The following is a 276,566-nucleotide window of genomic DNA, read 5'->3' on the forward strand; positions in this document are numbered from 1 at the left end:
TAAGCAAGACACAAAAAAGACGCACAGACCGAAAAAGGCTTATAATGAAAAATCTCTGGTTTATACAGATTTATAAGGTTTATAATTTTAAAATCTCTGATCATAAAAAAAAATACCATGGACAGAGCAAAAGGCAAGCCATTTCCAGTATCTGTGCAGTAAAGGACTGGAGTCCGGAGCCCGTGGGTAACGTGCGTGTCTCAGGAAGAAAAAGGCCCTCTTCCTTCACAACCAGGGGAGCCGCAAAGGGTGTGAACAGACGTTCACGGCGGCGGAGATCAGCGTGGATAAACCAACAAGCGAGCAAGTCAGTTCATTCCGTGAAAGGAGCTCGGCCTCAGCATAGTGAGGCCCCGGAAGGCCCAAGCCTGCGACGCCCTGCGGGGCGCCGCTTCAGCAGGTCCCCGTGGCGGCACGCGCGCGCTCTCCTGCGGTTCCGGCCATCAGGGAGGGCGGAGCTCTGTCTCTGCGAGCTCCCACCGCGTTCCCCGTGGTCGCCAGAGTTCACGTCTGGAGGTGCCACTCCCTGGTGAGGCTGTGACCCAGCCCTGACGGCGGGGCTGGCCTTGGGAGCGCCACAGTGACCTTGGGAACGATGTGGCCGTACCCAGTGGACTTAGAGAAGCGTGTCTCCAGCCCGCCCATCCTTCTGAGAGCAGGTGAGCCGGGCAGCCGCTGTGGGACAGTGTGGCCGATCCTCAAGCAATCAGACAGGGCTACCGCGTGGCCCAGCGGTTCCACCCGACAAGGAGACACGCCTTCGTCACACACACTGCCTGGGAATGCTCTGCGTTACCTGTGACAGCCGGGCTGCAGGGACAGTCCAGAGACGCGCCAGTTGTCGCATGTGTGAGTGAAGTGCGCTATTCCCAGACGACGGAACATCACTTGACCGTCAAAAGGAATAAGGAACTAACGCGCTGCCACCTGGGGGTTCTGGAAAACGTGCCTCATGACAGCAGCCAGCGCAAAAGTCTGTGTGTCACGTGATTCCATCTACACGAACGTCCAGGGTGAGGAAGTCCGTAGAGACAGAGAGTCGCTTGGTGGCTGCTCGGGGCTGGGGGCTGGGGGGATAGCCATTGGGCACTGAGCTTCCTCGGGTGCTGAAAATAGTATAAAATTGTGGCGGTGTTCACACATGTCTGTAAATACACTAGAAGCCATTGAACTGCACACTTTAAATGTGACTCATGTGGTCTGTGAATCATATCTCAACGAAGCATTTAAAAAAAGTAAGTGGCAGGCATGTCACTAGGAAAGTGGGTAGATGTAATTTTCAGTTTCACCCCCACCCCAGCCCCTCTATCAAACGCTTTAAGAGAACAGGTTTTCAGGACTCTCCTGCTGGATTCCACTGAAACCACCAAAGAAGCCACTAGTGTGGCTTTTAAAGCCGAGGGCTCCGCGGTCACGGCCGACTCAGCCAGGCTGCTGGGGGGCCTGGGCGGAGCCGTGGCGTCTGCGGGAGCCCCGGCCTGTGGCGGCTCTGGGCTGGCCGGGGCTGGGCCCCAGACGGGCGCGTGAGGGAAGGTGCGGGTGCCTCGCCGCCTCTCTGGTCTCTCCATTAGCACGTCTTGCAGGGACTCCCCTCCTCTGCCTGCCCTCACCCAACATGTCTGTGGGAGCCCCATTGTCTGAAATGTGGCTTCAAAAGCCGTTTCCAGCCACCGTCCGCCTCCCTTCCGGGCAGGGCCGCTCCAGGCAGCTTCCGCCCCAATTGAGTCCAGCTGGGCCCTGGCTGTGCTGCGTTCCACAGCCCTCAGCCGCCCCTGAGTCAAACGTCTCTGGTGCAGAGGAGGAGCTCTGGGCTGGGGGCCGGGGCTCTGCACTGTGGCCCCGCTGTGCTGGAGATCATCGTGTGACCTCAGCCGGAGCCTTCTTCTGGGGCTCAGTGTCCTTCCGTGTTCACGAAGGATCTGGCCAGAGGGTGGCAGGGCCAGCCCTGACAGCTCCCACAGGCCATGGCTGTGGTCTGGGGAGCCACGTGGTGCCTGAGTCATGTTTCCTGGCACCCAGAGATAGACTCCTGTGTTCACCCCCAGGTATCTGGGGGGCTGGGTTGCAGGACCCTTGTCCTGGGGTTGATGTGGGTGGGCCACAGCCCAGCTCCACTTCAGGCCAAAGGATTGAGCGAGGATGGGACAAGAACCAGGCCCTCGGTGGCCCTGGACTGCCTGTTTCCCAAATCAAGCATTTTCTTGTATTTTGTGACCCCCTAGTATACCTGTGACCCCAAGGATGTAGCCCCAGCCAACTCAGCCTGGGGAATGGGTTTAGTCTGTTTGATTAAAATTTAAATAAATAAATATAAACACACACACACACAGAGTCTCCAACAGTCTCGTTTGTAGCTACTGGCTCCAAATGCTCAGTCTATCCTCTTTTTCTTTTGGGGAACCCTGAACAAGATCAAATTTAGAAACCACAGCTGACTGTACCCAGATGAGGTTGCTAATTCCAACACTGACCCTGAAGTCACAGTGTCGACGGCCACCAGACTGAGTTGCTTCCGCGCGTCCGCTGAGTCCGTGCCTGGCTCCCGCACAGACACACGAGTCGCGGGCTGTCTGAAGGCGTCACAGACGATCGTACGCTTCTCAAGAAAAAAGTTCACTTTTGAAACGTTAGTCTGTAGGAAATTCATGAAGAATGTTGGCAAAAGACCAAACAAAATGAACAAAAAACAGTCTGAAGGAGGTGATTAATTCAAAGAAAATACACGAGGAAACGTGAAGATGGCTGAGGAACAGAGGCGTCGCTCGGGGGAATGCCGCAGCTTCGCTGTCTAGGTGCATGGCAAGGTGACCGGGACGCCCCTGTCCCTAGATTACATTCTTGGATTAAAGGTGTGTTTCCCAACAGGAAAAATGCTCACCAAAAATCAAATCCAAGACTCTGTAAATAAAGTCCTCACTGAAAGTGATAAATTGCATTTTCCAAAAGAGAGAAAAAAATAGAACAGACGAAGACTATTGATAAAGGAGGAAACACAAAATGAAGGGACCTCCAGTCGGGATGATGGCGGGGGGCTGGCGGCCCTCAGCACCCCGCCCAGGGTCTGCGCATGTGCGTGTCCAAGCAGCCAGTCACCGTGAGCAATGCGGGGGATGCTCAGAGTGATAGGGAGTGGTGTCTTGGTCCTTAAGGAGCTTCTGCACGTCAAGGAGACGGTGAGGATGCCTGCCGGTGACACCGGTCTCACATGGACTTCCTACGACTTGGAGCGTCCGGAGCTATCAGGCCTCAGAGCCACCCAGCCCGTGTCCTGAGTGTGGGTGACATTTCCACAGGTCCACGCGAACAAACCACACAAGGACAGCACGCCAAGTTTTTCACAAAGTGCCATTTATCCCATGTCCGGCCGTGTCCTGTATTGTGAGGTCACATCCTTCCTGCTGCCGTGATATGGAAGCGACACTAAGTGGTTAAAAGCTGGCAACTGCTTTTAAAAAAAAAAGTTTATGGATTGGTAACATTCCTAAACGTCACAGCCCCTAAGCTGACGGGGCGAGCGCCAAGGTGCTGGGGAAAGGGGCAGGGACTCGCCAGGGACAGGAGGGTACTGAGGGCAGAGCTGGGATGGTGGGGCTCCCGGCCTGGTCCTGGCTCCTCCCTGACTCCTTCTGAGCTGGGGCGTGGGGCCCAGTGGTCCCAGAAGGTGTTAGCTCTCAGCCTGTGGTGCTATATCTTTGGGGCCGTCCACACAGTCAGCAGGTGGGGGCTGCCTGGAGAGGAGCCCCTGGGCCGTGCCCTCCTCATGGTCCAGTTCCCTCCTGGCTGCTTCCACTGCTGTGGACAGACCATGGCCTCGGCCCCCACGACACTTAGGATGCTGGCCAGCACGCGGAGAGGCTGGCTGCAGAGGTGGCCCGCGGTTGGTGGAAACGCATCACTCACTTGAATTAATTAGACTGGCCAGCCTGGCTTCTGCAGCGGTCTGAATAAACGGGCTGGTATGAGCGCCGCTTTCTGGCTTGGCCTGCGTGCCGGCACTTGGGAAAGGTGTGTGTCGATTACTGCAAGTCCTCTCCGGAGGTCCTTAAGGGGCCAGGCCAACTAAACAGGGTGGGTTTGTTCCTTGCTTCTGTGCAAACAGTCAGGAGAGGCTTGGAGAGCGTGCCAGTGTTTGCTCAGACCTTCCGAAGGCTGCTTGGCGGCGCTGCTGGTGCCATGAGCTGCCCACGAGGAAGCGGTTTGTTCAGAAAAGGCCCCAGGTTTGCAGCATCAGAGTCAGTGTTGTCCAAGCGAGTGAGTGTTTGTGGGTTTTGTTTTACTTAATAGGGCCCCGAGGGGATGAGAGCTGCAGTAAAGCGTCAGGGTTAAAAGCAACGGCCTTGGAACCAGAAACACAGCCTCTGAGTGACCTGGGGGCTCGCGTGTGACAGGGAGCAGCAGGGCCTGGACAAGGGGGGCTGGGCCCCGTGGTGCGGGAGCTGCTGTGTGGGCACGGCTGCCGTGGTGCTCTCTCCCTCCTGCGCGGGCGGCCGTCCACCAAGCACCAGGAGCAGTGGACAGTCACCTGCCCGCTTCTGCAGGGCCGGGGACGAGGGCCAGGCAAGTGAGGTGACTGGGATGCAAGCCTGAAGGAGGCGCTCACTCCCGGGGTAGCTGTGGCGCCTGAGTTTCGGGCTGAAGCTGGAGAAAGATGGCTCTGGCTGCTGCTGGAGGAAGGGCCGGGGAGCTCGTGCCTGCAGCTGGGGAGGCAGGCAGGGCCGGAAGCCACTGCGCGGTCCAGGACCGACACAGACGTCAGAGGGCCGATGGGGCAATGCATGGTTTGGGGTGGTGTGGACTAGGGGGTGGCGGAGATGAGGCTGACCCTGGGCTTCGGCTCGGGCGATGGAGAAGACAGAGGGCCGTTCACAGAGGCAGAGCCCGCGGGAGCAAACAACGCGGACGGGGAGCCTCAGGGCACGGACAGGGGCAGTGAAAGGTGGGGCTGCGGCCCTGCAGGTGCCGAGTCCAGGAGGGGCTAGAAGGGCGTGGAGATGGGGACCCAGCACTGTGCGTGGCCCTGGGAGGTCTCAGGGCAGAAGACCACCCAAGACCAGGCTCGGAGGGCGCCCGAGGGGGCTCTGGGGGCAGAAGGAGCAGTTCATTTCAAGGACCAGGAGCGGCCCACGGTGTTGCATCCTCCGAAGGGCGACCCAGAACCCTGGGTCAGACAAGCACCCGTCTGCCCGTACCAATCACATTTACAAATTTCTGGGCATCTTGGGGGCCTTGCTGGCTCAGGAGAGCCTGTCCCTTCCTGGGGGAGTGTCGATTCCTGGAGACGGCAAAGAATCCCCTGCAAACACGCCTTTCACACACAGACCAACAGTCCAGAGCCCACCCCGGCCCGTCTCTAATTCTCATACCAGCCCTGCCCTAAGCCCTGGCCAGGAGCCCCATGACCAGACACCCTGCAGTCCAGATTCCGCTGAGAAGCTCGCACCTGCCGGCGCTAAGCCTGCCGGGCGGCACCGCCCCTGCCTGGCTAGTTCCTCCTGAGACGCCGCAGTGGAGCTGCTGGGCCCTGGCGCTTCCCCGCGTGGCCCTGCGCGGCCCCTCCCCTCAAAGACTGTGCCTGATAAACTCTTCAGTGTCTCTGATCTCCCGGTGTCCTCAGTCGGCACCTCTGGAATGTACCCCCCAGGAACAATCGCAAGACGCACCGGGTTCCCCGTCCTGGGTGCTTGAGCTGGGCCCCCCAGCCCTGGCCCTTCGGACGTGCGGCCCGGAGCCCCAGCCGGGGAGCCCTTCAACACCCCGCACAGAGCACGTCCGCAGTGCAAGCCCGCGGTCCTCCCAGCCACCGGGCCTCCCCTCCCGCAGCCCTGCAGGGGGTGCCCAGACACTTACTGAGTCTTCCCTGGGTTTTCCTTAGTCTTTTGGCCAAAAAAAATGCCCCAGGATAACGAAGAAATCTATTTACAGCAGCAATGCTCAGTCCAGCGCCTTCTGGAGTGAGTTAGCCGCAGGAGAACCTCTAAGTGGGCTTTTCTCAACGTGGGAGCGCGCTCTGGGCGGGCACCTAGGAGGCTCCCGAGGCCCCTCACCCTGAACCCCGGCAGGGCCCGTCCTCCTCCTGCCCAGGGCCGTGGCCCCACAGAGCCGCCAGGAGGCCCGTGTCGCGGGCAGGCGGCCTGAGGGGGCGCGTCCGGGCCCCTGTGACCGCGCCCGCGCCGGTGGGCCATCCGCGTTCTCAGAGTGGGCTATTTATATCCGCGCCTCAGCCAGGGCCCGCAAGACGCCGGGCTGGCGGGCCTCCCCGGCCCCTCATGTGTGGCCGACTTCGAACAGACTCGGGTTCCTAGAACAAAACAAAACTTTCTTCACTTCAGATGTGTGCTAATTTCAGCCGGCCCTCAACCCCGGGCCGCGCGCCTCCCCGCCCCCACCCAGGCCCCCTTTGGCGGGAGGGAGCAGAGGCCCTGAGCCTGGCCTCCGTGGGCCTGCATGTCACGAGGGCCCCACATCTGCTCTGACTCACTGTGCAAACATCCTCGGCCCACCGGCCTCGCGGCCCCCTCCCACCTGGCCACGAGGCCCCGGGGGTTCCCAGGCCCTGGCCTCAGGTTCTCAGTGGGGGCCACTGGCACCCTCTGTGGACAGCGCTGTGTGAGGCACCGGGCCGGCGGGCCGCCTGGCTCTGGAAGCCCCTCCTGGACAGGCTGAAGTCCACCCGGGGACCAGGTTCTCGGGAAGGAAGTGGGTCGCTTTACATCTGTTCTCAGGGCCGAGGCCTGGCTGGGGTGGACGTCCACGTTCAAGTCAAGCCTCGTCCTCGTCTTCCTCCTCCGTATGCCCTCCTGGGGATGAGCCCCCACCTCCCTCCTTCACCTGGCTGGTCCCTTCTCACCGGGGACCACCGTCCGAGACCCCCACCGTCTGCTCCCTGCAACCCTACGCCTCCCCTGTGCTAACCCGGGGAGGCTCTGTGGTCAGTGGTCAGTGCTCGCCATCCGCCGTCCACTGCCGAGCTCAGGCCCCACCCTCCGCCCACGCCCGGCGCACAGATGCTGTTGGATGAATGACTCGGCCAGACTCACTGATAACCTGCCGGCCTCTCCCACGCCCTGGTTTCCTCTGTGCCCGGCTCAGGGGAGTGGGCGTCTTGGGCAGGGACTGTCTCTCCTTCCCCTTCCCTGCTGTCTCCCTCCCTCCTTCCCTCCCTCCCTTCCTTCCCTCCTCTCTGTCTGTCTGTCCGTCTCTCTTTTTAGGTTGGCTTCCCTAGTGCTTAGGATGAAGTTAACATACAAAACCTGCTCCATCAGTGTTTGTAGAATGACTGGTGAATGAAGGCCTCGCAGGACGGTGAGGACGCAGTCTTGCATTCAGCAAATATTCCAGAAGCATCTCCTGAGTGCCAGGCGCACACATGCTGTGTGCTGTGCTCGGGGCACATGAGGCTGTACCCCACTGGGCAGCACTTGAGGACGCTCCCCATGCAGGGCTGGCACAGGGTGACATTTCCTGCTCCACAGGAGGCGTGAAGGTGTCACCTGTCCAGTCCAGCCAGGTGGTGCCCACAGAGACCCCATCTGTCGGGCCACGGGGTCCCTCGTAAAGGCCAGCAGGACGGCAGGGCACGGAGCAAGCTGGAGGTTCTGCCTTCTAGTGACCCAGCCCTGGGGAGTCACGAGGCTCACCTGCCGTGCATGTGGGGTGGGGAGGGAGAAGCACTGATGGGGTCCATCTCAGCAGGTGCTCCGTGTAGGACCCCGGGAACCATCACCCCTCAGTCTTCCCGTGAGGGCCCCGCCCTGCCCCCAGGAGGCCCCCACTTCAGCCAGTGCACCCAGGAAGGACATGTCGAATGGATCAATCCACCGAGGCCCTGCCCTTGGCCACAAAATGCCGCGCATGCCCAGGACTCAGGTCTATGCCCCCACCCCACCCCGTTCTAGCCTCATCACCCACCTCGGGCGGCCTGGGGACCACAGGCACTGGGGGAGAGCAACCGCCTGCCTCTCCTCCACCCGTAGCCTGTTTGACTCTCTGTCACCATCCTGAACTCAGGGTCAATGTCACTTTCCAAGAATCCTTTCTCACCCCTGCCAGCCAGGCAAGTCATGCATCTTGGGGTACCTCACTTCCTGACCGTGAATGAACGATTTGTCCCGAGCCTGCTGGGCGCCCAGCACAGAGGTTCCCAGGACTAGTGTGTACCTGTCTCATCCACCTTTGTGCAAAGGACCTGGTGAGGTGTCTGTCCCCCCAGAGGGCACAGGGTGGGGACTTCCGGGGCGCCTGGACCTAAGTGAGACCCCTGGGAGCGGCAGAGGAGGCAGAGCAGACGGTGCCCAGCCTCACATCCCCCAGTGGCCACGTGCTGGCCATCTGACCTGTGCTCGGGACACATGAGGCGTGTCCTCTCTGGGGCTCCGTTCCACCATCCATCCAGTGCAGGTCGCATCAGGACCACACTGGCTGGGTCCGCGTGTGGCGGTGCTAGAGCCCAGTGACTCAGTCACACGGGCGTCTGGGCGATTTGTAGACGTGATGGAAGTTCAGAATCGGTTGACTTGCGATGAGGGCGAGCACCCTTGATAACCTGGGAGGGCCGGACTCTGCCAGAGCAGGGCTGAGGCTCCCCTGAAGAAGCAGAGGTCCTGCCCCAGAGTGGCCAGCTGGCCCCTGGCAGCCAGCCCTGTGGCTTTCCGGCTTGCACAGCCAGTTCCCCGAGCCTGGGAGCCAGCGCCTCGTGCGAGGTAAATCCATCCGCACCTCCTAGTGCTGTCGCTGTGGCTGACGCTGACTGATGAAACGTGCCGCTCCGTCCCCGCCCACGGCGGGTGCTCGCTGGGAGCAGCCCCCACCACTTACCAGGTCTGCATCGCACGAGGCAGGTGGCCTGATGCTCAGGGGCCTCGCTGAGTGACAGTGGTGCGTGTGCGGTCACCCGCTGGCCCATCGCTTGTTGATGAAATGCTCTGGCCCCCGGTGCGCCGCTGGCCCCAGGTCTCAGCAGATCGAGACCGCAGGACCCAGGGCTGCTCTTCGGCTTTGGAGCCAGACGTGCCTGGAGTTTTGGATGCTAGTGTCTGAGTGTGGTCTGGCCTCAGCCTCAGTGCTGCCCACCTGCAAACCAAGGACAGCAGTGTCCGCCGGATGGGCTCGCAGAGAGGACAAATGTAGATGGTGGACCTAGGAGTGGGTGAAGTTGTCCCAAGCCCATGTTCCGGGGGAGGTTTGTCTTCTCCAGGGCTCCTGGGCTTCACTGCTTTAACATTTGAATGTGTCACCTGTTTGTTAAGGGGACCCCCGGTGGCAGGGGGAAAACCCAAACGCAGGGCTCCAGTGACCAGCGGATGCCATACAGGTTCAGCGTGGATGGCTGTGCAGGTTGTGCACTGCACAACTCCAGGCATCTGTCCACAGACCGGGATGTGGCTGCTGCCCCCTCGAGGTGTGCGGTGGCAGTCCGCAGCTCTTACACAGCTGGGTGTTAGTTGTGGTTCCACCATTTCCACCGAGGAGCACTGGGGAGCCAAAGATGGTATTTTGAACTGAATGTCTATGTCACTTCGGTTTCACATGTTGAAACCCTAACCTCCAATGTGATGGCATGTGGGGGCGGGGGCCCTTGGGAGGCGATGAGCGTCAGCTTAGGTCATGGGGGGGAGCCCCGGGATGGGACTGGTGTCCTTCTAAGAAGGGAAAGAGAGACCGGAGCTGTCCTCTCCGTCATGTGACTGAGGAGTGACACAGGGAGCAGGCGGCCGTCCGCGAGCCGGGAGGAGAGCCCTCACCCGCCGGCAGGTCTGCTGGCGTTTTGGTCTGGGGTGTCCGGCCTCCCGGGCAGGGAGGAGGACACGCCCGCTGTCTCGCCCGCCCGTGCCCTGGTTTCCTCCCGGCAGCCTGAGCTGACTAATCAGACGGTTATGAGGGGTCTGCCCACGCCTCGGCTCCACCTCAGCGGCTGAAGAAGCCACATGCTGGTTCCACAGTCCTTCCCCCTTTTCCCAGAGGGCTGAGATTTAAAGGGAACTTTCTAGACTAAAAGTCGGGAAGCCGGACAGAGCCTGGGCCGGTCATTCCCCTCGGTAAAGGAAGCCTAGACTCCCGTCCGCGGCCCTCCCTGGGCCAAGGCAGCGTGCCTGTAACTTGGAGGGGTTGGGACAGCCTCCGAGCGGCAGAGAACCCAGCTCGGACGCCCCTGTTCTGTCTTCCAGGCCGCCCCTGCCCTCCGCCCCACGCTGGGCTCTCCGGGGTGGGGGCAGGCCCAGAACACGCTCCTCCCCGCCCGCGGCCTGTGAGCGCCCAGCCTGACCAGAAGGAGAGGGGCCTGTGATTTACTGATCTGCGCCTTTGCGAGAACACAAATCTGGAGCGATTTTCTCTTTCCTCCCCCCGTCTTCAAACTTTCTGCCTTGGAAACCTGTTCACAACAAACTGGGGTCAAAAGGCATGCGCCTTTCCTGGTCTTTACTCCCATTTGACGCCAGCCTCCCTGAGCCCGCCCGCCCCCTTAAGGAGGGCACCCGACACACACGTCTCCATCCCCGAGTGCTGGTGGGAACGCGGCTGCGGTGCGGCTCCGACAGACTGCTGGTTAGAAAAAGCCGCCTTTGGGGCAGAAACTCGGATCAGGGCCACGTTCCACCCTAACGCAGGGACACGTATGCGTTCGGTGTCTCCTGTGCCAGAGCCGGTCCCGGTGGGGGGGACCGGCCAGTGCGTGCTCGCCGGGATCTGGGGCACGTCCTCTGAGTCACAGCCCACGCGGGGGGTGAGCAGCCCGCAGGTTCCCCCCCCAGGCCAATTTGGAGAGCAGCGCTCGAACACGCCGACCTGGAAGAGGGAAGTTCTGTTCCGTCTGCCTGCGCCCAGGCTGGCCGCTCCAGCGGGTCTGCAATTGTCATTAGCCCGCTGTCGCCAGCGGCCACTGCCAGCTTGTTACCAGGGCTGCTGGATGGGAAAATACCCGTTTTCCATGAGCAGGGAGGTCTCTGGGCTCCGAGCGGGCGCTGATCCCGGGGCACCCGACTGGTCACTGCAGGGGTCTGGGTGCTCTGTTCCAGGGGTGGGTGAGCTCCCCGGGGTAGCTTGTCCCATCCTGCTCCTGCAGGAAAGACGGTGTCATTCTTTTCTAAAACACTTAAAACACGTGGATTCTTCAGCTACAACAAGCTGGCTGCTGGGGCTCCAAGTTACATCATCTGTTGTTGTCTGGGCTTAGGAGCGAGGGAGGGAGGAGAGGGACACAGAGACAGAGATAGAGACGCAGAAGGAGAGACGGGGAGAGAGAAGGGGAGGGGGACACAGAGACAGAGACGCAGAGGGAGAGACGGGGAGAGAGAAGGGGAGGGGGACACAGAGACACAGACAGAGACAGAGGCACAGAGGGAGAGACGGGGAGAGAAAAGGGGAGGGGGACACAGAGACATAGACAGAGACACAGAGGGAGAGACAGAGCTAGAGAGACAAGCGAAGAGACAGAGAGAGAGGGATGGGACTGGAAGGCCTGGCTGCCCCAGCTCGGTTGGCTGAGACTCACATTCCACTGTGGGGTTTTCTCTGGAAACCAGACTCTCCAACTTGAGTTCTGTTGCATCCTGGGCTTCAGATAAAAACAAGTTGATTTTTAAAGATCAAAAGCAACCAGGATTTAGACAATCAGACAATCCTGCCTTGACTAGGTTGGAACGTTCTTTCTTTCCACGGGCTTGTCCACTGGTGAGCCCCAAGCAGAGTAGGGTCCCTGACCCACGTCGGCTGAAGGGAGTTGGGAAGTCGCCGGAAGGACCGTTGCTTGGCTGCACCGGCTGCGTCCTCCCCTGCCCTTGCAATCATGCTCCTCTGGAAACGCCTACCACCTGGATACCCTCGGGCACCGTGGCCCCCGAGCCCTGCCTGGGGGTCTGCAGTGGAAGGAGCAGCATCACTCATCAGCCGGGCTAGAAGCCTGGCTGCCAGCTGGTGACGGGGCTGAGGGTCTGCTTGCTCCGGGACCGCTGCTCCTTTTGCCAGCCCTGGACGGGTGGGCAGTCATCCAGCCGCTCACCCGGGCCAGCTCCCTCCATGTCTGGGTGGAGGGACGGCCCTTCCTCCCCCTTGGGGCTAAGCATGGCCATGAGACTCAGTCCAGCAGGTGAAACACCAGTGGAGGTGACAGTTCTCACCTCTGAGCGGAGGCACCTGGAGGGTGTCTGGTCATCCCCCAGCCTTGGAGCCGCTGATGACAGGCCAGCGCCTGGGTCACCGAGTACACGTGTCAGGAGGTACGCGTAGCCTGAGGGAGAAACACTCTCTTGTTGTTTTAAACCGCAAAGATGTTGGGGGAAGTTTGTTTCTCAGCATAACCAATCCTGTGCTAACAGATACAAGAAGGAAATATTCCCTTCTTACTAAAAAGGAGTGAAATGTCTTGAGGAAGGCGGTGGAACTGCTCAAGCTCATGGACTCCACTAGCAGTTCCAGGCTGTCTGTCCCAAGGCTGACCCTTGACCCAAAGCAGGACCCTGGTTGCTAAGTGGGGCCAGGGTCCGACTGGCTCTCCAATTCTTGTGGAAATTACTCAAGACCCCTTCTTATGACTCCATCCTCATGAGATGGGGAAAAAGGAGCAGCAGCCAAGCTGGTCTCAGGATGTCTCTGCAACACAAAATGCCAACCTGGCCAGCATCCCAGTGGACTTAGAAGGCCAAGGGCCTGACCCTGAATTCCGTGCCTGGCCGTTGTGAGACGTGAGATGGCGGTGGAAAGGCACCCTCCCAGAGGGAGCATTTCCTTCCAGAAAAGTGGCCCTGACGGGCGCCCCCCAGGTGTGCAGGGTGCCCGACGGGGAGACTCCCCGAGGGGAGGTTGCAGTGGGCTGGCAGGTCCATTCCGTGTGAATTCGTGTTCATTTGGTTCCAAAACAGAAAAAAAGCACACACTCCCTCAGAAAGGCTTTCAGGAGTAAACTGGGGAGGGAAACTTCTAGTCGGTGCCTGTCAGTGGCTTGTGCCGTGTAGGGCTCTGGGGCGGGGGCACGGAGTCCTTTCCTCCCTTTGGGCCTCAGTTTCTCTGTTTATATAGGGAGACGGGCCTTCCGTCCTTGAGGGCCGCCTCACCCCACAGCTGGACTACTGGGGCGCCGCTACTTGGTAAGGAGACGCTCCTGTCCCCTGTCCTGGTCTCTCACCAATGTTCCAGATGTTTGGGGTGATGATTCACTGTAGGGTTTTGTGTGCTTGCTTAAGGAATGATTTTATTCTGGGAGCTCTGGTGCACCCCTGGAAATCATTTGAGGCACCTTGGAGAATTGTGGAACCAGGAGCCCACGGCTATGTTTGTGGTTTGAGACAGTTAAGCAGATGAATCCAGTTTCTGGGATAGCTGACCTATGACTAAATCTTACCCGTAGCTTGACAGACCCTGACCCCCAGCCCCAGACAGAGCAGATAGGGGCCCAGAACAGCCCCCCTCAGCCGGCCACCATGCTGGGGTGGCCCCAAACCTTCGTCAGCTTCGATTCTGCAACTTTTTCCAAACCCAAAGCATGATTCACATCCCAGACCAATCTGTGGAATTTCTGAAAGCCGAGAGCTGAAGAATCCGTCTGTGCTTCCGAGAGGCTCCCCGGCTCCCACCTTCAGTGGTAGCCTCGAGAAGGAAGCTGGGAAAACACGCACCGCATTCTTCCTGCATGAAGCACCGTCCCCATCGGGGAAGCAGTGATGCCAAGAGCCTGGGTCACTCCTGGCGTCTCAGCTGGCTCTCTGTAAATCTGCTTCGACTGACTTTATTGGACAAGCCCAGTAGTGATCTGAAGCTGCAGGACAGCTCACAGTCCATAATCCTGCCGTTTGCTGACAAAGACCACTGGTTATCTGTCTCTGCTTCCTGTAACTGTCACTCTGTCTTCTTGGAGAAGGCAGGCCAGCTGGAGTGGAGGTGGGCGGAGGGCGGTGGGAGGTCCCCTCCCTTTCTAGCTGAGGACACGTTGCCGCCCCCCTGCAGGGCAGTCCTCTGGGAAGACTCACTCTGCTGACCCCACGTCCTGGCAGGGCTGGTAAAGCGACGAATAGCTCCTGCCCGTTAATTGCCGTTGGGTTTCCCCGGGCCGATGGAAACACGCCGTTTGCTGCTGCGCTTTTGTCTGGAGTGGGTCTCACCCCGGCCCCAGAGCGGAGCGATGAGACAGGAAGGCCACCGAGGAGCAGCAGTCTCCATGGGCCCCGGGGCCATCGGGGGAGCAACAAGGCAGCCATTGTGCAGCCCACAAAGGGCCACGGGAGAGGGCCCAGCCAGAGGGAGGCCGTGCGGAGGAGCGTCCCCGTGGGGACCCGCGCGGCGCTGGGACCTGCCCCAGGCTGAGCGCTAAGGGGCATCGTGGGCACTTTCCCTGTGGCTAAATGGTCCCCCAGACCTGATTTTCTCCCTTTATTTTGTGGGTTTTTTTTCAGTTAATAAGCTTTATTTTCCAAAGCAGTTTTAGGGTCACAGCAAAACGGAGTGGGAAGCACAGAGATTTCCCACAGTCCCCCTGCCGCCCACACCCCACTTACCTCCCACTACCACCGTCTCCCACCAGCAGGGCATCTGTTACAGCTGATGTGCCGCCTCGGACACGTCGTTATCCCGGAAGCCCGCAGTTTACGTTAAGGCCGCTCTCAGTGCTGTCCGGTCACGGACTTGGGCAAACACACAGCGGCACGGATCCGCCATCAGGGCCTCATACGGAGTAACGTCCCTGTCCTGCAAGTCCTCCATGCTCGTCTCTCCATGCCCCTGCCCCCTGCCCCCCGCCCCCAGCAGCCACTGACTTCTCTTACCGCCTCTGTGTGCTGCCTCTTCCAGAACGTCAGTCGGAATCGCACAGTGGGGAGTCTTTTCAGATGCCTTCTTTCACTCGATAATATGCATTTAAGGTTCCTGCGTGTCTTTAGTGCAGAGTATTATTTCGTGATCTGGATGGACCACCGTTTACTAATCCTTCACCCTCTGAAGGATGTTTTGGTTGCTTTCTGCGTCTCGGCAGTTATGAATAGAGGTGCTATCAATGCCTGCGTGCAGGTTTCTGCATGGACGTGAGTTTTCAGTTCATTTGGATGAACAGCGACGGGCCTGACTGCTGGCTCACGTGGTAAGAGTGTGTGTCCTCCTGCGAAGCCACCACACTGCCTTCCAAAGCGGCTCCGCCACCGCGCACCCGGGCCAGCAGTGAGGGGATTCCTGCTGCTGCACATCCTCGTGGCGCTGGGCGCTGCCAGGGCCTCCATTTGGCCGATGGGCCGTGGTGTCTCGTCTCACCGCTGCTTTATCCGCGTTCCCCTGGCGACGTGGGAGGTGCAGCAGTCCCCACGTGCTCACTCGCCGTCCCGGTGTCTTTGGTGAGCTGACGGTGCACGGCTTTTCCCCGTTTTGAATCAGGTTGTTCGTTTTCTAATTGTGGAGTTTTAAGAACTCTTTGTATATTTTGGACAACGGTCCTTCATCAGGTGTGTCTGTCAAGGCTTTCCCCAGGCCACGGCTGGGCTTCTCATTCTCGCCACAGGGAGCAGGTTTTAAATGTTAACAGAAGTCTAGCTTGTCGATGACTCCTTTGCTGGCTTGTGACTTTGGTGTTGTGCCTGAAAAGTCATCTCTGTCCACAAGGTCGTCTAGGTTTTCTCCTGTGTTATCTTCCAGGGGGGTGATAATTTTCATTTTACATTTAAGCCTATAATCTACTTTGAGTTAGTTTCCGTAAAAGTCTGTGTTCACGTTTTATTTTCGCACGTGGAAGTTCAGTTGTTCCAGTGCCGTTTGTTGTAGAGAATATCTCTGTCTGTCGTGCTGCCTTTCCGATTTTGTCCAAAGTCTTATTTTTACTTTTATTTATTTTTAATTTTTATTGAAGTATATTTAATATCTTGGAATAACCTACAATGGAAAAGAATATGAAAAGGAAAATATGCATGTACGTGCATGACTGAAACACAATGTTGTACACCAGAAACTGACCACCTTGTAAACTGACCACACCTCAAAATTGTCTTATTAATGTTGGAATGTACTAATGCCAAGCTTAGAGGCTGGCACTTAAAAAGTGCTTGAGCAATTTGTGTTGAAAATTGAAAACATGATATGAATAGTAGTGTCTAATGAAAATGTTGGTGAACGGAAAGGAATGACATGTTAATGAGAGAACCAGACAAGAATTACAGATATTAAGGGTTCCCTTAAAAAGCCTTATTTTTAATGCTTGATTCATCGTGTGTCATACCCTGTGGATACACCGTAACATGTTGGCCCAGGCTCTGTCTGGGAGGTTGGCTTTTGTGTGCTGTGTCATTCTGCTAGTAACAGACACGCCGTCGTGAGTTCGCCTGGATCTGTCGCCCTTGGGGTACAGTTCTACAGGGGGGCTGCTGGGCCAAAGGGTGGGGGTACTTTGGTAGCCCTTGACCCATAATGCCAAGCTGTCCTCAGAAACTGCAATTCAGTTTGCCATCAGGATAGGAAATGTCCGTCCGCCCGAAGCTTGTCAGCACCGAGGGTGATCACCGAGAAACTCTCCCCGAGTCTGGACCCGGTGCGCTGCTCAAGTGTGCTTCTGTGACCGCTAGTGACCTTGAATGTTTATTTCAAGAGTTTGTTGAGCATTTTGGGGTTCAATTTTCAGTTCACATCAACCTCTGCTTTGTTCATTTGTGACCGTTCTTTAAAGGCAAAGAACAAGAATCTTTGTCTTGTGTAATTTCCACGTTTCTCCCCTTCGCCTCGGCCTTTAACTATGACTCATCATTTTTTTCACTAATAGATGTTTAAAAATATTTTTAATGTCTTTTTCCTTTGGTTTTCATACATACAAATATTTTTCCCACCTGCAGTTTGTATAAATATTGTCCTCTACTTAAAAAAATTACTTAATTTTTATTTTATTTATTTTTTGCAGGGAAGGTGATTAGGTTTGTTTGTTCATTTGTCTGTTTATTTTTAACAGAGGTACTGGGGGTTGAACCCTGGACCTCTTGCGTGCTAAGCATGTGCTGTACCACTGAGCTATAACCTCCCCCCACCCCGTCCTCTACTTTTAATATTGTTTTATGTTTTCACTTTTTACATTGACTCTTTAATTCATCTGGACTCTGTCTGGGTATAAGATGGAACTTTAGCTGCCCGTTTTTCTAAATGACTCACTGACTATTCAACTATTGGCTCCTTGTTGAAGAATTCCGTCTCCACTTATTTGAAAAGCTACACTTACAGAGTCTGTTTCTAGACCTTTCATTCATTATTACTGATCTCTAGTTGTGACGTGAGCTGGTGCCAAGTATTTAAATTATGAAGGAGAAATTGGCTCACATGATATGGAGGAGAAGAAGTTCCAGGATCTGCCTTCAGGCTGGAGAACCGGGGAAGCCAGTGTTGTAGTTCAGTCCGAGTCCAACAGCCTGAGAATTGGGGAGGATTGGGAGGGGCAGCAGTGTGAAGCCCACTCTGAGTTTCAAGGCCCAAGAACCAGGAATGCTGATGTCCAAGGGCAGGAGAAGATGGATGATATGGCTCAAGCCGAGAGTAAACTCTCCCTCCTCCACCTTTTTCTTCTATTCAGGCCCTCGATGGATTGAGTGATGCCCACATGCACTGGGGAGGGCCATCTTCTTTACTCAGTCTACAAGTTTAAATGCTAATCTCTCCCAGACACACCCAGAAGTCATATTTTAATAGCTCTCTGGGAATCCCTCAGACACATGCAATGGTCAAGCTGACACGTTCAGTTAACCACTGCGATGTGGGACAGTGTGTGTCACGAGTCTCCACTATTTTTCCCACAATGCCCTGGCTACTATTCTCCGTCATTTCTTTGAGATTACTTGTGGAATCACTTTGTCAAAATGTTCTCCTGGCAAGAAAGAAAGGATTCTCTGAGGCAAAATAACTCAGTACAAATGGACGTCTATGCGCTAGAATGGTCCTTCACCACAGTGAACTCAGGTGAACGTCAACTTCTGTGTCCATGGACTTCCGGGGGCAGGGGACAGTGAAAGGCCACATCCCGTCCAGTGAGGAGACTACTGCTGTGACTTCAAAGAACTCACAGCGGTGTTATTAGATGTGCCCCCAACATGCCCCCAGGCAGCCAGGAAAACTGTCTATAAAGAATTTGGCACCGAGTAAAGAAAAGAATTCTCCCTGAGGATTTATAATCCCAAGCAGCCCACACATGGTTTACAGCCCAAACCATGGGTGATCCAAAGAGTTCTAGCCTGAAAATTTAGTTTAGCGTGATCACGAGGTGAGTGGTCGGGGGTAAGAGGTCATGGGCTGGCAGCACTGTGATGTACCTGACAGAAGGGAATATAAACCCCTTCTGGGGAAACTTACCTTCCAATCAAGCCTAAGAGAATCTCCCAAATTAAAGCACTTCCTGGGGTTTGAGTCCACAGCCAAAACCCCATTACACATGGGGAACAGGGATCCACGCACAAGACCTAAAGGGAAAACAAAAAGCAAAGTGCCTCAGCTGGAAGAATCAGCACACTGGCCCTCACATATTGGAATTATTCAAAAATGATATATACAAGTATGTTTAATGTGTTTAAAGAAATAAAGAAGAGATTGAAATATGGGTAAGGAACAAGAGAGCATTAAAAGAAATGAGCCAAATATAATCATTGAAAATGAAAATTATTTCAACTGAAATTAAAAGCTCAATGGATGGATTTAGCCATATCCCTTTACTTAGACACAATTAAAGAGAGAATCGATAAACTGGGAGATAGAGATGTAGAAATTACACTGAATGCAGCATGAAGAGAAAAAGAGCAGAAGATACGATGAGAAATAAGAATTGTGGGAATAGAGTGAGGTTTAACTCCATTACAATCATAGGGAGTAGAGGCAATACTGGGCGAAATAATGTCCATGAACTTCAAGAACTGATAAAAGACACCTATCTTCACGTTTGTCAAGCCCATCAAATCCAAAGCAGGACATGTAAAAACCTCTCTGTACTCAGAGGTATATGAGTGAAAACGCAGACCCCTAGAGAACAAGAGAATATACTACAAGTACCAAAGAGAAAAGACAAAATTTCCACAAAGGAATGACAGGTAGACTGACACCCACTTTGTCAACATAGACAGTGGACACCAGAAGAGAATGGAATTGTTCTTTCATGGCAAACATGCAACCAATTTACCTTGACTATGTACACCCAAAGGAAATATCTTTCAAAAATACTGGAAAAATAAAAATGTCTTTATTAGCAAACCTTTCCTAGAGGAAATTCTAGAGGATGTATGTCAGGCAGAAAGTAATTTCAGGTCAGAGATGAGAATCAAAGAGAAGTGATGGCTAAAGACAGTGGTACATATGTGGCAAACTGGACATTGACTGTGAAAAAAAATTTATCAAGCTAAAAAAATACAATAACAGAAAAGTCAGGAAGGAAAGGCTTGCATTAAGGTGTTTTAAACGTTTATTGTTTGGGAGTAGGGTAAATATATTGACTGACATTAAATTTTGCTAAGTTCAACATATGTGTTGCCATTAATAATATAAACACTATGTATAACTATAAAGGGAAAATTGGAATTAAAAATTCAATCAAGTAGAAGAGAGGAGAAAAAGGAACACGAAAGCAAGATAAATAAAAAATACAAAATACATGATGAAAATAAATCAATAAATCCACAAATCCACACGTTAAAATGAATGTATACAGACTAAAAGCTCCATTAAAAGACAAAAGCTGCCCAATTGTACTTCGAAAAAATTCAATTATAACCTGTTTAAAAGAAAATTATCTGAAACCCGAGGCTACAGAGAGGTGGAAGGTAAAGGATGAAAGTTAGTAGGCCGAGCACATAGTAACAACAAATGACTTATATTCATATCTGATAAGTAGACTTTAGGACAAAATCATCTTTACTAGAGTAACTCCCCCCCCAAACGCAAGAACTTACGTCAGTTGGACTCCACTTACCTCCCCCCACCCCGACCCGTGTGCCGTTTTGCTGCCTTGGGCTTTGCTTCCGCCTGCATCGTAACACCAAGGAGACACTGTTGCCTCAAATAATCAGCGTTCGTTGCAGGGTGGTTGTCCACGTGTTGCCGTTCTGTGGCTCCACCTGGGACTACACGCCACCTGGACTGCTAGCCTTCTTCTTTATTGCATGAAAGCATCTTTATTTCATCTCAGCTTGCGAAAGATATTCTCACTGGCTGTAGAATTCTGCATTGGCCCCTTTTTTCTTTAAGTGTGTGGAAGACGTCATTCCAGTGTCTTTTGGTCTCCATGGTTTTGTTGAAAAGTCGGTCATCGCGCTTGCTGTTGCTCCTTTGAAGACAATGTGCTTCCTCACTACCCCCCCTGCCTCCCCCCAGGCTGTTTTTAAGATTTTATTTATGATTTTTAGCATCTAGACTGTGATGTGCTTCAAAGACTGTAATCAATCAAAGATACACACTGCAGTTTCTGAAGTATTCATTTAACTGAAAAATTGATATAGGATGAAAATGGACTCACAAATTTTTTTTATCTTTTTTAAAAATGTAAATGAAAATGCAAAGGGCCTAGAATAAATGGTCCAAACAATTGTTGAGAAGAAGAAAATCTTGGAGAGTTTTCACTCCCGAACCTCCAGACTCATCAAAAAGCTAACAGCCCTTGGGACAGCGTGACTTTGGTGTAAGAACAGACATGGCCATAGAACAAAACAGACAATCCAGAAGTAGGTTCCCAAAGGCACCAAGTGAATTCAGTTGGGAAGATTGAATTCTGTTCAGTAAGCGGCGTGGAAGTAAATGGCTGTTGATACAAAAAGACAAAACCAAACCAAACCTTGACTCCCACTGCACCACCTGAACAGAAGTTATTTCGACGTGGATTACAAAGCTGGGGTGAAAGCTAGAACCAGGAAGCCTCTAAAAGGGGGCGCCAGGGCCATCTCCGTGACCTAGGTGTAAACAGCAGGGCGCAGACGCGACACCGAAGGCACTGACCGTAGAGCTACTCATTGCTGTGTCAGATTTAATCAAAACTTAAAACCTCCCACGTTCAAGAGCTGTTAGGAAAGTGTAAAGGTGATTGACAGACAGAAAGAAAAAGATCCGTGTTACATGTACCTGCAAAGAATTCGGACCAGAATATACGAAGGACTATACAGCTCCTTAATAAACAGATAGAGAGCCCAAGTTCAAAGACTGACAAAACAATGAACAAAACTTCCTAATTAAAAAAAAAATATATGGTACACAAAGGTTCATAGAAGCTTTATTCATAGCAGCTCCAAACTGGAAGCAGTACCCACAAATGCCCACCAAAGGGGGAAGAGATACACAAACGGGGGCACGTTCACAGACGGAAGGCCTCCCAGGAATTAGAGAAAGGAGAAGCCGACCTGCTCACACACACAGCGACGAGGCTGGATTTCAGAACTCTCCTTGGCAAAAGACGTCAGACACAAGAGCGCACACACTGCATTATCTCATCTATTTGTCATACAGGAAAAGGCAAGACCGATCGACGGGCGATAGCAGTTACCTCCGGGGACGGGTGTTGCCTGGAGAGCTGCGACAGAGCCCTCGGAAGTGACGGAAATGGCGCACGTTTGATCTGGGCAGGGGTCACAAGGGTGTGAGTGTGTAAAATGCGTTGAGAGGTGCGCTGAGTTCCCGCACTTTACCCTGCGTAACTTCACGTTAATAAAACGCCAGTCAGATTCACCATTAATAGTCATGCTTAAAATGTAAAACACTTGGAAATGAATCTCACGAAGTATGAGGAATACTTTTTGTGGACAAAACTGTACATTTTGTTAAGAGGCTTTGAAGAAAATCTAAACAAATGGAGAGACAATCACGTTCGGGAATGACGGCGCATCATGTCGGTTCTTCCCAAATTCATCTATCGATAATGCAATTCCAGTACGACTCTTAATGTGCGTGTGTGCGCGCGCAACTTAAAAAGCTTCATATTTGAGTATTTACATAGAAGATCAAAGAATCGTACGTAACAGAGGTGCTCCTGGAAAAGAACAGTGTTGTGGAAGAATTTAGCCTTCCAGACCCGAGGGAGTATTATGGAACTAAAGTACTCGGGTCTTGTAATGTTGCAGGAGTAAACAAGGTGGCCAACGGCACAGAACCGAGATCTCACGGCCTACCCGGAAGTGTTTTTTTACTGAAGGACAGTCAGTTACAATGTGTCCGTTTCTGGTGCACAGCACAATGTCCCAGTCATGTGTAGACATACACATACTCGTTTTCATATAATTTTTTATTACATGTTATTATAAGATATTGAATTTAGTTCCCGTGCTGTACAGAAGAAACTGTTTTTTATCCAGTTTTCTATACAGAGGTTAACCTTTGCAAATCTCAAACTCCCAGGCGTATCCCTTCCCACCCCCTACCCACAAGTATTTGGAACATTGATTTGTGGACCAGACAGCATTTCAGATCGATAGAGCAAAGAATGAATTTTTATGTGAATTATTAAAGGGTGGCTGATCATCCAGACAAAAATTAATTAAGTAACCTGAACCCTGTCTACCTCCTACTACTTAGAAAAATTAATTACAGGTTGATTAAAGATCTTAATTAAAAGGCGAAAGTGTACAAGTCTTAGAAAATAGTACAGGGCGCGATGTGTAAGACTTCAGGACAGGAAATTTCATACGCACGATGAAAGGAGTGAATCCCGTGTGGGTGAAGCTGGATATCACTGCCTGCACCACATTTCAGAACTTTCGTTCATTAAACAGAGCACAGAGGGAAGAAGCTGTATCTGTAACCCATCTCATCAAAAAAAAAAAAAAAAAAGCATTTTTATAAATCAATAGAAAGACAAAAAAATATAGAAAAACAGTCAAAAGACTTGAAATATACTCTTTACAACGCAGGACACTCGAATGGTCAGTTGGCACATGAAAAGACACTCAGCACTGTCAGTCATGGGGCAGTGATGCAGACCACGCCCAAAATGCTACACACTCTCACACGTGCCGTATCGGTCACGTCAAAGTGAGAAAATCCACATGGGGTGAGGATGGGAAGCAGCAACATGCTTATAATTGCTCCTTGGAATATAAATCGCTCTTACAAATGCTTTGGGACATGTTAAGTGTCACCAGGACAAGCTGAGTGGGCACTGCCCTACGCCCAGCCATCGGGTCAGGTGTGCACCGAAGGACGGGCCGGCAGGGTGTTTCCAGGATGCACACCTGTGGGTGCCCACGGAGCAGTGTTTGCGGCGACAAATTACAAAAAATCATCCAAATCTCCATCAACGGTGGAACGGGGGCAGAAATGGTATCAGTCACACGGTGGAGAAGAGGACGAGAGCAAGGACGGAGGAACCGAGGCTGCATCCGACACCATCAACGAATCTCAGACATAAAATGTTGGCCAAAAACGCAGCAGGGAGAGAAATATGCAGAGCAGGGCTCCATTTGTAGCCATTTCAACAGTGTGCAAATCGAGCCACGTGGCGACAGAGCACGTGGGTGAAGCTCTACAGAAGCCATTCAGGGGTGAGGGTCCCTCGGACGGGGCAGCCGGCAGTGGAGGGCAGGAGGCTTGAAGAGCAGCGTGGCCAAGCTGGCCTGGCTGAAGTCCCTCGGGTCTTCGGGGACGTCTGAGCCCCCTCCCACGCCGTGGCCCTATCCCTGGGCCCCACAAGGAGATAATCACAGAGATTCCCGTCTTCTTCCTTGTAACTGGGGTGGGAAGGGCCGTGTTCTGCCAGAGAGAGGGTGGAAGGGTGGTCCTGGGAAAGTTCTCAGCTCTGGAAACAGTCCTCAGAAAGACAGGCGTGTAAGGAGGCTTGGTGTTGCCTGGGGCCGAGGATGGCGGCACAGAGAAATGGCAGGAGGCCAGGCCTCGGAGGTGCCCCCGAGCCGCTGGCGCGCCCAGCCCCGGAGCCGCGTCGCCCGGCCCTCCTCTGTGCCCCGGCCCCTGGCGCCCTGTGCTGCAGACAGGCCCCCGGAGCTGAGAGCAGAGCGCCTTCTCATGCGGGGGGCCTGCCCCTTCCTCCTGCCGGCTTCTGGGTTCCAGGCCCCTGTCGGCCGCCCGCGTGTCCGGTCTCTTTTTCACCCGGAGACCTCGTCTCTAGCTCCTGGCTAGATCTGGGGACGCAGGCCCCACTCCCTGACCCTGCGGTCACCAGAGGGCCAGGCAGGGTGTCCCGGGGAAGGTGGCGCTGCAGGGCTGCCTGCGAAGCTCCCGCTCCCTCAGCCCTGCGCCGCTCAGGCCGTTTCCCGTCCTCCTCTCCAACTTAGAGCCAGTGGCTGTTACGCGCTTCCCGCAGGCCGGCACATGTGGACCGTCAGGGCTGGCTCCCCGCCTGATGCTCAGCCCAGCTGCTCCGAAGCCCTCCTTGGCTCGGCTCGGCCCTGTTCTCTTGGTTCTCCGGCCAGAAAGCGGCTTTGCTGGTTTCCATTTCCTCCGGTTCGTCGGCGTTTGTTTGTCCGAAGGCTGCTTCACTTCCCCTCCTTGGGGCTCGCAGACGTGCCCAGCCTGCCTGACCGCCCCGGGGACCAGGGCGGACGTGGAGGCCACGTGACTCCCAGGCAGGGACCCAGCCCCTGGCCCACCTCGCTCTGCACGCAGCTCGGGCCGATCTGGGCAGCGCGAGGTACCCGCGGGAGCCCTGGTCAGACAGGCAGTGGGGGTGGGTCCCGCACCCGGGAAGGATGCTCCCGTGTCCTTCATAAGGGTCTCGGGGAGAAGGTACTGGAAAGTGTGCTGTGCGGGAGGCAGAAATCGGGAGCAGGGAGGCCGGCCCTCGGCCCTGCGCTCCCCACCCCCCCCCCGTCCCCGCTGTGTGCCGGCCCAGGGTGTGAGCATGGTCTCGGGCTGGTCTGCTGACTGCCCTGCCCCGTGGGCTCGCCCCTCTTTCCACTGGGGTCCCAGGATGTGGTGACCAGCCTCGTCCATCAGTCCACGGACAGTGGCAGAGTTGGGGCTCGCCTTGGTCTCCCCGGGCACCCATCTTCATGGCGGGCCTGTTTCCACGTCTCTCTTCTCGAGGGTGAGGCTGCACTGAGCCCACCGGGAACCCTAGCTGGGGAGGCAACGCCTCAGATTCCCAGCACTGGAGACCGAGCTGGGTCAGGGTGGGAGAGGATGCAGGCGCCAGGCTGGCGGGGGGCTCTGTCCTGCAGGGGGGCCCCACGGGACACTCAGGGACGCAGCGGTGACAGCGTTTGTGGTGCCCAGGCAACCGGCTTGGACAGGACGCGGCAGCATCCGTGTGGGTCTGAGGGTGGCCTCCTCCGTGTCGCCCAGATGCGGTCCACCTGGGTGGGACCAGCAGCCCCCGGCTGCGCCTCTGCCGGGTGGGGGTGGAGGGAAGGCCCGTCTGGAAAGCTACACTATGAGCAGCGCGCCGTCCCCCGACCTTGTCAAGAATCACGCCGACACTTGCGGGATTAGGAGAAGCGCTGCCTCCCTCAGCCCGGACCGGGGCTGTGCCTTCCTGGGGAGGGCGGAAGGGCCTGAGAGGAGGCGCGTCCTGGAGGGGCGCGCTCAGCAGGGGCCGTGGGCGCTGGCGTCGTCCTCACGCAGGGGCTCACGCAGGGGCAGGGTGTGAACTTGAGCCAATACGGCAGCTGAACCCCGGAGCCATCTGGCCCCGTCACCCCTTTCACAGTGGAGAGAAAGCCCAGGGCGAGTGACTGGCGAGCCCAGGGTGCCAGGCCTGACTTGCAGCCAGACGGCGCCGTCAGCGGGTGCCTGTCTGTGATTGGCACCCCCACGTGTGCTCCCGTGGCCCCCAGGCTTCTCCAGAGAGAGGGGCATCGGGCCAGCTGGTGTCTTTACGGCGCGTCCAGCTCTTTGCACCGCCGGGAGATCCTCGGCAAGAGGCCCCGTGTCCCGTCTGTGCAGGACCCAGAGTGGGCGCGGGACACCCTGTGGACCCTGCGGGGCGGGGTCAGGGCGCAGCGGCCACGGCACCCCGGGTCCCCGTGCCCCGCCTGTTCTGGCCGGCAGGGCTCGCCCACAGCTGCCTGGGCGTCCCCTGAGGCTGCTGGCCCACACAGCTCCTGGCTCCACCCTCGCCCACAGCTGACGTGTCCTGCCCTCGGACCAGGCCCCGGCTGCTGCCTGGGATCCTAATTGCGTCCCTGGTCAGCAACCCCAGGTGGGGGGCTGGCAGTTGTGGTTCTTGGCCCTCCCTCCGCTGACCGGCAAGTACCGGTTGGGAAGGGAGATTACGGACGGGGCGAAATTGCTGTCTTGCACAGGCCCCGGGAGCCATAAATGGAGCAGCCTGCCCTGGGGGGGAGACTCCTCCTGGGGTGGGGTGCTTCAGATCAGTGTCGGGCTGTGCACAGACCCTGCCAGAGGATCCTGCCCCCCGTGATGGAAGTGTCGCTCCTCCCCCAGACCTGCGGAGTAGCCCAGCTTCTGATAGACCAAGCGCCCCCAGGCCTCCCTGCCACCGCCGGTGACTTCTCTCACGGTGGGATTAACCCGGGCCAGTAAGTGTTCCAGCCTCTCCCGTTAACGTCAGTCCCTCCCACTGGCCACCAGATGCTCCCTCCCTTTCCAGGAAGAGTATGGTATTTCCAGCTCCGAGTGGGTCCCCGCAGAGGCCGACTGGGCCGAGCCCCGCCCTGGATGGGGTGTGCCACCCCAAGGCAGGCCGCAGCCGCAGGACCGGGGGGCCCGCCCCCGCCGGGTTGAGGACAGGTTATGTGCTTGTGCTGCCCACGGGCAAATGAAGGTTTTCCCAATTTTTTAATGGTTAGTATTTTTTAAAAAGGGAGAAGACTGTTTTTTGACATGGAAAAATGACACAAAATTCAAACATCAGGGTCCACAAACCAAGTTTCGCTGGAGCACAGTGACACGCACCATCGCTCGCCATCCGTGGCTGTTTCCACGCTACAGTCACAAGCTGAGTGGTGGCCACAGAGCCCTCTAGCCTGCAAAGCCGACAGTGTTCACCGTCTAACCCTTTGCAGGACAAGTGCCTGCTCTCCGAACCACCGGGGGCTGCGGGCTCTGTGGGCACCTGCCGAGGGCACTGGTCACTCTCCCCGGGGTAACGCCTGGGCGCGTGGGACACGGCCGAGCCCACGGCCTGGGGGTGTGGCTTGTCAGACAGGTCAGCCAAGGACCCCAAGCCCGTTCATATCAGTAATCTTCAACCAGGGCAGTTTTGCTCCCAGGGGACATGCGACAAGGCCTGGAGATGCTTTTTTTTTTTTTAACTGCAAACGAGACACACCACTGGCTTTAGTGGGTCGAGGCCAAGGATGTTGCTAAACTTCCTGCAGAGCCCAGGATGGCTGCAGCAGACAATTTTCTGGCCCTAATGTTGATAGAGCTGAGGCTGTGAGATCTGCTATGAAGAAACCTGATACCAGTCTGTGTGTGCGTCCAGACCAGGCCTGCCTGAGTGAGGAGGGGTCAAGGTGGGGCTGGACAGGGCAGAAGTGGGGACAGCGCGACGGGGAAGGAGGCAGACCCCGCCAGCCAGCCTTCCGAGGAGGCGCTCCGCAGCCCTGCCCCCGCCTGTGCCTGACCCTGCGGAGCGGGCTGGAAAGGAAGCTGGCCGGGGCTTTGGGTTCATTTTGATGATGGGGAGGAACAGAAACCACATCCACGACGGCGATCGAGGCCCATCGTGGTTAACAGCCCACGCCCACTGTGGTGCCCTCCCCCTCTCCAGCCACGCCACACCGATGCCCACGCACGTCCCTGGGAGGCCCTCCACACTTCACTTGCTACTGGAGCTTCCGTGGTCCTTATTCTTCCGAAAGCCTCCCTCTGTCCCTCTGCCCTCCCTCTCCCTCCCCCCAGAACTGGCCTCGGTCCCCTCTGGGCAGGCTTCCAAGATGGAGATCATGGGGTGCGCTGCAGGGAGCTGCTGACCGAGCCCCTTGGAGCAAGGCCGGTGCCCTGTCTGTCCCACTCTGCAGTGCAGTGTCTAGAGCCAGACCTGGCCCAGGCCCATGAGTCTCAGCTCTCTGGTGACTGAGTGGGGACACTGAGCGACTGGACATCACATGGAATCAGCGTGTGGTCACATGAGAGCAGCTGGCTTGGGACAGGAGGCCGCCGTGGGCTCCAGGTAACGGAGGACAGTTCCTTGGCGATGGCCGGCCAGCGGTGGGAGGAAGGGCAGGGCTGCCCCGGACATCAGAGCCGTCCTCTGGATCACACTGATGAATTTCCCAGAGCTCGAGCGAATCCGGCGCAGACTTGACAAGCTGTGAATGGACAGAAATAAGCATCAGTTGTGTGGCGACCAAGGGCTGGGCTCCAGCCAGCACGATATAATTCATTTTCAAGAAGCTAGCGCGCAGTGTCCCTGCCCGTGCTCTCTCCTCTTGAGGGCTGTTTCTGTTACAGCGTTCCGGGGGGCGGAGGCTGCATTTCAGAGGATTGGACTCACATGCGCGCTCTGGGACAGTCGCTGTTCTCAAGCCCCTGGTTTTCACATGGGGTGACCCGTTTCATCAGGCCGTGTGCCCAGAGCGCAGCGCACTGCAATCTGGAGAGGCCAGCGTAGCCGAGGGTGTGCGCCCTGACGCCCAGCAGACGTGGAGGCCTCGGCCATGCGGGTGGGAAGGGTCTGAGCCTCTGGGGACTGCTCGGCTGGTGGTGGGGGGTGAGCGCCCCCGGAGCAGAAGCCCACGGCGGGAGGCCCCTCAGTCCCCAGGGGCTTTGCAAGAAGCTGCACTCAGCTGCCTCGTGGGTACAGAGGATGTCCATTGGTCAGTATGTTACTTGTCAGAATCACCCAGCAGCTTCTCCTGTGTGCACATCTGGGGCTCCTCGCAGCAGCACCTCTGGGGGTGGTGCGCAGGGATCTGCATTTTTAGCCCACATCCCAGCTGACTGTGGGCCCGTCGAGGTTCTGGACCAAGGCTGTGCAAAGTCCGAAGGAGTTCTGTGCACTGGTGGAAACGTCCTGTGTCTGTGTTGTGTAATTTGTAGGCACTTGTCAGTTGTGGCCATCGGATGCTTGAAATGTGACCAGTGCAACTGACAAGCTGAATTTAAAATTTTAATTCTAATGAATTTTATTTTTTGAAAATTTTGATGAAATTTAAGTTGCTATATAAATGGCCACGTGTGGCTAGTGGCTACGATGCTGTACAGAGCTGCAGGCCAGCGGCCACCACGCAGCCCTCAGCAAGGGTCAGGCGTGAATTTTACAGCTGAGTTTGCAGGGCACACACTCCGCACTGGGCACGGGAGGAGCTCGCCATGTGAGTTATTCCATTTCATCATCGCCGGAGCCCAGGAGAAGGAAGCTTAAGTTCAGAGGGGCCGGCAAGCTGCTCGGGGTCAGGAGACCCGCCAGAATTTCCATGCAGGGGTCTGTCAGTCTGTTTCTCAAACCGTTGGGAGGTTTTCTCTGTGATAGAGGAATGATGGAGTTGGCTATTTTATGTGTGGGCATTCAGATTCTCTCAGAGAGAGTCTTTCTTCAGAACTAGAAATAAAAAGAAAGAAAAAGAAGAAGAAGAAGAAGAAAAAAAAAACCTCTCCAAACCCAATGAGGAAGGATGGAACAAAGTGTCCTCTGGCCATCTGGTCTACCTCGTAAAGCCGCCACGCACAAAGGGACTGCTGACTTTCCAGAAGCCTCCACGATGCTCCAGAAGCCCTGGAGCAGCCGCCACCTGGTCTCAGAGAGGCCGGCGCAAGCCTCCCCTCCAGCGTTCTGCTCTACTTGACTCTAGTCCCGCTTCCTACGTGACCCTGAACCTGCCTCTCCCAGCTCAGGGTCCACCTGCCTTGAGATCTGCAGGCTCCTCAGTCACCAGCCGGCCTGCCAGTGAGGCTGGCACATGAGACGTGTCTGTGGATGTCCCCCCACTCCAGCCATTGGAAACAGTGCTCTGCAGCGGACGGGGGCAGAATCAGCGCCTCCAGTGCCCCCCGCCCCCATCCCCCCAACACAACCACCCGTCACTGAGGGTGACCGAGACCTTCCTGCCGCCTGCCTCCCGCAGCCTGGGGCTCGTGCACGTGAGGCAGAGTCTTTCTGGAGCAGTAAGTCTCATCCCGAAAAACAGGAGAGTGGTTCAGCCATTTGGATTGGGCAAACGGGTGGGCCCGACAGGCCCTCCTGCCTCTAAAGCCAGCACTTTCTCGAACAGACCCAGCAGCCTGTCAGAGTGACACCTCCGTGGGCACTTGCACGCAAGTCTTGTCTACATCTTCCCTCCAAGCAAGCAGCACGGCTTCCCCTGACCCTGGCTCGGGCCGACAGCTGGTCTCGGCGCGGGAGGGAGCCATCGCGTGGCCTCAGCCGCAGGGGTGCCCAGGCACGGGACGGAGCCCGAGAGCGCAGCGGGGAGACCTGGCCCACAGCCCAGCCTGGATGCCCCTTCCCTGCTCCAAGCCTCGGGCTCACTGCGGAGCAGCAGTGAGGGCATCTGGGAACCAGGGTTTCTGCAAGAGTGAAAGGCGGTTTCGTGCCTTGGGGACCTACTCCACGGAGCCTGGCAGGCGCCAGACGCTCAGTTCCTGGGACCTGCTCTTTGCCCCCGTTTCTGTGTCTCCGAAGCGGCCATCTTACACGGGACAAAGGCTGAGCCGGTGGCCAGGAGCCCAGCGCTCCCGCTCGGGCTTTGCCACACACCGTGCTGCGGTCTGGGGCAAGCCCTGCCTTCTGCCGTCTCCCTGCGGGTGTGGTGCCAAAGTAAGGATGTGCTTGAAAGCGTTGCACGCACTGCAGACGACGAGCCGGTAGAACGTATTTACTGCTCACTGCCTAGTACCCACCCTCCCCGGACTCCAGCGTGAGACTGATGTCCGGCCGTGTGCAGCCCACTGGTTCCCCCAAAAGACTGTCAGCCAACCCAGTTTCACTTCTGCTGTGATTGCTCTAATTTGTCGAACAAGTAAACAAAGCAGGACAGTGTGCTTTGTGTCCAGGACGTCCAGCTGATGGTCTGAAAGAAAGCCAATTAGTTCCAGGTCCGGCAAATGTGGCCCCAGCCCCCACCAGGGCGGGAGGTGGGGAGCCTCGTTGTCCCTGGGTGCCTGAGCTGGGGGCTGTGATGGAGAAACAGTCCTCCTCGGGTGCTGGCTGAGCGACAGTGTTGGTACCCAGCTCACCTCCAAGAGCCCGCCCGGCTTCGAAGCTCCATGGCCTGGTGCAGCCGTGCACTGAATTCTTGCTGCAGACCAGGCCTGTGCAAAGAGCGGCGCGTGTCTCCCTTTCCTGGAGGACGTCTGGTACTGAAGCCAGGAGGACTTGGCTACGCCCGGCGAGTGGGTGTGTGAGGGGTTCGTTCACTCTGAACATGGGCTGAGGTTTGAGGGGCCCTCAGGCCGGAAAAGTCCTGGGACGGCTCCCTGTGGCCCTAAGACCCACGTGGAGTGAAATCTCCACCCAGTGGCGTTTCTGCTGCGCTCTGGGCCCGTGTGGGATAACCCCTCTTCCACAGGACAGTCCTTCAAACATCTGAAGACAGCTGCTTGAGAAAGACAGCTTCTTAGGAAAGCAGACGGCCGCCCCACAGGAAATCTGAGCTTTTAAAATGGATAAGGGGGAGCACCTCCCTCCCATCCTCCCCTGAGGGCCTGAGTCCTCGCTGGAAGTTTTCAGAGGAAGATGGCGGCCACCACGTGGGCCTTAAGGAAGTGGCTCGAGGCCAGTCGGCCTCGAAGGGTGCAACCAGAGGCCTGCAGGTAAATATTTAATAACGAACTCTGTAAGGGAAAGGCCTGGCTTTGTGGAGTCTGCCAGTTTCCATCGTGTGAGTCCTCCCACCACGGCTGACTTTGGGAGTCACGTGGCTGGCCTTTGTGCGCGGGTACCAGCCAGCTCCAGCCTCCACGGGGCCTCTGCTGACACCTCGCAAGTGGGCAGGCCTCAGGGACACAGTCAGCATCGAGCGCAGGCTGTCCAGGTGTGCAGAGGTGGAAGAGGGGCAGTCCGGGTGGCCTGGTCCCTGGACTGTGGGGCAGGGGCTCCTATCAGCCCGGGAGCGGTTCCAGTGTCGAGGCCTCTGCGTGCCCGAGGTCTGCACGCCGGCCAGTCTGGAAACATGCCCCCAAGGCCCCCTGCCCCGCTTTGGCTCTCTCCGGTCTAGCCTAATGTCTGACTGACATTAGTGGACGCACACCAAGCACTTCTGTGCGCCAGGCCACCGGGGGTGTTCTGTCTCACCCAGTCCTCACAAGAGCCCGTGGGGCTCCCACGATACAGATGAGGAAACTGAGGCACAGAGGGGCTGGGTAACTTGGCCAAGGCATACAGTCAGCTCACGGGAAGCCGGTCTGCCCTCGGTGCCTCCCCCTCATGGGTCGGGGACAAGTCAGCACCTGTCCCTGGGGTCAGTGCAGGGAGGGGGCAGCAGAGTGGCCGGTGGCACTGGGAGTCCACAGCAGAGGGTGGTCAGCACAAGGCCTGCTGCAGGGAGGGGCCCGTGCCAGGAAAGGGGGGCGAGATGGAGCCGAGGTCCCTTCTCCCCTGGATGCCCTCCCCCCCACCCCCCACCCCCCACCGTGCACAAAATTTGCAGCTGTCCTGCCCGGGGTAGGAAGCCAGGCCGCGGCTGCCGAGACCTGCAGGAGTGGAAAATCTGCAGGCTTGGTTCTGCTGGTTCCCATTAAAACAAATCTCCTTGTTGACAAAAATAAAAGAGAGCCCAGTCGACGCCAGCAGGCACCGTCGGCGCACTGCTTTTAATTCTCCCGCAAGGACTGGGCTCCGCGCTCCAAACTGGCACAGGCCCACGGGCTTCAAAGGGGAGATTCCTGACCAGGCAGGGGCCCTGGCGGGGTGCCCTGGAGCATGGAAGTGCCCCCCCCCGGGGGGGGAGCGGCCCGGAGATGCCCGAGCCCAGGGGCTCATTAGCGCCGAACACACTCTGTCTCCCTATGCTTGGCACGGATTCTGGGTTCTCCTCAGCTGAGAGGTGGGACGTGAGTGCAGAATGGACGGTCCTGGCAAGCTCGGCGCAGAGCCAGTGTTTTTTGGGCTCGGGCAGCGTGGCGAGCCTCAGGTGCCATCGAAAGGCCGGGCGCCTGGGCAGGTGGGCCCCCTCCACGCCACCCCCAGTTCTGGTGGGGGTCAGCTGGCCTTCGCATCTTTGAGCTTAGGGTCTCTGAGGGGGGCCTGGGGAGTCTGCCTTGCCCGGTTCACTCGCTTCCTGCGTCTGCCGTAACAAAGCACTACAGGTGGGAAGCGGGACACCCAGTGGGTGCCTAGAACCAGAGAAATGGGTCTCTCCATTCTGGGGAGCTTCTGGGGGCCAGGAGTCTGCAACCAAGGCGTGGGCAGGCCGTGCTCTTCTGGCGGCTCCAGGGCAGGGTCCCTCCTGCCTCTTCCAGCTGCTGGTGGCTCCAAGCATCCCTGGGCTCGTGGCCACAGCACTGTGGTCTCTGCCTCCTTGGGCACCTGGCCTCCCCTCTTCACCAGTGTCCCCTCTCCTTGTGTCTCTTATAAGGACACTTGTCATTGGATTTAAGACCCACTCTCTGCCTCCCAGAGCCCATCCTCTTCTCCCTGGACTCTGGCCTGGGGCAGCAGTCGGCTCGCAGGCCCCACAGCCGATTTAGGGCTGGCCCAGGGCTGGCCCAGGGCTGGCCCTGTCCTGGCGCCTTCTCCAAGACCCACCCCATTGGCCCAGCAAGGGGACAGGCATCCAGGGGCCAAGTCACCGGGCCACATCAGCTCAGGAGCCTAGGCTCAAGCCAGACCTGCCACCGGGTGTGCCCCCCGGCCCCAGTCCCCCACCCGGTGCCCATGCTCTGGGCCCGTCTGCCTGGCCTGGAGGCCCCAGAAGACCAGCGTCTTCGTGTCCTGTGGTCGTCACAACAAATGACCCCAAAGCAGACGATTAAAACACAGCAACTCATTCTCTCCCAGTTCTGGAGACCAGGGGTCCGGGATCAAGGCTCCGCAGGGCCGAGCTCCTTCTGGAGGCTCCAGCGGAGGGCTCTTCCTTGTCTCTTCCGGCCCCACTGGCTCCAGGTGTTTCTGGGCACGTGGCCACATCACCCCGGCCTCTGCCTCGTCTTCCTACGGTCTTCTCGCCTGTGTGTCTGTTTTCAGTCTCCCTCGGTCTTCCTCTTCTAAGAGCACTTTTGATGGCCTTTAGGGCTGACCCACTCTGGTCTCCTTATCTCAAGGTCCTTCACTTAAGCACATCTGCACAGACCCTCTTCCCAAATAAGGTCACGTTCGTAGGTTCTGGGGATCAGAGTGTGGGCCCATCTCTGGGAGCCATTGTCAGCCTCCCATAGCCAGCCCTGCCCGGAGTCCCCAGCATCAGCTCTGCACCCGCTCCGTCCCGGTGCCTTGACGCCCCATCAGGCCCCAAGCGTCAGGATGGGTCTGATCAGCACCGTGTCTGCTGGAAGACGCAGGGAAGGAGGGTGCACCCTGGGCTGGACGGGCCTGGATGGGAGCCTGGCTCCTCCCCTTGGGGGCTGGACATCCCGGGACCCACTTCTCAGTGCTCCGAGCCTGCATGCTTACCTGCAGACGGGGGATGCTCTTCGTGCCGCGGAGTGAGTGAGGGTTAAAGGCCTTGCTGGCTGGCGCAGCTGCCGTGTCTGTTCCGCCAGCATCACCGGCCCCCCCCACGCCTCCCTCTCTGCCCCCCCCCCCACCTCCAAGCCACTTGCAGCCCCACGGCCGCTCCACTCAGGGACTGAGCTCAAAGCTTCTGAGGCACGAGTGAACTTGGAGTCCGGGTTGAACTCCACTTCGGGGGAGACTCGTTTTAAATTCTATATTCCCTTCTAGTTCCTCTTATGGAAGAAAATCCAATCTGGAAGCTGTTTCCATGAAAACCGTTGGTTTCATGGTAAAAATGAGAACAAGTAGGACCAGCCCCCACTGGAAAAGCCAGCAGCCCAGACAGCGTGTGGCTCCCGGGCAGCGGCCGCCGCACGCAGGGCCCCACGGGCGGCCCTCGCGCCCTCCCCCGGCTCAGCCCTGCCTGGGGGGACACTGCTGTCCCGGCGCGGGGAGCGGCCCCGGCTCCGTGGGCTGGCGCCCGGCTGCGTGGCGCCGCTGCCTCCGTGCTCGGACCACGCCGGCGCCGCTCGGCCTCGCGGGTTGGGACCTGAAACTCCAGGCCCTGAAGGCCCGGTTTCCTGGGCCCAGGACTGCGGTGGGTGGGACGGCGCCCGCGAATGCGACCTTATTTGCGACAAAAGCCTTTGCAGATGTGCTGAATTGAAGTTAAGAGTCTTGAGATGGGGGGATCGTTCTGGAGCTCCCAGGTGGTGCCGAAACGCCACCACCAGCGTCCTTCTAAGGGAGAGGCAGACGGAGGTTAAAGAGCAGACACACGGGAGAAGCCACCCGAAGGTGGCGGCAGGAACCGGGGCAATGCGGCCACAGCCAAGGCAGAGCTGGGGCCGGCAGGTGTGGGAAGAGCCTGGACCAGCCCCTCCACTAGGAGCCACGGGGGAGGGCGTCCTTGCCGACACCGGGTTGGGGTCCGGCCTCTGGAACCGGGAGCGGCTATGTTTCTGTCGTTTTCCACCTGGTTTGTGGTCGTTCATCACAGCAGCCCTAGGACACTGGCACAGGGACCAAGGTGGCGTCGATGGCCACGGGACAGGGGCCCCTTGAACATGAAGCATGGCTGCTTGGAGGAGGGGCAGGTACGTTTGCCCTGCCTGGACACTGTCCCACCCAGAACCGCACCACCGCCCTGATGGGGAACTGAAGGTCTTGCCCTATATTAGCATCTAGTTTGCTTTTCAGGCACCCCCGCTGCCACTAAGCGTGCAAGTGCGCAGCCCACCGCGAAGCCGGTGCCGCCCACCAGTGGGGGAGGAAGCTCAGGCACGCGGCTGCCGCAGGGGCTGGGCCGAGAGGAGGGACCACCCAGCTCCCAGTCCCCGCGCACCACGTCCTCCGGGTTTGGTGCTGCCCTCAGTTCCCGCGTGTGGCGTCGGTGGGAGGATGGGACAAGGTGACGTGTCCCCGGCCAGGACTCTTTAACCAGCAGGCAGCCCCGCTTCCTGCAGAGCGGTTGCCATCTGATCCCTTAGCGGCGGCGGTGCCGTGCCGCGAGCGCTGTCCGGCAGAGACGCAGCAGGACGTGGGGGCCTGCGCGCCCCTCTCCCGGGGCTCTCACCTCTGAGAGCGGCCTTTGACTCCTCCCGAGACCCCACCGGTGAAGTGTCCAGGGCCAGGCAAATGGGGTCCTGGAGGTGGCCGTGAAGGGGGCACCAGAAGGAGATGCCCTCGTGGAGAACACACAGCTGGAGCCTGAGGTCCTGGTGGGACAAGGGCGATGCTCCCTGGGCCTCAGTTCCCCATCTGCGGACGGGCAAGGAGGCGGCACCTCCCTCATGTGGGTGCCGGGGGCTCCTGTGCGAGGCGGCACCGGGTGTGAGCTCTGCAGCGGACAGCGTCCACAACAAAGGCGCGTGACGGGCGGGTCAGCGCCCCGGCTGGGCCCTGGGCTCCCGGCAAGTCCCCCCAGTGCCTCCTCAGTCTCACCTCCACCCCTGCTCCGGCCTCATCGTCCCTGTCCTGACCTGGCTCCCCCGCATCTGCTCTTGCCTCTCTGAGCAGATCTCCTCCCTGCCGCCAGAGATCTTTCCAGAACTCAGCTCTGAGGAACCTTCTCCTCTTAAAACTCTGCATGTGCCCTGTTTCTGCTTGGGAAGACTCCAGGCCCCCTGCCTGGACCAGCAGCCCCCCAGCCTTCGGCCTCCCCCGCTCTCCGCCCCACCCACAGCCCCGAAGTGCAGCCCACGAGTCTCCCTCTGGCCTCTGGCCTGGGCTGTGCGTTCCCTCTGCTGGCGGGGACGACCGGGGGACGAGGCCCTGAGAGGCGGCACCAGGCCCTGAGCGACTCCTCCGGGACTTTGAGGTCTGAGTTCCCGCGTCAGCTCCTCAGGGAGCCCCCCACCCCCTGGAGGTCGAGTCCTTGGATGCCTGTCCACAGCAGCCTCTGCCTCTCCACCAGGGCACCTGCCCCGAGCCCCCGAGCCCCAGACCCCAAGCCTCTGCTGCCCGCAGGGAAAGCGGCCCTGGAGGTGGTGTCTGGCCAGGCTCCTGGTTCTGAGCCCCGGGGCCTGCACACAGGGGCTCACGGGGAGGGCTCAGGGAGTGAGCTCCGCCTGTGGAGGGTGACAAGCCCAGGCAGGGGTCCACGCAGCTGTGGCCAAGGCCCTTCAGAGCCGTTTTGCATCTACGTGGCCAGAGCTCGGACGTGGGGCCGGGCCCCCAGTGCCTCCACTCACTGGTCCACGCCTTCGCCCCTCTGAGGTCTGTTCCCCGACCCCGAAGCCCAGTGGAGCAGGGTGGTGGGAGCCTCTCCTAAGCACAGTCCTTGCGCCATCCCCCAAACAATTACACGGCCTGCAGAGGGGTCTCGCCTGGCCCATTTTATAGACGGGAAGCTGGGGTCCGAGGCAGCTCTGCCCACCCGGAGGGCCCTTTGCGCCGGGCTCCATGGACACCTCTGCCCGCGCCTCCAAGGCGGGGTCCTGTGCGGGCCGTCGAGGAAGACGCCACCAGATGCCTACTTCGTCGGCGCTGGCACGGGCAGCCGAGAAAGGCCCTGGGGAGCCGGGGAGCAGCCCCTGGCCTCTGGGCAGCTTTCACCTGCATAGACGATGCTTTATGAGAATCAGTGGAGGTTTTTCCAGCCAATGTCTTCCTGAGCTGCGGGCTCAACGCTTGTCTGTAAAACACCTCCGGGGGGGTGACTTGCCCAGCGGGTCCCAGAGAGGGAGGTGTGGGGACACCTGTCGCCTGAACAATCACAAACTTGCTCTGTGTGTTCTAAGTCTGACTGGTGTCCGACATGGGCTGTTTCGCCTGGAAATTCCATTATCCTGCAAAGTTTACTTGGCCCCGATAGGAACAGGGAGGGCATGGTGTGGAAACAGCCGGGCTGCACGGAGCGGGGAGAGGGCCAGCCACCGAGGGGCTGCCAGGCCTGATTCACCCGCCAGGTCTGCGTCTTGGCCGATCCTGGGCGATATGCAGCAGGCAGGCTGTGCTGTCCTGTCCTGTCCCTGCACTCGATGTGGGGGGCGGGCTTGGCCATTGAGAACCCTGTCTCCTGGCCCCCGACGACCTCTGCAGCTACGATGAGCTCCAGCCACCGGCAAACTCGAGCCTCTGGTCTGTGTGCTGCCCGCGGCTGACTGCCGCCTGGGGTGCAGGTGCCGTCTCGGCGGCCTCCAGGCCTGGATGTGAGCTCTGGGCGGAAGAGCTCCTTTGCTGGACTCTGCATTGGCTGGCGGTGGGTGGGTGGAGGGGAAGCCCTCATTTCTTGGAGTTTGGAAGTTTTGACATGGTGGAGGGCAGCTTCATGGGTACCATTTGAGAAAGCCTGGAGCCCTGGAGTTCAAGTGACAACCAGGGCCAGAGCACACGCTCCTGGCTCCCCGTGCTGGCTCTTTCCCGCACAGCCCACGTGCTCTCTCGTTTACCCAGCAGAGCTTGATTGAGCACAGACTGGGGGCTGGTCGTGGGATGCGGAGATCAGGTCTCCGTGCAGGGAGGCACCTGCGTGACCACGTGGCCTTCCGGGCCTGGGTCTGCCCTCTGTGCTTGGCTGTACCTGCCGGCCCCCGTGCTTGTCACAGAGACTGTGGGCACTCCCCTGTGCACCCTGGGGACTCAGGCTGGGGACACTGGTTCACAGGAAGGTAAGGGCGAGTGGCTGCAGGGAGGGAGGAGACCCCCGACCAAGCCTCTGCAGGGGCGGCTGTGTCTCAGCTGTATCCTGCCCCTGGACCCCTCTCCCCTGACCAGCGTGGACAGCGTCACAGAACAGACAGACGACTCTGCCTGCCAAAGGAGCGAGGTTGTCAGCTGGGCTGGAGGAACAGTCAGGTGAGATGCCATCTGAGGGCTCCCGCTGGGCGGGGTCCCCACCCCCACGGGCATCAGAATGCCCCTACTGTTCCGGAGAACAGCGTGCCTCCATCCCTGGGGTTCTCCAAAAGGCCTGCAGACTGGGGCTGCCAGGGTGTTGGGGGCTGAGCTATGCTCCCCCCAAATTCACATACTGAACCCTGACCCCCAGCACTTCAGGCACGATTGTCTTTGATGAAAGGCCTTTACAGGGGAGATAAAGGTAAAAGGAAGCCCCTGCATTTTAGGGTGAACCCATCCAACGTGGCTGGTGGTCCTTCCTGAACGTTAGGACGGAGTCGCGCTAACAGGGCAGACGCGGGGATCAGACGGCCGTCTTCACGCCCGGGGGCCGCCTCGGGAGAAGCAGCCCTGCCCGCGGCTTCAAGTCCCGCTTTGTCAGAGCCCCAGGCAACCTGCTGTCCCGGGAGGCCTGGCGTCTCAGGTGCTGCCCTTGGCCGCCGGCCAGCCCACCTGGGCTCCCCCACAACTGTGTCAAAGTGGAGGTGGTGGAGCTCACGCCTCGTCCGAGGCGGAGGGAGCGCCCTGCTGGCCGGGTGGACAGGGCAGCAGCCCTGGCTGCTGAGGCCTCAGGCCGCAGGGGGCGGTGGGCAGGGCCGAGGGCGGGAAGGCAGAGGTGGGGGCTCCTGGAGCCGGCAGGGCGGCCCTCCAGTGACGGACAGGGTCCCTCCTCCTGGAGAGCGGGCTCACACGGGGTTGGGGCCCGAGGCAGGAGCTGCTCCCCGGCCACGCGCACCACCTCACTTGATCCAGTAAAATCCCTCCCCTCGGGGCAGGAGGATGGGGGCTCCAAGCGCTGAGACTACCTGCTCCAGGCCCGCAGCAGGGTGTGGCTGAGCCAGACTTGAACCCAGAGCTCCTCCTCATTGGTGAGGGGAGCCGTGACGGGGTCCCTACTGTTACGTGCGACCTGATGCAAGTACGTCTCTCAACTGGGAGGCGCGGCCAAGGGCAGCCTGAGCGCTTGCGGGGCTGGCCGGTGCCCCGGCGGCTCCCACTAGAGTCTGGATCGTGGTTACCCTCCTATGGTCCCGGGCAGAGAGGTCCGGCTGCTCAGGTTGGGGGTTTCTCTCTGAGTCTCCTGGTGGGACAGACCCCAGGCGTGCATGAGCTGGAAGGCCGAGCCACGGCGCTCCCGGCTCTCAGGAGGGGATGAGGTGCAGCTACCCAGTCCGCTCGCAGCCAGGAGGCCAAAGCCTTCTCGTCACTGTGAAGTCAGCTCTCCGTGGGACACTGGGAGCTCTTGAGGGACCAGCTGTGTTGAGCCAAGCCGAATTCAGATGCCCGCTGTGAGCCCAGGTGTCGGGAGAGAGGGCTAGCCAGCACAGAGGCATGTGTGAGGACGGTGCAGTTATCAGGGATGAGGGACGCAGCTCTGGTGATATTTCCAGCAAGGCACAATGCCTGAAGCATACAGGTACCATTTGAATTTTATTTTTTAAAACATTTTTTGGCTTTTTTTTTTTGATTTGTTTGTTTTTTGGGGAAGCAATTAGGTTTATTTATTTATTTTTAATGGAGTCACCGGGGATTGAACCCAGGACCTGGTGCATGCTCGGCACGCACCCTACCACTGGGCTGTGCCCTCCCCCACAGAGGCACGTGTGACTGTCACTGAAGGTACACCCCACGTCCTTGGGGAGAGCTGGAGCTCTGAAAGTCTGTGTTGTCTTCTGCTGCCTAGACCCCTGACCTACGGTGGCCCCCAAGACTTCAGGAGAAGCTGGCCTTCCCAGTATGGGGCGGGGCTGGGGGCTCAGGGAGAGTCCAATAGAGCTTCTCTCTCACTGAGACATAGGACAGTAAAGGGCCAGCTCTCCAGCTGAACCAGCACACACGACTCACAAGTCACACACGTTCCCCGGATCGTACGTGGGGTTTTACAGGGAGCGAAAACAACAGCAACGAGGAACTGTGAAAGCCAGAGGAACATTTCTGCTGCACTTCACGTGTCTCGTCCTTTTCTGGTGCAATATTTAACACCTCGAAGAGCACACGGGGCAAACAGGGGGCCTGAGGGCCAGGAGCGCCCTGGCGCCCCACCACCCAGCTCAGGGGGCAGCACGGGGCCATCTCAGCAAACTTTCCCTCTACCCCCTCCCCTCCCTTCCTGTTCCCAGGGTGACAGGAATCGAAGGGCATCTGGGGAATTTCAGCCAGGTCTGGAGGTGTAACAGGAGACAGGGAGCATGGGGGTCCCAGACGTGCTTCGGTACCACCGGCTGAGTTATTTGCTCGAAGGGGATGGGGATGGCTTAGGGCTTGGAGGCCTCCTGATCCACCTCCATTGCTCTTTAAAGCTAGCCCTACTGCTCTTCCCGGAAGGGTTCTGAGCAGGGGGGCTTTCTGAGCTTGGGGAGCCTAACGGAGGGGGCTCCCACCTACCACCCGAGCCTGGCAGGCTCCTGCTCCAGGGAGACCTCGCCAAGGCTTAAAGAAGTGGAGGCAGAAAGGCAGCTCCCAGAGGCTGTCCCAGGACAGGGGCCCTAACCCTTCATCCTCTGCCTGCTGTCACCTCCCAAAGGGGTGTCTTCTTTGCTTTCCTTTTTGATGCAAAGGGGTCAGCAAACAGTAGGAGGGAGCGAGGGGGGAGGGGCTGCCGGCTAACTTCGCCTGATTAATATCCCAGATGTGTGGTATCCGAGCTCCCTGGGGACCTCTTGGGAGCCGAGACCTCAGCTGGGGCAGGAGAAGCTGGGGGGCGGTGGAGGGCGGGTCGGCTGTCGGGGTGGACATGTCTGCCACAGCCTTGGGCGCCCCGATCTGGCTGGATTGGAAGTTCAGCCTCCACCCAGAAGAGGAGCTCTGTACTCTTGCAAGTAAAAGAAAAAGTTAGGCGGGGTGAACTGCAACTTTTCTACCCCCAAACGGTGGAAATCAGGGCCCCTCCACACTGCTTCTGGGGCTCGGCCGGGTGCAGGCACCTGGGGCGGGCAGAGTGGGGGTCCCGAGTGGGCTGCGGGGCTCCGACCGCGCGCACTCGCCGAAAGAGCGGGGACGCCGCGCGCGCCCTGAGTCAGCTCCCGCCCCGGGCCAGCCCCTTCCCTGCTGCCACTCGCCCGCTGTCCCCACCCCCTCGCCCGCGGCGCCCAGTGGGAGGCGGGGGCCGGCCTGGCCGAGCCCAGCGCCGGCTCTGATTTGCTGCGGCCGTGAGGGAGCGACAGCCTCCGCGGGTGCCTTCCAGGGGAGAGGGAGGGAGGGAAAGGGGGAGAGTGCTCGGCGCCCAAGGCGAGGTCCGCACTCCTCGTCCCCGCGGCCGGCGCAGGACCTCACTCGGGCGGAGCGCCCACGGGGAGCGAGTCGCGGGGCGGCGGCGGCGAGGAGCAGGCGAGCAGGAGTTGGAGGAGGCGGGGAGGCCAGGGCGAGCCAGCCGAGCGGGGTCCGGGCGGCCCCGCGGGCCAAGGACGAGCCCTCCGCCCGTGGGCGAGCCCGCCAGCCGACCCTCCCGAGAGCCACCGCCACAAAGAGATCGGGCCAGCGCCTGCTCCCATGACTTCCTAAAGTTGTGCCGGCCCCGCTGAGTCCGCTGCCCGGGCCGTGCCCCGCGCCCCGCGCCCCGCGCGTCCCCGCGCGCCCGCCCCGCGCCCCGCGCCCCGCCGGCATGGACGTCCACACCCGCTGGAAAGCGCGCAGCGCGCTCCGCCCGGGCGCCCCGCTGCTGTCCCCGCCGGTGCTGCTGCTGCTGCTGCTGCTGCTGTGGGCGCCGCCTCCGAGCCGCGCAGGTACGGGAGGGCTCCGGGCGCTCGGGCGCGGCGGGCCGGGGGCCGGGGCGGCGGGGCGGCGGGGCCGGGCGTGCGGCCAGCGCGGCTGTCATCCCCGGGCGCCGCCGGCCTCTTCTGCGCCTGCACAACCTTCCCCCTTTGGCTGTGGAATGCGCGGGCCGAGACTCCAAATGCCATTAGCTGGGGGCCCCGGGGAGGGAGACACGCCGATACGGTACCCCGTGCGCCGGCGGGGCTGTCGGGGAGCCGAGGAAGGGCTCCGTGTTGCATCAGCCAGAGGGGCTGTCCACCTGGCAGGCAAACTTTTGTCCCCAAACTTGGCGTTCTCTGTCCCACATCACCAGAGCGCTGCTCTGGCCCCGCTGCAGAACTTCCTCTCCTGAAACCCGGGAAGGGTCGCCCCCTAGAGTCATAGAGGGGTCAGTTCTCCCCCGGCCTCCTGGGATGAGGGGCCACTGGGGGGCATCCCAGGAGCCGAGCCCCCAGCCCTGGACTTCTCCCGAGCATCCTCTCCCACTGCCTCCAGACTCTGCTGCCTCTCCTCTTCCCAGGGAAGAGGGCTTCCTGCAGTCCCTTCCACCTAAGTACTCAGTGAGCCGTACTGAGGGGCCCCAGGGGGTGGTAGAGCAGCCCTGCTCTCACACCCACCTCCTGACCTCCTGGAAAGCAGTTTTTCTTGTGTTTGCCACCCAGAGACGGGATTCACAGAGGAAAGCAGGGAGATGGTCCTGGAGTCCAGGTGGTGCGGGTTTCAGATGATGCGCAGATGTGGGACCCCTCCTGCCAGAGGCCTGCCCTTAGAAGGAGCCGTCACCAGCGGGCGGCCTCCACCAGGCGTGCCGGCACTGACAGCGGCCTGACTGGGTGCCTGCAGCCCTGACTCGGTCCCCCACGGGGACCTCCTACACATCCACTTTTGTGGTCGCCTGTGGGATGCGTCTTCATACACCCTCGGTCACTGGCGCTCAAGGCCCCAGAAGTCCCCTGAGTCCCCATTAACAGGTGGGGAGATGAGGCTCAGAGCCACAGTGCGGGCAGAGGGATGGGGCAGTGGCTCCGTGCACAGCTGTCCACTGAGAAGGCACTGCTTCCCCATCCTCCCCCTTCTCTCCTCCGCTTCATACTTGAGGACGTGTGGGAAGCATCACTTCCCATGTTCCACTTGCCAGTTGAGCTAGTCCCTCTCTTCCTGGCACAGCGAGTGCTCGGTGGGCCGAAGCGGGTGAACAGGAGTCGGGGTTTCTGGCCAATCAGGGGCTGGGGGAGGGGAGGAGAGAGTGGCATGGCCCTGGGGACCTGGGGTCTTTATCCCTAGCTGCCACCAGCGTGCCCTTGGGCCCTGGGCTAACCGAGCTTTGTGTTTTTCCCGGGGTCACTGAAGCTGGGGACAATAGCAGACTCCAGGAAAGTGATGTGGCTCAGGGTGGGCGAGGTGGTCAGGGGACCCCATGTTGGCCCAGGGACACAGCCCTGTCCCAGCTCCTCTGCTGGGCTTTCCCTCAGGAACTCAGGTAGGAATTCGTCCGGGGCTGGGTGCTGGCGGGGGAGCACACAGTGCGCGTTTGCCTGGGTTTGGGGTCGGCTGTCTGCCCCACCCCCCATTGCTGCCCCCTGTCCATCCCCACTTTCTCTCCCTGACCGAGCGTGGCACGGGGTGGCTGCCTGGACCGTGGCTGTGGAGTTGGACATGTTGCTTTTGTCCAGAAGATGTTGAGAGCCTGTGAAAAAGCCACTTCTCTGGGTGGGTTTCACAGAGCTCCCCCGCCCTCCCAGGGTGGGACCCGTTTTGAAGTCATCCTCAGTGCGCAGCCAGCGGGAGCGGCTGTCCGCAGAGATGCAGGGGAGGCCGTCTTCCAGCAGCTCGCTCCTCTCCATTTTGGGACTCGCCAGATGTTTCCCGAGTTCTCCCTGAACACGGCTCTTTTTCCTACCTTCTTCTTGGCCAAGTGTGTGAAGGAATGAGAAGGAAGGTTGCATTTGGGGCCGCCTAACATTGTAACGGGCAAAGGGGAGTATGTGAAATGAAACATGACCCCAATATTTGGAAATTGAGGTCATCTCCTTGGCGCGTCATTGGTTGGCGCTGGTCACGTGACTGCCTTCTGCAGTGATTCGGTGGGAAGAGTTGTCCAGGTTCTGTGGGGCTTGACAGGCAGCATATGGTTAAGTTCCCTCTGACTCAATCAAGTTGGCTGGAAAGACAGCCTTTTCCATCTCCTCCTCCCACCCCCCTCCCATAAAGGCACAGCCAGTGGGAGGGGCTGAGAAGCCAAGCTAGCTCCCCCAGGCCTCTCCCTCCTCTGGTCCAGACTTCGGTGGCTGGAGGCCTCGGAGCTGCCGTCACTGCCCAGCGCTGTGACCGCCGGCAGTGGCCGCGGGCGGGAGGGCCTTCCCCGTGTGGAGGCACGAAGTCCCCTCTCTGACGATGTCGCTCCAGGGCTGTTTCTGGGGTGCCAGCCAGAGCCTGCCCGTTACGCGCCCGTTGGAGTTTCTGGACTCTCACCACGGCCCGCCCTTAGCCGAGCACAGCTGATGCCCGCCTGCCCCGCCCTTGCCTTCTGGCGGTCTGGCCCTGTCGCCGGTCTCTGCCTCCTCCCCAGGTCACAGACATTGTTGGGTGGAGCCGAGGGGTGTGGGGACAGACGCCCGCTGCCCCCGCCCCTCACTTACTGAGTGACAGTGAGCGCAGACCAGCTCTGAGCCCCCGAGGGTCGAGATGCGCCACCCACAGCCCACGGCTCCGTCGCTGCGCCCGCCCTGGAGCCCGGATTTGCAGCAGGGGGCCGGGTGGGGTCCCAGCAGCTGGGAGATGGCACACGTGGTGGGTGCCCATAGAATGGCCTGTTCTTAGCCATGTGCCCACACTGTCTCACTGGACCCTCACCCCGACCTGCAAGGTGAGGGGGGCTGGTGCTCTGAGCCGCCCAGGGAGCCGGGGGCTGGGACCCCGGATTCTGGGCACTTGGGTCCTGGGTGAGCTCCATCTGCCTTTCCCCACCATTTACCAGCCCCCCCCTCCCCCACCGAGAGGCCCGCTGCCTGGAGCTGCGTTCGGCCTGGGGCTCAGCCCAGATGCAGCCCAGGGACAAGAGGGGCGGTCCATTTGGCCAGCAGAGTGTTTCTGTTTCCCTCGTGTCCCCCCTCCCTCCTTCCCCTGTCTGTTCCTCTCCTCCCTCCCCCGTTTTTATCTGAAAGTCATCAACTTGCCCCTGCAACGTGGCCTGCTGTCTCCACTTCTTCTTTTACCAGGCCCATGCTCACCTGCAGGACCTGCTGGCCTCCCGAGGCTTGCCTGCCCTGGGCCGGTTGTGGGGAGGCAGAGGTGAAGGCGGCGGCCCTGGCCCCAGGGGCCGGCAGGCTGGTGGGAGGCACTCACGTAGCCACTGTTCATTTCACTGTTCATCCTCCAGCTGAGCGTCGTTGAGAACAGTCTGGAGGGTGGCCCCACTAGGGAGATCTGGGGCGGCTTCCTGGAGGAGGTGATGCTAAACTTGGCCTTTCCCCTCTTCCTCCCTTCCTTTTGTCCCAGAAACACCCCAGAGTGCCTCCTTAGCAAGTGCCCTCATCATCCACCTCTGGCTTTGGTCTTGTCCGGGCCTCCTTCCTGGCAGGACATCCCCAGCCCCGCTCCACTGTTCTCCTGGGGCCACATCCCTTGGCTGGAAAGCCCCTCATTAACTCGGTTGGCGGGGCGCCCCTGGCACTGCCTGGCCCGGGAGTGCTGTGCCAGCAAAAGTGGCCGCTGTGAGAATGAGGGGGCCTCTGAGGGGACAGGAGGGAGGCCGGGGCCTTCCTTAACTCTCTCTGGGCCCCGCACGGAGATGGTCTGATGGGTGCCGCCTGCCCGGGCCTGGAGGGTCCTGGCCACGTTGGGTCCCCATGCTGGGCGCAGCAGCCAGCCGTGGGAGGGGCCAGTCTTTGGCGGTCAGATTGTTGAACCCAAGGCAGCGGGGATGGTTGGGAGGCCAGTGTGAGCTGAGTTTCTCTGCCTCTGAGGGTTGGCTGGGCCGGGGCCAGTCACCGTGCCTCGGCCTTCCCTGCCGGAAAACCTCTTTCTTGCTCTGAGGGTGGTTGTGGAGACCGGCTGAGTCAGTCCACGGGAACAGCGTGTTGCTGAGACACAGGAAACACCTGATGAATGGAGGGTCTTACGTCTGCTGTCTTGGGGGGGGGTGTTTGCAAAAGGAAAAAGCACTGTTGCCACAATTCTTCTGTATTTAAAAAACTTTTATAAATGCCTTCCTTCTTTCTTTTCTTAAATTGACGTATAGTCAGTTTACAATGTGTGTCAATTTCCAGTGCACAGCATCATGTCTCAGTCACACGCACACACATACATTCACTTTCATATTCTTTTCCACTGCAGGTTACTACGAGATGCTGAGTACCGTTCCCTGTGTTACACAGTATGAAATTGTTGTTTGTCTATTTTATACATAGTAGTTAGTATCTGCAGATCTCAAACTCCCAATTTATTCTTTCCCACCTCCTTCCCCCGGTAACCATGAGTTTGTTCTCTATGTTGTGAGTCTGTTTCTGTTTTGTAGATGAGTTCACTCGTGTCTTTTTTTTTTTTTTTTAGAGATTTCACATATAAGTGATATTATATGGTATTTTTCTTTCTCTTTCTGACTTTACTTAGAATGACAGTCTCCAGGTCCATCCATGTTGCTGTAAATGGCATTACTTTATTCTTTTTTATGGCTGAGTAGTATTCCATTGTATAAATACACCACAACTTCTTTATCCAGTCATCTGTCTGGACATCTAGGTTGCTTGTGTGTCTTGGCTGTTGTATGTAGTGCTGCTGTGGACACTGGGGTGCATGAGTCTTTCCACATTAGAGCTCCCTCCAGATACATGCCCAGGAGTGGGATTGCTGGGCCATAGCTATGATGCTCTTTAAATGCAAGTACTCCAGAGGGAGCCCAGTGTAGGGAGCATGTCTGTCCAAGGAGGCTCTGGGGCTGGTGAGACCCTTGGGGCGACACATGTGAAAATGCTTTACAAGCCCAGTCGAGGGTTGTGCACGTGTGTCTGCGTGTATGTGTTGAAGCATGTGGGTGCATGTGATGTGTGGGTTTGTGTGGACCCACATGTGTGTTTGTGTTTGTGGGTGTACACAAATGTGCACACGCACGTCCAGGCACAGGTACGTGTGTTTTCACCATCTGCCAAGGCAGGGCCTGATGTCTTGGTGGAACTCCTGGCGAGGCTGCGTCTCCCTCCTTATCGCACCCCACCCCTGCCAGATGGAAGAGGAGGAGATGGAAACGTGGCCGCGGAGCCAGCTGGGCGGCCGCGAGGCTGTGGGTCCAGCCCCGGGACAAGTGAGGTCCGGCGGAGTCTGAGAACCTGACGAGTCCTTTTTCACTCCCGGGAGGCGATGTTTTCTTAGAGCCTCTGCCTTTCCCTCTGGTTCTCCCCTCTAATCGGCTCATCTGATGTCTGCACTTGGCCAATGTTAGTGTTAAGATTCTGGCCTGGCTCGTGGAGATACTGGTAACACCGGCAGAGCTGCTGGTGCCACGGGACGTGGCCTGGAGACCCAGTGCGGGTGACCGTCCTGGGTGGGCAGCGGGAGCGGGATGGCCTGGGTTCACATCTCGGCTCCATCCCCACCAGCTGTGCCATTGGCCTGTTTCCCCATCTGTAAGAAGGGGTTTTGACTGTGGCTCCTGCAGGGTTCTCAAGACGGTTCTGTGCACAGTGTGTACAAAGCACAGAGCAAGACCCTCTCACTGTGTCACTGTTATGTCCTCCCCGGGCCCTGAGGCGGCAGGAGGCAGTGGGTTTGGGGCCCGGTGGGAGTTCCTGGCTCTGCTCACTGGCTGGTCTTATGAGTGGCTCCCTCTGTCCTGGGAGTTTTCACACTGGTGCCTCCTCACGTGTAAGCAGCAGAGGTGACCCGGGCAGTGCCCATGGGTGGGTTTATCCGACCCCTTGCCTGAGCATGGAACTTGCATCCTGGGGCAGTCGTGGGACGTTTCATGGTCAGCACACCCCTCCCTTTCCCCTTGGACCACTCTCTACTTCAAGGAGGAACTGGGGCCCAGTGATAGGAATGGATGTGCCTACATCCTGCCTCCAGGGCTGTGGTCTTCCCTCTGAGACAGGACCATGACTGATGGCTGACCATCTGAAGGGCGCATCCAGGATGGGTCCCCGCAGGGGCTTTGCTAACTCAGACGCCATTACTGCCCCAGCCCGGCCCCAGGCGGCTGGAACGGGGTCCATAGAATGAGTAAATTCTTGGTCAGATGTGTGTGGCTTCTCGGTGGGCTCTGGGGCACTTTGTGTCACGTACGTCCCACGGTCTGAGCCATCATCCTGTTAGCTTCGACTCACCCGCTGGCTTTTCAGGCAGATTCCCAACCTAAGGAATAGCCCACACGAGGAGTAATGTCGCCACTCTTTGGTGACTCAGACCTAAGAAATGGGAACACAGTCTGACCTACTTTTCTCCAAATTTCGTTACACAGAGCTCCAGGGGTAGGCGCCCAGCCTGTTTCCTGTGGTGCTTCTGTGGGTGAAATGGGAGGTTCCTTTATTTTCTGTTTCCTAGGCCTGTGTCCTTTTGGGAGGAAACCCGTTCTTCTGCCCTGTTCTTTCCTGCCAGCACCTTTGCAATAGGGATTTTACTGGCCTCTTTGATTTTTTAAATAAATGCCAAAAGTGACATCGAAATGTGTGTATGTAGTGGGAGTGATTTGACTGTAAAAACTCTGACCCTTGTGTTGGAAAAATAGCGATCTGTCAGTGCAGAAGAGTGAGCATTTCAACCTGAATGGAGGTGGGAAGTGACTGTCTTGCGTTCTGCTGGCAGGGTGACGGGAGGGTGGCAGGCGAGGCATTAGCGGGGATCTTCCCTGGGCGGCTGCGGGGGACCTCAGGGGAGGCTGGCCCCTGTGTGGAGAACTCGGGGCTGACTGGCTGTGTTTCAAGTGCTTGTGGACCTCTAACATGAGTCAGGCCTGTGCCAGGTATGGGCAGCAGGTGCACAGGTGAGCAGGGGCCAAGCACCCCTGCCCTGGGGGAGCTTCTGGTGCACTGCGGGAATCAGACTCCTGAATAGGTGATTGTGTCTGGTGAAGTGCAAAGTGGGAGGTAGTGAAACATTCACCAGCCAATCAGAGGGAGGCACCCGCCAGCCCCTGGGCCACTGGCCAATCAGAGGGAGGCACCCGCCAGCCCCTGGAAAACCAACCAATCAGAGGGAGGCCCCTGCTAGCCCAGCGGGGCTCTAGCCAGTCGGATACCAGCCTGTTTTGTCAGGGTCTGGCTTTTGGGGTCCCACCCCACGAGCTTGAAGGGAGGTGTCCCTTGGTGGACCCAGGTGGCGCTTTCCCGTGTGTGCCCTTCCCCTGGCTGCTGTTCATATGTAAGCAGACCCTGCTCTGGCGTCTTACCTGTGGAGTGCCCGTGACCCCCACACCTGCCTGGACAGGCGCGGAGGCGGCTCTGTGAGCCCAGCAGGCCCGAAGGAGTGACGGCCGCCCTCCGCCTCCCAGGGAGAGGCACACCGGTCACGGGCGTGTGCGCTGCTGTTAGGTGCCGTTCTCACAGCCAGGCGAGGGGGCTCCGGCAGCTCCTGGCTCCTGTTCGCTGTGGGACAGCCCTGCGGCGGCAGGGTCCTTGTGCTTCAGGAAGAGGCCCCCGGCCGCCACCAGCCATGAGTAGCCTCTGCCCCTCCGCCTCGATTCCTCCTCCTTCGTTTCTGACGCGTAAAGCTGGGAGTGCGGCGTAGGCTCAGCTTGCTGAACGTCGAGGCCTTCTTGGGGAGGACAGCTGTTAGCCAGTGGGCCCTGGGGCCCTGGACCACGTGGGTCAGTACAGGAGCCTGTTGGGTGGTAGGTGTCCTGCACAGGGGAGGGTGCGGTGGGGAAAGAAAGACTGGCCCTGAGCCCCAGATTCAGTTTGTGAGGGCCCCGCTTGGGAGGCGGTGTCTTCATGTCTGCTGGGGTGAAGTCACTGGGACCCGTCTTTACAGTCACGTCTCTTCTTTCGCACTCTTCTTTTTTCTTTGGGGAGAATCTGAAACCCTTCCTTCTTTGAGGCTGTTCTGTGTCCTCCTGGGACAGGAGGTCGAGGAGGCAGCCTCCCTTGTCAGTGCTCAGTGTAGAATTTGCTCTTCTAGGGGGAGAGGGTCCCTCGACCGGTTGCTTTCATGCAGAGAAGGAGGAAGGGGGCTGCATCTTCCGTAGCTCATGGACCAGAAAGCGTTCACGTTGAGCAGGTGGGATGAAGAGCATGTTCTTGGATGGAAGTGCAGAAACAGGATTTCTAAGTGTAATTTTTTTTTAAATTGTAATAATTTTTTAAAATTTCATTTAAAAAAATTTGTGGGGGAGGGAGATAATTAGGCTGATGTATTTATTTTTAGAGGAGGTGCTGGGGCTGGAACCTGGGCCCAGGTCCCTGCGCACGCCAGGCGTGTGCTCTGCCACTTGAGCTACACCCTCCCCCACAAGTGTAATTCTTTTCCAGGGAAACTTTGCTAATGCTATTTAGGTTCATACTTTAAATGATGGCTGTTTGGGGCCATGGCTCCATTTCAGTGAACTCTGGGATCCTATGGAGATTCCGGGGCCCTCAGTGTGGTGGCGCCGGTGCTCTGCTCCGGAGGGCCTGGGGTGGCGGTGCAGGGCTCACACCTGGGCAGGGCGGTGGGGCGGCTCGGCCCGGTGATGCCAGAGTCTCCGGGGGGAGGAGCTGGCGCCGGCTGGCTGAGTGGAGGGGTGTGGGAGGGAGGCCAGCGATCCTGCAGGACCTCTTCTCCCACCTGAAACAGGTGGAGTGCAGGTATCAGCATGAATGATGGGGTAGGGGCACCTAAGGGGGAGAAGTGCCAGGAGGGAAGTGAGGGAGAGGCAGGTGCTCCCCGACCCCGGTGTCCTCCCCGCTGTCTTCACGGCGCCCCACCTCTGGAAGGGGCAGTGGTGCTTCACCTGCCTTCCTGCCTGGAGGGCAGGCTCTCCCTTCCCCTAAGGAAGGACTGTTGTTCTGCGGTAGCGCAGAACAGAGATCGGGAGACTGCGGGGCGGGGAAGGTGACCCTTGAGAGGAGGGGACGACTCGCGCTCAGCTCCAGAGAGTTGTTGTTGTTGTTGTTGTGTTGTTGTTGTCGTCAGGGCACATTTCAAACACAGCACAGCAGATCCCCACCATCCACGCAGGTTTGACAAGGATCGGCCCTCGGCCAGCCCTTTCCTGTGGTGCAGCCCCCACCCGCCCCCGTCCACCCAGTCACCGTGAAGCTGGTCCCTGATGGCACGTCCCACGCAACTCTCATCTGCGTTCACAGCGCATTAAGCACGTGCACTTCTGTCTTTGTGGCGCCATCAGTGCGGGAGGGCATCCCCACCTAAGGGACACAGAGGGGCTCAGCCAGTCCAGTACACTGAGTGGGGAGGGGAGGAGTTGGCGCCACTGACCCCCAGGCTCTCAGCCCCTCTGTGAGCTGGGAGGGCAGGGACCTTGCTTCCTCCCCATCCCAATGTGCCTGGTCTCAGTACAGGTGCCAAGACACCTAGGAGGGACTGTCTATGCCGCAGTCCCCCATCTGTGAAAGGGGCACAAACTGCACCCGTCTCACCGGCCGCTGCGGGGAACGCAGGCACTCAGCACGTAGGTTGCTCAGGGCCTTCACAGCGCTTGCGCTGGCCTTGGCTTCATGCTGCTGTGAGTTTCAGGCACGAGGTCAGTGTTCGGCCCCTGTGTTGGTGTGTTTGGGGTGCTCACCTGTGCCTCGGCACCGAGCCGCCGTGGCTCATCGAGGGGCCTCAGGAGAGAACTCAGAGACCACCCTCGGTCCTGTACAGACCTGAGGAAGACCCGGGCTGGGCTCCTGGTGCAGACTCCGGACTCTTCTGCCAGCTCCAGCCACGGAGGGGGACACTCCTGAGGCGGGACACCCCGCTGTCTGCTGTTGGGAGGGGCCTGGATTCACTGTGTGAGCTGCTCCTGAACGACTTGACCGCAGTGATGAGTCCCTCCTCCCGGGCTCAGAGCTGGGCAGCTCCTAGTCCCCGGGGTCTCAGGCCGCCACTGAGAGCTGCCCGGGCCAAGCAGCAGAGGCGACAGCGTGGGTCCAGGCCTGGCTCAGCCTGGAGGCTGTGGGTGGGGACCAGAGGGAGCTTAGGGGTGCTTTCTGCTCAGGGTCACTTCAGCTGGAGCCCCCAGGAATGTCCCTGCTGGAGGGCTGGCCCCAGACGGCAGCTTTGCTGGCATTTTGCTGAGGGTGCAGTCCTCCAGTTCCAGGACCCTGGCCTGGGGCTACCCGGGAGCGTAGGGGGCTGGTGGCAGGTCCGGTTTCCTGCCAGGTGGGCTGTGAGGGTGCGCAGCAAGGGCGCCCTGAAGGCAAGTCGAGCGTCTTACCAGGAGGCCTCACTGAGCCAGTGGGCGGGCCTCTGGCCTTGGGGTCGTTTTGTGGACAAATAAACTCAGACCTGGAGGACTTCGAGGTCCGCAGGGTCACAGGCCCCTGAGAAGCGAGGGACCGGAGTCCGGTGCCCAGCGGCTGGAAGCCGCCGTCAGGGCTGTGTTTGAGCCGCGCAGACCTGTTCTGAGACCTGCGGCTGGTGGGGCGCTCAGGTCTGTCTCAGGGTCCCTCCTGTCCAGGGCAGAGCTGGTGCCCCCTGTCTGCCGGGCACCCTGTTGAGGAGCTTCCGCGGTGCGGGTGGCGGTGCCCAGATGGAAAGCACTGCAGCCCAGCCTCCAGGGCCGTGGGTTTAGCTCTTGTGCCACCAAACGTGGGCTTGTGGGGGGCTTCAAGCTTCCGCGCTCGAAGAACTAGATTGAAAGCTGCTCTTAAGTGGAGATGTTCACTCCATTTTTCCTGTTCATGCCCTCCCCATGGCTTCAGCGCTGCCAGGGCCGTGGTGGGGCGGAGGGGGTGCGGGGGGCCGCCCGTCCTCACACACCCTGTGGCGCCCTGAGTCCCGCAGCGGGGACGGGCTCCCACCTCCCCTTCCTGGCCGGGGCCTGTCCGATTACAAACAGCTGCTTGGCCCGCGAGCAGCACTCGCAGACACTGGGGAGGACTGTTGTCGAGGGCAGGAAGGCCCAGGGTGGCGTGGGGGGCTTCTGCACCCTGGAGAGCTGGGAGCTGCCGGGCGGGCCAGTTGGCTTGGCCATCTTGCAGGCCCTCGGGTCCATCCATCACTCTGCAAGCGCATGGAGATGAGCCTAAAGGATCGTCAGCCTTTGGACCTGGGGGGTCCAGGGGCTGCTGGTCCGAGTCAGCCCTGGGGTCCTGGCCCCTCGGAGGCTTTGCCTTAACCCAGAGAACTGAGTAGAAGGAGTACGTGACACAGGAGAGAGGGGTGTCTGCCTGAGAATTTTCTCCGAAGGCGAAGAGTCAGATTCTCTGGGATGTTTTCCTTTCTTTAACTTTATCCTGAGTGCCTTTTCACATTGTTTTATCCCGATGGCATCTTTCCAGCGTCTGAGGCATCCCCATTTTGCAGGCAAGAAAACTGAGGCTCACAGAAGCCCCACAGCTGGCAAGTGGCAGAGTTGGAGCCTTTAAAATGGCATTTGAAGGTGGGGGGAGAGTGTAGCTCAGTGCTAGAGTGCCTGCTTAGCATGCATGAGGTCCTGGGTTCGACCTCCATGGATAAATAAATAAACCGAATTACCTCCTCCCACTTAAAAAAAAATAGCATTTGAGTTGTCAAAATTGGGTATCATCCAGCCTCCTGGGAACTGGGCCTTTGGATAGCAGACGTCACAGTGAGCTTCGGCCCCCTCAGAGGCCTGGCCTCTTTTGTCTCTGGGCGAGGAGGGTGGTGAAACCTGGTGGCCGCCTACACTTGTCCCCTGGGGCCCAGGCTGGGGGTGGGTGCCAGGCCTGGGTTCAGGGGGATGCAGGGCTGCATTCAGCCCCCACTTTGCAAAGCCACCCTGAGTCCTGGGCCCTCAGTGTCCTGCTCATGCTGCTCAGATGAGACCTACAGGATTAGATCTTGAGCCCTGCGTTCAGCTGCCAGTGGCATGTTTGTATACGGGGTCGGCGGAGGGGTGCCCTTGTTCTGAGTCAGTTTTTCCATTTTAGGGGGAAGGAAAGAGTGATGGGGAGGATTCTAGCCAGGTAAGCCCTGCCTGTTTAATGTCAGTTCACACGCGAAGAGAGAGACCCCTGGGACCCTGTGCCAGCAAACCAAATGTTGCAAGAGGTGTGGGTAGGGAACACTCAGACCACTCCCCCTCGGAGGGCAAGGTCGGGGTCGAGCAGTTGAGCAGATGTTCCAAGGGTGAGGCTGGTGTGGCTCAGCCATCACCTCTTCCGGGTCAGGGCAGCTGGACCAGGACAGCATCCACATCTTTAAACCATCAGCATTTCCAAAGGAGACAATAAACCGCCCTGAGAGGAGCCTGCCCAGCGGCCTGATTCCTGAGCGCGCCCTTGTCGGGAGCCCGACGCCGGCAAGTCGGCGGCCTGCCGGGGACCAGGCGCGAGAGGCCTGTTCTCGGTTTTCCCTCGGGGTGGCTCCTGAGTCTTCGAGGACTGTCAGCATCCTCAGAAGTTCTGTTCCTTGGGAGGCCCACCTCTCCCACTGACCGGGCAGGGCAGGTTCTACTGGGAAAAGTTGGGGAGTTTCAGGGAATAGGGCTCAGCCTGCAGAGGTGGTCCCGGACATTTCTAGGTGGAGGTCACGTCAGTTGGCAGAGGTCACGGGAAACAACGGGGAGGCAAGACCCTGGCTCACTGTTCTGACGTCGTGTTTCAAGGCCAAGTGTGGTGCGCTCCACCTAGAGGCCAAGGGCGGTACTGCAGCCCAGCTCTGCGGGACCCGACACCGGCGGGGCGGGGGCGGGGCTGCCACGCTCCGGTGCTGTGACCTCCAGAGCGTCCTTTCTCCCGTGCCCCAGCTTCTTCATGTGCGGGACGGAGCCGAGGATGTCTTCCTTGCAGGTTTGGGGGAGAGTTGAGGAGGCGCAGTTCAGACCTCCAGGCGGGCAGGGTCTCTCTGGATCTGTCACTTCCCGCGCTGCCCGCTGCCCGTAGGGGTGGCGGCTCAACAGAGAGCCAGGGATGGAGCGGAAAGTGCTCGGTAAACCCGGAGGGTGTCGGCCCACGTGGTGTGAGCGGCTCTCCCAAGCAGAGTGGGCGGACGTGCGGGGGCTGGGCTGTTCCGGGGGAGGACGGGAGGACCTCGCCCGCCGTCTGGCAGAGGCAGGTGTCCTGGTCCTGCTGCCCCTGGAGAGGCCAGAGGGGAGAGGGGGCAGGGGCCTGCCAGGGTCGCTCTGGAGCGTGGTCAGGCGAGCGTGGGCGGACAGCCGGGGGGGGGGGTTGGGGGGGACGAGCCCCTCGCGTTTGCCGGGTGGAGTCTGCGGGCTCGGGGCTCTGCTGGGTGGTCGCACGCTGACGTCAACCTCCAGGCTTCGCGGGCAGTCTGGGCCACCCCGACCCTTCACGGATGCCCAAGCAGATGACCTGTTTGCGGCAGGGTGCGCGCGTGCATGTCAGGTGCACCTAGGCGGGTTTGAGCCCCGTCCTGGTGTCTCCGGTCACACGGGCACTGATGCGCTGGCCGCGGCGCTGGACGTCTCCTGCATGTTGGGTGCCTGACACCCATGATTCTTTACTTTACCCAACACGCCCCTGAGGTCAGTCGCGTGAGGATGTGTCCCAGTGACTCAGCGGACAGGGAAGAGGCTTTGATTTGAGCGTGGCTCTGTGCGGCACCGCGGCCGCCCCCTCTGAGAACCCCGCCCGCCCCGCCCTCTGGGTAGTTTGCCCAGCTGTCACCCTGCTCCTTATCTGTGATCGCTCTGGATGACTCTTCGCAGGCCCTTTCACGCCAGGCTCCTTTCATTCCAGGATCAACGTCTTACCCTGTAAATAACTTCCAGAAACTCTTGCAGCCATGTTTTGGAATTCTTTACATACTGCCGGTTTCTGCCTGTTCTTCTTCACTTCTGAGCCCTCACATCGAATGGCTTCTGTTCTCCAGGACTTCCCGGGGAGCGACAGCACCACTCACGCTGCCCTGGGACGCCACCTCCTGCTTCTCCACCGGGAGCGCGGACGCCGGCGTCGTGAGCACCATGTGCTCAGAGCTGCCCTCCCCGGGCCGGCTGTTCTGCGGCGTCTGCCTCTTGCTTTCCACGATCTGCCTTCCTGTGCTGAACTTAAGCCTGGACAAAAGCACTGGGCTCCCGGCGTATCTGGGAAGGCATGTCTGGTCGATATCTCGGCAGAAAAAAAAAAAGAGAAAGAGAAATGCTCTGAAGAGGGGTAGCCTGGTCTTCTCCCTGTCACTTGCTACGGTGCTGTCCGGTCTGATTTCTGCAGTAGTGACCGCAGCCGTGAATCTCTGCCCCCCCCAGGGGCCCCGACATCCTGCTGTGCTGAGCAGCCTCCCATCTCTGGGGTGTGTCAGCTGCACTTTTAGTGCACTTTTCTCTGACGACCCGCTGCTCCCCTCATCCCACTGCCCAGATCCTGCCTTCCACGCTGACTTCCCAGCGTCCTGGGAGGCCCCGGGCTGGTACTGTCATGCTGGTGCCAGCAGGACACATGCGGCCTGGTGCTGGCCGGGCACACAGCGCTTTCTGTCTGGGCCTTTCCAGGCTCCCTGATGGGCTGTTCCTATTCCTGGGCGGCGGGCGGAGGGGCCGCCGAGCAGCAGGGTGGCCCGGCTGGAGATCTCCCTGGCTCGGTCTCCCCCTTGTGTCCTTGCTGCCCATGGCACCTCATCTCCCCCAGCCCTGTTCCCGGCCTCAGCTCTCCCTCCTCAGAGGGACAGGGAGATGTGGGCACCCGGCAGCCTGGGTGGCAGGAGCTAACGTGCGTGGAGCACCCAGGCTACGGAGGCGATGCCCGGGGTCTGTTGTTAATCACGTCTTCCCTGGGCCACAGATTCTGTGCCCACATCTGTGACTCGAAACTCTGGAGCTGTTGGTGACGGAGGAGCTCGCTGCCTTGTGAACTGAGCCTTGTTCGTGTGTGTGCGCACCTCTGCGTGCCCCGCCTGCTGGGTTAGGCGCGTGGTGGGAAACGCACGAGAGACGCTGCCTCTGAATTACACCCCCCTAACGTTTTTGTGGGCGCCTGCAGGGCTGAAGGCAGCGTGTGTGGCTTTGCCAAGGGGGTGGTTGAAGAGATCGTCATCCCCAAATGCAATTCAGCAACTAGTGAGCACCCGCTGTATGCACACTGCTGTGCCGGGGCCATTGCACGCGGCCGTGCTGGGAAGCCTCACACCCTGGGCCCGGCGGGAGGGGGCGCCCTTGCCTAACACGGGCTGAGCCCCCGGCCTTGGAAACCAGGGCTCCCCATCCTGGGGTCAGTGAGCTGTGACCCCTGGCTGTTCCCGGGCTCAGCTAGCCTCACTTCCCTTGTGCTGCTCCGTTTACATGACAGTCCCCGAGGAAGGAAGGGTCGTGTCCTCCGAGTGCCGGACACTGGAGGTCAGAGGTCAGAGACCCACGCTGATGGCATGGGCGGGGCCAGGGCCAGGCTGGGCCCTGACTGTCCAGCTCTGTGTCCCTCTCCTTCAGTGTCTTCCTCCGCCTTTTCACCTTTAACTCTATATATGTATATATACATATATGTACATATATGTATTTTAGTGAAAAAGTTACATGTTCGTTAGAGGCATTTTGGAAAATCAGAAAAAATAGAAAGAAGAAAATAAAGATCACCCATAACGCCCAGACTCCAACTCCGCTGGCTCTGCGCACAGAGAACAAGGAGGGAAGAGACCTCGCGGCGTCTGACCTGGAAGCTCCCGGGGGCACGCTGGGCCAGGGGCCTTGCCCACGCCGGCGCCCCCTCCCCGCAGAGGGAGGCCTCGGAGCCCAGCTTGGGCGTCCTCACTTCGCGTGGTACGGAAGGCACTCTGTCCCCACCCGTGACAGCTGGCAAACAGCCTAATTGACTTCAGGAGCCTCCCATTGCTGGGCGCGGGGGCATTTCCCACTTTTTGATATTGTAGGTGGCTGTGCTTTCATGAAGCACGCCGATTCGGGCTTCACCTGACCTGCTTCCACTGTGGGGGCTCACACGTACCCTCCTGGGGGAGGAGAGCGTCCTAGGGGGATGGGTGAGCAGCAGAACCTCCCTTCCATGTGGGACATGAAGGGGGTGCAAAGCCATCACTCTGTGGCTTTTCAGTCATTCAGAGTTTGATAAAGGTGACCTTTCACATTGGCTGGAAAAGAAAGGATTAGTCATTGAAATCGGCTGGGATCATGAAGAAGCCATCTGGGAAAAAGAACTTGGATGCTGCCTCACCCTTGCACCAAAATGTATTCCAGATGGATCAGTGATTGTGAACTTTAAAAACAAAACCATCAAACTACTAGAAGAAAATATGGCAGACTGGGCTTTATGATCTCGGGATGAGAAGGTCTTTCTCAGGATGACATAAACCGAAGAAGTTACAAAAGAAAAAAAAATTTAACTCTGTAAGAGTCAAGACTTTTCTCTCTGGCCAGAACAACCCCCCAAACAACCCATCACCATAAGAAAAGAATAAGAAAATACGTGTCTCACAGAAAAGGGGGTGTCACGCTGTTATATTCAAAGAACTGCAAATCAGTAAGAAACAGCCAGGACCCAAAGCGAAAAAAAAAAAGAAAAGTGGACAAAAGACACGAATGGTTCTCAGAAGGGCCCAGGGGCTGTTGGATGTGTGGGGCGGCGCTTGGCCTTACTCGCCGCGCTCACAAGAAGGGAGCGCCCGTGAAGCCCAGGGAGACCCGCTTCTCCCCGGGCCAGGCGGGCCAAGAGCAAACACGGGGAACGCGCACTGCTGGCTCCAGCAGGGGGCGGTGGGTGCCCTCCTGGGCTGTGCTTCTACAAAAGGCTTTTGCAGCGTCTATCGAAATCTTAAAATGCATGTACTCTGACCTGGCAACTCCACACCTGGGAGTGCCTCCTGTTGATACGCACACACGAGTGTGCAGACACCGGCGATTAGAAAGTCATGGGGCCCTGCCTGCAAGGGCAGAGGGCTGATATAACCAGGTGCACATCTTGGGAGCTGTTCAGACAAGTGACCGAGCCGTTCTGGAAGAGAACACTGCGCAGCAGCTACGAGAGTGGGATTTACATGCCTTTACACTTCCTGAAATGGATCAATCTCCAAGGCGCACAAGTAAAGGAAGGCCGCGTGAAGAATGTGCCGCTTAGTATGGATCCACCTCTATCAAACAGACACCGAAATCCAGGCCTGCATATTTGCAGATGACAAGGAAGGACACACTAAAATGGGGACTTAACGGTTTTTTTCAGAGGGGACATCTGAGTACGTGGGGGTGCGTTTCTCTCCAGCACCTTTTGAATTGGGTGAATGTGTTGTTAAAATAGGTGGGCTGGTTGGGTTGGCAGCCCTGGGTGCTGTGTGCCTCTCCTGCTGGTGGGCAGATGCTTTTGGCTGGAATGATTCAGTCAATTAAAAAGATTTGTGGTCAAAAAAGAAAAGAAAAAAAGACATAAAACCTACTCAGGAAGGGGCGGACTGGGTGGATTGAGCACGTACCATTCAGTGATCATTTGAAAACAGAAACACACACTTGCAGATTTTCAGAACTGAAATCAACAACCCCCATCCACTCAGTCTATAGATGGGGAGAGGGAGGGCCCTAGAGTCACATAGCAGATGGAGGGCAGAGCCCTATAGGCACTGTCTATTTTAACCATCTATCCATCCATCCATCCATCCATCCATCCATCCATCCATCCATCCAGACGTCTGTCCATCCAACCAAGCATCCACACATCCAACTGACCATCTGTTCATCTATCCAACCAACCATCCATCCATCCATCCATTCATCCATTCATCCATCCAGCCAGCCAGCCATCTGTCTATCCAACCAACCGTCCTTTCATCTATCCAACCATCCATCCATCCATCCATCCACGCATCCATCCATTCATCCACCCACTGACCCACACCTTAAATCCACCCATTGATCCAGATCATAAATCCATCCACCCACCCACCCACTGATCCATCTATTCTTTCATCAGAGCTCTGGGGTGCCCCCTCCATGAAACCACTTTCGATTGTTGCATCAGATTGTATAGGACCACCCGAGACTTCCACTCTCTACACTAGAGCTCCCGAGGGCACGGAACCACTGACTCACTTCGGAATCTGCAGTGCTTAGCATGGCACCAGGCACAGCTAGCTCCTCCTCAGGTTTATTGGCTTGAATTGAGAGGCAGGATAAATCCCGCTGCGGCAGCAGTGGGCAGTGCCGTCAGGGTAACAGTGGGGTGCTGGCAGCTTTTTAAGAGTTCAGGAGAGATGGGAAGCCCATGGCTCTCTAGCAGCTGGGGATGGAGGTAAACTGGGGCTCTCAGCAGAGGAGGGGCATGGACAGGTGGACAGAAGGCCTCCATTTGGCAGTAAAAGAGAAGATAAAGTTCACCTTGGGAGCTGGAAGGTGGAGAGTCCACGTTTCAAGATATTTGGTCCTAGACTCAGAGATTAGACTAACGCTCCAAATATTTTTACTAACTTTCCTTGACTGTGAAAATAAAGCATACTCATTACAGCAAATTTGGGAAATATGAAAATGCCGTTGTCTTTCCTTTCTGTCTAGTCTGCTTGGGCTGCTGTAATAAAACACCTCAGATTGGGTGGCCTATGAACGACAGAAACTTATTTCTCGTCTTTCTGATGGGTGGGAAGTCCAAGGTCAAGCCGCCAGCCTGGTTGGGGGAGGCCCCCTTTCTGGTCCATAGCTGGAGTTCCTTGCTGTGTTCTCACAAGACGGAAGGGGCGGGAGAATTCTCTGGAACCGTCATTGTTGGGGGTCAGGATTTCACCATATGGACTTTGGGGGGACACAGACTTGCCCCCCACTCCCCCCTTTGTGGCTGAGCTCACGTGCGGAAACAGCGCTGTGCGCCCGGACGCGCGGACGCTTCCCGCGCCGCTCACAGCAGGCCCTCTGCCGGCACTCCGGGGCTGCCAGCATCCCGCTGGGGGCTTGTCCTGGGCTCGCTTCGCGGCCCCTCTCCCGTTGGGCCGGGGCTGTTCCCAGCTGCTCAGGTTATAAATAACACTTGGTTTAACATCTTTTGGTGAATCCTTTGTCCCTCTGTGACTGTTTCCTCAGGATGGATTCCTAGATGTTGAGTCACTGCGTCAGAGCGCAGGAAGGACTTCAAGCCCGTTTACTGCAGAATTACATTCCCGCTAACCACGGGCAGCTCCTGCCCAGCTACTGCGCCCTGGCAGCCTTATCCTTGGGAGCTAAACCCGGGTGGACCCACGGATAGAACTGGGACACCCACCCTGCCGTAGGCCGGTCACCCCCCACCTTCTGCTTCTGGGAGGCAGCGATACCTGGGAACTGACATGGTCATCGCTGGGCCTGTGACCCATCCCAGGTCACCTGGGCATTTAGGGTCGCCGACGTTTCCTCGTCTGGAGAGCGGCATGGCACCTCCTACCCCATGGAGTTGCTGACAGATGTTGGATTATTACTAACAATTTCAGCGCACATGCCTTCCAAGCTTTAGATATTGCTTTCATTCAGTCAAAAACATTAGGGCATCTTCTTGAACCTCACAGTCAACAGATGCTAATTGTTCCCCCGCCACTGTCTCCTGGGCCGTCTGTGCGTTTGCCGAGCCGCTGCCGTGGCTGGTTGAGTGGACAGTGCTGTCAGGGTCCTGCTGATGACTGGGTCTTACTCCCACCAAGGCGGTCACATTGGATACATGTGCTGGCGTCAGCACTGGAGGAGCGGGGAGGAGCGGGCTGGGCGGGGCTCGCGGCAGGGAGGACCACGGAGATGAGCGCTGGGCCCGGCCGGGCAGCGGGGACGGAAGCGTGCTCTCACTTTCGGGCAGCAGTCTGCTCAGCTGCAGGGGCGGAGGCGGGATTCTTGTCCGTGAATCTTCCAGGGGTGGACGTGGGCTCACGGGGGTCTTTGCACATTTGTCCTTCACCTACATCCAGGAGGGCTGAGGGCGTGAGCCTACCTGGAGAGCCCGCAGCTGTCCACCTGGGGCGGGGGGCCCTGAAACTTGACTTCATTAAGCCAGAAAATCCTGCTGCGACTGGAGATGCAGACTTGTCGGTGATGGCTGTGGACGCTGGCTGTGAGTTCGGCCGCCTGAAGTGGTACCTTCTGGGCGGGGGGGAGCGGGACTTGGATAGGGTCATCACACACTTCTGTGTTCATGTGATGTCCATGCACCTGTTTTGAGTCATATTTAGAGTGTCTTGAAAACTTCCATAGCTCATAGTGATTGAAAGATGCCTTCCGATCCTGGGGGACGCACCGTGCCATGTGGGAGTGACCGGTGCAGTGTTCTTTGACTGGAATCCCATAATTGAATAACGTGATTTCAGAGTTGAATCTGTAGAACCACCGGGACACCAGCACCCTTCTGCACCTGTGCTCTGCCCACAGCATCCTTAGGGGCTGAATGAGGATCGGCACATTTGGGCGAGTGTCTGAAGGCCTTGACAGTCCAGACAGTGGCTTTATTTAAGTACCAGGAAATAATCCTTTAACTTTGTCGGCCACATTGTTTGCTTTGTGACATTTAATAGGTGTTAAAACCATCATTTGCCTCTAAAGCTGTCTTTTTTGAAAGAGAATTTCAAGGCGAATCCCAGCTGACGGCAGGGCAGGAAAATGAGGGGCCAGCAGATGCTGTTGCCTCTGTCCACCTGTCGGTCCAAAGGGCAGGGGTGAGTGTGGCTGGGCCTGACTGAGGGGGCCCCGTGAGGACGCCTGGTGTGGGGGTCCCACCTCAGATGTCAGACTCTGCCCAATGGAGACATTCCTGAGAAGTGCAAATGGTGTTTTGTCTTACAAAGACCAGTTAAAAGTACCCCGTTACCCAGGCAAAGGCCAGAGGACCTGTGACTCCTGCGTTTTTAGGAAGGCCTGGGAAAGGGCAGTTGTTTAGCTATATAATGCCATTTCCTGCTGGACATTAATGGGCATTCATTATGCCATTAATTTGTTATAAAAGCAACATACGTCCACCATAAAATTGTTAAAAGCTACTAAAAAGTGTAAAGAAGGAAATAAAAATTCATCAGAATCCCTTACTTTTTAAACCACAGTGCTGCTGCTGATGGTGCTGTGAAGGTTTCTGTTAAGTGCAGCCAAATAAATTACCAATTGAACATTTTGATGTATTTATTTTCCAGTACTTTTTTTGTGCCTGCTTTTATAAAATTAGGATAACATACTACTGTGTAATTGTTTTAAACTAAAAATATGAGGAGCAAATCCCTGTAAATGGGGACTAAAAGGGAACTTCCTCCATCTGATAAAGGATGTCTTTGTAAAATCTACATACAGAGTGCATTTCCCGCTGAAGGTTAGGGAAAAAGCAAGGATATCTGCTCTTACTACGCCTATTCAACATTGTGTGGCGATGCTAGCCAGTGCAATAAGGCAAGAAAAGGAACTAAAAGGCATGTAATTGGAAAGGAAGAAATAAAACTATCTTTATTTGAAGAGCACATGATTTCTATGTTAAACATACTAGGAAATTTACACAAAAGTTTCTAGAACTAATGAGTAAGTTTAGCATGGTCAAAGGAATCAAAACCAACATGCAAAAATCAGTTCTCTGTCTAGATAGTAGAAATGAACAATTAGAAACGTAAATAGCCATTACAGGACCAGCAAAAATATGAAATACTTAGAGATGCATTTGACAAAATACCTGTGCACTGAAAATGACAAAACATAACTTAGAGATATTTAAGAAGATGTGAAGAACTGGGCGGATATACCATTCTCATGGACAAAAAGATTTAGCATTGTTAAGATACCACTTTCTCCAGATTCAATGCAATGCTATTTAAAATCCTAGCATGCGTTTTTAAGAAATATATTGACAAGATGACTCTGAAATTTTTCTGAAAATGCAAAGGACTTAAAATAACCAAACCAAAACAATGAGTATTGGAGGCCTCATACTCTGTGATTTTAGGACTTAACGATAAAGCTACAGTGATCAAGGCGTTACGGGGTTGATGGAAGGATAGGTATGTAGACCAATGGAACAGCATAGATGCATACACATACGATCATTGGATGTTTGGCAAAAGTGCTAAGAAAATTCAATGGTGAAAATAGTTTTTACCCATGAATGGTGCTGGAACACTGAGACATCCATTAGCAAAAATAATTAAATCTGAACCTTTGCTTCCAATCATATGTGAAAAATAGGAGGTATCATAGACCCAAAGGTGAGCATTATTAATATAAAGGAGATCACCATTTTATGACCTTGAATTGGGCAAAAATTTCCTACAAAATCCACAAGAAGCATGAGCCATAGGACAATGGATAGATTAGATTTCATCACATTCAAAACTTCTGCTCTCCAAAACACGCTGTTAAGAAAACAGGCAAGCCACAGATTGGGACAAAGGATTTGGAAAACACATCTCATTTAAACACGTCTAGAACATACAGAGGAATATTATAACTCAAAGTGAGAAGGCAGGTGACCCAAGTTAAATCTGGGCAAAAGAGTTGAACAGACATGTCACCAAGTAAGCTGTGTGAGTGGCCAATGCACATGTAGGGAGAAGCTGGGCAACTGTCCTCAGCAGGGAAACACAAATTAAAGCCGCAAGGAGAGCCAGCACGCACAGGAGTCTCGGCGAGGACGCAGGGAAGCTGTCCTCGTCGGGGGCGGGAACGCAAACTGGTGCGGCCACTTTGGGAGACAGTTTGGCAGGTTTCCACACAGTTAATCGTACACTTAGCAGAGGACGCAGCATTCACACTCCTAGGGGTCTGCCCGAGGGAAGTGAAAGCGTCTGCGTAGACAGACATATGGGTGAACGTTCATATGCCGCTTTGTCCTGCCAACCTGGGGGCACCCCAAGGGTCCACCCACTGGGGACGGATGAACAGACTGTGGCACGCCCATTCCGTGGACTCCTGCTGGGCGGCAAGAGGCATGAATCCAGGAAGCTGCCTGGGCACGGAAGCGTTGTGTTACGTGAAAAAGCAGACGCAACAGGCTCCGTGTGATCCGGCTCTACTCACGTGGCATTCGAGAAGAGGCAGAACTAGAGAAACAGAAAAGAGACCAGCAGTTGCCAGAGGCCCGTGGCTGGGGAGAGGGACGTGAAAGTCCCCTCCTGTCCCTCTCCCCACCGCCTGGCCAGCTGGATGGGAGACAAAGGAGCCTCGATTTACCTCGATTCGTTGAACTGCTAGTGACACAGCACGTTACTTACTTGTTTGTCCCCTTCCTTCAGTTACGAGAGCCTCCTCTTTACGATCACAAGCATCTCCTGTTTATCACTTGCTGGATTTTGTGGTCATCTATCGCCGTGTGACAACCACCCCAAACCTCGCGTCTGAAGACCAAGCAGCCTTTCACCGCAGCAGCCTTAGCTCGCGGGTGCCTGTGCTTCTGGGCCGGGGCCTGGCGGAGCCCGTTCGTCTGCTTCCGTGATGTCAGACTGAGGGGCGCGGCTGGGGCTGGAGGGTCCACTTCGAGGGCGGTTTTCCCACACGGCCAGTGCGTCGGTCCTGGCTGTTGGCTGGGCGCTTGGCCGGGGCTGTTGGCTGGAGGCCTGGGTTTCTCTGCGTGGTGCCCCCCAGGGGGCTGGTTGGCTTCCTCACAGCGTGGCGTCGGGTTCTCAGAAAGGGTACTCCAGGCACAGGGCTCGACCGTACCAGCTTCTTAAAGCCCAGACACAGAAGCCTGCGCGCATCCCTGCCGCCGCACTCTGCGGGTCCCGCGGCCACAGAGCTCGCCTCTTCATGGGCCCTTATGCTAAAGCACTTGTGGCCATTTTAAAACTGCCACACTGAAAACATGTTTTGGTATTTTTTTTGTTAATAAAATTATGCAAGTTTTTTTTAGCATTATGATACTTGGTTTTCTCTCTCTTTTTTTTTAACCTCCCTTAATGGAGGCCCTGGGGATTGAACCCAGGACCCTGTGCACGCCAAGCACACGCTCTACCAGTGAGCTGTACCTGCCACCTCCACATTCTGCAAGTTCTGCGTGGGTGTATCCTTACAGCGTTTTTCAGAAGTGGAGGTGTGCAGAGGTGAGCAGACCCCCCTCGTCCCTCTGCCACCAGCCCCTTGCCCGAGGGGCTCCCCGCTGGCGGGCTGGTCTCGCGCTGGGCGCATTTACCTGGTGTGCTCTCAGGTCGCACAGCCATCTCCAGTTTATTTTAGCGCACATGGGGCGGTGCTGTGTGACTGCTCTGTGACTCGGTCTTTTCCCTAATGCCAAGTCTCAGCTGCCTTTCAGTGTCAGGCCGCCTAGACCAGCCCCCTCCTGCAGCCCCTGCAGAGTGTGTCGCAGAGGAGCCTTGTTCCTTGAGCCCGCCCGTCCTGACTGATGGGCACTTACCCGGTTTCCAGTTCTTTGCTGTTACAGGCGGCACTGCCTTGGGCGTCCCCGCACCTATTCCAGCCTCTCTGCGGGATTTAGCCCTGGGGGGAGGGTGCTGCCAGGTTAATGCGCATCCTAGCTGAGATGCTGCAGAACTGCCCCCCCCCCCAAGGCTTCTCTCCCGCTGGCGTTTAACTTGAATGCCCAGGACGCGCACCCCCTTTGTGCGCTGCTTGGTTCCGTTCCACGCTGGGCGGGGTCTGTCTTTGCTCACTGCGCTGAGCGTCTGCTCCGGGCTCAGCGCTCTCCCCTGCTGTGACGAAGGGGACACTGTCATCCTCTCAGGGGCTCACCGCCCGGAGACGGCAGGGCCGCAGAAGCGCCTCCTGCCAGTCCAGGCTGCGGGGGGAACTGGGGTGACCCAGAGGCGGCGTGGCCCTCCCCGTGTGTGGTGGCCTCGTGTTCGCCTCCAGCCTCGTTAAGTGAAGGGGCCCCTGGCGACACCACTTTGACTTGTCATCATAGCTCTTGAGGGAGGGAAGGTGCCTGAGACCCGCGTTTTCAGTGCCTCTGGCTCCCGCTGCCATTCCCGGCTTCCCAGGAGAGGCAGGGCCTGTTACTCTGCCCCGTTGACGGCAGGAAACCGAGGCCCAGGGTGGGGGAGCTGCTGCGGGTTTAGGGTGTGCTGGCAGTGTCTCCATCGCACATGTCACCGCCTGTAGTCCCGGGTCCCGAGGACCCCGCTAACACCCGCGGGGAGCCCAGGGTCCCCCCGGGGGAAGGGGGTGCCGTCCAGCAGCAAACGCGCAGGTCAGCTCGGCCAGGGCCCCGCCCGGCGTCGCAGGGACGGCGGCGAGTCAGAAGCGGCGGGGGCCTGCACCACGCGGGTTCCGCAGGCCTCGTAGAGCCTTGCTGGGTGGACGGAGCCCGGGCAGCTCAGTGGCTGGTGCTGCCGGCCCCTTTCCAGGTGCCGCCTGGGGGTCTGACGGCAGCTGGCGCTGTTTTGTGATTGGCCCGCCTCGCTCCCTAGCTCAGCTCCCTGGGTGCCGGGCCTGGGCGAGGCCCTGGATGCAGAGGGCCCTCTGCCAGTGTGACCCCAGCTGGCCTCACAGCGCCACCCCTCCCCCTGGGCCTCCTGGGAGCAGGTGGGGCCGTGCGGAGCCTCCCCGCCCAAACTGGCAACCCCAGCGCGTGGAGTCTGGTGCCTGGTGCCGTCCCCACTCCCTTCTCCAGAACGAGGTGATCCGTTATCTCCAGGGGAGCTGCCTGAATCACCTGGTTCCCCGTCATGCCAGCAGGCTCTGCTCTGGGACTGGCTCCTGCTAGTGCCCCGCCCGCTCTGCCCTGCACCGTCTTTGGCAGCTGGATGCGGGATAATGACCATGGCCACATCTGTTCTGTTCCTTGAGGGATGACAGGGGAGAGGGACATACATATTCGTGTGTTTTTATAAAAACAGATGGAAGCAGGGATGGCAAGAGGAAGGAGGTGCCGCGTGGATGCAGGGAGAAGCTGGACACATCCTTACTTCTCAGGGGTCAGGTGGAAGGTTCCTCTTGTCCCTCGGCTGTGACATTTCCTCCCAGTTCTCAGAGTAGAGCCTTAGTGTCGCCTGTCTTCCTGTTGGCTGCGGGAACGAGCCTCCTCTCTGTGGCCCAGCTCCACCCCGCCGGGACATCCCGGTGTTGCCCTGCTGGGTGCTGGAGCACCCGGGCCTGGACCACGAGGCTCCTCACGTGGCCCCAGACCACCCAGTGGGGCTCTGTCAGCCCCTCCCATCCCCTGCTGTGGGGCTCCTTCCCAGGTGCTCTGCGGTCACCTGTCCCCCGTGTGAGCCCTGTGGGCAGCGTGACTTACTTCCAAATACCGGCGTGTGTTTGGAGGGGTGGCCAGGCTGGATTGTAGGTGCCTCCTACTGGGTGGTTGGAACCCTGCAGAGATACGGCGGCATCTGGGCTCCCAGTGAGCTGATGTGGGGGTGCCGGGTGTCCGGACACTAGGGTCAGCCTCGACAAGAAGGGCAAGACGAATGGTCACAGCCTGGGGAGCAAGTTTCAGGCCAAGTCCCATGTCTGAACGCATGGACGAGGGAATTGCCTCCTGGAGGCCCCTCCTTGGTGACATTGTGTTCATAAGCAGGGTGGCGCCCCCACCCGCTGAAATTTCACCATAAAATTTCCCACCAGCAACAGCATCCATCAAAAGCTGCTCGGAGCTCTTAACTTTTGGGCCAGGAAAGGAGAGTTGTCAGGCTGGGAGAGGATGAAGAGGGATGGTCAACAGTGGTTTCAGTACCCAGATCTGGCACCTTTCCCCAGCCCCCTGCGGTGCTGGGGCTGGGCGGCAGGGCCTGGGGTCCCTTCTGCACTGCCTCGCTCCCTGGAGGGCCTGGAACACTGAGCACATCTGGGCCATCGAGCACACACCACAGGTGACCACCAGGCAGGCCCTTCGCCGAGGCGCGGGGCCAGAGTGCACTTTGCTTCTGCTGTGGAATAAGACACAGGCATTGCACCGGCCTTCACCTCTGGCCCAGAAGGGAGAGGAGGGCCACCCAGGGCAGGGGAGTGGTCAGGAGAAGAGTAGGCACCTAAAATCTTTGGGAAATTAAAGTTCATCAACTAAATCTTCAAGATACAGCATTCCTTCCTTCCTGTATTCACTCACTCATCCATCCATCCTCCCATCCATCCAGCCAGCCATCCAACCATCCATCTGTCCATCCATTCTTCCATTCATGCATCCAACCATCCATGGAATCATTCTTCATCCATCCTTCCTTTCATTCATGCTCCCATTAATCATCTCTATCCTTCTATCCTTTCTTCTATCTGTTCATCATCCATCCATCCTCCCACCCATCCATCCTTCTCCATGCATCCATCCATCCTTCCATCCATCTCTCTGTTCTTCCATTCACTTCATCCCTGTGCCCATGTGTCCATCCTTCAGTGAGGGTTTGCCGAGCATCTCATGTGGTACTTTGAAGAGACATAGTGAAAACGAGAAGACTGTGTCTCCAGGATGCTTTCTCGGTTGACGTTCAGATCAGTCTGTGTAGGAAGTAAGAGAGGTGAGGCATCCTCTGACCTGTCACTCTCCCACTCACCTGGGGCTTTGAGAGTCTCTCCAGTCTCTTGGCTCAGAGGCTGAGGATCTCCTCCCCCCAGGCCTTCCTGAGGTCCTGAACCTCCAGACGGAGTGGTTCCCCTCTGCCCTGCGGTGACCTCCCTCTGCCTCCGTGCGCTCTCCTCGTCACGCCCTGGAAGGAGGGTGAGCTCTGCAGCGGGGTGCCTGGTGGTATCTCGGGGAGCTTCCTGCCTTCTCCTCCTCGTGTCGGGGAGGAGGGGGGACACTGAGGCCAGACAGCTGTTTGTATCTCAGTAGGGCCTTGGGCGACTCACCTAAACTCTCTCAGCCTGAGATTCCTCATCGACAGAGGAAGGAGTCTGCTTTGTGAGGTGTCTGGGTGCGTGTGTGGGGGGGTAGTCGGGCAGAGAACCCAGGGTGTGTGGGCGCAGCGGGCGCCCTCCCCGAGGCTGGGTGCCGGTGAGCTGCCGTTGCCGCCCGCCAGCCATGCCCCAGACTTGTGCGGCCCCCGTCCCGTCCCGGGGCTGCCTCCTTGCAGGGTGTCCCTTCCTTTTCATAGACAGTGACGGTTCCGTATGGAGCCCACTTTGCCCACGGCCACAGGGCTCCCGAGGGGGTTTGGAATCAGCCACGGCCGCTGTGCCCGAACCCTGGAGCTCTGCATTGCCCCTGGGGGTGCAGGGGTGGGGTGGGCAGCTGGTCTGGGGGACGGAGGCTTACGTGAGACAGTGCTGGCTCCTTTGGTAAAAATCTCTCCGGAAGCTGCGTTGCTGGGTCCTCGGCCCTTCTTCAGAAATGGGAAAACGGGCCAGAGGCGAGTGACAGCACAGTGTCACCGAGCACCGCGGGCCCGACCTGGGCTCACTGTGGCCGTTCCTTGTCCCCAGGAAGCATCGAGACTGACAGGAGGTCAGGGCGGTGCAGAGGCGGGCGGGGTTCGGGCAGAGGCCGGGGGCCCCTCCGAGCAGGCGCCTCAGGCTTTTCCCTGCATCCAGCCTTCCAGCCCCAGCGCAGGGCAGGTGCACTGCCCGGAACCCACCCCCCCCGCCGGGGCGCTGTTCTCGGGGACCCTGTAACGCGGGGCATTGGTGAGGGGGTGTCCGGGGAGAGCCAGACCCCCTGGGCAGGACTGGGCTCGGAGAGCTGGGGTGAAGGGGGGCCTGGATGTCGGGCAGAGGGGTCGGAAGCTCTCGGGGAGGGAGGCACCGATGAGAGTTCAGGGCAGTGGTTTTCGGAGGCGCAGAAGCCTGTGAGCCTGAGGTCACCTGCACCCCGTGACAGCCCTGGGTGAGCAGCAGCGGGGAGGGTCCATGGTGGGAGGAGGGTGGCACGCATTTTCCACCCCGGCCGCAGTGCTTTGTTCCGAGGCTGGGTCACTGGAGAGGAATTTCAGTCGGAGCCTCCCAAGTGGCCTGTTTGTTTTGCAGCCTGCGGGGCTGCCCTCTGCGGGGGGGTGGTCATGGGCTTCGCGCGTGTGCTTGGCGGGGAGGGCTGGTGCCGGGGGTGGGGGGCCTCAGCCGGGGCCGGGGGAGCCTCCGTGCTCCCCGCCCCCCTCGCCGTCCGCCCGTTGCTCCCGTGAGAGCCCTGCCTCTTTTCACTCCCGGAAGCGCGAGGTGGAAACCGGGAGGGCAGTGGGAAGCGCGGGCGTGCTTCCAGGGGTCTGCACCGTGCGCCCTGCAAGCACGGGACGGATGTGCCATTTGGTGGCAGTGACTGCGGGTGTCCACGGGGTGCCGGGGGTTCAGCAGGGACACTGCAGCCTGGGCCCCTGCCCTCTTGAGGTTCGCAGCCCAGGAAGGCAGACCCCTCTTACCCAGGGAATTAGCTGTGTTTACACTTAGGGAAGGAAGACACAGCAGGGTGGTGAGGGTCGGGGCTGCAGTTTAAGGGCCACCACTGGCCCGGCCTTGCGTCTGCTTTTGCTGAGGGGAAGGAAGCTCGGGACTGGGGTGGATCAGAAGCTGCGGGCGGCTCTGCACCAGGGCCGTGTGATCCCGGGTGGCCACCCCCTCCTCCCCACGGCTCTGCTTTCCCAGTAAAGGCCGCCAGCCAAATGTTACTAGCGACCCTCCTGGCTCTAACTCATGCAGTCGTGAGGCATCCGAAGGCTTTGGGCTTGGTGGGTGTTGGGAGGGCACTTCGGGTTTCTCTTGAACCTGAGGGTGTTGACCCTGGCGTGAGCCAAAACCTTCTCTCCGCTCCCCCCACTGCTGGCCCCCCCGGAGCGCCCATCGGCTCCCTCTGCTCCAGGTGCCCCCAGACCCTGGCGGGACTCGGCCCTGGGCTGGGCGTCGGAGAGCTCGGCGCAGCAACGCCGGGCTGCGGCCCTGGGGGGACGGAACCCCGCGCCCCAGGGCCGGGAGGCCTGGGGGGCCCCCGCAGGGGTCGGCGTTGTCCCTGCTGGGCGCTGGGGGCTCGGCCGCCTGCCTCGCTTCACCCCGCGGTGCTGCCTGGAACCCAAGCATGCTGTGCATGTGTCATAGGGCCCTCCGGACCAGCGACAGCAGGTCGGGGGGCCGTCCAGGTGATGTTCTCCCTGACTCGGCGGACACGCGACGTTCCAGGGTGCTCTCCGCTCGCAGGGAGGAGCCGGGAGCGGGGCTCGTGTGTCGGGCTCTTCCTGCTGTAGCGTCTTTCTCTGACCTCGAGAGAGGACGTGACCTCGAGACCTCTGTAGTGGGGGGATGCAGGCTTCAGCCCCACCGCCGGGGCGGTCTCCCAGCGGAGTTCCTGGGACAGAGGAGCTGAGACCCCGATTCCTCCTGAGCCTGTGTCGAAGTGGGGCGGTGGGGGGGGGCGCAGGCCTGGCAGCCCCTCGAGGAGCCCATGGAGGCTGTGCCACCAGAGGCCTCTCGGGCCCTTGCCACACCTTCTGTAAAACGAAACTGCTGTTTTCAGCTCTGGCGCAGGGAGCCCCTGGCTGGAGGGAGGGGTGGCCCTGGGCCTGGGAAGGTCAGTGGCCTTTCAGCTCGTTGCCACAGAGCGCCACGAACATGGCCCGGAAGGCTTCTGGAGACCGGCCCTCCCGCCGGCAATGGGGAAAGCAGGCCTGCGTCTGGCGAGAGCATCGCGGTGGCTGGGCGTGAGCCCCAGGCGCCCAGCCGGCGGCTCTGGTGCCTCCCCTGGCCCAGCTGGCTTCGGAGACGAAGCCCAGAGATGAGCCACAGCTCGGCTGCGTCCCCAGGGCAGGTGAGCCAGGGGCTGGCACGGCCACCCCTTCCCACGGGCCGCATCCAGGCCCCGGGCTGTGCTGGCATCTGCTTCTGGTGTCACGTGGGCAGGCACCAGCCAGGCCTGTGGGGGCCGGTGGGGGGGGTCGCCAGTGCCCAGCGCTTCGGGGAGGACGCTGATGAGGGGTGCTGACCGCCCTGTGTGGGGGCGGGGCTCTGGGTAGCAGCTTGGAACCACTCGGGAAAATCAGAGAGGCCACGAGGAGGCAGATGCCAGGCTGCACTGGGAGTGCCTTGGGTCCCCCCACGCCCCTCCCTCTGCGGGGGTGGGAAACCCTCACCCGCCACGTTCTGGCCCCTTGATGAAAGTGGCAGAGGTCCGCAGCAAAGCCGGGCTGTGGAAGTGACACGGCCAGAGGCGGCGGACCTCAGAGCTCCGGAATCTGGGTGACAGGGTGCCTTGCAGGAAACTGGACGGGGGACCTGCTTTGTGACGGAGTGACGGGGCGCTCTGACTCCACGCTTGACTCGACTTTCTCTGCCTGGACTCCCGGGTCGTCCTGCTGGTAGTGACATGGCAGGACTCTGCACACGAGACCGGCTGTGCTTAAGGGCGGTGGGTGTGTGGCCCCCAAGCCTGTGTCGTCGCGGGCTGGAGGCCCGGGGTCTCTGCGACGGGGAGGGGGTGTGCACAGTCACGTGGAGGCCCCCTTTGGCGTTTGGAGGGGGAACAGTCGAGCTCCCCAGAGTGTCAGACCCTCCCCACCCGCAGGGGCTGCTCCTCTTCTCTGGGGAGCTATGGGTGGAGGTCAGGAACTTTCCAGAAGGGACGCAGGGGCCGCCCCTCCCTCGCTCTTGGCTCTGCCCCGTCTTGCCCTGTAGCTGTCTGTCTTCTGGGGGCAAGCGGAAGCTGGCTCTTCGTGTCAGCTGTGACGGGAGAATCACATTTAATCGGTGAGGATGGGGCAGCGTGCCCGGTGGGGGCAGGCGCTCCGGCCGATACGTAGCAGGTCCCCAGAGCTGTCGGTCACTCTGCTCCTCAAGGCCACCCCGGGCAAAGCTGCTTCTTCCATCCGTGGGGGATCTCGCACCGCCTTGCGGCCTGGGTCGGCGTGGGGTTTCTGTGACAATGACGAGAAGCACTGTTGGGGAGCCCGGGTGGCTGCTCGCAGGGGCTGGGCCGGGACCCAGCTCTGTGGAGCTCAACGTGCACGTCTGCACGGTGGGGCGTCCTGCCCCCGGCAGCCCTGGCCTCTAAGCTGGTCCCTCGGCGCCTGCTGAGGGTCAGAGGTTGTCGTGGTGCGGGCGGGGAGGGGGGTCCCAGTTCCCCTAGCCCTCGGCTGCTCCTCTCCTGCTCGTGGCTGACCCCCCACCTCCCCTCTGTCATTTCAGCTCAGCCAGCAGATCTCCTGAAGGTTCTAGACTTTCACAACCTGCCTGACGGCATAACCAAGACCACAGGCTTTTGTGCAACGCGGCGATCTTCCAAAGGCCCGGACGTGGCTTACAGAGTCACGAAGGACGCCCAGCTCAGCGCACCCACCAAGCAGCTGTACCCTGGTAAGAGGCGTGCGTGTGTGCCCGGTGGGGGTGCCACTCCCCCCTTCCCGTCCGCAGCCAGGGAGCAGAGCGGGGCCTGTGTGGCGGGAGAAACACGCCTGGGTTTCCGGGAGGCCCTTCGGATGAGCCCGGTTTGATCTCCATGCAGTGGACGCACAGCCCCAGCGGCCATCACCCTCACCAGCAAAGTGGGAGTGGGGCCTCCTCTGTTCCCGCTGCTGCTCGGGCAGGTGTGTCTCCGGCTGGAGACGGGCTGCCGGGACTCCAGGTGCAGAAAGGCCATGGATGGGTCTCGGGTGACGAGGTGAAGAGAAAGCCCAGGGTCATGGGGAAGGAAGCGCTTCCCGACAGACGCTAATTGGGGGCAAGGACATTAAGAGACACACGGATCAAACCTCAGGGCTCCCGGCGAGAGAGTGCAGGCTTTTAATGAGACTCAATTGCCAAGTGTCAGATCTCCGCTTTTAATTAAGCTCCCAGAGCGGGAAGCGACGTTAGCAGCTAGGAGACAGCACCTGAGCCGGCCCCATCTGCGGCCGAGGGGCCGTGTGCGACCCCCCACCCCCACCCCCGGGCTGCCCTGCGCTGCGTCGGTGGGCCCGTGGTTTGTGACCTCTCCCGCGCCTCACACGAGCTCGCCTTTCTGATCCAGGTCAGGAGGGGGCCGGGGACCTCGGGCAGGCGAGCTCACCTCGTCTTGTGATTACCAGAGGGCTGCGCGCCGCCTTTCTGGTGACCGGGTGTGCCCCCGACGTTGAACCAGAACCGGGCAGTCCTTTGACAAGTGCTGGTGTCTCTGTCTTCTCAAGCCCCCACTGGCCCTGAGGACACGCCCCTCGGGGGCTGCACCTTCTCTTTCCCTCGCCCCTTCACTCGTAACTCGTGCTTCACCCCAGCGACTTTCTCAGCCTTCCTGTAAGTCCCTGGGGACTTGTGAGAGTTTGAGAGAGAGGCTGAGTCGCTCTTTCCAGGAATGTCATGAGGGGTGGGTGCCGCCCCTCAGAGGTGCCGAGCCCAGCCCACCTCTTAAAGAGCCCCCCACCCCTGGGGGCCCGATGTCCCCCCGCTAGACCACCTGCCTCATCACCGCGGGCGGGGGTCTCTGCCCGGGCTCCTGGGTCCACTTGCCACAAAGAACCGCAGTGACTTCATTTCCCCAGCGTCCAGAGGAGCATTTCTTGGCCTTTCTGGAGCAAACGTATCTTTTAGAATCACCCAGAAGTTGCCCGCTGTCCTGCCCCGCGTCCCCAGTTTAGAATTCCTGTCCTGGAGGGACTGAGGGCCGGGTGCAGGGAAGGCTTCTGAGAGCGACGGCCCAGGGCCTTGGTGGCGGTGTCCTCTGGCACAGACACCGCTGTGTGGTGTGTGCACGGTGTGGTCACCCTCTGAGGCCGTCTGCGGGTACGGTGTCCCACCTCGGGGTCCTCTGGAGTCGGTTTGCTGACAGTTCCATCTGACCCCTGCCACCCGATTCAGGGTCACGGCCACCTCACTGGCGTCCAAGTCCTTGAACCTGCCCCCTTGTGTTATCTCGCGATGAGAAAACACCAGAGGGTCTCAGAATACAGGCCAGTTACCGGAGATCTAGCCTGAACCCCTGAAGCAGCCAGACCTCGCTTCTCCCTCAGCTCTCACGCTAGGAGCTGGATTAGACATGCAACGAGTTTAAAAGGCGTCGCAGGGCCTTCCGGCCATAACTAGCTTATGGAGCACACGGGGTCTGTACCTTGCGCTCGCCTCATTAATGCCAAATAAAACTGGGGCTTGATTCCGGGTGATTTTAGGGAGCTTCCATGGGGTCCTTCCTGCAGGCCCAGTGCTGGGTCAGGGGCCTGTGACCAGACATTCCGCACATCGTCAGCGTGGTGCGGCTCTGTGGCCCTCGGGCCTGATGGAGCGTCGCGGCCCCTCCATCCTTTCTCTCGTGGGAGCCTTGGAGTGAGAACCCCCTGTCGTGCTTTTTGCTTGGAGGCCCACCTCCCGGGGACGGGTGGTGTCTGGCTGCATTTTAGACGCCGTTTCCACTGGGCAGCTGCAGGGAAAGGGGCCGTGGGCCCAGGGGAGCACAGCGAGGCCGGGGTCCCGGTGGCCTGAGTTGAGCATAACTGTTTTAAACGTCTCAGTGCAAAGGGAGTCTCAATCCGGTGACTTCTCTCCGTAAGGAGAGGGGCCCCAGCGTCTTCCAGCCTCTCTGAGGACGCAGGTGCCCCAGCCCCGCAGGCCGAGGGGGTCTGGGCCGTGAGTCAGGGCTTGGCGCCCGAGGCTGAGGGCTTGGGAGCCTTTGTGGGGACCTGCCCCCTTCCCCAGCCCAGGCCAGGCGCCGGCTGCCCCCCAGCGCCCACCACGCCGGCCCCCCCGCTCGCGGGGCTCTGGCTCTGTGTGGGTCGCCTGCAATCCGGGCCCTGTCTTGGCTGGGAAATCGGGGTTCCATGGGCTGGGAGCCTTCAGAGGCCTCGCCCCCCCACCCCAGCAGGTGAAGCGGGGCCGGCCAGTGTTTTCTGCGCTCGCCAGCCAGACGGAGACTACCTCCTCCCTGATTCGTGTCTTCTGTTTTTAAGGTTTGATGCTGAGTTTCGGGTGTGAGCGTGGGGGTCCAGTGCTGCGGGCGCACAGGCGGCTCAGCTGTCTGCACCTGCTCTCCCCGTTCTCTCCACCGGGGGTTGTTCCAGGCTGCTGCGTGTGGCCCCAGCGCTGCACAGCCGGCCCTCGCTGGTTGCCTGTTTTACGTGTTAATCCCAAACTCCTAACTTGTCCCTCCCCCGTCCTGATTCTAAGAGGGTTTTCCAGTCTTGCTTAGAGCCCGTGTCCGGGTTCTGAAGTCAGTGGGACCGGGAGCTGGGCTCTGAGCCGCTGGCCTTTCCCGGGGGTTGGCGGCGGGCGGCCCGACACCGTGAAGGCCAGGCTGGGAGGGTGGAAGCAGAAGCCAGGCCCGTGATGCTTTGCGGGGAGTGGGCACCACCAACAAACCAGAGAGGGTCTCACTGCTTGCCTTGGGGGAGTTCCCGGGCTTTGTCACCCCCTGCCTGACATGGGGGCAAGGACGTCACACCAGGGTGAGACTGGCTGAGGCCCTAGAAGAAGCCGTTAAGGGCCCTCCTTGAATAAAGCAGGCAAGTGTGTCACGTGAGGCCACCTGACATCCCGGGGACTCCCCGGCCCCTGGTGGGGCGCCCCCGCGTCCACTGAACCAGCGTGGCCGCCTGCCGTCACCCAGGTCCAAGCCGTCCCCTCTAAAGACACCCAAACAGGGCAGTGTCCCAGTGACCACTCAGCCCCCTCCTCTGTTCTCCTGCCCAGAGCTGGGGTCCTCGCCCTGTTGTGCTCCCTCGGGATGGCTGAGGCTCCAGTCCTGCTCAGGGTCCGAGGCGGGGCAGGCGTAGTGGCGTTCCCTCTCCCCACTCCCGCCGTGGGCAGGGCTGCGGAGTCTGCCTCCGTACAGCAGGACATCGCTCCCCAAACCGTGGGCTGAGTAGAATTCAGTTTAATAGCAAATGCATTTATTAAACTCCCACTGTCTACCTACACGGCCGCAGTGCCTTTGGGCCTCAGCCCAAGTGACAGGGAAATGATCTAAGGACGTAAGCGGGCCTCTTGTCCAGCCCGCCCCTCAACTTCGACTTTTCTCTGAGAAATAAAATGCGACGTGTCCGACAGCAGGCAAGCTTCCGCAGACAGCGGGGATTGTGAAGCATGTCGGCGCCCGGCCCAGTCGGGACTAGAATGGACCATCGGAAGTGGCAGGGAATCTGCCGTCGTTTTGCCAGGAGAGAAATGTGCGTGAAGTGCCACTTATCCTTCCGGGCTGTCCGAGCTGAGAATGTGTCCTCGCAGCAGTTGAAAAACGGGGCAGCAGCATCTTAACGAGCTGGGAGGGAGGGGTTCGCGGTCCTGGGCGGTGCCCCGCGCTGGAGGCTGAGCCCTCCCTCTTCTCAGTGTTTCAGACAGGAGGGTAACCACAGGCGGCATGGAGTCGTCACCGGGCGGGGACGGGAGGCAGAGACCCTTTGAGGCGAGAGGGAGGGGGATGTGGACCCAGATCGTGCCTGTCGTCCGTCCTGGACGTGGGCAGTGTCCTCTGGGATCCTTCGGGTCAAACGCCAGCTGGGCCCTCAGTGCCCGCTCACCCCCAGGACTGAAGGGGCCACGAGGTCCTGGCACTGGCCTGGCCGGGGTCTCCCCCGGGGCTGCACGCAGAGCCCCTCCCTGCCCACGGCTGTTCACAAAGGCCGGGGTCCTCGATTTCCCTCACTTCCCACGTTTGGAGGACAGTGTGGAGGGACAGCCGAGTGACACTAGTGGCCTCAACAGCCCCCTTTCCAAACGGCGTCCGTCTGTGGACAGGCGGTCTGAGCAGGTTCCTCAGTGAAGCCGGCCTTTCCTCAGAGAGATGGCCACGCTGACCACCATCACCTGCCACTTGGAGTTGTCCCCCTGCTCCGGGACTGGGGACCTCGAGCCGGGCCCCCTGTGGGGGAGGGCCGGGCCGCAGAGCTGAGCACAGCAAACAGACCCCACCGTCCAGCTCCTCAGTGCAGTGCCAGAGCCCGGGCTGCGAGCCCTGGGCCTTTCTTGGCCAGGGCTTGGGGTCCTCGGGACGGGTTCCCACCGGTCTTCGTCACGGCCTTGAGACCTTGCACAACTCTGTTGGTCCCCAGTGGGTTTCTTGGCTGCAACCCCTCTGGCCGTCGCCCTAGAGAGACCCCTCTACCCGGGTCTTCCGGGGCCGCAGGGGGTTTTCTCCTCCACTCGCAGGCCTTGGCAGCCGTTCCCCCCAGGGGGCACCTGCAGCATCCCCCATCCAGGGACCAGAAGCAGAGGCCAGCTGCCCTGCCGCACGGCGGTTCCGCCAGCAGAGGGCACCCACGGATAACGACGTCCCCGCAGGAAGCTGAGCCAGCCCCTGCTCTGCTGCCCCGAGGGGCCGATGGCCTTCTAGGCCGCCTGGTTGACCTTGTGACCTTGATCTGATGGAGTGGGGGCTCTGGCAGTGGGCTTTGCCTCGCCCAGGACCAGCGGCCGGGCTCCAGCCCTTCCCCAGCCACGTGTCCCAGTTGCGGCCCCCCGAGGCCGGCTCCCTCTGCCGGGCTCTGAGATGCCCGGTGACTCGGGCTGAGCCTTGCTGGCTGAGCATCCACTCGCCAGCGCTCAGCCCGGCCCGTGTTCTCAGCACAACTGCAGATTTCATCCGGAGCGAGAGCCGCTGACGCCACCACCAGGGCCGATGGACGGGAGGAGGGACCGGGTTTCCGGTCACGCCGTGGACCAAGGGCGCGGGGGCTGTTTGTGGGTGTGGAGCGCCCTGGGTTACAGCAGGCCTGGCACCCTCGGCCGGGCCAGCTTGGGTCTGGCTTTTAACACGTACCTTCAGACTGTTTCCAGCCTGTGTTGTAAGGAGCTTTCCCTGCCCCCAACGTACCAGCGTTTGGTTTTCCTTTTTAAGTTTGAATTGACGTCTTTTGATTTATTTTCTTTTTCTCTGGTTTGCACATCAGCCGCGAAATGTCAAAAAGCGTGGTTCTAGCCGTGACCCCCCCCCCGCCTTCCTTCCCTGTCTCCTGCTCCTCTCTCCCTCCAGAGGGCGCCGGAGGGGTCACACTCTGCCAGGCACAGCTGTAGGCACAGCAGAAACAGCCCCTGCCCAGAGGAAGCTCACGTTCTGGAAAGTTCTCATTAGAATTTATGCATAGATGTATGGAGGTGTGGGAACTGCAAAGATAGCACTGAAGGCTCACAGTTGGAAGTATCAGTCAGGTTGGCATTTGAATTAAGCCTCAAAGTGGGTAGGTTTGGCCATGTGGTGATAGGGGAAGGCTGCAGGAACAGTTTGATCAAGGGGAGATGTGCAGCAGTTGTCTGGGTACCACCATACACAGCAAAGGTTGCCAGGTCCCTGAGCTGGTTCGTTTGCAGAGAGCCGTGTCTGGGCGTGGTTGGGAACTTCCTGACTGTCTTCTTGTCTCTGCCCTCTGTTCCAGCATCTGCATTTCCTGAAGATTTCTCCATTCTAACCACTGTGAAAGCCAAGAAAGGCAGCCAGGCCTTCCTGGTCTCCATCTACAACGAGCAAGGCATCCAGCAGATCGGCCTGGAGCTGGGCCGCTCTCCGGTCTTCCTCTACGAGGACCACACAGGGAAGCCGGGGCCAGAGGACTACCCCCTCTTCAGAGGCATCAATCTGTCAGATGGCAAGTAAGTGGCATCACTCAGCACACCTCTCCCGCTGGGGGTCAGGGGAAGCCATAAAGCTCCCTCGCCAAACCGAGGACATCATAGCAGGATGGTGCCGGCACGCCCACAGGTGGGCACCAGGCAGAGAGAGAACCGGGCTGGGGGTCCTGGGAGCTGCGTTTTGGTCTTGGGTCACCCTCTGTGGCTCTGGGGAACCTTTCTTCTCCCCGACTTCCATGTCCCCTTTGTAAACTGCTCTGAACTACATCAGATGCTGGCCTCTTAGTGTCCAAGGGGACAAGGGAGATTGTGTAGTTCCACCCAGACTGTCCTGAAAGAATTTAAAACTGTACCCTTAAGGATACAGACACAGGTGTGGGAGTGAGTGATTTTAAAAAACAAAACCCAAAAGAGCCAAGTCTTTCCAGAATTCTCTGTTGGTTGCACCCCTAAACCCTGGTAGTTTGAAAGTCACCTCTTCTGTGGCTGACACGTCTGAGGCCACGTGTCATGATCCTTGAAGACCCCAGGTTGTGATTCCCGCGTTTCTCATCGAGAGTTTCATGGAGGCCCGTCAATTCCACCATTTCCCATCAGACTCAGCTTCTCTGACAGCCTGCAGTTTGCTGTCGGAGAAGCCGAGCAGCACAAGGGTGCACCACCAGGCCTCCCCGCCTCTGACCCGCTGACCAGCCCACGCCCGGTTTCACGGCTGTGCTCAGGGCTGGAAGGCTGGCCTCGTCCCAGACGTGAGACACCTGGGGCCTGAGTGCGGGGGTCTCACGTGCACGCGGTGTGGACCCGTGCCCAAGCCTGCCTGACTGCAGGGAGTCGGCTCAGAGCAGTTGGCCCCCGCCACGCTGCGGGAAGCAGGACCTCTTCCCAGGTCTGCAGGGCTTTGGCAGCAGGGTCCCTCATGCCGCTATTTTGTGACACGAGCTGTCCTTCACCTGCACGGGCTGTCCGTTTCTTTGCAGGTGGCACAGAATCGCTCTCAGCATCCACAAGAAGAATGTCACGTTGATCCTGGACTGTAAAAAGAAGACCACCAAATTCCTAGACCGTAGCGACCACCCCATGATTGACGTCAACGGCATCATCGTGTTCGGCACGCGGATTCTGGACGAGGAAGTGTTTGAGGTACGTGGGGGACAGGCTGCCCCACGCCACCCCGGGGCGGACGCTGGCGCGTGGTCGCCGGCGCGTGGTCGCCGTCAGCAGGCCCGTCCTCTCCTCGGTGACCTGGGGCCAGCCAAGCCGGGGGCCCCGGGGGAGGAAAGCTTCTATTTAATGGTAGGAGGAGTGTCTGCCAGTGGAAACAGGTGGTCGAACAGGCCGTCGGGCTTTGAGCACTTGGGGAGAATGAAGTTTGGGCCTCATCTCTCTACTGGGTCCTACTGGGGCGACGTGGCAGAATTCGGCGAAGTTCAGGGGCCGGCCGGGCTCGGGGCCGGCCGGGCTCAGGGCCAGACTCTCCATTCTCTCCCGTGCTGATCCCAGGCCTCGGGCAGGGTGTTCTGACCTTTCTAACCCTCAGTATCTCCATCTGAAATGGGGTCACAAAGGCAGCTACTTTGTAGAACGTGGCAAAAATTACGCGAGGTTGAATGCTTGTAGTAAGTGCTTGGCACGTGGCAGCCTGCCATTCTCGATAAGTCCGCGTCGGAGCAGGTGGAAGGGCGGCCTGGAGCCCAGTGGGTCGGACGTGGAGCCGCAGGGAGAGACCAGAACGGCCGCCTCACGTGGAAGCGAGGGGGGCGGGGCAGCACGTGAAGGGGGGTCTGTGGTCCTGCCGACCTTGGCAGCCGTTCTGCGGAGCAGGCGTCCGGGACGGCTGGGTGCCTCGATCCGGCTGGCACTGTCAGACTTGCCCAGAGACCGGGGATGAACTGCAGGATGGCCAGGCTGGCGCGGCTTCTGGGGGGTCTCGTGGACTGGGACTGGGCTTTTGCTGGTGTAGACATCTTGCTGGCAGGAGGATCCAGGTAAAGCAGGTGGCGTGGGGAGCTTCAGGACTCACCTGTAAAACATGGGTGCCGAGAGTCGACATCGAGAGACACTGGGGCTCACCTGGGCTCGCCGGGCTCAGCTGGGACACGCTGGGCTTGGGTGCCCAGGAGCCGGGGTCGCTGCCGCTGCCCGTTCTGCTGCTGGAGGTCTGAACGCGGAGGCGGGTGGGTGCGCCCGGGCGGGCCGTGCGCGGGGTTTGAATTCACGGGTTGTGCGGCAGCTTTTCTGTGCGGTCACCTCTTTCTAATGTCTAGCGCCTTTGGTGAGCAGAGAGGGTGTCTTACTGTAAAGATCCAGAAACAAGCGTTACCCATCTTAAAAAAAAAATCAGGATCCTGAACGAAGAGCCAGAACAGCTGCTTTGCCGTGAGCACAGGCCTGTCAAGTCTCCGCCGCTGGAGGGATGCTCCAGGGGCACCACCGGGGGCGGAACCCGGCTCCGCAGCTCGCACACCGAGAGCTCCTGGGTGGCCGCCTCGCCTCCCCGGGATGCTCGTGCGCACGAGGCGTGCGTGAGAACTGCCGCCTGTGCCTGGCCCGCAGCCAGCATCCTGTTGTGGTCACCCACGTTCAAGACCAGAGAAGGAAGCCCATTTGTCATTTTCAGGAAGAAACGGGTCTTGAACCGGAGAGCACCGGGTTTCCCCCTCTGCCTGGCCTTCCGGCACACAAGGCAGGTCCTGCTCTGCGGCTGAAGGCAGGCGGGCTTTGGACGGAATCATTGGCCCAGGAAGATGTTCAGAACTCCGGGGAGCCCTTCTTCCTGGTCGTGGCTCTCAACTTGAGCGGGAGTGGCCGCCGGGCACCAGATTTCTGTGAGCCGCAAGGCGTTCATGTTCTGAAGGCAGCATCTCCCTCGCTCCGTGCCTCCCTGGCTGTCGGATGTGCTCACGTTGGAAAATGTGCCCTGTCTTTCCTAAAGACCAATGGAAAGCGGCGATGCCTTTGGGTGCCCCTCCCAGCGCAAGGAGCAGGTTGGCTGGGTGTCCTCGTGTCCCTGCCACTCTGTCTCAGGCCAAGTGAGACAAGAGTTTTTATTTCTTTTGCAGTTAAAGTGATGTAACTCTTCATGCAGCAGATCCCAAATACACACTTGCTGTATTAACCACTTTGGTTCTTGGGAAGTCTCTTTAAAAGGAGGGGCCAGCACCGCTGAAAACTGTTTCCCCAGCAGCCACATCCTTCCCCTGGACGGATGACTTCCTCTCATTAAAAGCCAATTTGTCCTGAAGTGAGGCTGGGGGAGCCGGAAGGATTCTGGGTACTTTGGTGTGGGGCCAAGTCGCTGGCACACGCTGACTGGTGTGTTTTGTGCGGTTTCCAAACAGGGATTTACCCAACTCTCGAGAGAATGTAGGGGCCACCGGGGTTTTTCCTGGGGTGCGCGTGGCCCCACACAGGCCCCCTTTGTCCAAAGTGAAGTGCCACTGAGGGTAAGAGTCAGAGATGGAGGCCCTCAGGGCCAAGATAAATAAATGCTTCCTGCGGTGCAGCCCCACGTGTGTGGCTGGGACAGGGGGCAGCGGCCCCGGGCTCCCTCGGCTCGCCAGCCCCGGTGTGAGCCTGGCCCTGATGGCGCTGCCCTGCTGTAGGGACGTTGGACATCCAGTCCTTCCAGAGCCACCCGGGGAGGAAGTGGGGTGCACAGCCCAGTCCCCGCAGCTGGTGGCCTGGAGCCCATGCTGCGTGTCTCCAAGCCCAGGGTCCTCATCTGTAAAACGGCACAGCGGGGCCAGTGCCGTGGGTCGCGGGGCGGCCAGGTGGGGTCTGACCCCCGAGGGCCACAGTGAACCACACGGACCTGGTGGGCAGAGCCGTGGCCGTCCTGGCCCACGTCGGTGTCCACCTGCCAGCGACATCAGCCGTGGTAGTGGCCGTGACCGAGGGGTGCTCTCTCTCTGGTGTAGGGTCACGAGCTGTCCCTTATCTCTGCTTTTCCAGACTCACCTGGTGAGTTAGGTGCTGGGGCTCCCGCCGCCTTAGAGGCAGGACGCTGAGCTCAGACGATGGAGCTGCCTGGGCTCACGGGCAGCCCCCTGTGCTGAGAAGCCCAAAGGGAAAGGCCTGGCTGGGGGTCCTGCCGCCTTGGTGCTCAGAGGCGTGGGCCTGCTCTGGAGGGGCGTGCCCTGAGGGGCTGCCGGAGGAGCTGCGGGGGGGGGGGGGCACCCACGGTGGTGTTCCCGGGGCGCTGCGTGTCCCGCGTCACCTCTTCTCCTGGGATGCGCCTGTGTCCTGGGACTGTGAGCAGCCGGGGGCCCCAGGGCTTTGTCCTGCCCCGCCCAGGCTCTGCTGCTGGGGGAGGTCGGGGCCGCGCGTCAGGTCCTTACAGAGTTGCCTTGCACGCCTCCCTGCGCGGGGAAAGGCTCGCTTCCATCCCAGGCTTAGGAGCAGGCGCTGTGTTTTCGGAAGCGCAGACAAGACTGCCTGGAGGGCCAGCGCGTCCGGCAGGACGTGGAGAGGGGCAAAGCTGGGTGGGAAGCCAGTCAGGGCCGCCAGCAGGGCCCCGTGACAACGCAGCGCCTGCGTGCTCTGCCCTCCCGCACGCGGTAAGCCAGTGCCCGAGAGGCTGAGCCCCCCACCGCAGGCCACCCAGCGCAGCTGCAGCACAGCGGGGCTGGTCCCAGGTCTGTGGTCGCTGAGGGCCGCTGGCCTGTCCTGACGTTGTGACGGAGGGCGGGTGTTAACGGTCACAGCCTCCCCGGCACCTCTGTCCACCTGACCAAGGAAACGGGACCCCCACCAGGGCGGCGCTGGTGGGTGCCTGGCCTGGCTCTGGCCCTCGTCCTGCGCTGGCCCTGAGGACACCGGAACCCCCTGGCACCTTCCAGGAGGAGCCAGCACGAACTGCTTGCTGGGGCCTGGCTGTCCGAGCTGGCCTTCCCTGTGTGCCTGGTGGCCTTGGCCAGCCCCGCACCCTCACTGGCCTGGGCTGTGAAATGTGGGGACGGCCTGGTGGACCCCACACCTCCCTTGGCTTCTCCGTGGGTCTGGAGCTGGCCCGTGTCTGGTGTTCCCCATGGAGGGGTCTGGAGGGTGGGACGGTGGGGAGGGGCTCTGCGGTGGAGGGACCCTCCTCTGGGGCGAGCCTTAAACAGGAGCGGGCGTGGAGGTGGAGCCCTGCCCCGAGGGGCGGGGAGCCAGTGAGCTCTGGGCCGAGATCCAAATCTGCTTTTAAGCTGCTGAATGTTTCAAGGGGCAGCAGGACCAAACACTGCGAACTGGAGCGTTCCCTGCAACACCCCCGGTGCTGGCGGGGAGGTGAGGGCGCTGCCTGCGCGCACCGAGCCCGGCTCTGCCTGCTCTCCCTCAGCCGTCTGGAAAGTCCCGGTGCCTTACCTGATCCCTGGTTCCCTTTTTCCAGGGGCCTGGCTTTTCCACTCACATGGTCTTGGAATTGAGCTTTCCTGGGGCAGGAGCGGGGCCACCGCCGGGGAGGCGGCTTGGGATTCCTCCCCTGCGACGTGAACGGGACCTGGCAACAAGGTCTCGAAGGAGAGGGTGCCGTGAGCGGGTGTCAGGCCGAGGCTGTGACCTCTGACCCTGGATGACTCCAGAAGCAGCCTGTCCCGGGCCCCCTGGGGTGCAGGACCCAGTCTGGTGAACGCGAGCTGACCAGCGTGCACCTGGGTGACGAGGGGTGTGGTGTGGGGGTGCTGAGGGGCTGGGCTGTGTGGGCCTCCTGGGTCCCGTCACACTCGGGGACGCTTTGCTGGGAGCGCGCTCCTCCTGCGGGGGCTGAGCGTGGCTGGGCGTGCCTCGTTGGCACTTTTCTCCATCTGTCCACTCCCCACGGCTTTGTCAGTCTGACACTATCTGTTGCTCCAGTGTCACCTCTGCAGCTTCTGGTTTGCGTGGGTGGCGGATTGGCCGCTGAGGACCACGTGCAGGGAGTTGGAGGTGCGTTTTGATCTCCGGTTCAGGTCCAGGAAGGCCTGGACCCTTGCCTGGGGCAGATGGCCGGGAGCCTGCGGGATGGGGCCAGTGGCCAACGGGGCATCAGGGTGAGGCCGGCGGGGGCAGGGTGACGGTGGCGAGATTGCACGGTCTCGTGTTGATGTCTGAGCCAGGGGCTTTCGTCTGGAATCGCTCCTCGGGTGAGCAGGGGTTTCCGGGGGTGGGAAATGCTGGCCTGGGTCCCCCTGGGTGCTGGTGATCCCTGTGGAGTCAAGCAGCCGGGGTCAGGGGAGGGGTGTCTCCTCCCGGGGCTTGGCAAGGAGGGGGCCAGAGAGACCCCACAGCGTCAGGCGGGCCCTGCTTCTGCCCACGAGCTGCGGACGTGGGACGTCCCGCTGCCTGGCCCAGAGGGCTGCAGGCTGTTCCCTGGAGACTGGGAGCAGCAGGGCCCCTTCCCGCAGCTCACACGGGACTTTCTGCACTGTGGGTCCTGTGGGAGGCTGGGTGCCTGGTGGCCCGCAGGCCGCGGTAGCTCCAGAGGGAGGGCCCTGGGGCGCGTGCGCGTCGCGCGACTTTGCAGGCGGTCCTGGCCACTTGGGGAGGAAGGGTGCTCCCTACCTCGGTTATCATGACAGTAATGGTCCCGTGGCTGTGGGTACCGCCCTGCCTACGGTGGGCAGGCTGGAGGGGGCGAGGGTCTGCAGGTGGAGGAGGGGCTGGATTCGATCCTCCCTGCAAACCATGTGCATGGCCATGGCTGTGAGGCTGTGGGCGTGATGAGACCCCTCTGAGGTGGGGGGGGGGGCTCCCCAGGCCGGCGTCCGGCCGTCGGTGCCCGTGGCTCCGGGCTGTGAATCGCCCTGTGAACCCGTCCACCACCTCAGGAGAAGCTCTCTGAAACGAGGTTGGCTCTCAAGGCTTGGTGCCCACCTGCTGAGGGCACCCCGGGGTTGGAGGGGCCGGGGGGAGGGGGCCTCTGACGGCCGTGCAGAGCAGAGCGTTCGTCAGAGGCCTTCGATGGCTGCTGCCGCCTTGATCTCCGAGGACGTGGGAAGTCCATGCCAGCCGGTTCCCGTCTGGGCCCCTGGTTTGTCTGGAAGCTCTCAGCACCAGGACGCAGGCACGTGTGGAGGCGGCACTGTTTGGTCTCTTCCACCTGACGAGCCTTCATGGAGCCTGGGAGACATGCATTGTGTTGGCTCCGAGGAGCCCAGAGAGGTAGAGCCACCTGCCCAAGGTCACACAGCAGGGAAGTCAGTGCAGAGCTGGACTTTGGGCCCCGGTCTGGACCCTTCCCTGGATCAGGTGCAGGAGGGCAATTGCTGGACCCCAGTGTCAGACTCCTGTCCCTGCCCCTTTAGGGGTCTCACTCTCCGTCATGACAGTCACTGCCCGCTCCCTCCCCTCTGGAGGGTGACCGTCCAGCCAGCCCCTGGTTCTCGGTCCTTCTTGAGTTCCAAGGACTAGGAGTGTCTCCAGTTAAAGTGACCCCCTCCTTCCTGCCCCTCCCCCTAGGCCTGGCCCTGCTCACTTTCTGTCTGGAATCACTGTTCTCTGGTCTCCGCTGCATTTTCCAGGCCCCTCCAGGTGGTGTCTGTCCAGCTGCGGCCAGTCCAGAGTCTGTCCAAAAGCAGGTCTCTCAGGGTCTGGGGAGTGAGCAGGTGGCAGCCGGGACCCGAGGGCACTGAGGTGACTCTGACCCACACCTCAGGCTTGGCTTCCACAGGCCTCCTCCAGAGCCCAGCCCTCTGCTTACAGAGCGTGCTTCTGGGAGCTGGTGTTTGAAGCCACTTTTTAGGAATCGGGAGGGGCAGATTGTCTCCAGAAGCCAGCCACTCTCGCCCCAGCCCTCCTGCGTCCAGCAGTGAGTGTTTGCAGTCGAGGTGGCCGGGACCAGGGTCGTGCCGCGGCCGGGACCACTCACGCCGCAGCCGGGACCAGTCGTCGAGCCACGTGGCCTTGTGTTCACGATGCCCCTGTGCTTGAGGCACTAGATCACAGCACAAAGTCTGCTCAGAACGAGGGCGCTGGCGTGGGGTGTGGGGACCAGCCCCAGCCTCTAAAATGAACCCCTCCCGGCCACTCCCCCTGCCCGGCCCCCTGGCAGGGATGCACGTGTCTTGCGTGTAACCGAGAGGTCCCCAACCGTGGCTGTGGACCTGCAGAGAGGTCCCACGGAGGGTAGGGGTCTGACTGTCACAGATGATGCTGAATCATTCTCTTGGTTGACAGAACAAGCAGCAGAAAGGTGTTTCAGGCTGGAACCGTGTTCTGGAACCAAGGAAGTGACATGCAGTGAGGATCAATGTGAATTTCCGCCCTTGGGTTCAAAGTAGTCAACTGTGCAGATGCAGGGTGGGTGGACGATGCGGCCGTAGGACATCCCCGAGGGGGAGGTGCAGGGGTCCAGGCAGGCTGAGCCCGCCAGCGAGCCGGTGGGATGTGGCAGCATCGGGGGCGGAACAGAGGGCGGGATGCTGGAGGGAGGGCCGGACTGTGCCCGGCGAGGCTGCGGGAAGACCCGAGGTCTGAGCCTAGGCTGTGGGTGATGGGGGGTGCTGGGGGGATGCTGGGGGGTGCTGGCGCCGGAGGTGGAGCGTCTCACCAGGGGGGACGATGGCGGATGAGGAGGTGGCGGAGTGAGGACCACGAACAGGATGTGAATGTGGCCTCCAGCATCCACCTCCTCCACCAGGCGCCCTCCGAGCCCACGCCCCAGGATGCCTGCCTTGACCTCCCCGGGCAGAGTTGTGACTCGGTCGTCTGGGCACCTCTTGAGGAAGCAATGAGAACTTGAGGTCTGAGGTCAGGGACACTGGCCTATTCATCTTTGTGTCCATAGACTCATCACAGAGGTGCGAAAAATGCTGGTTAGATGAATAGTCAGAGCTGCCTGCCTTCAGAGGGAGAGGCTGGTGAGCTTTCGTGAGGGATCAAGGGCTGACGGGGTGGTGTTGGTGAAGATGGCGGTTGTGGGGTGGAGGTGGCGGCGGTGGCGGCGGTGGTGGTGGTGAAGTAAATGGTGGGGACGTAGCGATGGTGGTGACGGTGATGGTGGTGATGATGGTGGCTGCTTTGTCTCAGCCCCCCGGGTGCCAGGCCCATGAAGCATCCTGCTCAGACCATCACGCTGAGTCCTCAGGACCTCTCTTCAAAGTAGACCTTATCCTCTTTTGCAGATGCACACGCGGAGGCCTGGAGCGTTCACGCGATGTGTTTGAGGCCCCACAGCTGGTGGGGGCCAGCACGCAGGCGCCCGTGTCACTGCCCCCGCGCGGCGCCGCCCAGGCCTCCTTCCTCGGCGGGCCCGTCCCAGCGTGTGTGTCGCCTCTGCCCCTCGGTCAGCAGGCTTGCTGCTCCCACGGTCCAGAGGGGAGGAGGATGGGACAGCTTTGCTTATATGCCGCCCAGGCTGGGCTGGGCCTCAGCGTCCGGAGTGAGGTATCGAGGGCCGGTCAGGTGACAGGGGCTGTTTGTGGGACCCACGCCCTTTATAGGGTCGTATGTGCCATAAGCCAGCCTGACCCCTGCCACTGGCTCTGCTGCCTTCGGTCTGGGGATGGGGTGTCCCCACTCTGAGTTCACTAAGCTGACCCTTTAATCACTGTGGCCAATTTCAGGGTCGGATGGGGCTGGGATGTGACCATCCGGCCTCCGCCCCTGCCCCCGGCCTTTTGTAGAGACCCGGGGGGCACACGCAGCCCGCACCGGCGCAGGTTCCGCCCCAGGCACTGTGGGGCCGCGCCCGGCTGGCGGCATGGGTGAGAATTGGACGGGAACCAATTGGCTGCGTAGCGGGGGGACGCTCACAGACGTGGGCCGGCGAGGCAGGGCCTTGGGGGCAGGAGGACGCGGTTCCCAGCTGCGTGGAGATATTTTTCTAACACTCACCTGAATGATGTTAAACTGTCTCTCACACCCTCCACGGGTGCTCTGCAAATCACGGAAAGAATTGTTTAGACCCTCTCTGGTTTGGGGCCCTTTCTTTTCTGTTGTGAGTCATGATGGAAAATACCTCAGCAAGATGTAAAATGTGCCCGGTTTGGGCCAGGAGAGACTGAACAGGAAAGGGGAAGCCTTTTCTGTGCGAATTCTCCTGGGACGTCAAGGAAGTGTCTCGTAGAAGCCCCTCTGCCCCCTGCCCCCCACCCTCCAGGCTGGCCCCACCTGTCCAGCTCCACCCGGCTCCCCCAGGCAGGAAGGCAGCAGCGTGCCGGTCCCGGGCGCTCTGCACGCGTGTGCCCACTCCGTGCCACTTGTTGGCATGTGCAGCCGTGGCACAGCGCCCGTTCACGGGGCCGGGCGGGCTCCCCACCAGCAGCCCCCAGGCTGGTGTTGCTCCCCCTCCTTGTACAGACGAGGAGACGTTCTGGGAACACAATGAGGTTCCCTCGGCTGGGATGGAAGCGCAGGTGTGTGGGCCCCGCGCCCCCCCCCCCCCAGCATCCTCCCCCAGCCGCACGCGGGCGGCTCCGCCAGGTCAGCCCCGCGCGGGGCAGATTTGTGGCCAGAGCGGCTGGCATCAGGAAGGCCAGTGCTGCCCTCGTTTTCGCCGTACAGAGGGCACGCCCTCCCGCAGCCTCGGACAGGAAGCCCCCGTCCTCTCAGGTTACCTGCGTGTCTGCGTTTGCACGAGTGTGAAATGCTCTGGCTAAAACTGGCTGCAGGATCCGCAGGCAGGGCCAAGTGCGCGGCGGGAGCCCCGGGCTGGCGGGGCGGGACCAGGCAGGGCCGCGGGCGGGCGGGGGAGGCCTGCACAGCTCCTGGGAGCCGGCGCGGGATGAGAGGGAGCCGCTGCCGGCGCTCCAGGCTGGGATTCATGAGCGAGGGCCCCCCTCGTTTGGGCAAAGACGTTTCCCGACTCCACAGCCCCCAGGGGCGCAAAGCTCTCCAATGAAAACTTCGCAATTTCCTCAGCTTGTAGCAGAAACACAGTCTGGATAAAATCTCTTAATTGGAAAAGGCAGAACGGGTTCCCTCAGCAAAATGCCCGGCTCAGCGAGGGCTGAGGACGCCTGTGTGCTGCGCGTCCTGGTGGCTGCGTCCCCGAGGGCCGCCCGGCCTGACCCGGGCAGGAAGACGGGCCTCCCATTGCCACCCCGGGCGTCGGGGCCGTGCAGGCAGAGGCCGCGGTGACCGCCGGGCCGGGCTGGTGCGGGAGCTGCCAGGGGCTCCGTCCAGCGTCACTGACGTGGTGGGGGTGGAAATGAGACGTGTGGGAGGAGAGAATGAGGGTGTCATCCGAGTGAGGGCTGCTGTTCGAGGCATCGGCACCTGCTTCCCTGGTGGCGGGGCCACCACGGGGCGGGCTGCGCCGGGCTGCCGAGGCTGGGGCCTTTAGAGCTAAACTGAGCAATTGGAGGGGCGGCCTGGGGCCAGAGGTGTGGACTTGGGGCCGCCTGTGTCCGTGAGGCAGCGGGGCGCGCACCTGCCCTTGGAGGGCTGCCTGGGAGAAGTGGCTGTGCCGTTTACGGGAGCTGGGAGCGCGCTGCAGTGCACCACTCCATCTCCAAGAAGCCCAGGCAGCTCTGGGTGGGGCCCACGGGGTGGTGCCTCGGGACCCCCGCGCTGTGCTCTTGAGAGAGCGAGCCCCTCCCGGAGCCTCAGTGGATGCGTCTGTGAGGTGGGAGACGGGAAACGGGGCTCCAGCTCCCGCACGGGGAGGCCAGAGGAGGCTGCTGGGAAGGTGAAAGGCTGACCGGTCAACGATCCGTTGGGGCTGTGGGCGAGGCGGGGTGGGGACAGCCCCGGGACCTGGGGGCTGCTGCTGAGGAGGAGATGGAGTCCCAGGCCCGCTGGTGCCACCCCAGTGCCCTCAGTGGGTCAGCTGCCCGCTCTGGGCTGGGCCGCGCGTGACCTTGTGGGTCCTGACCTGTGGGGAAGCCAGAGGCGCACTGTCGGGGGCGGCGTGCGCTCAGGGCCTCCCGGCTCCCGGAGAGAGGTGCTGCCAGCAGGTGGCCTGCAGGGACATGCGGTCTGCGTGCTCGGTCAGGAGCTCAGGTGCGGGTGCTCTCCTGGTGCCCCGGGCTCTGCGGGGCTCAGGGAGGGAGAGGAGAGGGGGAGAGCGTCCGTGCAGGGAGGCGGGGTCCCACCCCCATCACAGCAGATGAGGGGAAACCAGGGGTTTCAGGGGGAGAGGAGAGGGCAGTGGGGGACCTTGGTGAGTGCCCGCCACCGTCACGGACGAGGGGCCAGCAGGCCCTGGTCAAGCGTGAGAGTGGCGTGAATGCCGCGGGGGTGGGGTATGTGGCGGGCCCTCTTGGTTCTGCATGGTTCTTCGACCTCACTGCCTCAGTTTCCCCATCTGTAAGATGGGGCTTGTGGTGGGGCTCAGGGAGGATGCACGGGGGGTGTCCAGCAGAGGCCAGGCGCACAGTGGAGCCATCCCGGCGTCACAGTCCCTGGGACTCAGAGACCTGGGAGCTGACCCACTGCCGAGCCCAGGGGGGTCCACCCCGCTGACCTCAGGTTCCTAGTCTGTAAAATGAGATGATTTTACTACATCAAGGGTTTTGACTTTCTAAGAAAACCCTGGAAGCCCTTTCTTACGTAACATCTTCCAGGGCAGCCTGATGTGTAAAATCTGCTGAAGACCCCAGGCCCCTCCACGGAACCCCTTTTGAGAAGCCCTGCCTGGGCTGAGCTGCGAGGGGCAGGGAGGCAGGATGCCAGGACGTCCCAGGGGCGCAGCGGAGCTGGGGCTGTCCCCTGGCGCTCCCCGGGCTCCGAGGGGCTGCGGCTGGGGGCCCCGCATGTCCCACCAGCAGCCCCTGCGAAGGCTCCGCGGGGCGGGGCTTCGTGACAGGTCTGCCACCTGGAGCTGGAGCTGGTTTCCCGTCACTGGAGGCATGGTGAAAAGCTCTTGAAACCATTCGTTTCACACTTGAAAGGCAACATGTACCGGTTTGCGGGCAGCCGTGGGGCCGACGCCTCCAAGCTGGGTGGCGGCTGCCGGCGTCCCTGGGTTAAGACGGATTCTGGGGTTGCCTCTGGCCTCAAGGAGACGAAGCACTGCGGGAGACGGGGACGGGGTCTCTGCACGGGACATGAGGTCCCGGCGGCCCCAGCCTGAGACGCAAGCTCGGACCCTGCATCCCTGGCTTCCTTCCTGTCCCCGCGGCGGGTCTGCTTTGGTTTTCTACACTCCTGGCGGAGCCGTCTGTGTGGTCCAGCCAGGCGTGGAGGAGGCTGGGGAGCTGAGGCTCCCAGAGGCTGGTCCTGTCTGGGGCTGCCTGCTGGTGGCCGGTGGGCCTGGGACAGTCCCCCACGGGCCCCTCGCTCCAGAGGGAAAGTGGTTGCTCTAGTGGGACATTCCAGGAGGGACAGAGGGCGTCCTGAGGCGTCACTGGGGGTGGAAGGGGGCGCCCCCCTGGGGGGCTGCACTGGCCCAGATGTAAGCTGGGAGCTTGTCGGAGGACTAAGGGGGCGGCTCTCAGTCCTGGCTGTGCGCCACAACGACCAGAGCCTTACGGCTCCGAACCCCACGCACCCCACCAGCCCTTCAGGACAGAGTGTCTGAGGCGGCCCCTGCTGCGGGTGGGGCCGGAGGAGACAGGACTTCCCTCTGCCCTGGAGGCCTCCACGGGGCAGATTTCGTGACGGTCACGGGTTTCAGGGACGCGGGTGTCCTTGAGTGTGACGCCCCTGGACACCGGAGCCGCCCCCTGTCCCCATGGCTGCCTGCGCCCCCCAGCACTCCATCAGTGCCTTTGGGGCCAGGAACTGTCCCATCTCTAGTCAGGATAGCGATCATCGGCCCGAGGGGAGAGGGCTTGGAACCCCCGGCCCAGGGCGGGGCCACCGTGCCTCCTGGCTTTGTGCTGACCTGGTCCCCCCGTGTGGCCAGAGAGGGGCTGTCGGTGGCTTCCTTGGGTCATGCGGGATGGGTTTGAGCCCCGGCTCCTCCGCCCAGTCCTCGGTGGGGTCTGCTGCTGGGGGCTGTGGGGGCAGCATCCTGGGCCCCTCCCTGCCCTGCCCCCCGCACCCCCGGGAGGTGGCACCAAGGCAGCACCTGGCTGCACACATACCCGTGGGCGGTTTGAAGACTCGGCAGCGCCTGCTCCGTCTAGGAGTTTGGGGGCAGAGCTGGTGCCACTCCCGTGTCACCCCAGGGTCCTGCCCCGGAGCTCCCTGCTCCTGATGGGGGGCTCAGCCACCCCCTGTGCAGGAAAGAGGTAGTGGGTGGGCTGGACGGGGCTCCAGACGAGGACCCAGGGGTAGAGCTTCTGGGGGGCTTCACGCCTGCACCTCAGCCTCCCCTTCTCCACGACGGGTGGGGGGCCAGGGCCCCGCCCTCTGAACAGAACAAATGGGCGTTTTTTTTGGCGCCAAAACCCACCAGAGGACTTGGTGGGAAAAAGGATTTTGAACACGTGTGGGCATTTGCCGGGGAGGGTGGACGCTGGGAATGAGGGGGCTCCACGCTTGCAGGGCCCTCGGCTGATCACGCGTTCACTCCTGCACGTGGCGGGGTGGGCGGGCGGGCAGGCGGGAGCCAGGCCTGGCTGGGGCTGGTCTGCACCAACGTGCTCCCACTCCAGAACCAGGGCTGAGTGGTGGGAGACCCCTCTGCTCGGGTTCGTGGGTGTGGACGCCCCGGTCTTCAGCCCTGCTCACCGCCCGCTGTGGGGCCTGAGTGCCACCGTGTGCAGGTCTGGGAGGCCCGGTGCTGGGCTGGGAGCCCTGGGAGACAGGGACACGGGGACACCGGCCACGTGCACGGCCCGTGGACCTGGCTCTGCGGGGAGACAGGCCCTTGCCCAGACTGCTGCGATCAGTGTGCTCGCAGCTCCATCGTGGGGCTCCCCCAGGGGTCATGCTGCCCCCAGGGGCCCCGGCCTCCTTCCTTCCAGTCACTGCATGGAGGACGTGTATTCAGACGTCAGGCTGCCAGGTGGAAGGAGAAAATGTTGTATCTGAGTGGGATGAAACTTGAACTAGAAGTCATGTTGTTTAATGAAAATATGTGCTTTCGAGTCACCGGTTCTGGCGTATGGTTCTGCTGGACAGTTTGAAACAAGGGCGAGGGCCTGGTGCCCCTGACACCCGTGGGTGGCGAAGGGAGAAGGGCGTGAATTTGCAGAGCAAAGCCTCCTGCCCGGTGCTGAGGGGTGTGTGTGGGGCTCCTCCCCTGCTCTGCCGCCACGACGCCCTCCTCGCTGCAGTGGGGGTGGGCGGGGGCTAGGGCCACAGCGGGCAGCACCCCCCGCACGCCCGCTTGTCCCAGTGGCAGGAGGGCAGAGAGGCTGCTGCTGGGCTGGGTCAGGTGATGCTGACGGGGAGGTGTGTGTGCTGGAAGGAGGAGCTGTCCACTTCAGGGCCGCCTGCCTGGAGTAAGGCCGCCGGGGCGGTGGGGGGTGGGAGGGAGTTCCAAGCCCCTCACTCATCATGGGGGATTTCAAACCCAGGTTGGGGGGCCACGTATTTGGAACCGTGCCTCAGGGACCAGGCAGGGGTGGGCCTTTTCTGGGCTCCAGGACTGCCACCCGTCTCTGGATCGGTTTCCCACTGAGCCTTTGGGAAGCCGAGGAGGGCAAGGGTCTTGTCCCCAGAGCAGTGCACGCGGCCGGCACCTTGTTTCACAGACCCCAGAGGCCATCTCTGGACCCAGGCTTAGTGGCCTTGGGTGGCATGTCCCCCAGCCCTGCCACAGTCTGGCAATGAGAGGCCACATCTGGCCCCCTCGCACCTCTCTCTCCCCTCCTGGCCCAGCCCAGGATCTGGCCCAGGGAAAGGGCTCACTCACCTTCGCCAGATGGACAGGCAGGGCGGGTGCGCCTTCTTTGCCTGGGCCTGTGGTTCTGATGTGTGCAGGTGGCCGCTGTGTTCTGGCTTCACTCATGGCCCTGCCCTGCAGGTGCCTACTAATGTGCCTCGGCAGAGCCGGGGTGCAGGGTCAAGGGCAGCCTCAGGCTTCTGGCCAGAAGGGGGCAGTGGGACTGGTGGGGACGTCGATGGAAACCTGACAAATTCACGGTCTGGGTACGACGGTGCCTTACGCGTGAGGCGCAAGGCAAGCCCGTGGTGTCGGGGCGGCCGTGGGCACCGCCAGGCAGTGGCTCTGGGCCACGGCTGCGTCCCTCGTGCGCGGTGCAGCGGCTTGCACTTCGTAGGTGCTCAGTAGTTGCTTTTGATGAGTGGATGGAAGGATGCGTGGGTCATGGGTAGATGGGTGGAAGGACCATGGACGGATGTGTCATGGATGGATGGGCGGATGGAAGGATGGATGGTGGCCGGGTAGTGGGCGATTGTGCGTGGACGGGTGGTTGAGAGCAAGCCGGGCTCTTTGCCTGCGGTGAACACACTCATCCTTCCTCCCTCCTAGGGGGCTGACACCCGCTTCCTGTTGCGTCCCCCTCGGCCCCACGACCTCCCCTCACTGGCTCTTCCGCGTGCGCCCTCTTGCCCCCTTTCCAGTGCCGCTGTCCTGCCGTCCTCACTCGGGTGCTGCCAGCGACCCACTCTTCACCCCTTGGGACCTCAAAGCCTCTTAATGCCTTCAGATCCTGCCCCCACCCAGGACTTTTCCTGAGCACCCCTCCATTGATCACAAATCCTTAATGCTCCTTACTGAGCACCTTCTGTGTACACGGAGTCTTGCCCGGGGGGCCCGTAGCCCCCGGGACCAGGTGAGGTGGATGTTAGCACCTTTATGCTCATTCGCAGCAGAGAGAGAGGGGCTCAGAGAGGTGAGCGGGCTGACGAGGGCCACACAGCCAGAAAGTGTTGTGCAGAGCAGCTCCTCCCCGCGCGCCCCGGGGGTGGGGATTCCCTCTGTCCCTGGAGCCGGCTCACTGTCACCGTGTCCAGTGCTCTGGGCTGTCCCTCGTCCAAGTGCAGTGCCTGTCCTGCTCCGGCCAGACCTCAAGTCAGGGGTCTCCCTGGAGGAGAGCGGCCTGCAGCGACAAGGAGCAGGTGCACACAGAGCCTTGCCCAGTAGCCGGCACCAGGCCGAGGGACGGAGGGCTGTGTGCGGGGACCCGGAGCGCATGGCGGGGGGCCCCTCAGGGCCCCCAGAGCTGCACGCCGGCGCGCCAGGGGCTTTCTGGAGGAGGGGAAGCTGTGCTTGAGCCAAGGTCCAGAGAGGTCTCTCCACCCGAAGGAGCGAAGGTGCAGATGAGCCACGAGAATGTGCCGCCCTCTGGGTGCAGCCCTGGCACCTTGACCCCAGGACCCACTGGTGATGGCTTCGCAGTGGCCTCAGGCCCGTCCTTCACTGTCACACAGAACGGGTTCTGGGGAAAACGCATGCGCAGCAAGGAGCACAGCCCTGGCATCGCCCCTGATGACCCTGTGTGGGCGCTGTCTCCAAGGACGGAGTCCAGCGTCCCCACATCCTTCCGCCTTCTTCCCCCAACTCCAAGAGCTCGGCGGGTCATGTGGCGATGGGGCCCCGCTCTCCTGCCCGGTGACTGCCGCGCTGGGCGGCTGGCCTCTTAGGGCTCATCACCCCCCAGCTGCAGAACGGGGATTAAGCGGGCGCAGTCCGCAGGGTCCTCGTGGGCGCAGAGAGCTTCTCTGCCCAGCGTCAGATTGACAGGAAATGCTGTCTAAACACGAGTCATTAACACAGTTATTACCACTTCAACCAGTTTACTCCCGCAGGATGGGGTCGAAGCCCTGCAGGACGGCGGGTGTTTGGTGGGGTTTGTGGGACCTGTGCTGTCCCTTCCCTTGGAGCTGCCCTGTCGTTTGCGTCGTCTCCCCATCGTGATGAGAACAGTGGAATAAAATGCATGCTCTCCTGAGCTGACAGTGGCGCTGTCAGCTGCTGGGAGGATGCCTGGAAAAGACCAGGAGGCTCAGTGGCTGGTGGGGTGATCCATGCACCTGCGGCAAGTAGTCAGCCGCGCATCCCCTTTCCTGGCTGAGTGATTCTCCGTCGCATGGACGAATGGCAGCTGGTCCCCATCCATGCGCCATCGGTGCGCGCTGGGCTGCTCCCACCCGTGGCTGCGGGGACGGGTTGGCTGTGAACGTGGGCGGCCGTGGGCTGGAGCCCCTCCTGCAGCTCTCTCTGGGGTGAACTGATTTGGGCGAATTGTTCATGTACCTATCTGAGTCCTTGGTATTGAAATTTCTGGGTCGTAGGGAATTTTGCCTCCTGAAAAAATCTTCACTCCCTACCCCTGTGGTTGGGGCGGCAGGGAAGGAGGCAGGGTGCTTCCAAGCCCTTGGAGTTTAGGGCTGAGGAATTCACAGGTTGCATTGATCGCCTGCAGGAGACAAAAATCTGAGCACTGGTCTGGCACCTGGCAGGCGCTCAAAAGGCGTCTGATGGATGGATGGGTGTGTGTGTGGGTGATGGATGGATGGATGGCTGGCTAGACAGGTGAACTGGTGGATGGTTGGGTGGGTGTGTGGGTGGGTGGATGGGTGGCTTGAGGGGCTCTTGGAAGCAGCAGCTCTCCCAGAGGAGGTCTGGCCCCGAGGACAAGCTTTCAGGTGTCAAGCAGGTCTCCTGGGTCCCCACGTGGGTCCCTTCCGTGCCGCCTGCTCAGGGCTCTCATCTTCTTTCAGGGAGATATCCAGCAGCTGCTCTTTGTCTCGGACCACCGGGCGGCTTACGATCACTGCACGCACTACAGCCCTGACTGTGACACCGCGGTCCCCGACAAGCCCCAGTCCCAGGACCCCAACCCGGATGAATACGTGAGTCCTGATGGGGGCCAGGGGCAGGCCCTCTTGCGGGGGGGCGGGGGTGGCGGGGCACAGAAGCCGTGGGACCCCCGTTAACCCACTGGGTGAGAGTGTAATTGATCTGGGGACAAGGTAGGTTCCTGAGCCACCTTACGAAGGGTCCTGAGCCCTCAGAGTGACCGAGTCTCAAAAGGCCCTTCACACAAGGTTCTGGGCGAGGGGAGTGAGGGCTCTCTCACCCGGAACACCTGCGCCAGGTGCTTGAGAGAGGATGCCACCGGAGCCCTCTGGGCGCCGCCTCGGGGCTGCCAGGTCGGGGGGCTCGGGGCTGTCCGCGCAGAACCCCTAGAGGGACAGCCTCGGCCTGAGGGTTCCAGGAGCGTGCCGACGCCTCCCTGGGGATGTGGCGACCGACCGACCGCGTGTCTGGGCTCAGCCTTCCAGCCCCCGCCCCGCCCTCCAGCAGTGTCTCAGTTAATCCTGTCTGCAGCCCTTTGTGCGATGGGAAGCCTTCCCAGCCCCTGCCCAGTAGAATTCAGTCACTCATGTCTCCTCCGGCCTCCCTTCTTTCACGGCCAGTGGGAAGAGGAGGAGGCTGGCCCCAGGCGGCCGTGGAGCCCGGCCCAGCACTTCGTGCAGACCAGAGCGCGGGGCAGGGTTCCCGCCCCCGAGGCCTCCCGCTCCACCCCACCCCCACCCCCTCAGCTCCGAGGCTGCCTCTCCTGTGTGGTTCTGGGCAGGTTGGGGGCAACCCTGCTGCCGGTGGCCTTGTGAGCAGAGCCCACCGTTTGGCTGGTTCTCCTGGTCCTCAGGTCCCGGGGTCAGAACAGCTGGACTTTTGGGGCCCATCTGTCGTTGAAGGGGACGTGGGTCCCTGTTACGTCCCTGGGACTTCTCGTGGGGCTGGCTCTGCCCCCCCGGGAGCTGGAGGGGGAGGACCCTGTTCAGGGCCCGCGGGCCGTGTCTGGAGCTGGGCGTGACTTTCTGGCACCTGATCTTCCTGGCTGAGCCTGCGGGGAGGGAGAGGCCGCTCGCCTCTCGCGTGGGGGTCTCGCTCCTTCATCACGCGGCCCCGGTGACTTTCAGTACCCAGATGGAGAGGGGGAAGGAGACACCTACTACTATGAGTACCCCTACTACGAGGACACGGACGACGTGGGCAAGGAGCCCACCCCCACCGAGGTGCCAGTCGGAGCTACTCGCGAGACCACGGAGGTGGCCGAGGTCAGGCCGGGGGCTGCTGCTCCCTGGGGGCGACAGCGCGTCAGGGGGAGGACAGGAGGCGCCTTGGCGAGCCTGGGGGGCTGTTGGGAGATGCATGGAGCCTGGGAGGCGATGGGCGGGACTTGGCGGGGACGCGAGTGGCCGGGTGAGCGAGGTCAGGGGGCGGGGGACCCTGGGTGCTTTGTGCTCTCGGGGAGCGCTGGGCAGCGGGATTCCATGGTGCCGTGTGACACCCAGAGACAGGGATGTGAAGGAACACGGTCCCCTCCCCAGAGGGTGGAGAGGACACTGACCTGTATTGCTGAGAGTCTGGAATGCTCTTTTTAAGCAATTTTGAGACGCAGTTCACCCTGTCAAGTGTGTCGTTCTGGGACGTTAGTCCCTGCCCTGCACACCGCTGGGCGGGGCTTCCCCTCTCGGGCCCAGGCGGCCCCTGTGCTGGATCCACTGAGCTCAGCTGGCCGATGGGTCAGCCCCCACCTCTGGCCGCAGAGGAAACCCGAGACCCGGTCCCTGCTCACCGGCCGCCCCCTCACCCTGCCTGTCTCTGCCCCGGCTCCCAGGAGCTGACCCAGCCCCCCACGGAAGCCGCTCCAGTGCCCGACACCAGCGAGGGGCCCGGGAGGGAGGAGGACCCTGGCATCGGGGACTATGACTACGTGCCCAGCGAGGACTACTACACGCCCCCCCCTTACGAGGACCTCAACTACGGAGAAGGCATGGAGACCCCGGATGAGAACCCTGACCAGCTCCCCGACCTGGGCGCCCGGGCCGAAGTTCCCACCAGCACGGTCCTCACCTCCAACGCCTCCAACGTAATTGCTCCCCTGCCTGCCGGGCGGGCTTGGTCCAGGGGAGGGGGCTGGACCCCAAGGCCCCCCTTCTGTGCACCTCACCCTGCTGCCCCGGGGCGGCTGCCGTCCCCCGGCCCACCACACCTGGCCCTGCAGCCCTGTGCAGCTGGGCCGCTCCAAGTGCCCCCCGGGAGGCCTGGGACTTGCGGAGTGGACTTCAGCGTGGTCAGTTTTTCATCTGAAAAGTGGGTGGAATGAGGCCAGCCCTCTGGGTCTCGGGGTTCAGGTGGAAGGGGATGAGGACGTGGGGGCTGCGGACAGTGGCCCTGTCTGGGCCTGGGATGGGGCAGGCTGCTCAAGGCTACGCGCTGGGGATGCGGACAAGCAGACGAGACGTGAGGCTGGGGCGTGCTGGGCAGGACCGTGGGCTTTCCCGTCAGCCAGACCCGGCTTGAGAGCCCCGCCAGTGACTGGGAGAGTGCCGCCCCCTCTGGACGTCAGTGGTCCCATTCACAGCTGGCACGCTGCTCGGGGCGGTTGCCACATTTTCAGATGAGAGAGTTGAGCACAGCCCATGGCGTCTGGCGAGTGCTTCAGAATAGCCGTCACATGATGCTGAAGTCTTGATGACTGCGGAGCAGACACACAGGGTTCTGATGGGTCCCGGCCCTTCTGTCAGCGGGCATGGGATTAGGGGCTCGTTACCCTGAGACCCTGGGCCCGGAGTCCCTTGGCGGCCCCACCTTCCCCGTTCCCGTCCCTGGGCAGCCCTGGTGTGCCGTGGGGTCGCGGGGCTCTGGAGTGAGTTCCCCATCAAGAGAAGGAGGAGACGCCCTCGACCCCAGGTGCCCCGCATGCTGAGGTCCGGGAGCCGCTGTCCTTGGAGTCCCGGGGTGGGGGCCCTGTCTGTCCGTCACCTGGCATCCTCAGGTGACCCCTGCCGCCCTTCCCTCTCAGCCGGACCCGCCTCCGGAGGAAGGGGGCGACGACCTGGAGGGGGAGTTCACGGAGGAGACCATCAGGAACCTGGACGAGAACTACTACGACCCCTACTACGACCCCACCATCTCCCCGTCGGAGATCGGGCCCGGCATGCCCGCGAACCAGGACACCATCTACGAGGGCGTGAGTGGCTGGGGGGTGCTGGGCCCGGCCAGCGGGGGCGCCTTCCACGCCCAGGGGGGACCCCCGCTTCGTCAGGTGTGCGGGTTTGGTGTAACCTGGACCGCCTCCCTTCTCTCCTTCTCCTCTCTCTGCACCTTACGGACCCCAGATCGGAGGGCCACGTGGCGAGAAAGGTCAAAAGGGAGAACCCGCCATCATCGAACCAGTAAGGGGCTTTCTTGTCATCTCCTGAGACGGGCGGGGTGCGGGTCGCAGCCCGGGGCACACGGTGGGTTAGGCAGGCCGTGGCCATACCCGTGGGACCCCTGTGCCCCTCTGCCTGGGGCCACTGCTGGGAGAGCCGCTGCGTGCCGCTCCGGAAGGCCCCCGAGCAGGGGGACGCCTGGACCTCGCCGGGGAGGAGGCGCCTGGGGTTCGGGTTGGTCGGGGCTCTGCGCTGCCCAAAGCAGGGTCCAGGCTTGTCGCTGTGCTCATCTCTCCTTGATAAAGACACTCAGCTTCTGAGAGGGAGGGGCCGTCCCGGGGGTCAGCGGGGACTAGCAGGCGCTGCGGGTGTGGGCCTGCGCTGCCGCGCCGCAGCGGGCCTGGGGCTCTAACCACGCACGCGCCTCTCCCGGCGGGCCTGCGGCGTGCGGGGGAGGCTGCTGCCGCTGGTGAAACAGGGAAGCTGCGTGTCAGCCACATGCGCTGGCTGGTGGGCCCCGGGCCAGTGAACTATCACGGCCGTGGGTCACGTCATGACGTTGGAGCGGAGGGAGGAGGTCCCACGTGCCGCTCTGGGTGGGTGGGTGGGTGGGTGGGTGTTGGCGGGGGCCATGCTCCATGTTGGCACATCCTCTGCCCTCGGGGAGCCGTGCCTGAGGGCCGCCGAAGCCAGGGCCCTGACCCGGGTGGGCGAGGTGCCAGACCATCAGGCGGGCGGGGCCCCCGTGGCTGCACACGATGGACACAGCGTCATGGGCCGGGAAGCAGCTCCGGACATGGGAGTTGGGAAGGGCTGGCTGCCAAGGCCCTCCCCTGCCACGTCCTCCAAGCACCGAGGGGAGGAGGCCAGCGCCCTGCACCACATCGGTCACGAGACTGGGGCCAGGCTTCCGCTGCCAGGACTCGGTTCCCGGTGGCTGAGCCCAGGCTGCGGCTGGAGACTCCAGGGCCCTTCTGATCTTGGGGCTCCTGGGATGCAGAGCTGAGGCAACCCCCTCCTCTCGTGGAACTGGGGAGGGTCTCTCGGACCCTTTTCTCCCTTGGCACATGAAGCCAGTGACTGGGGCAGACAGGACCGGGGACTGGGTGACTGTCCCGCTCCGGGCTCCCTCCAGGCCTGCCCCAGGGAGGGGCCCGTCCACTCCCCCAGGACTGCGGCCGCTGGGCACACACATCCTTTCCTCGGGTTGGGACCATCTCCTTTCCGTTGCTCCCTGGGGTCCAAGAGACACAGGGCTTGTCTGAGGCCAAGGGATGGGGGTGCAGGGCTTCCGCCAGCACCAGGTAGGTCCTCACTCGGCAATATGAGGAGCCCTGACACCAAGTCCAGATTCAGAGAGAAGGGTGACCCTCGAGGCAGAGCACTGCAGCCGGAAGTTGGGGGAGCCCCCTGAAGGGCCGGGCTGCCGAGACCCCTGTGGCCCTTGTAGCTGGGGGAGTGCTGAGGGGCCCGCCTCCAGCAGGGCTCCCCTGCGGGCCAGCTGTGTGCACCTCCCGGGGAAGTCGTGACCGGCTTGGACGTTCCCGCAGGTGGCCTTGGTCTGCAGTGGACTGCTGCTGACTTGGGTGGCCTCTGTGGTGTCCCTGTCGCTTCAGTGAAAGGAGTATCTTGCCTGGCAAGAGCGAGCCCCACGGGCAGGCAGCAGCTGGGCTCTGTGGAGTCCTGGCTTTGGTCCCCGCTGTGCGAGGGCCGGGCCGGCACCTCGGTCCACACGAGCTTCCTGCTTGCACGTCCCCCCGACTGGGCTGACCCTGTGGGAGAGCTGTAGTGCCCCAGATCTGGGTAAGGGGCGGGGGGTGAGCCTGGTGCACGGGGTGTCCTGCTGCCAGGCTCTACCGGGCTCCACCGTGGAGGGCGGGCCAGGGGAGAGGGCTGAGAAAACAGAGGCGGTCCAACACAAACAGCGTGTCTCCAAAAGATTCGTTTCATTTTTCTCTCGGGGAGGAATGGGCCATCTGGACGCAGCCAGGGAAGGATGCCTGCCCGCTCTGGCCCCGGCGTTCGCACCCCCCAGCCCCCAGCCTGCGGGGAGAGCCCGTGGGGCCGAGGCCGGTTCCCACCGGAGAGCTTATGTAGATAGTTGGAATTTCTCAGCCTGGAACCTCGCCAGCTGTCCTCAGAGTCTTAGCTGCCCATAGACACATGGCCGAGTCCTGGGAGGCGGCTGGCGGGGTCTTGCTGCTGACCATGCGGGCGTCCCGGCCCGTGGAGGCTGGAGGCTGTTTCCTCTCTCTGCCACTTGCCCCCGCGCCCTCCCTCTGGGGACATGTGACTCACTGTCCAGGGAGCCCTCGGAAGCAGCTCTTCCTCTCCGTCCATCCCAGGGACGTCGGGCTGTTTCCCACTCAGATCCAGGGCCTTCTGTAACCGGTCCGCAGCACAGTGGCTCCTGAAAGGGGCAGGGGTCCTCCACTGGAAGGATTCAGGCTCACCGGTCCTGGTGCTCCCAGCCGCCCTGGGACCTCAGGGACCAGGGATCCCCAGAGTCCATGGCAGGGAACAGCTGGTGAGCGCCCACCACAGGCAGAAGATGGTCGTGTCTCCGTCCCCCGTGGTTTAGGAAAGGTCTTCTCGGCCTGTGCCGCTCAGCAGATGGATGGGCCTCCTGTAAGAGTTAAGTTCTCCTCAGGCTGAGAGCTTGCTCCCTGGTGGGGTGTGGAGCCGGCTCCTGCAGGGGGCTTCTGCTCTCCGCGGCCTTGGGAGCCCACCTCGGCGGGGCGGTGGCCCCGGGCCCCTTCCTGGCGATGGCTGAGCCTGGGAGAGCGCAGGCACCCCTCACCGGGCTCGGCCATCCAGCAGCTCCCGGCCCTCCCCAAGCTGCCTGGAGTGGTCCGGGCTGGCGCTCCCGTGAGGGCCTGCCCGCCACGCCCCCGCCCCCGGACCGGCAGTCGGTATGTCTGGGAGCACGGCTGCGGCGCCCCAGGCCCGACGCGGCCGGGGCGTTCTCCCCTAATCCCCCCTCGGCTTCTGAGCCCCCCCCCGCGGCCTTTGTCAGAGAGGGAAGCAGGAAAGCCAGGACTGGCGAGGCTGTTCGGGTGAACTCTCCGTGTGCACCGCGTGTGCACACACTTCTCTCAGTGCGCATCTGTGTAAACACAGGGCGCAGCCTCACAGCGACCGGGCAGCCCTGGTGGGAGGATGAGGGGGTCGGAGGGGCTCGCCGCCCTGGACCCTGCGCCCCCCCACCCCGGCCTGGAGTCCCCCCCGTGCCTCTCCTGGGCACATCCTCTTACTCCCCGGCAGCAAGTCCAGGACTGGTCACTTGCAGGAAGAAGCCTGGGACAGAGCAGCAGGGGCCAGGCCCCGGGAGAAGCAGCCGAGCTTGCTTTGTTCCGGGGGGGGGGCAGGAGGCAGGTCTGCCCCAGGGCCAGTCTGTCCAGCCCTCCCACGCCGCCCCAGCAGTCACAGGAACTCCGGGGAGGGGGGATCCACTGCGCCCACTGGCCCCACATGCAGCCGAAGCCACCTGGTCCTCGGACCCCCAGATACCACCCCCACTGTGTTCTGAGCATACAGACTCCTGCAGGGGCGGGAGACCCTCTCCCTCCCTGGAAGGCCACGCATTGCCTCAGCCCCCCGAAGTGGGCGTGGAAGACGGGGTGCTGGGCCTGCCCAGCTCTGGCGTCGACGGGACAGGAGTAGAGAGAAGCGTCTTGCTGGGAAGGAGGCTGAAGTAGGGGCCTTGGAGTGGGGAGCCCTGGGCCAGGAGCCCTGACCTCAGAGAGCTGGACCCCCTCCCACTGCCCGCACAGACTTTGGGGCCCAGGTGGACTGGGTGGGGACGGGAGGCCTTGCCCCTATTTGGGGGGAAAGACAGTGAGGCCTGGGGGCCAGAGGCCGGGTGGACCTGGGCTCAGCCAGCTGAGGGGCTGGGGGAGGAGGACACCAGGTGTCCAGTGGACTCTGCGGCGTTTCCCGCTTGCGCTGCTGCTGGGCGGCGGGGAGCACCCCCTGGAGGGCGCAGGGCCTGGAGCCCCCCGGGCAGCCCATCTGAGCAGCCGGCCTGATGGTTCTCGGGGCCGGAGGCCTCGGCCTGTGGTGTCTCTTTTCCCTCGTTCTACCTGAACCCTCCGGGCAGTGGTCCTCCACCCTCAGTGGGCCCCGTCCTGGGGTCCACTGTTCCCTCAGGCAGCCGTCACCAGGGCCTGCCTGGGCGCTGCCCCCTTCCCCCAGGGAACAGGAGGGCCAGAGGTGTGGCTGGTGGTCATGGTCCCCCCTCTCCCCTGAAGCTGCTCTTGAGGGAAGCCTGTTGGCTGCTGTCTGGGGCTTGGTGCTGCCCCGACACACTCAGGACGGCCACCGTGGCCACGCCCCAGCCCCCATCACAGAGACTGCTGCTCGGGTCCCCTGCCGGGGCGGTGGGTGTGGACCGGAGGCCCGAGTCTGTGTCCTGTGGCCGCCTGGCCTGGAGGCCATGCTCAGGGCTGGGGTGGGGTGGGGTCGGCCGGGGATGGAGGGAAGGGGTCCTGGGGTCTCAGACGCCCTCTGTTCTCTCCCAGGGCATGCTCCTGGAGGGGCCGCCCGGCCCGGAAGGCCCCGCCGTGAGTATGGTGTTTTGTTCCCCCCATGAATCCTGGGAGGCGCGTGGGGGTTGGGAAAAGCGGGCCCTTTCCCGGCCCCGCCTCCGCCCCCCTGGCCGGGTGGGAACTGTTCCGCGGCTGCATCTTTGACTGTCTGGTTTTATGTTTCCTTCTAGGGTCTCCCAGGACCTCCAGGAACGATGGGGCCCACTGGCCAAGTGGGGGACCCAGGAGAACGGGTAAGGGCTGCTCAGTCCCCGACCCTGTGGGCGGGTCCCGGCGCCCTCCCTGCCCGGGCCGGCCTGTCCTTGCACGTGCGGATCCCGCGGCGCGCTGCCTTCCTTCCTCAAGTGGCCGGGGCGTCAGGCCTCCCGCCACCCGCTGCCTGTGCGCGCTCCCTTCGGGCCTTTAAGGGAGCGGCGCCGCTGCCTGGCTCTGAGCTGGGGCAGGCGACACCTGCAGGAGGGAGGCCCCGCCGGGCCGTGTGTCCCGCGGAGGCTGCCGGGTCAGCGCAAAGGGGCGGCCCTGCGGCCCTGCATCCGCTGGCGGAGCAACAGCTGCAGCGGCCGGAGGGCTCCGGTGCGTCTCGGGATCTGCACCAGTGCTCCCTCAGTGTGAGAGCTTCGCTGGCCTTGAGTCCCCTTCGCTCCAGTCTCCTTGCTGGAAATCAAACCACAGACACAAGAGAGCTTGCTCGGGGTCAAAGAGCCCATCCTGGGGTCGCGCTGGTCGCAGGCACCAGAGGTGCCCGCCGAGCCTGGACCCGCAATTTCGTTCTGACACCTAGTGGGCATTTCGGGTACTGCACCTGTGGGTTCTTGAATTCCTTTTTCTGTTTTCCCTGCTGGTCTCCTGAAGGTTGGTGCGAGCACAGCCAGGTTAAGGGTTGAAGACCGGGCGGCTGAGCCGTAGATGAGAGGCCCGGGGAGCGCGTGTGCGTCCTAACAGGTGTTTATCCCCAGGGCCTGGTACACTGGCCAGAGCGAGGAAGGGCCTCGCGGTTCGGGGGCGGACGATGGCGGGGTCTGGTCCGGAGGAGAGGCGGCGGGTAGGGTCTGCTTCAGTGAGGGCACTTGGCTGTCAGGCGCTGGGGCTGGGGCAGTGTGCAGTGACCCCGCAGACAAAGCAGGTTGGGCATGACCTGCGAGAGCAGCCGGGTCAGACTGGGCAGCAGGCGGGATTCCTGCCACATTGCTTCCCTGTGGCCAGAGGTGGCCCTGGGGGCGAGTAGGTGGGCCCCGCTCCGTGGCGGGGGTGCTGGGCTGGCTCTGACCCGCTTGGACAGCATGCTGTCTCCACCCCAGCCACCCAGTCAAAATTCCAGGTGAGCCAGGCAGCCGCTGCCCTCCCCCCACCCAGGGACGAGCACCGCCCGAGTTCTGTCCTGGGGGCTGCAGTGCCTGATGCAGCTGGCTCCAAGGATCTGTGTCAGGTCAGCTGACGGCCCACAGAGCTGCCATCAGAGGGACCCATGCGTGGGGGCTGCGTGGCAGCGCAGACCTCCTCCCTCTTAGACGAAGGCTAGGATGCTGTCCACAGTGGGCACGGTACTGACTGGCATCTCCGGTCAGCCGCCATGGTGCTCCCAGTGTCAGTCCGTCCATCCATGTGTCTGTCCAGCATGCAGATGTTCACTGAGTGTCCACAGTGCTGGGCGCTGGGTCTCAGTGCCCGTGAACCAGAGGGGCTCCCCTCCCTCCTTGGTCCCTGCCTCTGGACGGAGCCTGACGGCGCCCCTGCTGGTACTTTGTGCCCTGCGGCCTGGCTGTTGGAGGAGCCACGACACCCGGGAGTGTCATTTTGGTGCCTTTACGCCTTGTCTCTCTTAAACCCAAGCTGGGGTTCAGGAGACAGGGACCAAGGAGGGGCAGGCAGAGGACCCACCTGCTCTGGGGCCTGTGGTCTCTGATGCTGCAGCCCACTGACCGTCCTGGGGAGAGGGGCTGGTTCTGGGAGCTGAGCACTGCCCCCCTTGCCACGAGCCCTGCTTACCTGGCCTTGTCCAGGAATCGTCCCTGCTCACGGCTCAGCAGCCTCTCAATGCCCGGATCTCCTGGTTGTGTGCTCATGAGCTGTGAAAGAACACTGGACACAGAGTCAGGATCCTGCCCTGCCACCTGCCGGGGGGCTGACCTCAGAATCCCTCTGTATGAGAGGAAAAAACTTTTCCTCTACCCTCTTATGTTCGGTGCATGGGATGTGCCAATTAAACTGACCAAAGACATTAAAAAGGTAAAATATTGTATTAATATTCTAAATTTTACATGTATGGGGGCTTCACGAAGTAAAAACCCAGAGAAATAGTGAGACTTGGGAACTTATGCACCGTTTTAACAAAGAGCAATAAATTATGGAGACATGACTACAAAATAGATGGGAGAAACTAACGCAAGATGAGGGTCATTCCAGCAAGGTCCGCCCAGGTGGGCTCATCTCGGTGCCCGCTGTCTGTCTCCAGGGAGAGGGTCGCGCCCCTCACCGGGTTCAGGTGGGCGTGGTGGAGACTCCGAGCCACCGTCACAAAGGGAAACGTACGTCCTGCTTTTAGGCTGATGAGGGGAGATCAGGGGACTTTTCCCGCATCTGTTGATCCTCTGTTGCCTCCGGCTCGGAATAATTTTCCCCATGCCAAAGCGGCATGTTTGGGGTGGCATGTTCTGGTCCCCGTCGCCTGTTTGGCCTCACGTGCCCATGTGCACGTGGGAGCTGCTCCCTGGGTGGTCTGGCCAATCCCCGCCCCGCCCCCGCCCCCGCCCCGGGGTTCTGCAGCCCCTCTTGGTGCTCCTGGCTGGCTGCTGCTTGCTGCCTCGCCTCACTGTGCGAGCTGTCTCCTCGCTGGGTGCTGCGTCCCTTGGACGTAGGACCCCCCCCCGGACTTCTCCTTGTGCCCCCGCCCCCGTGCTGTGCACCCAGCGGGCAGGTGGCTGTGAGCCTGCCTGCATCCCTGTCCCCACAGCATCGTGCTGGGGCAGGCGTCCTGGTTCCTGCCCCACCAGCCTGCTCCAGCCCAGCCTCATGCCCCCAGGCCCCCCTTCTCCTGGCTGCACCCCTTGGACCCGTCCTCTATGCCGCGTCTTAGCAGTTGGCGCCTCAGATCCCTTCTTGCCGCTTGCTTCCTGGTGCTGGTTGAGCAGCAGTCGGGTTGGTTGGGCCCGAATGGAAGGAAGCCCCTCCCCCACTCCTAAAGGCCAGCTGTTCCTGAAGCCCCAGAGGTTCCACTGGTGGGCTTCCGTGACCCTCCACGACCAGCATGGGGGCCCTTTCCCGCAGGGCTGCCTCCCTCCCTGCAGAATCGGGGGCCCTTGTACCCTTGGGGAAGGGAGGTGTGCACGCAGCCCGGCAGTAATGCTGACCCCCGGGCACCACCTCTCCTGCCCCTTCTCCCAGTCAGCAGCCCCTCGGCCTCGTGTTTCATGGGTTGGGCCTCTTGCAGGGTTTTGCGATTTTGCTTGAGTGCCTCGTCCGCGCCTTAAAAGGCTTGTATGAACCCCCACGATCACACCCACTGAAAGCGTGAGTCCCGGGGGTCCCTGCGGCTTCCCCTCCCGGCCGACTCTTTTACACCAGGGCCTGGCGAGCGGACACAGGCCGGGTCCCTTGCACTCTGACAAAGAGGCAGAGTCCACTGAGGCCCAGAGGGAGCTTTTCGCTTTGCAAAGGCCATGGCGAGTGGCCGCCCGCAGGCCCCAGGGCATGTCATTCTACCGCCTCCCGCCTCCTGGGGCAGGACGTGGGGCTCTGCTCGCCCGGTGGCCCTGTGTGCTCAGGACACCTTGTGTGGGACCATCTAACCTGGGACACCTGCTTACTCACGCGTTCTGTGCAGCCAGGTGTCTGTGATGTCCCGGCTACAAGCCATGGTGCCACGGGCCTTCCTGGTGTGTGTGGCGGGGCCGTGTCCTCTCTGTGGCCTGGGCACCCCTCTCCGGTGATCCTGGGGTCTCCTGAGTCATTTGTTCACCCCTCGAGCCCCCTAGAAGCCGGAAGGACCGTTTTCACATTAGGGGCCACACGGTGGGGGTCCTCCTGAGAGGACTGGCAGTAGACGCAGGCCCCGGGTGCACCTCAGTGCCTCCCTCCAGGCCTGTTGGCTTTCCCGGCTCTGGAAACAGCAGTGACTTCCCAGCCCCTCCTGCTGCAGGGCCGCCCGAGGCCGGCGGGCCGGGTGGGGTGTGCAGGGGACGGTGCCGGCTCCCCCAGGACTCCGGCCCCGGCCGCGGGTGGAGCCCCTGCCCCGGCTTTCAGATCTAGAGCAGGAAGTGGTCGCTGAGAGCTTTGCTGGCCGCTCCGGGGCTGCCATTGCACCGGAGCTGGCCGGAAACCCGCCATGGGCGTGCGGAGAGTCTGAGCATCCACGCACCTTGCTGTCCTTTCCTGGTCTCTCTGAGCAAGGGCAGAAATGTCTCAGCGTGAAGACCCTCCCCCACCCCAGGTCTTCCGAGCTCCCCCGGCCCTGCTGCCTGTACGAGAAGCAGCTGGGCTCTGCTGGCGGTGAGCCCGCGCGTCCCCGGGTGCTGCGCCCCAGCCTCCTGGGCAGCCTTGGGGCTGAGTCTGCAGCCGCAGCCGATGGCCGCTTTCAAAGGGTCCGAGCTCTCTGTCCCTCCATCTCCGTGCCGAGGCCGCCGGGGCAGCCTCAGGGACACCCTCCGCTGAGCAGCAGCTGTCGCCTGGTGTGGAAGGGCTGCCCTGTTCCTTGCCGAGTCTCCACGTGTCCCAGTTCTGCGGGGCCTGCGCCTTACAACATTTCCCTTTGACCAAGTGAGGACGCTGGTCTGGGGGCCAGCCGATCAGATAATACGGAAAACACACGGAGGCCGGGAGACTTGTCTTATTTCGCCTGGAATCCGGGGCCGGAGCCGCGTCAGGGTCCCACGAGGCCCACAGCCTGCCGGAGCGTCCCCGGATGCCCAGCACAGGCTGTGTGCAGAGCGAGCCACGCCATCAGGGTGCATTCAATGTCCTGGGAAAGGGGAGGCGGCTGTGTCCAGGGGACAGAGCCTTTAGGTTTCAGACCTCGGTGCTTGGCAACGGTTTGTGGACATACTTTTTTCCAGCAGTGGGAAATATGGGTGCAGATGAGGGGCCCCGCAAGACTCACATCAGATTTTAAAACGTTGGAAGGCTTCGCCGGTGGCTTTCCTCCCACCAGCCACTGCTTTCTTGCAGGACTTGCTGCGTTCTCCTTGCTCGTCTTCTCACATGCCCTTGGGGATCATTCACATGTGGCTGGAACGTTCCAGTGTGAGGGTGAAATTCTTCCTGCAGCCCCTGAGGTTGAATTCCACCCCCCTCCATGGCTTAGAAAGACCAGGAGGAGGAAGTTGAAGGTGTAAACATGGATGAGGGGCCGCCCCAGGGTCTTCCTGGCTTCCACTGCTACAAACACATGCACACACATGCATGCGCCACGTGGGCACCACGTGGATGGCATCTCCCTGGGAGACATGGACCCTAAGCTTTGAATTGGGGGTCTGATTTGGGATCAACTCGGAAGCAGAGAGCCCAGCTGTGAGCAGCTGCCGGCACTGGATTTCCAAGAGGAAATCTCGGCAGCAAAAACGTTCTGGACTTTTCTTTTTTAAGCAAGTTTTATCTTCTGAGAATCTTTTCCAAAATGGCAGGCAGGGTGATTTGGCTGGTCCATAACAATTAAGAAAAAGGGGGAAACTCCTTTGACCCAGAGGGTCTGCTTCTGGGGACCCACCTAAGACAGGTGCCAAAAAGTCGTCACGGCAGTCTGCGTCCTGATGAAAACTGGGAAGGACCCAAGCGTGCGTCAGTGGAGGACGGATTAAATAAACGATGAGTCTGATGCATGGGAACCTGTCCGGCCGTTGAAGAGGACGAGCCAAGCTCATGAGCCGGCAGTGATGTGCAGCAGAGGGAAGGGGCCCACTGCAGAGCAACGTGCACAAGACGATTTCACCGAAAACAAGGCAGGCCGCCTCCCCGCCACGCACCTGCAGGCGCGCCACCGTGCTGGGTGCCGCGTGTCCGGCGCGCACGCTCCCAGCCTCCCCTGGGCGCTCTCGGAGCTTTAGGCTGGTTACCACGCACTTCACGAGAACAGGCGTCAGTCCAGGAACAGAAGTAGCTACTGAAGAAGGGGCGGGCAGGCGTTCTGCTCCGGGGTGAGCCGCCCGGGCCCTTGGCCGCCAGGCCGGGGGTCGGGAGTCGGTCTGCGTCGGGGCCGGGAGCCTCGCGGCGCGGTGGTGCCTGCGCGCTTGCTGCGAGGGCTGGACTGGCCGCCTCGGACTGGACCTGACGCGGGTCTCTCGTTGGGATGGAGCTGAACGCCACCTGCCTGCAAACAAACCTCCTCCCCGCGAGCGGGCTGGGAGTCTGCCTGCATGAGTGAAAACCTGAGTGATAAAACTTCTTTTCCATCTTTCTTTTTTTTAAATAAGCCACGTTACATCAGTTTTATCTTCACGTAGGCCTGACGAGGGCCGGAATCTGGAGAATCTGTCGAGGCGGGAGTGTCTGGGACCAGATTAGCTGGAGCTGTGGCATTGCCTGTGCACATCGGGTTCTTGGGTTGCTCGAGGGGCCTGTGTCCCGTGCGTGGTCCTCCTGGTGACTCCAGTCCCTCGTGTCTGTCCAAGCAAGTGGACCCTTCTTGCCTGGCATTGGCTCCACCCACAGAGCGGGGGCGAGTGAGGAGCCCCTCAGTGACCGCGGATGAGCCGGGCCTCTGAGCAGCCAGTGCAGGTGTCCTCGGGCTGCCTCCCCGGTTGGTGGGGTCCTGGGCAGGGATGTTCCCGGGATCGCGGACGCCCCGCCCCCCCGCCTCCTGCAGTGGGGCCTCTGCCCCCGGATCGCTGTCTCCCGCCTTTCCTACTCTCTGATTCCTCTGGATCTGGCTCAGACCTGCCTCCAGCCACAGTGAAGCCCCCACGCTGGGGTTCTGGCCATTCCATGCTCGGGTCCCGCGTGGTTCTGTGCCTGTCTGCTGTGTTTCCTGGGGGCCTTGGCCCTGACACCCCCATTTCGCACAGCCCGGTCTCCTTCCCTGTGCACTGACCCAGCTCCCTTGGCCCCTCTGTCCGCAGGGTCCCCCTGGACGCCCAGGCCTTCCTGGGGCTGATGGGCTGCCCGGCCCTCCTGGAACCATGCTCATGCTGCCTGTGAGTCCTCACTTGTGGGGGGGTGGCTGGGTGGGTGGGCTTGAGGCTCAGTGTGTGATGGGGAGTGGGGCCCTGGGCTGTTTCCAGGGGGAGCAGTCGCCTGGCCACAGACTAGCCCCAACCCAGGCCAAGCGTCTCGGAGAAGTGGGCTCCTCGGGAGTGTTCTGTTGACACGGCAGAGTGGACCCCGGGGTCAGGGTCAGGGACACCTCTGCTGGTGTCCAGAGCCGGCCTCTCTGCGAGGGAGTGGAAGCGGCTCTGGGAGACACTGTGGCATCCGCTCCGTTGTCGCTCACCCACTCTCTCCACTTGGGCCCAGGTGCCGGCAGGCGCCTCCTTGAACTTGACCTGCCCGTGACCTTGCGGGTCTGCCGAGGAGTGGGGGCACCTTCCTTACCTGGAGGGGAGTGTGTGGAGGGCTGGTCTGGACGTCGCTCCTCTGGCTGATGTCAGTGTCTCTGGGTGGCTGGGCGCAGGCGTTGGCTGGGTGCAGGCATTAGCTGGGCGCAGGCTTTTCCTTGTAACAGAGCCGTGGGGACTCGGGGCGAGACTCTGCAGATGCCAGAAACAGCCTCCCTGCCGTGGGGAGCATCTCCGGGTGGCCCCAGGGCTGACATTGGCAGCTGGAGCTGGGGCGGCTCTGTGCTGGCAGAGGCGGGCAGTCTGGGGCTGGAAGCTGCCCGAGCAGACCCTCCAAGGCTCCACTGTCACCAAAGAGGCCAGTGGGCACCGCCTCAGCCCTGGGGTCAGGCGTGGGCACCCACACCGGTGCAGCCTCGTGACCCCCGTCTTACACCCACAGTTCCGGTTCTCAGGGGGCGGCGATGCCGGTTCCAAAGGACCCCTGGTCTCAGCCCAGGAATCCCAAGCTCAAGCCATCCTCCAGCAGGCCCGGGTGAGTGGTGCCGGGTCCTGGGGGGGAGGGGGCAGGGCCCAGCCAGCCTCCAGCCGGCCTGGTGAGTGGGAGCCCCACCTGGAGGGAACATCTCTTCCCAGCTTGGGTGTGTCCCCTGTCAGGGAGTCAGGAGCCTGTGGAGGGTCCGGTCATCCGTGTGCATTTGGGGGACCCAGGAGAACACCAGCAAAGGTGGGGGAGGCTTCTCAGGGGTCCCTTGTCCACACTGAGGGCCCAGGTTCCTGTGTAAGGACACAACAGCTGCGCTGAGGGGCTCCCGGGCCCCCGGCACCTGCTGACCCCAGCTTCAGCCGTCTGCTGCCTGCCCGGCCGTGGGGATAGAGAGACAAAGCCCGCGTCCTCCTGTGACGGGCCGGGCTGAGCCCGAGCGCCTGGGAGAGAGCCTGCGGCGGGGGGGGGGGGGGGGGGTCCCGGGGCCTCGCGCCTCCTTGCGGCTCTGCTCCTGCCACTGCGCTGCTAGTGAATCGCGGGTTTCGCCGGCGAGGCCCAGACTGCTGACCGCCGGGACGAGAGCCGCTGCTGCCCGGCGGGGAGGTCGTCCTCCGTGGTCCCTGGTCTGGGCCGTATCGACGAGGCTCTGGCGCAGTGGATGGACGCTGGTGATCAGAGCACGTGGCTGATTAATCGCAGGGCAGCGGGCACTGAGTCGTTGTCCCGGAGCAAATGGGCGTGTGACCCAGTCAGCACACAAGCCCCTCGCCTCGGCCGTGTCGATCGCCGGCCGGCCCGGCCGGCCTTTGAGTCTGTGTGCGTTTCGGTGAAAGCCACGTGGGCAGTGGGCTCAAAATCTTCCAAAATTAAAATGGCATTGTGCAGGGGAGACGGGGTCACACAGCAGGAGCGGAAGAGGCCCTTTAAGAAAGCAGGTTGGTCTGCGCCGCAGGCTGGGAGCGCAGAGGCGGGAGGCGCCGGGCCAGGGTCGGGGGTCCCATGGCGCGGCGGCTGCCTCGTCTGGTGCCGACTTAGTTCACCCCTAGAGGGCTGCCAAAGACCCCCAGCCGCAGGAAGCGCCCCTTGTGGGCATGTTGTCACTCAGCGTGAGTGGCCCCAGCGCAGAAAGGGGGCTGCATTTCCAGGCCCCCCCTGTGCCGGGCGGGCTGGGGAGGAGCAAACCCGTTGGCAAGGGGCCCTGAGCACCCGTCCCCAAAGCGGGGAGGGGCACGTGCCTGGCTTCTGCTCCACCTCTGCCGTTCCTTTCGGGGTCGGCCCTCGGAGCCCCGGAGGGGCGGAGGTGATGGGTCTGGGGTCCATCTGACCTCCTCCTCTGGAGGCTCCTGTCCTCGGCCTCGTGCATCGCGCCGTCCTGCTTGGCTGGTCTCACCTGTGGGGCGGTAAACCCGCCGCTTCTCAGTGTGCCCCGTTTTCTCTTGCAGCTGGCGTTGAGGGGACCAGCTGGCCCGATGGGTCTCACCGGGAGACCTGGCCCCATGGTAAGCTGTCATGGGGGAGCGCTGGGGGTGGCATGGCGGAGTGGGGGGTGTGCCGCTCGCCATCCCCTGCCCAGTGGGCCCCCAGCCCACCCGGGACGGGGCACACACTCTTTATCTCTCTGGCACCTCAGGGTGGGAGGGCCCCTGGGTGGGTGGGGCCTGGGGGCTGTGAGTTTGCTCCCTGACCCGGGGGCTCCAAACCTCTTCTTTCGGAGCCATCGTCACCCTGTACAGTGAAGACCACGTCAGTGTGGGGCGGAGCCCGATTCCAGCCCCACCGCCTGGCCCTGCTGTACAGACCGGCACACTCGGGCCTGCCAACAGGGTCCCCGGGGCTACACGCGGCCCCTGCCCCGTTCCCCAGGGGCGGGCTTGGCCCCGTCTCCCAGGTCTGCGCCCCCCCCCCCCGCCATTGGTGCTGGTGCTGGGCGGGGATGTCCACTCACGGCCCTGGGCTGTGGCTGTGACAGAGCGTGCTCGATCCCCCCAGAGAGGAGCGAGCGCATCCCGGGCGTGGGGCCCTGCGCACACGCTGTCCGGGGCTTCCTTCAAAACTGGGAAGAGACGCGTGCCAGGAAGAGTTCCTGCTCGCCCTCGGGTTCTGTTCGAGGTGGCAGGCCGGCTGCGCGGGCTGAGTGCTCTGCTGGCTCAGGGGCTCTGCCCGCCGGGCCGTCCTGTGTCCTGCCCGCTGCCCAGCCCTCCCCCGGCCAGCCCTGCAGCCCGTGCCCGCCAAGCACTCCCTAACCAGACGTGTCTCCCCAGGGCCCTCCCGGGAGCGGAGGTCTGAAGGGCGAGCCGGGAGACATGGGGCCTCAGGTACGTCCCCCCCACTCCTCGCTGTGAAGGGCGCCTCCCGGAAGGCCGTGCCCAGAGGCTGCATTTCTTCAGGGACGTTAGTGGGGGCTGCCACCCATCAGTGCAAAGCTGGATGTGGAACAGCACTGGTGTCCACGGTCACGAGCTGGCTGCGTCCCGTCCCCGCCCTCACTCAGGGCAGCGGATGCCACGCCGTGTCCCTGGCAGCTGGGACGGCGAGCCACGGGCCGGGGGGGCCAGCATGGGGACAAGGCTTTCCTTTTTCCCTCTGAGAAACCCGGACGTGCTACTGACCTTTGCCCTCTGATTCCGGACAGGGTCCCCGAGGTGTGCAGGGTCCACCCGGCCCGGCAGGAAAGCCTGGAAGAAGGGTGAGTGTTTCGTGGCTCGGTGACGGGGCTGGGCCGTGGATGGGGCGGAATCTGCAGCGTGTGTGCCCCGCTAACGCCGCCTCGTGCAGGCCAGGCTCAGGCTAGCTGCTCCCCGCCCTTCAAAGGCCGCGTCTGTCTCCAGGGCTGGGTGGGTCCCCCGGCTGGGTCCCCCGCACCTGTCCCCAGCCTCTGTCCTGAGCCTGTGAGCTTAGTTTCACAGACGTTTTTAATTAAAGCGATTTCCCAGGCCCTTTGGGAGCAGGTGTGGAAAAGACACGGTCATCAGTGACCCGTGTTTCTTTGGGGCAACCTCGTTTCTCCAGAAATGGCTTCGGTTTGGGGGGAAATGGCTGGACTGCCGCTCAGGCCCCTGCACCTCGGTCTTAGCCTCCTGGAGCCTCCGTTTGGGATGTAATCCTAGTGGGTGGAATGGCTTGTTTCCAGGCGGCCACAGCTACTGACGGAGGGCGTGCGTTTATAACCTAATGCGAATGAGCGTGCGCCATCCAGACGTGCTCGGGAAGTCCCAGCTAATCCACAGTCAGACTAACGAGCGGAGGTTTTCAACGAGTGACGTGTTTCCACTGAGTGAGCGAGACGCTTGCCCTCGTGTTGCGTCTGCGCCTGTACGAAGCTCTGCAGGGAACGCTGGCCGCTCAGCTGCCGCCTCCTGGTCTAGCTTCAGAGCATGCAAGGCGGAACACGGGCGATTCCTCAGTGGTGACGGGGCCTCCGTCCGGGAGTCAGTCGTCCTTATGAGGGAGGCGGTGGAGTGCGCCGCCGTCAGGCACGGCTGTCTCACGTTGCCCCTCACGGCCGCAGGGCCGCAGGCTGCAGAGGGAACCGGGCAGGAGGCAGAGGGCGCGCCGGACGACCCTGGAAAGGCCACCGAGGCTGAAGCGCAGTGATTCCTGCTGGACAGCTGTTTGTCCTGGGTCTGGTCCTGAAAGGGTTTTCTTTCGCTGAGCCTTCTGTGCGGCCCTGTAGGCAGTTACTGTCCAGTTTCACTGGGAACGGCTTCTCGGCCAGCAGCAGAGCCCAGTGGCGTCAGGGCCGTGGACGCGCACGTGTCTGAGGAGCTGAGTCTCCCCCCGAGGCCCGCTGGGGGAGGGGGCGGCGGAAGGGGGCTGGGGGCCGCCCGGGGGCCGCGCTCTTCAGCTCTCTGCTCAGCGGCTGCGCGGAGCCGTCGGCGTGAGAGACGCACCCGGACGGTTTGCCCACGGGGTCGTGCCATGAAATCGGGCCGACTCTTCTGACCAAGTCCCCTGATTTCTGGAAGTGTTTGGAAATCTGAGGCGAGGCTCCCACTGGTCTGCACATGGCCTGGAGCTGCACTGCTTGGGTGCTTTTCCCGAGATGACTGTTCACCCCTGGCGGCTCTTCGTGACCTTTGCCCTGGGCGCACGGCCGTCTCCTGGGGGTCTCTCCCGTCTCTGGCTCCCGGCGCTGCCCTCACTGTCTTGGTACTTCGAGGCCTCTCTGTCTGCTGGTGTGTCCCCGGTGAGGCCTCTGTGATCGGGTGTGTGTGGCCTGGAACAGAGCGGAGCTGTCCCTCTGTCCGGCTTTGCCTGCGAGTGGACATCTGCCTGAGCCCCTGGCCCCATCCAGGTGGCCTCACGCCTGGCAGGCTCTCCCTGGTGGACCCTGCTGGGTCCAGCCCTGTCCTTCAGCCCGAGGGCCAGGCAGCTGGGGACTTGCTGCTGTGGCTGGAAATAGTCGCCATGGGAGTGGCCACCAGGCATGGAGGGTCCTGCTCACAGTCCAGACCCTGCCTTTGGGTGGCTGTGTGGCCTCCGAGACACAGGCCGCCCCTCTGGGCCTCCGTTCCCTCACCATCAGTTGGACTAACCAGATGCTCTGTCACGCCTTGTGGTCCTCCGGCCTCGCACGTGACGTCCGGCTGGTGGACGGGACACATGCTGCGTGTGATGTCAGGGATGGGCTCTCGCCTGGGTTGTAAAGCAGGGTCCCGCGGACCCACACCACCCTGGTCGCCCTCCGCCATGTGCCCATCCACATTGCACCATCACCTCCCAACACGGAGGGCGAGTGGCGTTCCCCCCGCTCCGCAGTTGAGGGCGGAGAGGCCTGGAAAGACTAGGACCGCGTGTGAGGCTCACAGCAGCCCTGGGCCCTGGACCTGGCTCCCCTGGACTGGCCGGACGCACGGGGCTGTGGAGCCCTCTGCTTGCTTTCACAGGAAGCCATGCTCAGAGGTCTCAGTGAGCTGGCCATTCCTTTGCACTGACCGTTTGCCCTGCTCTGTTTCAGGGCCGAGCCGGCAGCGACGGAGCAAGAGGGATGCCCGGGCAGACTGGCCCCAAGGTAGGCTGCTGCTGGCCACCTCCCAGTGCTGGCACCACGGTCAGCGTGGTCACTGTCGTCAACACGTGGTCACGGGACGAACATGCCGTGATGATGAGTGATGACGTGGGGAATCTGCTCTCGTCGGGGGAGGGCCTGGGGGAGGGTCAGCTTGGACCAGTCCGACGGGCACGTTGCCATGAAGACGGGGCTGGGCGAGCTTCCCGAGCGGCTCCTGTGTGCAGTGGACACGGAGCTCAGGTGTGCGCGCACGCAGAACCTGTCCGGTGCACCTGCCGGCGCCCAGCGAGACCCCGCCCCCGGCTGCCGTGCTTCTGTGTGGCCATCCCTCCGGGCCCAAGTCTGGGATGAAACATCCCCCACTCTCGGTCCACACTTCCTTCGCAGCTCTCGAAGGGCCTGTCCACGGCCACGCCCGGTGCTGGAGCCCATGGTGGGGACAGCAGTGTTCCCTGCAGGGGAGTGGGTTGGGGGGCCCCCACCTGCCAGGGGTGCACTATACCTGCTCACCTGGAAACTGGCGTGGCAGAGCCCTCTGGTGCTCCCGTGAGTCCTGAGCTGACAAGAGGCCCTGGTTTTCAGGGACCTGCGCTGGCAGAGGAGAAAATTCCTGAGTCTGTCCCCACTGATTATGGTCTTTCAATAACAAACCTACTCCAGCCTGAACTGGCCTGCTCCTGACTTCACCCCACATAGTTTGCAACATCCACAAGGCAGGACGCCGTGCCTGGGCTCCAGGAGGCAGCCTGGGGGTGGAAGGAGGGCTGGCAGAGAGCCCGAGGGCCAGTGGTGCTGGGCCACACGCCAGATGCAGACAAGCACCCACTGGGGGCAAGCAGCGCTCCAGGCCCCGAGGGCTTCATGATGAGCAAGACAGGTTGACAGCAAGCATGCACGTGTGCACACACAGACACACATGCACACACAGGCATGCACACACAGACACGTGTGGGTGCACACACTTGTGCACTCAGACGCATGCACACAGACACACGTACACACGTGCACACAGACACGTGTGTGCACACACAGACACATGCACACACAGACATGTGCACACACTCACTTAATAGCCGTCACCCGAAACACTGCGGTCTCAGGACATCCAGGCCTGCTGTCTGTGGCTCTGGGACAGAAGCCACCTCTCTGTCTGCAGCCTCTGCTGGTGTTTGGGGGAAAAGGGATGGGAATACGGACCCAAGGGCAGGGAATGTGCGATGAGGGGGTGACCAGCAGCATCACCGTGGGGCCCGGGTTCACAGATGCTGCCGGGACAGCGGCCCAAGGCGAGGCAGCTGGCTGCATGCAGCATAGGCTGAGCTGCCCTCTGTCCTCCTTGCAGGGTGACCGTGGCTTCGACGGCCTGGCTGGACTGCCCGGGGAGAAGGGCCACCGGGTGAGTGTCTCAGGTCCTGTCTGGAGGAGTTTCTCGGGTGGCCCTTCTGGGCAGCCTTAGGCTCCTGTGGGGTTGGGTCTCTGCTAAACGAGCCTCCTGGGGGTGAGACGGTGGACGTGGACCCGGGCGAGATGCCCCTAGGGGTGGAAGGTCAGCCTGGTCCGAGCTGATTTCTCACCTGCAGCCAGTGGGGTCCATCCATCGAGGGGACACGGCAAGGGATGAGGTGCCCCCTGGGGAAACCTGCCTTGTTAGGGGACCCCCCCCTCACCTTAGGAAACCCAATGACTGCCATATTGGTAGCCGCCAAGGACCTCTCACCCTCTAAAGGGGCGAAGCCAGCGGGTGGGGCGGTCCCACGTGGCCGCCCTGAGGACGGGGCCAGGGTGTGCGCTGCGGCCCGGGTGGGGCTGCCTGCTGTCTCGCCCGGTTTGTGGGGTTGCCATGGGATGCTCTGCGCAGCTCCTCGGGCATTTCCCCCCTTACCTTTGGTGGAGACGATGCCTCTTCTATGTTTCGGCACGTCCTGAACCCGGGGGCACACGTGTGTGCACACACACGCACGTGCACACACATGCGCACACACACGGGCCTGTCGACATTGTCAGCAGGGTTCAGCGGCACGTCGTGATACGCTGGGAGGTGGCTGTTGTGATTTAGCCAAAGCTGCTTCTCCGCGTTCTCAGCGGCCACGTGGAAACCAGGGGCAGCACAGGCCCCTCTCAGGGCCTGTCCGTTTCCCTGGCCGATGAGCACGTACTGAGCACCGACTGTGTGCCAGGCCTGAGGCTGCAGGGCAGTGGCCGTTTCAGGGATGGTGCCGGGCTGGGGTGCGCCCCTGTTTCAAGGAGAAGTTAGCAGGTTGGTGTCCGAGGGCGCCTGCATGTCCCCGGGTGCTGGTCTAGCAAACCCACCTGCAGAACACCTAGTCCCTGGGGGTGAGTCCTTGCAGCCATCCGTGCGCCCCATCACGCCAGCCAGCCCCGCCTCCAAAGGGTCTCTTTGGCTCCAGGAAAGCCCTGGGAGGTGGCGTTGGGGTTTTCAGTCCTGAAGGCAGAGAAAGATGAAGTGGGGGCTTGAGACCCACGCGTGCCTGCCTGGGCGGCTAACACTGACCTGCGTGGCTTCCTAGGGTGACCCCGGTCCTTCTGGCCCGCCGGGACTTCCAGGAGACGACGGAGAAAGGGTAAGTGTCTCGCAGTGTGTTGGCCACACCTGCCGCCCGACTCCTCAGTGAAAACTCCGCGAGATGCCGGGGGCAGCGACTGGCCGCCCGGGTGCGGAGAGTGGGCGGGGAAGAGGGCGCAGGGAGGGAGCCGTGGGAGTGGAGAGGCAGACGTTGACCTTGGCTATGTGCGGCGTCTGGGGGCGCTCTCCCCTGCCACGGGTCTCGGAAAGGGCGCCCCCAGCTCCAGGGGACGGGTGCCCCGGACAGCACTCGGAAGGGGGCCAGGGAGCTGCTGAGCTCATGTCCCAGGGGCTGGGCTCAGGGGCTGGGTGGGGGGAGTGAGGTGGAGACAGTCCAGAAGACGACTGCCTTTGGCCCCGGAGCTGGGGGCAGAGCGAGGGGGCGGCCGCCGTCCGAGGCCGGGGCCTGGGCTGGAGGCGGGCGCTCGGACGCGGGCGCTCGGACGCGCTCTGCCCTGAGTCCCGTTCTTCTCAGGAGCGTCTCGGTGGCGGCCGCGGGCTGAGTGCTGTCTGTAGGCTAAGTCGCAGCTGCCGCGCAGCAGAGAAGCGCGCGGCATGGCCGTTGAAGCCCCCTGCCGCTGCGCGCCCCAGCCCCACGGACAACGGGGCGCTGGGCGTGCTTTAAGGAGAGGTGTAAGCCCTGGTGACCGGGGAGGAGAAGCGGCCATCCCGACAGCTCTCGGGTGGCGTTGTCAGGGCACCATCTCCCGTCCAGGCCTCAGCAGGGTGAGGGAGGAGAGAGGGGCCCTCTAGATGGCTGTGCTCCTGGGCCCAGCGGAGGCGTGTGCGCCTGCTGCACGGGCAGGGCTCTGTGTGCACACCGCCGTTGTGTGCGTGGGGGGTGCCTGTGTGTGCATGCTCGTGCGTCTCTGTGTGTGCACACGGGCACGCGCGGCTCTGAGTGTGCGTGCGTGGGCAGTGGAGGGAGGGAGGGGCCGTGCCTTGATGGGGGATGCAGTGGATGGACAGGCAGCTCCTGGGTGGCCCGGCCAAGCCAGGGCAACACTGCCTTCTAGAGCTGGAGGGAAAAGGCTCCTCTTGGGTCGCTCCCCCAGCTGTGTCTAGGGCCCTGTGAGACATCCTGTCTACCTGTTCGCTCTCATATCAGCTGCCTGTCTGTCTGTCCGTCCATCTGTCCGTCTGTTTGTCCGTTCATCCATCCATCTGTCCGTCTGTCTATCTCCTGGTCGACCATCTGTCTCTGGCTGTCCTGTCGCCTAGCACCTCTGGTCCTGTCTCCCTGTCACTCATCTCTGTCTTTCTCTGTCAGGGAACCAGGGATTGTTTCTGCCCAGCTTCCCCCTCACCGGAGCTGTGGTTTGGGGGCTCCTGAGTGTCTGGAGCCCCCAGACCCCCCTTTCCCCCGCAGCCCCCTGAGTGGGGACATTCTGGGCTCTTCCTGCTGGCCTGGGGACGGGTCCCTCTGGACGTGCTGCGGCTGCCTCCGGCTGGGGGATCCCATGCAGATGCGGGAGAATCGTGTCTCTGCTGTCCAGGCTTTGCGGCTTGTCCCTGAATCCCTGCCTCTTTCTCCCCCAGGGTGACGACGGCGAAGCCGGGCCCCGAGGGCTGCCTGGGGAGCCCGTAAGTCTGCTGCTGAGATTCCGTTTCCTTGTTCGTGCTCGGGCCAGAATCGAGGGTTGGCTGGAGCCTATATTGGAGAGGGGCTCAGCCTTGAGACAGACAAGTCTGGGGGCCTCCTGGGGGTGAAAGGTGGACCACATGGGGAGGCAGAGGGACAACTCTGGGGCACCAGCCTGAGCCTTCGCCGGGGGGGAGCCCTGAGGCCGTACTGGGCTCCAGGGTGCAGACGTGGTGGGTGTCCAGGGTCCACGATGGCGGGTGTCCAGGGTCCACGATGGCGGGTGTCCAGGGTCCACGATGGCGGGTGTCCTGGGTCCACGATGGCGGGTGTCCAGGGTCCACCATGGCGGGTGTCCAGGGTCCACGATGGGGACTGTCCAGGGTCCACCATGGTGGGTGTCCAGAGTCCACCATGGCGGGTGTCCAGGGTCCATGATGGCGGGTGTCCAGGGTCCACCACGGTGGGTGTCCAGGGGCAGTCACAGGGCTGTCCCACCTTCTGAAGACTACACTTTGCAAAGCCAGGGTCCTCCAGCAGCGTGCCCCTGCCCGGGCGTCTGAAAGCTCTTCCCTGGGCTGACTTCTGTTTAGGGCCAGGGCAGATTTCCTCAGGACATTAATTGCTTTTCACTTACTACTTTCGAAATGTCTCATTTTGGTAACCATGTCAGTGCGTCCTACGCACCTGGAGATGTTAGTTGAGGAGGAACATTGCAGACGCTGCAGGCAGGAGAGCCGGGGTCGCACTGCACGCCCACTTGGGACTGAATTACCCCCCAGGCGTCTGATGAGCCGCTAAGGAGAAGCCATCAGCGCGGCCCTCTCCCTGACTGCGTCCAGGCGATGCCTTCGGGTTTGCTAACTCCTGAGAAACGTCTGTGTGACTAGGTGTTAAAATAACAGATGAAACATTTAAGTGGCGATGAGCAGGGGAAGGGTTTCTCTTCTGCTGGGTCCGAAAAGGTTCTGTCAAAAAAGAGCACTGGAAACCACCAGGCCTGGGTCACAGGCCCCGCCGTCCCCCGCAGGCGGGCTGGGTGGGAGGGGTCAGCAGGGGACCCCCCCGTGGCCGGCAGTGACCGCTGGGTCACCTCTCACATCTTGGGAACCGACCTGGGATGGCGCTGCCTTGGGGCTGGGCCCGCGACCCGCGCGTGTGGGCACTTCCCACATGCGTGCGCCTCCCGGCCGGGAGCAGCCACTGGGCTCCGGGCCGTCGTCGTCGTCGTCGTCTGGGAAAAGATCTGAGCTTCCAGCTCCATCTGCGCGATGCGCCCGTCAGAGCGCTAACGCCTCCTGGCTCGGTCCTCCCTGCATCCTCTGGTGTCAGAAATGCGTTGGGATCACTGTTCGGAGGGGCAGAGAAGGAGCTGGACAGGCTTCTCCCCGCAGTGACCTGGAACTGGCCTTGCCCGGGAGAGCTGCCTGCCCTGCGCTCACTCTCTCTCCCCGAGGGCCCCCGCCATCCCCTGCTGGAGCCCATCAGTTCTAGGCACCCTGCCTCCATTCTGGAGCCAAGGTGGGGAAGGGGGTGGGGTGAGGAGAGAAAGCAGGCGAGCAGGGGGCGCCGTCCACGCGCCCCGGCAGAGTCGCGTCAGCAGCGCAGGCCCTGGGGGGGGGGGGCGAGCGGGGCTGCAGGGCTTGCCGGGGGCAGCGCAGGGCTGGGATTCCTCCGCGTCTGAGCCCCCCCCCCCGCTCTTTCCTCCTGCAGGGGCCGCGTGGTCTGCTGGGGCCGAAGGGGCCCCCCGGCCCTCCTGGACCTCCTGTAAGTCCTTTGTGTGTCTGTCCGAACACCACCCTCGTGACTCCGCCACCCAGCCTGCGGCCCGCCCGGGGCCTGGACCGCGCCGACCGCTGTGCACCCCGCGAGTGCTAGCGTGAGGTGTCGCGGGGCTCTGAGGCTGGCCCGCAGGCGGGGGCCCCGCGGGCGTGAGCCCGCAGGTGGAGGCACGAGGCCAGCGGGGTTTACTGTCCTTTCCTGCGGGCTGCCAGCCTTCCCCGCACACGGCGCATGCTGTCACGAGCAGTAACCAGCATGCCCATTCTCTCCCTTGAGAGCACTTCTGGCAGCGTCTGTGAGCCTCGGAGGAGGAGGCAGAAGCCTGTGGTGCTGGCGGGGCCCTGTCCGAGGTGGCAGCTGCCCCACACGGCTCTGGGGCCTGGCCGCCCTGTGAACCCCCAGCTGCTCAGGGGTTTATCTGAGAGCAGGCCTCTCCCCTTCCCCAAAGGACGTGCTGCCTTCTGGCATTGTGGGCAGGGGCCACGCCGTGTTGAGTGGGGTTTTCCTGTTGAGCTTTGTTAATTCTCAGTCTTTCTTGTTTCAACGTCACCCAGGGTGTGACAGGAATGGACGGCCAGCCAGGCCCGAAAGGCAACGTGGTAAGTCTAGGGGTCTGGAGCCCTGGCCCCCAGCTGCATGGTGCTCAGTTTCCCCTGGGCTTGGCCCCAGCCCTGAGAGGGAGCATCAGTGCCACCAAACCCAGATGGGAAGTGGGGGAGGGTGCAGACCCCGAGCCCCGGCCCCGCGAGGTGCAGGCCCCCAGGTGTGACGGCCTGTGGTTGTGCTCACTGCGGCCGAAGCCTGCCCAGGCCAGCGCAGGCGTGCAGGGGAACACTTTCCCCGCCATGCCCAGCAAGGCTGTGAGTGTGCTCTGTGACCGCGCCCACCGGGAGAGAGGGCTCTGGGCTGGGTCTGTTAAGGACCCCGGAGACCTGGCCCGCCACGATGATCTGGGAATTTTCTGCTGAATAGAACATTTTCTGGTCGTTCCTCAGAACCCCCTTCAGTGCCTTGTTTGTGTTTCCTGTAGGGTCCCCAGGGGGAGCCCGGGCCCCCAGGACAGCAGGGTAATCCGGGTGCCCAGGTGAGTGAGTCGGGCAGGCTCCCATGTCGCAGGAGGTGCAGGTCTGTGGTCCAGTGCCCTGGGCACTGCCCCCTGCAGCCAGTCGGCCAGGAGGGGTCAGCGCCCCGATGAGGGGAGGGTTGGGGGAAGATGGATGGGTGGCAGGGAGGGGTTCTGAGTCAACCAGTTCCCTGACCTTTCCTGTCACTCTTTCCCCTCCCAGGGTCTTCCAGGCCCCCAGGGTGCAATCGGTCCTCCCGGAGAAAAGGTAGGTGGGCTGAGCTGGGCATGGGGCGCCTCCACCTGCCTGCAGGGTGCCTCCCGCCCCTGGGAGCGTGAGGCCTGGGGTGTCAGGCCTGGGGCGCTGGTCCCCACCAGCTCGTGCTGTGCATCTGTCCTGCCCCAGAGGTGGGGCTGCTCGGCTCACTGAGCAGGCACGCCAAGGGCACGTCTGTGGACCCCTCCCGTCTCCCACCTCCCGCCCTCCTTCTCTAGCTGTGTCTAGGGGTTTCAGATTCAGAGACAAGAGCAGACAGGGGTGCTCAGTTAGATCTGAACTCTGTTCTTCGTCAGAAACTCACATTGAACTGGGCGTCTCGTTTTGTTGTTCTTTGTTTCGCTTCATCTCGTTTTTGCTAAATTTGGCAGCCCTAAGTACATCCTCGTCACCCCCAAGTCCAAATGCTGAGGAGAGAACCAGACCCCGGGGGCTCTCGCAGGACGTGGGGCTCACCAGGGCACCAGGTGCCCCATTAACTCGGCACCTCAGAGGACCAGCAAAATGACTTGCCCGGGGCGGCCCTCAGTCCATCGCAGCGCCCGGGGTTTGAGAACCACTTCTGTCTTCACTTGGCGGTGGTTTTGTTCCAAAAGCAAAGCCCGAAGGCTCTGGAAATGGCAAAGGGTGGAGGCCCACGTCCTGGGGTGTCGCAGGCGGCAGGAAGCTTCACAGCCAGTGGGAGCGGGTTCCTCTGAGCATCCTTTTCAGCAAAGGCTCTTTGAGCAGGAATGATGAAGAGTAGCTCTGGGGTCATGCAGAGAGGGTGGGTAGCCGAGGGGACCCCCGCAGCGTCTGCTCACAGAGTGTCTGGTTTGTTCTAGGGTCCCCTGGGTAAGCCAGGTCTCCCAGGAATGCCCGGTGCTGACGGACCCCCGGTGAGTGCCCCTGCCCACCCACTTACACCCAGGGAAGCCGGCCAGACACCCGCCCCTTGCTCTCGAGATGCCCGCGCGCACCCGGCCCCCATCCACCCTCTGCGACCCTGTCGGTGAAGATGGCTGTGGTCGGGAGCCTGCTTGCTCAGTCATGGCTGGGTTTTGGACACGCTTCCGTGATGCATTTCAGTCACAGGGTGGTGCCTGCGTGAGGAGGCACTCGCGTCATCTGTCAGCGTTCAGCATGGGAACCAGCCTCACGCTTGTAACTACACGGGGGGCTGGGGGGGCTCCGAGCCTCCGTGTGTATCGCCAGCACCGCATGTATTTTTAGCGGTCACGCGCCGAGAAGGGGTGTGAGTCACCAGCGCGCTTGCTGTGTGTGGGCCCACAGCTGTGGCGCCAAAGCAGGTGCCGTCCCAGAAGGAGGGTGTGGGTGACGGATCCACTCTGTGGCCAAGCGGCGTGGAGGGCGGGGGCGGGAGTGACGAACGCCGGGGTGGGGGGTGCGCCCACGCATGCACTGATCTGCACCTCCGCCGCCCTCTGTGTGAGCTCCTGGCGGGTTTTTTGTCTTTCGGTTATTTTTAGAGACGCCAAGGCGATGCCAGAGAGAGGGTGACATGAGCTAAATTGATTATTTCCTCACAGCTATTTTGCTGTTTTAATAACTTGTTGAAAACTAAGCGAGAACGTTGAACGTGTCGACAGCTGACTGGTGGCTGTGTGGCCTAGGAGGGTCTGCTTCCATTTTCGTGGCTGGGAACGCTTATGCCTTGGGGGTCATGGGTCACCGGCTGTCCTGTCTTTCCATGAACTGGCAGGTGACAGTCACCCTCCTGCTTGAACTGCTGCGGGGGCCTCGGTCTCCCGGACCTTCTGGGAGCTTGGATACAAAGAGATGACTGTTGTGCAACACGTCAGCCGCCTTCTTCCACTTATATTTACACCAGTTACATTTTCTAAGTATAAAATAACGCGTCTTGTCGTGGAAAATTAGGAAATAAGAGAAACAGCAACAAGATGGAAACCAGCTCTGGTCCCATCCCGTGGGGGAGCCCTTTGAGTAGGTCATAGGGCCTCCGTGTCCCGGAGATCTGTCCCTCTTCTGCAAGACGTAGGGCCAGTGGGGTGTCTCCTGCGGGCCGTGGGGTCAGGGCTGGCGGCGCTCTGCAGGAAGGAGGGGTGCCCGCCCAGCCCCCACCTCCCTGGGATTCAGCCTGGATCCCGTCCCTGAGGTCCCTGAAGAGTCACCAGTTTCCTTTCAGAGTCTGTTGGGAAGGAGGAGCCTGGCCGCGAGCCAGTAGGTGCCCCTTACAGATTCTCCATTTCTCTTCCCCCGACTGTCACACGTACGAATCTGAGAGCTCAGAGTGAGTGTGGCCGAGCTGGGCCAACACTGAAGATGCTTACAGCAGAAGACAAAGAAGGGCCGCGGCCTGGGAGGCAGGGTGCCGGTCCTAGGGGAGTCGGGAGGGAGAGGAAGACGTGGAGTCCGCTCCCTGGGGCCGCGCAGTGTTGGTCAGCCCTAGAGAGAGGGTTTTTTCCCCTCGTGTTGGTCTGGTTTTGCTCTTTGTTTGGGCTGAAGAAAGGAAGGAGGCTAGATTTCAAGGGCTTTAAGAAGGGCAAGGGGATTCAGCGCCGCCTGGACGCTTTGGGAAGCGCCATTGAGTCATCCCGGCCCCGCACGGCAGGAGCTGGGCAACAGTCATGGTTCCCGGGAATATTACGGGGCCAGGAAGGAGCAGATTCCCACAGACAGTGAGTGACGTGAGAAAACACTCAGGACAGAATAGTAAATTCGAAATGCTCCTGCGCTGCCAGGGCGGCACGACGCGCTCCGCGAAGCCAGGCGGGCGGAGGGCCGTCCTGCCGGCGCCACCGGCGCCGCCAGCCGGGAGGTGATGGAGGGTTTTAATTTTCTCTCCACTCACCTCATCGTCTCCAGTGAACATGTATTACTTTTTTAATCAGAAAAACTTCAAATGCAAAGGATTTAAGCTGTATTATTTTTCCATTTGTCTCCCACGAACATCTATTCTTTTTTTAATCAGAAAATTATCAACTATAAATAATTGAAGCTTTATTACTTTTCCGTCATAAACCCAGGCTCATTAGCGAATCCTGGGGAAGAGCCAGCCGGCAGGCGGTAGGTGGAGGGCGGGGACACTGGCCTCTTGCGGGGGGGCGTCTTACTTGGGTCCATTTCCTTTCCGTCTTTTTCTGCTCCAGCACTGAGGCTGTGGGCGTTGTGCTCCCCACTCCCCGCAAAGTTCCTCTCCCTGTTTGTACAACTTAAATGCATCTGGAGAGGTTTGGCCTCGATTTGGCAGCAGCCGTCCGGACGGGGACTGGCCCTTCTTCTCCCCTCCCTCCCGCCACGCGGTGGTCAGGCCTGCTGTTGTCTGCACCACGCAGTGAGGACGTCCACGTGGAGGGATCAGCCCCCGGGGTGTCCCTGAGGCTTGCTCATCCCCTCCGTTCAGGAGAAAAATTCTAGGTGATGGAAACAGTATAAGAGGCCCACAGAGAGCCCACGTGGCAGAGTGGGCAGGACTCCCCTCCCTCCCGGCCGCCCTGAGTCAGGATCCTCTCCTGGGCACTGACGGGGGGTCCGCCCTGCCAGTGTGGGGTGCTGGCACCCACCATGGCCTCCTTCTGGGAAGGCAGCTGGCGGGCCACGTGTCCCCTCCAGGCGCAGGCAGCAGGCAAGCTCCGACTGGGGCCTGATTATGCTCGGGGGCTCCCTGAGGGCACCCCACCCTGCAGGGGGACTTCTCTACCCTCCCACCCGCATTGCCACTACGGGAGGCTATTTGACACGGCAGCAAATCCAGTCCACGACTAATGACTACTGAGAAGCACGCACACAAATCAGCTATTCCACTCGGTGAGACGCGGGCCTCCCCCAAGCTGCTGTGCTCTGCAGGTGGAGTCCTAGAGCTTTTGAACGATCAGGCCGAAGGGCAGCCAACCCACCCTCTCATTGTACAGTGAGGCATTAGAGGCCCAGAGAGGGCAGGTGACACACCCAAGGTCACACAGCGGGTCGGGAGCAGAGTCAGGCCACGGTCGCCGCCCTGCCGGCATCTGGCCTCTCTTTACGGGAATCCTCGGCAGAGGAGTTGTTTTCCCAGACAGCGAATGCTTATGTTTCTGCTTTTATCATCTGTGTTTGGCTCATGAACTCAAGGGCATTGAACCTAGTGACCAGACTGGGTCAGGAAGTCAGAAGAAGTCAAGTTGCTGAGAGTGGAATTGGTTGGGGCCGGGTGGATGGGGCAGTGACCAGGGGGCCGTGGCCGGTTCCCCGGGCTCAGCTCTGCGTCTGTGAGTGGGGTGTGCGTTCCCCCTTGCCCCACTTCTCTCTCCGCCTGTGTCGCCTGGGAGGGGGACTTGAAGCACCCGCACAAAGACCCGAGATGCGCTGGGGCCCGGCGGGTCTGCTCCCACCCTGGATTCGGACTTGCCGGGTGATCGTGAGCCAACAAACACCCCCTCGTCCCCGTCCCCCCACCACCCCAGGGCAGGCTGGGCCCTGGGCGGCACTGGTGCCCGGGGCGCCTAGAGCCCGTTGGTGGGTCTCTAACACGTTCCCCTCTGCCGTTGCCGGGGCCTGGCCTGGTCCCCATCTTACAGATAAAGCAGCCGAGGGTTGGGGCTGGAGGGCTCATCAGGGCCCCAGGCTGGGGGTGACCGAGGCGCTAGGGGAGGGGCGGGGAGGAGACCGGAGAGACCGGCTCAAATGCCCAGTTTTAGGAGGGGGGCTGCAGGGGGGCCGCAGGGGCAGGCTTGCTTCCTCGGTGACTGTGGGTTAACACCCGCCTTCTCTTTCCTGACAGGGGCACCCCGGCAAAGAAGGCCCTCCAGGAGAGAAGGGAAGCCAGGTGGGTGCTGGCCACAGCCTCGACCCCCGGCATCGCCGGCAGGATGGGCAGGAGCTGGGCCCCTCGGCTCCAGGACACCTCGTTCAGGAGGAGGTTCCTCCCCTGTCCTCAGTCTTCACGAGCCACCTGTGGGCCCACCTTCCCGGGGGGCTGGGCATAGCGCAGCTCCTTCTGCGGTCCGACCTGGAACGTCCACTCCGGGTGCTGGGGGCTGGCAGTTTTCTGGCTTGGGCCGGAGGGACCCAGGAATGGCCTGGATCTGACCCTGCACCGTCCACCTGAGATGTGGCTAACAACTTCCCCCTCTGGTTTCAGGGTCCTCCCGGCCCCCAAGGCCCGATCGGCTACCCTGGTCCCCGCGGAGTCAAGGTGAGATTCTCACAGCCTCGGATCTTCCTGGAAGTCAAGTTTGGGCCTGGCATGGCTCTGCCAACTTCCAGGATTTGCTCTGTGCTCCCACCTCCCTCCTGCCCAAGCTGGAGCAGCCCTGTCCTCCCAGCCCCACGCATGGGAGGTTGGGTCCCTGGACGGTGGGCCTGAGCTGTGCAGGAGGGGCCGGTGGGGCCAGGAGGGACTGCGGTGGAGCTGGGGACGCTCCCCAGGGCAGTGGGACCGCGTGGGCGATGTGACGGTGCCCGCCTGCAGGACAGAGCGGCGCCCTTCTGCCCATGCTACTTTATTGTCACCACTGGTCAAGCGTCCGCTGCTCCCCGAGTCCCTCCAAGGCAGCAGGCGAAGAGCTGGTGCCCTTTCCCGGGAAGTTGGGAACCGTTTGCTTCCTCTGGGCCGTTGCACATCCAGACGGAGAGTCTGCCCCCCCGCTCACAGCCGAGCAGACCGGGTTCTTGGAGGAGTTCGTGGGAGGTGCCCCTTTATTCGCAGTTGTGTTGAGAGGCTCCTGGAACCTCGTTAATGGGCAGAGCAGTGTCCCAAACACAGCTCTGTCTGCTCCCCCGCGCCAGCTGGGCGTGCCTTGAGCTGTGCAGCTGAGTCCTCAGTGACGCTGCTCTCGAGACGTTTACACGGAGGGGAGGTGCCCGGGGGTGCCCAGAAGCACTCTTCTGTCTCGGGCAGGGATGTTTCAGGATCTTCAACCTCCGACTTGCCACGCACAGAAAAGCCAGAGGGGGCCCTTTCCTTTATAACGACTGTAAATTGACGTGAAGGCTCACGTAAGCATGCGTGTATAAAAGCGTCTAGTTTACCCCGGGGGGTTGGCATGAGCGCAGCCGTCTGCTCCTGAACCCCCGCCTACGTGGTTTCCGGTCCTTTGTACTTTCAAGCGTTTTTGCACATCTGGGGCACGCGGCTGCCCTGCGGTGTGGAGGGCGGAAACCCAAGACCTCGGTTTTTAGTGACTTACCCCAAATTGCCCTTAAACTGACGCCTCAGTCAGGACTCAAACCCGGACTTGGTTATTCCTAACCAAGTGCCCCATCCTGACCCACGGGGCCCCGATTTCCATTTCCCCGCATTGGGATGTCCCAAGGTCAAGGACAGAAGGGCCCCGGGTCAGGAGCCTTGGCTGGCGGCCTTCCCTGATGCAGGCTTTGCCCTCCCCGCCGCCCAGAGAGCTTACAATGGCGGTGATTCAGCAGGAGGGCTGAGTACTGAGCGCCATGCGTGTTTACTTCACAAATTCCTGGAGCACAGAGAGCCTCCTGCAGCCACCATACATGGCCAAGGGCACGGCGCGGCTTCTGTGAGCTGGAGCGGTGTCAGCTCCGAGACGATGGCGGAGAATGCTCTTACCCTGTCGGTCTGATTAAAATTTGCCCATGACACGAGCAATCCCGTTAGGCAGGGAAACAGAAGGCAGAGGGAGCAGCAGGGCTGAACGCCATCTTCATTGGAGAAATAGGTTCTTGTCCCCTGTGCACTTGGAGACGTCGGCGGAGCCCGCACCCTGATGGGCCGCAGGGGCGGTGATGGGGGGAGGCAGGAAGGAGGCCCCGCCATCATCAGAGACCGAGGTCCTTGGTGAGGGAGGCCTCGGTTTCCACCACTGGAGTCCTGCCTTCTTCTGAGAAAGGAGCCCCTCTGTGCTCTGCGATTTCTCTGATCTTTAAGCATCCTCAGGGCGGCTCTGCGGGAAGCTGGGGGGTGTGCTGTCAACCCCTGCCCAGGGACTGGCGCTCTCTGGCCGGGCCAGGCGCTCGCACAGGGGTGAACCGGCTTGTCCTGCCCCGATGGTTCTCGGTCAGCAGGGAGCTGAGGCCCGTCCTGAGCAGCTGATGCAATGATGGCGGTGCTGGTGGTCAGTGCGGTGCCGTAGTAACTAACAGCACTGTGCCGTGTCGTCACATGTGAACAATAATCAGGGAGAAGGAAGGTGCTGTCAGGAGCACGTGCTGTGTGCCAGCCACCGTCCCCAGGGCCTTGCAGGTGTTCCTCTCCCACCAGCCATGACAAGAAGAGGGTGGTCATCACCCCCACTTCCCAAGTGAGCAGAAGTCTGTCAGAGGCCGCAGAACCTGTCTGCCCGACTCCAGAGCCCGAGCTCAGGCCTCGAGTCCCCAAGCCTGGGAGAGATGGGACGTTTCCCGAGGAGGGCAGCGTGTCCATGGGGGACACCCCGCACGCCCACAGAGCTCTCCCTCTGAGATCCGAGATCCGGGACACGGGGAGGGAGCTTCTCTGGGGAGACGGTTAGGCGTGGTGCTCAGCCTTCCTTGGTGCCGGGGGCCAGGCCCGTGTCTGGCAAGGCTCGCATTTATCTCTGCTGACCGTTCCTCTCTGTTTGCACAGGGGGCAGATGGCATCCGAGGTCTGAAGGGCACCAAGGGTGAGAAGGTGAGTGTCCCTCCTTCCTGCAGGGGCTGAGCCCGGAGTGGAGTTATGCCTGCTGGCCCCATGGGTGACAGCTCTCTGTTAACACCAGCTGAGGCCAGTGCCACCTCTGCTATTGAGGGGATGGGTACCACCCTGTGGGACAGACTACTCGTAGAAGTCAAGCACCGAGTGGGGGAGGACAGACGCTGGGAGCCATGGGTCTCGGGCTCTGCACCCCCCACCCGAGGCCAAGGCCCTGGCCCAGGTCAGCGTGCAGCCCCCACTCTGTGCAGAGATCAGAGGGAGAGAGGGTGCCCTTGCTCCCTCCCCACCAGCCACTCACAGGGCAGCTGGAGAACAGGTCCGTTGAGTTGTTCAGGGTTCTTCCCAGGAGAGTGGGGAGGGAGGGCCCTGAGGGCAAAGGGACCCTGGGTGCCATCAGGACCACCAGCTGTATCAGGCGTGGACCCTTCCCTGTGGAATTTGTCATAGAGTGGCCACACCGGACCAGGAGACACCAAAGCTGGACCGTCTTTGTGCCCCGGTCTCTGCTCTCCGCTGCTGCTTTATAAAAAAAGCAGGCGCTGTCTCGGTTCCCTTTGGAGGGCGTCCAGAGCAAGGCAGACCCCCCAGCCAGCTTCTGAGTGACCCTCCTTGTTCCGGGGACCCCGGAAGCACTGGGACTGAGGGCACATCCACCTTGAGCACGCTGCTTCCTAAACGGAGCCCCTTGGGGTTGGAGCCAAGCACGCTCCCTTCAGAGCAGGTGTGGTCCCCCTGGCAGGGTTATTTGCAGGCCCCTGCATCCCTGAATTCCTGTCCCACGGATCCCAGGACCTTTGTCCTGCAGAAGGTGGCTTCCCAGAGCCCCAGGCCTGCACATTGACCTCGTCATATTGTCCCTGAGCCGCAGACTGGGCTGCTGGAGGGAATACTGGTTGGGTTGCCAAGGGGACGCCTCTCAGTTTGTGGTTACTGTTCTGCCCCCAAGGGGCTGCAGAAGGCAGCCTGAGGCCGTCCCAGGGGCCAGGGGTGGGGAACCATCTCCCTGGACTTGGGCCTTGTTTTGGCCATGGCCGATGAGCTGTGGGCACTGAGCGCCATGGATGAGGACAAGGGACCTGGCGGCTGGCTGGGGAGGACCGAATTCACAGCGTCCCAGAAAGCTGCCCCGAGCTCCTGGCAGGTCCTGACGCTTCCGGCCCGGCTGGAAGAGGTCAGAGCACAGGGCCTGGAGGCTGAGAGGCTGGCACGAGCCAGGGCCCCTCCCCGGAGCCGAGCCGGCCAGTGCGAAGCCTCCGAGGGGGTCTTTCTCTGGTTTTCTGGCCGGGGAAGTCCAGCCTGGGGACACAAGTGACCGCAGGCCACTGACACTGTGAATCCCCAAATTCACAAAAAGCACAAACGTGTGCAGCTTCCCCACGGAACGTGGGACTGCGCGGCCCAGAGCCCCGGGCCGCCTGCTTGGCCCCGGCCCAGCCCGGCCAGCGGGCCGGCGGTGCCCGTCTCTTCACGCTGCGAGGCCACCACAGCAGGCTGGCTCCTCTCGGGGGCTCTTCCGTCCAGCTCCCCCTCCCCAAGCGTTCGCGCGTCATCCGTTACTGGGCGCGCGACGAGGCAAAGTTGCTCCGAGCAGCGGAGGCTGGAGGCCGGGTTCTCAGCCGCCTCCGCCCGGCCGGGCCGTGCAGAGCTTGCACTCAAGCCCGGCGAGTCCCGACGGCCAGGGCCGCGGCCCCTGCCTCCGCCGGAGCTGCAGCCGTCTGCGTCCGTCCACGCACGCCAGGGTCCACAGGAATGCGCCTCGCGAGGGCCCGGGACCGCGGGCGTGCAGAGCCCTCGGCCCAGGCCCAGCGTGTCAGGCTCTGGGTGGGGGAGCTGAGGTTCTCTCTTTGGTCCCATGTAGGGTGAAGACGGCTTTCCTGGCTTCAAAGGAGACATGGGCATCAAGGGTGACCGGGTGAGTGGGGGGGCGGGGCGGGGGGAGCTGGCTGGGGCGCGGGGCGGGGCCGGCGGGGCGGTGGGTGGGCCTGCGGGGGCGGGGCCGACGGGGGCTTGGGGACTGCGGCGTGGAAGGCCCTGCGCGGGGGCGGGGGCCACCGGGTAGCTTCCCAGAACAGAGGTGATGCCCCCTGGAGGTCCCTGGCCGCAGGTGGGCATGTTGTGAGCCGGGCGGCTGGCCTCTGGTGGTGTGCTCCTGCTAACAAAGTCAGCTGTGGTCACCTGGCCCCTCTGCCCCGTCCTTCCCTGCATGGGTGGCTCAGTGGGAGCTTTCTTTTTTCCTGGCTGCTACCCTGGTTTGTGGAGAAATTCTTTTGGCTCACAGAGGATGACTGGTGCCTGGGAGAGATGAAAGGGCTGCAGAAATGACCCACCTCCCCAGGGAGCGTGGCAGCCTGCCCAAGGCCGCTAGCTGGTCACTGGCAGGGCCACCTGGGGGCCTGGGGTCCCTGCCCAGCCCTCGGAGCGTCTGGCCCCCAAGCATCCCTCAGCTCCTGTTTCAGACCCCGCGCAGCCCCGTGCTCTGGGACCTCCTGCTGGCTTATCTGAAGTCGCAACCACCGAGTTGCTGCTTTAGTGCACATTTCTCTCGGCTCCAGAGGAGCTGCTGGGCGCTGGCGCAGGGTGGGGTGGGCCCACGCAGCAGGCACCCCGCAGGAAGCCGGTGGCGGTGTTTCCATATAAGTGGGGGGGGGTGACGCAGAACACTTGAGAAGCTGGTTGGCGGGCCAGCCGCCTGCCGCCGCGGCGCACTGGGGGTGGAGGCCAGGGAGATGGAAAGAGACTCCCGCACCGCCGGGGGTGCAGCTGTGGCGGCAGCTGCTCGCGCACCTGGACGGACGCTGGTGGCTGGAACCCGCTTGTCGCGCCGCTGCCCTGATTGTGCCCCCAGAGCAGGTCTGCGGGCGCCTTTTCGGGACATACCAGAAGCAGACACGTGGAGCTTTGTCCCACGCTGAAAAGGCAGAAGGGATCTGCGCCTCTAAATAAATAAAAGAGAGGGATCCGTGTCCCAGTTTTGTTGCTGCTAAAGGCAGCTTTTCTGGAACTTTCTCTGCGGTGAGGACGCCCACGTCTCGGGGGCCTCCTTCTGTTTGGCTGGTGAAAGCCCCTTTTATCCTTTCTTTCTGAGCACTCGATGCACACACTGGGGCCGTTTGAGGAGGGAGCCTTTTCGAAAGCCATCCCACAGTCGCTGGGGGGGCAAGTGTTCTCTGTCTCGACTTCCCCCGGAGGAGCTCCTGCCCCTCATTTCCCAAGTGCTCAGTGGAAGTGGGAAGGGCTCGTTTGTTGAACGAGAAAAGCGCCTCTTAGGGACAGAGCGCTCGACCCGCAGACAGGTCGGAGCGGAAGGGTAAGGGGCGCACGTTTCTGCTGGGGGGGTGGCACGGCTGTTCCGCAGCTGCTCCTGGAACCCAGTGACCAGAGGAGGGCTGTCAGTCGGCAGAGAGGGCAGGGGTGGGGCACGGCTGCCCCGCCCCGCCCCCAAGGCCTCCTCTCTGGGCCCGGCCTTCCCTCCTGTCACAGCGGAGGTTGACTGAGGCGGTGTTTAGGCCTTGTGAGTCTCCTGTGTGCCGTGATGCCCCGGCTGCGGCCCCACCAGGCCTCGTGGTCAGCTCTGATCCCTGCTGGGGCCTCGGGGGAGGAAGGCGGTCCCCCAGAGCACGGCAGTTCTGCTCTCCCGGGAAGTGGCCGCTCAAAGCTGCGACCGCCACCAGTGACTTCAGCCAAGAGGAGCTCGGCTTGCAGAAGGCAGTCAGGAAGAGGAGAGTGTCACCTCGAGGGCGGCAGCCGCTCAGCAGAGCCCTGGTCTTGTCGGTGACACAGTGATGCTCTGTCTGCGTGGCAGGCTAGCAGCCCTGCGCACCCAGGCCTGGGGTCTGGCCCGACTCCCAGGTGGTGGGGGCAGTCCTGCGGGGTGGAGACTGGGGGGTCCCCCTCACCTTCTCTTTCTGACCTGCAGGGGGAGATTGGCCCACCTGGTCCCAGAGGGGAAGACGGCCCCGAAGGCCCCAAGGGCCGTGGAGGTCCGAACGGTGACCCGGGCCCTCTGGGGCCCCCCGGGGAGAAGGTACGTGACCCCAGAACCCAGCACTTCCCAGGGACGGGCATCCAGACAGTGACCCCGTCAGGCTGATCCCCAGGTGGGGACTGGTGTGAGTCCTGACGCGATTCCCGTCCCGTTGGTCCTCCGGGCACTCTCGGCACCAAGTCCACTCCTGGAAGAGTCTCCTCCTCCTCCCCCGCTGCTCACAAAGCTAGGGGCCGAGCCCGGCGGCCACGGGCGCCGTCCTCCCACCAGCAGCAGCTCTCGCACCTGTAGAAGGCTGCCCCGCCCTCGTCCTGGTCCCCACCCCCACTCTCGGCACCCCTCAGCCCCATGCCGCGTGCGTGGTCGCAGTGGCCCAGGCCCCGCGCCGCCCTGAGGCTGGGGCCCTTTCACAGAAGGACTGAGCGATGCCTCGCGGATGAGCACTTCCTTTTCATTCGGGCATTTGCTTCCCCCACTGTCGCTCCAGCAGCAATGTCCGTCCGCGTTCTTCTCAGAGCCTTTGCTTCAGACCAGGCAAGGATTTTCGGGAGATGCCCTCCCGGAAGGACAGGCGGGGGTCCCTCGGAAACTGCACCCTCCTCCGGTGCCCCCGGCACACGCTGGCGGCCTCTCTGCTCTGAGAAGTACCGCGCTGGCCGGGTGACACGCCTCCTCTGTTTCCCCAGGGAAAACTCGGCGTCCCAGGGTTACCGGGTTACCCAGGAAGACAAGGGCCGAAGGTAAGGTCCCAGCGTGTTGGGTTTGACCAGCGACCCCTCCCCACCCCTCGCGCTGTCACCCATTCACCGTCCCTAGGCTGGCTGCTGTGACAAAACGGGTGTCACAGTTGCTGCCCCGCGCACAGCCATCTGCGCTAACGTGGCTGAGTCGGCAGGAGGCACCTGGACAACTGGTCACGCCTTTCAGGGAAGGGGGCCAGGCCCGCTGAGCCATGGGGTGCGCATCTCAGGGTCCCCCCAGCCTCTGGCCCTGGGCGGGGGGCTTCATGCACTGGTTTCTCCACACCCAGAGCCCCTGGACCTCTTTGCAGCTCCGATTCACTCTGGAGGTTTGAAGGTTACTTGCTCATAACTGAGTATAAAAGAAAGACGAGGCCTCTCTTACAAGAAACCGCGTTCTGCTTTAAGTGGAACAGCTCCTTAAGGCTTCGCGAATCATTTAAATCATCGTTTTTTTTAATCCCACCTTTTATTATTCATGGTTCTTCCTTGAAGAATAACCAGCCGCCTGCACTGGAAACATAATTCACAGCAGCAGAGAGCTTCTGTCTGTCTCGGGTTGTGCAGTGCACCCTGCCGGCCTCCGGCCTCGGGCCTCCGGGCTCCCGGCCATGAGCGGAGGCCGGGGCCTGTGCACTGGGCGGCCCCGCTCGGCGCGTCATGCTCCCACCCGTCCCTCCTGGGGGTGCGGAGGCCCACACTCAGTGGGTGAGCCCACAGCCCGCACACAGGGGAGACAATTTGCTGTGAAGCAGGAGTTTTGCTTCGATTCTGACCGCGGTATGCTGAGCGTGGCTGCGACGTGGCCCTGGCCACACCGCTGTCCACTGTATTTGGATGAAGAGAGGCTGACAGATGCGTTCTCTTGTGACTCACGTGTCCCTTTGGGAGGGGGAGGAGAAGTTTGAGAGAGAGGGAGGGAACATAGGTCAGGTTCAGGCGGCTTCTTGGAAGGACGAGGGCAGTGCTGTGAGGCTGCCGGGGCAGTCTGGGAGGTCCTTGGGGGGGGGGGGCCGGAGGCAGCAGGCCCGCACGGGGAGTGCCGGGCGCCTGAGCTGAGCGCCCAGGTGTTCCCGATATGAAGTTGCGGTCTCCTGTTTGGATCGACAGGATGGCCAAACTCAGCCCCCACAAGAAGTTCAAGGTTGGGATATTGGTAAAGTTTTCGTGGCCTAAACTCACGTTGAGGTCAGGATTTTAAGTAGCTCAGACCAGAGGCCTGAAGGCAGTAAGCTCCTCCGGGGGCAGGTGACACGCTCCAGACAGTGTCCCGGGGCGCTCACGTAGGACGCGTTTGGATATTCGCCCCGCCAGAGCCCTCAGGGCGTCTCGGCCCGTGCGCGCCTTGCAGAGCCCTGGAGTCAGCGAGGGGGGTGGCGCCACGCTCAGCGCGCCCGTCTGCGCTCACTGCCGGCTCTGTGAGCGCTGTGCTTTATTTAGAGGCGTTCTGGGGCGGCAATGAAACATGCAAGAAGGCGCAGAAAACAAAGGTCATAAATGTGAGATTCACACGTCATCTCGGTCAATCTCAGTAGCACACGTTACATTTTCTTCCAAAACACAGTGTTCTGTTCTGCAGACACGAGTGTGTGAGGTGGGGTGAGAGGGAGAACGGGAAGCAAGGTGGAGGTCCGGTTCTGGTGCTCAGACTCGGAGCCTGTGAGACGCTTGGGGAACACTTACTGAGTAGATGGGTGGGTGGCTGGGTGGCTGGATGGATGTGATGGGCAGGTAGATGGATGTTTGGATGGATGGGCATATAGGTGGGTGGATGAAGGTGAGTGATGGGTGGATGGGTGGGCAGATGGTGGGTGGTAGGTGGATGGGTGGGTGGACGGTGGGTGGAGGATGGATGGGTGCATGAAGGAGAGTGATGGATGCGTGGGTGGGTGGTGGGTGGTGGGTAGGGTTTGTGTCCGAGGCTGTGAACTCTTAACAGCCTCCCCCTCCGACTGGCACAGGCATTGCAGCCCACCCTCCCAGTCAGGCCCTCATGCATCTTCCGTAATTAACTCTTTTCCAGGGTTCCATCGGCTTTCCTGGATTTCCTGGCGCTAACGGAGAGAAGGGCGGCAGGGTAAGGACAGCCTGGGCTCCTCTCGGCGGCGTCTTCTGCCGCCTTGGTATTTAGCGGGTCTCTTGCCAATACAGCATGTTTATTTCTCACCCACTTTGCTGCCAAAACTGCTTCCGGAGAGGCTGACCTTAAGCCTTTAGCACCGAGCGCTGGTCACTCTGGGCGCACTGAGCTGGGGGGCAGAAGCCAGAGAGGACGCAGGGCTTTCTCATACCCACCACGAGCCCAGCGGCTCCTCCAGGTCGTTCGCGAGTCCCCGACTCTCCTCTTTCTGCCCAAGTGACTTTTTCCCCAGGCGGGTTTTAAAAGGAAGGAGAAAAAGGAGTTTCACCCTGCGTCTCATGGACCAAATTCAAGACATATCACTCGTCCGAACTCAAGACGCTCCCCTCCCTCGCTGTCCCCAAGCTGCCGTCGTCCTGGGACACCTGCTAGGTGCACACGCTTTGCCTCCAACCGATGTTGTCTTCGTGAATAAAGCTGATCTGAGGACCAGGCTGGGGGACCCGTGCCCCCCACCCCTTCTGAGTCCCTGCCAGCCCAGGCCTTCCCGCGGGAGCCTCGCTGGACGCTGCTGAGGGAAATCACGGGAGGCTGTCTGAGCGCTGCCACTTGGTAAACAGGATGGAAAGGGTCACCTTGGGCCTCTGGGCTCTGAGCCGACCTCATCCACCGGCGTGTCTGCAGTGGGACCCTGGACCTCGGGAGAACTGTAGCTTCTGCACGTGCCTGGTCCGTTCCCCTCGGCCCCGAGCTGGCTGTCCCGGCATGGACGGATGGGCTGCACCTCCTCAGGGCGCCCACTCCAAAATGATGTTACCACAGCTAAGCCGAGACAGCGCGGTGTCTTGAAAACAGGAAGACTCCAGGCCATCCAGAAATCTCCGTAAACAAGCGTGCCTGCCAGAGTCCGACGAGAGAAGAGTGGGGACTTTTCTGAGTGCAGGTCGCCTGCGTGAACGCAGGGAGACCAGCGTGTGTGTACCTGTGTCTGGACGTGTCTGCATGTGAATACTCAGCCTGTGTCGTCGTCTGTGTCATGCCTGTGTCAGTACTGGTGTCCTTCTCCGTCTCTCTGTCCTCTGCCACCCACCTGTCTGTCTGCTGTCTCTGTATCTGTACCTGTCCCCGTGTCTGCCTGTCCGTCTGACCTGCCATCTACCTGTCTGTCTGTCTGGTTCCTCCTTGCAGGGACAGCCTGACTGGTGCTTGGGGAAAGGCTACCACTCGTGAGAAGCGGTCCAGGGTCTGGTACACGTGGAAATGGAGGGAAACAGGGCGGACACCCCTGTGCTGGTGGGGAGCCCAGGGCCTTCCACACCACGTTGCCGTGGTCGTGATGGTCAACGGGGTCGTGGGACACAGCCACAGCCCCTTTCCCCTGAGGAGCTGGCCCAGGACAGAGGCCATTGGGGTCTTGTGGAGCAGCAGAGGCCCGGCTGTGGCCTGGGGGGCCAGCACCCTGGTCCCAGCTCTGCTCCCCTCTCCTGCCCTCCTGCGTCTCAGCCTCCCTGCCCCCGAGCTGAGCAGGTTGGACAGATGCCTGAGTGCCCTGCCCCCCACAGGCCACTGCTCCAGCGTCAGCGCTGTGGGTCACCAGGGGCACTGCTAAGAATGGATGGCTGGAAAGCAGGAGGGCCTGGAACCTGGAGGCTCGCCCCTGCCCTGCAGTTCCCAGGGACGTTGGTCCTAGGGACGTGGTTAAGTCTGGACACACCCAGGAAACTTCTGCTTTGGGATTTGCAGAGATTTTTGAGCTGCACGTGGCCGTGTCATGGATGCAGTGGCCACGACAGTGGGTATGGCCGCTGGCATTTAGCGGGAAGAGAGATGGCAAAACTCGCCAACTCTCGGAGAAGGGAGTGGTGGGCAGTGGCCCATGTGACCACAGTGCTGTCCACTCCTTGTGGGAGAAACGCCTGGGGCACCTTGCAGGTGCTGGGGGCACAGAAGCCGGCGGAGGACAGGGAACCCAGGGAGCAGTGGCTGTGTCTGGTCCCCGGGGAGTGTCCGAGGTCACCCCGCTCACAGCGAGCAAGTTAGAGCTGCAGCTTTACGTGCATGTGCTGACGGACAAGACCCCAGGCTGAGACCCTGACCACCTGTTACTTGGCTGAGGGCTCCCCACATCCCTGCACCCAGCAGAGGACCCCGGAGTTGAAGCTCAGCCCTTACGGCACGTCTGCCCACCCTCCCCTCCCGAGAGGCAGGCACCTTTATTCTGGAACTCTCCCCACGGAGGGAAGGAGGAGGTCAGCTCAGCCTTCCTGTCCTGGACTCCAGATCCCCCCTGAGTTCTCTGCAGACGCCTCCCCTCCAGGCTGTCTGCTCAGAAGCAGCTCGCGTCTGGGCTCAGAGGCCCGAGTGGGCGAGGACACTGAGGAATCGAGGGGCTGTGTCCTGGGACGGTGACCCCGCAGTCCTGCCTGCCCGGTGGTTTTGAACTTCGCGGTCGACACAGGCCCCGCTCTCGCATCCTTGGCAAACCAACTTGTAGGCTCATTCATGTCACTGTCTTTCTGTTCATTCAAACACGTTTATCGCACACCTGCCCTGTGCCTGCTCCGGAGGCTCTGCGAGCCCTGGGGACATGCAGGGGAAGCCCAGCCCCGCCTCAGGGCTACCTTGCAGGCACAGAGGTGGGAGGGCGGACACGGCAGTAAGTGAAGCCGTGTTGAGGTGGGCGGCGGTGTGGGCAGGACGGGCAGAGAGGGGTTCAGGGAAGGCTGGCTTTAGGAAAGGGTCAGGGACGGCCTGGAGGAGGAGGCCTGGGAGGGGCAGGGGTGGAGGGCGGCACCCCGGTGTGGAGGTGGAGGTGGTGGAGGGGCCGCGTCCCCCGGATTCACAGCATCCCTGGGGAGCACCTGACCAAAGGTGCCGGCCGTGTTTGAAGCCTCAGCCCTGAGAATGCCGAATGGGAACTGCTGCTGTTTGGACGGGGACGTGGGAACGGCGAGGCAGGTGGTGAGACGAGACACAGGAGTTCTGGGCCCCGGGGCTCAGGGGCTGACCACTGAGGGGCCCAGAGCATGGAGGTCAGACTCCAGCCTCCCGGGCCTGGGGGCCCCGCGTCCCCGTCTTCAGGGGACTCCTGGACAAAGGCTGGAGGCGAAGAACAGAAGCGAAGTCCAGTCAAGACCAGCCGGGCCCCCCGCCCAGTTCCCCTGGGAGCCCCTCGCCCCCGCTGACGCCATCAGGGAAGCCAGTCGCCTCTGCTTTGTGATCTGCCCGGCACGGCTGCTCTCCTGCCACAGCGCTCAGAGGAGCCCCCCAGGGGTGCGCTGGCATGGCCTTCCCCACCTCCCCTTGGCTTTGGGCTTCAGAGGGACTGGGGTCGTTTGGAGAGAGCACACTCACTTCTACAGCAAGTGCTCCTAAAGCCCGCGTGATGCCCCGTCCCTGGGGACCCTGCCGCCCGGAGAGGGCGCCCCGTGGCAGCACTCACAGCGGAGGAGGAAGGACGGGAGCACCTCACTGGAGCCGGAGCCGGAGCCGAACCTGGCAGTCAGGGGAGGCCTCCTGGGGGCGGTCACAGTCCTGTCATGTGTGCAAAGTGATGCTCCGTCACTGTCACTGGCCTGCACCATGGGCCGAGGTGGGGTCCCGGCCAGCTCTGCCCTGGAAGAGCCAGCCCCGTAGAAACACCGCTGGCAACCGGAGGCCCCTCCCGCCGGCACTGGGCCCCTCCGCCCGTGAGCGAGGCCAGCGCTGAGGCGGCCGCCCCCCCCCCGCCGAGGGGCTGCGAGGACAGGCGCACACAGGGGACTCGCTGAGCAGGCTGTGGAGGGGCGTCTTCTGCTCAACAGCGTCAAGCACCACGACGTGAAACGCTGATGGTTTACCAGGAACGGGACCACAAGGCGCCCCCTGGGGGCCAGACGGAGTCAGGGGCCGAGGCGCTCGTTCGCTCCCGGCGGCGCCGGGGCACAGCTAGTTGAGGTCGGAGCCAAGAGAGCTCTGGCTGCGGGAGCAGAGCCGCGACCCCGGTTGTGGCGTGTGACGGGGGCTGGGCGTGAGGCAGCGGGCCAGCTGGGCCCGTCCGCAAGCACCGGCAGCTCACCCGGGTGGCCTGGTGTCTGCACTGCTGAAAGCTTGTCATCTGAAGAAAGCAGATGTTTCATTAATTTTTGTATGCAAATATTTATTTGAAGGCAAAAGATATTGCCACATAATTAAGGCAGTGAGACTGGAGTGCATTGTTTATGTGCGTGCAGCATAATTACCTCGTCATCATAAACGGTTTTATTAAATCCGTTTCGAAATGCAAGACTCTTGAAAGCAGCTTTGATTCTGGCGGCCAGTGAATGAAAGATGGTGAGAGGAAATGTGTCAGGTGGCCTCTGGCAACCACAGATCCATCTCGGGCTTTATCGTTAGAAACCAGAAGAAAAAAAAAAATTCCGGGAGATGAGTTGAGACGCGGTGGAGATGGAGCGGCCGTGCTCCATCTGCGACTCCCGTCCTGTGTGCTGCAGGTGAACTGCGTTTACCAGCTATTATATCTTTGCTTTGGAAAAAAAAAATGCAGCGCATTTATTTTCCATGGTTTGGAAAATGCAAAACAACAACAGGAAAGAAAGAGTCTAAATTCTATTAGAAGGGAAGCAAATGAGTCTGGGACGTATGATTTATGTATTAAATTGCACGTTTGCTTGTCTGCGGGGCCCTGTTGAAAATTTAATGGCTAATATCCGTAACTGTAGCAGAAGTAAATTATGCATGAAGGGGCTGCTTTTCTTCTCTTTTCTGGCAGTAATGGTTCCCTCCACCCCCCCACCCCCCGCTGAGAGCGTGGGGAGAGAGGCGAAGATGGGGGGAGGGCGGGGTGCTTTTAGGAAAGGAAACCAGATAAGGGTATGAACATCTATCAGGCAGCAGGGAGAAAACTGGATTTCTACAGGCCTTGCCCAGAAACAGAGCTGTGTGGGTTGGGTGTGCAGTGAGTGCCTTCACCCTGAAAAAGTCTCCCGTGAAAACGAAGATAAGAAGGGTGGCGCTTCCTGGCTCTGACTTCCAGCTGTCTCTGTCGCCCGGGAGAGGGGCCGCCACCCAGTCAGTGACAGGTGTGTCTGGCGTGGCTGACCAACACCCTCCTTCTCTGATTCCAGGGCACACCTGGGAAGCCGGGACCACGGGGACAGCGAGGCCCAACGGTAACCCTGGGCTTGAGGACCACCTTCCGGGATGGAGCGCGTCCCGGGGGCGGTGTCGGGTGGGATGGGGGCAGGAGGCGTCCAGGACTCTGAGGATCTGTGCTGACCTGTCTTCTCCCCGACTTGTGCAGGGCCCACGAGGGGAAAGAGGCCCCCGCGGCATCACCGGGAAGCCTGGCCCCAAGGTGCGTGCTCGGGGTCCCCTCGGAACCAGCGTGAACCAACCACACCTGGCGCCTGCGGGTGTCCGAGGCCTTTTTCACTAGAACAAAAAAGAAATAGACATTGTCTTGGGGGAATTGGAGAGGGAGCTGGTCGCCTCCAACAGCCCCTGGAAGAGTTAGGTCAGGTTGCATCGGGACCGTGGCCTCACCGCCAGGCAGGGGCTGCACGGGGCCACCCGCGGTGGAACGCCAGGGCCGGAGCCTGTGGCTGGAGGAGGCCGGGCCCTGCCGGGCTTCTCATGGGGAGGCCTTACTGCTTTCCCTGAAAAGGGGTTCAGAAGCTGCCGAGACATCTTTGCCAGAAATCCAAAGAAAGTTCTTTCTGCCCTTCTGAGAGCCTGGGCCTTCCTCCCACACCCCCCCACCTCCCAGGGGACACCAACTCACCCGGTTGTCAGGAAGGGGACCTCGGCCAGGCGGGCACGTCCTAGCCTGGCCCGGCCTCTCCTGTCCCGGACGTGATTCCAAAGTGCGTTCCGGCCGGAAGGTGGGCCCGCTAGCTGGCTGGCCAAGGTGCCGAGCCCACAGGCCTACTGCCCCGGGGCTCAGCACACCCTTCCGTGGTTCGCTCTGGGGCGCATTCACGCTCCCGAGGGGGACGTCGCGCTCGGCTGTGAGCTCACAGCTGTTGTCCCGTGTCAGGGGGGCCTGGGCTGGGGGCCGGGGTCCCGTCTTCTCAGCAGTCTTGGTTGCAGCTCCTGGTTGGAGCACGGCCTTTGCGCCACAGCAGGACCATGTTCTCCTGGAAATGTCACAGCCCTGGTGACACCAGCTCAGGCGAGGGGACAGGTGGCCTTTGGGACCACAGAGCAGCCTCCAACGCTCTGCTCTTCACTGAGAATCGGGTGGGGTGACCTGCAGGGGCGCCCACACGCCAGATGTGACCCCGAGGTTCCGGTGACGGCACAGGCCAGAGTCTGCTCGCCAAAAGCAGTGATAACAAAAGTAACAACGTAAGCTTCGCTTGCTCTTCGCAGGGCAACTCTGGAGGTGACGGCCCGGCCGGCCCTCCGGGCGAACGGGTAAGTACAGAGCCCGGCAGGTGTGGACGTCGCCGGGGGAGCGGCCTGCCTTAAACATGCCCTCAGTGCTGCTTCCGGGGGTGGGGGGCAGGGTTAGGAGGCGGCCTTTGACCCTGCTGGAGGAGGGGTTCCTAAAATCGAAGGGTGGGTCGGAGGTGGCCTTCCCTGGGAGCGAAGCCTTCTGCTGGCTGGAGACGTGGGCCCCGTCCGCGTGGCGCTGGGCTTGGGGTTTGGGGCGGTGGCTGCGATGTCAGGAAACTGGGCCCTGGGGTCCGTGCTGCCCCCGGGACCCCCTGATTGGACCTCCTTTCGCATCGGTGAGGGCAGGGGCTGGAAGGAATAGGGAAAATTCACGGGGAGCAGAAAGAAATTGTGTCCGTGCTCAGAGAGCCAGCAGGGGCCGGGGGGAGCTGCTGGGCCCCGCGTGCTGGGGAGGAGATGTCTGACCTCATACCGGCCATTCTCTGTCCCCAGGGACCCAACGGACCCCAAGGACCCACAGGGTTCCCTGGACCGAAGGGCCCCCCGGTGAGTAACGTGTCTTCCCTGGGGGGCTGGCTGGGATTTGCTGGAGACGCCGGTCCTTCCCCGGGGCCGCGGGCAGGTGGGTGGGGCACCGCCGAGACAGAGCTGCTCTGGGGGCGCAGCCCCCCTCCCGTCTAGACCGTCGTGCCTTCTAGTTGGTGCTGTGTTAGTGTCTTAGTGCTCTTATAACAGAGGGCCACAAATCTGGCCTCCTGAGACCACAGAAGCGTGTCCTCTCATGGTCTGGAGGCCAAAGTCCAAACCCAGGTGCCGGCGGGGTCGCTCCCTCGCGAGGGCTCTCGGGGAGCATCGGCCCAGGCCTCTCCCGGCTCCGCCGGCTGCCGGCCATCCTTGGCTTGGACAGACTCCACGCCCAGCCCTGTCTGCACCTTTCTGTGGCCTCTTCCTGTCTGTCCGTGTCTTCAAATTCTCCACCTCCGTCCACTGCTCGCTGGATCAGGGCCCACCCTGAGCAGGTCTGGCCTCACCTTGACCTGATCACGTCTGCAGAGACCCGGTTTCCAAATGAGGCCACGGTCAAAGCTTCCCGGGGCTGGGGGCTTGTGCTGTTTCGGGTGGGGACGCAGTTCGACCCACAATGGCACAGCACGGCTCCTCTAAGAAGGAGGACCCCTGACGGTGGGAGTTCCTGCTGACGGGGCTGGCCCAGGGGCCGGGCTAGGAAGGCGGGGTTCTGAGCCAGACGGGCCCAAGCCCGGTGCCTCCCACGGCTTGGCCTCAGGGAGCTGACTGGCCTCTCCCGACCTCAGCCTGCCCCCGTGGGGGACGGCGGTGACAATGGTGTGACCCCAGGCTGGTTGTGGGGCTTCGGGGAGACGGAGCAGGCGCCAGGCTCTCAGTGGGACTTGGTCCTGTGACTTTGAAATGAAATGGTCGTCATTACCTTTGAGACGATGCGGTGACCTCTGTTGCCTGGTGTGGCACTGAGTCCCGAAGGCGTGTGCTTCTTAGAGCAGAATGAGACTTCTTTCCTTCGCTTTCTTCAGGGCCCCCCGGGCAAGGATGGGCTCCCAGGACACCCTGGACAGAGGGGCGAGACGGTGAGTGTGGGCGGGGCTGGGAGGCGCGGGGGGCCTGCGGGAGGGGGCGGGGCCTGTCTGGGGACACACAGCGGCAGTGCCTGTGGCGTCTCCGTGTGCAAAGGCACGGGCTGGCACCAGAGTCGTCCTGGCAACTTTGGTCCAAGGCCACACGTGAAGCCGTCGCAACACAAACAAACCCTAGCGTGCCAGCCTTCCCTCCCCCAGGAGAATTGGGAGCGTGCCCCCTGCTTGCATCATGTGCGTCCAAATTGGAAGAGGGTCCGGAGGGTCTCCGTGCCCAGTGGTGTCGCTCGGTTACCTCATGCCTCACACCGGCCCAGCCCTGGCTCTCAGGTCCTCCCAGCCCCGAGGCTGAAGGTTCGGGGCCTGCAGTGTCTCCTTCTCTAGTCAGGAGGACGGGTGAGCTTGGCCTGGCCGTGGCCGTGCCCGTCACGGCCTTGTCGGCTGGGCTTTAAGGACCCCCACGTTTCCAGTTTGGAGAAAGATCACTTATTGGAAATGTGATCATTTCCTGGTCCCACGAGCCATTTGGGGTCCAGCCCAGCTTCACACGGTGTCCACTCCAGGCCTGTTCCCTGGAAGGGTGTGGTCACACCTGTGACCTCGAGGCACCAGGCTCCAGATGGGTGGGGACGCACCGTGACCTCCTTGTCACCAGACTGGTGGAGGGTGACGAGATCTCTGAAGGGCTCTCCCAGGGAGAGCAGCCCCCTCGTGAAGGGGGTTTGGGACGCCGCGTGGCATCTGCTTGGAAAACCCCTGTTTTTGGCTCGTTGCGGTGAAACCCGTCACAGCTGTGCCTCCCGGTGCTGCGCACGGCCCGCGGCCGCCGACAGCGGGGCTGGCTCTGCCCTTCTGTTTATTGAGAGGAACGCCGCCTCCCGCCTGAGCCCTGCGTGCCCCTGTCGGTGCCCTGTGGGGAGCCGAGGGGAAGGCTCCGCACAGGGCGCGCTCTCCTCCCGCTGATGATGCTGGGAGGGGCCGGCAGGACCACCACCCCGCTTGTTTTCGCCGGTGCCCCGTAGACGCGGGCTCGCGCCGCCAGGCCCACCCCGGATGGCGCGTCCCCCGCGGCCATCGCAGGCCCTTCCAGACAGGTCTTCCCTGGGCTTTCTTTAGAGAAGGAGAGTAGGAGGGGTCGTTGCATCTCCTTAGTGCGAGCCCCGAGCCCGCGCCCCACGGCGGGCTGGGGACGAAGCCGTCCTCAGCCGCTCTGGATGGTTGCCCGGGGGGCCTTTCTTACCTGACACTTGGTCCACCAAGCAGCAGTGCCCCCGACCTGTACACCACCCCTCGTTTCTGACCTTGGAACTGCTGCCATGGAGAGCACGCCGTTAAAAATGGCCCATTGTGGAGCGGGAAGGTGCAGCTCGGTGGTGGAGCACGTGCTCAGCACGCCGGGGTCCTGGCTTCCACCCCCAGTACCTCCTCTTAAAAGACAGCACGTAAACCTAATAACCCGGCCCCTCAGAAAACGGCCGCTGCAGCCCACTGCGCGCGACTCAGCTGGGCCCGCGGGGGGGCCCTCCTGGAGTCCGCAGAGAAGCCGGTCCACGGTGGGCTCGCACTCGCCAGTTACTAAGCGTGGCGTCTCCGACGCCTGCCTGCGGGTCGCCGAGCGCCGACCCAGAGCCGCCCCCGCGCATCAGCCACGCGGCTGCCCGCCCCCAGCTCCGGCCGTTGCCTTAAACGGGCCACCTTCCTCTCCAGGCTGTAGCGTTTCCACCGAAAGCCTCCCGGGCGTAGCACCTGTGCGTCTTCCCCAGCGTCTCGCGGCCCCGCAGGTGGCCTCTGGCCGGCATGCGCCGTGCTCCGTGGTCGTGCCGGAAATCGCACGTGCCTTGCCTTGCGCTCAGCTCTCTCCGCTGGAGGCGGGCGTGCAGCGCGGCCGGTCTGCTGCACACGCATCAGGGCCCAGCGTCCGCAGCAGGACGAGCGATTGCTGCTGAATCGAGCTCGTAAAACCTCCTGCTGCCGCGGCCTGAGAGCGGCAGGTCCTCGCCGCGTCCTGACTCCAGTCAGCACAGAGGGACGGGCTGGCCAGACCGGCGGTCGTGCGCCGGGGGCCTTGGCGACACAGGCAGGAGGACTCCACGGAGTCGCTGCCGAAATGCAGCCCGCGGCTGCGAGGTGGCACCGGGTCCGCCCGGAGAACGGCCGCTCAGAGACATCGTGAAGAGGAACGGTTTTAGGGTGTTTCTCAGCACAGAGCAGGGCAGCTGGAGGCAGCCAGTGAGACTGGCTCGTCTGGCCTCGTTACCTTCACGAAATTCACGCAGAAACAGGGCGAGAGAGGTGGCCGTCCGCGGTGAAGGCGGGACCAGCCGCTGTCTGGGGACGGGGTGGGGCTGGGGGGCAAGCCTCCTGCTGAGACCCCACCCTCTCTTCACAGGGTTTCCAAGGCAAGACCGGCCCTCCAGGCCCCCCAGGAGTGGTCGGCCCTCAGGTGAGATGCAGCGGCCCAGTGTCAAAGGTCATCCTGTGTCCCCGCCCACAGGAGGGGGGAGGGCCGTGCTGGGGTGCAGGCTTCCCCCCTTCTCGTGGCGTGGGTGCAGCCGACGAGCGTCAGAAGGGCTGCAGTGCTTGTTCAGCGTGTTGACGTGGGAGCTGTGCTCCGCGCAGGGACCAGGGGCCGGGCGCGATGCGGGTGTTGCCACGCAAAGCCAGCAGGCAGAGCCGCGGGCGCCGCCAGGCCCTCGGGCCAAGTCCCGGCGCCCAGGGCCTGGAGTTCTAAGCGCTGACGCGTGCACGCGAGGCCGGGCCTGCAGGCTCAGAGCCGCAGAACGGGGCGAGGTCGCCTTGCTGCTCAGAGTTCACACCTAACAGGGCAATAAATGGGCCACGGCTGCAGGAGACGTGGGCTGCCTGCCCGCCGCCCCTGAGGGGGACGGGGCCGCCCTTCTCTGCACTGGATTCCCCGTGAATCCCCGCTTCCCTGGGGAGGAAGCACAGGACCGCCCACTCAAGTGCTTTGACCGTTTTCTTTCTGGATTTTTACTGGAAGGAGAAACTTGCCAAGGACCGTGGAGGGCTGGTGGGCTCTGTGGCCAGGGCTGTCCTCACGTTTAGGAAGAGAAGCTCGCTCCCCGGCGTGGTCCGTGAACCTGGTGCGTGGCTGACACAGATTTTCCCCACAGGGTCCCACGGGAGAGACTGGTCCGATGGGTGAGCGCGGCCACCCCGGGCCGCCGGGCCCCCCCGGTGAACAGGGGCTCCCGGGCCTCGCCGGAAAAGAGGGGACGAAGGTGAGTCCCCGGGAATCCGTGCCAGGTGGACTTTCCTAAGGAACCAGAGCGGCCCTTGGCTGTGTCTCTCTCCTGCTTTTTTCTGATGGACGGCCAACTCCTCAGGCAGGTGCTCCTTGTGCTGACCCACTGCCCACACCAGGAACCTGGCTCCCCTCTTGCTCGCTTTGAAGGGAGACCGGAGCTGACCTGCTGCAGGGATGTGCGTGACGGGGGCAGGGGACCAGCTTCTGCCCGGGCCGCCCATCCCCAGAAATGGATAGAACTGCCTGACGCTTCATGTGTCTTAAACCAAATGTAGCAGAAGGAGACCCTCTTAAAAACTCCCCACCATACGAGGTGAACGGAAAGTGGACGTGTTTCTCCCCACCTCCTAGCGCCGGCTCCGCGTCCCGTCTGTTCCTCTGTCGCCAGCCTGGGCGCCCCAGAGTGGTGCTTGGGACTGCCTGTGTTTTAGCGTAAAAATGAACAGTCCTGCCCTTCTCAGCTGTTCAGTGAGAGACACAGGAAGTGCAAACTCTACAGCCCTTTGTAGGATTACATACAAGAAAGTAAACTTGAAAAGTAGTCAAGAAATCCAGAAAAAACGACACACATGTGTCAACATATGTGCAGGCAAATTGTGCTGGGGTACACGTGTGTGTATAATTTATAGACAGATGCCCGGCCATAAAGAGAGCTCTCTGAGGTTGGAAAGGAGGCCAAAGGCATGCTGGTTTGGAGACCCCATGCTCCCATGTTGGACCCCAGAGAAAATTCTGGAAGATGTCAAAGCTTTAATAAAGGTTTCCAAGGCTGTGGTCCCGCATTCCTTCACCTGGGCCCGGTCTTAGGAGGAGCCCCAGATACATGAAAAGCAGCCGCCTGGCCCTCAGCCCCTGCTCAACCCACTGTGGCCCCAAAGGGCGTGGGGGGAGGGGGACTCCGAGGAGCCCAGGTGGAGCCCGTCCCCACGCCACACCCAGAAGCGACCCACCCACCTGCCCCAGCGTGTGAGCTGGGCTGCACTCTGGCTGCCGACCAAGCGATCAAGTCAAGGCTGAGAGATTCCTTCAAAGCCAAGAGCCCCTGCACCCCAGGTCTCGGGCGGATCTGGCCAGAAAGGCCCTGCCCAGCTCCCCGTCCAGCCCAGCTCCCGGGCATCACTCAGAAACTGATCTCTGGCTCTGATTTCAGGGTGATCCAGGCCCCGCCGGCCTTCCTGGGAAAGACGGACCCCCAGGGTTACGTGGCTTCCCTGGGGACCGAGGGCTTCCTGGCCCAGTGGTGAGTGAGGGGTCGGCCGGGGGGGGGAGTTGGACACCGCCCAGCCCGGGGGCCTCTCCCCGCAGTGCCCTGCTCACATCTTGTTGCCTTGCAGGGGGCGCTGGGACTGAAAGGCAGCGAGGGCCCCCCTGGCCCGCCAGGCCCTGCGGTAAGTGTGCTGGCCCAGCCCCAAGCCCCCCTCCCACCCCTCTCCCGCAAAGCTGCCATGCAGGGGAGACGGCTCCGAGGCCCGGGAGCACGCACACCCGCACTGGTCCCGCGTGGGCCCTGGGAAGGCCGTGGTGCATGAGGTGGGCTTGGGAGGGGCGTGGACAGTGTGCCCTGAGCTGGCAGCCGGGTGATGGGGCGCACTGTCTGAGGAGAGGTGGAGAGCTGGGCAGTTTGGAGGGAGGGCTGAGAGGGCCCACCGAGCCTCCTGGAGGAGCTGGGAGCAGCTGATGCGCTGAGTCGGGGTCTGGGCCCGGAACGGCCGGGACAGGCAGACACAGAGCCCGGTGGCCTTGAGTCGGCTGCCACACTCCTGGGCTGCCCGAGGCTGAGGTGGGCCAGCGCAGGTGGCAGGTCCGCCCCAGGGCTGTGCCGCCGTTAACCTATGGTCCCTCCCAACCTGGAGGTCCAGCTACCAGAGGCCTGAGGGTCAGTGTTGCCAGCCCCTTGGCTGCGGTCTGGGGCCATTAGGGGCCGGGGGAGGCTCTGCCCACCCTCAAGAGCACGTCCACAGACCCCTGTCCCTGCCTGGCCCCTGCTTTACTTCCCCCTGCCCTTCACACGGTGCCCGCCTGACAGCCCCCACTCACCTGCACAGATGTGGGGGCTCAGGAGCTGCTCCCCACCCCGGCTGGGGTCATGAAATGACACCCCTGTTCCCCTGAGTGAGACCATTTGAGAGGGAGGACGGTGGGAAAGTCAGATGGAACGGAAAATGTCACCTTCCCTTCTGATGAAGGCCAGGCCAGACAACACCCGGGCAGCAGCGGCCCCTCGACGCTGACCCCTAGAATGAGCCCAGGTGCCCACCTATCAGCCCTGCTCCTGCGCCAGCGCCTCCCCTGTGAACACACAGCGTGGAGGAGCAGGGTGGAAAGTGAGCGCTCCGGGGCAGGCAGGCTTCAGAGGGGACTGTGGTGCCAGGCCCCCTGGAGAGGTCGTTTCAGGCCAGCACTTGGGGGGTGTCCTCAGACACCCTGGGGGGGGCAGATAGTGCTTGGAATTGTGGGACAGAGAGCTAAGGCGGGGCCAGAAACCCAGAGCCTCAAATGCTAGACCAAATAGTTCGTGCTTGCCAGGGGCCCTAGGGAGCTATTGTGGGTTCTAGAGTGAGAGTGGCACCAGGTGCTGCTTTAAGACATTACGTCCACGCAGTTTGAGAGCCTTTCAAGCAACCTGCTTTCTTGCCTCATCCCAGGGATCTCCGGGGGAGAGAGGTCCAGCGGGTGCTGCTGGGCCCATCGGAATTCCAGGGAGACCTGGGCCCCAGGGGCCTCCAGGGCCAGCTGGGGAGAAAGGAGCTCCTGTAAGTACCGCCTCGGAGGCACAGGGGCCTCCCCGTGTCCAGACTTGTCCCTGCCCCTGTGCTGTCCGCCCAACCCTGGGCCTTTCCCTGGGGGTTTGCAGGATGGGAGAGGGGCGTCTGTGGTGTGTGCCCAGGTGTGCTGACCGAGAGCCAAGGGCAGATCCTGGTGGTGGCCAGGTTCTTTCCGGGAGTCACCTGAGCTGGAGGGTGCTGGGGGCGTCCAGGCAAGGCTCTGCCCATCACCCACACATCTGTGCCCTTGCACGTGCAGGCTCAGGGAGGGCTGGAGACAGGTGTCCACACGTGGCCTTGGCCGCCACCCAGGCTCTGGGTGCCACGCGTGGATGGGCCACGGCCACCTGCCACGTGTACGGGTCGCACACACACACACACTGGGCTGGGCCACGGCTGGTCTGCGTGTGAGAAAGGTGGAGATTCGGGATGCTGCTTCCTTTGTGGGCCTGGGGGCAGATGTGGAGCAAAGAAGGGACAGGAGACACGAAGGGAAGACAGGCACCTCCCTCCTGGACCCCCGACAGCCCACCTCCCAGAGAGCCCCGAGTGTGATCGCCCCAGCCCGGAGCCTTTGTGAGACCTCAGGGCGGGCGGGCTGGTCTGGAGTCCCGGTTTCCACGAAGGACATTAAAGAGCTCCTTCTTGTCTAGACTCCCCTGGGAGGCCGACCAGCAGCCCTTCTCCTGGGCGCCCTTCCCTGAGTAACTCACAAACGCCCCTTCCTGCCCTGACTCTCAGCCCAGCCACGTTTGACCTCGGCCACACGATTTTGCAAATTCCCACCGGCCCCCGTATTCACTTGGCTGTGGAGACAAATTCCAGCTCAAGCCGCCCTTCCGGACTCTGAATACCTTACGAGCCCCAGCTCCAGGCGGGGACGGGCGGCACGGACCACCTCCCGGTGACTTAGGGTGTCTGCGCTGATTGGTTTCTGTTAGAAAGACGTGGCTCCTGTGCGTGTTTCCCTGACCACGGCTCACGGGTGGCAAGGGGCCTGGCTGCCTTCCCGGGCGGAGACCTCCCCGTTGGAGCCACGCTGGGAACGTGGGCGCCGTGGAGAGCGTGTTCAGGGTGCAGTTGTTACCCTCCGTCCTGGAGCCCGAGACTGAGATGGCGGGGGCCTGCTCCTCCTGCAGGTTCTGGGGACAGTTGGTCCCAGGCCTCCCCGAGATCTAGGGTGACAGCCCGGGTGCCCCATGGCCACGTCACCCCATCTCTGCCGACAGGAGTCAGGCTTCACATAAAAAGAAAAACCCCAATCTGACCGTCTGATCATTCCCGTGAGGGCATTCGCATTCTGCACCCGAAGCCTGACTCCTGTCGGGCACCAGTGCCGCTGGCGTGCACACAAATCCGGGTGGAAACGACTGGTTCGTTGTTCCGAGGGGGGGAACACAGAAGCCCCTCAGAGCTGCACCGCCCAGCGAGGCGCCCGTCGCTGTCGCAGAACAGCCGCAGGGGACAAAAAGGCCGAGCAGAGGTCAGGCGTCGCGGCGGGCGGGAAGGTTCCGGGTGCTCACAGGGCGATAAACTTGAGCAAGGCAAGGACTTAGGAAGGATCGTCTGAGATTCCCCGGGGTGACTATGAAGACAATAAACTAAAACTGTGAGGAAGGAAGATGGGGCCGTGTGTGCGCTGCAGGCCCCGGGTTCCCGCGGGGAGGGCGTCTGCAGAGAGCCCAGGCCTTGCCGGCCACTGGCGTGGGCCACCCCGCACACAGGCCGAGGCACCTGGTTGGCCAGGTTTGGATCCAGGCTCTATTGGGCACGGACGTGCCTCAGTTTCCCCATCTTCCGAGGACGGGCACTGACTAAACGCAGTGACATGGGGAGGTGGAGCACAATGCTGGACCCAGAGCTTCCCTCGGTGCCCCTGGCGGAGGTCCCTTAGGACACGGTGATGGTCCCTCCCCAGGGACTGCCCGCTTCCTGCCCATGGGGCTCTGTGGGGTGAGGAGCTGGCTGCAGGATCCTCCCACAGCAGAGCCGCCTCTGACCAGGGATCTCCTCTCCCCTCTAGGGTGAGAAAGGCCCACAAGGCCCGGCCGGCCGAGACGGTCTGCAGGGTCCCGTGGGGCTCCCCGGCCCGGCCGGCCCCGTGGGCCCCCCTGGAGAAGATGGAGACAAGGTAAGAAGACACGGGCAGACCCTTGAGCCCTGCCCGGCCGCGCACCTGGACTGGCGGGTCAGAGCCAGCACGGGGCCGTCCCTCAGGGCCGCAGGCGACCCGTGCTGCCCACCCTGCGCCTGCGTTAGGGGCGACCTTGGCAGAGCTCACAGGTGTGGTGCTAAATGGGGTCCTTGATGCGCTCCAGGGGGCGCAGACACTGCCCTTCCTTTGTGTGGTTTTGCTGTTGCCAGAGACACGGGCCGTGGCAGTCGGAGCAAAGGAAAATGCTCCAGATCGTCTCAGAGCCCGCGCCCGCGGGGCTCGGTTTCATGAGGTTTCTCACTCAGTCTGTCCTGTTAAACGCCTTCGCTTGCGTTGCCCCGGCTCCCGCTCGTGGAGCACGTGCTGTCTCACCCTGGCGCTGCTGCCACGTGGCTTGCATTTCATCCTCGGTTTAATGAAGACAGCGAAACGTAGCTCTTCAGCTTAACTCTGCGTTTACGAGACGCTCCGGTGACATTTCCGACCCTGTCACCTCTGCATCGGTGGCGCCCCGCCCCTCGTGGTGGGAGACAGCCCAGCACGGCAGGAGGCCCGGGGAGGGCTTGCGGCGTCCCTGGGAGTTAGTGGTCGAGGTGTCTAACGTGACACCATCACAGCATCCAGTCTGACAAACAGTAAATATTTTCATTGCGGTTTCTACCCCACTTCCCGATCGACAAAAGCCTGCGCAGGGAACGATCCAGGCCTCGTGCCTCCCAGCTCTCTTATTACAAAGGAAATCAAGTTAATATGCGGAAACGTTCCTCCTTAGGACAGTTACAGGGGCCCCTGGGGAGGAGATGATTCTCAGTCTCCCAGAAAAATTAATCACGAGGAGCAGATAACATGCGAGCGGTTACTGGGCCGTCTGACGGATTTTTCGCATCTTCCCACAGGGAGAGATCGGGGAGCCGGGACAGAAGGGAAGCAAGGGGGACAAAGGCGAACAGGTAAGGGCCATTCACGCCACGTGCAGGGCCACCGGCAGGTGCCGCGTGCAGGGCCACGTGCCGGGCGTGGTGTCCACTCGTCGCTGACATTAACGACAGTTGTAATACGTCCACATTCACACCCGTAACCGGAGGACACAGGCGCCGCACTTTCCTTCCCTGTTGCAGTCTCGTGTGTGTGCGTGCGTGTGTGCACAGCTGTGTGGGGTGCACCTGGATGTACGTCACGCGTGTCTGCGAGCGGGTCCCTTGCGAACGGCCGAAGAGGAGGCACCCACAGGCTTTGTGAAGTGATGCAGCACGTTTGTCCTTGGGGAGTTCAGTATCACCGCCCTTGGAGGCTGCGGGCTGCAGAATGTTCCGACAGAGGCAGCCCCCTGACCAAATGCCTCTTAATTTTCCCTTTAAAAAAAGAAATCTGCTCAGAAGTTGAGTGCGTGCTTGCAAAAGCCCTGTCACCGGGCTGCCGGCTCCTCCCATGGCCGTGGAACGAGGCCTGTGGGCCTTTTCGCTGGCGTGTCTGTCCCAGGCAGGCAGTGACCGTGTCCCTGTGCGGCCCGCCGCCCGGTCCAGGCCAGGTTCCCCCGACAGATGCGTCCCTCCCTCGGGCGCTGCCTGTGCCGACGGTGATGTGTGTTTGAGGACACACGCTGGTGCAGGCGTGGACTTTGGAGTCAGGCTCTCACTCGGCCACCAACGAGCCACGTGATCCTGGTCCTCTGCGGCCCGTGTCCTGGGCGCACGGTGGGGGCTGAGATGAGGCATGATGGCCCCTGGCGGGACGATAGTGTGGCCACCCCACCACCCCGACAGGGCGATCGTGGCTGAACCACGAGCCTCGCACAGTCCAGAGCCTGCAACACAGCGCAGCTGGCGCTGGGCGTTGGCCTGCCCTCCCTGGACGGGAGGCTTGCACGTGGCGCGGCCCTGATGACCTCGGACGCACGGCCCTTGCGCTCGCCGGCCCCTCTCCCTGGGCCTCAGCTCGGATTCGGGAAGCAACTGTCTCTGTCCTCTTCCCACAGGGTCCCCCTGGGCCTACGGGACCTCAAGGCCCCATCGGACAGCCAGGCCCCTCTGTGAGTATCTGTGGTTTAGGACCCTCAGAAAGCCCCCACCCCTCCGCTGGCGTGGCCCGGTCCTTACCCACGCTCCGTGATCTCCCTGCAGGGAGCTGATGGCGAGCCAGGTCCTCGTGGCCAGCAGGGCCTTTTTGGGCAGAAAGGTGACGAAGGTCCGAGAGGTTTTCCTGGGCCCCCCGGACCCGTGGGGCTGCAGGTAACGCAGAGTCTGCATGATGGCCGGGGCCTCTGGAGCTGCTTCCTGCACCTCTGCTGTGACCTCCTCTCCCCTGCCCTCCCCTCCTGCCCCCTTCGATCCTGTCTTTCTGAAAATGAGGAAACTCAGGCGAGGCTGCAGGGACTCCCCTTCCATCGGCAGTGCTACGAATTCCCACAGTTCCAGACGTGCCCCTATCCACTTCTCTTAGCCAGTGACTGGTTCCCTGCTCACTGTAGACACGTTGGGAACTACGGATAAATTGTTAGAAAAGAGACCAAGAGGGCTTCCCCGAGTGCGGCAGGAATGACCCCCAAGCGCTGGACGCATACATTTGCACACCTCCTAGACACGTCTGCTCACACACACGCGCGCACACGTGCGTGACTCTGTTTGGTTTTTGCAAACTCAGAATCCCGTTGCATGTATAGACAGTTTGGACGCAACTCCTCCCACTTCTATTTACATTTCACACGATGTCAGGCGCCTCTCAGCGTTCTCCGAGCTCGTCACCTCTCGGGTTCTGCAGACATGACCCTCCATCCTGCGTTGCATCCAGCAGGTGGTGGTGCCGCCATCACTCAGCATCGCCCTGCTGCTGGCCCACTAGGGCTTGTTTTACGGGACACGGCGGCCGTCAACGGCTTGCGCGTGAATCTCTGTGCGCTTCCCTGGTCGCGTCCTCGGGTGATTCTGGGGCTTGGGCTCTCGGGGCCGTCCCCACACGCGGCCGTATGTCTAAAAGCACATTCCTGAGGCTTTTGGAGCTCAGCTTGGGGTCGTGCTGGGGGGGCAGCGACAGTCGCGTGTGTGTCCGGTGGAGCCGCGCTGGCCACTGCGTGTCTGATGAACCGTGTTCGCAGGGCCTGCCGGGACCCCCAGGAGAGAAAGGCGAGACGGGAGATGTGGGCCAGATGGTAAGTGTGAGCAGCTCCTGGGGGCCTGGCCATGGTGGCTGGTGTCTCTTCTGCTCAAAGCCTGCATTTCCTCTGCGCTCAATGGCTGTCCTTCTCCTAGGGCCCGCCAGGTCCCCCCGGCCCCCGGGGACCCTCCGGATCTCCAGGTGCTGACGGGCCACAAGGCCCCCCCGGTGGGATAGGCAACCCCGGAGCCGTGGGAGAGAAGGTGACTCCCGCCCTGTGACTGTGTCCGATGCGCTTGTGTGTGTGTGTGTGTGTGCGTGCGTGCATGCACGGACCCGGGTGTGTGTCCGCTGCGTACAGGGGGGCCTGCAGGTGCACGCCCGGGCTGCTCCTCCCAGATGCGTTTTGAAACTTGGAAAATCCACGCGGTGGAACTGTGAGCCCTGCCCTGTACCCGTGACAGCCTTGGGCAGAATTTCCAAACGTCACAACCACCAGCGAAGGCCCTGCCGCCGCCTCCGAGAGTCAGCTCTGGGAGACGTGGTTGTCTGTCCCTTTTTCTCCTCAAACCCTGTCTTCTCAGATCCCCAGGTCCTCTTCATCTGATTGGATTAATTGTAGGGCCTGAGCCCCCTAGATGGCTAATGACCCCTTATGTGCGTGCCCACGTGTGTGCAAGGCTGAACACGCTTGTGTGCCGTGGGCGTGCCAGTGCCAGAGGCTGACTCCACCTGCCCAGGAGTTTGTGCTGCTTCTGAAGCAGGGTCCCTGCTCCCTGGGGTCAGAGGGAGGAGGCGGGTGTGCTGCCCGCTGCCTGCTCTCCCGGGACGCTGTTCCCTAACTTTCTTTCTGGAGTCAGGCCTATCAATGGCAAGAAGCCTTCCATCACTGCTCAGTTTTTACGACAATCACAGAGCAACACCCCTGCTAAGACCGCAAGTTCACGCTGTGCGGCCTCCTGCCCGTGCCCCCCGACCGGCCGCAGGGCGAGTCCAGCTCCTGCCGCCCCACAGCCACCCCTCCCGCTCCGTCCCACATGCCTGCTGACCCGAGGACGCCAGCTTCGACACCCCCACGCACGCCACGTGCCCCCTCTGTGCGTCCGTCACATACCTGCGTGTGTCACTGTGCCTCTCCTCCAGTCCTGGGAGCCACCAGAGGACGGTGACCACCGTCTCGTCCCCGGCCCCCTTCCCCCACCCCCACCCCATCCCAGTGTCAGGGACGATTTAGTAAATGCTTGAGGCTGAGACCACCATTCCCATCCCTACCCTAATCACCTGGTGTTTCCTCCTTAGGGTGAACCTGGCGAGGCTGGAGAACCTGGCCTTCCTGGAGAAGGGGGCCCCCCGGTGAGTGGGCGGGCTTCGGGGGAGGGGAGATGGAACACGGACGGGTGCTGGGGGGCGGTTCCCCCTCTGCCTCAGTTTTCCCCACTCATGGAATGGGAGTCACGTCTCCTCTTGTGCTTGCCTCATGGGATTCCTGCAAAAGAGAGGGAGTGCGGTGAAGAGTGAACGTGATGTGTGCACGCGTGTGTGTGTCTGGGCACGTGTGTGCAGTGTGTGCGTGCATGTGGGGTAAGTGTGGGTGTGCGTGGGGGGCATGTGTGTGCGTGTGCACGTGCATAACTGCGTGTGTGCGCATGCCCGTGTGCGTGTGCTTGCGTGCCCGTGTGTACACGTGTGTGCATGTACGTATGCCCGTGTGCGTGTGTGCACAGACATGACTGATGGGCACCCAGGACCACTGGCCGTGAGCCGCCCACTGCCCCTTCCTCCGTGGTGCTCCAGGCCCTCTCGCAGGCTCCCAGTAGTGTGGGGCCCCTGGGGTCACCCTGACCGCCCAGGCCTGGACCATTCAGACCGCAGGTCAGACGACAGAGGCGGCTGGTGGACAGAGTTCTCCTGGGCTTCCCGCTGCCGCCTCCACCTGAGGACCGAGGGGTGGGTTGGCGGCCTGGGTCCCTGCAGCCCCTCGGGGGCCACGCTGTCCGCTGTCAAGTCAGGAATCAGCCCTTCCCACCTCGAAGCCAAGTCTCGGCCTCAGATTCCTGGGAAAGCAGGGCCCAGCCGCAGGGCGCGCCCGCTCCACGTGAGGCCGGCGAGGGCGCACGTGGGCCAGCTCCTGGCTCTGGGCCAGTGCGAGGCCGGCTCTGGTAATGCGGTCCTGGCCTCTCCCCGCAGGGACCCAAGGGTGAAAGAGGAGAGAAGGGCGAGTCGGGCCCTTCTGGTGCTGCTGGGCCCCCCGGACCCAAGGGCCCTCCCGGAGACGACGGTCCCAAAGGCAGCCCCGTGAGTACCTGCGAGAGGCCGCGGGCCCCGAGGCCGGGCGGCGGCTCCTCCCGCTGGGGCGTCCCACTCGTGGGCAGCGCGCCAAAGCTTCCCGGCCGCAGTGTGTCTTGGGGTGTAGGGGTTCCCACACCAGCTGCTGAACCAGAACAGTAGAGGTGGGAAAGGGGAGACGCCTCGGAGGCCGTGCGTGCAGACCGGGCAGTTTGCTGGGTGGAACGGGCTCCGTGTGGCCCCCCTCCTGCCCTGGCTTTGCGCCTGGAGGGTCTTTGGAGCCGCACATGCTGGAAGTTAAAGGCCCAGGCTCCGGCATCAGCCGGGGTCTCCGGGAGCAGAGGTCTGGGCGAGAGGGCGGCCCCGCCGTGCCCGCTCCCGGGCTCGAGTGGATCAGATGAGACGACGATCTGGGCAGGGCTTCCTGGTGCGAAGGCACGAGGTGTCGGCTGGCGGGGCTCCGGGCGTGGAGGCCGGGGCGGGGGTGCTCGCTGCAGGCGGGGTCCTGAGGGCCCCGCCGGGCCTCTCCTCCTCTGTTTCAGGGCCCGGTTGGTTTTCCTGGAGATCCCGGTCCCCCCGGAGAGCCTGGCCCTGCGGTAGGTGCTCGAGGTGCAGAGCCCTGGGTGCCCGCGTCCCGCCGCCCTCCCTGCGGGCCCACGTTCTTGGGGCATGGCTGCTCTCCGCAGCGGCACCCACGCTCTGATGATGGGACGCTGAAATGCACTTCCCGCTTCTGAGCTCCCTGGGAGCCGGCACCCTCCAGGCGGTGATTTTCGGGTCGGGACTGGGGATGCACTGGGTATGGGTACGTGAACTCAGGTGCTGTCCAGGCGGCAGACGGAACTTGCTTTTGTCCCCACAGGGTCAAGATGGTCCCCCGGGTGACAAAGGAGACGACGGGGAACCCGGGCAAACGGTGAGTCTGCCGGTGACCTCTCGGGACCTTAAGGCAGCCTGTTGGGGAGGTGTTGGGTCTTGAGACTTGTTCATTTCTCAGAAAAACCCAAACCCAGTTGCCTTAGAATAGTGACGCTCCAGCCCCACGGGGGCCGTGAGCTCCCTCCAGGGACCGTGGAGAGCTGGGGACCGTCCTCCCAGAAGGGAAGATGCAGCCCTAGTCCCACCAGTGGCTCTGCACCCAGAGCCCAGCGCCCCCCCCCCCCAGAAGCCCCCAGGTACGTCAGGATCCCGTCTCTGCCTGTCCGGGTCGGACGCCCTCCTGAAGAGCGCTTTTCACACCAGCCCCTGGCGCCGAGCTCACGCTCCTCGTTGCCTCTCACCTGGCGTCGAGGTTTTCAAACACTGCTTCAAGCTTCAAAGCTGAGGGATGCCGGCCCTGTGGCCAGGTGCCCTGGGGGGACACCCACTGTCCCACCACTTCCCGGCTGGGGCGACACCCGACCTCCCCGTCCTCGGGGTCCAGAAGGGGTGCCGGCAGGTGTGGTGGGGAAGTTCTCCCAAATCAGCAGAACTGCAGGTGGAGGCGGGTCCCGCATGCAGCCCAGGCGCTGAGCGCAGAGGTCAGAGCAGGGACTTCCAGGGCCACCTCCACTCCAGACTAGTTCTGCAGAAGGAGAGAGGCAGCCTCGGGGCTGGCCGAGGACACGTGAGACTGAAAGCCCCGTGCGTTTGCGCCGCCTCGGACCAGCCCCCGGCGGCCGCGTCTGAGTCTCACGGGCCCTGCGCCTAACGCTCTGCTCTTCCTCCGACACCAGGGATCCCCGGGCCCCACTGGTGAGCCAGGCCCGTCTGGGCCGCCAGGAAAAAGGGTAAGCGGTTCTGCAAGGCGCCCTGGCCCCTCACCCTCCCGTGTGCGCATGCCCCGCCCCCCCCCCGCCCCGGTGTGGACCCCGGTGTGGACCCCGGTGCCCCATGCGGCCCCGATGAGGAGGTGCTTCTGTGTGAAGCGTGTTCCCCGCTCAGCCTCCTGCCATGTCCTCCAGGCTCGGGCCTGCCGGGCCAACGCGCGGCTCCTTCTGGGGCGGGCTGACGGCTGACGCCGTCAGTGAGCCCGTCCTGGGAGGGAAGCACCCATGGCGCCGGAAAAGCACCTGCTGCCAGGCCCAGCCTGGGAAAGTCAGAGCAAGCCAGGAGGGCGCCCGCGCGTGGAGTAGTCTGTCCTTTTGCTGGTGCTTGGGGCGCCCAGGAAGGGAGGCCCCCCACCCTCGGCGGCTGGAGGGATCCCACCCCCACCTCCTGACGGACCCAGAGGCCTTTTCTGGAGCCGGAGTACCTGGGGCTCCTTCTAAGGATCTGGGAGGACCCCCGCGCCCTCACCCTGCCCCCCGGCTGCCCGCCCCCACCCCGCACTCACCCCCTCACTCAGCTTCTGGGAGCCCACCTGTCACTCTTGCTCCTTCCAGGGCCCCCCCGGCCCCGCGGGCCCCGAAGGCAGGCAGGGAGAGAAAGGAGCCAAGGTGAGTGCTTTTCGGGCGGTGACTGTGACCGTGACCACGCGTAGACCTTCCAGAGAGCGCCACGGGCACCCTGGCCGCACGGGCGCATGTGGACGTGGTGCAAACGCACAAAGCCGCCGAGGCGGAGAGGCTGGCGGGTCCCCGAGGGAGGCCCACTGTCGCTGCCGACCTGCGCGGGGGGTCCGTCCTCTCCGAGGGAGGTGGCCTGGCTGGGCCCCTGGCTCGGGGGCCTCTGACCCCACAGGCCTGGTTGGGGGAGGCCCTGGTGCTGACCTGCTCAGGCCCCCGCTGCCCCGCCTGTGACGCGGTGACAGTGACAGGGCCCCCCGCGGGGCCGAGGACCGGGCGGGTGCGTGTGTGGTGCGGCGGGCATGCAGCCCAGCACCCAGAGCCCTCGCGGCCGCGCTCCTGGGAGGTGCTGGGCGGGCCCCCGGTGGCCCCGCTGCCTCCTCCGGGAGGTGCCCCGGCGTTGACTGAGACACAGGAGAACTCGCACAGCCCCACTTCTGCTCAGGGCAGGCGGCCGTGTGCACCGCGAACTGTGCGCCAGCCGTAACCACCACAGTGGCCGTGGTGGCTGGGAGCCCAGGTGACCGAGGACGTTAGTAAGATGGAGGACTGGCCAACGCAGCCTGTGGAAGGAGCCCTGAGAACTGGGGGCAGCCCTGGATATCCGGGGCATCTGGGCTTCTCTCTAAGGCTCCTTGGGGTTTCTGAGAAGTGGTCCTGGACTGGGGTGACCAGATCCTCAAGCATCGGGGTCCCACCCTATCCCTTTTGCTGTCCTGCAGGGAGAAGCTGGCTTGGAAGGTCCTCCTGGGAAGACTGGCCCCATTGGTCCCCAGGGGGCCCCCGGGAAGCCCGGGCCTGATGGTCTGCGTGGGATCCCCGGGCCTGTGGTGAGTGGACCCGGGAGACAGGGCAGGCGGGTGGGTGTGGCTGCTGCGCAAGGAGGCTCGAGGGGCAGGGCGCAGGGACGGGCCGGAGCGGAGCTCACGTGGAGGGCCCACTGTGTTTCAGGGTGAACAAGGCCTCCCCGGAGCCCCAGGCCCCGACGGCCCCCCCGGCCCCATGGTGAGTCACCGGTGCCCCCGAGGAGCCCCCGGCGGTGGAGGCGGAGGGCAGAACTGGGGATGAGGACTCTGATCCCTCTGCCTCCCCCCGCAGGGACCCCCAGGACTCCCCGGCCTCAAAGGAGATTCTGGACCCAAAGGCGAGAAGGTGAGATGGGGCCCCGGTGCCTCTGCAGTTGGAAATCGGGCCCCTCAGGTACCTGCGGCTCAAACACAGCGAGGTGCTGCGCATCCCCCACATCCGTCACGAGCTCAGGGCGGGGCCCGAGGAGCCATGACACAAGGGAAACAGACCCACGCTGTTCGGAGACCCAGTCGCTGCCCTCGGTTGGAGGCCCAAGAGGCCCTGTGGACGGGACCTGCCCTGGCTCGTTGAGGTGGCGGCGAGCGACTTGGCGCTAGGCAGGAACGAGCTGCCACACCTGTGGGCCCACGTGGTTGGACACGAGGTGCTGTCACTGCAAATACCCTTTCTTTTCCCCACAGGGTCATCCAGGCCTGATCGGACTGATTGGACCTCCGGGCGAGCAGGGAGAAAAGGGTGACCGCGGGCTCCCCGGCCCTCAGGGCTCCTCTGGCCCGAAGGGAGAACAGGTGCGTGGGGCGCTGGCTCTGCGTCCCAAGGCCCGAGGCCCGTTAGAGCCGGAAGGACATCCCCGTGTCCAGATCGGGTTGGAACAGCTGAGGGGACAGGCTTGCCCAGGTGCACGGGGAGCTGCGGCAGAACCGGAGCCCGGCCTGGACACTGACTGGCCCTCCTGGCCCTGGTGGCCTCCCCCCAGCTCCGTGTAAGGCCCTCTGACCCAGCTGATTGCCCAGGAGGTCATCGGGGACACTTGGCCATGTTTGCCGAGAACGTGCTGGACCGTCGCTCCTCCCTGCCCTCACTCCCACCTTGACCCCAGGTGTGCACACCTGGCCCTAGAGTTCCCTGGGAACCCCTGCAGCTAATTGGAACCCGGGGAACCACAGCAGGGAAAACCTTAGGCTGCGAGTCCTGCCCTGCCCGCACCTGGGATCCGCGAGTGGACTCCGTGGCCAGGGGAGGGCGGGGTGTGCGTGGAGGCAGGAGGGGGTGTGGCAGGCCAGCCTTTGCCTTCCCCGCGTCAGGGCCAAGGGGCCTCATTCCAGCGCGTGAATCACAGCTTCCCAAGCCAGGTGTGATGGGCCCGCATGTGCCCCCGAGCTGTGCCCCCTGCGGCCCAGCCTGACTGGAAGAGGCCACGCTGGAGGGCGTGGAGCCTGTGAGGCGGGCGGGAAGGTTGTGGAAGGGCGTCCTTAGGAGCCCCAGCCTCATCCACCGCGGTCTCCCCGTGGCCCTGAAAACTGGATCAGAGGCTGCAAACTCCGAGTGTGGGAAAAGCCACCGGGAGGCTGCACAGAAGAGACAGGACCGCAGGAGGCTCGCTGCCCCCCACCTGGGGCTTGCGCTGGTGGGGAGACCCACACCGTGAGCAGAGAGCAGCCCGCGGGGACCAGGCAGGGACGGGGTGTCAGAGCGACGGGATCTCTGTTTCACACTAGAGCATTAGCGGGGCTGCTTCTCGCTCCGTCGCCGCCCTGCGGCCCTGCGGACGCGGGGGTTCCTCCCAGGCCGGCCAGGGCGGCAGTGCCGGGGGGCTGCTCAGCCTCACAGCGGGCGTCCGGGCCCCGGAAGGAGCAGCCCTCGCCTGCGCGGCCCGCGCTGGGGGAGGAGGCCGCCCAGCACCGAGGCTGGTCTGCACGCTCACAGCTGTGCTCTCTGCTCCTTTCAGGGCATCACTGGTCCCTCCGGCCCCATCGGCCCCCCGGGCCCCCCTGGCTTGCCGGTGTGTATCTGGGAGCGCGGGGCGGCATCCTGGGTTGCTCCAGGGAGAGCGGGGTGGGGGAGGCGCTTGGTGTGCGGCGGGAGGACGGGAGAGTCGGGCCCTCCCGGGGTTGGGCCTCAGCCGGGTGGGCCTTGGGGCCCCGGTGACACGCTCATTAACTCACATCCGGGTTCCACGCGACGGAAGCAAGGAAGTGGGGTCTCTGGTTTCAGGTTGGGGAGGTGATGGGGGAGCCTTTATCTCTAGGCACTTTAGGGAGCGTGAGCAATCCGTTCTAGGCTTTTGAGGAGTGGCTGCCTCCCCCACCCTCCCCGTCAGCACGAGCAGGGCCAGGCTGGCCCCGACAGGAGGAGCAGGGGTCAGGTCTTCTAGGCACCCAGCCTGGGGCCTCCCCCGTGTACTCCAAAAACATCCCCACAGCCTTGCCCGAAACCAGTCAACCCACGAGCCCCAGCTGGGCCTGGGCCTGGGTCCACGTGGCCAAGGTGGCCCCAGCTGCTCCGACACTGGCCCCTGCTGTGGGCTGCCAGGAGAGAGCTGGAGGGGGCTCCGTGCCAGGGCCTCTGAGGCCAGCACGCCCTCGCGGCTCCCTGACGCTGGCTGCCTGAGCTGTGATTTCCCTGCTGGGGAGGGTGGGAGGCTGACCTGGGGTGCACGGGACCCTGCTGGCCTCTGTGTGGGTGAGCGCCAGCTGACCCCCCACCTCCTCAGTCAAAGCCTGGACCCCTGGACGGGGGGCGTGGGCACGAGGAGGGGGTGAAGCCAGACCGGGCCTCTGCGGGGCTCTGGGTCACAGGCGGGTGCCTGGAAGTGAAGAGGCCACCTGCCATCTGATGCTCTGCCCCTCTCTCTGCAGGGCCCTCCTGGTCCAAAAGGTGCTAAGGGCTCCTCGGTAAGTGGCATCTCCCCTGACCGGCCCAGGCCCCCTGGGAGAGGGATGTGCACCCCCTCGGAGGAGAGCCCCCCTCGGGCCCCCCCCCCGGCTCATGGGGCCCAGCCCTTCACCCCCTTCTCTGCCCCGAGCTCACCTCCAGCCTGAGCCGTGGAGACTCCCAGCATCACAGGGAGGGCTCTGCCCCCTCAGCTCGGGGCGTCTGGTCCCTGCACGTGGGACTGGGGAGGGGCCCAGCTCGTCAGACGTGTCCCCCGGCCTTCTCCCCCTGTTTCCGGGCATCGTTCTGCAGCTCAGGGTGGGCACCGTGGTCAGGGCCGGTTCTCCTCTCTTCTCCCCTAGGGTCCAACTGGCCCAAAGGGTGAGGCAGGCCACCCAGGACCCCCCGGCCCGCCGGTGAGTAGCCCTTGAAGACTTGGGAGTGGGGTGGGGGTTCCCCTAATGCCAGGGGCTCACAGGAGGCGTCTGCTTGTGTGGCTCCGCCTGAAGTGCTGTGGAACCTGCAGGTGTGTGGCTGGCAGGGTCTGCCTCTGGGTAGAGCCAGGGACACAAGTCGGCCCAGGCGTCTCCCCCTCGGGGGGTTCTGGCTGGGGAGGGAGGGAGAGGGGGGCACTAACGTGTGTGTATGCACGTGTATTTCTGTGTGCGTGTGTGCACGTGAGTGTTTTGTGCCTGCGTGTTTGTGTGCATGTGTGAAGTGTGTGCACACGTGTATGTGTATGTATCTGTGAGCACGTATGTGTGCTTGCTTGCGTGTGTGCATGTGTGCGCACACGTGTGGGTGTGCGTGTGCTGTGCTGTGTGTGTGCGTGTGCATGCACTGTGGGGCAGGGCAGCACTAGACAAGGCCCAAGGTGCAGGGTGGAGCCCGGGACGAGCAGGGGAGCGCTGAGCGCTCTGCAGGGCACCCAGCTTTGGCAGTGCTGCCTCACCACTCCCTTCTCCATCCTCGGCCGGGGCCTCCTGACACAGCCCAAGGAAATGAAGGCTCCTCGAATCAGCAGGCAATACTTCGGCCCGCTGTGCGCAGCCCCAGGCTGTGCTGCAGAGGCGGGAGGAGACCCAGGCGCTTGGAGCCTGGCTGAGGATAGAGAGCGAGGACGCCAGGCCAAGGCCATGAGCCGGAGCGTGTCTCTCTTGAGAGAAGGACAGGCGGGCGAGGCCGGGCAGTGTGGGAGCTGGGCCCCGGGGGTGCAGGTTGGAGGAAGGAGTGCTCAGTGCCGGAGAGCCTGGCCTCGGGGATGGGCGTGGAATGTTCCAACTCCAGGAAAGAAGGAAGGAAACTGTACTAAGATGGACAGGCGCCTGCAGCCCTGGCGCCGGGCCCCAGGGAGCCCTCTCGTCCTCTCCCACCCATCACGGCCCCTCTTCTGCACCCAGGGCCCCCCAGGCGAGGTCATCCAGCCCCTGCCGATCCAGGCGTCCAGGACCCGGCGGCACATCGACGCCAGCCAGCTGATGGACGACGGGGAGGGCGTGGAGAGCTACATGGACTACGCGGACGGCATGGAGGAGGTGTTCGGCTCGCTCAACTCCCTGAAGCTGGAGATCGAGCAGATGAAGCGGCCCCTGGGCACGCAGCAGAACCCCGCGCGCACCTGCAAGGACCTGCAGCTCTGTCACCCCGACTTCCCAGACGGTAGGGGCCTGGGACAAACAGAGGGGCCGGCGTGGTGGGAGGGACCAGGCACCTCACTCAGCCTCGGCGTCCCCACGTGCGGTGGGGCACAGGGGTGTCTCCCCCTCGTCACCCGAGGAGGCACCGCGGTGGGAGGGAAGGCCGTCTGGGGGCCCGGGGAGAGAGGTCAGGGCTGCGAGGCCGCACGGAGCCGGGTTCTAGGCTACCCTTAGCCGTGGTCTGGCGGGGAACCTGCCCGAAGCCGGAGCCCTGTGTCCTCACCTAGAAGATGGGAGTGAGACACGTACCTATTGGGGGGCGTGCACGAGGGGCGTCAGATGCCCCGGGCCGGGCCTGGCCGAGCACTGGCTGCGGCGGCCGTCGGGGTTAACGCTCGTCCTGGTCCTTGATGTCGTCCTCGGGAGGCACCGTGTAGACCCCAGAATGTCATCAAAGGCGACCCGTCCGCCCTCACCGCTAGTAACCAAGCACCGCCTGCCGTGGGAAGTAAAGCCACGCTCGCTAGCTGCTTCTCCCCTGGGGGGTGAACGTCTCCCCTGCGAGGTCTGAGGCGTGTCCCTGGTTCCAGTTGACCCTGAGCCCAAGTGCTTGACCCTCCAGGAGTTGGCCCGGATCACCTCTGGGTTCCCGTCCACCCGCCTGCAGGCTGAGCCCCGCTTCCCGGTTCCCCAGAGCACGTGTCCCCGGGTCCCGGGCCCCGGCCGTGCTCTTGGTGATCAGTCTGTCCCCGCCTGTCTGTGGGGCCCTGAGACGGGCCCCGGAAAGGTGCGCGCTGTAACTGCTGAGCCGAGACGTCGCAGCCGCTTCCGGAACCACCCGGGGAGCGGCTCTGACGGGCCCGCCGCCCTCCCTGTCTCTGCCATGCAGGGGAGTACTGGGTGGACCCCAACCAAGGCTGCTCCCGGGATTCTTTCAAAGTCTACTGCAACTTCACAGGCGGGGGCGCCACGTGTATCTTCCCCGACAAGAAGTCCGAGGGGGTGAGTACCCGCCGCGCCGCCTCCCCTCCCGGCCGGGCCGGGCCGGCCCCCGCTGCGCCACGTGCTTGCGGCTTTTAGAATGAAAACCAGAAACCGGCCAGCTCCCAAATCAAGCCTTATTCCCCCCAGAAGTAGACTTGGATTTGCTTTAAAAAGAAGTTTCTAGTGATGGGATGGGCTTCGTGCGTCCTCGGTTTGCGGAAGGTCAGAGGGGCACGCTGCTCACGGGTGCCTTCCACCCACCCCCGGTGCTGGGGTCTCAACCACGGGGGTCAAAGCCTTAGCAAGATGACCCTGTGGTTCTGACCTCAGGCCCACCTGAGCCCCACGGAAGAACTTCCGGGGCAAAAGTGACCCAAATGCGTCTTTTAGAAGCGGGTGTTTGCGGAATTCTTAGGGTCAGCTGCCTTCCCGTGCTAGCTGGTCCTGAGTTGCATTGCGTTCCTTTAAAGTCCGTCTAGGAGAAATTTTTGGTTTTCGAGATTCTGATCCATTGAGATTCTGTGGCACGTCAGTTGAACAGTCACCTCCGTGGTCCTTCAGCAGCATCACCTCTGGTGGGGTCTCGGTGTGTGTGGGCGGGTGTGAACCATGTGCCCGGACGGGGCGTGAGGATGGCGTGTGGGTGGCGTGTGGGTGGTGTGTGGGTGGCGTGTGGGTGGCGTGTGGGTGTGCGTGTGGGTGTGCCCGGGCGGCGTGCACTGCTGTCTGTCACGCACGCGTGTGGGACCGAAGCCACTCTGGCCCAGGACAGGTGAGGCGCCGAGGTCTCCACCTGGGAAGGGCAAGGCTTCGGCCGCAGCGCCCTCTGCCTCCGCCTGAACACACCGTCCTCCGTGATGTCCCTCGCCGGTGGCTCCCTGTCCCGAGCCCCAGACCGAGGGCAGCGCTTCCTCTAGAGGAAGAGCGGCTACGTCCTCCTGGGCACGGTCCCCTGTCCCTGAGTGTCACTGTCACGGCGGGGCATGCTGGACCCCCGTGGGCCAGAAGGAGCCGGGGCTCTGCGCTGATGGGGCCAGTTCGGGGACCCCTGTTTTATGTTCGCGCTCCCCCAACCTGGAATTTGAAATCCTCGGGAACCTGCAGTTCTGGCAGCAAAATCCGTGGGTTTCGAAAGAAAACCCAAACCTCAGGACCCCTGCACCTGACGGGGGCGCAGGAGGAAACTTGGGTGGAAACTCAGGAATCTCATAGCCTACTTGCGGCTGTTTGTCTTCTTCTGCCAGCGGCCTCGATGCTGGAGGACTGTTAGGGCCGCCCACCCCAGACCCCTGGCAGGTGGTGGGGCAGGGCGGACGGCGGGCTTGGGGCACTGCGTGACCCCCACCGCCCCTCGCGCTTCCTTGCCCGCATGCTGCCCAGCAGGGGTCCACGGGGCCTTGGGCTCAGCCTCGTGCAGGCTGAGACCCTCTGCCCAGTCGCCCGGGCTGCAGGGCAGTGGGACAGGTGGGGGCGGAGGGCAGAAGTCCGGGACGAGGCCTGCGCCCGCCCACACCTCTGGCCCTGCTCCCTGGAGGCCGCCCTGAGCTTTCTGGGCTCGGCGCTGACAGCGGCAGGTGCAGAGCCAGAGCGAGAGGGTCCTGAGCGCGGGGTTGCAGGCCGGGCACACTCCTCCTCCAGCCGGGCCCCTTTTCGGGCTCCCCTGCATGAGGCCAGCTCAGAGGAGGAGCCAGGGGATGGGGACCAGGGCCCAGGGCCCAGGGAGATGACCTGAGGGATGCTGGCCGCAGGCTGGACCAGTGGGCACTTGTGTTCTGCTCCGGGTCTCTGCACCTGCAGCGAGCAAACCGCAGGCGGTGGCGGCAGGTCCCCCGCTACGGGAGGGGTCGTTCCTTCACCCGTTGCTTCCACGGCACTCCCGAGGCCCTGCTGGGAGCTAGGCCGGCCTGTGGGCGCTGTGGCCCTGCCCTCTGCAGAGCAAACGCCAGGCGGGAGCCCCTCCCTCCCAGGAAGGGCCAGACGCTCGGCTTCCTGCTGCCGCCTCGGGGAGGCTCTCTGGACCGCAAGTCCCCCTAGTGCTCACGGGGACCCCCCTCCCGGGCCACTCTCCCCCGGGAGAACGCCCCACCACACACTCACCAACACTCACACACACATCCTCTGTACACACGGCACATGCAGAGACACACACCACACCCACACTGAACACACACAGATATACACACACACCGCACACTGCACACCGCACACACAGACACACACACCGCACCACACACCACACTCGTACCGGGTACACACGCACCACGCCGTACACACATATCGCGTATGCACCCACCATACAGAGACACACACACGCACACCACACGCCCAGCTGGACCCCAAGAGGGGCCCCTGCCCACTCTGTCCCGTGTAGAGGACTTGAAGATGGAGCCACGCCCCTCGGGTCAGAGAGAATGCCCACCCATCTTCCCTTGGCCCAGCGGGAAGCGTCCGTATTACCCTCAGTGCCCTCATGCAGGAGAGTGGGAACCACTCACTCAGCCCACCTTTGTTCACGCCATGAGCATTCCCCGCAGTTGCGGCGTGCCAGGCTCTGTACTGGGTGCTGGAGACTCAAAACTGTTGAGACGCAGACTCTGATCGTGCACACGAAGCAGATGGCGGCCCCCGGGAGCACCAGGCTCCCCTGTCCCGATCACGGTCTGGGCTCCGCTGTAGGGCGAGCGGCCCTGCTCTGGGGGAGCCAGGGCGCCTCCGGGAGCCTCCCCGGCCGGCCCGCCGTCTCGGCATCTCCAGGAAGGCAGGACGCAGGCCCGCTCGGCGGGGAGAAGGCGTGTTCGCAGAAGGGGGAGCATGTCTCCAGGAGGCAGAAGTAACCCTGTCGTTCTGTTTCTCTCCCTCCCCGCCCCCCTCAATGTTTAGGCCAGAATCACTTCTTGGCCCAAAGAAAACCCAGGTTCCTGGTTCAGTGAATTCAAGCGTGGCAAACTGGTAAGACGGCCCCCGACTCCTGTGCGGCGTCGTTTAAACCCACCCGTCTCGTATCTTGCAGAGTAAGATGGCCCGCTGGCCCAAAGAGCAGCCCTCCACCTGGTACAGTCAGTACAAGCGGGGGTCCCTGGTAAGTGGCCACGGGGCTGCCTGCTTGCGGCACGGCCTGGCTCGGCTCTGCATGGGACTAACCTCCCTGCCCAGTGCCACTCCCGCTCTCGCCGCCGGCCAGACTGCTGCCTGGCCGTGACCGCCACTCAGGCCGGCGCCCCTCCCGCCACCCAGCGAGGGTCCAGGTTAGCGGGGAGCAGCCAGGTGCAGGTGGAGGACGTGAGGGTGGCATGCAGGGTGCCAGCGCCACAGCTGGGCGCTGCGGGAGTTGAGACCAAAGGTGCCAGGAGTGGAGGGTTGATTTTGCTAGGTCCCAGGGGACAGCTCCGGTGACGTGGGTCCTGGACCATTAAACCATCCAGTACTTCCCAGGACCCGCCCACCAGTGCCCCGCCCCGGCGGGGCCGTCCCGTTGCAGACGCGCGGGGCTTCTCCGCTGCGTCCAGCCCCACTGTGCTGGTCCCTGTGTTAGCTTCTGGGGAGCCAGTCTTGAGTCGTCCCAGAGGAGAAAAGCAACTGGCGTTCCTTGAAAGAACCGAACGTGGTGCTTTTCCAGACAGCATAGAGCCCGAGGCCGGCTTGAACCCGATCACGGGAGGCTGGTGGCTGCTTCTGCGGAGCGGAGCGTTTCCCCGAACACCCCCGGAGTCGGACGTGGGCCCTTTCCTGGAGTAAAGGGCAGAGCTCTGTGCTCCCTTCCCGGCAAGCGAGAGGACCAGGCTCCGGGCGCGGCCACGCAGCCGACGTCACGAGAGCTCCCTTTGTTTCCTGTGTGCCCCCCTCGGGCTGGTCGTCCCACCTGGAAGGGCATCCTTGTTCACTTGGAAGCCAGCTCTTGGGTCTCAGGACTTCCGAGCTGGCCCTCCGCCCTGAGCCGGCCTCCCCGCGTGGGGAGCGGGCACGTTTCCCCTGCACCCCAGGACCCCGAGCAGGACCTTCCAGCTCACCGGCCTCTGCCTGCCGCACCCCGAGGACCTCTGGTTCTGAGACCCGGGGGCGCTCCGAGCTCATTGTTCATACCTCACGCGCTCCGTGCCATCTTCCCAGTCACCCCAGTTCTTCCCAGACACTGAAGGCTCACGCTCGCCTCGCCATGTTGGGCACTGCCTCTTGCCTTGCGTCTGGACCGCAGGCCCCCTCGCCTCCTCTCTTTCCTGCCGTTTCTCCTCCCCTTCACCTCCTTGGCGCTCTCCTCAGAAAGGAGCAGCTGGCACACAGAAGGACCTCACGTGGTTGCCCATTCGGTGGGGGGGGGCAGTGACCAGTGCAAATTGAGTCAGTGGACAGAGCGCGAGGGTGGTGGACGCAGGGCTCAGGGGGAGAGGGGTCCTTTCCGCAGCCGTGGAGGTTGCCTTCTCCAGACAGGGCCTCCACCGCCCCCACCCACCTACCTGGCTCCGAGGGAGCGGTGACAGGACCGCCGCTTTCAACCACCAGCCCAGAGCCCGCCTCCTCCTTGCGTCCTTTGTTTCGCACAGTCGGCCAAGGGTGGCGGTGCAGGGAATTTCCTGGGGAGATAGCGGCTCACCTTTTGCACTTCCCCACTGCATCGTTTCCGGCTCCCCTGACTCTCGGAGTGGACGGGGTGTAGATGCCAGCTCCCTGCCTGATGAAACAGGTGCTTTTCTGAGCTGGCTGCCCTGGGCGTCCCCCATGGAGATGGTCCTGCAGAGCCCCTTCCCCACCGGGAGGCCAGGGCTCACGCCGGGGCTCTGGGATCCAACACGGAGCAGAGGCTCCACCATGCCAGCCCCCCGGGTACCCGCCCGGCACTGGTGGCTTCAGGTCCTTCTGTGTCCAGGGCACCGCCCGCCCCCCCCCCCGCCCCCCGGCCTTTCTCTGCGCATGCGTCCCTCCTCCAGTCAGTCACCGTCCGTCCAAGAGGAACCCCGACGGCCCGGACTGCGGTTGGTATTAACTCTCTCTCCTCAAAGCCCAGCTGGAAGTCAGTGTCTGGTGGCCGCGCGGGGAGCTGGCCGGCGCTCTGCGCCCTCCCCACCCCGCGGGGAGGCAGCGGGCTCAGGCCCCGCCCACCGCCTGCAGCTCTAGTCGCATGTGTGTTTCTCTAAATAAGTGGACGGCGGCAATTTAAATTCTCCCTGGTGTGTTTAGCGTGGCTGTATTTTGGGGTGGGGGGCAGGGTCCGAGACACAGCGGCCAGCGATCCCATGGGCGCTGTCAGGAGGGGACCCGCACCCCCTCATCTGCTGGGGAGACACAGTGGGCCGGGCTTGCTTTGCTGGGTTTGTGAGGAGGGCCTGGAGGGAGATCAGATGTTCCCCAGCCCCGCTCCCTGGCGTGGCCAGGAGCTCAGAAAGACACAGAAACAGAGACCCATCTCAGCCCAGCATCCGTCCAGCCAGCCGCGCTGAGAAGTCACTTGAGAAGCAGCTTATCCTCTCCCGGGTGTCCCGTGCGGCTTTGCGGGCAGAGGGCAGAGAGGGGGCCTTGCAGTGAGGGTCCTGTCACCGGGCGCCCCGGCTGCCCACTCAGCGGGGGCCAGGCTGACCACCCCAGGCCCCAGACCCCAGGCCCCAGGCCCCAGGCCCCAGGCTGACCACCCAAGGCCCCAGGCCCCAGACCCCAGGCCCCAGGCCCCAGGCCCCAGGCTGACCACCCCAGGCCCCAGGCCCCAGGCCCCAGGCCCCAGGCCCCAGGCTGACCACCCAAGGCCCCAGGCCCCAGGCCCCAGGCCCCAGGCCCCAGGCTGACCACCCCAGGCCCCAGACCCCAGGCCCCAGGCTGACCACCCAAGGCCCCAGGCCCCAGACCCCAGGCCCCAGGCCCCAGGCCCCAGGCTGACCACCCCAGGCCCCAGGCCCCAGGCCCCAGGCCCCAGGCTGACCACCCCAGGCTCCAGGCTGACCACTCCAGGCCCCAGGCCCCAGGCTCCAGGAAGGCCTGCTCTGCTCCCACCTCGAGTCCTCGCCCAGGAGGGGGCAGGGTGGCCTCTCCCCTGTGCCTCTGGGAGGGTGCCTGCTCCCCCCAGCCCTCTGGCTCTTGGCCACGTGGCCTGTGACCCTCTCACAGGCTGGCCTTCCTCGCTGCAGGCCAAGCACCCCTGCCTCACGCCCAGCTGGCCTGCTGCTCCCTGAGGCCTCCTGCCCTTTCTGTCTCCAGTTCTCACGGCCCCAGCCAGGTCCTTGTGCATCACGGATGCTCAGCCGATGGCTTTCATTTACTAGGGTGACCTAAGGAGCTCCTTGCTTCTGCTGGCCTTGGGGCCCAGCGACAGGGATTTACTGCCAGGCCCTTTCCCCGGGGTGCGCCCTGTCCAGGCTCACCAGGGGCCTCCAAGTCAGAAGGCCAGCGCTGCTGTGAAGGGCCTTAGCTGGTAGGAAAGGTGGACGCTGAGCCAGGCCAAGGTTGGGGAGGGCACCTAACCCCGGCAGGCTTCCTGGAGTAGGAAGCACGAGCTGAGCCCTGGAGGGTGAGTGGAGACCAGCCAGGCAGAGAGGAGTGGGAGGGTTATTTAGGTCCCTGAAAGAAATGAGGCGTGGTTCACTCTGTCCCAGGGAACTCCCGAGAGAGCCAGCGCGGGCTGGCCTGGGGGCCTGGGCTCACCGCACATTTCCAGGCATTGCCCTTGGCAAGGCTGACCGTCCAGAGGCCACAGTGCATGACCAAAGTGCACGGAGCCCGGGCAGTGAGGACGAGGGGCCTTGCCGCTGCGGTGGGTGTGTCCCCTCACTGCTGAGTGCCCCTCCCTGTCCCCCGACAGCTCTCCTACGTGGACGCCGAGGGCAACCCCGTGGGCGTGGTCCAGATGACTTTCCTGCGGCTGCTAAGTGCCTCTGCTCACCAGAACATCACCTACCACTGCTACCAGTCGGTGGCCTGGCAGGACGCCGCCACGGGCAGCTACGACAAGGCCATGCGCCTCCTGGGCTCCAACGACGAGGAGATGTCCTACGACAACAGCCCCTACATCCGCGCCCTGGTGGACGGCTGCGCTGTGAGTGTCGCCCGGGCGGGCGGGGGCCGGACGCTCAGTCTGCACAGCTTCCAGGCTGCGCTGGGGCGCGGTGGGGCCCCCCGGCGAGCGTTGGGGGTCTTCCCGCGGTGCTGGGCTTCGGAGGGCAAACTGAGGCCTGATGGCAAAGCCCCGCGGCTGGGCGGTTCCGCGGAGCGGGCTCGGTCAGGCGGGGCAGCGGGAGGGCGGGGCCGCGGGGTCGCCGCTGAGCAGGACTCGGCTGGACCCAGGTTCACGCTCGCCTTCTCCCTGGATGGCCCCTGGGGCCAGGCTGGACTTCACAGCCCTTTTCCCCCGTAAGGATCTAGTTACAGCCCCTCAAGGCGTCCTTGGGGTTAGAGGTGCGTGTGCACGAGACAAGCATGAGGCCAGGGCACCCAGCAGAGCGGCTTTCTTGAAAGCTCAGCCTCCCTCCCTGCTCCCCGGCCCCGGGCCTGGAGTGGGTCAGTCCTTCAGACGTGGTGGTGCCACGTGCAGACCTTGTCCCTGCGCGCAGTCAGAACGATGCACTTCCTGGGGAAAGGGGTCCAGGGGCACCCGGTGCTCCGGCCGTCCAGCGTCAGTTCACGCTCCTGACGCGAACCCCGGGCTGCTTCCAGAAGGTCACAGGGCACCACATGAAACTGTCCCTCCGTGCCTGCCTCCTGCAAAGGAACGTGATCATAGCGCCTGCTTCCAGGGCTGTTCCAGGAGGAACGTGCCTAAAAGGCACTCAGAGCCGTCCTTGCTGCCACGAGCCCTAGAAGAGCCCCCGTTCCTGTGACTGTGTTTAAAGACATGGGCTCACTAGCAGAGGCAGTCGAAGTGGAGGCTGAAGAGAAATGAAGCCTCTTATGGAGGAGAGGCTAGCCCTGGGGGACGGAGCCTGGACTGGGGCTTTGAGCTTCCTAGTGTCCACGGCAGAAAGGGAAACACTCTGGTTGGCCCAGGACACAGCATCTGGTAAAGGGGCAGATTGGTTTTCCAGAAGAGGGGACCCTTCCCTGGAAGAGAAGGCTGGAAAAATGCATCTTATGAAGGACCCTCTGGGGTGAGAGGGCAGGCCGCCCCAGCTTCCTAATCCAGCTCAGAAAGCCTCCTCTAGTCTTTTTCAGTTGAAGTCTAGTCAGTTGGCAATATTTTGTCAATCCTAGCGCACAGCACGATGGGCTCCCCACTCCTTAGAGCTTCCTGGGAAGATCTGGGGGCCCCCATCCCTCTCTCTCGGAGCCCCTTGCCCAGAAGTTTCCAGCAATGCTGTCTGACTCAGAACCTGACCTCCTGGCTCTGCGAAGTTCCCAGCAAGGTCCAGCTCGGACCGAAGTCCTCTCCCTCTGGCCCAGCGTCTCCTGGTGGCGTGGGGATACTGACAGCATTGGGGGCCACGGCCCACTGGTTGGGCCTTTCAGGACGTCACCAGCCTCCGTGCACCGAACTCCACTAAGAGCCCTGCCCACTCCTGCATGAGAACCACTGATCAGGGTCTTCGCTTTATTTTGTGGATGCAGTGACCTGCCAGGGCCCTCAGGCGGTGGCAGAGCTGAGTCTCCTAACCTCGCTGCAGCATCTTCCCACCATAGTCCCTTCCTGGCACAGCTGCACCTTGACTGCCTCCCTCTACGGGGAGCTCACTACCTCCACGGGCCACCCAGGCCCTGGTTGTGAATTCTCGGTGTTAGGAAGCCCTCCTGAGAACTGAGCCAGACTCTGCCTGTCCATCGTTTCCACCAGTCGTCCCCGTTCTGCCCCCTGAAATCACACAGAGGAAGCCTGGTTCCAGACGGCAGTTTCTCAGCCTTGCAGGCCAGGTGACCCCTGTGTGTGTGGCCGGGGTATGAGGGATCCCCTGCGCTGTAGAACTCTGAGCAGAATTCCTGGACTTGGCCTGCTGGATCTTCCACCTGCTCAGTTGTGACAACCGGAAGTTCCTCCAGACATTGCCACACGCAGCCCCAGGGGCCAGGTTGCCCCTGATGGGGAGCTGCCTTTTTGCAGGAAGGACAGTCAAAGGTTTGGGGGAAGCTCCGAGGGCCGGAAGCGCCTGGCTCCTTCATCTCCACTACTTTATCTGGAGAAGCCAGCCCTGCTGCCCAGGGGCCCCCAGGGCTGAGGTGCACATGAGGCCCCGGCCACAAGCTTCTTTAGAAAACCGACAAGGCGGATCCAGTTAGCTGCCCCAGCGCGGGGTCCTGGTGGTCCTTTCTGAGCTCTGCGCTGGTCCTCTGGGCATCTCCGATGCAGGACAAGGCCAAGCATCATGGAACATCCAGACTTGGCCCTCGGCCCAGGGGAGGACCACTCCCTCCTCAGAACACTTTCACTTCTGGAGAGAAAAGAGTCTGTTTTGGAGAAGGTGGAGCAGTAGTGACTCCAAACCCTGCTGATGGCGGGAACGGGACCAGCGAGGGGTGCGGGGAGGGGGGCTCGGCCAGGCAGCGCGGAGGCGGCCTCAGGGTGCTTCTGGAGAACAACGCAGAGTGGCCAGTGTTCTGCTCGCCCCAACCCCACCCCCAAAAGTTCAGCCACAACTGGAAAAGCCCTGCCGCTCCCAGGCGATCGTGCAGGCGGCCGGCGCCCTCTCTGCATGCTGGTGGCAGGGAGGCCCGCCTGCCTGGAGGCCGGCCTGATTCACACTAACAAGCTCCAAGGGTTGGGATTTGGACGCCGCCGGGTGGACGGGGGGCTGGCTGTGTCGCGTGATGGGCGGGCTGCCGTGGGGGCAGGCCCTGCGGGGAGGCACAGATCACCGGGCAGGAGGCCAGATGGGCCACGCCACAGAAACCCCGTCGTTCACGCAGCTCTGCGCACCCCAGGGGGCTGTTGCGGCCTGTGGTGGTTACTCATGCCCCAGGAACAAGGGGGCCTGGAGCAGCTGCGCGCTGGCTGCCTGCTCACACACGGCCCCTGTAAGTGCTCAGGTGACTGGGGCCCCCATCAATCGCGGAGGAATCACCCCACCAGCTCGGTGAGAGTGGGGGGCCCTCCTTGCACCCGCGCTCCCTGACGCTGGGAGACGGGCCGGCAGGGGAGGGGTCGCCTTCCTGGGGCCGACTCTCCCAGTCAGAAGCTGAGGCTCACGTCACTCCCGGGTTGCACTGCCCGTGAACTCGGATGCTCCGGGGGCTAAGCGGGTTGGGCAGCGCGGGGTGCCGACTCCTTCCAGCAGGCGCTCCTCCCCCGAGCCCCCCGTTCCCCGGGCCTCAGTCCGCCCCGCGCTCCTCTGTGGTGGGTGGCTTGTGAACTTGGAGTCCTCTCTTCCAAGTGCAGCCCAGCCTGCTGGCGCCCCGGGAGGGCCAGCCATTGTTCCTGCTGTCTTGGAATTCTTCCCTTTTGAACCCGGAACCCCTGGTTCCAGGGAGCTGCGCTCCCGGCCGGGCGGCCTCGGGCAGACCCCTGTGGAGCAGCGGGAGGAGGGGGCCCAGCTGGCGGGGGCGCGTGGCCCAGCCTGCCCACACCCCTCCCGGACTGCGGGGGCTCAGACGGTGCGTCTCGGGGTGAGCTGCCTGCTCCCCGTGCCGTCAGGGACAGGGCGAGCCCGGGGTGGGTTCTCGGGGCCAGGGCGGGTGTGGCGGGCGGGCCGTTAACCCTGAGCCCCAGCTAAGTGGCACCCCTCTCTCCCCCCCAGACAAAGAAAGGCTATCAGAAGACCGTCCTGGAGATCGACACCCCCAGGGTGGGGCAAGTGCCCGTCGTGGACGTCATGTTCAATGACTTCGGTGACGCGTCCCAGAAATTTGGATTCGAAGTGGGGCCGGCTTGCTTCCTGGGCTAGGAGCGGGAGCCCGCCCCCAGAGCAACCTCGTGACCTCAGCGCGCCGCCTGTGGGTGTCCTGGACGGTGAAGGCCCCTCGTCCCCCCGCCCTCGTCTGAGCCCCGGCCCCGCGCCAGGCCCGCCCCTCACCCAGAGAGAGCAAAGGGAGAGAGCCGCGTCCCCACCCCGGAGCCGAATCACATGACCTAGACGTCCCACAGCCGCCGCTTCCTCCGGCCCTTCCCTCTGCGCCGCACTGCCCAGGGAAGGGGACGGCCGTGCGTCCTGCCCCGGCCCGGGGTCTCTTCCCGGAGAGCCCACGGGGTGCGGGAGGGGCTGCAGTGTTTGGAGATCACGGCGTTTGGTTTTTTTTTTTTTAATTCAACTTGAAGATGTGCGTTTCCCCTGACCTTCAAAAGTCGTCCGAGGCCGGCCTTGCAAAGGTCACCCCGCCCTCCAGAGCCTCCGTCTTAACAAGATCCATTCACGGGCCAAATGTCATTCCACACGTGCCTTTCCGATGGATTAAAGGTGCTTTTGTTTTTGTGAGTTTTAAGTAAATATTTGTGTTGTATTGTCGTAACGTTCAGTGTCCCTGACTTTCAATCACGCACGGGAACCCAGCTGCAGTCCCACTGGGAGAATTGGACAAGCAGGTGGGGCGTCCATTCTGGGATGCAGTGCAGACCCCGCCTGCTCCGGGGTGGGGGATAAACGGGAAGTTTGCCAGGGCAGCAGGGACTCACCCCACCCCTGAAAAGGCAGGCGCCAGTGCCCTTTCAGACACATTTTTGATTAGCTCTGGATTTTTGTTTTAAAGGGGAGAAAAAGAAAAAAAGGATCCTATACATTGCCTTTCCCACGTACGCTTAGAGGAAAACACAGACTTAAATTCATTGCAACTGCTTCCTTTTTCCACTTCCCTTCCTGCAGAGCCAGGGCAGGGAGACCCCCTTTCCTGCAGACGATGATTTAACGACAATTGGTGCTGATTTTTACGCTCCTCTTTTGTGGTGCTATCTGTTGAGATCTCCTTGAAGGCGGCACTGGGGGCACCCGGCCGAGCCGTGCCCCGTTCTCCCATCTTCCCCGCTCCTGGCTCTCGCCCCCACCACCCGGGGTTTTGCCAAGGCTGCTGAGAAGGACTCAGGTCCGCTCGCTCTCCTCCCCGATAGCGGGGACGCTGCCCTGGGCCCGGGCCCGGGATCAGGCTGCGCTTCCGTGATTTGACAACACACACGCACGCGCCCCACAGACGCTCTCCGTGTGGTCCGCGTGTGACGAACGTTTGTGGTGCTAATATCTGTGTTTGTTCCGAGAACTGAATTGAAGCTGCATGGGGCGTCTCAGCTGGGCTGCCGTCGGCGTCTCGGCAGACAGACAAATGTGCAATGAACTCTGAGTCCCTCCGGGGCTGCCAGCGGTGCCTCGTCCCCACCAAAGCAATTTGGAGTTTTCCATCTGCAAATGTCCCCAGGCGCAGGTCTCAGCTGCGAGGGAGCTCGGGGCTGGCCGGCCCGTCCTGCCCCCTCCTCCCGGAGCAAGGACCAGGACCTGCAGGCCGGCGAGGAAAGGCAATCCCTTTACTGTGAAAAGCTGCCCTCGTGCAATGCCCTTTCCTTCCATGACGGGAGAAGCCAGACAGGCCCTCGGGAGGAGCCATGACGGGTCCCGGTTCCGGTGCTGCCCTCGCCCGCCCCGCCCCGTCGGAACACGGCTCCAGCCTGGGAAGCCCCAGCAAAGCACCCCGGGAGCAAGGGAGCACCGCCCGTGAGGCCTTCCCGAGGGCCGAAGACCCAGGCTCGCTCTCCCCGAAGAGGAGTCTGGCTTCGAGGTTCTCCCAGACCCTGGACGCCAGCGTCTGCTGACGGCCTTCTCCCTCATCCCTTCAAAAGAAAAGCCATATCAGAGCGGTGCCGGCCCGCGGCCTGCGGGCTCTGTCTAGGTCATGTGATTCCGTTTTGGTTTCTCGTCCCGCCCGAGTTCTCCTTTTATTCTGTCAATCTTTTCCTTCCGTTGGTCCCTTTGAAGCCGTTGTAATTTGTACTGAAGTCAAAATGTGTCCCATTCGCCCCAGAACACTTGGCTATGGTGTATTGCAATAAAATTACTTCTTATATTTGCAGAAATCCTTTTGGCGTAATTTTATTTTTTTTCCCCTCTTAATCTATATAATCGGACACGTGGACAAAAAGTAAAAGCAAACAGTAAAAAGAAAACCCACGGTGAAGATTAAAGACACTAGGCCCTTTAGAACAGAATGTCAGATGACACGCCGTGCGTCCCCTGAAACTCCAGCAGACATGTTCATACATTTTAACTGTAATGCCCAGGAAGGGTGTTTTTACGAGATCTTAAAGCTTTGTAACAGAGGAATAATTGTCGCTGTTTTTCAATAAATCAAGTTTACTGTTTCCACCGTCAACAGATGTGATTGGCTGTCTTCTTAAGTATGACCAAGGCCTTCCCCTGCTTAGACTGACATGTGGCCCCAGGCTCAGTGACAGTAGGAACTCTCAGGTCCTGGCAACGGTCTCAGGAAGAGGAAAGACGGCCCTGCCCAGGCCACGGGAGCTCTTCCTCGGAGGAGGGGGCAGTGGGCCTCCCACGGACAGAGCTGTTCCCTGGGGCGCCCTCGGGATGTGGTCAAGCACCAGGCCTCCAGGCTTCCTGGGGGAGTTTCCACAGCCTTGAACATCCAGACCTTCAGGGTGTGTGGGGCGCACCTCACCCTGGGCAGTCGGCGTCCTGGGGCCGCAGGTCCCCGCGTCCCCCGCTCTGCCGTCCAGCTTCATAGTGGGGTTACACTGCCCAGCCCCCGGGGCCAGAGTGGTGTGCATGGCTCGTCCTGGCCACTGACCCTGAGCAGAAGCACCGGCAAGTCTGAGGTAGTCGTTCCCTCTCTGGTCACCAGCCATGAGCCTCCCCGGCAGGTTCCCAGAGGGAGCTGTCCCCGGCCAACCTGCCGTGAACTTGCAGCAGGAGCCAGACGCACATTATTGTCATTTTCAGCCCCTGATGGTGGGGACTGTCGTTGCCGCGGCAACACCTAGACTCCATGGCTCTCAAAGCATGGTCCGAGGGCCAGCGGCAACTGCGTCACCTCCTCGCTAGAAATGCAGGCTCCCAGGGCCCTGAGGCAGGCTTTCTGCACCAGACGCTTTGCAAGAGGCCGCGTTATCTGTGTCCTGACAAGGCCGCTGGGTGATTCCGGTGCTCACGTGGGTTGGAGATCCACCGGCCTGCACGGTCCTGGGGTAACGGGAACGGGCAACCAGAGCGGGGAATTCCCTTCGCAGCGACAACGCGAGCTGGCGGGTCCTGCTGTCAGGTGGTGCAGGCGGGGACTGTCCTCAGAGGATGGAAGGCTCCCTGTCTCCAGGGACAGAGCACGAGGTCAGATTGCTGTTTGCTGCCGGCGAGGGCTTACGGGCGGTCACAGCGTGTGACCTGGGGAGAGGTCGTAACGAGGCCAGTGCCGCAGGCTGGGCGCGCTCATCCGCACTTGTCCTGAAAGGAGGCAGCGTGTGCACACTCGAGGATTTTCAGAGCCGGAAAAGACAACTTTCTCAGCAGCCACTGAGATGCTAAAGACGAACCTGAGAAACGCTTTGCGGGACCGACGCCGAGTAAGCACGTCCGTCACAGGCGGGAGCGGCGCGTCTGCGGCCGGAAGCCTCGGCGCCGTCACAGTACCCCCCGGCGGCTCCGGAATCAGCTGGCTCTCCCGCCAAGCCGGCCAGGTCTGCAGCTGCCGTGGGGAAGCCAAGACGGGGGCCGGCGGGGAGGGCGGGAGCGCCGGCCCTGGGGGCAGGCTGGAGCTGCTCGCCTGCAGGAGGGAGGAGTCCTACTCGGAGCCACCAGCCTGGCCTGAGTCGGCCGCCAAGACTGACAGTGACTCCCAGGCCGCCGGGGCCGCACGGGCCCTCCGGTGCCCCACCGTCTGGGTGAGGGACACCCGGGAAGGCCAGGGGCCGCCTCCCCTCACTGGAGGCAGGTGAACCTCGAAGGTGAGGGGCTGAGCCTGGGAAGAGGGGAGGGAGGAGGGTAGCGATTGAGACCGTCGGGTCCCGTGTGAGACCCCTCTGGGGTGAGGCCGGCAGAGCCCCCGCTTCTCTGCGCCTCTTCCCTGACCCTGGAAACCTGGCTGTGGAAGCTCCTGCCCGTGGCGGGGCTGGAGGATGAGAGCGCGTGGGTGCTGGTGCAGCCCGGAGCCTGGACCCAGCAAGCGCTCCCACGGGCTCTTCCCTGGGGGTGTGAGCAGCGAAGCCGGACCACGCGGGTACCGCTCTCCCAGCACAGGGCCCCTCCCCTACACCCGCCATCACGTCCCCAGAGATTCCCCCGCAGGAGCTTGCCGAGCACCTGTGGCCACCCACACTGGGCTGGGTCTCCTGGAGACGCGGGTTGAGTCATGACACCGGCCTTTGCTTCCCGAATTGGGAGAGGTGGGGGCAATGGAAATGATGGTGCTGGCCTGGGTCTCGACTGCAAAGGGGCTGAGCAGCCTCAGTGCCCGGCACCTGCCTCGGGAGCCCTGGAGGGATGGGCCGAGGGGCCCCGGCAGGAGCTGGGTCCTGGCCAGCCACTTGGTCTTCAGCATCCCCAGGGGCTGCGTTAGTCTTTGCTGAATGAGGCAAAATATCTGTCCCCACAAAAAGGAAAGCAGGTCGTTGTTCACTGTCTGGAGCCAGAATTGATTCAAGCTTCCCGTGTTGGAAAAGACACTTCTGTGCCCTGCGTCTTAGTGCTGCTGCCCCGTGCCCTAGGGCGTCCTCGGAGAGGGAGGAAGGATGGAGGGCAAGGGTGAGTACACCCGTTTGGCCTGGGGAGGGGGCTTTGCTGCAGAGCTGCGGCCCCTCGCGCCAGGGGTCAGGGCGTACGTCTTTCCACATCTGCCAGGGCTCTTGACCTCCAAGAGCTGAGCGTGACCGCAGCCTGCCTCGGGCAGCGCCTCCATTTGGATGGTGAGTGGGCGTGGAGACACCTGTCTGTCTCCGCCAACCTGCCTGGTTGGGGCCCAGGAGGGCTGGGATCATACTGATTTCTTGGTCCAGGACAGGCTGGCGGCTGAGCAGGGGCTGAGCCTGGGAGAGCCAGCTCATCTCCTCCTGCTGGGAGACCCCCGCCCTCCTCAGGGTAAGGAGGGAGGAGGGGGCAGTGGCAGCTCAGGGAACCTTCCCTCGGGGGAGGACTCCTGCAGGAAGCGTGTTCCCCCACCCGCCTTCCTTGCCCCGACCGCCCCTCCCACCCCCTGAAGGTTCTGCCACTGCGCATTCATTCAATGGCAGCTCATTGAGGGCCTGCCCTTTGCCAGGCACCGGCACCCCAAGCGGGGTGACAAGGACCGCAGGTGGGTACGATTTAGCTGTGTTGACTCAAAAATGCGGTGGCATGGAAATGGGAGCAAGGGAAAAGCAGGGCCTGGCGACGGGTCAGGACTCGGGGTGCACAGCCCACCAGCGCCCAGGGGGCACGTATGAGGGAGGCAGGCCGACCTGGAGCTGGAGGACGTTCATCTGGACGTCCCCTGAGACGTGGTCCGGGTGGAGGGGCCGGCAGGACGCACCGGGAGCCCCAGCCAGGACAACATCCTTTCCGGTAACCCCCAGGAGCAAATCCTTCAACAGACCCACAAGCACAAAATATTCTGCCTCCTGCCGCTCCCCCCAGCTGACAGACGGCTCTCCTGCAGGCTCGGGAGAGCCCGTCCCCAGGCGTGTGCTGGGGGCGACGGGCTCGGCAGCGCAAGGACTTGCTGCCCCTTGCACTTTCTCAGGTTCGTTTCCAAACTAGAAACCCCTAGACGGGGAGGCCTCAGTGGGCCGGGCTGTTTAAAAGACCCTAATTACGGGAGACAGACCAAGCGAGGATGCCACATTCAGAGTTTGTGCTGTGTGGGGCCCCGTAACAAACTCTGCCTAGACGCAGAGGGAGACAGCGCCGTGTCCTCTCACACTTCTGTGGGGCAGCAGCCTGGGCACAGCTGGCTCGGCCCGCACCTCAGGACTGCTAACAAACCGCGGGCCGGGACCCACGCCTGTGCCTTAAGTCTCAGCCGGAGGCTCGACCGGGGAAAGATTCCAAGAGAAGCGTGTTTATGGGACCTGAATGCAAACCCTGGGTGTGCTCCTCAGGCACGCGTTAGCCCCGCAGGCTGCGGACAGGACGGCGGGGAGAGGTCCAGCTGCCTGGTTTCCTCATCTGTCACACCCAGGCCAGGGTGGGGAGGGCGGATGTGACCAGGCCCGAGGGGCCCTCTGTGCAGGAGCGTCAGCACCCAGCTGCGTGGCAGCTCGCTTCCCGGCACCAGCCGCACCTGTGCACCCGCTGTGTGCTGGACAAGCGATCTCAGGACCCTGGGCACGGCCCCTCTGATGTGACTCGGGGAGCAACTGCCAAGGGCCCAGCCCCCGCGAGGGGTGCAGCCCTGGGCCGGCCAGTGAGCAGACAAAGGGACAGGAGGACACCCTGTTCACAATGAGCTCAGGTCCACCGGCAGGGACTGGACTCCCAGCCAACACGCTGGGAACCACCCAGAGGTGACAGACCCACAGGCGGAGGGGCGGTTGGCCCAGGATGGGCTGGAGTGTGCGGGAGGAGGTGGGCCGAGCCTCGGGTGGGAGGGCGGAGCTCGGGGATGCGCAGGAGACACCTTTGGAATTCCCGGCATGCCTCTGTGATGCCGGTCAGCCTGTCTGTCCGTCTGTCTGTCCGTCTGTCCGTCTGTCCATCTGTCTGCCAAAAGATGGGAATGCTTGTCAGTAGAAGGGGCCCTTTGCCCTTGAAGGCTGGACGCTGGAGCTGGTTCTCTGACATCCGGAAGATGAGAAAGGAAGATGATTGGGGAGGACATGGCAGAAGGAGCCTCATTTTCCACGGCTGCAGCCAAGGCAGCAGGGGCGGGGGCACAGCATCAGACCAGCTCGATCCAGCCCCCACCTCGGCCACGGCAGATGCCACAGGGATGTGAACACGGAGGGGATGCAGCCCCTGCCCTCGGGGGCCCACCATGTGGGGGAGACCCTCGTGCACGTGGGAGTGGGGCTGTGGGGTGTTCGCTGCTTGTCCCCCAGCCCCACTGCCCATCGGGCACCCACAGGCCGCGGTGAGGGGGCACAGATTTGTGGAGAGGGGTGGGGTCCCTGCAAACGGCCGCCAACAGACGGCTTCACGGGGGCGAGGACATATAGCAAGAGGGGACAGAGGGAGGATATAAACCAAACAGCGCGATGGGAGACCCAGCACAGCCGCGCCAGCCGTCACACTGCACGCGATCGGCGGAGCCAGGCAGCGGGGATGAGGACGCAGGAGTCAGGACGTGCTGCTGGTGGGAGACACCGCATCAGGACAAGCAGGATGGAAGGAAAGAACGAACAACACTCAAACCAATAGGAGCCGTGACGCAGGCACTTTCTGCAGTTTCGGTCCATTGTCCTGCGTCCTCGGCAGCACCTGCAGGAGCTCCCTGGTCCCACAACCAGGCTGGTTCCCAGTGACCCTGGCGGGTGGACAGCCCAGGCCGAGGGCTGGCGGACGGCGGGGGGGAGCGGGGCGCCTCACCCCAGCCCGGTGCACCCCCACGGGGCCCTCCGAGCTCTTCCCCCGCCCCCACCCCAGGGGCTGGGACGAGGGTCCCCTCAGGACGGCAGCCTGTCTGAAGGTGATGGACACACGCCACAGGCATGGGGCCCCGGAGGCCCTGCTGGGCGGGGAGGTGCCCGGCCGGGGTGGACAGTTACCACCACCGTGTGCGAGGTCGCGGGGGTCTCGGGCGCACCTGCGCCAGTCTGAGTAACCGCCAGTGGTAACTCTGCTTCCACTTCCTGTCTCAAGTTACATCAAACCTCATGTTCTGTTGGGGCCGTGCCATCGCTCATCTGATTATTGCCTGTCTTCTCTCAATAGAGCAGCTTCCGAGCGTCCTGGGACCGCCTTCTCTGTCCCCCCGCGTCACAGGGCCCAGACTGGCACCCGGCACATCGCACAGGCGCTCACTGAACATCCCTCTTCTCTCTGCTGGGGGAGCCAGCAGAACTGGGAGCCAAATTCCTGTGCCCTGGCCCAGGGGTTGCCTTTGGAGCACCAGGACTGCAGAGTTCTGAAGTTCTGGAGTAGGAACAGCCCCCGAGGGCAAGGCAGCCAGTCGGTACAGGGACAGGAGTGTGGGGGAGGGGACGGTGTGTCCCGGGGCCCGGCCAGCGCCCGGGATGGCCCCGCCACGTGCGGGTCCTTGGCTTCCCGCAGGAAGGCGTCCGGGAGCCAGCCGCAGTCGCGTGGGGGTGGATTTACTCAGGGACACACGCTCCACAGACAGCGCGCAGGCTCCCAGGACCAGAGAGGGGGCCGTGCAGAGTGGGGGCTGGCGTTTATGGGCTGCGGACCGTCATAGGCTGACGGGGGCGGGGGTGGGGATTCCCAGGAGTCGGGCAGCCGCCCACGTCTCGGCCTTTCCTGGTCTCCTCCGGGGCATCCTGGTGCCTGTGGGGGCCCGTCCCACGCTGACGTAGTGCAGTGGGCTCATCGTGCAGGGTCACGGGGAGTCGACGCTCCCGCCACCTTGGTGCTAATGGCTGGGCCATCCCTTGGCTGGCTGTGCCCTGCCCCCTTCTTCCGTCTCACCATGACCAGACTTTAGTCTTTGTTCACTGTCCTGGGATCAACCCTTCTCTTGCTGTGTGAGCAGGCCTTCAGCTCCAGGGGCGCCTCCCAGGGGCGCCTCCCAGGGGGCTGGGATTGTCTCGTTCCTGTGCAGGGGCCAGGAAAGAGGCTTCTAAACCACTCATGGTGCAGGTGGAGACGTGTGCTGGGAGCTGGAGGGCAGGTGTGGGAGTCGGGACAGGGAGGAGGATGGGAGGGGCACGAGGACCCTGCGGACCACCGGGGAGCCCTCATCCTGGCTCACCACCAACAGGCTGTGTGGCCCCGGGCAGCCTCTGTCCTCCTCTGGGCTCAGCTTTCCACCCCTGGCTAGAGAAGCCCCGGAGGCTCCCCCGCTGAGCAGTGCCTGCTCCGTGAGCGTAAGCCTGTCTCTCCTCGTGGAGTTCCGTCGCTAGCTTTGGTTTCCTTTCTCTTGCAGAGATTACTCAGTGTGCTACCATCTTTAAAAATTAACCCGTATGCAATTTGTTCAATTTATTAAAATTGTAAATTCAGAAGTCCACTGGTTCCTTAAGCTTTCAAGCTACACTTATCAACCTTATGCTACACGTAACAGGCACTCACTTTCGGGCCAGGCATGAGGCTCAGGCACATTTTAATAACCTTTGCAGAGGCTTACGGATAATTTTTGCTTCACTCGTTGACTCAGTTAACAGCTTTAAACATTTTAAGTGCATTTTCAACATGGACATATTCAAATTTGTGTTCTGGTGTTTCAGTTGTCTGCCTTTGACGAAACCTTCTGAGTCTAAGCTAATTTTTAGAAATCTACTAATGTAAACCCGCGAACGTGATGGGCTCGGGGGTCTCTGAACAACAAACTGTAAACGCGGCAAGATTCCCACGTAAAATCGTTCCGTTACTCAAGGTCACATTTTCAACTAGATTATCAGGTTGCTACTCCAAGGCCAAACTCTCTTAAATTATGCCAACTCCCAAGTTAACAAATTGACATCAATTTTTATGCTGAAATATTAACACCGTGCATGCCAGCTTCTCACCTGTCTGCACTGGGCGAGAAGCTCACAGCCCGCCTAGTGGGCAGTCCCGACACACGTGGCCCAGGTGCTGAGGGCGCTTCCAGCCCCGACTCCGCGGGGCCTCCCTGCGGTGTGTCCTGCCCCCCCGCCAGGGGAGGCCACGTCCCGGGTTCCCCGTGCCCGTCCCGGGCAGCGGGACGCCGCCCCCCCAAACACAGCACTTGGGCGCGTTGAGTAGAGCTGACGCTGAGCTGCGAGAGTGCCTAGTGCTCCGCGAGGTGACCGTTTTGAGCTGTGGGTACTCGACAAGCAGCAGATGCAGGGAGAGGCTTTCTCTGAGCTCCCTCCATCTGCCTGAAGACAGATCCTCGCGCAGCCTAAGGGCTGAGGGTGTTTCATCTGCAGGGCTCAAGCCCGGGAGACGCCTCTCAGGTGGCCCCGAGGGACCGCTCCGAAGAGGCAGGGGAGGAGCCAGGATGCACAGGAGGCTTTGCCACAAAGGCCAGGGAGTCGGAGCGTGAACAGACGGGTGTTAATTAAAGAAGACTAGGGGCCCCAGGTTCAGGAACTTAGGGCTTGTCTGTGTGCGGGAAGGGGCAAAGGCCTGGGCCACTGAAGTCCCTCCTCTGATCTGCCCCTGCCCTGCCCGGGGATCCTGGCCTGGCCTCTGCTTCCCGGCTTCCCTTCCCAGGACCTGGGACCCGTGAAGAGCTGCTCACCAGGGGACACCTCCTGAGTGGCTGGCACACCATCTACCTGCCCAGCTGCTGTCCCCTGACCGTGCTGTGACATGGACACGGACGGCGGGGGGTGGACCATGAGGGGGGCTCCCCGAGATGGCTGTGTGGTCCTGGGCCAGAGGGGGCCGGGCCAGGGAGTCTTACCCACCGGCTTCTCCACCTGCAGGGAGATCACGTGCGGCCGAGGCCCCCGGGGCTGTGTGGACAGCAGGGCCCCGTGTCCCCAGCCCCCTCCCTCCTGCCCAGGTTTTCCAACGGAGGAGCAACGGCTCCGTGGGCTCCTCCCGGGACTGGGCCGCCTGCAAGTGGGGCTTCGGCAGCCAGCTGGGAGAGCTGTGGCTGCGGAATGGCCACCTCCAGGCCCTGGCCGCCCCGGGCGGGGCCCTGGCCAGGCTCTGTGGTCCTGGGGGCCCGGAACCCACCTGCCCTGCCCTGAGACTGGGGCCGTTGGGCACAGAGGAGCCGGCTCCTCAGTGCCCCCCAGGACTCCGCCTAACAGTGGGCAGTGTCACAGCTGCGCCAACCATAGTCCCTCAGAACACGAGGGTCAGAGCACGAGGACCCTGGGGTGAAGACTTCGTCCAGCCACGGTGCCACTGGCATCTTAGAACCCAGGACAGGAGGGACTGGGCCACTGCCGCTTGGGCCCCACCCCAGCCCTAATTCCATGTCCCACCAGGTCTTCCCTTAGAGGCTGAGGCTCAGGGAAGAGAGATTTGCCTCCAGCCCCTGTCTTCTGTCAGACCCCAAGAACACAACTCTGCACAGCCCCAGGGAGAAGACGGCGGGGGCGCCGGCCTGTGACTGGTCCTGGGCAGGCAGCAAAACCGCCTGGCTCCGCCCCTCCAGGGCCGCACGCCCGATGCCTGAGCCGCCCCGTCGAGTGTGTGCTGGGCCTCCCCGGGTAACTGGAAGACTAAAGCGGCCCCCCTGCGTGGGCCGTGAGCCACTCCGCAGGCCAGTCCCGGAAAACGCGTGCTTTGGAGGTGGCGCGACGTGTCCGTCAAATGAATACGCGAGAGGAATTCAGGTGTGGCGGGAGGACCCGTGGGAAGTGGGCTTCCTCCATCCCTCGTATAACCGGGACTTTCTACATGAACAAGTTCAGACATTGCTTAGGAGTTTACCCAGATCCCCACCTCCCACGCCTGGAGGCAGAGGGCGCCCTGCTGGGCCCTGAAAACCTCCTTCCGACAGGCACCAGTGAGCTCCGGGTAGACCTCATGGACTTTGAGGGCAACCGCCAACTTGCCAAGTAGCAGGCGTTCAAGATGGCGGGCGAGGCGGAGACGCGCAAGCTGGTCCTGGGGCCTTTGTCCGGGGTGGGGCAGGCGAGGTCTGCACGGGGCGCGGTGGCCTGGGCTGCGGCTCCGGGTCCCGGCTCTGCCTCTTCTGAGAGATGGTGGCGTGCACGGAGCACCGCCAGCGCCTGCATCCGCACGATGAGGTGACGCCGTGTACTCCCAAGTGCACCCACGAGGGCGATGCGACACCATGCAAAGCTCAGCAGGCGGGGCGTTACTGTTTATCACCAGCCCTGATGAAGACGCGGAAGGACGGCAAGTCGGCACACCCCCCTGAGGGCTCCCCCCTCCTGCCCTGGGGCTCTGCCTGAGGAGCAGATGAGCTCCTGGGCCACAGTGGCCCCCGTCCGAGTGGAAGGGTGCCCTTAGCTGGCAGCGGCAGACCGACGAGGGGGTCCCAGGGCCACTGTGTCAGCAGAGGGTGTTCACTGGGGTCATGGGGGTGGCAGCACTGGACATGACAGCCCTGAGCTGGACCCAGGACTTCCCAGCCCTGAGTGCCTGCGGGGCCAGCGAGCCCCTGACGGCCCACAATGACCACGCCTTCTCCACCAAAGAGCAAGACAACACGAAAGTGATGTGAACTGTGCGGAGCAGCACCTGGGGCCTGGGGGGACCACAGCCGTCACGAGTCAGCACCGGGGGCCTGGGGGGACGACGGCCGTCAGGTGTCAGCACCGGGGGCCTGGGGGGACAACAGTTGTCACGTGTCGAACCTGAACGGCCGCTACCTCGCGGAACCCACAAGACTTTGCAAATGATGTCAACTGGAGGTCGGGGAAAGGGCCCAACCACAGCTACAAGCTGTCGGAGGTGAAGATGCGGGCCACCTAGGCTGGCCAGGGCCAGTGTGGGCAGCTGGTCCAGAGCCCTCCCCAGGAAGGGACCGCTGGGCGCTGCACCACCATCCCCGTGGGAGCGGAAGAGTTGAGTCCTGTCCCCTGGCGCGCCCTCCTTTCCTGGAGGGCGTGCGTCTCATCCCGGAGCCCGTCCCTCCCTTGCTCCTCGTGCTGGCGCTCAGCCAGGGCAAGACAGAGCGGGGCGGGCCTGGGGAGCGGGCGCAGGGGAGGACGGCCCTTCCTGCCCCCGGAACCTGAGAGTGGGGCTAAATTGCGCCCCCCAGGGCCCGGGGGGGCCCCAGGGCGGAACAGTCGTCTTTGTCCTCTTGCGGACCTGGGGCGATGACAGTGCGGGATGGGTGCGGGAGCTCGTCACTGAGTGAGTGCGTCGCTCCTCCCACTCCGGCCCTGGGTTTGATGCGCAAACTTCTAGGGCAGCAAACAGCCCACGACACCCCAGGGCCCACAGTCGGGGGTGATCAGGCGCGGGGGCTCCCCCACGTGCCGCCTCCCCCCCGCCCGCTGCACCTCCCTTTCACAGGGGCCGCGCCTCCAGCGGAGGAAAGAGTGCCCACTGGCGCAGCTGGGAAGGCGGCCGCGGCTTCAGCCCGTGCCTCGACTTTTCAGGCCTGAAACGGATTCTCCTGGAAGGACCCTCCCCTCCAGAAGCCATCATTTTGAACTTATAATTAACGTTGTGAAGTTAAATACTGAGAAATGCCTCTTGAGGAAACCTTGATTTCTTAAATGCCGCGCTGTTACCGTGGCACGGGCAGAGCTGCACCGCTGGCCGGAAACTGCTTCAGCGGTAGCTTAGAACCTGCGTAACCGGGAGCTGGGCTAGGAGCTTTTTCTTTTTTAAACGATTTGGTAAGTATTTAATTTGAGCCTTGCTGTAATTTATTTATAAATACTCCTTTGCTTTCAGGACTTGCCAAGACTTATTTTTCAAGTGTTTATAGAAATGCAGCCAAAGGTCATCGGGGCAGCAAGGGGCTGGTGGAACCAACCGCCTGCGGCAGTGAAGCCCCTTGTATTACACGTGCACGTGCATCGGGTACACGCGGGGGCCACGGGAGGACAGACGACCTGGTGGGGGGGGTCCGTGGGCGTGGGCATCGCCCGCCCCTCCCTAGCTGGCCCAGACCTCCTCCCAGCAGCCTCTCTGCCTGCTTCCAGGACCGCCCTCCATGGCCCAGGCGCCTGCCCCCAGGCTGGACCATGGCTGTTCTGTTGAGGGTGTTGGGAGCTGGGGGCACCGGACAGGAGAACACGAGGCAGGAGGGCGGCACCCCCTGGAGAGGGCAGGGCGCCAGCAGAGGCTCTGCTCCCTCGTGCCCAGGGTGTGCCCTGTGGGGTCAGAGCCGGAGCCAGGCTGTCGGACTCCTTTGCGTCAGAGCCCACGAGGGATGCTGGCTCCCTCCGTCTCTCTCCTGGCCTGAGGAGTGTCACCCTCTCCCTCCAAGAAAGCTGAACTTTGGGAGCTGTGGCTGGCCCCAGACCCTGGAACCAGCATGACACTCTTGCCCCAGCCCACCACAACCCTCTTGTCTCAGTCCCTTCCCCTCCTCTTCACCACGAGGTTACAAGCTGTCCCAACGATCCAACGCCTTGAGGGCGATTTACAAGAAAAGACTTGGAAGGGGCCACCTGGTCACCTTCAGGCTCAGTTGGGTCCAGGTGGAGCACGAGGCTGCTCACCAGAAATGGGACACTTGTTTTGCTTTTTGGCTGCATTAATGAAGGCATAACATCTAGAATGAAGGAGGGGAGAGCCATGCTCCTCTCTGCACAGGCCAAACCACACCTGTGCCCTGGGGTCTGAGTTTTGCACCTTGCAGCACTAAGGAGGGGGCACGCCTAGGAATGGGAGCAAAGAGCTGGAAACGACACCGGGAGAAGTGGCTGAAAGCGGGAGAGTCCAGCCCGCCTCAGAGGAGGAGCTGTGTGTGGGGGACAGGGACCCCATCGCCGGAGGACTGTGGTTGCCCGAGGACCTCAGGCTCAGCCCCCCATCCCTTCATCCCTCTGCACACAAGGTGCCTTCTGCCCTAAGGTTTCTGTCCTTTCCCAGCCCCCCTGATCAGGAAGAGCGGGGGGCCCCTTGTCCTGGTCACCCTGGGTCCTCCAGGTTTCAGCACCAAACTTCCCACGTCCTGGGAAACCCCTCAGTCCTGGACAAACCAGGATGGTTGATCACCCCTACAGGAGGCTCAGTGGCCATTCAGACTGCAGCCTAGGGAGGGGGGTGTAGCTCAGTGGTAGAGCACATGCTTAGTGTGCATGAGGTCCGGGGCTCAATCCCCAGCACCTCCAACAACAAACAATTGCAACCCAGTCATCGGCAACGGAGGAAAACCCCAAACCTGGACCCTCTCTTCTCAAGGCCGGGGGAGGGGGGGCTTCTTAGTTAATGAAGAGAGACAAAGCCGAGCTCCGACCCCACACCCCACCTCACAGAGTGCCTACTGGCTGCAGAGCCCCCCCTGGTGCGCAGGTGAGTTTATTCCCACCGTGAAGGGGGGCCCGGTCTGGCTGGGGGAACGAGGCGTCTCCCCGTGGTACCCCACACACGTCGTCAGCAGAAGGCTTGTGCAGACGGGCGCCCTGTGTTTCTTCTAGACCCGGCCTGAAGTTCAGGTCCTTAAAGGAGTCAGGACTCCATCACCCCCTGCTGCCTGCCCGGCCTGGCTGGCTTCCACGTGTCAGTGCAAACGCAGATGGAATGGCTCTGTTAGTTAGTTTGTCTGTTATGGAGGTATACAGTTGGTTTACAATGTTGTGCCAGTTCCTGGTGCGCAGCACAGCGATTCAGTTGTACGTGCGTATATTCTTTCCCATTATAGGTTATTCCCAGGTATGGGGTGCAGTTCCCTGTGCTGCGCAGCAGGACCTTGCTGTCCGCCTGTTTTACGTGTCGTAGTTCGTCTCTGCTCATCCCAAGCTCCTAATTCATTCCTCCTCCTCTCCCTCCTCAGTAACCGTAAGTTTGCTCTCTGTGTCTGCGAGTCTGTTTCTGTTTTATAAATAAGTCCACTTGTGCCATGTTTTAGACTCCACGTACGTATGGTCTCATATGGTGCTTGTCTTTCTCTGTCTGGCTCACTTCACTTAGTGCGACCATCTCTAGGTCCACCCAGGTTGCTGCAAGCGGCATTATTTTATTCTTTCTTATGGCTGAGGGGTATTCCGTTGTATATATATAAAACCAGACCTTCTTTATCCCGTCATCTGTCTGGACTTTTAGGTGGCTTCCATGTCTTGGCCATTGTAAACAGTGCTGCTGTGAACACTGGGGCGCATGTGTCTTTTCAGATTAGAGTTCCCTCCGGATCTATGCCCGGGAGCAGGGCTGCCGGACCACAGGGTGAGTCTGTGTTCAGCTGTTGCAGGATTCTCCACGCTCTTTTCCGTAACGGCTGCACCCGTACAGATGGCATATTGACAGAGGTCACGCAGCCCTTTGTGGGACTGGGCCCTGAAACCCTGGCACCGTCTCCCAGTGGAGAACCCCCGGGCCCCCGGCCCACCCGCGTGTGCCCTGCGCTGCAGTGTGACGGCGGCTTGTCCCAGCAGCTGTGGCACACCGCCGTCCGATGCAGAACCGGCGTCAGAGGGGCAGTGCCACTGCGGCAAGGGCGAACCCCACGGCACCGGCCTGGCGGCCGGAGCGGGCGCTGGAGCGCCAGCGAGTTTTGCTTGCTCAGGGCGCTGCTCCTGGTGACTGGGAAGGCGGGTCCCCAGAGCACGCTCCGCAGGCCCAGGGAGAGAGCCTGCAAATGCGCGCCTTCAGTGGCGTGTGTCTGTCGGTGCTGGCTGTCCGGGGGGGCGTCACAAGGAAAGGAGCTTAGGGAAGAGCTGAGCCGCCTGCAAGCAGGAAACAGTAAGCCTGGGAGTCTGAGGTCTTACAAGCCTGGAAAACCCCTGAGCATTTCTGGACGCCAAATAGCAAGAGGTGGAACTTTCTTCTAAAGCCGTTGAATTCCAAAGACCAGCGAAGTATTTTTTGGAACAGAGCGACTCAGCCTTGGAAATAGGACAGATCCTTTCTGCCCGAGCTGGAGGCTCTAGGCAGGCCTCCCTGACTAGACGGATGCAGGGAGATGTGGAGGTAAAGCGGTACGAAGCGCAGCGTGCGCCGTATCGCCGACAGGCAGAGACGGACGGCTGGGGGTCTGCTTCCAGGGTCCCCGCCGGGCGGACCCGCCACCCACTTCCCGCATGACTGTGACAAGCTCCTACGGTACCACGGCCCTGAGATACGAAGGCTGCGTGGTAAATGGTCAGCGGTCGCTTACCTTTACAAAGAGGAGGCTTCCATGAGGCACGGGGTGTGGGGAGGGGCCGAGGACACCCGCGCTCTCATGCTCCCCCCAAATGCCCACCCTGGGCTTCCAGCCCACGTCGCCTCCTGCCAGTTTCCCACCAGTTTCTTCAGCCCACCTTGAGCTGCTCGCCGTGCTCGGCATTGTCACAGTGACTAATCAGACATACGGGTGGGGGCGGCCAGTTATCTGATTCCTGAAGCTGCACAGGAGGCTGCAAACCCCACCCGCCCACCCCAGTATGTGGCAGAAGTCCCAGCCGGGAAGCCAGGAGAGCCAGGAGCCATCTGGAAGCGTCCATCTGTCCCAAGGGAGCGAACCCCGCCCCCCCACCAGAATCCTGCGCCTGCCATGACGACAGGGCTGTTCTAAATTTTACTTGGGGTTGAAATATAAATCATCAAATCTCAGAACTGGAACTACGGTGCAGCTGGCCTGGCTCAGGCTTTCGCGCAGAGCAAGAACCAGCACCTGCGCAGCCCCGGACGGCCGCCCGTCCCAGCTCTTCTTAACGACAAGGATGCTCACGGCCGCCGTGGACAACTGACCAGCGCAGTGGGGCAGGTGCCCGACCTCGGCAGCACCCCCTTGTGGAGCTCGGCCCCGCGTCTCCGCAGCGCTCCTCCTTGGAGTGGGCCGAGCGCACGCACGGCAGGACGCCCAGGCTGCCTGCCCGCTAGCCTCAGAAAGGCCTATGTCAGCAGGTGGCCGAGACGGGGCCCAGGACGGAAGGCATCTTCAGAAAACAAAGCCAAACCAAGCGAAGGCTGCGCCGATGTGACCCTGTGCAGCCCTCCGTGCACAAGCAGGGAGCCAAGTGGAACCTTCCGAGTCCGAGACGCTCAGGCGTCCTGAGCGGTCTGGGCGTCTTCTGGTCCCTCAGCTGACAACCCGTCTGGCTCTGCAGCGCCTGCGTCCCCGGGGTGGCACTGAAACGTGCCCCCCGCAGCCCTGCTGTCTCCTTCCCACAAGCTCTGCTCTGAGGTCACCCAACAGCACCCTCAGCCCTGAAACGAGCGCCACAGCGGCTCTCGGGCCAGGATGTCCCCAGAACCACCTGGGGGAGCACTTCCAGTGTAGACTCGGGGCCTGTCCCTGACCCACGAAGCCAAAACCTCAGTGCGCGACGCCTAGAAACCGTGGGTTCTGGAGCCTCCTGTTGATTCTGACGATGAGCCGCGGAGCGCGTCAAGCGGGCAGAGGAGGCAGCCGAGCCTGCCCGCCCCACGCCCAGGCTTCCAGGGGCCGCAGCGCCCCGTTCGCTCCTTGGCCACTGCTCAGGGCACAGGCAGGAGCGACGCGGGTCAACGGGGAGCCAAGAAGCTCCGCATCAGGGTCCAGTCAGCGCGGCGACCGCCTGCACACCGGAACTCGCCTCGTGGCGAGGGGGCCTGTGATTCCAGCCTTTCGCGTGCAGCGTCGGCGCTAAGGACGCTGCACACTCTGAGGATTGCCGCGCTTGCTGGGAAAGCACTTCTGCGAGACCCCGCAGACAGAGAAAGCCGTGTAGGCAGGTGTGTCCGAACTGCGAAGTCCTGGGCAGGAGACAGCGGCCGGAAGAGAGGTGCTTGGGAGGACGGCCATCTCCGCAAACGAATGCTAAGTCAGCTCTTCAGAAAAGCCAAGTGTGCAAACTCTGGGAGCGAGGGAAAGTGGCACCATCGCAGGCCAGAGCTGGAAGGCCTGGCTCTCGCTCCCAGGAGCGACGGAGCAGGCCGCGGGCGCCGGACTCCCTCCGGGGGCGGGCGCATGGCGCGCAGAGCTCAGCACGGGGGGCCGCGGCCGCTCGGTGCGCCCGGAGCGAGACCCGGCGGCCGCAGCTGGCGGGCGGGCGGCCGGAGCCGCGGGCGTCCTCGCCGGGCTCGCTGGCCAGGCCCGGGAGCGTGGCGGCGGTGCGGGAGTCCGGGCAGCTTAGCAGAGGAAAGGGTTTTATCACCTAACTGGAATAGAGGTCAACAGAAAATACCCAGACGGAGTGTGGAGGGGGCAAAGGATAAAAATACGAAAAATGGCATCAGAGACGTGGGACCCGAGGGAAACCTCCTCCCGCGCGTAACTGAAGGCTTTGAAAGAGGCGAGAGAGCGGACAGGTTCAAAGAAACTCTCACCCAGGCACATCACAGCAAACCATCGCGGCAGAGGGACATCTGATGCAAAGCCGAGGGGAAGCCGTGCACCCTTCAGAGGAGCAGATTTTCTGCTGAAATCGTGGAATCTGGAAATTCCTGGACATAAGTGTTGAAAGTGCTGACAGAAGCTATCGCCAGCCTAGGATTTTTATACCCCACGAAAACGCTTTGAAGGTGACGCAAAATAAAGACGTTTCCAAAATACAAAAACGGACAGAACTCATCACCCACAGACCCAAGAGAAAATAATTATGAAATGAGAGCGGGGCTCCGGGCAGCGAGGAAGTGGTCCCAGGCTGGGGAAGAGATGGAAGCAGGACCGGGGGTCCCGTGAAGAGCGAGAATGAGCTGCGCTGAGAAGCGCGTGGGCGAAGCAGGCTCGGGAGAGCGGTGTCCCGCCTGGTGACATGTGTGCGGACACAGTGACACAGGGGCAGGAGGGGCGCTGAGCTGACAGGGGCTGATAGACCTTCCTGGTCGAGAAGGCCCCGTTTCTCTCGGGCCGTAAGAAGACAGGGATGGACGGGGCGGATGAGCACACAGGGCTAGGGGAAGGGTGTCCACTTCACCAACCCACAGGGGGAAGGCGGGACAGTAAACACAGTCACGGACAGGACACAGGGTGAGGAGAGCAGGGCTGGGCGCACACGCGCCCTCGCTGACGCCTGGCAGGGAGCCCCGCCTCCCCTCCTGCTCGGGGGAGCCTGTGCCGGGATGCTTGGAGGAGCCCCCCATCTGAGCTCCCCCAGCTGCCAGGGCGCACCTGTTCCAACCACCACTGAGCTGCGATGATCTGAGTTGGCGAGGCGCTGGCCTTTGGGAGAGAGTTTGCTTTTCACAATTAACGTCCGATTTCTGAAAGCTACAGAGGCAGAGCCTCAGCTCCTCCCAGCCTCTTACGTTCGGCTGACAGAGCCCCTTCCACGTAAGCCCTGCGGATCTTAGCAGCGGCCTTTGAAAACCACACATCTAACTCGTTAAACCTTCAGCACTTCGAATTGCAAAAATAAGTGCAATATATTCAAATTGCTTCTCAGCCGTTTCGATTGTCGGATGGACAAAACCTTCTTGGTATGAGTTAGCTTTTAGCAATCTAATGATTTCACCGAGAAATGCGACAGGCCCAGAATTTCTTACGTATTCCAGTGCTGCACCTGAACGCACTAAGCTTTCCAGGTAACGTCGCAAGACCAAGTCAACTAGTTAACGACGCATTTAAATTGGATTTAAGAGCCTTTGTGCGCAATAGGCCAAATTCCTCACACAGCGTAAGGCTATGAGATACCAAACCTGTCTGGATTCCTTCACGTGGAAGTCGTAAGTCTGTGGCTTTTACCATATTAGCCATTTCTAGACGTACAAGTCCTCCTGGGTTTATAGGGTGCTTACCTACTGAGCAAGGACGGTGCAGTTCCGACGAGCAGAATTTACTTCTGATGAGAGACTGTGGCTGGGGCGTGGTGGGGTCTGGTCGGCCCCAGGTGGGCTGAGGGAGCCTCTCCTCAGTTACTGAGTCAACGGCCGTGGGCGTCAGGGAAAGATGTGTGCAGCCCACGTCACTGGATCCAGGATGTGCACTTTCTTTAAAAATAGTTATAAGATTGTGAACGTAACCTGCACACAAAGTGTATAAAGTGAAAAGTACACTGCAGGTATTTTTGTCACCACGCGGCCAGCATGCTTGTCACCACCACCCAGGAGAAGAAATGGGACGTGACTGGAACCCCAAAGGCCATCCCTTCTTGGTCACCACCCTGCCCCACCCCAAATGCAATCACTTTCTTGTTTTCCTGGTACCTGTTTACCGCCTTCGTAGGCATCCCAAATACTGCAGGTCATTTTTAGTCTGAAGTGAAGCCAAGAGCATACACTCCCTTGAATGCAGCCCCCGCCCCAGCTGCTGCGCTGGTGTCCCCCAGCCTGGGTGTGGCTGTTCTAGTGACGGGGGACGGACCTGACTCCACGCTGGACCCGCTCCTTGTGCTTTAACCTTTGTGCGCTATTGCTTGTTAATCTTTAAAAGGGCGTTGCCTCTAAGCTTGAATTACACACAACGGTCCATCTCTGGGAACCCTGCCCCCCAGGTAAAGAGCATTAAGCTAAAATACCTTCGTTTAGCTCACAGGAAGCCTCCTGAGCAGGCCCGCCTGGGACTGACTGCTGGAAGGAAGCAGTCGGCACAGGCCCTCCGGAGGGTGACGGACACAGGAACATTTGATTTTATTCCCTCCCCTTTCAGTATAAAAGAAACCTGAATTCTACCTCAGGCAAGATGGCTCTTTGGGACACGAGTCCACCATCTTCTCGGTCTGCTGGCTTTCAGAATAAAGTCGCTAGTCCTTGCTGCAACAACGTGTCTGATTTGTTGCCATGCAGTGAGCAGCACGAGCCTGGCCTTGGCAGCACTAGTGCATGGCTGTCTTTGCGTTGCTGTCCGTCCTCTGCCTGGTGGGCGTTTGGGTGGGGCCAGCGTGCGTCTGCTGTGAGGAGCTTGGCTGTAGCTACTCTCAGCCGTGCCCCCGGGCACTGGCAGTTATTTCTACATCAGGCGGGCTACGAGAATGCATGTCTTCTCCCCTAGAAGTTAACGCCAACCTCTTTTCCAGGCTGGGAGCAGCCGTTCCGTGGCCGCCGGCATACGTGAACCCCCCCCTAGGAGGACCAGCATCACCGACACCGGGCGTTGTCGGTCCTTCCGGCTCTGGGGGTCCTGGTGAGCGAGCAACAGCACCCCATGCTGGTTACAGCTTGCGCTCCCCTGAGAGCCCACAGAGGCGCTTCAACAAGTATGCTGCCCTGTGGGGGTCGTCTGCTGGGAAGTGTCTGTTGCGAACCTCTTGCCCACTTTTAATGAGCCTTTATAATTTTTTTTGGACGTGTAGTTCTTTAAATACTCTGGATATGAGACCACACTTTTTTTGAAAAAAGAAAAAATAGGTTGTGGTAGGTGAAAACGTTCCCCTGGCCGAAGATTTCCTGCCGACTTCCCAGAACCGGTGAGGACGTCACCTTCCATGGCAAGAGGGACTTGGAAACACGATTAAAGTGAGGATCTGGAGGTGAGCGGCGGCGGTGGGGGGGGGGGGGGTCCTGGGTTCCCCAGGTGGGGCCAGTCGAATCACACAAGTCCTTCGGAGCGAGGACCCTTCCTGGCTATCCTCGGGGGGCAGGTGCGACCACGGGTGCAGGTCAGAGAGACGCGCTGTTGCTGGCTTCGAAGGCGGAGGAAGGGGCTACGAGGTAAGGAATCCCAGGGGCTTCCAGAGGCCAGAAAAGGCAAGAAAACGGATTCTCCCCGAGAACCCCAGAAGGGCCCGGCCCTGCGGAGAACCTGCTCCCAGCCCAGGACCGCCCACGTCAGACCCCTAACCGGCAGAGCTTTCTAGCAACACATTTCTGTTGTTTTAAGCCACCAAATTGTTGGTAACAAGTGTTCCCAAGGGAGTCCAGCTTCTGTGACTTTCTTTTTATTTCCTGCGACGTTCTTTGCTATAGAGAAGCTGTCGACGTTGATGTGGTTAAAGTGATCGGTCTTCCCCTTTACATCTCGTGCTTCTGAAGTCCTAGTTAAGAAATCACTCCCCAGCCCTGAGAGACTGCGCGATCACTCCCGCACGCCTCCCTTCGGGCGGCCCAGCTTCGCACGTGCGAGCCTGAAACCGCCCCGGAGCGGAGGCTGGAGCCGTGGGAGGCCAGCCCACCGGGGCTTCTGTGGGGGCAGCCCGCTGCCCCGACTCTGCTGGGCAGACGCAGCGTGCTCCCCGCGGGTCTGGTCTGGCACTTCAGCGGCTCTCCGGGGAAGCACCGATGGCGTGGATCGGAAGCGGAAAGTTCCTTATGTAACGTTTCCTCCCTTTTTTACTGAGTTTCCTAGGGTCCAAGCGACCTGTTTAAAGTTGTGTGAAGCTGCTGTGAGGCCTGGGATACAGGCGGTGCTGTGTGAGCGGGGAGGGCCGCCTGCGTCGATGAACCGCAGGAGCTTGGGGCTGGGGGCTGGCCGCCTGCGGGACAGCCACCCCTGGCGCATCAGCGATTTCGTCTGCTAAATGGGCCCCCAGCTCTCCCGGCCTCGGCAAGGTCAGGAGCCTGAGCAGCAGCAAGGGCTCTGGGAACTCGCTCCAAAGGGCTGGCCGCATATCAGCGCTTGCGGGGAAGAAAGGAGCTGTCAGAAAGCAGACTTTTAAAACCTGATTCTTCCTTCTGGCGGGGCTGCGGGGCTCGGACACGATGGGTTTACACAGCGGAGGCAGAGGGCGGCAGGGCCGTCGCTGGGACGGAGGGCAGGGGGCTGCGGCCGCGGCACGGCACTGGGAGGGGCCGGGCCGGGCTGCCGGCCGCCCTAGGAGAGCCGCACCTTCGGCTCGGAAGCCTGGCCTTCGGCTCGGACGCCTGGTGGCTGTGCTGTGCCCTCTGCCCGAGCTCTGGCTGATGCCGTCCGCGTGGCTCTGGTGCGGCCCCTGGAGGCAGCGGCCGCTCAGGTTGGACGAGTGACACGAGCTTTACCGCCAGGCCCCGGGTTCCGCGCCGACAGTTGGAAGAACTCTGGTCGTTGTCTTGGTCTTTGGTGGAGGAGAACTGGTCTTTGTGGGCCTCCTGGGAATCACCTGCTCGGGAGGGAGCCAGGGTGCTGCCGGAGCCGCGAGAGCCTGCTGCCTGGACGCCCTGCGCCTGCTCCTGCCTCCGGCCCGACCAGCGCCACCCCCTCACTCCAGAGACGCATCAGCTGAGCCCTAGGGCCCTGGGGCAGAGGGAGCCTCCCGGCCCAGGAACGGCCCCACAGCACACGCCTCCCTCGTCCAGCCGCACCTGTCGCACCTCGGCTGCCCCAGGACCACCGAGACCCACGCTGGTTGCCCCCCGTGGGGCCCTCCCCTCCTCAAGCCTGCATCTCTCTTCTGGGCTTCGTCCCCACTCCCCGGGTTGCCCTGGTCATCCTAGGGGACAGCACAGCCTCACAGGGGGCCCCCTGCTCCATCTGTAGTCCTGGGTGTGCAGCTTACCTCTGGCTCCTACAGGACCCCTCACCCCCACCAGCCTGTCAGCTTCACCACCTGCAAGATGGAGACGAGGTCCCTGCCCTGTTCCTTCCTTGGAGGCTCAAATGAGGATGTGTGTGCCCAGGGGCTGCACAAACGTCAGGGCTCCCCTCATGCCCCCCAGAGGCCTTGCTCTCTGCAGCTCTGGTCCAGCGCCATCGAACAGGCTCCTCCACCTTTCCTGAGTGAATGCACTCTGGGAATTGCCAGGAGGGTGCGCTGTAGGGTATGCCTTCCCACAGCCTGTGACCAGAGAGTCCTTTTAGGCAGAGGACATCCCCCGGGGCCCCTGCTCCATGGAACCCGGTTTGGGAACAGGGCTGTAAGGCCTCTTACGAAACGACTGTCCTCTCCCGGGTGTTAACAGGGACGGGGGCCAGCAACCTCAGGCCCCACTCAGAGACTGCTCACCGCTCTGCAGACGCAGCCTTGGAAGTGGTAAGTGTCACTGGTCCCCACGCTACACAGAGACTCGGGTGAACTAGTGTCTGCATTTACCAATGGAGAAGCCAGGGCCCACCCAGAGAGTGGAGGCCCCCGGCTCAGGGTCACCCAGGGGAGGTGGAGCCGGGACCCTGAGCGGGCTCCCTCTGCTCCGGGCCCAGAGCCGCAGCCCAGGCCACTCCGCCCCGTGCAGACCCTCGCCTGCACCTCCCTGGACAAAGGCCCCAGGACCAGCTTGCGCGTCTCCGCCTCGCCCGCCATCTTGAACGCCTGCTACTTGGCAAGTTGGCGGTTGCCCTCAAAGTCCATGAGGTCTACCCGGAGCTCACTGGTGCCTGTCGGAAGGAGGTTTTCAGGGCCCAGCAGGGCGCCCTCTGCCTCCAGGCGTGGGAGGTGGGGATCTGGGTAAACTCCTAAGCAATGTCTAAACTTGGCTTCCGGGGAAAATTCAGCCGGGGATGTGTGAGAAGCTGGGTTGGTGTGAGGGCCTCAGGGACGGCTCCTGTTTCCAAACAGCTTCCCTGCTGCGCCATCAGCCGTGCCTGAAGCTCCATGTTTGGGGTTCACTGGATGGGAATGAACCCAACTACTTTGAAACTGTACATTCTCCTGCAAACAGCGGTTAAGCCACTAACACACCAGTGCAGAAAACTGCAGCTTTTGCAAGAACTTCAGACACGTGAGTGGATACCTTCAAGGTTGCCATGAAGTCGTGGAAGAATTAAAAAAGGGTTTACCGTCCTGCAGGCGACCTCAGGAACAGCCGTGAAGCTAACCGTGAAGTGGAGGCCAGGCGACGGCGCAGAGAAGTGGGGGTGCAGCCCTCGCCCTGGGGTGCGCGTGGCTGTGTGGGGGCTGCCACACACACTGACCCGGGAGAGGCAAGGATGGGGCCTCTGGGGGCCTAAGATTCCAGTTTCAAGGAAGGACCAAGAGTTGGCGGCGGGAGAAGGACCGCCCCAAGTCCAAACGGCCTTCTTCTCACTTCCTGCTCTCAGAGTCTAAAGTACAGTTGGTCCTGAGACCGAAAGAGGTCGTCGCTCTGATAACCCAGCTCCGGGTGGAACATGCGGAGAGTCCAGGGAACAGACCCGCCCGGGGCTCTCACAGCCGACGCTGCTGCCCGCCCTCGGGGGGGCCCTGGGGGCACTGAGGAGCCGGCTCCTCTGTGCCCGACGGCCCCAGTCTCAGGGCAGGGCAAGTGGGTTCCGGGCCCCCAGGACCCCAGAGCCCGGCCGGGGCCCCGCCCGGGGCGGCCAGGGCCTGGAGGTGGCCATTCCGCAGCCACAGCTCTCCCAGCTGGCTGCCGAAGCCCCGCTTGCAGGTGGCCCAGTCCCGGGAGGAGCCCACAGAGCCGTCGCTCCTCCACTGGAAAACCTGGGCGGGCGGGAGGGAGGGGGCTGGGGACACGGGGCCCTGCTGCCCCCACCCCCGGCCCCGGGGGCCTCGGCCACACGTGATCTCCCCACAGGTGGAGAAGCCAGTGGGTAAGACTCCCTGGCCCGGCCCCCTCTGGCCCGGGACCACACGGCTGTCTTGGGGACCCCCTCCCCAAGGTCCATCCCCTGCCGTCCGTGTCCATGTCACACAGCACGGTCAGGGGACGGCAGCCGGGCAGGTAGATGGTGTGCCAGCCACTCAGGAAGTGTGCCCTGTGAGCAGCTCTTTACAGGTCCGAGGTCCTGGGAAGGGAAGCCGGGAAGCGGAGGCCAGGCCAGGAGCCCCGGACAGGGCAGGGGCAGCGGGGGGTGGGGTGGAGGGGAGCAGGGACACCTGCACGGATGGAGGAGGACTCTGAGGCCTGGGACAGGGATGCAGCCCCTGTGCCCCCCTGGCTGTGATGGCCAAGCCTGGTCCACCTGGCCATCCCCACCTCCGGGGCGGCCGTGGCCTGCGTCCCCTTGCACGTGGCCTTGGGGACACACTGCAATATTTTCAGGGCATGAGACTAGGAATGTCACGGCCAGGCCTTCTTAAGGCTGCTGACAGGCATCCAGGCCGACCGCTGTCCTAGGTCATTGGTCACAGAGATGAAAGGACCAGGCACGGCCTCTGGCCTGCCGCATGGCACTGGGCCTGGGGGTGGCCATGCTGGCTCAAGCCCCCTGGGCCCCTGGCCTTCCAGGGAGTACCAGAAGCGCCTCGAGAGAAGCTGTCATGGGATGTACTGAGTCACCCGGGCCCCGGCCGCCTCTTTCTGGAGGGACCAGGGGAGGGAACCTGTGTGGAGAGTGCCATCCCTGACTCCGGAACGTGAGACTGCACAGCGGCCGTCTGGCCGCCTGCTCCCCAGCAGGGAGCAGCTCCAGGCTCAGGGCCCGAAGTCGGCGCGCGGGTGGTCGCCTGTGGCCCAGGACTCAAGCTCCTGGCCCCCCCCCCCCCCCGACTGTGGGGAGAGAGGACTCACCCACCACGAGCCTGGAAACGGAGCCCATCCCCTTTGGCCCCAGCTGCTCTGTGAACACAGAGCCCCTGGTGTCCTTCCGCACAGGGTCTGCCGCCACCTCTGGAGAGCAGGGGTCAGGAGGCGTGAGGGGGTCTGCATTATTGATGCCAGCAGGGGAGACTGGGACCACCCAGGGCCTCTTCCCCTCCTCCCTGGCAGTGATCAGTGATGAGAGGGTCGGGAGAGGCAGCCCCAGGCTCAGCGGAGGCAGCGGGACACCCGCCGGTCCCCAGCCTCCCCGTGCAGGGGTGGGGCCACTCAGCCTGGGCCGGGCTAACCACACTCACGGGGGGGCAGCCGGCCAGGCTCGCTCCTCCTCCCACGGTCCTCGCCAGTGTCCCCCAACCCCCTCCCCCCAGCAGAAGTCCCAGCCTGGAGTCCATTGTGCTGAGCGCACACAGCCCTCCCACCCCCAGGACCTGACCTGGGAGCTCACATCACCCCGAGCAGGACACGTCTCAGGATGTGCAAGTGGGGGCCCCCAGCTCACCCCGCCTCCTGAGGGCTGCCCCCGCCAGTCGCCCTTGGATCGTCCACTCAGACGCCCAGGCCTGGGACACTCGGCCCTCCAGCTGGGTGCACACCTGCCGTCCATACCAGGCTGGGATCCCAAACCCTGCAAGGGAGGCCACCACATTGGCGGGAGAGGTGCCGAGCGCACGGGGGCCCCAGTTTTCAGGTGAGACTGCAGAAACACATAAGGTTTAGAACCGCTGCCGACGGCGTCGTAAAGGAGGTCAGGATCCAGGACCAGGAAGCATATGGTCTATGAAAATACGCCCTGATGTCAGCCGGTAAAGGAATGGGGACCAGCCCCTCCTCTGGGGCCTGCAGACCCCAGGTGGGCCCTGGGAGCCGCCCCGGATGCTGGCTCTGAGCGGGGCAGTGACCCTAGCTCCCGACCTGAGACCCACAGGAGGCACTGCCCACTCCGGCCTATTGTGACCCCCGCCCCGGTCCCAAGCACACGCCCTTCGTCCATCGGCACCCGCCTCTCCCTCGGGCCCCGCGGCTCCAGGCAGCCCTGGGCGGCCTCGGAGGACGGAGCTCTTGTCAGAGCATCCGGACCCAACACCTTCACCTCTGCAGAGAGGCACGAGGTGCCAGTCAGGGTGCTCTTCCCGGGCCCGAGGGCTCGGCTGAGGGGCTCTGCCAAGTGGCCAGTGTCCCTGCCGCAGTTGGAGGGCCAGCCTGGCAGTGGGTTTTCCCACCTGTGGTTGAAAGTAGTCAGGTGAGGAGGCGACACAGGGCAGAGCCCTGGCCTTGGAGTCCGCCTTGCCCGAGGGCCCCTCCCCGTACTGTGTGTCCTTGGGGAAATCACTCAACCTCTCTGAGCTCTGCCCCTTGGGCTCCCAAGTGAGGACAGGACTAGGGCTGTGGGGAGGTTTAGATTTAGATAACACAACTTTAAAAGTCTAGTACAATTCGTTTCAAAAGAGTTTCCTAAACAGTGGGTACTTTCAATAAATGGTAACAATAAATATAAGAAACTTGGGGAATCGGAGTCAACATAACATTTTCACCCCAGACCTTGGGCCTGTGACCAGAGTTCCTGAGCAGGAAGGGGTCCATGTAGTTCCCCTGGAGAGGGGACACATTTGACCCCAGGACACAGGACAAGTTCTAGGAGAACTGGGACCAGACAGGCATTTCCTTCTGTGGAAAAAATCGATTTTGTTGATTTCAAAAATAAAACATCCTCACATGAGGCGACTTAGAGACCGTGGGATCGGCCACGCCGTCACCGGAGACACCAGCTGCGGCGTCTTGGGTGCATCTCTTGCCTGGCCTTCTGGGACTCCCTCCCCCGAGGGCGGGCTGGAGGGCACCGATCCTTCCGTAAATATGTCCTCAACCTGGGGGCATGAGGGGCTGGTCTGTCCTCAGGGTCAGTCCCTCTCCAGGTGTGGCCCCTCCGCCTGCGTGGGATCTGGAGGGAGGCCACGCTCCCTTGAGACCCCGATTCTGCAGATTCGGGCTCTCTGGGGTGAGCACAGAAACCTGTGCTCACGAACCCCAGGTAAGCATGGGAGCCCCTGTACTAAACAGTCTTAGAGAATCTTTCTAGAAAGGGAGGGGCATTCCCTGCCTCCTCAGTGGCAGAGCTGAGAGCCGGCTGGGACGTTCCGTGGGGCCGCCAAGGGCTTGAGAAGCAGACAGACCTGGGAGTAACCCCTGCCCCTCCCCGTCTGACCTGTGTGACCTTTGTGACCTTGGGCCTGGCCTCCCCGGCCTGGAGGGTGAAGCGGAGATGTTGAGAGTCTTTGGAAGAAGATGCATGGAGAGGGTTTAACCTGGGATGCTATCCTCAGTCAATGAGTGGCCAGTTACTAGCTTCCAGGGACAGGAAATGCAGGTCCGTCTCACCTGGACAGGTGTGGGCAGCCTGGACAGCCAGGGTCCTGAAGCACAGGAACCAGGGGAGCTGGCCAGCGGGCCCGGGGCCACGGCCACCCGCTCAGCTGCATGTCCTCTGGTCTTCGACCTCGCTGGTCTTCGACCTCACTCTTGCAGGCAGAGGAAGCCACCCTCGTCTGGGCGGTAGCTTCTCAATGCCCACTGGGACGCCCACTTCCTGCAAGCACTTTGATTAACCCAACAGGAGGTGCCAAATGCTCCTTCCAGCTGGGCCCCGTCGGGCTGCCCGCTGAATCAGGCTCACTTCACCTGGCAGGAGGGCTCCCAGGACCCCTCTGTGAGAAACAGTCGGCCTTGTCTGTGGCCTCAGGAAAGCCCAGCCCCCACACCCCTTCCTGTCACCCAGCCAGACCCAAACACCACCCTGCGCCTTGACGGGGGCATAAGGAAGGGCTGGCTGAGGACAGCTCCCTCCCTCCTCTGAGTTCCAGAATACACCAATGACTGAGGCAGCCACTGGGCACTTACCATAAAGGAAGAGAGAAAGTTCCGAGCCCTGATGTGCCAGATACGACTCACGCCAGCCGCTAGCGCTCGGATTTCCCAGGTGGAGAACTGACGTCACACAGCGGGAACGAGCTAGGCGTCATCTCAGGCCTAGCGCTCAGGGGATCACCAGGTCTGTTCACCGCACCTGAAGATGAGGCTGCGCCCCGTCCCCCCACATCCCAGAGGCTGAGCTTCACACCGTGTGCTGTGAAGCTTGCACTCAGCCTGAACACGAGGTGGGCGTTTTCTGAAGGGCTTCTGCAGACGCGTAGAAGTGCTCACTAAGGAGAGTCAGGTGGTGACCCCAGGGGAGGAGCTGAGAGTAAACTCTCCCGTGGTTTGAGAATTCTCCGGGCTGGTCTGCGTGGGCTAGCCTTCCACTCGCACTAACCGCCCGAGTATGAAGGAAGTGGGGCATGGCCGGACCACAGGGCTAGCACAAGAGGGGACACGGAACCTCAGGTCCACCTCTGTGGGCACTGGAGTGACTCCAGACTTTGCAAATTTCTGTGCAGTGGCTCCAGCCCACTGAGACCGAGGGCGCAGACAAGCTGGACTGCCTTGGGTGCCATTCAGCCTCCCTGAGCTGCTGGACGGGGTGGCCTGTCCCCACAGGACAGGTCCAGGTTCCATCTGTCAGGCAGGGGAGAGAGGCAGCAGCTCTCTGCCCCTCAGCCCCACCTGCGACCACCCCTGTCCCGTGCCAGGCCGCCTCCTCTTCTCTGCTTCGTGACACAGTGACTGGAGGCGAGGTGTCGACGGCACGGTCAGCCAGCACCGTAACGCCGCTAGGCGTCTGTGGGCCTGTCTGTCAAGTTCAGACATCTGAAAGTTGGGTCAGTACAAGTCCTTTGACTTCTGACAGCGGTTAGGTGTTTGGGGCATCTGTTCTCATAAGGACTAACCGACAAACCATGACAAAAGTGATTTGCTTGAAGGCACAGCCAAGTCAACCATGTAGAAAAGGGCTTCTTGCTGCGCTCTCGGGAGAGGCAGAACCTGGAGGGGGAGGCCAGCACGCGGGGCCTCTTTAATGCCGGTCCCCGAAAGACGGCTGAGAAGCCAGCCGGCGACCTCGCCAGCTCTGCAGAGCGGGGGGGTCAGGTGCGGGCGTCTAAGGTCTGTCAGGGGCGCGGATTTGGGTAGAATCCAGGAGGGTTTCCCCCTGGGAATAAGGGTGGGTCATCGCTGGCCAGCCTTAGCGTGGACTGCAAGCTGGTTTTGAGACGTCTAAGTGTCCGAGAGAAAACGTCAGCTCCTGAGGTTCTGTTAAGGTCCTTCCAGATCGCCCGTGTCCCCTGCCCCCAGCTAAACCAACACAAACCTTCTCTGAAGGAGAAGCGTGTCCTCCCAGGACTTACGTGATTTCTGCAAATACGCACGTTGCTCACATTAAATGTTAGCGCACAGTGAGAGATAACCAGGTCCACGAGGATAAAAGACGCCCCGTGCAAGAACAAACAGAAACAACAGACTGTAGAAACGGACCCCCGAAACTAGAGGGGCCGGAACGACAACACAGGTAATGGTGAAAACGGAAAAGCAGCCTCAGAGATTAGGAGCAAACACAGACGCTCATGAATCACTACTTGTGGTCAGGACTGTGCTGAGCGGCACGGTCAGCGCTGGAAGGAAGGAAAAATAAACGCAAAAGAACTGGGAAGAGGGGGAGGGCACAGCTCGGGGGTAAAGCACATGCTCGGTGCCCACAAGGTGTGGGTTCAATCCCCAGCACCCCCGTTAGTAAGCAAGTCAGTAAATGAGTAAATAAACTTAATTACCTCCCCCTCCCCCCAAAAAAGCCATGAGATAAAGCTTTAAGAAAGGAGAGAACTGGAAATGTGGCACACTGCCGCTATTATTTTCAGAAGATACGTTTAGTGTAGAAAATTCGAGAGAACCTAAAGTTCGATTTTTAGAATGAACAAGCTTGCAAAATCAATTCTGTTTCCAAAAGTCAGCCACAAAGAATCATGAAGTGAAATGTTAAACTTTGCACTAGGGACGCCGAAGGCAAACAGCCGTGAATAATCCGGCCAGCCGCGTGTGGGTCCTCCTCGCGGAAGCCTGTCCGGTGCGGATGAGAGACCCTCAGAAAGGTCAGAACGGCCGGAGCGTGCTCGGCGCCTGCGGACCGGAGCCCTCGGTGCCGTGCACACCTTCACGTCCCTCTAGCTGATCTGCAGATTCGTCGCATTATCAACTAGGTGCCCAATTTGCGGTGAAACTTGGCAAAGGTGAATTTAGAATTTAACTGGGATGTTGTTGGGCCAGAACAAGGAAGGAGGACTCGCTCTACCTGATATGAATAATTATCATAAAAATACGGTCACTAAGACAGCGTGGCACTAGCCGTATCAGCAGGCCTTTGCAGGAAACCCCTGTTGTCACTGACCCGAAACCAGGGGCCCCGCCCGCCACTCACCTGCGGCCCTCGCTCACCTTTCAGATCTTTTGGCCGCACGATACCTTGCCTGACCTGTTGGTTCTTTTCGTGGATCAAAGAAGTAGAGATGGAGAAGGAGAAGTTCACAGATGACCAGATCTCTCCCCGGCTTCCCCTCAAGTGATCCGCAAAAACCTGTGTGAACAAGACGGCATCTAAAGAGAAGATCACGAGGCGTCGACAAGCCTGCACGTGGTGGGCGGTGGCGGGGACTCCGGCCCCCATCCCAGTGATCAGTCGAGATCACTTCCCTGGTCCCTTTGAGCAGAACCATCTGGAGATGGTTTTGGGGACGCCAAGCCCACTGTCTCTCCAGATTGCTGGCATTCTGATTAAAAGCCAGCATCTCAAGTGTTGGTTTTTGACCAGTGAGCAGCCAGACCCGAGTTTGGTAACAGCTCCAGGGTCCAGACTAACCCAGCGGAACGGACTGAAGAGTCTAGACACAGATTCAGGTGTGCAGGGACCCTTGACGTCAGACAGCGGCGGCCCTACAGAGCAATGAGGAGAGAATGAACCTTCAGTCAGTGAGGTGAGCTGCTGGGGACTCGTGGGAAAACAAGAGGTGAAACTTGACCCTTATTACACAAGAGAAAAATAGTGGGAGAGTTACAGGCCAAACGTGGAAGATGGAACATCAGACGGCCTGGGAGGACAGCCTCCGAGGGCGAAAAGCGCTGAATGCAGTGAAAGCCCTGACCATTGACATTAAGAGGGAGAACTCTGGGTTCTCACACGACACCCAGAAGACACAGCCAGGAGCAGGGACGAGGTGTCTGCAACACACAGAAGTGACAGAATGCTTGTATCCAGAGTAAACAGAAAACGGGTGTGAAGTCCTGCAGAAAGCGGGGCAGTGACTTGCCCGACTCTCCCCGAAGAGGACGTCAAACACCTGACAGGACGAAGAGGGGCTCGACCTCATCAGGGATCAGGGAAATGCAAGTGCAAACCCCGTGAGACACCACTGCCCGCGCAGTCCGGTGTGGCCGCGGCAGGGGGAGGGGACCGTCACCTCGCGCCTCCGCGTGGGCGCCCGGGCGCCGCCCTGGGCCCGGCAGTGCCTCCTGCTGTCACGCGGGTACCTACTTGCCGACCTCCGTCCCGCCCACCGCAGTACATGCCCAGGCTTAGAGGACACACGCAGGACACCACCCTGCTCCAAACTGCAGCAACCAAACGCCCACCAGAGCCAGGCGGACGCGGTCCCCGGCGTGCGCGCGCTGGGGGAGCCTTCAGAGCGGCGACGCGGACACCCGCCTCCCTGCAAAGCCAGCTGGGGGTTCGCACGCGCGGCGCTGAGCGGAGGAAGCCAGCTTCCAGGGGGCACGCTGTTTAACAGCGTTTGCACTTAAAATTCAAAAGTTGGCAACGCCGCACGGACGTGTCCGGGGATACGGACCGAATGGAAATGTGGACAAAAGAGCCAGGGTGACCCCAGGCGGGACGGCAGCCCCTCGGGAGGGCGCGGGGCCTGGCGCTGGGCTCCAGCTTCGCGGGGCTGGTGCGCTGGCTGGAGGTTTCATGCGCCCTGGGGCAGAGGTGGTGTATTTCGCTGTAAAAAGGAAGCTTAAATGAAATGAAACGGGGCGTGCAACGCCACAGCCACCCTGCAATGGCTCCTGCTGCAGTGCGGCTGTCCCCGGAAGCGCCGGGATTTGCCAGGGCCCCTTGTCCCGCCCCGTTCCTGGAGGCCGCGGGCACCTCCCAGGGCTGCAGCGCTGCATCTGAAGGGAGGTGTCCCCGGCGGGGGCTCCCGCGCACCGGCCCTCGCCGGGCACCAGGAGCGGCACAGCGGGGCCCCCCTCGGGGTTTGTACGAGACTCCACAGATGCAGGAGGGACGACAGTGGCGCTCGCCCTCCAAGTACCCAGCAGGGTCCTGGCTCGGGTTGCGGGGTGAAGACCGCACAGCCCCGGGTTCGGGATGTCTGGGTTAGGGCGGGTCCTCGGGTGGGGACTGGAACATAGCCTAGGGCTGGCAGATACAGCTAAGTGAGGACTTTGAGATGAGGGGGTTCCAATCAAACTGCTGACTTCCGTTGATGAGTTGAGGGTCTCTGGGGGAAGTGCCTGCCTTGAGTATGCGTCATTACGCACTTGCACCTTCCACCTGTCGAGCCAGAGTCTCCGGGAACAGCCGGACACCTGCCCCACCTATGGCGACCCGCTGCCCCGGTGCCGGGCCGGCCTGCAGCGTCCGGCTCCCCCCCAGCAGCGGCGCGTCCCCGGGCTTGCGCTGGGCCTACCCCTTTGTTGCCACCCCCTTCCTTGCTGCCCCTGCGAGGACCCGTGTCTGGAGGGCTGTGGGAAGGGCAGCCATGCTCCCGGCTGGACCTGGCGGGGTCGGCACCCCGTACGCCGGGGATTCCCCTGAGGCTTCTGTGTTTGGCTGTGACAACCGTCTACACCGGGAGCCCTTTGGCTGGGGGCGAGCTGCCTGCCAGGCCCAGCCCAGTTCAGAGCCCAGGAAAGGGACCCTCCCTGAACTGATTTTCTATTCGGGGGCAAGGAGGAATCAGGGCTTGCCTTGGACGTGCCCCAGGCAGCACCACACAGGCCTGGGTTCTCCTGACCCAGGCTGTGTGGCCTTGGGCCAGTCACTTGACCTCTCTGTCTTCTTGGTCAAGTGATTTGGGATAACAGGGTGGGTTTAAGGGCCCCGTGAAGGGAGGATAGTAAGTGGGAGGCATGGGTCGGGGCAGACCGAGGGGTCAGAGACCGTGGACATGGGCATCACCTGCCCCTCCGCAGCTGGCCCGGACTTCCTCCCAGCATCCTCTCTGCCTGCTTTCAGGACCGCCCTCCACGGCCTGGCCACCTGGCCCCACCTGTGCCAGGCCTCAGTTTCCGTTGGGTGTTTCACAGTCTGGGAGGAGGAGCCCGCTGGCTGGTGGCTGCTGTAACCCCGCACCGAACCGCCCCCCCCACCCACAGCTTCGCTACCTGCCCCGCCCCCCCCCGAGCCAGACTGGGCCCTGGCTGCTCCCTGGCTGCTCCACTGAGGGTGTCGGGAGCTGTGTCCCTGGGGACAGAGGACAGGAGGACACAGGACAGGAGGGTGGCAGCCCCTGGAGTGGGCGGGGCTCACTGGGCATAGAACCTGCAGCCTGTGACGTTTTTCGGGGCCAACCAGAATGTTCTTGATTTCTTTTAAAATCAGAAGGAAAAAACTGAGTAAAATTTGACCCAGTTTATATTTGTCTTTGAAACTCCATGGTTGTAGAATATAATTTTTAATACTTTCCATGGAGGAAGGGGCCCAGGAAGACAGCAGGAGCCCAGAGAGGAGACTCTCCCAGGACCCCAGAGCACATCTTGAGAAAAGCTGAGGTGAGCTTTGGCACTGCCGCCCGGCGTCAGCTGTCAGAAGGAGGTTTTTCTCTCCCCCGCCCCCCCACTCACAGGCCTAAAACTTCCTCTTTCCCACCCAACACAGGGCCCTACAGCAGGTTTTCTCAGCCTCGGTGTTAGCGGCCTTTTGGCCCGGACAGCCCTCGCCGTGGGGATCACCATGCGCACTGCCGGCTGGTAGCGGCATCCCGGCCTCTACCTGCCGGATGCCAGCGGCACCCTCTCCCTGAGCCGCGACAGCTGGAGGTGTCCTAGCCGCTTCTGCCGCACGTCCCTTTGGGGGTGGGGGGAGGTCGCACCCCGGGCGCCATGACTTTGGGAGCACGACCTCTTCAGTGTCCCAGACCCTCAGGGTGCCCTGATTTCTTGGCCAATACCTGAGAATCGTACCTACCACAAGCCCCGCCCCCTCTGCCTCCCCAGGTCCCAGCCCGGGTACCTTTTATTTTAACAGGGTTCTCGGAAAGTGTGTTTTGTGTATGTGTGTTTAACGTGGGTAGATGGCATTGGATCTCATTCTGAATTCCACTTTGTCCACTTGGCGTGCACTGCGCGCACCTGTGACTCTCCAGAGCACGCCTCTTACCTATTTATCTACCTTCCGTGCGCTGCTTTCGACCGCCAAGTCTTCCCCAAAGGTGTGCCGACATCATCTTGGACCTGTCCACGTGCCCAGCGCGGTGGCCAGGTGGCCTCTGCCACCGCCGGCCACCAATGCCGCACGCGGTGCAGTCTCCCCAGGTCCTATGCTCTTAGGAGTGCGATTTCCAGGTCGCGTGGTCTGCGGATCCTTAACTCGGCTGCAGGACCCGGGTCGGCCCTTCAGAACGGCCACGCCCCCACAGGGGACCACGCTGGCTCCTCCCCTCCCCAGCTCTGCACCGTCCAGCTTTCTGACCGTGCCCCGGGTCCTCAGCCGCTTGTCCGTGCTGGAGCCTCGAAGCTTCCCTCTCCCAACCCCTGCGCCCATTTCTTTTGTGCCGTTAGGGTTGCTGCCTTCTCGCATCTTCTCCAGACAGTGATCGCCTGTTGGTTTAAGACACCGCAGACACCTCCTCCTGCTCCATCAGCTCTCCCATCGCCTTTGCCCTTAGAGTTTTGTGAGCTTGTAATTTTTGCTTTTAAAGTTTCATTTACAAAGCCTCCCCCTCCTGCAAAGTCCCAGAGATCATCTCCTGCCGCTCGTTTACCCACTGTGCTCCTCCACCCCAGGGACGCTTAACTACCCTCTAGCTCGTGGGCCCGTTCCTAGAACTGCCTACCAAGCCACCGTCCTGTCCCACGGGGCCTGTGGCGCCACCCTTGGTCAGCTAAGCCTACATGTGGTCGGTTGGCTGTGTCCCTGATCTCCGGGTGCCAGCCCGCAGCTCCGCGCCGCGACTGCGTGGCACTCATTCGCACCTTTGCAGGAAGTCTTTCGATCTCCAAGGACGGTCCACACTCTTTACTCTTCCACAGCCGGTACGGCACCGCCACATAAGTCTCAGACGGCTTTTGAGTCCTGCCAGAAACGCTTTGATTGGGCCTGCACTGAATTTACAGGTTAATCTGTGGGCAGCTGGCGTCTTTACAACGTTAGCTCTTCCCATCAGAAAGCACGGCGTCGCCGTATTCAGATCGTATCAGTTTCACGAGCGGCTCGGGTTAACTCCTAGACGCGTTACGGTTTCTCTTCCTACTGTGAACGGCACCCTTTAAAAATCATATTTCCTAATTGATCATTACCAGTGAAATGAGTGTTACTGACTTCGTAGGCTCGATATGTCCAGCCGACAAACCCAGTACATCTGCTGATTCCACTGGCTTTTTTCTAGAGAGATGATTTAATGAGGAAAACCTTTAATGACTCACTAAAAAGGGAGCTGAGAAAAACCAGTTTCCTTTTTTCCTGGAATGAGAAGAACTCATTCTCTCTTACACACACATACCCTGTGCACACACGCATGCAAGCGTGCACACACATGTGCTCATATATACTCACGTGCACACGCAGGCACGCACACATGAACACTCACACACACGCACGCACACATGCTCACATACACCCATGCACCCACATGCCCGCACCACACATACATGCCCGCACATGCACGTGCGTGCGCATGCGTGCACACATGCAAGAACAGCCCCTCTCCTCTCTCCTGCTCAGTCCTGGGGTCCTACTTGGCACCACCGCACGCGCTCTGTCAGAGGCACACACCGGGACCCAGGTGGGCTCCTACCCTCCAGGAGCTCAGCTCTGGCCGGGGAAACACAACACGTGTTCAAAGAGTCATGGGAGCGAAGGCATGAATTCTCCTTGCGTTTCTTCCAGCCTCAGCGGCCGTCACCTCCTCTCTCTCCCTGGGGAGGCGAGAGAGGGCACCCAGCACGTGTGAGAGGCGGGAGCAGACGTCCTTGGAGGGCAGGGGTCCCTCTTCCGATAAGCCCTCCCACCCTGGGTCCTCCTGGCTGAGGTGCCCCAGGCAGCCCGGGCCAGCAAAGGAGGGGAGAGACATGCTCTCCCGCCCTGGCTCCAGCCTAACCTGCAGCCTCAGGGACGCCCCAGCCCTCAGTTCCCCTGTTTGCCGCGGGGCGTCTGGACTAGGTGTGCTTTCTGACTCCTTTCTGCTGAGGCTGGGACCTGCCCCGACCCCCGCTGGCTCCCCAGAGATTCCGGCGTCCCTGGACCTCCTCCAGCAGAGCCCCGCACCGTCCCCGTGACACGCCCACTGCTGCGGCCTCATAGAAGAGGCCAGTCCCCCGGCTCTTGTATCTGGGCTCTGCTTGGGGTAAAAAAGCCTAAATTCTGTAGGAACTGGGTGCAGCCTACGGGGGTTCGCCTCCGTGGCGGTTCGAGGCAGGGCGGAACAAAGCTCGGGAGGTGGGACGTGGAACGGGGCAGCCGCTGGGGAGCTGCTCGCGGCCCCCGGCACTCAGAGCAGCCGCACCCCCGGCGAGCCCGCTCCCAGGGGCGTCCCCGGGCGGATGAACCCGGATGTTCCTGAACGTACCTGAACAGCGGACGTCCCCCCGAAAGCCTGCACGCTCGTGTCCGGCACCGCGGCTCACGACAGCCGAGGTGGAGGCAGCCCAAACGTCCGCGGGCTGACGCGTGAACAAACGTTGTGCTCCATCCACACGAGGGGTGTTACTCGAGCATCAAGGGGAACGAGGTTCTGACTCACGATAAACACGGACGAGCCTTCAGAACGTGCCGAGGGAAGCAGCCAGTCACGAGACCACAGCTGCCTGAGCCCGCTGGTACCGAACGTCCAGAACAGGCGGCTCCCTGGGGTCGGACGGTATGTCGGGTTTGCCGGCGGCTGGGGGGGGGGCCCGGGGGGCGACCGCTAGGGGGGCGCAAAGTTCTAAACCGAGAATGTGCCCCGCTCGGCAGATACGCTAAGAGCGTCGAGCTGCGCGTGCTGCGTGAGGGACTGTTATAAGCTGTGGGCCAGAGCTCGGCAAAGCCGCCTAGAGAGAAGGGATCGCCGTCCGAAGTGAAGCAAAACCGCGATGCCACTTACACGTGGAATCTAAGGGGAAAAGGACGCAAACGAACATATTCGCAAAACCGGCAGGCTCACAGGCACGGAGAGCAACCCTGCGGTCACCGGGGGGGGGCGGGCGGGCGAGGAGGGGTAGATCGGGGGTCCGGGGTTCGCAGGTAACACGTGTGAAATAGATGAACAACAAGGTCTCACTGCAGAGCGCAGGAACCATATTCAGTGCCTTATAATGGCCTGAAATGAAGAACGGTGTGGAGAGGAACGCGTACAGGCATGACTGCCTCACCACGCTGGGCACCGGAAACTAACACAACGCTGTAAACAACCACACTTTGACTAAGAGAAGGGTCAGCTCTGGGAAGACGGTGACGGTGGCCGGGGGTGCTGGCACACAGGCCCCCAGAGCGGGGGGCGGCCCCAAGGCCCTAGACGGGAGGGACCCTCCCGCCCGGTGCTGCGGGCTGTGGAGAGACCCGGGCCTGCTGGCCTCCGCTCCCCCTGCCTGTTGCTCCTGCCTTGTCTCCGGTCCAGCCCTGCCGGCCTCTTGCCTGCCTCCCCCGAGGCTGGCAGCCACACCGGGCTTTCCACGGCTCCCCCTCCTGCCACCGAGGATCCCGAGGGGCTCAGCCACCTCCCCCAACCCGGCGCCTGGAGGTCAGGGCGGCAGGAGGCAGGGTGGCCGGGCTCCGGCAGGAAGCGGTCCTCACCCTCGGGCCAGCTTAATTTCCCAGAGATAATAACGCCAGCCTGAGCGTCTGCCGGGCACCTGAAGACAGACGACCCGTGTTTGCAGGGTAATAGCTTGTGTCAGAGCAAATTGGAATTTATATCTCAGGAGGCAGATAATCCCCTTCAGAGCCCTCGGCGTGCCCAGGACCGGAGACGTTTGCACCGCGACGCCGGCGGGGGACGCTGGGGGGCAGCTCCACGGGAGACCCTGCCCACCTGGGGCCTGTGTTTCACATCCTAATTGAGCTACAAACCCGAGCACACCGCGGGGAAGACAGGTCTCGCTGTGTCTTCCTTGTGATTTGCTTGGGTGGAAGCCATTCTCACCCTCAGAAAACTCAGGGAAGACAAATCAGGAAGCAGGGATTTTTTTCTTTTTTCTTTTGGTGTTGTTTTGTTTTGTGTGGTGTGGTGGTTGGTCATTTTTGAAGGTATTTGTAAAGCTTGTGGACAGACGAGAACACTCCAGGAGCGCATTCTCACCCCCTTAAATAGCTCCTGAACCCCGCCCTCCCCTGCTCTGTGTTCGCAGGGACCAGAGCACAGGCCGCTTTGCTCTCTGCTTGAGTGGCGGCGAGCCGGCCGGGGACGGTCACGTACAACGCGCGGAGCGAACAGCAGAGAGACCAAAGCCACGGTGACCGCAGGCGCTGCCCGCTCCGAAGCACTGTTCCCAGAGCCGTGTGCAAATATGTTTACTCTGCGTAGACGAATGGGACGAGGCTGCCCACAACATTTGTTCATCACAGCGGATTTAATTTTTAGACTTGCATTAGAGCAGGATTAACCTTGCTGAAGGGTATTGAGATGCGGGTGGAATGAACAAACCTAATCCTGGAGACACGCTGCCACGGGAGAAGCGCCGGGTGGAATTAAGCATTTACCGCACGTAAGTACCATCTCCTTGGCACCCACGTGATCTCTTGCCTGGGCTCTTTGTCTCCTTCAACAGAGGCGAGCTCTCTGGAAGGCAGAGAGAACGTGGCCACAGCCACAGATAAGTCACCACCATCCTGCTCTGTGGCTGGGGAGGCAGCGAGAACATGACCCGGCAACACCAGGTGAAGAATCCCAGGGAAGCCTCTGATTGGCTGGCCGCCGGCCAATCACGACGGAGGGAAGTCGGGTGGCGGTGCCGTGTACAGACAACGTGGCCGCCTCTGGGGGCTCTTGATCAACTGGTCCGTCTGCCGAGGGCTGTCCCAGCTTCAGCAGTGGCAGTCCGTGTCCCATCTGGCAATCAAGACGGCGGGTCTCTCTAAACTCAAGAATCCATCTAGAAATTTCCAAACTCATTTAGTGAGTTCTGTAGCATGTCATAACCTGTTTCACGAGCGTTTCATGTGGGCAACTTCCCCACAGACTGTGTCCAACGGGACAGCAAGCAAGAGCTGAAGCCAGGTCAGGGTGTGCCTCGGGGGTTTCGCCCCTCGGCCGAAGGCAAACCCCAGCCGCCTCGGGTTAAACGGGACCCGCCGTGGGGAGCTTCTGTGACCCCCAGCCTCTCGCGGGAGGCAGATTCCTCTTCCAAGCGTTGCCAGCCCGGAGCTGCACAGCTGCGACTTGGGGTCAGTCAGGCGTGAGTATCAGACATGACCGGTTCCCCACCTGCAAGTCCTCCCGAGAGAGGCACCGATCAAGCCGCCATGAGAGCTCCCGCTCCCGACAGAGGGGTCCTGGGCCACAGCTGCTGGACATCGAGGCGTTCCAGTTTCCCTTCAAGCAAGAGGATCAAGGCCCCTGGCCCCTCCATGACCTGCTCAGACGGCCAGGAGAGGGCATTTGGGCCGCCCTGGTCCCTGTGAGCTTGCTGGTGGCAGGAGTGGCCCTGGGACCTCAGGTCACCTGGGCTCAGACACAGTGTGGGGGGGGTGCTGCGGAGGAGGGGGGCACACAGCTTTTAGCACCATCCACGTGCAAGTTTCCACCGTCTCTGATGTCCAGAAAACCCAAGAGCATGTGCAACAGTAGGTGGCATTCGCTGTGTGCTGGCTGGGGTGGCACTGAGCTGCAGCTTTGCAAGGGGGGAGAGTCTGGCCTTTTCCTGGACAGCCACTGTCCCCTGATGTCCCTCCCACCACTAGCATCCTTGAGGGGCACTTCCTCCAATCTGCTTCCTCCAATCAAGTCTCTCTGGTCCCACTCACCTAAAAGGGTGCAAAAGGTTACCTAATCAAAATAATTTACACCTCCTTGTAAAGACTGCGGGGCTTAACCTTTTGGGGAGAGGCTTGCCCCTTCCGTCTGAACATGCGTCACCTGGACCTGGACGGCTGAATCAGGGAGGTGACTCATCGGATCGGGGCATCTCCCTGACCCTAGGACAGTGCCCCCAGCCCCGCAGGCTGCAGGAGAGCCCACTAGGGGCTTCAGGATTCTGGAATGCTGCCAGGCCCTCTCCTCCAGAGGGAGCCGGTTTGGGGTGGGAGTGGTCCCTCGGTGCTCCGAGGGCGGGCTGCCGTCAGTGGGAGAGCAGGTGGCACTGCGCCACCCTGGAGCTGACAGTGATGGACGTGGTTGGATCAGGGACCAGACAGCAAGGAGCTGAGGCCCCCACTGCTCAGTTCAGCCTCTCTGCCCTGCTCCTCAGAGGCAGCTCCAGACCTCGGGCTTCTCCAGCTGCCGGACGTCTGCATGGGTCCAAGGAGGTCGCGTGGGCTTCGGCTTCCGAGGGCTTGGGGGTGGAAGGGGCGGGGCCTCGTCCGGCTCACAGAGGTGGGACCGGGCGCTGGGCTTTGTCACCAGGCAGAGGAGGAGGGGGGCACTCCCATGGGAGCTTGCTGTAGAGCGCATCGCTCACCTTTCAGAGGACCATATCACCACCCCCACTTTCCAGGTGAGAACACTGAGGCTCTCTCTGGGGAGGCTGCATGCCCATCACCAGAAGTGGAGTCTCTGTGGGGCTCCTGGAGCCCAAACTGGACCCAGGTCATGCGACCTGCCCTTGTGGTGTCCAGCTGCTTCCTGGGCTGCATCTTCTCAAGTCCCGTCTGATCTTAAGACGAGTTTAAATTCACCTTTTTAATAAACTAGAGAACGTGACACCTTGGATGGGGAAGGGGGTCCCTGGAAGTGTTTGCTCGTGTTAAGGACGTCCACTAAGGGTGGACTCGTCCTGTCTGCAGGTCACGGGGAGGCACCTGCTCTTTTGTGGGTGACCCTTCGATGAAGGACTTGGCCGGCGTCTGCCCACGGCCAGCCCCCAGCCAGGAGAGAGCAGGTGCTCGGCGGTTATGGCCTCAGGAAGGGGCAACGGGGCAAGTCCCCACCCCCAAGCCTCTCCCGTGACCAGGGTCTTGCCCCCAAGGACTTGCTGGAGAGACTTAACTGGGACTCAGTGCAGGAAACAGACCTGGAGGGGTCCATGCTGACACCCTCCGCGATTTGGGACAGGCTCTCTGAGGGCCAGGGACACTGTTCAGCCGGCTCCGGAGGGCACCGGACCGGTCGTCTTTGCAACACAAATGAAGAGCCGCTCCCGCCTTCCCGGGCCTGCGCTCCGGGAGCCTCCGCCGCCAGCCTCCGCCCAGGCTGCTCGCTGCCCGTCATCCTACAAAACGCTGCCGGGGCCTTTCTGCGGCTGCAGGGACAGCTCTGAATCTCTGCCGAGGGCCTGCACCGCGGGGCCCGGATAGGAGCCGCGCCCCGGAGAGGAGCGCGAGCAACGGCGGTCTGTTGACTGCAGGTAATTAAGTCGCCGCGTGGCTGTGGAACACAAATTATATGATGATTAATCCCCGGCACAGCGAGGGCATTTTTCATCTTCAAAGCGCTCCTTTCTTGCTCATTATTCATCTCAGCTCCAGGGAGAGAAGTGCTGGTTCTCTTCTCAAGAGCAGGGAAGCCGAGTCAGCCGTGCCCACCCCGCCCGCCGCCTCGGCACCCAGGGCAGACAGCCCCAACGGCCAGCTCGGGCGGCCACGGAGCTCCGCGTGCGTCTCCAGCCTCGCCAGGACACGGATGCCGGAGTCAGTACAAACGTGACTTTAAATAACAAGAAAGCCGCCCGGCCCCCGGCCCGCCCCGCCGCGACAGCCGGTGCCTTTGCGACGCCTTTGTTCTTATTTTCGTCTTGCACCTGCCTCTCCGGCGCGCAGCCTCCCCGGAAGGCCGCCGGCCTTGCCGTTCTCAGAGCGAGCAGTTTAAAGGAAGGTGCTGTTTCGCTCTTCAGTGCCTTCCTTTCCACTTGGGACCAACTGCTCTAAGTACAGCCATGCCCTCTCTTGCATCCACATTGTTGTGAGTGTTTGAGGCTGTAAATAACGTTCCCTCGGTGCTCAGGACAGAATCATTATTTTCCCCCAGTTCCTGGGATGAGTGATAAATTAAACATTTGTGCTGCTCCCCACCCCACTCACAGCTGATAGGGAAGGCGGGCGACGTGCTGCACCTGTCGTGGAGGGTGAGGGGCTGCACCGAGGCCGGGAGAGGACCCAGGCCGGGCTGGGCTGGGCGCTGGGGGGCGCCCCCAGCATGCGGTGGGGGTTGGGGGGCGCCGTCCTGACACAGGGCTCCTCCTGGCTTCTTCCTCCGCACGATCTTCCAAGCTTCGGGCGCTTATCCTGGGGGCTCAGAGGTCAGGTTGCCCCCGCGCCGGTCCTGTTACCAGGGAGGGGCGGGAACCTGAGGCAGAGGGCTGATTTCTGGAGCAAGCGTTGCTTCTCCGTTTCTTCTCCGCCTGCCGGCCTCCCACCCCGTCTGCGGGGGTCGGACCCACACAGCCCTCAGGCGGCCTCGCCCAGAACCTGAGACTCGGTGTTTCTCCCGGGGTGCTGGCACGGCTCCGGCAGGCGGGAGCAGTCCTTCCTGGTGGAAGCGGAGGTCGTGGGCAGACAGGGCCCACGGAGGCGGCTAGACCACTTCCCGGGGACAGGAGCCACGGTTCCACGGCCACGGCTGGGCCGGTGGGAGGGGCCCGTGGGGTCTGACCTCTGCAACAGCTGCAGCGCCCGCAGCGGGTGGGGCTGCGGGCACCGGCCCGTCGCGCCCTGGGCTCCCGTGGGGGCCCCTGCGTGGCAGCCGGTCCTCGGGCCCTTCTTGCCTCGATTTGAAGACAGCCCTCTGCTCTGAGACCCCCGGCCACCTTTTTGACATTAAGATGTCCTTGGTGAAGGAGAGGACAGTGTGGAGACACTGCCTTAGACTCTTCCTTGGGCTTTGGTCTGCGTCCGCTCAGCAGCAGTGGACGTGCTGGGTGCTGACGGGTCGGAACCGAAGCCGGCTTCCTCCCCGCCCCGACCTGCCCGTCGCTCCGGGCGCCCCCGCGGGGGAACTCAGCTCGGCGGCACCGTGCTTCTCCGCCGGCCCTGCACCCTCCTCCGACGGAGGTCAGGCGCCGCACACACACAGGCACACGCTCACGGGCGCACACACGCGTGCTCACCCCGCGCTCAGACACAGACACACGTGCTGACAGGCTCGTTCCCATGCACACCGTTCGCAGACACGCACGAGCTCCCGCACATGTGTGTGCGCTCACACACACTCACAGCCCTCTGACGCACACACAGGACACACACCCACACGCCCCGCCCGCTGCCCGGGGTCTCTCCCCTCCAGGACCCCCACACCAGCCGGATGTCTCCTTCAGGCAGGCGGCGGGCAGAGCCAGGGAGAACCCGGGGCTCCCTCCTGGGCGCAGCCTCGTGCCCTTGTGCCCGGGGGCAGCTGAGAGGCCCGAGCCTGGCAGGGACATAGGCTCCGTGCTCCCCGGGGGGGCGGGCACCAGGCGGGACAGTGCAGAGCCTCCGCCCGCGCTTGGCACAGGCTTGGCCATCTGTCTCCCTGTGCATGGGGGCGGGCAGGCTGTGTCCCCTGTGCTGATGACCACCCACGAGCCTGCGGCCTTCAGAACAGCCTGCCACATCCGGCACCCGCCTCAGCAGCCCAGGAGGCAGGCTGCGGGTCGCAGACTGACGGCTGAGGAGCGTGGTCTCTGGACGGGGAAAGGGCGCAATGCTCACAGTGCTAGCCAGCCGCCGGCCTGCACCAGAATCCCTGCAGATTTCTTACATTCAGACACCAGAGCCCCCTCAGAAGGCCAGCGTCTCGGGGCAGGGGCCACAGGGCAGAGGGCTTTGGCTCCCGTGGAACGTGCCGGAAGACTCTTCCTGCTGCACCAGCACCTGCGGCTGACCAGCTTTCTCAGGCAGCTCCTGGAAAAACAGTGCGTCTGCCCAGCAGGGTGTAGCTCCGGACCCTCTAACCGGGACTCCAGTGCCAGACAAGCCGCCCTGGCTGGCCTTCGTCCCCACGGCCTGGAGAGCTGCCCTGCTCTGTTACCCCTGGCTAGGTCTCTTGGTCGGCAGGGGGGACAGGTGACCAATGACTGCATTTCACAGAGGAGGCTAAGGCTTCATGGGGCCAGGGACAGGGGCCACGGAGTCACTGCGTGGCCTCAGGCCAGTCCACCACCCATCTGCTGCTGCTGGCCTGAGCCCTTCAGGAAGGCAACCATGGGGGTTCACATCCCAGCCCCACGAGCTCCCCTGGGAACTTCCTCACCTCCCCAGCCCAGGCCCTCAGCCTCGGGGAGCCCATCGCTGACCACAGATGGCAGCGTCTGCCCACTGGGGCCCGCTCACCCACTGAACCCACTCGGGTCCAGGCACATGGTGGATCCCAGCCTCGGGCTCTTGTAAACATGCCAGGTGCTATTCACCGAGGTCACATTCCAAGTTAACGGTGACCAGGTGCGTGACGGCACCATTCTTGACCAGAGCCCCCTCCCCTGTGAAGGTGGGATGTGGGGACAGACACTGTCGCACGTGCAGAGCCGGGAGCGGGCCCCGTGCCCGGCAGACTGCGAGGCGGTCAGCTCCGAGGCGGGTGGCTTGATCCCGGGGATTTGCTCAAAGCTTTCTCATTTGATCAGCCCTGCCTGTTCCGTATGGGAAGCTTGGGCGGATGCAGGAAAATCAAAGAAACCCATTAAGAACTAGCCAGAAACACCCACTGCTGGAGCCCCCCGACACCCCCAGTCTCTTCCCACGCTGCCCTGGGCCGGCCGCCGGCACGTGGCCTGGGTTCTAGGACACAGGGCAGAGCCTCCCCCGGCCACTCTCTGCTTCTCGGCCGGGCTCTGGGCCCGCACCCCGGCCCAGCACTGCCACGGGTGCCCCCGGCGTGGGCTGACCCTTGCCCCTTCATACAGGCAGAGACCCCAGCTCACCCTTCGAGCACCTTGTCCAAGGCCACATCCCACCCACCCAGCTGGGACCAGACCTTCTGCGGAGTCTGGAGGCAGGGCTTCTCAGCCTGGGGCCCAGCGGTTGGCAGGTGAGCCGTGGGCAACACTTAGGGAGGAGGCCTCCCCGGAGCCCGGGAGCGCAGGGGGCAGTGAGTGAGGCCAGGCTCCGGCCTCAGCTGTGGCGCCCAGGGGTGCACCCCGCCAGCCCGGCTCACACGCAGCGGCAGGAGCTGCTGCTGGCTGTGCCCCTGAGATAGAGCTGTGTGCTCAGAGCATCCTCTGCCTGTGGAAAGGGAGGCAAATGGTGTCACCACAGCTGACGGCACCTCCACGCCACCCTGCCTCCCGCCACCGCTGCCACCAAGGCCGACGGCACGCCCTGCGGTGACAGGTCCCCCTGCAATCCACCGATTTCCAGCTGTCGGAGGCCCCACAGCACGCCGTGGGGGAAGGCAGCAGGGGCAACACGAAATCTCGTTTCTCTGATGGCCCCAGAGGAGGCCGGGAGCCCAGGAGCCGAAGGCCCTGCTGAGGAGGAGGCAGAGTGTGGATGGGGAGGCTGGCCTGCGGGGGACGGCCGGGCACCAGGGCGGGGTCTGGGCCGCCCCCGCCCACCGTGGTGCCTGGTCAGGAGGAGGCGCCCAGACGTCTGGGCGAGCAGCTGGCAGCTCTCCGAGGCCGTTTCCCCGCGCGTCCGGAACTGACGGGCACCATCCTCTTTCTCCCTCCTCACCTTCCAGGACTCAGGGCTGGAACGGTGACCGAGGACAAGGAGTGACAGGCAGCGGCCACCCCCGGGGCTTTGGGAGCGCTGGGCCAGCTGCCATCTCCCCACCGAGAGGGTTTTCTCTCCCCCCGCAGCCGGTCACTCCAGGGGGAGCGGCGGTTTCTTTCTCTGACCGATGGACCGCTGGGCTCTGCATGACCGTTCCGTACGCTGGACACGGGCTGCCCTCCTTTCTCTCGTTCCCCGTGACATCCCCAAACTCCGGCTGAGACGCTTGCTGATGGGAGCTGGGGTCACGGGGCTGCGCCCCACAGATGACCAACTGCCCCCCAGCGGCCGGGGTGCGGCCTGGAACCCTCAGCCCTGGCTCAGCACAGGGACAGGTAACCCCGCAGGTGACCACAGCGCCGTGCTGCCCCTGGGGTCCTGGACCCACCCGCCCCCCCGGACGGACCGTGGTCCCCTCCCCACCCCGCCCCCTCCTCTCTCTGCCCCACTCCCTGGGTATCTGAACACACTCACGCTTATCGACGTGTGCGTCGATCGCTTGCTCGTTGCCTCCCCGTCCCCCGGAGAATGAGCGCGGGGTCCAGTCCACCCAGTTCCCGGTCCTTGGAAAGCACCGCATAGACGTTCATGGAAGAAAATGAATGCGCAGGTCGGCACTGGACAGACAGCAGGGCCCAGAGAGGACGCTCCCCGAAGGCATCCCTGCGGGGGGCAGGGGGGCAGACATCCGCCAGGAGGGACAGAGCCAGGGCGGCGGGAAGACACGCACGGAAACAGCCAGGCGGTGCTGTTCGTGATCACCCCACCGCGCAGAGCCCCGAGGGTCCCCCCCAGAGACCAGATAAACAAACTGCAGGGCAGCCGTGCAGCGGGAACTCCCCACAAAGGAGGGGCGCCGCGGCAGCGCTGGCGAAGGCCCGGGACGCCCGCGGGGCAGAACGCACCAGCCACGGCGCTCCCCTGCGCTGCCACGCGAGCGGGTCTCAGAACGGGCGCAGCCAACGGTGGTGGCCGCAGGCACGTGGAGGCACCGCTGGCGGGGGGACCGGAAAGGGCTCCAGGGGACTTCCTGGGGCGACGGAAGTTTTCTGTAGTTTGGGGCTGGAGCGGTGGTCACCTGGGTATCTACAATTGTCAAGTATTTTTAATTAAAACTGTGCTTTTTGGTGTGTAAATTTTTCTCAAATAACGAATGAAGGAGCACAGAGCACACTTGAACATAAACTCCAGCCGCGCTCCGGCTCACCCGCCAGCAGGACCCCGGCACGAGGGCGGAGGGGTGCCTGGGTCGACGTGGTTGCCCTCGCGTTCCACTGGTCACCTCGGATTCCGGCCCCGTAAGTGTGAGTCTTTTCCGGTCACCGTCGTTTTCCACGCAGTTTTCCTAAGACACCACTCACGTGCCATGAAATCAACCCACTTCAAGTGTGCAAATTCAGGGTGCTCACCGAGCCGCGCAGCCGTCAGCACGGTCTAGTTCTGGAGCGTTTTCATCACCCCCAACGGGACCCTGTGCCCTCAGCCGACCTTCCCCGTCCCCGGGTGCCGGTCCGCCGGCTTACTGGCCCTCAGACTTGCCTGTAACAGACGCTCCACCGTAACAGACTCACGGCATACGAGCTTGTGGCTGGCTTCCCCCAGCGTCAGGGTCCCCGGCCCACCGCGGTGCAGTGCGAGGCAGTGTCCGTTCCTCCCCCTTACAGAGCAGTATTCCATCAGATGCACTGACCACTTCTGTTTATCCGTCAGTTGATGGAATGGGGGTTGATTCCTCGTCTGTCCGCAGTGGGCGCTGCTGCTGCCCTGTCGGCTCACTGAGGACCTCAGCCCCTGCGCTGAAACCGCCGTGTGACTCTCCAGGCCGGACCACGGCGGATTACAGCGGCCCCGCCTGGGGGCTCCCAGGGAAGCCGCCCCCACACCCCCCCAAACCACACTGGGTGATGGCCGTGCACCGGGCTCTCGGGGCAGCTGCAGGCAGGGACCCAGGCCCCGGTCACCCTCCTGCCTCGTGTCTGTGTCCCGGGCCCCGCGGCTCAGCCCTGAGTCCCCTCACCTGACACCCTGGGAGGCCTCCCCTTCAGGCCTGTCTGTGCAGACTTCCCTGCAGGAGGGGACCCTGCAGGCACGCCCCCCACCTCTGACCCAGCACCGGAGCCCCTCCCTTCACGGCCAGCCCACTCCCCACCCCAGCCCCAGGGTCCGTGACACTGCCGGGCCTTTGGCTGGGGCCCTGCACACCTGCGCCCACCCAGCGGACCCCCGATGGGGCAGCGGTTCACGGGGCAGTGAGACAGGGGCGTGGGCGTCTGTCCAGTTTTCTCTGCTCGCTTCCGCCCTCACGGGTGGTGACGGAGGCTGACCTCTCCCCCTCCCGTCCTGTCGCTCTCATCCGCTGCCCTGATGCCCTCCCAGCTCAGCCACACTCCCGACATGTGCGTGTTTCGGGGACACCGCCAGGTCGGGGGCAGCAGGGTCGCACGGCACCACGCCGCGCTGCTCACCTGCGTCTTCCCGACCGCAAACGGCGCGGGGCCTCTCCCCGGGCGCTCGGCAGCCGCTTGTGACCGTTGCTCTGAGAAGTGTCCTCCACCCTTTAAGAAGCCGGGTCACTTCTCTCCTGCTATGATTGGGAGTCAGAGTCGTTTCTGGCGTCTAGACTCGAGCCCCTTGTCAGATACACCGCCCGCACATGTTTCCTCCCGTTCTGTGGTTTTCTCTTCGCTCTGTGTCTTTGACGTACCAAGTTTTTACTTTGGATAAAGTCCAACTGATATATTTTTCCTTTTGTTCCTTGTGCTTTTGACGTCAGAGCAAAGACACTAGTGCCCAGTCTGGGCTCACAGAGATGCCGGCCTGTGTTTCTTCCAACAGGTTCACAGACACTGAGGTCTCGGTACATTTTGGGACTGTTTTTAACGTGTGGGTAATTTTTGTGCACGCAGGGGGCTGCCCAGCGGTCCCAGCGCAGCTTGTTGAAAAGACTGTCCTTTCCCACTGCTTTGCCTTCGGATCCTTATGTAACATCTGTCGACCACCAGTGCCAGGGTCCGCTTCCGACTCTCCGTACCATTCTGTTGATCTGGGCGTCTGTCTGTGGCGCCAGAACCACACTGGCTTCGAGGTAGATTTTGAAACCAGGACATGGGAGTCCTGCAACCCAGTGCTTCTTTTTCAAGGTGGTTTTGACTATTCTGCTTTCCTGTATTTCCACATGCATTTTAGTGTCCGTCTGTCTATTTCCACACAAAAAAGCCAGCTAAGGGTTTGATGGGGAGCACACCGGGTCTGCAGACAAGCTTGCGGAGCATCGCCGTCTTAGCAGTAAGTCTCACGTCAAGAACACGGGATGCTTTTCCATTTAACTGTAATTCCCGTCAGCAGTGTTCCGTGGTTTTCCGTGCACAACCCAGCACTTCTCCTGCTAGAGGCACCCCTAGCTGCCGCACTCCTTATGTTGCTGTTAGAAATGGAATTGATTCCTTATTTTCGCTTCTGGGTTGTTTGTTACAAGCATGTGGAAACAGAACTGATTTTTGCACGTTGGCTTTACATCCCACCACGTGGCTGAGCTCTCTCTCAGTCAGGAGAGTTCTCGGTGCTGCGTCGCTGTGGGCTCCTTGTGACCGTCTGTGTACAAGGCTCAGGTCATCTGCCCGCAGAGACAGCTGACTGTTTCCTTTCCTTTCTGGATGCCTTTGATTTCTTTTTCTTGCCTAGTTGCTTAGGCTGGAAGCTTCAGTGCGAAGCTTTATAGAAGCGGTGAGAGTGGACGTCCTAGTCTTGGTCCTCATTTTAGGGAAAAGCATCCAGCCTTTCTGCCTGAAGTATAATGTTCTCTGTGGGCACAGTGGTTATTTTTAAATGGTGCCAAAGCAAAGTCTTCCTTCACTGTGTCCACAACTCCTTCAGCAACGAGGCTCCAGAACCCTTTGTTCTTTCTCTGCTTCCTCATGCCTGCCCACCACACTGCTCGGTCCTTCCTGCTTCAAGACTTCCAATTAAAGCCGCCCGCTGCTTCCTACAGTACCCCTGACCTTTCAGCTCAAGTTGGAACCACAGGACACCCCGAGCACTTGGTGCCTGAGTCCTCAAGGCAGACTGACTAACTGGGGTTCTCCAGTCCGCGAGTTGGGGCTCTCCTTGGGGGAGCAAAGGAGAGCCACGGGAATGCTGACAACGGGCATTCAGACAGCACCTCCTTTCGGATTTGCAGCTGTCACGGATCCTGTAGGAGTGCACCGTTGGGTGGGGGGATGCATAAAGGAGGAGCATGCGTTCTTATTGAAGCACCATCAAGGGTCAGGAGGGAAAGTGCAAATCTGGCAGCAACACTGACCCCGGCAGAGTCGTCATTAAATCCATGCAAAGCTCATTTCCTCTGCGATTATCTGTCAAGCCCCTACCACGTCAGGTGCTGGGGGAACCGGAGTGAGGGGGCCGGACGGAAGCCCTGCCCTCTGGCACGTAGGCCTCGTGGGTCCCGAAGCTTGCGCCCGGGGAGGCCGCACTCTGCACCAGTCGTCGGGGGGGGGGGGGGGGGGCGGGGCGGGGCTGGCTTCTCCCTGCGGAGTGAGGATGGCCGAGGGCTTCCCGTCATAGGGACCTACCGTGTGTCCGTGCCTTAGCGAGCCCTGGACCTCTGACCTCGGGGAAGGCAGCTGGCAGAGTGAGGGAGAAAGGAGCATCGTGCTGTGATGTGACCCTTGGCCTGGGGCTGGAGCAGGGTCATCCCTGGAGCAAGGCTGGTGGACACCAGGGCTGTGGATCCAAGCTCCAGCCTCTGTCACCTGGAAGTGACCATGTCAGAGGCAGGTGAGGACTAAACATGGTTCCTTAACCTTAAACACATATTCTTCTCTGTCAATCTGGTCTTAAAACCAGACTCCAGATTCACACCGTACTATCAATTACAGAGTTTCACGTGCAGCCTAGTAATGGAGGCGCACACAGGCTGATAAATCATGAATGGCACTTGATTCTGGATGCAGGGCAAGTGAGGTTCCTCAGTGCCTGTGGCCCATGCAGAAGGCAGGGATGACCGGTGGGTGTGGCACCTGCAGAATGACTCCTCTCCCCGCCCGGGCCGCTCCGAAACCGGCTGTGTGCTGTGTCCATGGGCACGGCCCCAAGGCAGTGCTGTGGTCCCCGCCCCTCTGGGTCATCCGGCCGCTGCAGTCCGACAGGACAGCCGTGTCCAGCCAGACGGGGCCGCCGTGTGCTTCTGTGCCACCCTCACTTGTCCCCACGTGGTCTGTGCCGTGGAAGGAGCTACCGGGATGGAGGCGTGTTTTGAGCCAGGGACACCGGAGCAACCGTGCTTGGAACATCCAAGCGTCTCCTGGGCAGGAAGCTGGGAGGTGGCGGCGGCAGCCCAGGAGGGCCTGATGGGGGGTGTCGCCCACACTGCGGGCCCCATGAAGGAAGCGCCCCACCCCAGCCTCTGTCCCACATCCCCCAACTCAGACCTCCTCCGTCCCGTCTCCTCTTCACTGTGTCAACAGCAGAGAGAAATGTTTTCTGAGATCTTTTTCTCCTAAAGTCTCAAAAAATCAACATGAATGACGAAAATCCACCAGGTTCCCTGGAGGTGCCATTTCTCTGGCATTGGGTTAAAATTTAAAATGTGGCTGCAGTCAGCTTTTGTATCTTTCTGTGTGTCTGTGTCTCTGCACGTGTGCACTTCTGTCTGGCGGGGTGTCTGTGTGTGCATGCGTGTGTGCGAGCGTGTGTGTGTGCCTACACGCATGTGCACACAAGCGCAGCCCGTGCGGTCTTGGTTTGATGAGCTGAGCGACCACAGAGCCTCATCCTCCCCCCGGTACAGGGGGCTTAATCGGCGTGTTCTAAAGGGCAGAGCCAATTTCTACGAATTTCACGTGGTGTCCTCGTGTGAGCCTTTCAGCGCAAAGTCTGGCTGGCCTCAGACATTGTCACCATTATCCGGGGACGGCTGGACACCACAGAGAGCTCCTTTCTTTTCCTGTGGGCCCGGGGGCCTAGGGCTTCACTGCTACGGGGGCGAGGTCTGTATGAGGCTTTGATCAGAGAGGCAGAGCCACCGGAGATGTATTTAAAGGATTTATTATGGGAATTTGCCCCGATGCAATTGTGGGAGGCCTTTAGTTCGTGTGTTCTAAAGGGCAGAGCCAATTTCTATGAATTTCATGGGGTGTCCTTGCTTGAGTCTTTCAGTGGAAAGCCGGGCTGGCCTCATTCTGCGGGAGGCTCTCGTTTCTGTGTCCGCCAGTGGCGACTCGGGCAGCCTGTCGGGAAGGCGAGGTGGATGTGGAATGCGAAGTCGGGGAGCAGGGCCATCCTGCTGGGATGAGTGGAACCTCCAGGGCGGCCCGGCTACTGCTTCTGGCTTCAACGCCAAGTGTCCTGCAGGAGAGGCTGGGGCCCTTCGTCGGGACTGGAACACACCCCTGGCCCCGGGGTCGGGGTCGGGGCCTACGGAAGAGCGGGCTGGTGCTGACGTCACCGCCCAGGCCCGCGAGGTGCGCCTGCAGACACGAGGGAGCGAGCGCCTCCTGGCGGCCGCGGCCTTCGGCAGAAGCCCTGCAACCCCAGGCGGGACCACCGCGGGGTCAGGCCAGCCGGGGGCTGCGCGCGGCCGGGAACCTGGCAGCAACGCGGCGCAGGCGGGCCGAGCAGCAGAAGCCCACCCCAGTCCACCCTGCCAACCTGGCACCGCAGGAAGCGCATTTAAACAGACCCAGAGCCCATGCGCACGCCTAACGCGACGCTGCCTCCCTCATGAAGCTGAAGGCACGCTAAGCGTCTTCCCAAAGCGGGCTCGGGGGCCCTTCCCCACCTCCGGGTGCCGCCCGCGCCCGCGCCCGCGCCCGCTGAGTCGCGCCCCGTGTGTGTCCTGTGACTTGGGGTGCCCCAGGTGTATTAGTCACTAGTGCTGCATAGCTCCTCACCCCGAAACTCAGAGGCGTCACCCGTCCCCCTGAGGACAGGCATCTGGGCGTGGCTTGCCGGGGGTCCCGCCCAAGGTCCCATAGCGCTGCTCGGGGGTCCAGCGGGCGCCATGTCTGGCCTGCAGGTTGGACGGGGTTGGTGGGGGGTGGTCCCGCACGCCCACCCGCACGGCTGTCGGCTTGGGTGGTCAGGCCCTCGCCCCACGAGCCTCCAGCGGGGCAGCTCCCCACGGCGGAGCGGCGAGGGCCCCACGGCAGCGCGGGGGCAGGAAGGCGGAAGCCTCGGTCCTTTTGTCAGCGGAATCTTGGGAGCGAGCACACGTCACTTTTGCCAGATTCCACCTACTGGTCAGAAGCGGGTCGGTAGTGCGGCCCGCACGCAAAGGGAGGGCGTGACATAAGGCCGTGAACACGGAGAGGAGAGGACCGCCCTAGAGGCCCCCCCGACCCCCCGTCTGACTGAGACAGTTACCGGCCTCGGTTAGAAGCAGAGAAGCAGGAGCCGGGGGCGGGAGGGCAGCGGGTTAACAGACACACAGCGCGACATGTCTAGGTTAGCCGCAAATACGCGACCTTGCCCCTCCCCATCCGCACCGCGCACGTGTCCCGAGAGGGTGCTCGCCCCCGCCCGCGTGCACGCCTCTGCCCTCAGCACGCACCTCAGGCGGCCTGCTCCTCGCTGACGCGTGACCCACTTCCTCACCCCCAGGTGTCGGCACCGGGACACTGCCCGTGTGTGGGGACGGTCGTCCCCACTTCGGCCGCGGTGCTTTGAGCGTCCCGAGCAGACAGGTGCCTGGGAGCCGCGAGATTGAATTTCTAGAGCCCTGTTGCTGCCCTGGGGCCTTCCGGATGGAGGAAGCCCCGGCCCCAGGCTGCTCAGGGAGGCTCTGGAGCTGGGTCAGCAGAGGGGTCTGACCCACAGCCTCCTAGCTCCTCTGGTGCCGGGGTCACCTCGGGAAGTGTCCCTATGGGGGGCAGCTCCGGCTCCGGGTGGAGGCTGTGGCCGCTTGTCCTGGCCCCAGGGCCGCTCCCACCGCCCCCTCTGACTTCCGCAGGGTTGACGGGGATCCATCCAGCTGTTCCTTCCGTCTTTCAACCATTCCCTGAGCAAATATGGACCTGGGGCTGACTCCTCGAAAGCCGACCATGAACAAGACAGGCAGAGTGACTGCGTGCTGGGGCCAAGTCCACGCAGAGGTAAAGGCACCCAGACACTTAGGGCAGACGTCCACTCCGCAGGCGGCGAAGTCCGCAGGAAGCCTCGTGGGACGGAAGGGCCTCTCTGATGGGCATCGGGGGGTGCTTTCCAAGGCAGGGCCAGGGTGGGGCGTCAAGGGTGGGCTGAGCGGCCCCAGGCTTGCATTTCTGCATTCTGGCAGCCGGAGGGGAACGTGGGGAGGTGGAGCAGGCCGGCCACCTGGAACGGTCCAGGTGGCAGGGCTGGCCAGCCCTCTCGCCCCGCCAACCCGGGAGTGACCGTGCCGACCTTCCTGCTCACACGAGAGCCTGCGAAGCCCCGTTTTCTAGATCCTCTGAGATGTTCGTCCACGCGGGGGGGGGGAGGGGCCTGGGGGCCAGCTGTGTGACCAGGGAGGGTGCGTCTGAGGCAGATGGCCCGAGGACGCCAGGGGGGCACCCGGGTGAGGACTGCAGGACCCTCAGATGGGATGTGTCCCCCGCCTCCGGCCAGGCCCACACCGGACTCTCTGGCCAAAGTCGCTTCCTTGGGGAGACGTGAGAGGCAAAGCGCAGGCAAGAGGCCCTGGCCCCCAGGCCCTCCGCTTCTGGGCGCGGCCCTGGGGAGAGCAAGAAACGCCCCAGGGGTCTTACAGGGGCTCTGAGAGCCCGAGGAGAGGGGCTGCTCTGCCTGCGCGGAGCCGTTTGAGAACCAACACGCTCCCCCCCAGGGATGCGCGGTGCGGGAAGAGCTGTGATTAAGCCCCGAGCGGCTGCCGGAGGCGTGTGCAGCCCAGGAAGCCAGGGTTCTAATTAGCAATTAGGCCCTCTCTGCGGAGCCACGCCAAGCAGACACGGACACTCTGACCTGAGTCCCGAGAGGCACGGGGACGCAGCCTGTCTGATTTTCGGAAACACTAATGGCTTCTGTCAAAGCTGCTTGGATGAAAGGATGGGGGGGAGGCTCGGCCAGGAGGAGGGCCCAGGTCTCTGCTCCCGAACCCTCCAGGGCCTGGAGCCACAGAGGTGGTGGCTTTTCTGGGGCGAGCACACGGCCAGCACAGTGACGAGCTGTCTGGAAGGGGCGCAGAGCATTGCAGAGACCTCCCTGGTCCAAGGACAGGCGAGCTGGGAGACAGGGCCGGCGGCACGCCCGCCCGACTCCAGGGAAGGGAGAGATCCTGGCCAGCAGCCCCGACGCTGGGCGGCCCCCCAGGACCCCAGGGGTGAGCTGCCCTGCCCTGTGTCACCAAATCTTAGAACTTTGCAGCTGGCCTGCCCTGGAGACCAACTTCCCCTACAGGAAAAAGAACATGGGGCCAGAGGAGGGCCGTGTCCCAGGTCCCGCCCGCGTCCCCGGGACACACCCGCCACGTGAGGGCCCTTGGCCTCCCACAGGAAGCAGCTCATCAGTGAGCCACAGCTGAGTGGAAGGGGGTTCACTCAGGGATACACGCTCCGTACACGGGGTGCAGGCCTGGCTCACTCAGCCGGGGCGCCGCCGGGAGGCGCGGGGAGGCTGGTTTTTATGGGCTTGGTAGCTTCATATGCTGACAAGTCGGGGGTTATTGCAGCTACTTTGGGGAGGAGTGGGGCGTCCCTGGGACTGGGGCCGCCCCTGCCCCTGGGCCGTTTACGGTCAGCCCGGCGCGGCCCTGGGCCCTGGAGGGGACCCTTCAGCAGCTGCTGTGTTTCAGCAAGCCTGTGCCGGAGCGCAAGGTTACTGGGCGTGGAACCTTCCACCATCTTCGGGCCGATGGCTGTCATTCCTTTAATGGCTGCGCCCTGCCCCCCCCCCCCCCACCGCCTCACCCCAGCCTCCTGGTTCCCAAAGAGGGTAGCTGAGGCCAAGAGCAGCGTGAGCAGGTTGCGCAGGGGCTGGTGGCCTAGCCGGGACGAGGGCCTGGGGCTGCTGGCTCCCTGCCTGAGCCCTTCCTGAGGCTCCCATGAGGCGCTAATAGTCGTGAGCGCTTACTGACAAACACACGGAGTGAGTTTCTTCCAGGGGACTTCTGTGGCTTTTAAAAAGCCCGAAGTCACGATGTCTGGAACCCAGTCTAGAGAACGCTGGCTGCAGTATCCCGAGGGGGCGCCCTCACTTCCGCTACCGCCCCGCCCCGCCCCAGACGCCCCGCCCACAGACCCCCCAGCGCCACCACTCCCCCCCCGCCCCCGCCCCCGGCTCTCCCAGCTCCCTCTGCCCGGCAGGGTGATGGTTCCTGGGCAATTAAGGCCGTCCCCAGCCGGGCTGCAAGCACCTGGTGTTGCCGACAGTGACAGTGGTAGCCGGTGTCTGGGTTCTTGTCCCGCCCCAGAAGGAATTCAGAGGCAAGGCTTGGCGGTTAAGAAAGTAAAGGGATTATTAAGGGATGGACGGCACACTCGGGGGAGCGGCTGCCCTGAGTTTCTTTGGCAAGTTGGTTACAGAGGGTGTAAAATGAATGGGCGGAATATTCACTGGGGAGGGAAGGGCTTGGGGTCTGTTCCCTGACTTTCTTCCCAACGCCCCCTTCCCAAAGGCAGGAGGGATTTCTATCCTCATTTAGTCTGGGTCGGAAGTGCCGTGGCGTCGGTGCGCACCGGGTACTTCCAAGCTGCAAGGCTGCTGTTATTGAGATGAGGGCATAATGAGCAAAAGGGCACATTCAGACCCTGGAGATTCCTGCCTTTTCTCGCCTTCCTTTGTTGGCTCCGACCACCCTTCACCCCAAAGCTACGGCCACTTACCAGCCCAGGGGTTCCTGCTTTCCTTTCTCTGCGCAGGGACCCCTGTGCTCACATGACGTGTGGTTTCCTGTGTGTGGCCGGGGCCCCTCCCTTCTGCCCGCGTCCTCCCTTCTGTGTCACACCCAGCTGTCCGCTCTCACGCAGGACAGGTCGCGTGTAGCTGTTTTGCCTCCACCTCGGCCGGGCCCCCTGCCCGTCAGGTCTGCGCCTGCGTCGTGGTCGTCAGGTTCCCGGGCAGGGGTGGGAGACCGGGGCCCGGGGAAGGCACCACTCTGCCTCCGCCCCGCAGACGCGGCTCAGCTCGGACTCAGCTCACGGTCCCTCTAACTCCGACACGTGATGGTGACCATGGCCATGAACAGGCCCCACGAACCGGGGGACGCTGGCGGCCCGCACGACGTGTGCTGCAGACTCACACCCACGGTGTCCACGCACACACACACTCACACACACATCTGCGGGCGCCTCTTCCCAACAGCTCATCCTGGGGCGTACCTGCTCCCCAAGGCGCCAGAAATAAAGTGAAGAACTTTCCGTGAGCGGCTGCGGTGCTGAAGAGACCTGTTCCAAATGGGGAATAGTTGGCCGCCCAGGGCCTCCGCCCTCGCTGTTGAAGTGAAATCTGCTGACGCACCAGAGGAACAGAAATAAAACGACTGCGAGCGAGAGCGAGAGCAGGTAACGAGCACAGGGCAGCAGCTGCGCCGCGGCGGCGGCCGGGGGGTGGCGCGCGGGTGATGCTGGGCGGGGGATCGGCCACGCGGTGGCTTCACGGGGCCTTGGGACAGGCACCTCCTGGGACCCTCCGAGGCACCGGCCACAGTCGGCTTTAAGGCCTCAGACCCACGTCAGCCAGGCTGAGACAGGACAACGTGGGGGAGGGCGCAGCGTGTCCCGGGGCCCGGCCAGCGCCCGGGATGGCCCCGCCACGTGCGGGTCCTTGGCTTCCCGCAGGAAGGCGTCCGGGAGCCAGCCGCAGTCGAGTGGGGGTGGATTTACTCAGGGACACACGCTCCACAGACAGCGCGCAGGCTCCCAGGGACCAGAGAGGGGGCCGTGCAGAGCGGGGGCTGGCTTTTATGGGCTGCGGACCGCCGTAGGCTGACGGGGGCGGGGGCGGGGATTCCCAGGAGTCGGGCCGCCTCCCACGTCCCGGCCTTTCCTGGTCGCCCCGGGGCCGTCCTGGAGCCTGTGGGGGCCCGTCCCACGCTGACGTAGTGCAGTGGGCGCATCGTGCAGCTCAGGGTCACGGGGAGTCGCCGCTCCCGCAGCTGTCACTCCCTGAGTGGCTGTGCCCGGCCCCTCCCGCCTGTCTCCAGGCCACCACCAGCACGCACTGCAGAGCGCTCGGGGCTGGGTGGCTCGGTTGTCGTAACAGACCGGGCGGCTCAAACAACAGGCTTTTGGGGCCTCGCATCCTGGAGGCTGGACGTCCAGGACCCAGGTGCCGGAGGCCTGTCTCCTGGGCTTGCAGACGGCCGCCTCCTCCCTATGTCCTCGCATGCTCGCCTCTCTGCGCCTGTCTGTGTCCACGTCCCCCCCTTTTTAGAAGGACAGCAGTCAGGCCGGATCAGGCCCCACGCTAATGGCCTTTAACTCGGTGACCTCTGTAAAGACCCTGCCTTCTGACACAGGCACTTCCTGAGGCCCTGGGTGTCGGGGCTGCAGCCCATGAAGTTTAGGGGGACACGGCTCTGCCCCACTGCTCCCCTCACCCCGCCTTTCCCCGGCCCCCCAGTCCTCTCACTCACATGATAACCGTCACCCGCGCCTCCTGCACGCAGCGCTGGACGGGCAGCCATGGCCCGCAGGCGCCCCGCCTCTGGTGGACGTGAGGGTGGAGGACGGCTGCGCCACAGCAGGGTCGGAGCCAGCCCGCCCCGACGGCCGTGCAGCCCTGGGGCGCCACCCCTTCGGGAATGGCCTGTAGCGAGCTCTTTGAATGTTCGTTAATTCAGGATTGCATCCCTGGGCAGCTGCTAGCAGAACCAGTCTGCCCCTCGGGCAGTTCACCGGCACCAGGACAAAGGGGCAGCTCCAAGACCTGAGAGCAAGGTGGGTGCTGAGCCCCAGGGAGCAGAGCTGGCAGCCGCCCTCGCTGCCCCAGAGCCCTCGGGGGAGGACACATGCCGCACGTGGAGGGTGATGTACAGCATGTGCCCTTTGACCCAGCCCCCAGCCCCTTGAAGGGCAACTCAGGAGATTGTTGGACGAAGGCACAAGGGTGTGATGGGCTCCACCAGGCAACCCCCAAATTCTGGGGGCTTCTCCCAGCACAAAATCCACGCAGCCACTCAGGGACCCAGGCCTCTGGCCTCAGGGCTCCACCCTCCTTGGTACAGCCAGCGAGAGAGGGTGGGGACCGCCCGTGGGCTTATGGCTGACCTGGAAGTGGAACGCATCGCTTCTCACCCACGCCCCGAGTTCGGCTGGCCGGACTCCTGCATGCCGTCACACCCGACCCAAGGACGCCTGGGGGGTGGTTGCGTGTGCCCTGGAGGAGGAGCACACGGATAGAGGACCAGCCACCCCTGACGTGACAGTCACGTGAAGTCTATCTAAACTAATTTGACATTAACCCCAACTGGAGTGTCCAGTGAACCATGCATTTAGTGGTGGCATCAGACGCTCATCCGACATCCATTTACTCCTCACTCTCCAGGACCTCACCCTGTGGGAGACACAACCCAAGCCCTAAAAATGTAAGTGTTTACACCCACAGGCATGAGTAGCATGCAGAGACACAGGAAGAGTTTCACAAAAACGTAGAAGTGCGTCTACATTTCCTTTGGCAACTGTCCCTTCGAGAGACGGAGCTCGTCTCCGTCCCCTCGACGCAGGCTGGCCTTGGGGACCAGTGGTCTAAGGAGCTGAACATGGATGATGTGATGGAGAGGACTCCTGAGACGTGGCTGGAAATGGAGTTGCAGCCTCCTCCTTTTTTAAAAAAAAAAAAATATATATATATATATATATTATTGAAGTCAGTTTATTTACATGTTGTGTTAATTTCTAGTGCACAGCAAAGTGATTCAGTCCCACATGCAGATATATACTATACATATGTTATTTTTCCTATTTTTCCATTGTGGTTTATTATAGAACTTTCCGTGTGGCTCCCTGTGCTCTGCAGCAGGACCATGTTGTTTATCTGTTTTATATACGGTAGTTTGTGTCTGCAAATCCCAAGCTACTAATTCATCCCTCCCCACCCCTTCTCCCCGCTGGCAACCGTGAGCTTATTTTCCGTGTCTGTGAGTTGGTTCTGTTTTGTACATAGATTCATTTGTGTCATATTTTAGATTCCACATATAAGTGATACTTGTCTTTCTCTGTCTGGCTTACTTCACTTATATGACAATCTCTCGGTCCATCCACGTTGTGGCAAATGGCATTATTTTGCTGATTTTTATGGCTGAGGAGTATACCATTGTGTGTATATAACCAGACCTTCTTTACCCAGCCGTCTGTCGGCGGACATGTAGGTGCTCCCACGCCTTGGCTGCTGTAAATCGTGCTGCACTGGTTCTTTTTTTGCATCTCCTCCTTGATTTCCTCTCTTGGACCGTTTATGCTTGGGAGGCCACCTGCCCTGGGCTGAGTTCAACTGAACAACCCTCCTGAGAGGCCCCCGCCATATGGTGCACCATCTTGGAAGCGGCTTCCCAGCCCTGGCCAGGCCTTCGCGTGGTGCAGCCCGGCTGCCACCTTGACTGCAGCCTCGGGAGAGACGGGAGGCAGAAGCCTTCCTGTAAGCTGCTGTTGAATTCATGTCCCACAGAAACTGCGAGATGGGAGATGTTTGTCGTTAGAGCCTCCACATTTTGGGGTAACTTGTTACACAGCAGTAGGTGACTAACACCATCTTTGCAAAGTGAAGGGCCAAGACTCTGACTCTGCTGTGCCCTCTCTCGTCTCTGTGTCCACACAGAGCAGAATTCTGAGAACCCCCTGGCTGGACTCAGGAAGTCAACGGACCAGCTGGGTGTAAAACCCAGCCACAGTCTTGCAGGGCCTCTTGGGGCAGGTCTGTGGCACCAGGGTCTCCCCAGCTCTCTGGCCGGCACCTTCCGAGGCCCTCAGTCTGAACATGGGTCTCGGGGAATCATCGTAACTATGGCTTCTCACGTCTGAGCCAGCTAGAGCCCTCAACACATCCTCACGGGACAAGCAGAGAAACGCATGTATGAAGGCGTCCCTCTGTTCTGTAAGCTTCTATGACTAATACGCATGGCCTTTAAAACTGGGGCGACAAAGTATCTAAAAGCGAGTGGGCTGATCCAGCGATGCCACACGAGCAGGAGACTCTGTGACATGGCAGCTCCGAGCACTGGCCCCCGGGAGCCGCCTGGAGCGCCGGGCCCTGTCCGTGCCGCCAGCTCCTCCCCCACCCCCGCTGACTCCCGCCGGCATGCAGCTTGTTCTCCTGCAGTCCTTAGGGGGATCGGAAATTGAGTCCATGTGGACTGGGAACGGCTAAAACGCTGTTAATGGAGCTGGATGGGGACTGTCCGCCCATCCCTGGGCCGTCCCTCCTGCTAATGGGCCTTCCTGGAAAGGCCACTCAGGGCTGGTCCCGATGCCCCGTGATGGGCCAGGCAGGTGCTTAATGGCCTGAGGCCACAGCGTGTTTAAGAACCACTTTCCCAGACTCGTTTCCCTTGCCGGCCTGCCTGGTCCACGGCCTTGCTCTGAGGGGTGGAGGGAAGGAGGTGGGCAGAAGCACCCGGTGGCGGCCTGGAGCCTGATCGGCCTGCCCCGCTCACCTGCCATGGGACAGGGACAGTGGCGGTGCACGGCAGGGTGGGCAGTGGCACCAGGGGCCTGGGCTGGTCACTGCCCGGGAGGAACCCCAGGCCCACCTTTCACATCCTGATCTCTTTGTCCTCCGAGACACGAGGCTGTGGGCTCTGGAGACGCCCCGTGAGGGACGGTCCAGGGGCCGGCTTGGGGGCCGGGCACAGCGATGTGAAAACGATAGATGCACCCCCAGGTGCTCCCCAGCTTTGGGTGGGGCGGGAGGGGGTGGCGGCGAAGGGGCCCAGCCCAGGGAGAACGGTGACTCTGAGGGGAAAGCGTCGCCATGCCGCCCCCATCCCTGCCCCTCCTGGGGCGGAGCCGGTGGAGGGACTGGGCAGCTGGTGTCTGAGCCTGGGGTCCCTCCACGAGAACGCTGGGAGCGACACAGCCCTCTCGGAGCTGCCCGAGGACGGGAGGAGACGGCACTGAACACAGCAGAGCCCCTCCCCTCAGGCTGGGCATCAGTTTTAAGAGACAGGCTGCAGCGCTGCTCAGCCCTGCTGACTGCGCCCCCCGCCCCGACCCTGATGGGCACTCGGCGCTGCGCTCACCCCGGCGAGTCGGGCTGGAGGACCGGGCCGGCCTCCGAGCACCCGGCTCTCCGGCCCGGGGTTTCTCCCCCACGGCGAGAAAGAGAACAACTCCCTCAGTTTATAAAAAGCGTGTCCGTGGGCAGGAGGCGGCCGGGCGTGGGCAGCGCTGACAGCTCGGGGGACGAGGACCGGGAGGACGCGCGGCCCGCCCGCCGGACCCGCGCTCATGGGCGCCCGATGCGCAGCCCCAGCACGACCGGCCGGTCCAGGGACCCTGTCGCCCGACTGACCGAGGCAGGAGGGGCTGCGGGGGGCCACGTGCTTTTCCTGGCGCTGCCTCCTCCGTATTCCAGTTTTTCACAGGTCTAAATTCGGCTTCCTTTTCCTTAAAAAATAAAAAAGGAGACGTACTTGGGCCAAGCCTCTGTTACGCGTATTCTCTCATAGCTGACCTCAAAGCTGTGCTTCTCAAAAAGCAAGCTGCTTTGCACGGGAGCTCGGCGATGAGAAAGGGGAAGCAAGGCCCATTTCCAGCACAGCCTCGGCGGCACGACTTTTCCCTCCGCCCCTGGGTCTCCCCGTGCAGGCACAAGGGACGCCGCCGCGTCCCAGCTCCAGCGCAGCGGCCCTGCCCAGGGCGGAGCCCGCCCCGCCCTCCCGCCCCAGCTCAGAGGCGAGGTCGCCCTGCAGTTCGTTGCCACGTTTGATTCTGCGACGCGAAACGAGCTGGCATCCTGCCAGCCTAGCGGGCAGGAAGTGGGCCGGGCCCTCACCCACCGGCTTTCACTTGATAATTGTGCCAAACCGGACGCTTGCCGTCTGTCCTAGAGGGACATGTGGGCCACGTGGAGGTGAGCTGTGGGAAGCCAAGCCTCCAGCCACGCCAGAGGGGACTCCGGGCCTCTGGGGGCCTCCTGGGCCTGGACCGTGTCTGATGAGGAGGGCACGTGAGTTGGGACCCAGTCTGGGAAGGCAGTGGGAAATGATCATCTCAGAGCCCCTGGGACTCAGTGTCTCGCTGACATTGCCCAGTGCGGCCCAGAGAGGTAAGGCGATCTCCTAGAGGTCACACAGCAGCTGTGCAGTTGAGGGGAGGCCCGCTGCCAGGCCCCCGTCCTGCTCTTCCCAGTACATCTCAGGGTTGACAGGCTGCCCCTCAAAGGCCCTCTGGGTCCGGATGCAGAGACTAAAGGCGCACGTGGGACCCGGGACAGAGTCCTCTGACTCCCGCCTCGTCTGCAGGACCCGGAGGGCTCCGTCGTGTGAAAGGTCAGGCCTCGGCGCCCCTGCTGATGGCTGACTTTCACTCGCCTCCCGGAGTTTCTGCGTCTGTCGGGGGGAGCTGGTGGCTGCCAGCGCGGGGTGAAATGTGGACGTGGAAATGCTCGGTGAGCCAGTGTGGCTGACACATTCTAAATCCTCCTGAGTCTGAGCGTGGCCAAACTCCAGCATGGCTCTCCTGGGTGTAGACGTGGCCACTGCCACCCGCAGCTCTGCTCTCCGGTAAGGACAGAGGGGTGCGGGCGGGGTGTCAGCCTGGGACGGGCCTGAGGCAAAGCCGTGCCAGGCAGGGAGGCTGGGAGGGCCAGGCAGGGGGTTTGGACGCCTGGCTTGCCCGCCCAAAGGCCACCTTCTCCCAGGAGCCTGTCCGGACTCCCTGCGTGCTGGCCTCCCCACCAGACTTCTTTCGCTCTCCTGGGGGCCTCCCCACACCTGTGAGTTGCAACCCCAGGACTTCAGACCGTCTCTCTGCCTGCTTCCTGCTGAGGCTCTGCTGCTCGGAGACTCTTGCCCTCGAGGGAGGCGGGGGTGGAGAGGGGAGGGCGGGGGCTGGCCTGCCTCCTGTGGTGCCTGCTTCTCCTGCTGCCACCCGCGTCCCGTGCAGGGCCCGGTCCTCCTTGTGCTCAGGGCGCCTGGGCGGCCCCTGCAGGACCCGGGGCTCCCGCGCCCTGCTCTCCATTCCTGGTGCTCCTTAGCCACTTGACCGGGAGCCAGGGAGGGTGCAGGCTGGCTCTGTTCCGCTCCCATGTTCGTCCGCTGATCACATGTGAATGAATGAACAGACGGACAGATGGACGGACGGACGGACGCCTCCGTGGCCGCCTGCCTTGGGCTCCCGCAGCCTGGAGCGCTCATGCGGTTCTGGAAGGAAGACCTCGCAGCACCTGGTAGGGCTGTCTCAGACCTTCAGCCTCCATCAATCTGCTTTTAATAATAAAGCGACATTAAACCACACACAGTCTCTGTCTCATTAAATTGAAATTAAGTTCCTCATGGAGACGTTTAAGGTCAACTGAGTTCTTGGCAGCTGCAGGGCCGTGGACACTGGGCTAGGCCGAGAGGGCCAGCCCGGTGCCTTTGACCCTCAATTTGTAGCCTGAGCACCGCCTGCCCTTCCCTGACGCCCTCCGGATCTTCAAGGGGCACGCGGGCCAGCCGCGACTCTCCGAGCAGCTCTGATGCCGAGCGGGGCGCAGGGGTGGGACCATTTATCACCCAATTAACAGTGTCAGCAGAGCCATTATTTAAATGACCAGCCGCATGTGTAATCCATCTTTGATGAAACCGTAATTGTGCTTCCCAGTCGATGAGCGCCCAGGCTCTCCTAAAACCTTCTTGGTATGAGTAATACATGGCGGTGGTCCCCCCCAGGGCCCCGCGTGTCGGTGGGACAGGAACAGCACAGCTCGGGCCGGGGAGGAAGGGCCCGTGAGCCGTGCCAGGGCCTGCCCACCCAGCCCCGCGTCATCGCAAGGGGCTAAAGCCCCCCAGACAGACGTCCAGCCTCGGGAACGCTCGGCCACCTGGGCTAGGCAGGGAGGCACAGGGACTGGACATCAGGGGGCTCGGGTGTTGGATTCCAGCTGCATCTTTTCCTCCCTGTGCAGCCCCCCGGCCCGAGCCCCCCACCTGGGCTCCGCAGGAGGGAGGAAAGGACAGGCACTCTCCCCGGACACCAGCAGCCCCGCCCCAGAGCAGAGTCAGTTCTCCCCGTGCAAAGGTCCTGGGCCCTCCTGGGGATAAAGCTCAGCTCCAGAGCAAAGGGTGGGCCTGGCGGGCCCTGGGGGGAGTCCAGAGGCCCGTTTTATGCTCCTTGGGAGGGAGGGCTGTCCAGGGACACTTTCCTCATCTTGGTCAACTCAGGGGCCCAGCCAGGGGACGGGCACCCCGATGGCTGTGATTAAGTCTTGGAGTCCCTGAAATCTCAGGGTTTCCTCTCTGCTCTGTTCGTCCTGCTGAGACGTAAGAGGAGCAGGTGGGCAGAGTCCAGCCAGCGGTGCAGCATCGCTTCCCACTGAGCGGCAGTCTCGCGCCTGCGTCCTGCTCCGTGCGGCGGGGGCAGCGAGGGGCTCCTCCCAGCCCAGCCCGCGCGCTCCTTGCAGGCATCAGCCCCCAGCACGTAAGGAGGCTCGCCCACTGACCTCCTCACCTGGCTGTGAGCTTCCGGGGCTGGGGCGGGAAACGCCCAGGGCCGGAGGGCTCTGTGAACGCTTCGGGGACAAGACCCTTCGCAGGACCCTCCTGGCCAGAGGGCACCCACGCGGCCTGCTGAATGGCTTCTCCAGCTGCGCCCCAGGTTTGAGAGATGACCTGGAGAAGTGAGACGGTTTCGCGCATCCAACCCCAGCTTCATCTGTCCAGCCCCTTGCCCCAGGCCCACGTCCCACTCAGCCAAGACCCTCACGTGGTTCCTCGCACATGTGGGTCTTCGGTGGGCATTCGTTTGAGTTGCCACGTGAAGGCAGGCTCGGGGGCCCCGGGCTAACCCGAGCCCGGCTCTCAGCCCCTCCTCGGGCAGGCGCTGCCCTCTCTACCTGCCGCGTTGCCCCCACCTTCCTGCCCCCATGGCCGGAGCGCCCCCTCCGCCCTCTGTCCCTCTCCCCCCATAGCCGCCACCACCACCGGCTGCGCAGTGTGATGTGACCGTGCGTGTGAGCCCAGCACACCCTCCACCGCGTCCCAGACTCCCGTCACCTGGTGTCTCCCTGATTCTCACGCGCGTGCTTCCCCTCCCCACGGAAGGATTCCGCTGGTCTCATTGCTTTTACGCCTGAGCCCCCGGCAGAGGCTCGGCGCGCACGAGCTGAGTCAGTTCTGCCGCTGTTGACGGCGGGAGCGAAGGGGCTGCAGGTCCAGGCCGCGGGGAGCAGCGCCTCCCCACCCGGGGCACCGGGGCTGGTTGGGGGGGGGGGGCCTGGCTGCCCCACCTCCTCCCCTGCCCCCCGCCCTCTGGCCGGGCTGCTCCTCACTTCCCACCGGGTGAATCCAGCGGCCATTTAACCCACCGCTCTTCTCTCTGCCTGACTCTGCAGGTGAACTGCTTGTAACTCACGCTCTAAAAACGCACACGTCATGAGTATCCCGTTGACTTGATCACGTCTGCTTGGACGCCGTCAGCTTCTATAACCCTAGGGGTCACAACTGTAAGTAAATAGCTGATGGTGGGATTCACGTAACGTCTGTCTTGCCCCGAGGGACAGACGGCCTGTCTGTCCGGTCACTGCCCCGCCCCCCTCGTCTGGCCACAGCCTGGCAGACTTACACTCAGTGAATGACACTTGTTCAGTGTGTGCCTCTGGCAAAACCTCCTCTCGGCAGGAGCGATGTAAAAATGAGCGTAGCTTCCAGCCCAGATGGAGCAACGGGCCAGACCCCTCTCCCCCCTGAAACAGCTGAAAGGAAAACAAAGAATGAGAACATTGGACAAAACATATCGAGCGATGATTCCGAAGAGTTCAGGCGTCAGACAAGATAAGGATGCACCCCGAAAGGTGTGGAGAAAAGGAGGAGAGCCCCGGGCTGTTCCAGCGCGCGCCCCCGGAGAGCGGCCAGGTTGTAGTCGGGACGGAGCCCAGGAGGCCCCGACGCAAAGGGGTGTCCGAGTGGAGGAAGTGGAGCTGGAGCTCGGGGGGCTGCGGCAGCCGGAGCTTGCCGGAGAGAGCTGCGGAGAACCCAGAAGTCAGCAGAGGGGCCACGCGTCTTCAGCAAACCATCACACTGAGGCCGGGGGCAGGTCCACCCAAAAGGGTTCCAGGGAACAGTCCTGGGGACTCACTCACAACGCCCGTTCCCACAGCCAGAGTGTACGCCGCCCAAGTCATCGGCGCCCAGTGGCGTCCTCGAAAGAGTGCTGAGCAGGAGCCCCAGCCCAGACGCCGCTCAGCTCCCACCTGAGGAAGCTCCCCAAGAGGACAGACGTTCCCAGAGAAAGCTCGCGGGTACGGACAGGGTTACACACAGTCCCGAGTATTAACAAGGCAAAGTGCGTGACATCCAGCCTCTAACCGAACTCCCCGGGTGCCCAAAGGGCGAGAAGGGGCAGCCCGCGCTGAGGAGGGAGATGGAGCGATTGAAAGTGAGCCACAAATGACACAGATGACAGAACTGCTGGATGAGGACTGAACAGGCTAATTGATCGCCGTAGATTCAAGATGTTACAGGAAGGAAAAACGCAGCAAGTAGAGACACGGAAGATGCAAGAGGAGGCAAATCACACTTCCAGACGTGGAGCCACAACGTCTGAGACGAAACACACACGGACAGAACTGACAGCAAGGCTGACGCTGAAGAATAAAAGTTTGCTGAAATCTAAGACAGGGAGACAGAAACTTCACAAAATAAACCACAGAAAAGGAAAAAGACCGGAAAAATAAGTGAGAGCACGAGAGAACTGTGGGGCAGCTTCAAGCACCCTGACAAACATGGAATTGAAGTCCCTAATGGAGGGAGAAGACGCTCAGGGAGAAATATGGGAAGAGATGAAAAACAAACATTTTCTAAACTTGATAAAAACCGTGAATCCACAGCTCCAAGACCCTCGGTGAATTTCAAGCACAGGAAACCCCAAGCACGACGACACCAAGGCTTAAAGTGATCCGATTTCCTCAAACCTGTGACTCAGAGAACGTCTTACAGGCAGTCAGAGCAAGAAGGACACGCTACGCGCAAGAAGACAGAGGGTGGTACCAGGTCCTCCGGGAAACAACGGAGCTGATGGAGAGCGGAGTGTTACTCTGCACCTGATGGCAGAGGTTCCAAAACACAAAGCGGAGGCTGAGGGAGCTGGTGGCTGGAGGCCGAGCGCTGACGGGCCCCCGAAGCTGGACAGCCGGGCCATCCGGAAGGGCGTCTGGGGCGCACACCTCCGGGTCCAGCACTGGGCCGCGGAGTTCTTTGAGTTCACCTTGACTGGGGACAGAGGGCCTCTGGCCGTTCGTCCTGGGGTTGAGCAAGGCGAGACGGGGTGAGGGAGCAGGAAGGCTGGGCTTCCCTGCTGTGTGCTGACGCCTGCTTCCAGCTCTCAGTGTGCTGGTTTTTGAAGCGTGTGCCCACCCAGATCTGCTCGGGTCCTAGACCCCTGAAGGCCGTCTCCTCAGTGGGCGCGTGTGCGAGAACGGGTTACCCACTGGGATGTCACGGGTTGGGGAAGGAGCCCTGAACTGGACATTCCACAAGAAGACGGTCGCTGCACTGCAGGCTGCTGTGATGGTTCAGCGAGACCGTGTGCATGAAGTGTCCACCACGGTGGACACTTGTGTGAGCGCCAGCAAGACCTCGCTTCACTTCTCTCTTCCGTTCATTTATTCCGCAAACGTCCTGCTGGGCGCTGGTAGGCATGAAGTCCCCTCCACGCCGCGTCACAGCCTGGACAGCTCTGCTCTTCAAGGTAACCCTGGGGATCGCTCGTGCCCGTTGGCACCAACCACTGCCACGTGGGACGTGATTCCCGCCGCCATCTGGGGCCAAAGTGCTCTCCTGGGACTGGCACGTGGGGACCAGGAATTTTACTTTCTGAGCCCTGCTGGCCGGTGGCTTATCCCCGCCAAAGCACAGATGCCGAGCGTCTTCCGTTCCCCGACCACGTGGTGAGGTCAGAGTCTCAGGAGGTCCCATCTGATGCCAATAGTTTGTAACACTGAGGTTTTCCCAAGGGTGTTAAATTGCTTGCACAGAGAAACACAACTCTTCCACATAAAGGAGTCCGGACGCGGAGGGGAGGAAGGTCCAGGGACTGGCCCATCCCAACCGGCTGGCGTATGGGTGAGGCCGGCTGGAGACATCCGGCACCATCAACTGCCAGATGTCTGAGCTGCGCGCGCCGCCCAGGTGAGGCCAGGCCAGGCGGCGAGTCACAGAGCCGCGAGGGGCCGATTCAAAGCCCTGCAGGAAGCCGCCTCTCCCAGGAGGTCCTGCGACCGCCCCCACGCCCTCATCCCCCTCTCTCTGCGCCCCTCTGCCTCCTAACAAGACCCTCGCAGTTTGCTAGTGAACGCCTTCCCATCCGCGTTGTCTTTGCAGTCGTTTAGCGGACCTACGTTTTATCTCCACAACCAGGCTGCGAGTAATCCCGGGCTGGGGATTTACGCCGAGCGGGAACTCAGGCAGGAACGGTGCGCTCTCACTCGTCTTCCTTCCGACTGACACAGAGATCGCAGGCACGAGGGGAAAGGGCTGCATAGCTTTTGTTATAGGAATTCAGGGGTCACCATCCTCAGTGGTGACCTGCGCTCACCACAGGGCCTTTGCACGTGAGGTCAGTGTGGAAGGAATCGGACCGTGCAGTGGGAAGCAGGCGGTCCCTTGTGTTCTGCTTCTAGCTTCCTTGGCGTGCGGGGCCCCGGCTCATATTCCTCCTGCTGTCAATATCAATTATTCTGGGACTTTGCTTCCACAATGGTGTTTCAACATCTTAATCAAATTATGCCGGGAGAGCTTCAGTGAACACAGCCCTTGCTGGCAGAGCAATTGCAAAATGTTAGGAAAGAAATGACAGAGTAAGGCTCCCAGGAAAAGAACAAGACGACCTCAGGCAGAGGCCTTAGAGCAGGCGAGTCTCTGGAGGGTCCCAGCTCTCTCTGCTGGGGGAGAGGCGTCAGCCCCTGGCCTGCGAAGGTTGCAGGCGAGCAGAGATGGGGGGCGGGGAAGGGGTTGAGGTGCACGCGGGCCAGCGGTCAGGGAGGCTGTCACGCATTCGTCTCTCCCTCCATCGCCGCCCGGGCGGCTCTGAGCAGCCTGGGCAGCAGGAACCTTGCCCTTCCCTGCAAGTGCCCGTGAGCTGCTGCGGGTGCCGCCCTCGGGCTCTGTCCACCATCCACCCCCCGGCCCCCGCCCAAGCCCGGAATACTGACGGTCGACGTTGATGGGCAGTGAGGCTCCCTGTTGGCCTCACAGAGTCCAGGCCAGCTGCACACAAAATAAAGCCACAGCGTCTCAGCACGGAAACGTGGGTTTTCTGTGATTTGGCCCCAATCTGGTTTCAGCCCCATGGAGTCACGAGCTGGCTGAGATGGTTGAGCCCTGACCCCCTGGGATGGGACTGCTGGCCTCCTGCTCCCCAGTAGAGGGGGTGAGAGCCCCAGGGCCCCAGCATCCGGGAGCTGGGCCAACTCCACCGCAGACCACCTGGGACCCAAGCAGGCCCTCTTCCATCCACGCCAGGAAGCAGAAGCAGTGGGGCTGCCTCCTTCCCCTGGAGCGTGGGTGCCAGCTTGCCTGGGGCCCGGGCTCAGGGCCCCGGCACCCTCTGCTTTTCCCATCCCGAGTTCCAGCTTCACAGAGGCTCCGTGGGCGTCTCCCCAGCCTGCAAGCACCCACCACCGAGCCACCAGCGACAGGGAGCTGGGCGGGAGGGGCGCGCTCTTAGAACTAACCGGGCGGGAAGTTAGATGCCTGGCAGACCCGGGGGAGACAAACAGTCGTTCCCTCTCCCTTCCAGCAGTGCTTTGATCTGGCAGAGCAGACCCGGCCCCCGGGACCAGAGCCTTGACGTTCCCGAGCACGTTAGCGAAGCGCAGGCATCTCAGCACAGCTTCAGGGGCAGACTGAGCGTCGCCAGGCCCGGACCGGGTCTGGGCTCAGCCCCGAGCCCGGCTTTCTCACGAGCTCAGGGGCTGAGAGGACCTGCCCACCACGTCGTGTGCGGCTCGTGACAGAGCCCTGGGGGTCCCTCTCACCGATTCCCTCACTTCTCCGCGTCCGCTGCAGAAACGGGGGCTTCCCTGACTGTGGCTCCGAGCTGGGGGTGGCGCCGGGAGCTGGCGGTACCAGGCCGACCCCTGAGAGGAGCCGGAGGAGACGGGGGTGCCTCCCACCGACCACCTGACTCAGCTGCCGTCCCCACTCACATTTGTACAAAAGGGGTTTATGGATTTTGTCGTAATTTAATTTTAAGGCTTAATGCTTAATTAAATAGACTTATTAAGCCCTGCAGCGTCCTTTTATACTCAGCACAGAACCAGCCGTGAATGTCACAGAGGATTCTCGCCCGTCGAGCGGGTGACGAGAGAGCCAAGCAGAGCAGCAAGCCCGCCGCTGGCCCGGGTCCCAGGGACACTCCTTTCCCTAACACAGGGGTCCAGACTTCATAACGTTTGAAATACCTGCCTGACGGTGGGAAACAAAAGATCTGGCATTTCAAGGGGTCTCCCGTGCGTGCTCGGGAGAAACCCAAGGTCCCGCGAGCCAGGAGCTGGAGAAGCCGCGGCACGGAGGAGGGAGCCAGCCTCCACCCTGCGGGGGGAGCTCCGGGCAGGCGGGGCCCCAGGCGGGCCGGTGAGCTCTCCCCTCCGCGCCTTATCCTCCCGCGCCTGCCGCTGGGATGGGAGCCGAGGGCTGTGCTTCACGCAGCAGCTGTAGCCACCTGGGGGGCAGAGACCTGCTGGGCCTGACAGACCCTTGGCGGGTGACTCTTCCCTGGGACCTCCAGGAAGGGCGTCGCAGCCGGGCCGTGGGCAGCGCGGGCGGCTGGATGCAGGCGTCCTCGGCAAGACTTTATCCCCCAGTGACGTGAACGCTTTGTCCCTCTGCACTGGATACAGAGCACATCTGAAGGGGTCTCCAGTGAGTGCGGTCCTCCCACTGCCCAAGACGGCTCTCAAAGGGCCTAGAATATTCTCTGCCATGAGGACCCACCCACTGCTTGTTTTCCCATCAGTGCCCCCATTTCTGGACATTCACCCTCTGTGGCGTGGCAGGACACAGGCCCTGGGGATGTGGACACGAACGTCGAAGCCCACGCCCTTGGCACCTCCCAGCCTTGGGTGCCTGGCTCCACATCGCCCTCTGCAGAGCCTGGGCCCAGGGAAGAGGGGCGAGCGGTGGTCGCCGCACCCGCCACCTGATCGGACCAGGCGCCGCATACGGGCCCCTTCCCCCCACCCAACGCCCAGCCCTGCTTCCCAGCACACCTGCCGGCTCAGGCTCTGGTCGCCCACCTCGCACGGCCTGGGGCTGGGCGTCGCTCTCGGGGCCCAGCCTCACCTTGGACACCGTCTTGAACTGTCGCCTGGTGATCTCCAGGTGAGATCTCAGGCTCCCGAAAAGGAGCAGCCCCATTTCCTCGGTCCTTCCCTCCAGGCCAGCACTGGGCACTGGGAGGGTCCGGCTGCCGAAGCGGGAAACATGGTCCTCCCATGTGGCCATGAGCTGCCCCCCACCACGGGCCTCCCAAGGTGCCTTCCCCAAGGAGGCCGGGGAGGGGGTGGGTGGAGGCTGGAAAGGAGCCCTTTTACAGGGTCTCCCCAGGTGGGCTTTGTGCTCTGAACGTGGGCGTCTGCCAGGCCTTCCGGGAGCGGGGCCCCTCTCTGGACCTCAGCCTCTATCGTGGGCAAAATCGCAAGGGTGAGGCCTCCCTCCCAGGCCGATAGTGCAGCTGGAAGAGGCACGGCTTTCCCTGCGGGCTCTGCTCTGCAATGGAATGCACACCGGGTACCCACAAACAGTGGCTTTTATTTTCAAAGAGAGAACGGATGTGAGAGAGCTTCCAGCATGCAGCTAATGGCCAGGAAGGCTTTGCCTGACGGCCTCTTGGAGAGCTGAGTCATCGGGCCCAGTCCCAGCCTGCGTCGGCTTAGAAGGAGCGTGGTCCTGTTTCCTCATGAAGGACGATGGGTGCCCTTAGTCCCGGCGGCCACCCGGAGGAGGCGGGCACCCGGCCTGGCCACTCACCGGCAGCGTGAACGGGACCCCCACCCTCCTCCCCAGCCCACAGGTCGGGGGGCGCTGCTGTGCGCCCTGCGTGAGGCCCACGCCCAGAGGACCCGCAGCGGTACCAGGCCTGGGAGGCGCCTGCGGACGCGGAGTGGACCTGCGTGGCCAGGTCGGGTGTCCTGAGCTGCCGTCAGTGCGGTGCCGGCCACACCCCCAGAAGCTGGCTGGCTGTCGGAGGGGGTCCACCCCTCCCCGCAAGGCCCCTCCCTCCTCTTAGTGCAGCCAGGGCCCGTAAAAGTCCCCGAGGGCACGCAGCCGACCCGGCTTTCCCCCGGGTCAGTCCGGGGGGGTTCTGGCTGAGCGGCCTCCGTAGTGACTTTGGAGAGGAAGAAATGGAGCTGCTGACATTTGCAAGATTCATCTCAAACTGTGTTAGACAGTGCTAATTAAAATGACACATGCTGCTAGGAACTCAGTCAAACCAATCAGTTTTCAGGAACTCAACGCCCGTCCCCTTCCTCCGCAGCTTGGGGAGCAGGTGAGCGTGCCCCGGTGTCTTCCCTGCAGGGCTGGGGCCCGTCCGCGAGCACACCCGGGCCTGGGTCCGCAGGGTCCCCGGGGAGCCTCGTCCTGGGACGTGTCAGCACTTTGCCTTCCAGTTTTGTCCTTGCCTGACTGACCCCGCAGCGTATTGAGTATTGACTGGGTCCCTGCTGAGTGCAGGCAGAGCGACTGGGCTAATGAACGGGCTGCTCTGGGGGCTGCGGGTGGAAGGGGAGGGTGGGCAGACAGGAACGGTGGGAGGAGAAGGAGACAGAAACAAGTCAGGAAGCGGGTACAGGAGGTGCCTTTCCAGGGGTTAGGAACCAAGGAGACCATCTGTCAGGTTGACGTGAGAATGACTAGCTGGGTGGGGGCGACTGGATGGTGGGACCCCCCCAGAAGAGGCAGCAGGAGTTGGGGGCTCTGCGCCAGTCCGGGAAGAGTGCGGGCAGGGCCGGGGTGGGCAGCGCCGAGTGCCAATCTGGGCCCGGCTTTCACGGCTCCGTCTGCGCTTCTGTGGGGCTGGGGGCCGGGCAGGAGGGCACAGCTGCCCTGGGCGTGCAGGCAAGAGAGCCGGCGGGGCAGGGAGAGGAGGGTAAACGCAGGGTGTGTCCCAGGGGCCCAGCTGGCAGACTGGGAGACGCGGTGACGTGGGCGGTGGTGGGAGAGGTGACTCGGGATTCCGGCGGGGCCGGGCAGGGCCAGCGGTGCGAAGCAGACAGCTCAGAGGACAGCAGCAGGGGTGAAGCCAGTAGCAGGGCGCCAGCGTGCTGCACTGAGCTGCCTACTGGGGAGCCCAAGGGCCGCGTTGGGGAGGCAGGTAAACAGCTGAGCCAGAGCTCCGTGCCAGGTCAGGATCAGAGACCCACATGGAGCCACTGGCCTACAGATGGCGTCTAGAAGCTTGAGGCTGCACGCAGCCACCTGGGGCTGGAGGGCAGAGAGGGAAGAGGTGGGGAGAAGCCGGGGGCCTAGGCACCACCACGTAGAGGCAATGAGGTGAGAACAAAGCCAGGAGCCTGCTCCAGGAAGGAGGTGACCCAGAAAAGCCGTGCAGAGACCTGGCAACAGGGAGGTCACGGGCCACTTGTCAAGGTCCTTGTGGACGGAGGAGGAGACGGAACCCCAGCTGCAGCCATCAGTGAATCTGAACCCCACACTTAAGACAGGCGTGAGCCCCCCAGCCGGCAGGGTCCGCCTGGATCCTGGCACCCACCTGGCCATGCTGTGCACTGTCTGGGCTACTCTGGGCCAGTGTCTGAGAGCCCTGGAGCCCGAGACCCAGGTGCACAGAGGGAGGAGCTATGAAGTGAGGATGAGGGAGGGAAACTCTATCTGCTAGAGACTGGGAGGGCTTCCTGGAGGAGGTGGCATCTGTGGAGGCTCAGAGTCTGTGGTTATTTTATAGGTCAAGGACGGGGGAGGGCAGAGGGCAGAGCAAAGCAGGGAAGGCTCTGGAGAGACGGGAAGGATGAGAGTCCCTGGAGATGAAGTGGAAGAGGAAGCCAGGTCACGGAGGACCTCAGGCATCTCGCTAAGGGCATCTAACTGTACATGAAACACCCAACACTGCTGGGGGGCCGCCTGGTCTGCTGTACAAAGTGCATTAACTCTTCTCGTTCATTATAAAATAATAGGAATTCATTACGGGAAAACTGGAAAATACTGTGGTGGGCTGAATAATGCCCCCCAAAGATGGCTGTGTCCTAATGCCCAGAACGTGGGTCTCCCCCTTTCATGGTAAAAGCTGGAAAAAGAAAGGAAACAGATCCTCCCCTGGAGCCTCCAGAAGGAACCAGCCCTGCTGACGCCAGGACTTCAGACGTTGACCTCGGATGGTGAGAGAATAAAGCTGTCGGTTTGAGCAGCTGCGTTTGTGAGAATTTGCTGTAGCAGCAACAGGAAACTGACCCAAACAGCAGCACATAGAGAGGAGAGACGGGGGAATCTCCGGGCCACGGTTTACCCTCCGCCTGGTCTTCGGTCCTCACAGAGCCCTTTTAGACGTGGTTAAGCCTGGACAACTTGGTAACCTGCCTTTTCCCCTAAACTTTTGCAATGATATTTCTTCCATGTTATTAGCATTATCTGCAATGGTTTCTCATCACTGTCAAATTTTTGAAGGAGAGGAGAAGCATGATCTGTGAAAATTAATAAACGGAACCCTCACTAAAATGGAGATGGGAGGGAAGAACAGGAAGCTCTCCATATCCCACAAGCAGAGACTGCCCTCGAATCCCCAGAGAGAAGATGCCTGATACTAACTCCCCAGCACCAGGAGGGGAGATTTTCTCCCTGCCCAGCAACAGCTTGGCCAATGAGAGACCAGCACAGCCCAGCCAATGAGAGGCCAGCAACAGCTCGGCCAATGAGAGACCAGCACAGCCCGGCCAATGAGAGACCAGCACAGCCCGCCCAATGAGGGACCAGCACAGCCCAGCCAATGAGAGACCAGCACAGCCTGGCCAATGAGAGACCAGCACAGCCTGGCCAATGAGAGACCAGCACGGCCCAGCCAGTGAAAAGCCCCTGCACGTCCAGCTCCCGGGTTCCTCCAATGGCCCCTTTGTTTGGAACGGCCCCTCCCAGCTCCGCCTTCTCCTCCATGAAGGCGTTTCCTGTCCTCTGCTTTGCCAAACTTGCATGCAGTTCCCCCAGGCTGCATGTCCCAAATTGCGGGTCCTGAATAAACCTGCCTTGCTGGTAAAATAACTGGCATTTTACTGTTTTAGGGTAACCGTCCAAACTACCCATGTGAAAACTCTGGCATTCTGCACCCAACCCCAGAAGTTTGAGCAACTCCTAGTAGGAGCTCGCGGCTGGCTTGGGACCCGATGAGGGTGCTAGTGACAGTGTGACATCCCAAACACCGCGGGTTTATTCTCCACTCCCGTGTTGTTAAGAACTCGGCTTGCTGTTGGCAGGCAGGCTTCTCAGGGTGGTGACCCAGCGGCACCCAGGCTCTCCCTCCCGTGCTCTTGTCACCTTTAATCATGGCTTACAAAGTCAACGTGCTGGAAAAAGATGCTGACACGGAGCGTGAACTGGGGAGAGGCTACTGGGAAGAGATAAAGTCAGGGGGGTCTGACTGGGAGAACTGTATGGTCCTACGCGGAAAAGCTCATCACCACCACGAATGTCTGATCCTGTGGCCACTCCCAAAGCACAGAGGCGGGGAGACAGTGCCGGGCAGCAAGCCAGGGGGCAGAGGGGCATCTGTCTGAAGTTCAGTGATGCCCCTGGGGCGTCTGGAGGACCCATGTGTGGAGAGGACATGGGAGGGAAAGGGGCTAACTGTCCAGCAGGGCACCAGGGACGGCATAGGAGGCCCTGAGAACCAAGGAAGCACAGACCCCAGCAGAGCCGGGAGCCTGGAGCAAGGCGTGGGCGCTGTGCTCGGGAGGAGGACCCCCTGGTGGAGCAGGTTGGACAGTGCCCTCCAGTAGGTATGTCCGTCTGGGACCTGTGAGTGAAACCTGTTCGGGGGGGAGAGAAAGCGTTTATAGATGTAACTAAGTTAAGGGTCCCAAGATGAAATCTTCCAGGATTACCCAGGTGGCCCCTAAAGCCAATGGTGAGTGTCCTCGTAAGAGGCAGCGAGGAAAGACCCATGGAGCAGAGGCTGGGGAGATGCAGCCACAAGCCAAGGCTATGTGGGGCCCCCAGGAGCTGGGACAGACAAGGAAGGACCTCCCCTAGAGCTTCTGGAGGCAGCGCAGCCCTGCAACGCCTTGATCTGGGACTTCTGGCCTCCAGGGCCGGGAGAGAATACATTTCCGTTGCTATAAGCCACCCGGTTTGTGGTCGTTTGCTACAGCAGCCACAGGCTGCTCCTACCTGGTCAGGAGGCAGGGGGCGCGGGGAGCACGGTGCAGAGGTAACCTCCCCAGGGTGAGCGCTCAGGAAGTGATGCAGGAGGCAGTGAGGGCACCTTCCCAACGTCCACAGACTTGTCTAAGCTCCTGGAAAGAAGGCAAGCTTGATTCTTCTCTGTGTTCACCCCCGCCTGGCCCGTGGGGCTCCCGGCAGAGGCTCCGCTGCATGGGTGGGGGGCGGGGTCTGGGGCTCACCACCAGGTATAGGGGGAGCTGGGTGGCCCACGTGGAGGGCAGGGGGCAGAGGGTGCTTCTGGCCCAGGCTCAGAGGGAAGCAGGCACCCCCCCCCCCTCTTCCCAGAGACGGAAATCAAAGCAGACCTCCCGTGTGTGAAACTGGAGCCCCTGGGGCCGGGCCGGCCATCAGCGCGGACGATCTGCTCTCAAACGCTGGTAACGCTGGAACTAAGGAAGTGATTTCCCGCGAGAGGCTCGCCGTCTAGCAGTGTGCTATGCAACTTGTTATTTTGAAACGTCTGCCAGATTTATTTGATTAAAAAACATCAACTCTAGTTTTGAATCCACACATTCGAGGAGAATTCCCGAAGCTTCCAACTGGTGAAAACGGAGAGATGGAGTTTGCTGGGCACCTCGGACGACGCCCGTCCCCTCCCGCATTCCACAGCCACGGTCCTCACTTCAGCACGTGTGCACAGACAGACCTGGGGTTAATTTTTCATGGGGAGTTGGACCGTAAATGATTTTTCTATTTACTTGTGTAACTCGTACATAAAATATGATGGTATTCAATCAAATACAAATTACGCTAGACAAACAGCGCGAAAGATTCAATCTGCTATTGACTGTCCGTGCGTGCGCACGCATACATTATTGATACATATTTAAGAGCAGCAGAGTAGCGATCTGCTGCACGTTGTTGGCCCTTTGTGAGTAGTTCGACGCTTTCCGGGCGTTGGCTCGCGGTCGGGAAAATTTCCGATGCCCTGGCACTCGAGGGTTTGTCGTAACAGGTCTTCTTTTCATCCCCCCCCCCCACAACCCCCTCTGTGCCACTGAGCTCCTGGGAGGACCGCAGGCTCCCTGGGAAAGAGGCCCCTGTGTTCCTCTTTGCTGTTCTAGCCTCTGACACAGGGGTTCTCAGCTGGGGGCGACTTGGCCCCAGTTGAGACATTTGGCGATGCCCGGAGGTGTTTTTGGTCGTCACAACTTCACTGGCATCTGGTGGGGTCCAGGGCTGCAGCTCAACAAAGAATTAGCATGTCCCGCACCGTCAGCAGTGCTGAGGGGGAGGAACTCAGTCCCCCGCGCTGCGGCAAGGGCGGTCCGCATTTCAGGAAGGGAGCCCGGGCGCTCAGCTCGTGTCTGCTGCTCGGAGGACCTCCCCCGCGGCCCTCCTTCTTAGCAAACGTCCCCTTTAAGACACAGCCCCAGGACCACCCTCAGGGACTCTGCACAGGGCTCCCGGCTCGCCAGAGCGCCAACCCCAGGACACTGGCTAGTTAGATGGGAGTCCGCTTCCCCCGTGGCTCACGGCGCCCCCTGGGGACACCAACTCCATCTTGTCATTTCTGCTTCCCCAGAAGCTTCCCCAGGCCCGGAGTCTAGTCTGTTCTGAATAAACGTTTGCTGGCTGGCTGGCTGGCTGGCTGGCTGGATGGTGGATGAGTGGATGGATGGGTCAGCAAATGGAAGCAAAGATGGATGGTGCATAAACGAGGTGGGTGGATAGATGGCTGGATGGATGGTGGATGGGCGGATGGAAGGAAGGGTGGATGGTGGATGGGAGGGGTTTGGATGGGTGGATGCCTTGTGGACAAATGACTGGACGAGCAGCAGGTAGGTCGGGAGGCCAGTGGAAGTCTGTAGACTCTGTGGAACTGAACGGTCGGTCTGCAGAGGGCAGGGCTCTCTCTCCTGCGAGCTCTGCCGCGGTGACCTTGGGGCTGTCCCAGGGACGTGCTGGCGGCCTGCGGGAAGGGTTGCCAGGTGAAATACAAGACTCCCAGTTAAATTTGATTTTTTTTGCAGCTAACCTTAAGTTTTTAGTGTAAGTATATCTTAAATGTTAAGGGGACATACTTATATTAAAAATTGTTTGTTGTTTATCTGATTCAAATCCAACTGCATCTTGTGTTTTCACTTGCTCAGTCTGGTGAGGCGGCCTGGGAGGGAGAGTCTGGGCCCCTCTCCTTCACGTGTGTGTGAGTTTCTGACGCGGAGGCTGAGCACTGCTGGCAGGAATGAACATCAGGCCCCTCGTGGTGGCCCTGGGTCTCGGGAGGCTGCTACACCGTGTACGCCCCGGTCCCAGACAGCACAGGTGGGGCCCCGGAGGCCAGTGCCGGGCGGGGCCGGCCTCCCTCTGCTCCCTGTGGGCAGAGAATGCTGCGCTCCGGCCTGCCGCGTCCTGCACTGTCCTGTTTCGAGGTCCCTGTCACTGTCAGGCCCTCCCTTTGGGTCTTTTGAGGACAACTCCAGGCCCCTTTCCCTGCAGCCCCAGCTCTGCTTTGAGATGACAGAGAAAGTGATTAACTGCAAAGCAGAAGCCACTGCAAATTTGTTTGTGGATTGTCATCCGTCCTGGGAAACCAGCAATGAAGGGTCTGGAGACACCGGTGCACACACACCTCCCCACCCCCGCAGAGAGTTCCAGCGGGAAGGCGGGCTGTGTGGGAAAGCAGCCTAAGTTTAGCAGAGACGGCTGCCTAAGGACACGGGCGGGCCTGTAGGAGGGACGCAGGCAAGGCTGTCCCAGCAGGAGCAGAGGACAGAATAACACTCCTGCCCAAGCCTTCCCTGCGGCTCACCGCACCTGAGACCCCGCGACCCCGGGGCGGCCTCTGGATTCTGGCATCAAAGCTCTGCCAGATGCCACCCATCTCTTGTCCATCCAGGGGGCTCTGCTATTGCCCCTCCCGAGCTAGGCGTTGGGAAACACCTGCCCCTGGTGGGGGCTTTCCCCAGGAGCTGGCTTCTCAGTTGAGCCCTGAGAACCATCCGGGTGGGGGCAGGGGTGGGAATGGGGTGTAGGGGGTCAGGGCAGCAGCAGGCCCAGCGCGTGGGGGGCCTGGAGGAAGCTCACAGAGCGGAGAGGCGGGCTCCGGCCTGTGCGGGCGCTGGGGGCGCAGAGGGCGGGAGTGAGAGATGGCACCCTGACTTCTGTCCTGGGGACCCTGCAGGAGGGACCCACACCCAGGGTTGCAGGCGTCTGAGGTGGGCAGCACTCAGGGGGAATATTCTGGATTCGGTGGGTCTGGGACGCCGGCGGGGCATCCTGAGAGCAGCGGACTCCACCCTGCTCCTCACGTGGACTTTCAGCCTGGGCGTGCTGGCGCCACCTGGGGCTCGGAGAGGCTCAGAGCCCCAGGGGGTTCCAGCGCGAAGCCCGGGAGGGGGCGTAGGTGGGCCGCCGAAGCACAACCGCACATGACCCACAGCCGCACAGAGAGCCCAGCCCTTCCTCCCCAGGCTCGCGGAGGAACCGTGTGTGCCGTGTGTCTCCTGGCAAGGCCCCGGGCCTCCCCTTGGCCACGGTCTCACCCGCCAAGGTGACCCTCCCTCCAGGCCGTGCAAGCTCAGGATGCAGGCCGCTGCCGGGGTCGGTCCCCGCGATGCCCCATCCCGGCCTGACAGCCGCGCTCGCCCTCGGCTGTCCTCGGCACTTAGCGTGATGGCAGATGCCTGCCACAGCGTGGGGTTCACTCCACTCTTCGCTTCCGGGACCTAATGGTCCTCCTCTGCTGAGATGGAGGTGATGGCTAGCGAGTCTGACATTGGAGACCCGCTTGCCCTGAATAGATGAATAGAACCCGAGTCTCGCTAGGGCGTCAGCTCTGCAGGTGCACGGATGTGTCACTTTCTATAACCGATATTTAAGGTGGGCTGAACAGCACCAGAAAAATTCTCCAAAAATAGACTTAATAACAGATGCGGTATGCAATTATTATTTTTCTTGGGGATCTTAAAAATTCCTTTTCACAGAGATATTTTTCTTGACGCTGAAAATACCCTCCGCTGAGCACCGGGACTGGGCCTCGTGGCCGTGACTGGCCGTGTCGGGCCGTCAGGGCTCGTGCAGGGGCAGGGTCCGTGCAGTGGAACTGGGTGGGTTCCGGGAGGCTGAGGGGTCAAGATGCCCAACCAGGGAGCAGGGACGGGCCCCCCACAGCCACACTCCCCACCCCGCCTGAAGGTGAACAAGAACCAGAGAACTGAGCCTTGAACAAAGGGAATTCAAACCAGCCCGTGCTTAGCTGCCAGGAGGAGAGAAGACAAGAGATGAATTATCTCTGACAAACTGCCAGGGAGGCTCCAGCGGGCAGGGGACTCCAACCTGGTTCCCGCCAGCGCTGTGTGGGGTTGACCCCCCTCCAAGTTCACGTGTTGGTGTCCTGACCCCCCGCACCTCAGAGCAGATCTTATTTGGAAATGGGGTCATGGCAGATGTAATCAGTTAAAATGAGGTCACTCTGGAACTGTGACTCCGGAGCTGGGCGGGCCCTAATCCAAGGTGACGGGTGTCCTCATAAGAGGAGGTCTTGGGAAGATGACAGATACGCAGAGGGAAGCTGGCCACGTGACGGCAAAGGCATGCGTTGGGAGCCACGTCCACCAGCCAGAAGCTGGGAGAGGCAGGGGCCAGACCTCCCTCGAGCCTCCAGGGGGCACCGGCCTGACCGACACCTGGCCTTCAGGCCTCCAGGACGCGAGAGGGTAGGTTCTGCTGTTTTAAGCCCCAGCTTGTGTTCACTGTCACAGCGTCCGTCTCTCTGGGCAGTTTGATGGTGGTCCCTTCCCGGGGGTCGGTGACTAGCACCCCCCTGGCGACAGAAGACACAGCCCTCTTCCCGACCAGGCGGGGGTCCCCGCACCGCTGTGTCTGCTCAGCGCGGCCGGAGACGTCTCAGCGGAGGGGCCTGGCGTTGCCAGATAAACACCAGGTGTCCCGCAAAATTTCAGCCGTGTGACCTAGAAATCGCACTCCCACGTCCACCCAAGACAAACGGAAACATACGTCCACGCAGAATCCTGCCCACGAGCGCGGAAAGCAGCAGGTGGACTCAGCGCCTAACGGTGGGCGCAGCCAGGTGCCCGCTGGAAAAGAAAGCACTTGCACCAGGCCCGGGTTAAAAACAGCCGGGCAGACTTTCTCCAAGTCGCCGCGGTAGGTGAGAGCAACTCCGGCGTGGAAATGAGCTCAACTCCAAACACAGCAAGGCGGCCGGGGACTGACAGCCAAGGAGGGCCTGTCAGTGGACAGAGGTCACAAGAGGAACCTGATTGGGTAGCAAGTGGGGGACTCTGGCCCAGCAGGAGGCCTGCAAACGCCAGCCAAGGACACTGGCACTGGGGGTGGGGGGGCCGAGGAGCTGGGTCAGGGGCCCACGCTGGGGGGATTCTCGAAAAACCGGCTTTTAGAAGAGTTCTTAGCAGAACCCAGGCTTGGTCTACCCGGGCAGGCAGCAGACCGAGCTCCGGACGGGCTCAGAGGAGCCCGGTGGAGGAGATGGCCGTGCGTCACCAGTGATGAGCGGACACGCAGACGTGGTCCAGCCGCACAAGGGGTTCTATTCAGCATGAGAAGCAGTGAGGCCCCGGGACCCGCTGCGGCGTGGAGGAAACTCGGATGCTTGGGAAGGGAGGGGAGCCGGTCACAGAAGCCCACGTGGTGTACGAGGCCCCAGATGAGGCGAGTAGGAGATGGAAATCTCCGGGGACGTGGAGCAGACTGACGGCTGCCCGGGACCGCAGGCTGCAGGGAGCGCGCCAGCAGCAGGAGCGGGTCCTCCTTGAGGAGATAAAAATATCCCCAGAACGGGACTCTGGTGGTGGCTGTGTTCATCTGCAAGTACACTACACACCATCGAACTGCACACTTTATTTTTTTAATTGAAGTATAGTCAGTTGCAACGCGTCAGTCGCTGGGGTACAGCCCACGAGTTGTACCCTTCACGCGGGTGCGCGGTGCGGGGTGGGGCACGTCCCAGTCCAGCTGTTTGAGGACAGGCAGGCTGGACGCCCTCGCGGCACACCCACCTGCGCAGCCAGCACGCGGGATGCTCTGCTCACAGCTGTGTCCTCCGAGTGGGGTCGTCGTCCTGGAAAACGCGAGATTTCAGATAAACAAAAAACGTCGGTGTGAGCACGTCCATGCGATCACATGGGTGCTGCGTCTGAAATTCGCGTGTAACAGGGGTAGAGATGAACAGGGCTCATCTGCTAAACGCAGCCGCCCCGGGGGCCCCGCCGAGGCTGCCGGAGCACCGCACGGCGGACGCGTCCTGCTCTCCAGGCGCCGGGAAGCGGCTCCTTCCTTGACCGGACGGGCCAGTGATCAAAGCCACAGCAACAATGGCCGTAGCAGCAACAATAATAATTAATAACAATAGTAAGTCACCACCCACGGGACGCTCAGGACGGCGGCTCACACTGGCCGCTGTTCACTGGGTTTTCGCCCTGGGCTCTGCATCCGGCTCGTGTCTCAGGTGCTCCATCCCACTGAACCCCCGTCAGACTCCAGGGAAGCGGGAAGCTGGAGCCCGGGAGGGGGCTGCGGACGTGACCTCCACCCTGAGCGTGGGTGCGATCACACCAGCCTCACCGCGCAGTCAGCAAGAGCGGGTCCCGCCCCAGCCCACGGCCGGCACGGCCAAGGGCAGTCGGGTCACGGGCTGCAGGCGATTCGGCTCGACACCTGCTGGGGGCTGTGGCTCAGGGCGGGGTGACTGGTCCTGCTCCCCACAGACCCTACAGAGGAAAGGAGTCCGAGATGCGGGCCAAGCGAGGCCCCGAGCCTGCCTGCAGGTGTCGGTGGGGATGCAGGTGTCTGTGACCACGGGAGCAGGCGCCGGGTTCATCCACCTCGGCCTCCCGGGGCCAGTGTTGGACTCCGGACCCTGCAAGGCTGATGGTGTTCGGAGCCAGGAGGCCAGGCAGGGTGCACGGCGAGCTACGGGGCCCTCCGGTCGGGCAGCAGGTGTGGCCGCAGCAGTGGAGCTGCCTCCTCGTTCCGGCCCCTGGGGCCTCTGAGGCCCAGCAGCACAAGGGCTCCGCAGTTAAAGGGAAGAGAGAGCTTTCAGGAAGGGCTGCCTGAACTCCGTGAAAGCGGCTTCTCTAAAAAGCATCCATTAGGGGAGGGAGCAGGCTGCTCTGCTGACAGCGACATCCTTCCTGCACGTTTGCAGAAACCCCACCCGGGAAAGGCCCCTGGGCTTGGTGGGGCCTGGCGGCGCCTCCCTCCCTGGCCCCGCCCTGGCGTGGGATGGCTCTGTGATGTCCTGCCGCTGACGCCTCACAGCCGGGTTCACAGGGGCAGGCTGACCCTGGAGCTCCCCGATTGAGCACCAGGGACTGAGGACAAGGACGGCCAGCAGCAGGCTCCCTCCGCCTCCTCTGGGCGGCTGAGCGAACACGAGGAAATGGGTGTCCGGGGAGAGAGAGAAGCTGCTTCCTGAAGTGTGTCCTTACTAGTGGCAGAGCCCGGGCCCCAGCCAAGTGTCTCGCTCCGGCTGGACGCTCGTGACGCGGCGCGATCTGGTGACAGATGACTTAAAACAGCTACACGTGTTTCCCACCTCTCAGCACCCCCACACTTACCAGGACAAGACTCGGCCAGCGGCAGGGCCACCACCGCCAGCAGCACTGACGGAGCCCCGCTCTGTACCAGGGCTTAGACCCGGCTCTGGGCCAGGCCCTTCAATTCGCTGAATCGCCATCAGATGAATATTTGAGGTCACCGAAGAGATTGGCCAAAGGGTCCCATCTGCTAAATGCATCGCCCAGAAAGCATTTCCAGACCCACCTGCAGCCTCGCCCTGAGCCGCGGAAACGTACATTGCCCAGAGGGTCATGGGCCCAGGCCTGGTGTCACTGTCACCCCGAAGTGAGTGAGGGCGGGCAAGGGCCCGGGCGCTGCCTGGTCTCTCTGCCCAGCCCCCCTCCCCTGGGGCCAGGCTGCCCTCTTGGGGGCAGAAGATGGGGTGGAGGTGCTTCAGACCCTCTCCTGGGGAGGCCCGTCCAGCCCCTAGTGACGAAACCACGGGCCCTCGGAGCGAACGCTCAGCAGCCGCGACCCCCAGTCAGACCCCTGCGGCCTCTCTGCTGCCTGAGGCCAGCCGGGGACGGGCACTCCCCTCGGCCGATGCGGGCTGTCTGGGCACATGAGGACCCGCGGGCAGCGCCTACCTGCCGGGAAGGGGGCAGAGCCCAGCATCTCTGACCAGAGGTGCCCACCCCCCGCCCCACCTGACGCGGGGCCTGAGCGGGGGGCCTCCGCGGGCTGGGATGGCAGCGCCACCGGCCGGCGCCCTCTGCTCCTCTAAGAAGAACGCTCAAGAGGGCGTTTGCCGAGGGCGCTGTAGCTTCAGGTCCCGAGCCACCTGTGGTCTGGGTGGGAGACGGACGTTCACGGGCGGGCTCATGAGCTGGACTCCCGGCCCAGAGCTCGGAGGGGCGGCCCCTCCGCTAGGGCACTGCGTTGACACGCAGCGTCACCATCACAGAGGCCCAGGAGTTCTCCACCAGGAGCCAGCTGGGGTCCCCGGGCAACGAAGTCTAAACCACACACACAGGGAGGAAGGCAGATTCGCGGGAAGCGCCCTGGCCTTGGGGCAGGTGGCCGGTCCCGTGGAGACTGCCGCTCACGGGACCTGCGAAGCCTCGCCCGCTGCGCGCTGACCGCCGTGCTCGGGGTCTCGGCTGTCGGGTGGGATGGAGCCGTGCCCAGCCCCCCACCCCGGGGGCCTGCAGCGCTGAGGAGCCAGCGTGAGTGCGGGTGTGGGCTGGCTCCGAGTCCGCGATGCTCTGCACGCTGGAGGTGTTATTAAGCCGATTTATTACCCGGGATGTCCCTCCCAGCCAAGCCCATTTCAGACCAATTAAACTGAAAAACGGCTGCAGAAGACTGTACGCTGGGAGTCTGCGAAGCCGCTAGCCCTGGGCCCTGCGCTTCCACTCCTGTGGGGCTGTGCCCGGCTCTGCTCGGCCTGCCTGTGGCCCCGAAGTGGTCAGGCCCCAGTGCCTGGAACCCGTGCACGTTAGGCCCCATGGGATCAGGGTCTGTGCGGGTGTGACTGAGGGTGCACGGGGGGTGGGAGCCCTGGGCGGTCCGGGTGGGCCCGGCCTTACGGCGAAGGTCCTCATCAAAGGAGGGCAGGGGGATGTCGGACACAGAAGAGAAGCCACATGAAGGTGGAGGCAGGGACCGGGGCGATGCGGCCACAAGCCCAGGGACTCCTGGGGCCACGAGGGGCCGGAAGGGGCAGGCAGGACCCTCCCCTGGAGACTCCAGAGGGAGCAGGGCCCTGGGACACCTGGGTTTTGGACTCCAGCCCCTAGACCTGGGAGAGGATTCATTTCTGCTGCTGTCGGCCCCCCGGCTTGCGGTTCTTTGTAGGGGCAGCCAGCACACTGCCCGGAGGGCGAAGCCTGCTGGGGCCTGGGTCGTGGTCTCTCCCGTCTGACAGATGTGGACCGCTGATGGAGATGATGGCCCTGGGCCCAGGCCGGGCACCCCGCGTCCTCGCAGGGCCGGCCCTCACCCGGCCTGGCTGGCTTGGGGTTCGTGTCGTCTCCCGTGTCCTCCATCAGGTCCACTTCCTTGGGACGGTGAGGCCTCAGGGGAGTCTCCTCTGGGACACGTGACGAGACGGCGCTCGGCGCTCGGCACTCCTGAGTTAGCTGGCTCCTCAGGTGAGACCCAGAGAAGCTTTGGCAGCACCGAAACCCCAGGGGAAGCCGGGTTCCGGCCCACTGAGCCCTGGGGCTGCACCTGCGGTCCAAAGTGGTCTTGGCCAAGCTCTGGTCCCCGTCCTGGGGTCCAGGCGCCGATTTGCCAGCAGCCCTGATTTGGATGACTCCATGAGGACCTCAGGAGCTCATGGGCTTCCTGGTGGGTGTCTGGGCTAGGCCCATGTGTCCTTCTCTGGCCAGTCACAGTGCCCCAGTTCTGTGGTCACCTGCCACGTGGCCACGTGGCCTCCCTCCTCACTCCTCCATCCTCCTTCCTCCGTCCTCCCTCCCCGCTCCTCCCTCCCCTGTCCTCCCTCCCCCATCCTCCCTCCCCATCCTCCCCCATCATCCCTCCTCCCTCCTCCGTCTTCTGTGCCGCAGCTCCCGAGGCAGCCGAAACGTGCCACTTCCCACGTGTGTCTCTGGGAAAAGGTCACAGGGGCTGCTTGGCCCACGACACATAGGACTCAGAGGTGGGATGGGCTTTGCTTGGAAAAGCGTCACATGATCTTCAAAGACCCAAATCTCTGAGCACTGCCCCCACTGCAGTGCCGTTAAACCACATTTGGGCACAAACATTGTCTCCAGAAGGTTCTGAAGGTAAGTCCCACACGTCAGACTGGGGTGGGAGGTCCTGTCATTCCCCACGGCTGCCTTTCCTGCTGGAACTCGACCTCTCTGCCTGGGACTGCCCCCACCCGACTTCTCACTACCCGTGTCCCCAGACCCAACGCGCCCTGCAGCCGCCCTGCTCCCTCCTCCCCGGGACTCTCCCCTGCACGTTGGCACCCATCAGCTTTACCCGGGAAATGCGACCATTGTGCCCGCCCCCAGTGAGCCCTCCTGACCCCTGGGCCCTCTCCCAGGAGACGGTCACCTCTGTTCGTGGGGCTGAGCTCAAGGCTGGGCGTGGTGGGAGGCACGTCCTCTGAGACAGTCACTTAATACAGGCAGGGGGAGTGGAGAGGGGGACAGGGTGGGCTCTGGGGGGCGGCCCACCGTGCCGAGCTGCGCCGTGCCCCCCACACCGAGCGCCCACGCCCTTGCCGGCGCAGAAACTTCCTGCTGTGTTTGGAAGATGCCCCCAGATGCCCTCATTGCTCCCAGCTTCTCCACACGGGGCCCCGCAGTCTGCAGCCGACTTTATGCTGCAAACGAGTATGAAATATGACAACCAGAACGAACCACACTGTCCTCATGAATATGCAGGTGGGCCGTCTCGGTGGCCTCCGCGGCTCTCCAGAGCAGGGAGCTGCTCGGCCGCGGGGGTGGCGGGAGGGCGGGAAGCCAGGTCCCAGGCCCGGCCGGCGGGGAGTGCGGGTAACACAGGCCTGCAGCCCCTCTTCTAGGCCACCGCCCGCCCTTTGGGGACCGTCTCAGGAGGGGAAAAGAGACTTCCCTGCCTGGGCGCCCTTCTCCTGCAGAAAGGGACCTGGGGGAGATGCTCAGTGCCAGCCCCGCAGGCCTGCCTCTGGCCCAGCAGGTGACAGTGGACGTGCCCGCCGCCTGGCACGTGGCAGCCCCTCAAGGCATCCACGTTGCAAAGAGAAAGGTAGAAATGGCCTAAATCCCCCAAAATGAGGGGCTGGACAACGCGGCGTGGGCACTGAGCCCCTGGGGGCCCCTCCCCCTCAAACACACCCCTGGGCTACCAAGGATGTGCGGACACAAGACAGTGCTCGCTTCAGCCCCAAGAGGGCCGCCCAGGCTGCATGGCTTCGAGCGGGGTGGGGGCTGGCCCTGGAGCCCATTCTCCCCTCCCCACCCGGGGCCTGGGCTCCTGCCGCCCCACCTGATCTGGGGCGTGTGGGGGGGGGGGGCCCTGGACCCTGAGGCTGCTCCACCCCCAGGTTCCGCCAAGACTTGGCTCCACTGCTTCTGACCTCAGATCTTTAGGAAACCCTCGGCCTCACCCTGCCCCAGCCGGGGGGCCTGTGCGTGTTTGAGTGCGTGTGTGAGTGCGTGCGCACACGTGTGCGACCCTGCACACGGGCAGCGTGTGCACTGCCTCTGCCAAGTGCGACCCCTGCAGGTGAGCACCCTCACCTGGTCCGACTCCCCTCAGGACCCTCCAGGGACAGGACGCGGACCCAGCTGCAACCCCAGACCCAGGACCCGTGCCCTGGGGCCCTGTGTGCCGCACCCGGCTCCCCCACTTCGCGGTGCCTTTGCTCCAGAGCCCTGTGCCCGTCTCCCTTGGTGCGGCCCCTGGAGCCAGTTTGCCTCTCCGTGCAGGGAGCCAGGCCCAGCTCTCACCACCTTCAACTGCTCTGCCAGAAGCTTCTAGAAGACGTGGTGCTGGGTCCCTGATTCCCTTCTGCAAAGTGCTCCTGCCAGGAACGGACCCCCAGCTCAGAGATGACCAACGCCTCGGCCAGTCGGCAACAGATGGACTTCTCTGTCTCTGGGAAGAGCAGACCCATTCACAGCGGTCAGCGTGTGCGGGGAGCACAGACAGATGCGGGCGTCCTGTCCCCACCCCACCTCGGGCTTCCCTCCCAGGCAGGCTCATAGGCTGCGGGGGGCACTGTCCCCCAGTTCCCAGGCAGGTTCCGCCCCCACCTCAAGAGGCTCCTCTTCCCACCACCCGCTCAAGGGACACTTCCTGTCCCAGTGGGAGCCATTCCTGCCCCGCCCGGCGGGGTCAGGCCTCTGGGTGGCTCCCCCCAAACACGTACAGTGTCTTGCCATTTGTGGGGACAGGATCGCAGCTATAAGTCGGGGCAGGTCGGCCTCTCCCACCAGCCTGCGAGCAGGGTCATCTCCATCGGGGGAGATTCTCTCACCGAGCAGGGCCCGCAGCCCCTCCATTGTCTAGGGGGCAGCCTCTTTCCTGCTGTTCCTCATCCCCCATGGCCCGGGAGCCGGCTGAGCACAAGCCACTCGTCCCCTCGTACAGATGTTTATGGATGAGGGCGCGGGGCGTCCCCCGGCACTCTTAGAAGGACCACTAAGGTAACGGTGCTTTGGAAACTGGCCGCAGAAGGGCCGTCGCGGTTCGCGGGGGGAGGGCAGGACCCACAGCCCCGACGGCAGGCACAGACATCCACAGGCGGGAGCAGGCGTCTCGGGGCCCAGAGGGTGATGGCAAGTCAGCCTGCCCGGAGCAGCCTTCCGGCCACCTGGGCGGGCCCAGCACGCAGCAGGCAGGCAGGGTTTGCTGAGCAAAGTAACGCTGAAGACGAGGGTGGCAAGAACCATTTCTTGGGGAGGAATCTGGCCAAAAAGGAACAAGATCCTTGTAAATTAAAAAAAGGGACAGGCGACGTGGGAACCGGGTCCTTCGGTGGCTTTGGCAGGAACACGAGGTGCTGTCCCCACAGCGGCCGCCCCCCCCCACCACACCTGCTCGTGCTGCTGCCGCGCGGCGGCCTCCCGGCCTCCCGGCAGAGGTGCCCCGCGTCCCCCTCGCCGCTGCTGGGAGGGAAGACGGCTCCGTCCTCACGCGGATGGCTCGCCGAGCCTCACAGGGGCTCGGTGGGCACCCTAGCCATCCCGTTGTGCAGACCAGGAAATCGAGGTCCAGGGACGTAGGAAGTGCTGCCTGGGCCCCTCCTCGGCCCTCCTCTGCGCGCTCCCGGCGTCGCCCTTCGCGGCTTCCGGGGGTCCCTCCGGACGCGCCTGGCAGGCCTGAGCCCGGGCCTCGCTTGTGGACAGGAGCGGACCGCCGCCCACGAGACTCACCCTGCGCGGCTCGGCCGGGACTTTGCCGTGAAACGCGCATCACGTGAAACCCAGCGCTCGACCGCGTGGCGTGCTCGGCTCAGCAGCCCTGAGCGCAGGCGCGCTGCCCTGCAGACACCGCCTCGTCCGTCTCCAGGGCGTTCTCCTCTCCCCACACTGACCCTCTGGGCCCAGTAGACGCCCCCTCCCCAGCCCTCCCTGGCCCGGCCCCGCCGCCTACTTCCCGACTCGGTGGATTTGCCTCTTCTGGGTGCGTAGCATCACCCTTGTCTTTTCCAGGCTGACCTGTTTCACCCAGCACCATGTCCTCTGGGCTCATCCTCGCTGCGGCCCGTGCCAGGACTTCCTCCCTTTTACGCTGGGTGGCCCCCAGAGGGTGGGTGTGCCGCGTCTGGCTCATCCCCCTCACCTGAGGGACATCCGGCTGCTCCCACCTTCAGCAGCTGTGACGGCGCTGCGGTGGACGTGGGTGTGCAAGTGTCCGGCAGGACCCCCGCCCCGTCCTTCGGGGCGCGCTCAGCATGGGGTTGCGGGACGCCCAGGGGTAGTTTAAGTTCGTGCTCTCCAAGGCAGCCCCGAGCCGCCCCCCGGCAGCTGCGTGGAGGCAGCTGCTCGGGACACGCGGGATCTCATTTCTCCACAGCCTCACCAACACTTGTTTGCCGCTCTTTTTGGATAATAGATACCCAAACGTCTGCATTGGCATCTTACACATTATCTCATTGACTCTTTTATCCCCTAAGATGGGAAAGTAATAACCTCTCATTTTGCAGTTATGCCCGTTTAAGGAGGAGGAGGCGTGGGTCAGGGCTGAGCAGCGTGCTGCGTGTCACGCGGCTGGTGAGGGCCCGGCAGGCCCCAGGTGGTCCAGTGGGGACGCTTCAAGGACACCCTCAGCCCTGACTTGTCAAATGAGCGCCTTCGGGAGTGAACGGATGAGTCAGTGATGAGTGAGTGAGCAGCAGTAC

The 276,566-nt window shown here is 62.0% G+C and overlaps 1 protein-coding gene, 2 long non-coding RNA genes and 1 pseudogene across 10 annotated transcripts; 1 reads left to right on the forward strand and 3 right to left on the reverse strand.

The window, feature by feature from the left end:
* The first annotated feature begins 41,949 nt into the window (after positions 1–41,949).
* Positions 41,950–185,379, forward strand: COL5A1 (collagen type V alpha 1 chain). Of its 4 annotated transcripts, XR_012506641.1 has the most exons (67): positions 41,951–42,474; positions 74,442–74,609; positions 80,585–80,798; positions 81,755–81,917; positions 99,201–99,332; positions 100,407–100,544; positions 101,108–101,359; positions 102,296–102,463; positions 102,612–102,668; positions 107,168–107,209; positions 107,365–107,427; positions 114,241–114,315; positions 115,118–115,210; positions 116,605–116,661; positions 117,424–117,477; positions 117,795–117,848; positions 120,120–120,173; positions 121,516–121,569; positions 122,702–122,755; positions 124,297–124,341; positions 126,053–126,106; positions 126,676–126,720; positions 127,152–127,205; positions 127,408–127,452; positions 128,286–128,339; positions 132,182–132,226; positions 132,542–132,595; positions 134,975–135,019; positions 136,902–136,955; positions 138,960–139,067; positions 139,715–139,768; positions 141,792–141,845; positions 146,954–146,998; positions 147,130–147,183; positions 148,200–148,244; positions 148,719–148,772; positions 149,777–149,830; positions 152,226–152,279; positions 152,971–153,078; positions 154,255–154,344; positions 154,439–154,492; positions 155,750–155,857; positions 157,893–158,000; positions 158,921–158,974; positions 160,000–160,053; positions 160,145–160,252; positions 161,116–161,169; positions 161,270–161,377; positions 162,414–162,467; positions 163,302–163,409; positions 163,943–163,996; positions 164,263–164,316; positions 165,116–165,169; positions 165,764–165,817; positions 166,609–166,716; positions 166,838–166,891; positions 166,985–167,038; positions 167,377–167,484; positions 168,645–168,698; positions 169,555–169,590; positions 169,933–169,986; positions 170,971–171,229; positions 172,097–172,209; positions 175,072–175,140; positions 178,973–179,206; positions 182,829–183,485; positions 183,888–185,379. XR_012506641.1 is itself a non-coding variant. In XM_074362646.1 (66 exons), the coding sequence occupies exons 1-66, from the start codon at positions 42,354–42,356 to the stop codon at positions 182,973–182,975; spliced, it is 5,544 nt and encodes a 1,847-aa protein (XP_074218747.1). In that variant the 5' UTR covers positions 41,950–42,353; the 3' UTR covers positions 182,976–185,379. The 4 variants fall into 4 exon arrangements, 3 of the variants coding, with proteins under 3 accessions (XP_074218747.1, XP_074218748.1, XP_074218746.1); XM_074362646.1 differs by lacking the exon at positions 175,072–175,140 and adding an exon at positions 175,202–175,270 and having other exon boundaries at positions 41,950–42,474; positions 182,829–185,379; XM_074362645.1 differs by having other exon boundaries at positions 182,829–185,379.
* LOC123616671 (uncharacterized) lies at positions 65,361–71,103 on the reverse strand. Of its 5 annotated transcripts, none has more exons than XR_012506644.1 (4): positions 70,600–71,103; positions 68,318–70,051; positions 65,672–68,192; positions 65,361–65,500 (listed from the first exon to the last, which is right to left on the reverse strand). It is a non-coding gene; the product is annotated as an uncharacterized LOC123616671 (long non-coding RNA). The 5 variants fall into 5 exon arrangements; XR_012506643.1 differs by having other exon boundaries at positions 65,381–68,192; positions 68,318–69,277; positions 69,899–70,051; XR_012506646.1 differs by having other exon boundaries at positions 65,381–68,192; positions 68,318–68,796; positions 69,085–70,051.
* A 20,786-nt stretch (positions 185,380–206,165) lies between the features above and the next one.
* On the reverse strand, positions 206,166–222,110 carry LOC141577576 (ficolin-1-like; annotated as a pseudogene).
* A 9,088-nt stretch (positions 222,111–231,198) lies between these two features.
* Positions 231,199–232,537, reverse strand: LOC141577382 (uncharacterized). Its single transcript, XR_012506262.1, has 3 exons — positions 231,956–232,537; positions 231,654–231,834; positions 231,199–231,311 (listed from the first exon to the last, which is right to left on the reverse strand). It is a non-coding gene; the product is annotated as an uncharacterized LOC141577382 (long non-coding RNA).
* Between the last annotated feature and the right edge of the window lie 44,029 nt (positions 232,538–276,566).

Source organism: Camelus bactrianus, chromosome 4, assembly GCF_048773025.1.
Source record: "Camelus bactrianus isolate YW-2024 breed Bactrian camel chromosome 4, ASM4877302v1, whole genome shotgun sequence".
Lineage (NCBI taxonomy): Eukaryota > Metazoa > Chordata > Mammalia > Artiodactyla > Camelidae > Camelus > Camelus bactrianus.

What these genes read in the sequence shown, in the direction of transcription:
- COL5A1 (XM_074362646.1), top strand. Translation starts at nt 42,354, where the DNA reads ATGGACGTCCACACCCGCTGGAAAGCGCGCAGCGCGCTCCGCCCGGGC. An exon ending in CCGGGAGACCTGGCCCCATG is followed by an intron (nt 116,662 to 117,423) that starts GTAAGCTGTCAT and finishes GTGTCTCCCCAG; the next exon opens with GGCCCTCCCGGGAGCGGAGG. An exon ending in CTGGAGAAGATGGAGACAAG is followed by an intron (nt 158,001 to 158,920) that starts GTAAGAAGACAC and finishes ATCTTCCCACAG; the next exon opens with GGAGAGATCGGGGAGCCGGG.